We start from the raw sequence: 255,160 nt of genomic DNA, 5'->3' as shown, positions 1-255,160 counted from the left end.
GTGGGGAGGGGGCGTCAGGCCCATGTTGACACAGTCAGCCCTAGGAAGGGGGCATGTACTTCTAAGGTGATTCTCTTAGTTGAGGCAATACCTGAAGGGAGCTGATAGCTGAGGCCCATCTTCAAGCAATCTTCCCAGCAGCTGGGTGATCAGGCCTTTATTCCTGAAGGGGGATCTGGGTACCACATTACAGTGTTCATTATGATTTGAAAATAACAAATGAGGCATACTAAGCTTGTTTTGTAACACAGCCTATATAGCAGATGCTATTAGTTACCTGGTCAAGATCCAACTTCTCCCTATGGTCTAATTGGTTTGAAGCAATGATGTGCCCAATCCACTTGAAAGAATATAAGCCTCAAAAAAATTTGTGAGAATCCTATTTCCTGATTTTCTAGAACCTCCTCTGCCCTCCCATCCTTTGCAGTAGTTAGATGTGGTCGTGTAGCCTGATTCTAGATAAGAAGACCCAAGGAAATGTTTGCTATAGGAATTATGAAACGTATTTTGTTTTCTCGTTAAAAGGAATAAATAAAGCTAATGTCCCCTGACCTCTCTTAATTCCCTCTTCCTCTTTCTTGAAAACGGCTATGGTACTTGTAGCTGCAGCAGCCGTCTTGTAACCAAGAGGAAACAATCAGAAGAACTGAGTGTGTTCCAACATTGCTGAGCTACTGCATAAAGCCATAAACCTATCTCTGGTTTCCTTGCTTTTTTAAGGAAAATAACCTCTAATTGTTTAAGTAGCTAAAATTGGATATGCTGTTACTTGTAGCAAAGCATAATCCAAACTGATCTTAAAATCATAAAATGGAATGATGACTCTATTGAGGATTTACAAAAAAACAGATAGTTGATATGTGTTTTGTGTGTGTGTGTGTGTGTATGTTTACCAACTTGTGGTGTGTTTTTATAAATTTGAAAACACCAAATACTATACCCTCTTTCTGGGGTTTCATATTGTATATTAGCATTAATGGTGCTAAAGATTAGCATTCAGATGTTCTGCCATAAATAAGCCTATTCAAACAAAGTTGATGCTTCAGAAAAAAATATGCTTCATAAATATATTTGACCAAAAACACACACACTAAAACTCCACCTACTAATATGGAATGGATTTGGAAACAGTTTTTAGCTTGTGTTTTGGTTTATGGTTCATTAACTCATTCCTTATTTCTGCGATTGTTTTCTGCAGCGGTGTTCCTGGGAGCATCCACTATACGTTGAATTAAGTCAAATCAGTAAAACATGGTTACTTTTTTCTTGTGCCTGTAACTAGATTCCTCAAGCAAGCAAACTAGCTCTGAAATGTGCACATATTGAACTGTGTTTTAGGATGTGGTCAAAGCCCAACAGAGAAATATGTGTAGCTGCACATTTGCAGCATCGTCTGCTGGTCACAACTAACATCCTGTGTCTCTCCACACCAGTTATTTTCATCCGCCTGCAATCAGTCCCCTTTCACTATGCCAATTTGCTTATTGACAGCGCAAACGGAGGTGTGAGCTGGAGGTACACAGCTTCCTATGCTGCAGGAGGAGGTCTATTTTGACACAGGAAGTGATGGTTGTGGCCGCATTAACAAAAGTCCTGAGTTACATTTAACTTAAGTAGCTTTGTGGCCTGGTATCTATATATATCATGATCTGTCCAGACAGGCTTTAGCAGACTCCCTCCAAGCCATTCTAGTATGAATGGCTGGGTACTAATCTTGCTTTTCTCTTTCACCTGCTTCTTTAAAAATGGTCCACTTTTACTTATAATTATTTATACAGGTATCCTTCTGAAGGGTGACACAGGATGTCTTGTAGACCTTAATTATGAAATTAAAATTTTCTGAAACTGAACTTTCGATTCCTCCTCCATCTTCCACATCTTGATAATAGCACTATTGTCACCCAGAAACCTAGAACTCATCCTTGCTACCTTGACATATCTCATTTTCATGTCCTGATGTCAGAGGACAGTAATTCATTTACACCATCTCCCTGCGGCCCCCTCCAGGCCAAGCATCTTCTCTTACCCAGACCACTGTGAGTAGCCTCCCTACTTCTTTCTACACTTAATAAGTTTTATGATCCTTTTCCTACACAACCTCCAGAATAAAATTTTAAAAATGAAATTAAGTCAAGTCACTCTTTTGCTTACTGGGAGATCATATAGTTATAAAAGTTTATTTTAAGCAGATGACAACTTAACTTTGATCACAAAGTATCAAGAACAAACTCTATACTTTAACAATCCCCCATATATTTTGACTTTTTGATATTTCAATTTACCTTTTTTCATATTGCCTATCTCTTGACCAATTGTTGTGGTTGTTTTTAATAGTTTCATCTTTGAGTCTTCATATTTAATATATCAGTGGTTTACCACAATTACACTATTATTTTGATTTTGTTTTCTTATTTTTACCTTCAGATGTTTTCTGTTTTTCATTATCATCATTTCTTTCAGATTGAATAACTCCCTTTAGCATTTTTCTTTTCTTTTTCTTTTTTTTTTTTTTGCATTTCTTTTAAGACAGATCTGATGTTAATGAATTCCCTTAGCTTTTGTTTGTTTGGGAAAGTCTTTATTTTTTCATGTTTGTATGAAGATAGCTTTGATGGACATAATATTCTTGACTGGCAGGTTTTTCTTCCTTCAGCACTTTTAATATAGCATCCAACTCTCTCCTGGCCAGCAGGGTTTCTGCTGAAAAATCCACCAAAAGCTGTACTAGGGCTATATTGAATGTGATATGTTTCTTTTCTCTTGCTGCTTTATGCATTCTTTGTCTTGATTTTGCTAATTTGATTGTGATGTGCCCTGGGAAATTCCTCTATGGGTTGAATTTGGTGCCTTTTGAGTTTCCTGTACCTGGATGCTGTTGTCTTACTCCAGGTTTGGGAGATTTTTAGATATAATTTCCTTAAATATGTTTTCTGGGCCTCTTTTTCTCTTGACTCCTTCATAAACTCTAATTATGTAGAGATTAGTTCAATTGATGGTGATCCATAATTGTTGTAGGTCACCTTTACTCCTTTTTGTTTTTTTCTTTTTGTTCCTCTGATTAGTTCATTTCATATGTTCTGTCTTTAAGCTTGCTAATTCTTTCTGCTGTTTGATCAAGTCTGTTGTTTGAAACTTTCTAATGAGTTGTTTCAGTTATTATATTTTCTATGTCTAGAATTTTTTTTTTAATTGTTTCAATTTCTTTGTCAAACTTCTCATTTTGTTCTTGGATTGTTTTTCAAATTTCCTTTAGGTTTTTGTCCATATCTTCTTATAGTTCTCTAAACTTCTGTAAGAGGATTATTCTAAATTCTCTGTCAGACATTTCATTGATCTTCAGTTCTTCTGGGTCCTTTGTTAGAGAGTTGTTGCTTTCTTTTGGTAGTGTCATATTTCCCTGGCTTTTCACAATCCTTGTATCATATACATTGATGCCTACAACCTTAAGGAGACAGCCAACTCTTCCAGTTTTTGCATACTTTCTTTAGTGGCATTAGACTTTTACTTCTTTGTATTGGAATTTATATGTTATAGCCTATTGTTGCTTCCCATTCTGGGGAGGACTTGTAGTGAGAACTGGAATTAAAACACTACACTGAAGCTAACTCATTGCCCTATTATTTCCTGGTTTGGGGAACACTTACAGTGAACACTGAAACTTAAACACTGCTTCAGAATTAATCATTGTTCTGCCATTGTTACTGTGCTGGGGAAGAAGTAAGCAAAGGATCAGAAATTAATTTCAACTTTTATTTTTTCCAAGCCAGGGTAAGCCTCCACATGAGCACCCCCTGAAAATTTTTGGAAATTTCTTTGGAAAACTTTTGGAAAATCTGTCTAGGGATTTGGACCTTGTTACAAATTGTGCCCTGCAACATTGTAGTCCTGACCAGGCTCTTCCATGTGGCATCCCCACTGAGAAAAGTACTGAATAGCCACCAAGATCCACGTGCCAGACACTGCAGTGAATGCCTCACTCTTTGTCACCAATTCACCCCAGATTCCATGGCACTGCCAATGATTCCTGTGGGATGGGACTAGAGTGGGTTTCCCATAAAGATTTCCAGACTGGTGGGAAGATCAAACATCTACCTCCAATTCTATCCTCTCACTTCAGCAACTGTGGGTCTAAGAAAATTCTCTGTGAGTGATGTTATATTGGCTTGGGAGAGAGGGTGACATAGTCTGAAATGATCATTTCTCTTACCAGTTGTGGCGTCTTTTGATTCTGTGAGCCCAAGAGGTTTCTCCCCTTCTCCCCTGAATTCTATTGTATTCAGGGTGGTATTTTTCTCTTTGAATAGTTTCTAGTTGTATTTTCATGGAGGGAGTGATGCCAGGGGATCTTCTATTCTGCCACCTTGCTGACATCACTCTGAATAAATGATTTCAAAAGTCAAAGGGACACAATTCTGAGATTCTCCCAACCCTCTACCCTACACATCCAGAACTGCCTCAAGGACTCAGTAATAATGTTGCTGTTAACTTGAGGAATAAAAAGTCAATACTGGTTTTATAAGTCCCAGTAGAAACTATTCTGTAGAGCAGCTAAGCATGATTACGTAGATTGGACTGAAGTATTCTATAAGGAGGGATGCAGTAGCTGGTACTTCTCCTAGTGATTGTGACTCTGCTCAGCTATGAAAGAAGGAGCAGTTTGGAATGGAGGGCTTTTTGGAGCTTGGTTATGTTGGCCTGGGATGTGTATCTGCAAAGGAAGGCATTAGGCAATACAATCACTGGGTATTTGTGGAGTTAGACAAAATATCATCTGAGAGCTAAGGATAGGGATTGATTAAAAAGAAGTGGAAAAATAGCAAAGGCACAATTTTCCTACCCTGCATGTCTGACAATTTTTCTATCTACTACTAAAACCATTTGATCAATTATCTTAGGTCTAGGGCCATGGCTTGGAGAGTCTTAGTTTATTTGTCTTTGTAACACTCAAACTGCCCAATTCAGACACTTTCACATGGTATTTTTATAAATATTTGTTGAACTGAATACCAGTTACAATTCGAGAGAAGGTATTTTCCTAATGATTTCATCTACAATGAATACAGCAAAAACATTTGTATGGTTTTACCAGTAAGGAGGTGTTCCATGCTGCTAAACACACAGCAGGCTAATATAATTAGTTTCTGAAATTTTTTGTTCACTGTTTATATAGATGAATTTTTAATGGCAGTGTTGAGAGATGGTGCTTGTGGTGGTGTTATAAGATAAAGCTGCTTGATAATTGCCACCTTATTTGGAAAAGGTAAATGATGGGTTTTAGGATGTTTAGCAAGCTGTAATCTCATTAACCTGCCCTTGAAGTCACACTGCAAGCTGCAAAATGGATTTCCTGTGGGAAACCACCACTCTATCCCTAGCCCTCCTCCTCCCACCACTGAGTCTTAACCAGCATAATTTACAAGGAAGCTCTGCAGAATTAGCAAATTTTTAAAAAAGTGATTATTTTAAGCATCTACATCTCTAGGAAAAAAGGAAGAAAAAGGAAGGAGCATATAAGTGTTACGTATACAATTGGTGTTTGTTGTGTTCTTATTGAAGTGTTTTGCATACATTGGTACAACCCTTTCAATTTAAGCCTGTTCTCACTGTAAAGAGAATTAAATTTTTTTTAAAAAAGGATCTTTTTTAATATTAATTTTCATACTTGAGTGTCTTTCCTTGCTAAATTAACCTGATAATTATTTATACATATTGCTCCCCTTTGTCACTGTCTTTCTTATATCAGTGAAGACATTGTGTTAGAAATATCAAATTGTTATCAATGATTATACAAAAAGCCCAGTATTGCCCTGTTATTAATAAAAGCAAAACTGGGTGGAAGACATCACAACATAGGGTTACCATTTTGCCCAGAAACCCAGGTTCTCATTTGATACCAAAAAGCTGCCACAATGAAGCATTTAAAATCTTCCAGGCAAAAGAAAAGAAAAGGATAATAAATCACTTTGAGAATTATGGCTAAGGATAAATATTGGAATTTCACAGCTCTTCCAGGAACTGTCGTGTATTTGAACATTAAATTAATTATGTCCAAAAGAAAAATGAGATACTAGTTTTAGTCAGGTAAGGAAATGGAGATAAATTTTTAAAAAATTAAAAATAGTGCTATTAGCTCAGCGTCAACTGAACTATTGAATGGTTGAGAAGAAATCAACACTTTTTGTCTCTTGCAAATGAAATACACAAATTCACTGCCCAGAAAAACTCCACGAGGCAGAGATCCAATTATTTGCTGACTCAATTGGGATTTTAAAAAAATCTGGATTTGTGAGAAAGACATCAACATTACAGAAGTTGTGTACAAAGGCCTTTAAACTATATTATGTAAACTTCTTAGAGCAGAGTCTATTTCTTATGCACTTTCATGATTCTCCATAATGTCTGAGAGAGTTCCATGAACATAAGAGGTGTCCAATGTTCATTTAGTAACAGAACAGAATTAGTACTAAATCAATTTGGTAAACCTAGACAGGGCTAAATTATACAGTGACTTATCCACATTTTGCCCTGAAATATTGTGAAGGACTTCATTTTGTCATGCACTTTAAAAATTTTATTCCTTAGTCTATCAACACCATTTTCCTTTAGTACCTTTTTCTAGTCCATGTTCCCACCTCGGATATCATACTACACTTAGTAATTATATTTCTTTTAGGCTTCTCTTAGTTTTGACAGTTTCTCAGATTTTCACTGTTTTTGATGACCTTGGTAGTTTTGAAGAATACTTGCGCAGTATTTTGAAAAGTGTGCCTCAGTTGGGATTTATCTGATGTTTTTCTCATGACTAGATTGGGATCATGTGTTTGGAGAAGATGACCACAGTGGTAAAGTGTCATCCTCATCACATCATATCAGAGGTACATGCTATCCTTATAAGTTATCAGTGTTAATGCTAACCTTGATCACCTGGCTTAAATGTCAATTTTCTGCACTAAAAAGTTACACTTTTTTATTTCACCCTTTCCATGCTACTGTTCAGAAGAAAGTTACTATGCACAGCCCATGTTTAACAAGCAGGGAGTTATGATCCTACTTTTTAAGGGCAGAGTATGTGTGTATTACTATATGATTATTTGGAATTCCTTTTCCTGGAATATTTTTCTATTCTCCCCCATTTATTTATTTAATCATTTATTTCAGGATAGACTCAGATAATTATTTTATACTTTGGGTTATAATCCAATAGCACTTAATTTTGTAGCTAGAATTGTTTCAGCTTTGGCCATTTGGGGCTCTCTCAGTTGGCTCATGTGTCCCTTTAACATACAATCATCCTTGTGTGAATGGTGTTTATTGTTTTATTTGAGCACATTCTTATTTTCTGGTACTATAAGATTTTGCCAGCTCTTCTTGTATTTTTTCTGACCCAGCCCTAGAATTAGCCATTTCTCCAAGGAACCCTGGTTCCTTTCATTGGAGAATGGTATTAAAAATCAAGATTTGGGTGCTGGATATGCCCATTGCTACTAGGATGTTATTGATTTGGCAACTGACAGAGCAAGAAATATGTATATGTACACATCTATAAATATATGTGTACATATCCATATCTGTCTATATTAAGCTAAACTTTGTCTACACTTATTTCTCCAACTCTATTCCATTATCACATGAACAGTTCAGCCTCCTCCTCCCTTATTTGTAAACACCTACTCCAACAGTGAGAAACATGCCTTCTACCTTTCACCATCCATTTGTCTAATTGTTCAATTCTACACTGTCTTGAAAGTGGGTAATATGATCGTTCCCAATTTTCGTCTTCTTTGGTATTGTGTTGATTATTCTAACCTTTTGCCTTTCCATATCTGCCTAGTGGTTCCAGAATTATTAATGCATACCCCTAAGGGAAATAACATTATCAACCAAAGTACAGTTCTTATGTAGTATTTTTTGACAATCCATTCATTTCCAGAGTCACTTAAGTCAGCACCTTATTCTCCCACCCTCTTCAGTAAAGTTGTTTCATACATTTGTAATACATTTAAATTCTTTTGTCACATTCTGTATTCTATACTGGGATATTCAGACCTTGTAAATAATTTAAAAATTTTGCATACAGAAAGTTTACTCTTTGTGCAATGAAATTCCATGGGTTTTGACAGATATTTAATATCTTATATTCACCATTAGAATATCATACAGAAGAGTTTTGTCGTGCTAAAAAAATCCTTTCTGCTTTAACTCCTTCCCACTCCCCACTTCCAAACTCCCCAAAACCATTGATCTGTTTACTATCTCTATAGTTTTGCTTTTCTAGAACATCATATAATTGAAATCATACAGTATTTTCCAGACTGGCATCTATTACTTAGAAATATGCATTTAAGACATATCCATGTCTTTTGTGGGTTAATAGGTCATTTCTTTTTATTACTGAATAATATTCCATTGTTTAGATATACCACAGTTTATCCATTGAAGGACATCTTGGTTGCTTCTGGTTTTTGCCAATTATGAATAAAGCTGCTATTTAAAATCGCACTTGCAAGTTTTGTGTATTTTCTAGTCAATTGGGTAAAAGCCTAGGAATGTGATTGTTGGATCACGTGGTAAGAATATGTTAGTTTTGTAAGAAACTGCCAAGCCATCTTATAAAGTGGACATGCCATTTTACATTTCTACCAGCAGTAAATGAGAGTTCTTTTTGCTCTGCGCCTCACCAGCAATTGGTTTTTTCAGCGTTTGGATTTTGGCTATTCTAGTAAGTGTGCCTAATAAGTGTGTAGTGGTATCTAATTGTTGTTTTAATTTACAGTTCCTAATGACAAATGATGTCTTGCTCCTTTACATATGCAAATTTGTCATCCACATATATTCTTTGACAAGGTTTCTATTCAGATCTTTTGCTTAAAGAACTGGATCGTCTCCTTATTGTTGAGTTTTAAGAGTTTTTTGTATATTTTGGATACAAGTCCTTTATCATATATGTGTTGTGAAAATAGTTTTTGCTATTCTTTTCTTTTCTTAACAGTGTCTTCATGGAGCAGAAATTTTTTATTTATTTTAATAAGAAATTTTTAATTTTAATAAAGTTCAACTTATAAATTTTCTCTCTCATGGATCATGCTTTTGATGTTGTATTTAAAAACTCATCAAACACAAGGTCATGTGTATTTTATCCTATGTTTTCTTTAAGAATTTTTATAGTTTTCATTTTACATTAAATTCTATGATTCATTTTGAATTAAATTTTGTAAAAAGTATAAGGTCTGTGTCTAGGTTCAATTTTTCTTACAGACATCCAATTGTTCCAACACCATGTATTGAAAACATTTTCCTTTTTCCATTGAATTTCCTTTGTTTCTTTGTCAAAGATCACTTGACTATATTTGTATGAATCTATTTCTGATTTTTCTATTCTATTTTATTGATCTGTGTGTGTATTCTTTGATCGATACCACACTGTCTTGAAAGTAGATAATATGATCCCTCCAACTTTTTTTCAGTGTTGTGTTGGTTATTCTGGGTCTTTTGCCTTTTCAGAATTTTTCAACATCTACAAAATGGCTTGCTGTCATTTTGATTGGGTTGCTTTGAATCTATCAATCAAATGAGGAAGAATTGGCATCTTAACAATATTGACTCTTCCAATAAATTGACTTTGGCTATCTCTACATTTATTTAGAACTTTAATTTTTTTCATCAGTGTTTTGTAGTTTTTCATATATAGATCCTGTACATATTTTGTTAGATTTATACCTAATTATTAATTTGGGGGGATACTATTTTAATGGTATTACTTTTTTAAATTTCAAAGTTCAATTGTTCATTCCTCCTATATAGGTTTATAGGTACATATAGGTATGTAATATACCTATATGTATAAAAGCAATTGACTCTGGTTATTGATATTAGATCTTCTTTTCTAATACAGATGTTGCTTGACTTATGATGAGGTTATGTCCCAATAAACCCATCATAAGTTGAAAATATTGTAAGTCAAAAATGCACTTAATATACCTAATCTACCAAACATAATAGCTTAATCTAGCCTATCTTAAATGTGCTCAGAACACTTATATTAGCCTATAGTTGAGAAAAATAATCTAACAGAAAGTTAATTTTATAATAAAGTTTTGAATAGGTCATGTAATTTATTGAATACTGTACTGAAAGTGAAAAACAAAGTGGTTGTATGGGGACTAAAAGTATGGTGTCTACTGAATGCATATTGCTTTTGCACCATCATAAAGTCAAAAAATCATAAGTTGAACCATCATAAGTCACAGGGACTATCTGTATATCTATTTAATGCTATACATTTCCCTCTAGGCACTGGTTTTGTTACATTCCACAAATTTTGATAAGTTGTATTTAGTTCAAGATAATTTTTAATGTCTTTTGAGACTTCCTCTTTGACCCATATGTTATTTAGAAGTGTGCAGTTTCATTTCCAAGTATTTGGGGATTTTCTAGCTATTTTCTTTGTTATTGGTTTCTAGTTTAACACATTGACTGCTACACTAGAAAAAAAATTATTTCCTGGGACCATGGTGTTTTATTACAAAAATAGAATAAAAACTTTGAAAATGAAATAATCCTTTCTAATTTAATGAAAAATGAAATTTATTGACTTCTATACATTTAATCCACATTTTTAGAATTAATTTGTCAATATTAATTGTAACAATATCAAAAAGTAAGATTTTTATGAAACAACTGTACGATTTTGCCCAGGTTTTGCTTCATGAGGCTGTGGGCTCAAAACTAGCATGAGTAAAATACAACTCGCATAGCAGTTAACATGTTAATTCCATTATATACTGGAAACATACTTTGCATGATTTAAATTTGCTAGCCCATGTTTTACATTACTCAAAATGTACTCTATCTTGGTAGATTTTTCTATATAAGCTTGAAAAGAATGTATATTCTGTTGTTGGATGGAATATGCTATAAATATCAATTAGATCAAATTTCTTGATAATGCTATTCAAGTCTACTAAATTTTTATTGATTTTCTGCCTACTTGATTTATCAATTATTTATTCTTTTGGTTCTATCAGTTTTGCCTCACATATTCTGATGTGCTATTGTTAGATGCATACATGTTTAGTCGTATTATGTCTTCTTAGAATGTTGACTGCTTTATCATTATGTAGTGCCCATTTTATCCCTGACAATTTTCCTTATTGTGAAATATCCTTTATCTAAAGTTAGTATAGCTACTTCATCTTTCTTTTGGTTAGCATTAGCGTGGTGTATATTTCTCTAACCCTTTCATTTTAACCTATCAATGTCTTTATATTTTAAAAATTTATCTTGTAGACAACATATAGTTGAGTATTGGGTGTTTTTTGTTTTTTGTTTTTTGTTTTTGAGACAGAGTCTCGCTTTGTTGCCGGGGCTAGAGTGAGTACCATGGCATCAGCCTAGCTCACTGCAACCTCAAACTCCTGGGCTTAGGTGATCCTCCTAGCTCAGCCTCCCGAGTAGCTGGGACTACAGGCATGCGCCACCACGCCCAGCTAATTTTTTCTATGTATTTCTAGTTGTCCAGATAATTTCTTTCTATTTTTAGTAGAGACGGGGTCTCGCTCTTGCTCAGGCTGGTCGCAAACTCCTGACCTCAAGCGATCCTCCCGCCTCAGCCTTCCAGAGTGCTAGGATTACAGGCATGAGCCACCGCGCCCAGCTGAGTATTGTTTTTTAATCTACCTTGACAGTCTCTTTCTTCTAACTGGTGTTTTTAAACCCTCCACATATAAAGCGATTATTGATATTTTTGAATTAATATCAACCAGTTTTGGAACTGTTTTTAGTTAATTGCCAGAGGTTTCTTTTACTGCCTTCTCTGGTTCTAATTGAGCATTTTATAAGATTCTAATTTATCTCCTCTCTTAGTAGGTCAATTATGCTACTTTAAAAAATTTACACTAATTTTTCCTAGAATTGCAATATACATTTTAAATTTAAGTCCACCTTCTCAAATAAAACTATTTTGATTCATGTGTAGTGCACATACCTTATGACAGAGTATTTCCAATTCCTCCCTCATTCCTTGTGGCATTGCTGTCTTTCCTTCACTTATTCACATGCTATAATCAAATATGTTATTATAAATCTAAATAGCTATTTTTAGATCAGTTAAGAAAAAAATATATTTTTTAATTTTTACCTACATTTATTCCTTCTCTAAAACTCTTCCTTCCTTTATGAAGACCCAAGACATATATCATTTTCCTTTTGCCTGAAAAAAAATCTTTTAACATTTCTTGCAGAGTAGATGTTTCTGGCAATGAATTCCCTCCATTTTTATTTGTCTGAGAAAGTCTTCATTTTTGAAGAAAAGTTTTATTGGATATAGAATTCTAGGTTGATTTTTTTTTTATTTCAACACTGTAAATATTTTATTACACTCTCTTCTGGCTTGCATCTTTTTTGACAAGAAGTCTGCTGTAATTCTCACCCTTGTTCTATTGGTCAAAGTTGTATGTGTGCGTGTATGTGTTTCCTGGCTTTTTGCAAGAATTTTTCATCTTTGGTTTTCTGCAGCTTGAATATGATATGTCTAGGTGTACCTTTTTAACATATATGTATTATGCCTTGTATTCTCTGGGCTTCCTGGATTTGTAGCTTAATGTCTGTTATTAATTTTGGAAGTTCTCAGTGATACTACTTCAAATTTTTTTTCTCCTCCTGATATTCCAATTATATATACACATCATTTAAAATCACATCATTCGAAATTGTTTTACAATTCTTGGATGTTCTGTTTCATTTTTTTTCATTCTTTTTTTCTCTTTACCTTTCAGTTTGGGAATTTTCTATCAATCTATCTTCAAGCTCATTGATTCTTTCTTCAACTATGTCAAGTCTTTCTAGAATTTTCTGTTGATTCTTCTTTAGAGTTGACATCTCTGTGCTTATGTTACCTATCTGTTCTTGAATGTTATCTACTTTTTCCATTAGAACCCATAATAATCATAGTTATTGTAAATTTTGTGTCTATTGTTTAACATCTGTATCATATGTGAATCTGGTTCTGATGAATCTGGTTCTCCTCAGACTGTTTTAACTTGCCTTTCATTATTCCTTGTTGAATGCCAGCTATATTGTATTAGGTAATAGGAATTCAACTAAATAGGCCTCCAGTATGAGGATTTATGTTCATATGGCTAGGAGTTAGGTTTTGTTCAATTTTTGCTGTAGATATAGGTGACAGAGGCTTCAAGTTTCTCTATTGTCCTCTTTTTTTTTTTTTTTTTTTGGCTCTCATCTTCACTTTGGGCTTTCGTAAGTACTCTTCCTCAGAGAGAATCTGTGTCCTGTGGGTCTTTCGGCTGTAATCCACTGCTATTTTACTAGAACTCTGTTGGTGTGAAAGTAAGGTGTGTTGTGGGGGAGGGCATTCCTTAATCTTTCAATTAAATCTCAGCCTTTTAGTGGTCCTCTCTCTGGCCTGTGGCTTTCACAAATGATTCTTCTTGTATAGTTTTTCCCCTCCCTTAGGTGAGGCAAGAAGACCAGAGTAAGAGAGATGCTTTTCTGCTACAGCTCTGGAAAGGGTCTCTGAAAGAGCCTTTTCCCATGAGAATTAGAACTTTGTTATGGGGAAAGTTCTCAGAATTTGCATTTCACAATAATTGCTTTTCCCCTCCCCATGCCAGAGCCATAAGCGGACTCCTTCTCATATCTTCTCCATGAGAACTTGTTGAGTTTCCTGAAGGAAAAGCCCATAAAAGTTTGAAGTGCCCCATAAAACTGAGGCACGCAGGAGATATTCACATATGCTCACAGGAAACCTTCAGAAATTCATTAAAATTACTATTTAAGTACTTCTATTAGTTTATGCCTTCAGTGGCTTCTGTCCCAAGGGAGCAAATTTTGCTGTGGCTCTTTAGATCTGCCTGCCCTCCAGATTTCAAGGTGGTGTTTTGCTCTGAAAACTCAGTTTTCTGATGGGTCCAAAAAAGGTGTTAATTTTCAGTTTGTGCATCTTTTTGTTATAAGGATGGGAGTGATGAGCTCCAGGCTCTTTAAATTCAGAGCTGAAATCTGAATTTAACTTTCTTTGGTTGTCTTTTGCAAATGAAAGTTTTATACTTAAATCTCAAAATTTCTTTTCTTTTCTTGTTGACAATACATCAATTACCAGATTTAAATTTTTGTCACTACCAGTTAAAAAGCCATAGATCCATTTTATATATCATGCTATGTGTTTGAATCTGTGGTGTTTCCTTTATTTTGCTGAAAATGTCTTGTTTTATAGCCATCAGCCACAGATCTTAATTGTACAAATGAACAACAATTATATTAAATAGTCCTTTAAATATATGTATGGATGATTTCCTTATGTAGTTTTTTTTTTTTACTATTTGTTATGAAATACACATTCAAAAAAATATACAAAACATACATGTACAATTTAGGGAATAATCATAAAATTATTACTCCTGTAACAATTTTGCCAGTTAGAAACCTCCAATACCTGCAACATGGTAGTGGAAATAGTTGTCATCTTTGCTTTATTGGGAAAGCTTCTAGAGTTTACCCATTAAATACAGTTGTTCTTTAAGTACCAGAATACAAGCTTTTTATTATGCTAAGAAAGTAATCTTGATTCTTATTTTATTGAGAGTTTTTTTTATAAGGAATGGATATTACGGTTTTTTTCAAAAATCTTTCTGCATGTATGGAGATACTAAAATGATTTTTCCATTAGACCTATTAACATGGTGAATTAACTTAATAAATTCCATAATATTTAATGACCCTTGCATTCTGGAAATAAATCCTACTTGTTCATGTGCTGGTAAATTCAGTTTGCTGGTATTTTTCCAATTTTTGCATCAACATTCAAAATGTGTTGGCATATAGTTTTCATTTTTGTGTGTTAACTTTATGAAGTTTATGTTATACTTTATGAAGTATAAAATATAGGTATCAGAATTATACTTGCTTCATAAAGAGAATTTGAAAGGTTTTCCATCTTTTCTCTGTGCCTGTGGACAATTTCAATAGCGTTGAGATTATCTGATCTTTGAAATGTTGCCAACTTCCCCCTGTGAAACTACCTGGTCTGATGCTTATTTATGGATTAGTTCTTTGATGATTTCTCTAGTATTTTATCCAAGAAAATTGTTTTGATCAAGCTTTCTCTTTTTAACAGAATCAATTCTGAAAAGTTGTATTTTCCTAGGAATGTATTTATCTAGATTTTTCAACTGTATTTATATAAAATTCTGCAAAGCAGTATTTTTTTACTTTTTAAAATTTACTATTTCCTGGCAAATCCCCCATGTCATTTGTGTATTTGTACTTCCCCTTTTTTTCCTTACTTTAATTCAATTGGTCTGTTTCACTTATTTAAAAAAAAAATCAGTATTTTGAATTATTAGTTCTATTTTATAAAAATTTTAGATTATTAATTTATGTTTTATTTCCTTCTGGGTGGTATTTGTACTTTTCTAGTCTTTTAAATTTCATTCTTTCTTTATAAATAGGCATATATATTTCGGACTGGAAATTACTCTCTAATTTCTGCTTTAATTGTATCCTATAGATTCTGCTATGTATTGCTTTCATTTTTACTTTTAGAAAATTTACAGTATTGGTTTGCAATTCTCCTTCTACCTTAGAGTTTCAAAATTTCTAGTTGAAAGAGACCAGGATTTTTTTTTTGTTTGTTATCATTTTCTATTTCAGTTGCACTGTGATGAAAGAATGTTGTTTGTTTTATTCCTCCTTATAAAAATTGTTGGGTTTTGTGTCACTTAGTGTATGGTCCATTTTCATGAACATTAGTGTGTGCTTGAGAAGAAAGTAGAATCTTGATAGCTTGAATGTGAATATTTATAATATATATGTAAATACACATTATCTCCACATTAGCTGAAGCCTCCTGTATCATTACCAATATTTTTGGCCATATGGTCTATCTTGGTATTGGAATGATATGCTAAAGTCTACTATTAATAGTGTTTTGTCTATTTCTCCTTATCTCTTGTTTTTGTTTCATAAAAGTGTTGTTATTTGGTGCATAAATGTAATGGTCATATCTTTGTGTTGAGTTACATGGTTCAGCATTATAAAGAGTCTGACTTTTGTCTTATTTAAATTTGGGGGGCTAAATTTTACTTTTCTTAGTATAGTATTTCAAATCCTACTTTCTTGTTTCCATATAACTTAGTACAACTTAGCCTATTTCTTTATTGTCAGTATTAATCATTTTGTTTTAGATGTATTTCTTGAATATGGCATAGGGTTTTTCCAGTAAGCCAATATGATCAATTTTTCCTTTTAATGGGTAATTGTAACAGTTTTGACTTATTGATACGACTTATGTGTTTGATATCAACTCTTTCATGTTATTTTGTTATGTTTACTGTGTTTAGTATATTACATTTGCTGTGTGTTTTCCCTATATGATCAGTTTCATGTTTCTTAAATAACTTTTGAGTTTTAGGAAGTTTTTTCCCTAGTGGTTACTTTTTTACTACTGCTTTTTATAATGTCCTTCATCTCCTTTTTTCTTACATTTCTTCCATTTTGGCTTATTGCTTTTTAGATGATATCCTTTGAATCTTATTGTATTTGTAGCAATTAGCAATCAGTAAAATTATTTCACTTTCCTCTTCTTTCCCCCTTTTCTCATTTTTTACCTGTGTCATTCTGACACAATGTTGACTTTTTAAGAGTATTTACATACTATTTTTATGTTTCTCATAATGTTTATGTTAGACTTGGATCTATAATTAATGCACTGGTTGCTCATGTCCCTGTGCCAAAGTTTTCCCAATTTTCTCCTGTTTGAACAAAGTTAATCCTCTGGTTGATTCTTCAGTTATAACGTATAAGTTCTATAACCCCTGAATTCTTCTGTTTGAAGCTTTTCTTTACCATAGCCTTGATGCTTGAAGGGAAGCTAAGCTGAATAAGAAAAAAAACCTTTCACATATTTTCTTTCCTTGTATTTTTTGAAAATGTTGCTCCTCTCTTGTATTACATTTATGCAGCTGTTCAGAATATTGATGTCAACCTCATTTTTTTAAGTGACCTACATTTTTGCCCCAATTTTTCCCTTTTTATAATCTAATATTATATTTATCTACACTGCAAAATATATCAGAATTATTCATTCTGGGTCACATCTCTTGAGTACACAGTTGGTCTTTTCATTAAGTAAAAAGTTTTCTTGTATTATATAGTTCTAAATATTTGGCTCCATAGTTTTATTTTTTTTATTCAGAATTTTGATTATACATATGTTAGATTTTTTGCCTATTATCTATATCGATAATAATTCTGTGATCTTTTTTTTATTTTCCTTCAATGTTTCTCTCATAATTATTTCTATTTCTTTTTTCAATGTCTCTCATATTTTCAATTGAATATTTTCTCCCTTTGATACGCTATAACTTAGCCTGTATTTGTAACTAATCTTGTCTTTGTCTTCAGTTTTTTTTCCTGAATTCAGTCAACTGTCATTCCACCTCTTGTTTTACTTTTCCTTTTTTAAAAAATATCTATTTTTTAAAAATCTGCAAGTGATCATTTAAGCATATTTAATTTAGGTAGGAATGTAGCACTTCTACAAAATTTTTTTGCCTTATGTTTGTTATCTGAAAGAGAAATTTTTTCACACTAAAATATTAACTCTTGTGCTGTGGAATCTGAAAAGGCCATAAATTTTAAAAGGAAGTAGAAATGGATTTGTTTTCTACTTCCTGGGGCCTTGGAGAAGAACTTTAAAAGCTCATTCTAATAGTAAATTTCTTTCAGGTTCCTAGCTACATAGTGCATTCTCTTTATATTTTTTGAATAAAAAATACTGTTTACAAAGGAGGGAGGGGAAGGCCGAAGACTTTCCTGTATGTCTTCTTGCTTAATGATTAAAGTGCTGTTGCTTTCAGTGGATCAACTGTTAGATAGAATGTTATAAATTGAAGAGACGTAACACTGTATCAGGTCCAGGGTTTAGGCAATTACTTTTTTTTTACTCATGTCAACTTAAGAAACCAGATTCACATAAAAGTGTCTATATACATAATAATATTTATTTTCACTGCTTATAAAAAAAGTCAAGAAAATCACTATGATGTGATGTTCAGGATTCTGAAGAACAAAGTTTTCAGACATTTTGTAGAAATTTAGATTTGTAAATTTGTACAGAGAAGTTAATGTGCCTGTGGCATATGATGGACTAACAGAGTTGCTAATTTCTAACCTATTGATAATTCTTTAAGAAAGATATTTTTCAACTGATTTTTTTTTTTCAGTCAAGAAAGATGACTAATGGTGGTATCCTTTTCTTATACCAATCCCGTAGAATGAACTAAGAGTCCCAAATAATCCATCGTCTCTAGTATCAAAACATTTATCCAACTTTTAAATGTTTTGTCTCATTTGTCTTGTCTTATGCCATTAAATATTCACAGTGCACTCCTACAGTCATGCATCAAAGCTTCAGTCAAATAAGCAAAATTTTTGAGTAACTATTTATACTTAAAATGAGAGCTAAATTCATATACCTTTCCCAGTTTTACCCTTTACCATGATGGCTTTGTCATTTGCTATGAAGAAACAAATAGCAATTTAACACTTAGTTTAAAAACCAACCAGCCCAACTTTCACTGGCAAAGAAAATATACATTGTTGTGAAAAAAAAGTTTTTTCTTTTCAAAAGAAGTCATATGTAAGTCTTTAAATTGATAATTTTTGCCCTATACTGACCATGCAAAGATAGACTTTGAGGCAAAGTGTCCTGGATAAGAAAAAGGGGCCGCAGCGACATTTAGGAGGCTCAATGTCCATATGAGCCTCCACTTTGGGAGTTTGATTCCTTGGAGATTGGCCTCATCTTTCCTCACATAAATACGTACATTTCATTCAATGACATGCTCAATAAAACTCTATATCATTTTGAAAATTTCATGTTCAATGAAATCTTACCATCAAGTGTGTTATAAATTAACCTGACTTCATATGTAGTAAGCAAAAATCCATAAAGTGACCAAATCATTAGTGTCAGTGTCTACATCCAGCAGTATGGTAAGAATAAAGTTAACGCTCCTTCTCAGCTAGTTGTTCCAACCCAGCCTTATCTAGACCATCATGATTTGTTAGATTTTTCTCCTATGAGGTATGACTTTCAAAGTGATCCTGAAACTGTACTTCAGAAAAATAGCAGATAATTTTATTTTCTTATTTGATTATGTATTTTATGACTCCTCATTAAGATTTCTTTTTTAAATTTAAAAAATAGTAATTTTACTGATAAAAATTTATTAACTCATGAACATTCTAAATTTTTATCTTTTCCCAGGGACTCCAAAGGTTTTTGCACTCCTTGGTTCTAAAGAAGTGGATGATAAAGAGAGACTACTACAAAAGACAGTGTATGTATTATTGGTTTGTCCAATAAGGAATTAGAGTTTTGTACATTTGGGGCAAGCTCCAAGAGGTGAAGGGCTGAGGGAGTTTGGGAGAGTTGAACATGAGGAAAAGAGAACTGGAGGAACAGATATTCTGAGTGGAGGATAGAGAGGGAAGGAATATCGTAAAAGAAGGTTTATAAAGATGTTTATTTTGGTTTAAAATAGACTTCCTAGTCAAATAGCAGAATAGGAAATTCAAGCCTACATTCCCCTACAAAACCACAGATTTAACAACTATATAAGTAACAGAATACCTTTATGAGAAGTCTGGAATCCAGTTAAGAAGTTGCAACACCCCAGACCTATACAAAACTTAGACTGGCCTCACTGAAGTGGGTAAGGCCAATTTCACATTACCTGCATCAGTTTCTCCCTGAAGCTAGAACAGCTCAGCACTTGGGAGAGATTGCAACTCCTCCTGGGGTGAGTGAAAACACCCAGTGTTTCTGGTTTTTCAGGGAGCTCCCTGAGGGACTAGCTCCTGTCTTACCTCACATGGAGCATGGAAAGAACTGACATAGCCTTGACCCCTGGGGCGTATAGGAGAATGGGCACATTCCTATGGCTACCATAGCTCTGTGAGGCTTGGAGAAAGGGCAAAACTGAGGTCTCTGCTCCAGGAAGGAAGGAAGAATGGAACGGGCTCCAACATCCTCAGCTTTTCAGTGCACTCTCCAAGGGGCTGGTTTCTGTCTCATCTCACACAGAGTGCTAAAGAAACTGGCATATTGCAGACACCTGGGGCAACTGCAGCCAGCATGGCTTTGTGAGGCTTGGAGACGGTGTAAAAGAGAGGCTTTTCCTCTGGGAGGTAGTGGGGAAAGTCGAGCTTTCCCCAATGTCCCCAGCATTTTAGTGTGCCACCTGAAGGACCTATTTCTGTATTACCTAATGCAAAGCACTGACAGAACTGACATAATGAGACACAAAACAGTGAAAGAGATTATAATCTCCTGGAAAAATAAAAGACTAGAAGTCAGAACAGCTAGTTACAAAGGCCCAGAATCTCTATCTGGGATGACTGGTGAAGGTTGTTCCCAGTCTAAACCAGTTCATGATGACAGGGAGAGGGCTTTTTCTTTAAATATACAGACACTAATGCAAAGCTATAAGAAACATGAAGAATCAGAAAAACATGAAACAACCAAAAGAACAAAATAATTCCTCACTAGCCCACACTAAAGAAATGGAGATCCAGGGATTAATTGCCTAAGAAAGAATTAAAAATAATTATCTAAAAGAAGCCTCATGAGTTATAAAGAGGACATAGACAACTAACCAATACCAGGAGGATGATGCATGAACAATGTGAGAATATTAACGAGATATAAATAATAAAGAAGAATCAAACAGAAATTCTCTTGCTAAAGACTACAGCAGCTGAACTAAAAGAATTCACTAGTGGGATTCAAAACCAGACTTTATCAAGCACAAGAAAGAATCAGTGAACTTGAAGTAAGGTCATTTGAAATTATTAAGTCAGAGGGGCAAAAAGAAAAAGGAATAAAACAGTGAAAAAAGTCTAAAGGAATTATGGGACACCCTCAAATATTCGTTAGGAGATTTGCAGAAAGGGAATAGAGAAAGAAAGGAGAGGAAATCTTATTTAAAAAAAAAAAATGGCTGAAAACTTCCCAAATCTGAGGAGGGAAGTGGAAATCTGTATTTATAAAGCTCAAACAACCAAAAATAAGATGAACCCAAAGAAGTCTACATTAGACATATTACAATCCAGTTGTCAAAAGTCAGGAACAAAGAGAATTTTGAAAGCAACAAGAGAAAAGCAACTCATCATGCACAAGGAAGACTTCATAAAACTATCAGTTAGTTTCTCAGCAGAAATCTTGCAGTCCAGAAGGGAGTAGGATATATTTGACCTTCTAAAAGAAAAAACAAAAAGCCTGCTAACCAAGAATTCTTTACCTGGAACAACGGTCTTTCAGAAATGAAGGCGAGATAAAGACTTTCTCAGACAAACAAAAGTTGAGGGAGTTCATTACTATTAGACCTGCCTTATAAGAAATGCTAGAAGAGAATTCTTCAAATTGAAATGAGAGGATGCTAAATAACATAATTAGAAAAATAGGGACAAACTAAGCCCAAAGGTAGCAGAAGGAAATAAACATAGAGCAGAAATAACAAAATAGAAAATATAAAACAGCAGAAAAACATCAATGAAACTAAGAGTTGGATTTTTTGGAAAAAATTTAAAAAACTGACAAACCCTTAGCTAGACTCAAAAAGTGAGGAGACAAATGAAAGATGAGACATTAAAACTGATGCCACAGAAATAAAAAGGATTATAAGATTGTATTATGCAGAATTATAGACCAAAAAAAGGGATAACCTAGAAGAAATAAATTCCTAGAAACATACAACCTGCCTAAATTAAATCACCAAGAAATAGAAAACTTGAACATGTCAATAAAATATAAGAGTGAATCAGTTTTCAAAAATATTTCTTGCATCCCAGGGATAAATTTCACTTGGTCATGGTGTGTAATCTTTTTGAAGTGTTGTTGAATTTAGTTTGATAACATTTTCTAGAGAATTTTTACATCTATATTCATCAGAGATACTGACCTGTAGATTTCTTTTCTTGTGGTGGCCTTGTCTGACTTTGGTATCAGGGTAATGCTGGCCTCATAAAACAGGTTTGAAAGTATTCCCTCTATTCTATTATTTTTTTGAAGCGTTTAAGAATGTTTGGTATTGGTTATACTTTGAATGTTTGATAGAATTCAGCCATGAATCCATCTGGTCTTAGGCTTTTCTTTGTTGGAAGGGTTTTGATTTACCTTCAATCTTATTTCTTATTGGTCTGTTCAGGCTTTCTATTTCTTCTTAGATTCTGTCTTGGCAGAGTGTATGGTTCTATTAATAGGAATGTATCTATTTCTTCTAGGTTATTCAATTTGCATATGATTTTTATCCATAGTCCCTTATAATCAATCCTTTTTATTTCTGAGGCTTCCATTATAAATATCTCCTCTTTTATTTCCAGTTTTATTTGAATCTTTTGTATTTTTTCTTAGTCTTGCTAAAAATTTGTTGATTTTGTGTATTTTTACAAAGAAAAACCTCTTAGTTTTGTTGATTTTTTTGAATAGTTTTTCCATTCTCTATTTCATTTACTTTTACCCTAATATGTATTATTACTTTCCTTCTACTAACTTGGGGTTTAGTTTCTTCTTTTTCTAGCTCCTTGAGGTATAAAATTAGGTTAAGAATTAAAAATAAAAACCATACAATCATCTCAATGGATACAGAAAAATCACTTGAAAAAGATCAACATTCATTTATAATAAAAACTCTCAGTAAGTATAGAAGGAAGTTTCGACAACACAACAAAGGCCATTTATGAAAAACCCAAAGCTAACATCATAATCAATGGGGAGAAACTTAAATCTTTTCCTCTGAGACCCAGTACAAGGCAAGTATTTCCACTATCACTACTTCTATACAGTTCTGAAAGTACTAACAAGAGCAATCAGATACGAAAAAGAAATAAACAGCATCCAAGTCAGAAAGGAAGAAATAAAATTATTTCTGTTAGCAGATGGCATGATATTATATTAGAAAACCCTAAAGACACCACACAGAAAAACTGTTACAGCTAATTAACAAATTAAGTAAAGTTGTAGGATACAAAATGTGCACATAAAAATGAGTTCCATTTCTTTACACCAACATATCTGAAAAAGATACATCTTATTAACATCAAAAATAATAAAATACTTAGGAATAAATTTAAACAAGGTGGTGAAAGATCTTTACACTGAGAACTATAAAACATTCATAAAAAATTGAATGGTACACAAATAAATAGAAAGATGTACTATGTTCACGGATTGGAGGAAGTAATATTGTTAAGATGTTCATGCTACCCAAATAGATATACAGTTCAACATAATCCCTATTAAAATTTCAATGTCACTTTTCAAAGAAATTGTAAAAAATTCTAGAATTCATATGAAACCACAAAAGACCACAAATAGCCAAAGAAAGCTGGCAAAAGAAGAGCAAAGTTAAAGGCATCATATTTCTGGATTTCAGATTATATTACAAAGCTATAATAATCAAAACTATGGTACTGTTATAAAAAGTATGGTACACATAGACCAATGGAAGAGAATAGGGAGCCTGGAAATAAACCCAAGCATATACAGTCAATGAATTTTTGACAAGGGCAGCAAGAATACACAATGAGGAAAGGATAGTCTCCTCAATAAATGTTGGAAAATCTGGATATCCACATGCAAAAGAATGCAATTGGACCCTTATCTTACACCATACACAAAAATCAACTCAAAATGGATTAAAGACTTAAATGTAAGACCTAAAACTATAAAATTCCTAGAAGAAAATGGGGGAAAATCTCCTTGACACTTGCCTTGGCAATGAATTTTTGGATATGACAACAAAAACTCAGGCAACAACAGCAAAAATGAAGAAGTAGAACTACATAAAACTAAGAAGCTCTACACAGCAAAGGAAACAATCAACAAAATGAAAAGGCAACCTATGGATTGGGAGAAAATATTTGCAAATAATCTATCAGATAAGGGACTAATATCTAAAATATTTAAGAAAAATCACAGCTCAATACCAGCAAAACCCCCCAAACAACCTCATTAAAAAATGGGCAACTGGCCAGGTGTGTTGTCTCATGCCTGTAATCCTAGCTTTTTGGGAAGCTGAGGCCGAAGGATCATTTGAGGCCAGGAGTTCAAGACCAACCTGAGCAACATAGTAAGACCCCAATTATCCAAAAATAAATGCAAAAATTAGCCAGGTGTGGTGGTACATGCCTACTCGGGAGGCTGAGGCAGGAAGATAGCTTGAGCCCAGGAGTTTGAGCTTGCAGTGAGCTCTGATGATGCCACTATACTCTAGCCCAGGCAATGGAGCAAGACTCCATCTCAAGCAAAACAAAAAAAAAAAAAAAAAAGAGGAATGGCCGTGAATAGATGTTTCTGTAAAGAAGACATACAAATTACCAACAGGTATATGAAAAGTGTTGAACATCACTAATCATCAGGGAAATACAAATCAAAATCACAATGAGATATTGCTTCACATTTGTTAGAATAGCTATTATTCAAAAGACAAAAAGTATTGGTGAGGATGTGGAGGAAGGGGACCCTTATACACTGTTGGTGGGAATGTAAAATGGTGTAGCCACTGTGAAAAACAGTATGGTGGTTCCTAAAAAGTTAAAAATATTATTACCATATGATCCAGCAATCTCACTTCTGAGTATATATCCAAAGGAAATGAAATCAAGATGTCAAAGAGATATCAGCATTCCCACAAAAATCCAGCATTAGTCACAATATCCAGGATATGGAAACAACCTAACTGTCATGTCCATTGATGACGAATGGATAAAGAAATGGTGGAATATATACAATGAATTATTATTTAGCCTTAAAAAAGAAGGAAATCTTGCCATAGATGACAACATGGATGAACCTGGAGAATATTGTGGTAAGTGAAATATATTGGTCACGAAAATCAAATGCTGCATGATCCCACTTATATGGGATATCTCAAATAGTCAAATTCATAGAAACAGAAAGTAGAATGCTGGTTGCCCAGGGCTGGGGAAGGGGAAAGGGAAAACAAGGAGTTGCTGTTCAACAGTTGTAAAGTTGCAGTTTTACAAGATGAATAAATTCTAGAAATCTGCCGTCCAACATGGTACCTATAGTTAACAATACTGTATTAAATGCTTAAAAATTTGTTAAGATTGTAGAGCTCATGTTCTTACCACAATAAAAAATATCAAATATAAATATAATATATATTACATATTTACATATAATATGTAAATATAAAAAATATGAAAAAATAGATTCCCTCTTAGTCTGTTGAGTGACTGATTAAATTACTAAATATTTTTATTTGCCTTTTAGCTGTCAAAACCAGACTATGTGGGCTTCAGGATTAAAATGGTTTATGCCTGATTGATTTTTAAATGTCGAGTGGTTGGTTCATACAATTATTGCTTAGGGCTTTTTCACACAAGAGCCACATTTTAGTTTCATTTGTATTTCTCAGGAAGTAAATTCATGTTTTAACATAAGAATATAAATCTCTTCTCTGTCTTTTAGATGGAATGCTTCTGCTTCACTGTTTGGGTTTCCGGGTAGACCTATTATTTACGTCCTGGTCAGATTTCACTGTGCGTCACAACCCTTAATAATTTCAGATTGTTCTGAATTTCTGTCATTTATTTATTTTCATTCATTTCAACCTTATGTTTCAAACTTCTCTTTTTAACCACCAATCTGTGTCTAGAGTTGAAAAAATATGGCAGGAAGTTGAATGGATTTTTAAAGGCAATGCTTTTTACTGTGACCAAAACTAATAAACAGACATTGATTTGTGAGGTGAAAATCTTATTTGTAAAAATAAATCATTGTTTGTAAAATTTTTTAAACTATGTTTTTAACAAAAAGGTATAAAATCACTGAGAAATCAAATATATTAGCTTGCTCTTTCTTTTCTTAGACCTTCCCCAACCACATAAACTAGTGATGTTTGCATAATCTGTACTCACAGCCATGGTAAACATTCTGTATTGACTTACAGTACTAATATTACACATTCCCCCCCTCAATAACACAAGAGTACCAAATTTTTCAATCACTTACTACATATAATTTAGATTTTATTTTTCAGAAAGGTTGGTTAACATGGAGAAGATCTAGTCTGATTATTTTTCTTGAGTATGTTTGTGATAAAATCATTAAAGATCCTCTCAGTACTCAATTATATCTGAAAATTCTATGGGAGAATTTACCACAATTATTTCAGGCATGTATATAACATTTTTGTGCTCCCTCATAGGAGTCTGAATAGAAAATGATAAACAAACCCTTCTCAAGAATGGGATTTGGCCGCATCCTGACTCTTTAATTTTCTACCCTCACCACCTCATTTGACTTTGACTGCACCAAACCACCAAATTCTTTACCAGTCCATGAGGCACATCATGCTCTCTTTTCATGCCTTTTTGTATATGCTATACTCTCTGCCTAGAAAAACTGGTATGCCAACCCCATTCTTCCTTCAGTTGGTGATCACCTGAGATTCAACTCTGGCATTACTTTTCTGAAAACCCTTCCCAGGAAATTTTAAGAAGAGTTCATCACAAATAGGCCCTCTGTGAATACTTCTTAAATGAATCGGTGAATTAAAATATATATTCAGCTGCCTTTTGCTGTCATGCTTCCCCTATTCATTTAACTTTTGTTTTATCTCAGTTTCTTGGTGAAATTCTTCATGAAAATTTCCATCTGTCACCACCATGATAAAATAGGAAAATCAGAAGGTTAAGTGGGGGTGCCCACACCTGGAGGATGAATTAGACATGACGTGGAGCAGCTTAAGCAGGGAAGTATCTCTCCATCTACTCACAGCGACAAGTTGCCTCTCAGAAGCCCTTTCAAAACCAAGGTACTAAATGAGACTAGCAAGTCTTTGGGAGATTGCGCCTCACCCACATTGCAGCCTCCAGGTGCTCTGCTGAAAGGGCAGGGTGTAAGCCTAACACTTGCACCGCCAGGCTGCTCTCTGCTCCATTTCCTCAGAGGCCACAGTGCTGCTGAGCCCAGGTGGCTCTCAGCTGCCACAACAGGTTCCTGGGAAGTGGGTGTGGGCGGGCACACCTCAAACCACATTGGCACGTGAGGCAGAGGCCGTACCTCCGTGCCTGAGTGGCTTGTCTGGATGTTGTGTCTTAGTGGGGATAACACCATTTTGTTGTTGGGCCTATATTTACCTTTTCCTTGACAACCCCAATCTTTAAATATTTTGAGCCCATTACATTCTCCATTTGATTGCTTTTAACTTTGCTCTCTGATGCCATTTCCTTTAATGGGAAATGATAAAGCATTTCAGGTAATTCTGCTATTTTGAGAAGGAGTTAAAACATCTCAGTGTAGATGGGCCAGCTAGTGGTTCAATGGACTAGCCACTGAGAAGACCACGGCTTTTCCAAAACAAGCCTCACTTCCATTTATGAGCCTTAATAGATGAGAGAGAATCTTCTCATTGCTGTCCTTGTTTTACACTGACAAAGTTGGCTGTGCTCTCATTGCTATACTATGCTTTCTTTCAATAAATATTCTCTAAGGACCCACAGCCACCATGCAGTGTGCTAAATATTGGGGATACAAAGATAGGAATATGACCGTTGCCCTTGTAGCCTACACATAGGTATATGTGAGATGCTGTGCTTAATCCCACTGGGGAGAAAGCTTCACGGAGAAACCACCATTTGAGGAAGGACTTAAAACGAATAGATGGAGAGGGTAGGAAAGAACTTTCTAGACTAAGAGAACAGCGTGTCTTAAAGCAGAGAGGCATCAAAGAACATGGCATTTAAGTTCTATTTTCACTTTAATCAATTGGGTTAACTGTTTCAAAATCCCTAACATGCTTATTGTTAATTTATCATTTGAAATGTCAACCTGTGACAGGAGTGTCTCCTACTCTATAGGTATTTTTTTCCCTCTTTTTATTTCTATTCATGTCTTAATTTTATATATTTTTATGCTATTGGTTTCCAAATGTTCATTGCCATTTTATCTGCTAGATGGATTACATATTTTATGAATATAAATTAACTGTCTTTCTCTGGCTTAGTGTTTTTGGCTTAAAATTCCACTTTGTCTGAATTATTACTTTCATTAAATAAAGTAGTTGAGTCTATAATAATTGGACCCCAGTCTGCTGCCTGGACCTTAAGAAGAAATAAGACAAGGAGAGATGAACCCAATCTCTGATAATACAGCATTGAGGGTAGAGATCAATGAAGACTTGGTTTTGGTGTGTAGGAACTGGGGAAAGAGTAGAAAAGGGGAAATGAGTAAAAGTTCACACACCAGAGCCAATAGAGCTAACCTGGCACTTATTTCTTTTTGGATAAGGCTTTGAAACCCAAATTCACTCCTCTACCTCTTCGAGAGTTAGGAAACATGAGGCTGTGCCGAGTTGAGCCATTGCCCAGGACAAACCATTACCACTTCCTGGGTGCCCAGTAAGCTACGCACTCTCCCAAAGGAAAGAATCCTCTTCAGCCAAACCCTCCCACCGTGGGATCAGAGGTGGGAAAATGGGAAGGAAGATAGCTGGTTATACTTTCTCTTTGTTCATAAAGAAATAAACCTGGTTATCATTACAGTTAAACCCTGTGGGTGGGGTGGGGAGAAGTAAAAGAAACTGTTTTATTTAATTAAACTAGGCCAGAAACCACTCCTTATTTTTATTCCTGCTCAAAACGACTGGCTAGGAGGGCACTGAGATACTGACAGAGTGAGACGGTGAGGAGTGGATGTCCCAGAAACAAGAACTGCTGTCAGAGGGGCCCAGTAGGAGAGAATGAGGACTCCAAAAAACGCACACAGAGGAAGACATCCGCCAGGCCCAGAGAGAACAAAACATTCTTAGGACAGTACTAGACGTAAACAACCTTGCCCCCTTTACATTTCTCCTCACCTGCAGGGCCACCCTTAGAGGGATTAGGTAAACAGCAGCTGTGGGGGTGGGATGGGGGGACCTGGGAGGGGAGGAGATAAAGAAACTAGAAACCAAGAACTGCCCCCAAAGAGTCATGCTTGAATAATCATGCCCAGACCCAAGAAGCCTTGACCACACCTGGACTTCATATCAAAGACAAGATCTGGATTTGAGGCTGATGAGACTTTAGGACTAATTGTATCTTGCATGTGAAAGGGATGTGAAATGTTGAGTTCAGATAAGAGACAGTAACAAATTGTTTTTCAAAGACAGATGTAATAAGATCAGCCTTCCCACATGCTCTTCTGCAGTGTGATTTTGCCATTGTTCTCCATCTATCTCCTTCTGTTTCAATCTGGTCTGACCTTAAGGATTTGACTAATAGAAGGTGGTGGAAGTAATATGATACATTTTCAAGGCTAAGTCATAGAAGGCTCAAAGCGTCCACCTGGTCTTTTCGAACTGCAGTCCCCAGCCCCTGGTACCAGTTCATGGCCTGTTAGGAACCAGGCCTCACAGCAGGAGGTGAGCTGCAGGCAAGTGAAGCTTCATCTGTATTTATAGCCACTCCCCATTGCTCTCATCATCTGCTGAGCTCCACCTCCTGTCAGATCAGCAGCAGCATTAGATTCTCACAGGAGCATGAACCCTACCGTAAACTGCACATGGGAAGGATCCAAGTTGCGTGCTCCTTATGAGAATCTAATACCTGATGATCTGAGGTGGAGCTGAGGCAGTGATACTAGTGCTGGGGAGTGGCTGCAAATGTAATATATGTAATATGCTTAAATCATTCAGAAACCATCCTCCTCTTCCTGAGTCCATGGAAAAATTGTCTTCCATGAAACTGGTCCCTGGTGGCAAAAAGGTTAGGGACTGCTGTCTTAGAATACTTGCTCTTGTGAAACCTTTTTGTAAATGCAGCCACCATGCTGAGGGAAACCCAAACTCATGAAGAACATGTAATGCTCCAATCAACAGCCCACCCTAAGCTCCCAGGCAACTTCCAGCAATGTGAGGGATCCCTCTAGAACACCCAGCCCAGTGAACCCTTCAGATACCAGTGCTTCACTGCAACTACATGAGCAACTCCAGCTGAGAACCTTCTAGCTGAACCCAGCATAATGAACCATGAGCCATCGTCATGCATGTAGCTAGTATTCTTATATAACCATCATACTGAGTTTGTGGCCCCACAGAAGATGAAGCTGTGACAAGCCTAACCTTCTTACCTCTTTCTTTTCTGACATTATAGGTGCTAAAAATAAAAATGTTTGTTCTTTTTCCATTCCTTCTCTTCCCACCTTCCTGTCTTAGAAATTGATACCTACCATTTAGAGACTATTTTCACTATCTGTGGTTTCTGTTTAAGATTCTTGCTTAGTATCTCTGTGTTTCTAAGAACTCACTAAAGAATACATGTTTTAATAAAGTATATCATATACATTTGAAAAACTTAAGAACTGAGTCCCACAAACTCACTTCTCAGTAGTGCAACAAGTACGAAGAGAAAGCAGTTAGGTGGAATCAAAGTGAACTTGTCCTTAAAATTTATTCCTGAATATGAGGAATTTACCTAAGCACTGCATGAGAGAAAACAAATTCTTTTATGCATATAAAGTAATTATTGATCTCAGCATGGAAGGCAGGCAGAGAGGGGAGGGGAAAGGAGGGGAGAGGAGGGATGGAAATTAAAAATTTTCATTCTGCAAATATTTATAAAGGATATTTTCCATTCTGCAATAGACTCCCAGAAATCAATCATAGGTGTTTGGTAAGGATTCAGTTCCTTCACACAATTTTGGGTGACATAATATAAAAGATAGATAGCACACTTGCCCAGCTTGATGAGAAAGGATGTTTTTCTGGTAAATGTCTTGAAAAATTGAACATTTCTCTCACTTCTTAAAACAAGTCTTGACAAAGTGTTCAGTCTCATTTAGTGATTTGCATGATGGAAGAATTGTGTACAGTTTCTCTGAATGTAGGATGAGGTTTAGACAACAGATGGAAAAATTGTAAACGTCAACTGATTTAGTGACTACGACCAGAGACTAAGATGTAATGCTGGAGTAAGTATTCTCATGAGGAAATATAGAAAAATTTGGTAACAACAGCTTTCCAAGAAGTAGTCTGTGAGTAGAAATTATCTAAATTTAAGTACTGTTTCCTAACAAAGTTCATAATATCTACTATTTTTGATAGAATGACCACAAACAATTAATCAACTATAAAAAATAATGTATCTTTACATATGCCATTAACAAATCATTTGTGGGTTTAATTTAATATAGAATACCACAGTAGTTGCCTCACTGTTCTTATCTTACTTGAAAATCTCATCCTAATTTTTTCTTTTAATAACAAGCAGAAGATGGGCAATTTTGAAAAGCTTTTTTGAAGACATGTTGATTGATATTTTTGGACAACAGTAGAAAGCATATGACTTTTGCAACTAAAGTTATTCTGCTGGGTAGATTTCAGGTGGGCTTGGTAAATCACAGAGCCTTTTGAGATTAAATTTCCTAATTTATAGAATGCGGATGAGGCCATGTTTCTGTGAAAGGCTAATTGAAGTTCATAGCATGCTCCAAGTCTTGAACCTGGACTCTTCTCACCCAGCTGGGTTAGGTGTGTCTCTGCCCTTCCTCTGCACCCAGTAACCACCACCTTGTTAATCTATAACTCATTGTCTGCTAATCTGATTGTCCAGTCACACGTTCCTCTCTGCTCACGTGTTTCTTGAGGGTAGGGGCTGTACCTTGTTCACCATCATATTCCCAGTGCCTAGCCACATTACCTGGGCCAAACTTGGCTCTCAGCAAATGTTTGATGAGTGAATGAATGAATCAGACATTCAAGGTTGGCTCACTTCTCTGAATTTGTATACTGTGCATTGGATAGCACAGATTTGATAGAACGTTTTCATCATCACACAAAGTTCTGTTGAACAGTGCTGCTCTAGACTCAACATTAAACAGTAAGCAGACATAGTTTAGGACAAAGAGAGAATTTTTGCAGGAACATTCCAAGAATTACATGTCCTATTTGTTTAAATATGTGACAATTATCTTCTGGGAATGCTGTATACCCATTTTAAATACAATTGCACAATATGCAAATCCTGCCCGTTTACCATAAGAAAAAATAAACCTTCATTTTTATGGTAAGTGATAGAAGGGATTTTTAGGTTTATAAGGACAATATGACCAAGATCTTCTAGGAAAAGCTGAATTATAGTGCAAACCTTCTGTGAAATGTGTGTTTAGAGAGTTCCAATTAATCTTCAAAGAACACTACTTATACATAATTTTAAATCAAGGAGAGGTTTGGCCTAAATCTTTGAGTTTCTCTTTATTTTTAAGGTTCAAGACGTTTTAATAACAATCTTCAGGAGGACCGTGTGGTACTGCCTAAGTGAGACATTCATTGATGGCATCACCCTGGTCAGGGAAACAGATACCAAAACATTTTTATGGGAGAAGAGGTAGATGCTGAAACTTCATATTCAGATGTCTTGCTAATAATGTTGATTCCTTTTAGACAATCAGAAAAAGGCTGCCCTACACCACAGCTGAAAGGATGTGAGATCATTTGAAACTAACCTGGAATCTTCTTCGGTTTCTGAGGACATTCCTTGCAGAAGAGAGCTACTCCTCATCTTCTTAGTCAGTGATAGTATTATATTTCTTCACAAGTCCTTCCCTGGTTAAAATTTAGAGGATATTACCTATTCAGCACAAATGGTTCATTATTTTATTTTCTAAAAACTGAAATAGCAGTGAAAGGATGTCTATATCAGCAAATAAAACATTCTTTTAGTTTAGTTTCCCATTCCAAGCAGTGTTCTTCCCCTTTTAACATCGAAATTGTCTATTTTTACTGTCCTGCTGCATTCAAAACAAACCTTTATATATTTTTATAGAAGTGTCTCATTAAACTTTTATCAAGATACACTGTGAAAAAAGATTCTTCATTCAAATACACACTTTGAGTTGCTTGCCTGGATGCCCCATCTGATATATAGCAACTATTAATTTTTAATAGAAGTGCATTGCCTCCAGCTTTCCTCTAATAACGGGATCATGGGCTGAACTGTGTACCCCCAAAAATTCATATGTTGAAGCCCTAACTCCCAGTAACTCAGGGCCTGGAAATAGGCCCTTTACCAAGGTAATTAAGGTAAAGTGGGGTCATTTGGGTGAGCCTAAATCTAATATGACTGGTGTCCTTATAAGATGAGGTTAGGACACAGACATCACGCAGAGGTGAGACCACATGAAGACCGAGGGAGAAGACAGCCATCCACAACCCAAGGAGAGAGGTCTTAAAAGACATCAACCTTGTAACTTGATCTCAGTCTTCTAGCCTCCGAACTATGAGATAATAAATTTCTGCTGTTTAGGCCACCCAGTCTATGGTACTTTACCATGGCAGCCCTAGGAAACTAATACCAATTGTATCAATAAAGATGTCAATAAATAGAAACAGATGCCATTTCTGACTCGGAGTCAAGACCTAGAACAGAACTAAACATGTGAGCCCAAATTCAAAGTGCAAATTCACAACCTGGAAGCAGACTGAGGATAGTAAAGGACCTTGCCAATATCTTTCCTTCTCCCACATGTGTTTGCTCTTCTTTCCTCTTGACATTGAGAAATCTCTAAGTATAGGAAAAACTTGCCTGAAAGAAGTAGAGGAATATAGGACTAAATAAGAAAAGTCTGGTTTTAATGATAGGTCCTGAAACCTAAGGAGAAAAGGTAATTTTCAAGGTAGGACTAGAGCAGCACCAGAAAGCTAAAGTAGCAAGTAGCATAATGGTTGTGATTTCCAACACTGCATAAGAAAGTTTGCTCTTTACAAACTCAAAGTTAGCAATATGCAAGCTCAGAGGAAAGAACTGAGAGTTGAATATATGACTAGCCTCTCCTGCTATTTATACTACACGAATGTAAAGAGCAGAAACATTACATTGCAGCAATAATTTCTGGAAAGAAAGACTGGGTTGGAGATTATTATTTGTTTCTTAGTTTAGGTGTGATTTATTAACTACCTCGGCTTTGGAGACATATTAGAATGAGGTAACATTTTGAGGACTCATCTTTGAAGCCAAACTAACTACCTTGACAAAGAGAGTTTTTTTCTTCATTCTCAAAATAAGCCAATTTAACCCCAACAGCCTATTAACGAGTGCTTGGCTTATTGAAATTTGATCTGGAAGAGAATAATACTTCAATAATGTAATTTGTTGATGGGTAAAATAATAATTAACATTTACTAAATGCTAAACACAAGCTGCCATGATAATTTTGCACACACAGCCCATTTAATTCTCAACATGCCTCTTGAAGTTTTATTTGCCCATTTTAAGGATGAGGAAACTGAGATCCTGAGAAGATAAATAACCTCTTGTTTCATGGCTAGGACAGTAGGAGGTGATGCCATTCTCTGAGACAGAATCAAAAGTTATTTTGAGATTTAAGGCTAGCATAGGGAATGTCGAGCTGCAGTGGAGAAGCAGGCCATAAGTTATCAATAAGAAATGACCAAAGAGCCCCAGAAAGTCCAGAAGAAGTTATATAGCTTCACTATTGAGGAGGGAGGAGAAGAGAAAGAGAGAAGGAAAAAGTCATTAGGGGTTCTGTAGGCTGGAGACTGGCAAGGCAGAAAACAAGAATTGGGGTGGGAAGAGGAGGATGAGAAAGGATGTCAGGGAATGGAAAATCAGGAGAATGGCTTATTTTTTCATAAAAAGAGAAATTATCTGTGAATTTAGTATGCTAGAAGTTAGAAGATTCACAGGAGAGAAGAATGTGTAGACGTATTAGGCAAATAGGAAGAGAAAAGACAAGCGTGGGAAGCCAGGAGATGTACCTGCTCTGCTTCCGCATCTCCCAACTCTGTCTCTCGAGTTGCTGCAGGAGACCCTCAGCATGGAGATGGAGCCTGACGGAATAAAACGCACATGTTTAAGCGTGTGGCGGCCTTGAGAGTACAAGACGTCCTCCTCCGAGGAGTGTGATGCACTGAGGGCCCCAGCTGCTCTTCCTAATCTATCAGCGCGTGGAGCTGAGGCTGCGCCTCCCAGGATGCCGCCCACTGCCCACAGCACTAAGGCAGACCCAGTCCTAGGGGACCAGGCCTTCTTTGGGGTCTGACTTTGGTTCAGGGACCCCTCAAAGCCTACTCTGCGTGCTTGGACACTGCCACCCAGTCTTCTCCCTCTCTCCTTCACGCTGGGTCACACTCACGCTTCGACGTCATGGCTGGCCCTGGCTGCCAGCCTTCTCCCTACTTCCTTCCCTCAGGTGTTGGCCCTAATGAAATCCTCGTGTATCTAATCCCATCTTGGCAGCTGCAGCTCAGAGCACCCAAACTACCACCGAGTGTTTTACTATTTTTCAAATGTGTATGGATGCTGGTCTAATAAATACAAACATGTAAAAGTATTACTCCATTCATAAGCAGTTTTTTTTGTTACGCATTTATACTTATAACTCAAGTGTCTGCACTTCTTTTAAACCCTCCTGCTCTGGCTCTCCCCCCAGCTTCCATCCTTTTCACCAAGATTACTGATCACTCCTAAGAGTCTCCCTGAATGTAGTCTTGCTCCTTCATAATCCATTCTCCACGTGGTAGCCAGGTATTATCTTCTAAATGCATATCTTTAGCATGCACCAAAAAAACACTAACTCTTTTAATGAATGAGCAAAACCTGGTGGGTAAAATCATTGAGCAGTTTTATTCTCCCTTTCATGGACCTTTGAACCTACATTTCCAGACTTTTTCTCCATTTCTGGATGAAATCTCAGGCAGGTCCTATAGCTTTTCTGAGTATTCTAGAAATAATCAAACAGGCCCTTTTGTTTGGCATAGAAAAATTCAGTTCTGTCTGATAGTTTCCTCTGCAGTCAGTCAAGTTACATCTAAATGCAATGTTTTCCCTCCCATGCCATCTTGGCCTGTTTCCTTCTGGAAGCCTCTCTCTGGGTAATGCTGCTTCCACCCCCCCCCCCCACCCCCCCACCCCCGGGCCTTTGCAATTCTCTAGACCAGGTGCTGTGGTTTGAATGTTTGTGCTTCCCTCCCCAATTCACATGTTGAAACCTAACCCCCAAGGGGATGGTGGTGTTAGAGGTGGGGACTTTCAAAGGTCAAGAATGGCATTAGTGCCCTTATGAAAGAAGCTTGGGGGAGTCTGTTTGCCCTTTCTGCCATGAGAGGAAGAGAAACAGGCCCTCAAAGCCCTGAATCTGCTGGAGCTTTGATCTTGAACTTCCCAGCCTCCGGAACTGTAAGAAATAAATTTCTATTGTTTGTAAACTACCCAATCTAAGGTATTTTGTTATAGCAGCCTGAACAGACAAGACACCAGGATAAGTTTTTCTTATCTTCAAGTCATAAAAATGACAATTCTGCAAGGGAGATTCCCCTCTACTTTTTCATCCTAACCCTTAATAAATGGTAAATATGTGGTTATTTTTGTGAATCATCATTTAATATCTGATGTTTTTCTCCCCCATTATACTCACGCCTGTAATCCCAGCACTTTGGGAGCCTGAGGCGGAAGGATCCCTTAAGGCCACGAGTTCAAGACCAGCCTAGGCAACATTACAAGACCCCATCTCTACAAAAAATTGAAAAAATAAGCCAGATATGGTGGTGTGCATGTGTGGCCCAGCTACTTGGGAAGCTTAGGTGGGAGGATAGCTTAAGCCCAGGAGTTTGAGGTTACAGTGAGCTATGATCATGCCACTGCACTCTAGCCTGGGTGACAGAATGAGAGAACAAGCCCAGGCATGTGATTTATATATTATTTTCTTTTAGAGACAGGGTCTCACTCTGTCATCTAGACTGGAGTGCAGTGGTCCAATCATAGCTCACTGCAACCTTGAAATCTTGGCTCAAGCAGTCCTGCCTCAGCCTCCTGAGTAGCTGGGACTACAGGTGTGCACCACCACATCTGGCTATTTTTTATAGTTTTTGTAGAGAAGAGAGTCTCACTATGTTGCCAAGGTTAGTCTTGAACACCTAGCCTCAAGTGATCCTCTGCCCCAGCCTCCCAGAGTGCTGGGATTATAGGTGTGAGCCACTGTGCCCAACCCCAAGGATATGATTTTAAGGAAGTATTTAGTGAGCAAAAATTCATAGCATGGATAGAGACAGCATCAGAAATGTCAGATGGAATTTTCTATTTCTCAAGTACTAGTCTTTGATTTAAATAATGAACCATCCCTCAGGAAAAAAAAAAACATACTTCCTTGTACTCCAGTTAGAAAAATGAAAACAAAATGGAAAATGAGTACCAAGAAATGCAAATCTAGAATGAGCATTTTCCTCTGGAATGAGTTAAATGGTTGGAGAGAAAACTCCAGATAGGATATTTTTCCCTTGCCTGGGCTGAGGACCTACTAGGTGTGCTTCAAGAGGAGATGGAAATCTGGATTTGAATGCAAGATACCTTATGGTTAAATATGAACAACTATTTTAATGTTTTTTTTTTAAACATTGTGTAGGCCAAGCTCTTTAGCCAAATTTGCAACTTTTGTATGGTTAGACCTTCTTTTCTCTCAACCTTGCTTTTATATTCACTTTGCTCCAGGGTCAGCTCAACTCGACCACTTTTTCTGTTTGTTTGTTTTCTGAGACAGAGTCTTGCTCTGTTACCCAGGCTAGAGTGCCCTGGTGTCAGCCTAGCTCACAGCAACCTCAAACTCCTGGGCTCAAGCAATCCTTCTGCCTCAGCCTCCCCAGTAGCTGGTACTACAGGTACATGCCACCATGCCCAGCTAATGGAGATTGACTTTAATGAAAAAAAAAAAAAAAACTCTTCAAAACCAAGGGTTATAGTCACTCCAGTTTTTCCAGCCCTTGAGGCACATATTGCCCAGACCTCCAATCCTAGCACCAGCTGTCTAGACCAGACTCCACAAAGAGCAGTTGGTCAGGGTTCCATGCTGACACAGGGTGACAGCTCCCCAAATATCCTGGGCCCTTGACAGATTTATGCAAGCACAACCTATTATTTGCAGGAAAAAGAATGAGGTGAATGAGAACTCAGAGGACTGACAAAAATCAGAGGCTGTCAGAACTAAGGAAAGCGCAGACATCATGGAGCCTTGTGCCAAACTTGATGCCAATAGGGAGTGCTGAGGTCACACCGCAGATGTCTTGGTTGGTGTCAGAAAACTTACAAGAACCAGTGGTTTAAATTCTTCCCTTAATTCTGTGCCAGAAATTCTTAACTCCAGGGGGGAAGTGCAGCAGGGAGAAGGAGAGGCCCTCTGAGCAGAACTGACCCCTAGACTCTGATCTGTAAGTACAACTCCCAGGTCTGTGCATGTGATAATATATCATGGTCTTTCTATTTGCTAACACAGCTTTGAAGCCTCATGCCCTGCTCAGGGCTCTTGGCCAGGGCCTGGCATGGAAGAGACAAAATAATAACAAAGGAGACTGATCGCAGAGGAATATGTCACTGAGGATAACATCCATGAGGAGTATTCCTGGGGGAGATGAACTGTGAAAAATTGAATATCTAAACTAGCAGTTGTCAGAATTATTTTCCCCAAACCCTGCAGGCTCCTGTTTAGTTTTATAATAAATATCAATTACCCAGTAGGAAAGAAGAGAGTCAACATCCATCACCAGACATCTGGCTTTGAAAACAGCTTTGCTGAGGAGAACACCACCTGTGAAACTGAATGTGTGCGGCCTTCATTCACCAGTGGTCTCAGGAAGTCTTACATCCAGAAAAAGGAATCACGTTGCTATTTTATTTTATTGTTACATTTATGATATTGCATAAGGATGTTCAGCTGCTTAACTTACTTATGGCCAATGACCCACTGAAATGTGAAATGTACCTAAAATTGGCAAAGACAATGTATCATCCTTTCTCTTAGATTGCATCTGGGCAGTGGAGCAGAGAGACCTGGGTTCTACTCCCAGCTCTGTGTCCGTGAGGTTGCTCATGGGCCCCAGTGGTCACCTCAAGTCTTAGGGTGGATGTTTTTGAGTGATGGGGTAGAATTAGATCATGCCAAGGGAGACCAAGGGAGAGAGTTAATAGAGTGCTTTGTAACATTTCTGCCCAGTAGTTCTGAGAAATTTCTCATTTCTTTGGGGCAAAAAAAATAAATAAATATTTTGAGAATATTTTCAAAAATAGTAAGAAGCCTTTCCTTTCATCTACCTCTGGAGGTCCTACGGGGTAAGGAAGCCCTGAAAGAGACTTGGGAAAGGCGCCAAGGACTCCTTCTCGCAGTGCCAACAGGATGAAGGATCCAAAAACTCTGCTGAGAGCCAGATGGGAGTCACTTTTGAGTGCAGGTACTTTGGGGAAGTCGTGCTCTTTCAATGAGGAAAAGCTGCACACAGACTAAAACACACTCGCCCCTGATTCGCTGACACACTTGCCTCCCACTGCGGTCTCCACTCGCCAGTCTTTCCTCCAGAACAGACTGTACCACCACAGCAGCCACAGAGGTTCCGCTTAAACTTCTGAGCTAATCATTTGAAGCTCCTTGGAAGCTACGTTGACATCCACAGTTCTTTTGAAAATTGAATGTTGCTATTTCAATGATCTGTTTCTGAGTAACAGTCTACCCCAAAACTTAGTGATTTAAAATAATGATTCATTATTTCTTATGATTCTGCGGGTTGCTGTGGGTGCTGGTCTCTCCTGGACTCACTCGTGTGGCTGCGCCCAGCTGGAGGTGGGCTGGCCTGGGAGCTCCAAGAAGCCTTCGCTGGTGTGTCTGGCAGCTGGTCCTGGCTGGTGGCCTTCGTTTTCCTCTGTGTGGCTCTTATCCTCCAATGGGCTGCACTGGCTTCCTCACATCAAGTGCTTCAGGGCAGCACTTCAAGGGAGGAAAGTGGAAACTGCAAAGCTTCTTCTGGCCTGCCCTCGAAAGCCGTACGACTTCACGTCAGCCACATCCGTTGGTCACAGCCACAAGGCCGGACCAGATTCAGACGCTATCACTTGCCGGGAGGAGCAGCAAAGTCAAAAGGGTGTGTGTGCAGGAATTGCAGGTGTGGCGGCAGCCGCCCTGCATCTATCCACCACAGGTATCTTTTCTTTCCTTCAGAAAACTGTAGGTTCACCACAACAGATGCCCTTTCAAAGAAGAAAAGTCAAACATTTTCACTATATAAAAAGTAGAATGTATTAATACTTATACATAAGGAAATAAAAGTCACCCTTAACCTCACCTTTCCAAGAGAACTACTGTTAATAGTGGTTATATTAGCATACTAATAGTATAATAACATAATGATATATAATATACAGTAACAACGTAACAGTATATGCACTCCCAGCATTTTTCTAAATATATTTATATCAGATTTAAAAATTCATACAATTTTCTTCCCTGGTTTTTATAACCCAACAAAATGTCCTAAGTATTGTCTCATAATGTACCTGCCTAGTATCTTATGCATTGGCTATGCCATAATTTATACAAATATTTTAGACTTTTTCACTACTACAAATAATAATGTAATAAACTTTTTAATACAAGTGTGTACATATATCACTGATGGTTTCATTAGATTTAAGTCCATAAAGTAGAATTTCAGGGTCAAAAGAAATATATATTTTAAAACTTTGAGATATTTTGCCAGATGGTCACCCATATAAAATGTTACCATTTTATGGTCTTACCAGGAGAATATATGGAATCTCTGTTTTTACCTTTATCCTTAACCCTGGTGAATCTGAAGGTAAGAACTGACATTTGTAGCTATTTCAATTTATATGTATTATTGTCCCTTAATGTTGTTGAGCATTCTCTCCATTTTCATCAATCATCTGTATTTTCTCACTAATCCCGTGCTTTCCCTCCCTCTGGGAATATCTAAAAGAGAAAATGGAGAGAAGGAACCTTAATGGAAAGCCTTTCCTAATTGTCACTATATTAGCTGGTCCCTTTTTCCTGCAGAAAGTAGTTAGCTAAAATGTAGGTGCTTAAAAGTGGGAACGAGGATTATGGCTCATTAGCCGGAGAAACCAGGCCTGGTGGGGCAGAATAGAAAGGAAAAATAAAGTTACATGCTTAAGACAAAAGGCATGGAGAAGTGGGAGAGGAAGCTAAAATTAAGTTTATTAACCACAAGGATTAGGGAGGTTTAAGAAGTTAACGTTGGCTGGATGTCTATGTAGGACTAGAAAAGGAAAACACAGGATGTGAGAACCAAGAAGACTGGGCTACCCATTGCTGCATCTCAGGTTTCCAAGGTTGACTCTTTTCAGCCCAAGCTCAGAGACTGTTCCTGAAAAACTGACAAAGGTCTCACTGCACATTTCAGCAGCACGAGAGACTCTACCATGGCCCTCAAGTTGAAGCAGGATAAAACCAAAACAATAAAATAAATTCTTCGGCCAACATTCATGCATTCACTTAAGTCAACCAGCCAACCACTACTGACATCTCATGTGCACCAGACACTGTGTGGGTGCTGGAGGCATAGAGAAGAATTAAGAAGTGATTCTTGCTCACAAGCACCTTAAAATCCAGTGAGGCATCAGACATTAGGAAAAATAAACAAGTAGGCAGGAAAGAGACACCTGCTAGCTAGTGTCTACCCATGAATGAACCAACCTATGATGTGCCCACAGTGAGACACCAATATTCCTTAAACTTTAAATAATGTGTGGCATTAAGCTTCCCTCACTACTAACAATGAACAAGTTAGAAACATAACTTTTTCCAATGCATAATTTAATAGTCAACTCCTAATCCAAGGCTTCCTGAGTTATATTGGCTCCCAAGTCACATCCAATACCAAAGAGGATTCTAGGCTCAGTCATAGGATTTGCCAGAACCAGTCTTCCGTTGTGCACCTCTAATCCCCGGTACTGAGCCCGGGTCACCTGGTCCAGACCCCTCCTCCTTATGTGTCCCCATCTGGGCTCTTCTATCCATTGTGTTAACAGAACGCAATCAGGACCATCTCAGTCCTCTAACTTTGAGTCTAAAGTATATCTCAGACCTAAAAGTCTGATTCTAAACATAAGATTCTAAAAAGTTTGAACTTCAAATGGAATGCGTTGTAGTCTCTATTCCTTGTGGTAGCCATTGTACTACTCACGTGCTTGTGGCGATGCTGATGTAAACAAACCTGTGCTGACAGTTGTATAAAAGTATGGTTCATAAATTATGTGCCATACATAATATTTGATAATGATAATAAATGACTATGGATACTAGTTTATATATTGACTATATTATACTTTTTATCCATATTTTAAAGTATACTCCTGCTTATTTAAAAAAGTTAACCGTAAAACAGCCTCAGGCAGGTCGTTCAGAAGGTATTCCAGAAGAAGGTGTTATTATCAAAGGAGATGACAGCTCCATGTGTGTTTTTGCCCCTGAAGACTGTCCAGCGTGACAAGATGTGGGGGTAGAAGACAGGGATATTGATGATCCTGACCCTGTGAAGGCCTAGGCTAATGTATGTGTTTGTGTCTGAGTTTTTAATTAAAAAAGTTTAAAAAGTTAAAAAAAAAGTAAATTTTAAAAATAGAAAAAAGCTTATATAATAGAATAAAGTTATAAAGAAAGAAAATATTTGCGTACAATTGTACCATGTGTTTGTGTTTGTGTTTTAAGCTAAGTGTTATTATAAAAGAGTCAAAAACTTTTTAAAAATTAAAAAGTTTGTAAACTAAAAAAGTTATAATAAACTAAGCTTGACTGAGCATTGAAGAAAGAAAAATCTCTCTTATAAATTTGTTGCAGCCTAAGCATTTATGAAGTCTACAGTAGTGTTGCATCCTAGCCCTTCACATTCACTCACTCACCCAGAACAACTCGTAGCCCTGCAAGCTCCATTCACGGTAAGTGCCTTATACGAGTGTACCATTTTTTATCTTTTATACAGTATTTTTACTGTACCTGTTCTATGTTTAGATACACAAAAACTTCCCATTGTGTTACAATTGCCTACAGTATTCAATACAATAACATGCAGTACAGGTTTATAGCCTAGGAGCAATAGGCTATGCCGTATGGCCTAGTTGTGTGGTAGACTATACTATCTAGGTTTGTGTAAGTACGCTCTATGAGGTTTGCACAAGAATAAAATTGCCTAACACCATGTTGCTTAAAACATATCCCCATTGTGAAGCAATACATACCATATGTGTGTGTGTGTGTGTGTGTGTGTGTATGTATATATACATATGTTTTTTTCTGGTCTCCTAATTTTCCCCTGATCAGTACAATTCTCCTCTTACAACTTTAGAGAATTGGAGGGCACGTGGCTCCTAAAATGCCTGAGTTATGTAGACACTACCCCCCACCACCCCACTGAACATTCACTAACAGACAAATAGAGGTCCTTTCAAAAAGTACTGATTGGAGAGTCGCATGGCTGAGTGTCCGCTCACAGGAATATGGCAGAAGTGATACTACCAAAAAGCCTTCTGGTAGCCTGCTACTGTTTATCCCCTCTTCTTGTGCATGGAGCAGTTTCCATGATCTGTACTCTCTTAGAGGGCCTCCTGCCAATCTCTGCCTAGACCTATCCTCTTCCTAAATCAGAACCCTGGAATCCTCCATTGCTTCTTCTTAGCCCACACACAGAGGCAGAGAGACAGAACAACTGATGGAAAAGAGAGCACTGAGCTAGGATGACTGCCATGGTGGGTGATCCCTGGGTGAATCCTGCAGACTTTGTCTATTTCCTCTTTAAACCTACTGCTTTACTGAAATACTGTTCACTTCCAGGAAAATCCACATGCCTGTGGCTCCTCCAGCCTCCACCACACTCACCCTCTTTCTTTTCACTTCCTCTTCTCTATTCTGTCCTTCTCCAGACCCTCTTCTCTCATTATCCCTTCCCCACTGTTACTTCTTGCAATCCTTCTCCACCCAGAACTTCTATCTCTCACCTCCACCTTCATCCACATCCCAAAGCTAACCCTGTTAGTCGACTTTTACCACAACTAACTTTACAATAAATACTGCCAAGAACACAATTGTTCCCTTTCTTAGACATTTTCTAACATTCTAAAAAGTGACAGCATTGGATAAATCCATCCACTCAACCACTCTGGGGCATTCTTTTTGGCCACCAGAATGCAAGCTTCTTCTTTGACAGACTTACACATGGTTGGTAACTTGAGGAGTAAGGATCCTTTACGGTTTCACAGCTAACTGAAAGCATCAACTCGTCAAGTTTTATAGACCCGATTATTTCCCTGTTTGATGGTACAGAAACTCTTGAGCAGATTCCAACATCATGTCCAAGAAACATTTTCCTCTGTCTCCAAGAGAACTCATGCCTGATCTCTATTCAGGAGTAGGTCAATCTCCCATCTGAATGAGAATACAAATTTGACTTCTCCATTTTTATATTTCGTATCAATTTGATTGAAATCTTATGTAGTATCTAAAGTATATGAATCAACAAGATTCTGTTGAATAGCAAAAATAATAAGCACTTCAATGTCTCATCAGAGAAGTCCTCAACTCCAGCCAAAAACATGCTAGAAATTTATTTTTTTCTTGGTTTCTATATTTTTTTTAACCATGAGTTAAAAAAATAGGCCTGCATTTAAATGTAATTAATAAACTATAAACATATAACAACACAGTAAGTTCACAATAAAACATACACAAGTAGAAAATGGTAAAGAATGAAAAAATAAATAAAAATAGAAGGTTTGATATTCACTTCTTCTAACCCAATGGATTGTCTTATGCACCGTCAGAGTTCTACATTCCACAATGAAGACCTCCACTCCCACCTATAAGAGATGTCATAGAAAAATGGTGCTGTGCCTTAGCTTCATCTGGGACAGATGACCCCGTCAGCTCCGTCCCCACCTCTGTCTTTACCTTTCCCAGTTTTCCATATCCAGGTTTATGATCCCCCCCTTTTTGCAGCTGCAACCCTATGCTAACAACTTTTCAAACTTTATGTATATAAAATAGAATAAAACTCAAAATAATCAGTGGAGAATTGAATGGGGAAAGGAGATAAGAAAGATTTAAAAGCTACTCCTATTTAGGTCATTGGAAAAGAAGTACACTCTTAGGATGACAGCAGCACTAAGGGAGAAGAGAAATGTTAAAAAACCACTCAGTTTATGCACAGATGTTGGAGGAACAAAAACCTTTCTTTCACTCTCTCTGTGTAGGATTTTCTGAACATTTTCCAGAATTATTGAGATGGAAGCTCTATGATGCAGTGACTGATCCCAGGCAGTGTCCTTATACCATAAGCAGAGACTACCAACAGTGGAGGTGCTGGCAAGAAGCAGGGTACAAGAATTTAAAAGCAATAATAAAGCTGAGTAAAAGTTAATATGATTTTCATTATCACTAAATAACATCAATGGTAAATAACTCCTCACCAAAAACATTGTTTGTTAACCGAAGTGCTAAACAATTGTTGTGATTACTGTTGAGTTCTAACAATATATACGTAAGCTTCAAATTAGCACATTTTCATTACTCATCTTTTAATAAACATTGCATTCTACATGGAAGATAACTCAGAGAACTTCCAATTATACAGTTGGCTCCTACATACTCAGCCTCAGCTACACACCTTCATTTGTAAAGATCGTAACAGTTCAGAATCCTTCAAGTTTGCTTCTCACAGTTTGTCTCCAATCCCTACACTATTTCATATTCCTGCTTTTAAACAGCAGATAATAAATAACAACAGCCCAGTGGTTGTAAAGACAAATTCATAGAATGTGAATTACAGATCAATTTGATCATTCTGTATGATTATATGTGTTTAATTGTGTTTAAAATTTAAATTGAAATAGAATGCAAACTGTGAAATATGACATTTTTGTTTGATAAGTGAAAATTTTAGTTTACATGTAAAATATTGTACTGAATTTAAGCAATATCTTTAAAATTTGAGTTTTTTGATAGCTAATTTTTTGTTTGAAAATCAGAGACTGAATCAAGAATAATGATTATTACTAATCATTATATAACTATTACTAAAAATCATTTTGTTATAAAAAGGACAAGAGTGTTAAAATGTGATCCCCCTGGGTAACAAATATGCTAGACATGCCACTGACTGCAAGAGGTTCTCCATAGGTGATGGTCACCATCCCTGTTGTCCAGGCTTATTTTAACCCAAGAGCACTATCATGTGTTCCTGTTATCTTCTCTTTCCTTCCTGTTCCCAACAAACTGATTAGTTAATACAATTTAATTCATATTCCAAATCTGTGTTCTTCTGGTCATCCACTTCCCAGTCTATAGTTTTCTTTACATGATTCACTGAATGTGTGTGTGTGTGTGTGTGTGTGTGTGTTTCTCTTTTCCTATTATAGTATCTCTGTTCGTAGATGCAACTGTGTACTAGTTACTCTCAAATTTGTATCTCTGAACCCTAGACGTGCATACCTAACTCTATGCCACAGCTCCCCCTAGATGTCTAACAGGCATATTAAATTGACCATGATCAAAAATGATTTCATGTTCCTATCGTATCAACTCTTTTCCCTGGGAACCCCATTTCAATAAATAGCATCACTCTTCAAAAAATTGTTCAGAACAAAAACCTGGATCTCACACTTCTCTCTTTCTCCTATACCCAGCATCCATCCGTAACCCCTACAGAGGCTCCACCTTCTATAAGTAGCCCCAATCCATCCAATTCTCACTCCTTCCCCAACCGCCATCGGAGACCTAGAGCTCTGTAGAAGCCCTCGCCCTGATCTCCCTGCTTACCTGGTTTTCTCCACAGTCTCTTCCATAGTGCCATAGTAAGCTTCATAAAACATAAATCATCTCATGTCACTTCCCTGAACATAACACTCCAATAATTTCCTGTTAAATTTACAGTGAAACCCAAATCCCTTACATTGGTTTACAAGCTGTAAGTAACCAGGCCCTGGTTGTATCTCTGACCTCTTCTGGCTTCTCTGCCTCTTACTCACTTCACTCCATTCTGGCCACACTGCCATTGCTGCGGCTCCCTTCAACACACCAGCCATCTCCTTGCCATAGGCTCTTCATATTTGTTTTCTCCTTGGCCTGGACCATGTGTCCCAGATCTTTCTAAGCTCACCCCCTCTCTTCTTCAGGTCGTTGTACCTTCCTGAGATACCTTCCCTGAACACACTGAATTACGTGCACTAGCACAGTGGTACGCTCTATTGCCTTGCCCTAATTTATTTTCTTTAGGGCATTTTTCAGTACTAGACATATTACATAGTTATTTGTTTACTGTGTGTATTTATCTCCCTCATTGGAATGTAGTAACAAGAGGGCAAGGATCGTGTCTACATTGCCCATCACTGAGTCTCCAGAGCTAGTCTTGGTACAGAGAAATTCTACAAATAATCATTGAATTAACAAATGAATTAATCGACCTGACTTCCATAACAAACCCAAGTCTGTGCTCTTTCTTGTGCTCTATTGAGAAAGCATCCTTCCCATTTTGCTGGCATCCCTTGTGCTCTATTCTCAAAGTGGCCCAAGAGAGATATGTAGAAAAAATAGCTGTTCATTGGAGGGCATCTCAAGGAAAGGGGGCAGAAAGGCTGGTCACAGAGGGAGAGCCAGGTTTCTCCAGCTCTGACCACCCTGTCATGGTCACCCAACAGCCATGCTCTGCTTCTTTGTCTTGGTCTGCTTTCAACCTGATTCATTTGCAGTGGCCGTGAGCCCCGTCCTGGACAATGAATCGCAGCACTCCTGCCTCTCTGGCCATATATGAGTCCTCAATCCCTTATGCACTATTCCAAAATCCAAAAGGCTCTGAAAGCCCAAAATGTTTTCCCTAAATCTGAGGCTAATTCATCTGACAGAAACAATGGGTACAGCCTGGTGTGAGGCTCCTTATGGTCTTTATTTACCCCACGTTAATATTCATACATTTTGCGGCAGACGTATTAATGTGTTTGATTACGGAGTGCTGACCTACATCTTGGTGATATTAATATAACATAATATACAGAATTTGCACTTTCCAAAATCTGAAACATCTGGAGTTCTAAAACACAGCTGGGCCCAGAGGTCTTAGAGAAGGGATTGTGGAGTCCAACTTGCTTTCCCAGCCACACATGGTGGAAATGGAGGTCCTGTGACCCAGAACTAACAATGAAATGTAAGGGGAAATTTTCTTGAGCTTCTAGGGAAAAATCCTGCTTCCCAAATGGAAAGGCAAAGCCCTCAGAGAGAATGGCCTTGCCACAATCCTTCCTTTCTGCTCAGGGTCTGGGCTGAGGCTATGGTACCTGTCAAATTGCGACCATGGGGACACAAAGTCACAAGATTAGCTGAGGATGGTGGAAAAAGAGAAAAAGATCAGGCTAACCAAAATCCTGTTGAGCCCTCAAAAGAACTCTGAAGTCCCACACCATGCTTCTAGTGGAGTAAACAGTAAAACTTCCTTGTTTTTGAGCCAGGTTTAGTAAGACTTTCTGTGACTCTCCCACACATGGGCTTAGCCAGGAACAATAAAAAGGCATCTGAACAGGTGACAAGTAGGTCCCTCACTCAGCAGACCACAAACTAATCCCTTCCTGATGAAGGATCAGATAAGGGGCCTAGATGTGGGGCAGGACGCAGGAGGCCCAGGTGCTGGCCTTGGCACGTTGCCAAGAAGAAAGGAGCGGGAAGAACAGAGAGGCAGGAGGACCCCGTTTGGCAGAGATCCAGAGCACTCTGAAGTTTATCACAGAGATGTATCACACCCCAGCTGGCACAGGCCTATGAAATGAGCCAGGGGTGTGTTTATTTGTGTGTGCGTGCTCGTGTGTTAAGGGTGCCCAGGTCGATACCTGGCGTATTAAAACACCCTTGCCTGGCCAGTCCTTCCAGACCTTTTCTGAACATCTTGGTGAGTGAGTCTGCTCTGCAGCAACTCTTCGTGCCTTTACAAACTACTTAAAATAATCCAGTCCTGACGCTGCTGTTGTGCCATGCTGTCTTCTTTCCCCCACAGCCACACGGAGCTCAGGGATCTCAGCTTCTCTCCACCTCTCCTCCCAGGCCCAGGACACTGACTCTCTACGGGATGAAGCCTAGCGCTTCCCTTCTTCTCATCCTCATCCCCCTTCTCCAGCTGGTTGTCCCAGGGAGTACTCAGTGTTCCTTAGACGCCATTGTGGAAAAAAAGATCAAGGACGTTCTCGACGGTCTAGGTAACTGACTGGGGTGGGGATGGGGGAGGTTCCCCCTTACTCATGCCTCCTGCTCTCAAAATAACTTTGACTCTATCCCATCTCACCATCCCAACCTCTGGTCGGTCTACTGAAGCCCTATCTTCTTGCCCAGGGCTTTCTATACTACCCTGCCCCTGTGTAGACTCTTGGCTACAAGCTCAGGTTTCCCCGAAGAGGAGGAGGAGGTGGGGGAGCATGGTGGCTGTAACTGATGAATGCTCAGCTATAAGACATAGCTTTACATAAATTGATTCATATAAATTCTCACCACCACTTTATGAGGTAAGTGCAACTATTACTTTTCCTTTACACATGAGGAAACAAAGCCTTGAAGGCTCGTGAGTAGCCTGACTGTGGACACGGTGGCACCTGAGAGGTAGAAGAGGATTTGGAAGGGGATGGGAGGGACCAATCATGGCGATCCCCGCTTCTTCTCTCCTACACAGAGTGTAATCCCTCTGCCGCGGCAAAGAAGCTCGTGTGCACCAGTATCACAAACTCAGGCAAACTGTCCTCCTGCCCTGAAGGTGAGTGACTCCCCAAGGAGGAATGGCAGGTAAGATGCTGTGTGTCCTCCCGCATCCACCTCCCAACTCCTGCACCGTCCCCATCTCAAGTTTGTATCCTGCAGGGTCAGAGATCCCTGGCCCACTGGCATTTCCCTGAAGGGTGCTCCTGACAGATCCTGGGTTTCTGCCTCTTTCTTCGCTCCTTCTCTTCAAGCCCCCATATGCCAGCCCTTCCTCTCCTCACTTTCCCTGTCAGGGTCACACCCTTCATCTCTCCTTCCCAATCTACCCTCTTGCCGGGCTGGGCAGGGGCCAGTGCAGAGGGGAAGTTATCATGTCTCGAAGGAAACTGGAACTCCCAAGTTCCTCACTTGCCTGGGCTTCCTCGGTGGCCCCTGCACATTTGTCTAGTGATTTTTGTTTGTCTTTTCTTGAAACGGGCTCTAAAAACTGAATTAGCTTTAGGACCCACACAACCTAGATCTACCCCTGGGCTGCACAGGGATGAAAGAAGATTGTGGGTGGACCTCCCTCCTCTCAAACTTCAAAGGCTCTGAGGTCTATGTCTCTCGTGCCCATGCAGGGATGTCTGTCACCGGCTGTGCTTGTGGCTATGCCTGTGGTTCATGGGACATCCGGAATGAAAAGACGTGTCACTGCCAGTGCAGTGTGGTGGACTGGACCACTGCCCGCTGCTGCCACCTGGCCTGAGAGGGAGGAGGCTGAGAACTAGGAGGCTGAGAAGCTAATTTTGTGATCATGACAGTAATGAAACATGATCCCAACCAGGAAACCTGACTCAATATATCCCCTTCATTTGTTTCAACCCCGCTTCTTGGGTAATACAGGCAAACATTGCACCTTTCTGTGTTTGTCTTTGGTGTTATTGCCCCTCGCTTGGGACTCCTCTGAGACAGAAAATGAAAACCCCAGTGAACCCCAATGACTACATCTCAATGTGGCATGTGGGATGGGCAGCTATGAAAGAGATGGGAAAAATGGGAAAAACAGACTGACACTCCATCCTCCACCCTGTTCCTTCATTATTCACCAAAAAGATCACTTTGTGCCAGACATATTGCTTGGCATGAGGTACAGAAACATGAACTAGCGTGCCCTTACGTAGCTCACCAGCTAGAATAGCAGGCTTCAAGCTGTGTGCAGGAAGACTTTTCAAGGTATAGGCAGGCAAGAATAGTTTGAAAAGAATCAATTTCTAGATTTTTAGCTTGTCTATGTACCCTTGCCTAAACTTAAGTGCCTGAGATGTGCTTTGACCAAAGGGATTTCTTTCACCATTGCCTTCCTCCCACAGCCCTCAACTGTCATTCACTCTTAACCACAGTTCAGAGTCCTAGGGCATACAAATCTTCACAATGTCAAACCAAGGAACAATTAAAAGTACCAGCGCCAATTTGAGTATGTGAATGATCCAGCCCCCGGGTAACCAGTTTTTTTACAAGTTGGGAGGCTTCTAGTTTTTGGCTTTCATATTATGGAAGGATGATGTAAGTGTCAGCTGTCAACTGATAGACCATCAAATACAATTTTTAATAATAAACTGTGGTGTGATTTTTGACAAATAAAACAAATTCAAACAAGTAGAATGACATTGCTACAATAAAAATTTTCCCTTTCTAGATACTTAATTATAAGAAGTAGATATCTCAAAGCTGAGAACTAAAGAAAAATTAGGAATATAGTTGGTTCTAAACTTTATCTCACACTAGTGAAATATAGTTATTTGTCTATGGGGATATGAAATACTTGGGGAGAGGGAAAGCCCCATTTCTCTCATTTAAGAAATACATTTCCATAACATATTGTTTGTGTTTATTAATTATTTATCAAAATTTGTCATAAACATTCTATTCAGATGAATACTATTAGCCATTGTAATGATAATTCAATACTCCTATTTACATCAACCGAGTAAGCCTTTTAAAATATGAAGCAAACCGTGTGTCACTTTCCTGTCCAAATACTCTAGTGACTTCCATTACATGAAAAATAAAATCCCAAGGCCAATAAAATCTTGCATCCTCTGATCACTGGCCGTATCACTGACCTCATTTCTGATCCTTGCTCGCTTCACCCAGGCCACATCTGCATTCTTGGTGTCCTCTAAGTTGTAGCCACCCTCCCACTCCAAGGCCTTCCTACTCCGGGTCTCCCAGGTAGCTGCACACAACCACATACAAGGTCATCCCTCAATATTTTTTGAGGACGCCTTCTTATCACTCTCTATCTCTTAGCCTGTCATTTTTTTCATAATGCATCTTAGTCTTGACTTCATAATATATATTTATCTGTTTATTAATGTGTTAACTATCTCCTACATTGGAACACATGATCCATGAAAGATAAAACCTTGTCTAATTTGCACGTCATTGAATCTCCAGTGTTTAGAATAGTGCTGGCCCATGCAGGAGCGATAATGAACAAGTTGTCTACTAGCAAGTCCAGCTCTGAGTCCGAGCGAGCTCCCTCTTTTGCTCTCTATTCCTCTTCCCTTACCTCAATCCCGGTCATTGAAGAATAGACATTGTTTTGACGGGGGCTCCCTGGGTCCCATTCTCAAGGTGTCTATAGGAAAAATAGCAGTTTATCAGAGAGCACCTCTAAAAAAATAGAGCCAGAGGGTGGAGATGGAGGTCAGAGAGGTTAGCAATAGCAGAAGCAGAAGCAGATTTTGTAGCTCTGGCTGATATACAGGGTGTCCCAAAAGTCTCCATACAAAGGAAAATTTGTAAAATAAATATTTTGTGAATCAAGATACATTTTTTGTACCTAATCAGCTGACATTATAATTATAGTTATAATTATATTATGTACTTATAATTAGCTACAATTTCTCATTTTCCCTATGTATGGCAACTTTTGGGACATCCTGTAGTTAGTTGTCCACTTAGTGGCCAGTTTCCCCTTTCTCGACGTTAACAGAATCCTGATTTCATTCAGGGCAGTATTGTGCCAGTACTGAAGGATAAATTATTACCTAAACCAAAAATGGAGCTCCTGCTTCTCTTGACCAAATATTTTCTTTCCTAGCCCCCTTTGCATAGAGTTGTGTGAGGTAGCAGGTGGCCCAAATCAGGCCAAGACAACATAGCAGAACACTGCTTGGGCCTTCTGAGAAAGAGAGGGCCTTCCTATAACTAGAGACTCAAAATTGTCCATGACCCTTCTAGCTTGGGCTGTTGGTGTGAGGATGTGATGTCTGGAGTTGTGGCAGCTATCTTGTATCCATGGAGTTCAACCATCTTGTGATCACTGAGACAAAACTGTAAGGATGGTGAAGCAGAAAGAGAAAAAGGACCTGGAACTCTAATCACATTATTCTGCCACTAAACAAACTCTGGAATAACCTAAATCATTTTTATTCATAAGTAAATAATAAGTATTCTTATTCACTCATTTAACAAATATTTATTCAGTCTTGTATTCAAAGGCCATGGGATACAGTGGCAGCCAAAATAGAAAAAAGATTACTGCTTCATGAAGCCTCCATTCTAATTCTAAATCTTTGCCAGATGGGATTTTTTGTTACTTTCCCACAGAAAGAATTAGTCAAGATCAATGTCATGTTATCTGAGCAGATGACAACCGGGGCCCTTAGACCATACCTTTTCTACCTTTTCCTGTTGAAGGAATGAACAAAGGGCCTATAATGAGAGATGTCATCAACCTTGGCAATTTCTGGCAAGGTAGCTGCTAGGCTTGTGAGGCTGCAAAGAAGGAGGGAGAGGGACCTTTCAGGACACACACTGGAGAGTATCCAAGGCTCTTTCTGAAAGTTTGACCCTCCCTGGCTACCTTAGATCCCAGGTATTGGCACAGTGTTTGTTGGTGGAGGAGAGGGAACGCCATTACAGCACACTGCCAGGTACAAGTCCCTGCCCTCCCAACCTCCCAACCCCGACAGCTCTTTCCTAAGCCTGACATCTCTGCTTCTCAGGAGTGTCGCAAAGGGACCTGGCCTCCGGAGCACTGTAGCTTCCCCTTCCTTCTCCCTGTAGTACCTGTTCCTACTTTCCCTGCTCCTTCCCCTCCCCTCCCCTCCCCTCCTCTCCCATCTGGACCCATAAATTGTTTTTCGTCTTCTCTCCAACTTCCCTTCAGCTCAGGATGCTGATTGAAAAAAAGTGAATCCTCTTTCTCACCTCCTTCTCACCATCCTTCCCCAGCTGATACCCTCAAAGAATGTCCAGTGCTCCTTAGAATTAGTCATGGGTGGAAGGAAAAGAGGAGCTCTCAGCTAAGCGGGTAACTACTGCAGGGATAGGCATGGAAAGTTTCATCCCTGATTCTCAGGCCTGTTATTACTAGACCCCAGTCATTTCCTAACCCATCTCCAGATCCCAACCTCTGTCTGGAAGATACACCCCCAAGCCCCCTGACCTCACTATGCCTTCTGGGGCTCTTAGAACCACTGGTGGTGGCAATGATGAAGACTATACCTAACATTTTTGAGTGCTTACTCCATGTTAGGCACTGTTAGGTGTTCTATTATTATTCTGCTAACTCTTCACTACAATCCTATGAGGTAAGCACTGTTATTTTTTACATTTAACAGAAGAGGAAAGTGAAGTTTAGAAAAGTTAGAAAAGTTGCCCAACCTCACACAGCTATGAAATGCCTTGATTCTGGACACAGTGACTCATTTGCATGAGCAGAAGGATGATAGGGGACAGGGGAAGGGAACTGGCCAGTGAGGGTCCCTGTCTTAGCTCTGCCTCTCTGCCACAGAGTGCCAGCCCTCAGGCTGTCTGAAAAGCTCTCCTGGGCCAGTAGCTCTAATGAAAGCGATCTGTCCTCCTGCCTCAGGTAGTCATTGAAAGAGGGTAAAGGGGTGTGCTCAGCCCATGCCCATTTCCATGCACCTGGGCTCAGATTGCCAACCCGTCACTATAGCAGCAGGTTGTCCTCAGCCTCAGGATTGTAATGTGATCGTGTTGAGTCACAACCCCAATACCCACAACTCTCCATCTTTTCCTCCTGAGGGAATACCCAGGACTCTGAGGCTTATTCCCACTCCCTCCCCTCTTCCTTAACCTCCCTGACCCCAAGCCTTCTTCCTCTCCATTGTCTCCCATCTCCTTTGCCAAATCCGATCCCACGCTGTTTCCACCCCATCAAAGGAAGGTACTTCATGGGACAAAAGATAATTATGGAAGGGCTTCTCTTAAAATTCAAGTGCTTCGACATTCTCCCCCCAAACCCCCAGCATGCCGTCTATGCCATGCAGGGTGCCTCATCATCACCACCAGATGTTCGTGTGGCTGTGCCTGTGGCTCACGGGATGGGTGGGGCAACCACGTGTCGCTGCCAGTGCAATCTCGTAGGGTGGACTGCTGTCCACCGCTGCTGCCTCTTCTAAGAAAAGGAGGCTGAGAGCTCAGCCTAGGAACCATGAAGGCAACACAGTGAGGATCACAACCAGGAAGCTCCACCCCAACTCAGCCAAACCATAACTTCTCACCTCAAGTCCTCTTCGCCTGTGGCATCTCTCTGTGCTTGTGTCCTCAGTGTTACTAGCCCCTGACCTGAGTCTTCTCTATCTATGGGAGGTCTGCTCTACCCCAAGTGCTCCAACTCCTTCAGGGAAGGGGAGGCTACAGAGAGGATCTGAAGAGCTGAAACCAACATCCCACCCTCACCATCATCATCTCATTCTCCAACAAACATTGAGCCACTCTGTTCCAGGCTCTGTTCCTGACACTAGAGGTACAGAGAAGTAAAACCATGCACATGCCCTAAGGGTGCTCACCATCCAGAACATTTCTTACACATCAAGGCACACACGCTTTGCCTCTGCCCAAGAGCAGCCTGGATGGTCTAGCCATCACTTCTCTGATCACCACATACTGTTTCAAAATACAAGTTCTATTTTCATTTAGGCATGGCAAAGTCAACAGGTCAGGAGATGACTACCATTGAAAAGATAATTGTACACTCAGGTCCCAAGAGGAGAGGGCACACCACACCTGGGGAGACCACACGGGGAAGCTCTGGTGTAGGTCATGTGAGAAAGATGTGGACAAGAGCCTTTATTGTGACTTCTACGTGAAAGAACTCATGAGGCAGAGTAAGAAGTTTCAGGATTGGCTAGCTTGAATAATTTCCGCAGGCTCTGGGACACAGGAGCTGTCTCTAGTTTTCTGGTACCTGGCCCTGTGGTGATTAGCACAGGTGGAAAGTGGACCAGAGTATGAGAGCCCAGTAAAGGAGGTGGGTGACATTATGGGCTCTGGATTTGTTGCTTAACATATAAAAAACATGGAAAGTGAGTTTGCTGTGTCTAGGAATTAGCTAACCTTGGGAGAGGTAGTCCATCCAGGGTCAACAAGGCCTTAATATGTCAAAGCATCAGAAGATTAAAGGCATGGTTGATTCATACACTTTTACATGTGGTCAGTTTTCCTGCTACTTCCTCCAGTAAAGGAGCCTGCATGTAATTCCCCATTAGACTACAGTGATGCACCAGGTGAAAATTCCTATACAATGCCTCAGATCCTTCCTAGTGTGCTAGATTCTCTATGTCACAAGCTGAAGGAGACATTTGTTCTCATCTGAGGAATTTTTGAGGTACAAACACTAGGCATCTGAGCAAAGTGCTGGTACTAGCTGATCACAGATCCTTTTAGCAGAGCTCAGTGCGTAAGACTGACTCACTCTCAGAGTCAAGCTGTCTGACTACACTTAATTTTACATTCTCCTTTACATGTGATTTCAGTGATTTTCCCAAAAGTTAGTCATAGATCTGGAATTGGACCCTCTACTGATGTCAAAAGAGAGCCCCCTGAGTTGTATTAACCTGTGCATCGTTGTTATAAAGCACTCAGAAAAGAACAGAAGATTCTTTTGTCCTTGGAGAGGGCAAATTGAAGGTGGCAGGTGGTGATTCTTCCTGTAGCTTTCTGATGTTGCCAAGGCTTGTCCCTGAGTGCTGGGTCCCCCTAGGGAACCACGAGCCAGGATCAGAACATCAACTGACAATGTTTATAGCTTCCGCACACCATTGGGAGAAATCTTCACTCTGCTGCCTCTGGTATCCAGCACAAATGAACCATCACTGCTTCAGACTCTGAACATGCAATGACCACTCAACTGCAAGCTGCAATCATTTGTCCCTGGCCTACTGGTTCTCAATGTCTCTGTTAAGGATGAAGCACAAATCATCCACTATTATAGAGTCACATATCCTGTCACTCATGATTCATGGACAGTCTACTTCAATTCTATACCAGGAACCTAACAATGAAAGAAAAGATTCCTACTTACTGGATGTGTGGGCAAAGAGAGAAAGATAAAAAATGGGACCAATATCTGATATGGGACTCTCCTCCGTGAGTCCAGTTTGGAATAACTCTCACAAACCTGGGTATATTTTATCTCCAAATGGAATGGCTTTCATCCCTTATCATATGGTGGGTCAGGTCATGGTTCCACTAACTAGGATGACGTCATTTCTATCCTTGGAAGAAACAGAAAAGTGTGATTGGCTTTCAGATTCTCATTCTAACAGTAGGGTGGTAACACCAACACAGCAGCCCTGGTGGGATCAGAAGTTGGATTTTATAGAGCTGTTGTTCCCTCTCCTCACTCTTCTCCAACTCCAGTCTCACCACCACCATTGCAGCAAAGCTCTTGCTCCTCACAGCTTCTTTTCCCTGAAGGTTGTTCCTTTTTAAGACAGGGGTTGGCATATTCATTTGGAAGATTCAAGCAAACGACAGAAATCTAATGACAAATATCTCCAATGTTCTCTACTGTTGGCCTTATCAGGTCACCTAACACAAAGTTATCTCTTATTCATGATACTGTTTAAGTCAAAACTAACTCACTATCACCATACTGAACTTTTGCCCAAGAAATTGAAAAATGGTAGCAATATTCTATAGGGAAAAAAGTCCCCCAAACATAGGCTGACAACTACTTTATTTTTACCACACAAATCCCTAAAATAGAATGACCACAGAGAGAACAAAGAAAATTTTTCAGAAACCTATACATTATTCAGCAATCTTTGCTAATTTGTTATTCATGGGATGAGGCTGAGGAGGTGGTACATTCAACAAAGGAAACAGGAAGAAAATTAAAGTAAAGCCAAAATATATGTGTATGCATGCATGTGTATTTAGTTCTTAATTTCTATTCAAATGCTGAATACACACCATGTAAGCTATATGTTACCCTTTGGATACCTAGAATAGCATAGGCTACCCTCTTTTTACACTAAAATAGTGGTTCCCAACCAGGGAATGTTGAAATACCTGGAGACGTTTTGGTTGTCACCCCCAGCAGGAGAAGGGTAATATTGGCATCCAGTAGGGATAGGCCACAGATGCTGGGAAATATTCTGGGACACATAGGAGTGGCTCCCACAGCAAAGAACTAGCTCACACGAAATGTCAGTAGCTCCAAGGTTTACAAAATCCTGTGCTAGAATGTGTGCCTCTTTCATCAGATAGATGGCCCAATTTCTCATTCAAAAGGAATGATATCCTTCTAGAGACCTCTATTCTTGAGCTAACATATATGTATCTCTACTCTCTAATTCTCACCAGGGCTGCTTGTAACCTACATCAAGCACAATGGTTATAGAGAATTACAAGCTTTCCCAGTAGTTAACGTTAATCCTTCTTCACATACTAATGATTAGAAGCATATTTCTTACACATGCTTGAACTGGCCAGTGAGTAAGTATCTGGAGGATATTTTAAGTGGCAGATTTCCAGTTCTGCAGAAACCATAAATCTGTCTCTATAACAGAGAGCTTTGAACTACCAGTGTATTGTGTTTTGCAGGTCTATATGCCAACTGCTTTTATTTACTTATGTGCTTTCTGGATGTCAGAAACTAGAGTTTCTTAATGTTTGTACAGCAGAAACGTTAATGGCGACCATTTAGCAAGACGTTGATAATCCAGCATGCCATCATTGGGCCCTTATTTTTGGCTGTCACATACACTATTTTTGAGACAGTAAGTGTTATTTTAGCTAATAAATCTCCTCTTACTTAGGTGAGAGGGATTTTTATTTTTCCTTCTGGAAAGGAAGGAAAATAAAGAGGAAATGTCAAAGCACATGATCTATGTGAAAAGAATCTGTCAGTGCTAAGACTTGGACCTAAGCCCTTGGTGTATGGACTGGAGGGAGAAAAAAAGGCCCTTGATTGTGAATAGAAGCTCCTGTAAGGCTCTAAATAGACACAAAAGACAAGAGGAAGATAATTCTACTAATCCATACAGACAGTACTTACCTAAGCAATGAAGACTATTTGCAAGACCAGTGACATAATATAAGGGAATCTAAGAAAGTTCCCTTTTTTCAAATGTCCTTGTCTTTTGTGCCTCAAAAACTACCATCAGATTAATTCAGAAAGTGAAGGGGACTAGAAGGCTCTAAGCCTTCTAATTAAATACACACACCCCTAGGAAGGGTCCCACTTGGAAGCCTGCCAAGCAGTGTTGTCTGTATAATGGGAAGAATACAAAATAAGATAGAAAAATTACCAAGACAAAGTTTACAGTATTCACTCAGGTCAGCTCTGGAGCTCAGCCTCAAAGACGGACAAGAGAGGGAATAGAGAAAGTTTGTTCTCTAGTAGTCAGATCTTCCTGGGAGAGGGCACCATCACTGAGGAGAAAGTGCTAGAAATGGTAGAGACAAGAGGATGTGTCTGTGAGGCATCAAGAGGGGAGGGCCAAGAGGAGAGGGATGAGGAGGCTGACGAACATCTGAGACTAGGTGTGTTTTGACAAAAAAAACTTAGTTTTCCTCCCATCACAGGCTGAGAGTTGGTTTTCATCAAGAAGGGAGACTTAGAGGCTTCATTCATTATAAAAAATCCACAGAGAAGAAATTTTTTAATGCTCATTGGCATATGGTTGGCAGGATTGGGACAGACAGCAGAAGTTTCCTTAATGACATGCTTATCTTACGTAAGCAATGAGTTTCAAAGGTTTAAGGTAAATAAGATAACGACAGGCGGCTAGTCAATTCAATAGTTAGTAACCCACTGACTGTTATTGACAGTGTAAAACTTCACACTCCCAGAGAAAAATACACGTTGGTCAACTGCATTGGGTGTGGTCTCCTCTAACTAGAATCATTACCTTTTGGAGTGAAGTAGAGCACATCAGTTCTAGTAATCATAATAATAGCTGTTTAAATTGTATAAACATCCACATATAATTTATGAAGACATTAAAAACATTTACTGATATAACAGATTTTTTTTGAAGTATTTAACCAATACATTTTTGCTCCTAGTAATAGCTAGTTCCTAGTTTTCCCATAGTTTCCTCATCCCTTGAATCAGTGGAGTTATTTTTTAGATTTGAATCTGAAAGCTGACTTCTTAGAGTCCCAAGAAAGAAAACAGCATTTAAAATCAGGATTTTCTGAAAGAGAAAATTAGAACTAAATTAAAAAACGTTTTCTTTTTATATCTTTAAGTGTATGATAGTATTAATATAATGTTCCTTTTATGTATCAAACAAATTAGTTCTACAGAGCATAAAATAGTACCAACCTGATTAATAAGGGAATAACAGTGCCAAGGTCAACTATGAACTTATTCGTGACAGGTGAATTTTTTTAAATTTCAGAATATTACAGGGCTACATATGTTAAGGTTACATATATTGTCTTTTCCCCACCCGAGTCAGAGCTACAAGTGTGTGCATCCTTCAGAGGGTGCGCACCACACCCATTAGGTGTGAATATACCCATCCCCTGCTCCCCCTCCCACCTGCCCAACACCCAATGAATGTTACTACTATATGTGCACATAAGTGTTGATCAATGAATACCAATTTGATGGTGAGTACATGTGGAGCTTGTTTTTCCATTCTTGTGACACTTCACTTAGTAGAATGGGCTTCAGCTCTATTCAGGATAATATGACAGGTGAATTTTTGATTGAATTCCAGCCCAGTTACCTTAGAATCATGGTTGGATGAGAGGTAACTGATGAGCTTCAAGTTGTCAAATGCTCCCAAATGTTTGGGAAGCTGAAATCACCACCTGGTTGTGGATTACAGCCATGTCTAGCCCTTCAAATGAAAATGGGCTCTGGTATAAAAATTTGTCAGCTCAGGATACATTTCATATCTAAAGATCTGTGACCAACAGGAACATCATCGCTATGAAACTGGATATTAAACTTCTCTCCCCTGGGTAACTCTGAGTTCACTGACCAGACCATGGTTTAGATCAGGGCAACCTGAGTGACCATGGGACATAATTGGAACCACCCAGAAAGAACAAAGAATGTCAGTGAACAAAAAGCACTGGGCTCGGGTGAAGCCTTAGTAAAGTATTCTGCAGGACGCTGGCTTGGATATATGCCTCTTGCTTTGTGTTTTGTTATGAATGCTTTACCCTATGATTTAATTCTTTGTGATGTCACAAGGTCTTTGGCTTCAGACCTTGTTGAAATAATTCTATTGCTATATCATAGCTGAGGTTTTTCTGTAGAATGATCAAGGGATCATTTCAAATTGGCTAATCTGAAATAAAATATAAATAAAATATAAACATAAGCTTGAGATAATTAGGGGATGACAAATAGGCTTAAAAGAAAGAAATGGCAGATGACCAAAACAAATTGTAATTCGTAGAACATACATTGTGGTCCTAGGGATGGGGAGGCCCTGTACTTCATAGTCAGATGTGCCAAGCTCTCATGTAAGTTTGAACAGGCTGAGCAATAGAACCTGCCTAGCAATTTAGGCCACATGTGGATGTAACAAGTCAGGAAAAAGAATAAGTCAAGGCAGAGGACAGTGAGCTGCCTCTAACACACATGCAAGTCAGGAGCCATCTGGGTAGTGACTGTAAAAGATGACCTTTCTCAACCTGGAGCATCTGCTTATGCCTGGGCTCTTTGCAGTACATGGTGATGGTCCAGACCACAAGAAGACTATTATGGACAAGCTGTTCTTGCACTAAACTGCAGAAGAGTCTTCAGTGGTTTGTGCAAGCTATGTGGTGAGACAAGATTGGCTTGGGGTTGGAATTTCTGCAAACATCATAATGAACTCAGGAGAGAAGAAAACTAGGTTGCCTGAGGAGAGCGTGAGAGCCAATGTTCATCTTCCAGCTACTCGGAAGAGGTGACTTCCACCACCACATCAGAAGGAGGCACCCTCCAAGAGGCCAGTTCACAAGGCTCCCTGTATTCTCTGTAACACCCACCTCTTGAGATGCTCTTTGCAGAGACCATTGCCCTGGTCGGAGGTACAGAGGGGAATAGTCCTCATTTCTTGGGCTGAGGCCACACAGAATCCGTGTTGGCCCAGCCCCTGCATCTCTCTACCAAGACCTGGTCAGTGAATCCACAACTTTCCTCCCACAAACCTTTCTTCTTCAAGTTGTCTCCTGAAACATCAGCCTCCTGACTGCAAGGCTTTTCAGTCCCTGCTTTTCTAGGAATATCATCCTCCCAATTCCCGGAGTCAGGGTATCTTTTTAGTTTTCTCTTCTTTTCCTGTTCTGTCCTAGGACATTAAAGATGAAGCTCTTTCTTCTGTTGCTTATTTTCTTCCTCCCTGAGCTAGTGGTTCCAGAAAAGGTCTAGCATGTATCAGAATCAGCTGTGGATGAGAAGCTAGGGGCAGCAAAGGATTCCCACAATAAGTGACCTGGGATCCCCACCATGCTTAGCTGCCTGGACTCCAGCTCCGATCCCATCCTCCATCCCCAGATCCATCCGAATCCATCCCAGATCTCAAATGCCCACAAGTTTGAGAGAAGTTGTTCTTTCTCTTCATGGAATTCATGACCTAGATGCCTCTAGAGTAATCTCAGTTTGGACACAATGACTTCTTGCAGGCACTGGAGTGGGTGAGGATTATAGGTGGCCAGTGAGGGTCTCTGATCTATCCCTCATTCTCTCCCACAGAGGTTGTGTGATCCTAAAGGACATCTTTCCTGTTTCAGCACCACAAGTCCTGGCAGACTATTCCTCATTAAGTGAGGAGTATATGACTTGAAAGCCCCCACCACCACTCCCCAGCTCAGGCTACTCCCCCCATCCCCAGGTACCTGCCTCTACCCACCACCTCATTACACCAGGCCAGCGGGCCTGAGTCACTATCCACAACTCCTCTTTTCTCATCCCTATTTTCCCTGAAGAGTGATGCTAAGAGATCCCTGGTTTCTGTCCCTTTCCTCTCCTCTTGTCTATTAGTGCATCTTTTGTCCTTTCTTTCAAAGACATTCTGTCACTTGTTTACCTGCAAATTTATCTCTTCTGTGCTCTGGCTCTTGCCCTCTTCTCGCATGACACTTTTTGAACTCCCAAGGGTGGAGAAAGGGGAGTCATAGGAAGAAGAAAGAGGAGCAGGAATGAGGGGGGTAGGCAGAGATAAGGACTCCCTCTTCCAAAATCCAAGGGCTCTGATGTCTCTGCTCCATGACTCATGGAATCAGGTGGGATTGCCCCTCCATGTAAGAGCTCAGCTCTTTTCTAAGCAGTAAAGCACAGCCTCTGAAGACAGGTGGGCTGACTTCCAGTCCTGCTTTTGCCACTTACTTCTTGCATGAACTTGAGACAGCTGCATAAATCTTTCTATTATGCCTCAGTCTCCTCATCTATAATATGAGAATAGTAATAATATATACCTCATAGTGCTGTTGAAAGTATTAAATAGATTAATGGATTAATGTATGTAAAGCACCACATAGATATTAGCTTTAATTGCTTATGTAATTAAAATGCATTTTAAGTATGATATTCTAAAGTACCAACTCAGGACCTAGTACCTAGTAAGTGCTCTATGGCATTATTTATCTCACCACAGGTGACATTTTAAAAACATTGCTCTGTCATTGACATTAATCTTCTCTTGTCTACACCAAATCATTGCTTTTTCCACTGCAAATAGTAATGAAACTGGCAGAATAAGGTCTTCATCAGAAGCAAAGAGACCAAGCAGGAAGATGAGGAGCTGTGCCAGAGATCTGTCCATTTGTAATCCCAGAAAAGATAAAGAAGACATTTCTGAACCATTAACTTATGGGCGTAGAATTCTAAATTATATCCCCTATAAATCTAAGCTCCCCTCGAGTGAGACTTATACCCGAGCACGAAAGCTGAAGAAAAATGGTGTTATTTATCTGCTAAAGCCCACGGATGGCAGAAATCCCAGAGTTAACCTGGGTAATCAAGACTGCTGAAGAAGCACTGCCCGCTCTAAATCAACGCCAGGTATTTTATCTGGCAGCCCTCTCAGTGGTGTGATTCAGACAGGAAATGAGAATGCCATCGACAGGAAATTCTCTGGTCATAGTTTGTTTTACTGGCTCGCGGTGATTTTAAGGGAGTAGGATTTCTTCTTGCTCACCTCTTTCAGGAAAAGCACCTGTGATTGGCGGGATTTTATTTTTAACCCTTCATTGGTGGTTTTTGACCTTTGTCTTTCACCTTTCAAGAATTTAAAATCCCATGGTGGCTAAAATGTAGGTTCTATAACATGACAAATAAATTGCAATTGAGTGTTAGTGTTGGTTATAATAGAAAAATTTTTTTTTCATTTTATATTAAACCGTTGAGTTAGTGACTGGAAGGGACTGCATTGGTGGTGGTGTTGAATCACTTTCTCCTCTAAACAGAAATGCTATAGACTCTGATCCTAATGATGTTAAAAGTTAAAATTAAAATATCACCAAATGACGCTCAGATCAAATTGAGTGCATTCCAAATCAGCCAGCGATTATTAAAGAAATGCTTCAGCAGAGGGAAGAAATCATTTCCTTTAAAATTAAAGATAAAATATCACAAATAATTTCCTAATGTTCTAATTTAAAAGGATGCTATACAGCCAATGAGGGCACAAAAATTCTGAATCAAGAGAACTGGAAACGTGTTCAATTTTTGATATTTTAAAAAGCAACCAGCCAGGAGATTTTTGAGGGACTTCACTCTGGAAAGGATGAGAACTGTAGCAAAGCAGTTGACATAGACCCAGCCTCCTCCAAGCAAGGATTTATTTGAAGGTTTGCTAGTCCTGGCAGTACCAGGTTAGGTACTAAGGGTCAACAGAGTAAAACTTGCTTTCTTGGGAGTCCTGAAAATCTACTTGGAGAGCTATAATCAACCAAGGGCAGTAAGTGTAAGTAGACAGTCAAGAGCAAGTTCAGATATAAAAGTGGTCATTTGGGTTTCGATTTGAGGCAACACAGATTACAGGAGATAGTGACAGAGTGACAAGATGAGAGAAGACCTGAGTCTTGACTCTGCCATTAATTAGATTTTGGCTTTGAACAAGTTCCTGAAACTCCCTGGGCTTCAGGTCCCTGTTGTGGAGGGATACAGGCCGTGAGAGGAGCACGAGCAGAACCTAGGGGGCAAAGTTGCCCTGCTATGTGCCAGGCAAGCCCCCTTCTCTTTTGATATTTTGCAAGAGATTCATAGGTGACTCTATATGCCTGAAGATCTAGAAGAAAATGGGACTTTCTGGAGCTAATGAACAAAGTAAAATCTCTCCTTTCTAGGAGTTCACTGTCTTATGCAGAAGAAACAGTTTTTTTTGTTTGTTTTTTTTGCATATTAAGGAGGTACAAATGTTTAGGTTATATATATTGCCTTTGCCCCACCCGAGTCAGAGCTTCAAGCATGCAGAAGAAACACGTTTAATACTTAAGTATATAGAAAGTGTACGATAATGTTGAATTGCATGTTATGTTGTGATTCATGCTAGTTCATTCACCATGATTTCTGTCATCTTTGAGGTACATACAAGGATGCTATAGAAGTGATTATAAAATGAGAAAATAGCTGCCTTGACAATAGGTATTCTGCCTCACTGGTAATTAAATGCAAATTAAGATGAGATACTATTTTCATTTATCAGATTGGCAAGGATTCAAAGAGTAGTATTATCTAGTGCTAACGTGGTTGTGTAAGGAAATGAGCATTTTCACATACTGCTATTAAGAGTGGAACTGATTCTGCTTTTTCCAGAATGATAATTTGATCACACAATTTTTAAAAGTCCTTTAAAAAAGGTATGTCCTTTAAAACAGCAACCTGATTTCTAGAAATTTCTCCTGAGGAAACAATTGGGCAAGAGTCCCAAAATATATACAAGATTGTTCTTATAGCACTATATAAAATAGTAGAAAATTCTAAATATCTATTAATAGATCCATTAAATAAATTTAAAACATAACACAAAATGGAACACCACACAGCCATTAAAAATAAAGATTGACTTTAAATTGTTTACAAACCAACCTGGATGTCTCTAGGTGATAAAATGTGGGATGATTATAAATTTATCTTTACCTGTTTCTGACATTTTCTATAATGATTGATTATTGTAGAAAATGATTGATTGATCAATCAACAATTTAACCATCTAAAAAAGCTGTTGTAAGGATGAGAAACAATTTAAGTATGGTAACCAGTATAATGCCTCCCACAGTAAGATCTATTAACAGATCTTACCATTTTCTCATCAATCAAGTGGATATGTGGGCCTAGGGCTCAAGAGAGGATCAAAGATAGGATTTATGCCTCCACTATTAGTGTCTCTGTTATTCTTTTAAAACATTTTCCAAAGTATTTATAACAGATTTTCCATTTATTTATGAAAATTTAAATGGTCCCTGTGACTTTTTGTTTCAAGGGAAATGAAAACTTTTGCCTCTTCTTGGACATTTTTTGTTTTGATATTTGCATCGGGGTTATAGGCAAGCAAATGAAAAGAAATGACCACTTGCCTTAGTGACCTGGAACTGACCATTTTTCTTCATGTTTTTTCTCATGTTTCTTTACTTGGAATCACTACCAAAATGTCCTCCATAGCCAATGTGGGTGTTAAAAACAAACAAAAACACCTAAATGTTAGAAAAGCATGGTATTTGAAAGTTATTGCCAGTAATCTTAGCATTTTAATTAAGAATGCTAAGAGACCAAGACTTTCTATGTAATGTGTGAACCACATACAGAAATGAGGAATCTTTTGATTATACATGATCTTAGCCAAAAGGTTGAGTAATCTTTTGCTTAAAAAGTTGACTCCCGTGATATTTCAAAGGTCACTAGGTCATAGGACCCTATTGTCTTTAGGTAAGCTTATTCAATAACCTAAAGACAAATGAAGCAGGAATATCATCTCTGCAGCCATTAAGGATCAAAAAGAAGGGTTGACTCTATCTCTTGATTAGGTTTTCAAAGAATTGGGTTCTCCCTACCTCGCTGACTCTCTTTCTCTGCTTCCATTCTGTTTCCTCCCTTTCTTTATCCTAGCTCCTTTCTGACCTTCTCTTAACTTGCCCTACACTTGAAGCCTGTCCTTTCTCTGAGAGTCAAAAAAGCAGAAGTCAGATAAGCACTGTAGTATGGGTGCACCATCACTCATTCTTTAAATTTAAAGCAATCTCAGTTCTTCTCTAGAGAGTCTAGAAACTCTATTATTGATATTTTCTTTCTACATAACAACGTTAATAATTTTTTTAAAAAGAACTACAGCCAAGCAAAAAAATAAAAATGAAGTCACATGTGTAATCTACCATTAATAGAAATACCATAGAAAATCACTATTATATTTTCAAATGTATGAGGGCTGTCCGGAAAGTATCCAGCCATTGTTGCCTCTATTTTTGCATATTATATGGCTGCATATATTTCCAGTGTGTTGCTATGCATATAAACCAATTTTTAATAAAGATTGGATCACAATGTACATACGGTTTTGTAACTTGCCTTTTTACTTAATCATTATGCAAATTTTTCTATGTCATTCAAAATTCTATGACTTTTTCTTTTTTTTGAAACAGAATCTTGTTATACTACCCTGGCTGGTCTTGATCTCCTGGGCTCAAGCAGTTCTCCCGCCTCAGCCTCCTGAGTAGCTGAGATTATAGGTCCATGCCACCACACCCATCTATGATTTTTTTTATAATTTCAATTTAAACATTTCTTTAGAGCTACCATACACAGCCCTATGTTAGTTAGTTAGCCAACAGGGACCAGAAGAGAACCAGACAAGGACAGCTCTGCTCACAAACACAAAACAAGTAAGCACAAGTCAGCTGAGTGCTAGAAAGGAGGTGGACAGGTGTTATAGAAGCACATGCCCAGGAGATTAAACTTAGACCAGAGAAGGCCTCCCAAGGTAGTAACTTTACCTAGTAATGTGAATGCAGGTATTCTAGCATATAGGTGCATCTACAGACAGTATTTGCTTGTTTTTGAGGTCGTCTTACCTAGCTAGGTCTACCAGATGCTCATATCTATTTAAATATTATGCTTCGTAACTCCTTTTAGCCATCTGTGTATGGACAGCCTTCTTTCTTTGTCTTTGCCAATCAAGAGAGTATTTTCTTATCTAACATACATCTTCTAGGCTACCAGTCCGTGATAAAAATGATTTGTATAGAAAAAACAGTAACTGAATGTTTCTGTGGTCTGACTCCAACTTCAGAACTGCCTGCTGAACGCACTCCTGATACTGGCTGTGTCACCGTTTCTGAGGGTGAGATTCCAATTTCTGAGTCTCTGAGCCTTGACTTCCTCATCTAACTATGAAGCAAATAATCTTAATACCTGCCAACATTACAGGAATGACACAGCATTTGTGAAAGTGATTTGCAAGCATTGAAAACTTTGCAAAAGTTAATTGTTGGTTTTTTTTCTTAAATGATAATGCTTTGTCTTAGGTATAATATCTTAAGCCCATGGAGAAAATGTGAATCTCCCTCCAACTAACTTCACAAATATTTAGGCAATAAAAATATTTCTATCAAATTTATTTTAGTTCTGTTGCCAATTATTTCTAGGAAGTTTTAAAATTTACCCATGATTTTATTTCATATAAGCAGCTACAAATGAGGAATATTTTGACACTTTGATTTCATCGATCAATTGAAGAGTTTTTCTTTGTTTCATTTTTCTTTAAAATCTTTTAAGCTATAGGTACCACTAGCACTTCTGATGCCGTGTCTCTACAGATTCAAGGCTGGGCACAGGAAGCAGATGGCAGGTACAATTGCTGAGAATTGCAGGCTGTTTTCAGCAAAGCCGGCATCACGGGGACATAATTCCCTCACACCGACCTGCAGGTACTTTATGACAACATCGTAGTGTAGCAGAAAGGGCTTTAGAGTCACGCTGACCTAGACGCAAGTCTTAGATAAGTTCTCACTTTAGTTTTCTTTCTTTAACATGTATATAATAATTCCTACCTTGTAGCATGTTTTCAGGTCTAAATAAGGCAAAAAATATTAAGTTATTTAACAGTCCTGGAATGTAGAGATTAAAAAGTACTTCCTTTCTTCTTCTGTCTGTGGTGGTTCCCTTCAGCACCGCCTTCCCCTCCACCCTCCAGGCTGACGCTCTGGTATCCCCAGCCACCTTGTCCCCAGCACAGCGAAGGTCACAGTGGCACCAAACAGGCATGCTCAAGTCTTCCATCTGGGAGGATCCTGCCATACAAGACTGTCTCCTTGGCATGATGCTAATTACTGGGTTGTACAGTGTATAGAAATGTGAATTCAAATCTATGTCTTGACGAATGCCTGCTCATTGAAGATGCACCTATTTATCACAGGATGGGAATGACACTTTCTCCCAGAAAGAAATGTTTCTGATTTACATATGTGTGGCTGACTCGTGAAGTGAGTTTTATAAATCACTATGTCATCACCACCAAAAAAAAAAGAAAATGCCCTCTAGCATTATTAAAAAGAGCCCATGACAAGGGGCCTATCAAATTGAATGGAAAGGCCATAAAACCATCAGTTCATTTGACATAAAACTGATATATTATGTGATAATGCTTCAAGTAGAACCCGAGCCCGCATTCATCACACTGGCTGCTCCGCGGCTAGGTTCTGAGCTGTGTGTTAATGAAATCGTCACGCTCGACTCACACTGCAGATTGCAGTCCCCCGTCAGCACTGGGGACCAACACACCAGAAAATGTTCCCGTTGAAAATACATTTTGTTCACTAATGAACTTTCCTGGGGGAAAGTTACATTAGGACAGAGGTCACACAGCCTTTTGGGGATAGATTGTTCTCACTTGTAAAAGGTCAGACTACATCCGTGGTTTTCCCTAAGAGAAGTGCCTCAGACTCCCTGGCTGGTCCTTAGAAGAAGTGCAGAAGCTGAGGCCCCATCTCAGGGGCAGAACCCAGGAATCCTCAGCTTTGAAAAGACCCCTAGGTGATTCTGAAGCTCCCCATGGTTTAGCTTTTCTACTCAAAGTGTTATCCCAGAACCAACAGTGTCAGCATCAACTGGGAACTTATTAGAAATGCAGAATGTCAGAACTCACCCACCACGATGAAACTGGAACCTGAATTTTAACAAGATCCCCAGCGAGTCAATGCATGTTAAAATTTGCACAGCATCAGAACAGAGCTTCACAGCCTGGCCCCATATTAACATCTCTTGGGAAGCTTTTGACTATCATGATGTCCAGCTGTGCCATCAACTCAACTCAAAATCTCTGAGGGTAGAATCCAAACATCAGGGGGTTTTGTTATTGTTGTTGCTGTTTTTTTTCTTTTAATCTCCCCCAGTTGATTCTAATGTGTAGCCAAGCTTGAGACCCACTAGCTTAGAACCGCATTTATAGTTTACACCTGGGGCTTCAGCTGGAGTCCTGACAGCGTGATGATGGGAGGACGCACACTCAGTGGCTTAAGGAAAGCGCTTCAAACAACAGCGAAAAGGAGGGAGTGTTCCTACTGTGTTTCGCCCTCATGCCAGGGATTCTGTTACAGTCTTGTATATATACCTTCAAGATAATCCTGTCAGTTAAGAAATGTTAAATATTTTTAAAATGAGAAAACTGAGGCTCAGAGAAGGAGAGTGATCTGCCCAAGATTATGTAGCTAGTAAGTGGTGTTCGTCAACTCCAAGCCAATGTTTTATTAATATTACCCGCTTCCTTTGTGCCTGCCAGGAGATAGTGTTCTATTTAAAAATATTGGGAGCACAGTTTCAGGATAGATATAGGGTGATTGCCACTTCCAAGGTCATTCTATGAATATCATCAGAACAGAATGTGGGGAATGATCCAAACTCAAAGCTTTTTGGGAATAGGATCAGCAGATCCAACCTGCCGGGGGGTGGTCCTGGATGGGAATTTATCTTAGTGTCTTTGCTCTATTTGAGTATTGCAACCTTAGGATGTAGTGACCATGCTGCTATGTGAAATTTCATGCTCACTTTTCTTAGCAACTTAATTGAGGCATAATTGACACACAGTAAACTGTACATATTTAAAGTGTATAATTTGATAAGTTTTGACGTATGTATGCATTCATGAAACCATCACCATTATCAAAATTAAAAATATCTTTCACTCCTTGTCCCCAAATTTTTGTGCTTTCTTGTACTATGTCCTGTCCCTTCCTACATCCTCCCTATTCCCAAACAACCATTGATCTACTCTCTGCTGACATAAACTTGCATTGTCTAGAATTTTATACAAATGAAATAATACAATATATACTTTTTTTGTCTGGCTTCTTTCAATCAACATAATTATTTTGTGATTTATCCAAATTGTTTCATGTATCAAATGTTTATTTTTATTGTTTATGCACTTACCTGCTGAGAGATGTTTAAGTTATTTCCAGCTTAGGAGTGATACAAATAATGTTTTTATGAACATTCTTATGAAAGCCTTTTATGACTTTCATTTCTCTTGGATAAACACCTAGGAGTGGAATAGCTGAGTCATGTGGAAGGCATAGGTTTAACTTTTTAAGAAAATTTCAAACTGTTTTCCAAAGTGATATTTTATATTCCCAAAAGTAGTATATGAGAATTTCTTATGCTCCATATACTCACCAACACTTGTTAGGTCTTTTTAATTTTAGACATTCTTATAAATATAGAGTAGTATTTCATTGTGGTTTTATTTTGCTTTTACCTAATAACTAATATTCATTTGGAATCTTTAGTGAACTATCTCTTATTAACATAATTATTTGTCTATTTTTTATTGAGTTGTTTTCCTATTACATTTTGAAAGTTCTCTATACATATTGAATAAATGTAATTTACATGATTTTCAAGTGTTTTCTCTCAGTTTATGCCTTGTATTTTAATTCTCTGAACAGCATCTTTTGAAGAGCAGAAGTTCTTACTTTGGATGAAGTCTGATTTATCAATATCTCTTTCTGTGGATTGTGTATCTAAGACTCCCTTGCCTAACGCAAGATCACAATAATGTTCTCCTATGTTTTCTTCTAGAATATTTATAGTTTTAAATTTTATATTAAGATCTATGATCCAGGTGCAAGATCTGGATCAAAGTTTATTTTTATATGGATATTCAACTGTTCCACCAGTTGTTGAGAAGATTGTCCTTTCTCCACTGACTTCCCTTTGAATTTTGTCAACAATTAGTTGTCCATATGTGTAGGTTTATTTATGGACTCTCTTTTCCATTCTCATTGATGTATTTTTCTATTTAGACAGACTGTCTCACTATCTTGATTACTGTAGCTTTAAAATTAGTATAAAAATCAAGTAGTGGCAGTTCTCAAGCTTTGTTCTTCATTTTCAATGTTGTTTTGATTATTCTAAGTTCCGTGAATTTTCAAATGAACTTTAGAATCAGCTTAATTAACTTTAACAAAAAAGCCTGTTGGAATTTTAACTGAGATTTTGTTGAATTTATAGATCAGTTTGGGAGACTTGATATCTTAGTAATATTGAGTATTCCAATCCATAAAGATGAAAATACCATAAAGATGGTATTTCTCTTCATATTTTTAGGTCTTCTTAATTTCTTTCAGCAATGTTTGTAGTTTTAAGTGAAGTCTTGCATATCTTTTGTTGAATTTATTCCCAAATATTTTATATATTTTTGGTGTTATAAATGTATTGATTTTTAATTTTAATTTTTAATTGTTCATTGCTACTATATGGAAATATAATCAATTTTCATATAGTGAACTTGTATTCTCAAGCACAGTTAATTTGTAGACTCCTTCAGATTTTCTACCAAATCTGTTGATAAAGAGGATTTTACTTCTACCATTCCAATGGGATGACTTTCTTTTCTTTTCTTTTTTTTTTTTTTCCTTGCCTTATTTCACTGGTCAGAACATCCAGCCAGATGTAGTAGTTCCCACCTGTAATCCACTTTGGGAGGTGGAGGAGGGAAAATTGCTTGAGCCCAGGAGTCCGAAGCTGCAGTGAGCTGTGATTGTGACATTGCACTTCATCCTGGGTGACAGAGCAAGACTCTGTCTCCAAAAAAGAAAAAAAGGAACATCCAATACAATGTTGAACAGCAGTGGTGAAAGTAAGCATCCTTGCCTTGTTCCTGAACATAGTGGGAAAGCATTCAGTTTTTCACTACTGAGTGTCAGTTGTAAGGGTGTATGTGTGTATCTCCTTTGTGAGATTGAGTAAATTCACTTCTATTCCTAGGTTTTTGAGCTTTATTTTTTGAAATCAGGAATTGATATAGGCTTTTGTCAAATGTTTTTTCTGTATTTGTTAAGACGATTGTACAGTTTTTCTGTTAATGTGAATTATACTGATTGATTTAAAAATGCTAACTCAACTTTGTATTCCTGGAACAATTTGATCATGATGCATTATCATTTTAAAATACTGTTGCATTCAATTTTTTAAAATGTTGTTGGTTTTTTTTTTTCCAACAAATGGTACTGGAACAAGTGGGCATCTCCGTACCCCAAAAATAATGAATCTAGACAGAGTTTACATCCTTCACAAAAATTAACTCAAAATACATCATAGACCTAAATGTAAAATGCAAAAGTATAAAACTGTTAGAAGATAACATAGGAGAAAATCTGGATGACCTTGGGTATGGCAATGACTTTTTAGATGCAACACCAAAGGCATGATCCATGAAAGAAACAATTGATAATGTGGAATTCATTCAAATTAGAAACTTCTGCTCTGTGAAAGACACTGTCCAGAGAATGAGAAGATAAGCCACAGATTGGGAGAAAATATTTGCAAAAGGCATATCTGATAAAGGACTGTTATCCAAAATATACAAAGAACTCTTAAAACTCAACAATAAAACTCCAATTTAAAAATGGGCAAAAGACTTGAAAAGATATCTCAACAAAGATACATAGGTGGCAAATAAGCATACGAAAGGATAATCCACATCACATGTCATTAGGGAAGTGCAAATTAAAACAAGGAGATAAAATTACAAACCTTTTAGAATGGCCACATTACAAAACACTAAAAACACTGAAGGCTGGCAAAGATTTAAGTGACAGGAACTCTCATTTCAGATGGAAAAATAAGCCTTGCCTATGTCCAAAGGACACCAAAGAAACTGAGATGAGAAACTGCATGAGACAAAGACTGAACCCCATTAACATATATGCAATTAATATATATTTATAGACCTGGAAAATCATCAAGTTCTGATTAATAACCTCGTTTTAATAAAAACTTAAAAAATATTTTTTTCTAAGTCAAAGACTAGAATTGGTATTAATAGGATTGGGGGCTTATAAGAACTACTCTACTAGAAGATGAAAATTATATTTATGGATGCATTACTTTCATCCCAGGGTTCATTTATACAGTAACAGATTTTTCTTATTACACCAAATGATAAAAATATTAAAATCTGTACTGACGCTACCTACCATTTTACCTCAGTAGCAATTTGCACGTGGACCAGGATTAGAAAGAATTAAATTTCAATAGGAGTCGAAATATTAGAGCAAGTAATTGAGAGTGATATTTAAAATCCTTTATTGTGTTATGATGTTCACACACTGATATAGTGCATTAAGTATAAATTTATTTTAAAACATATATACATAAAAGTTGGAATAGGAAAAAATGGAACTATGATATACTATCTTTTTTCCTACATTGCTGTAGTTTGAAATTTGCTGTAATAAGCATGCATTATTTTCTTAATGAAAAAAATATGCTATTAAAAGAAATATTTTTCAAAAGCTGTAATATGCTGGTGTATAGCTGTTTAGTCTCACTGTGGTTACTGACCTTTATTGTAGTCTACCATTTGGAGCACTAAGCGAGAAGACCCTGTCTACTTCCTATCTCAAAGGAAGAAAAAAGCAGACTCATGATACCCCAAACAGACTAGGCCAGGGATGATCTGGCTTAGACTAGGCAGCAGTGATCCTGACAATAAGTGAAGAGCACTCAGATTTCTAGTTCCTTCAGTGACTTTTTGGCAACTTTGTGGACTCTTGTCCACTCAGGCCGGGTGGCAGAGCCCCGACACAGAGGAAGAGTAGATAGGCAGACACCTACTTGTCAATCACAAGTGAGATACACTAAGTAGTTGGGGAGCACAAAGTGGTTGTTAAGATATAGGTTTTTTTTTTAATTCTGCATAATATTTACTTGAAGAAAATAAATTTGAAAAGGAAACATTTGCTTTAGTTAGACATTTGCTTTAGATAGACATTTGGTTAATTATAGGCAAAATATATGAAGCTTCCTGCTGAGAAAGAGTGAGAGAAAAATGACGAGATATTAACAAGGATATTGCAGGGTGTTTCTATTTTGTAATTACAAGATTGTGGTGTTCATCAAAATCAAGATGAGAACATGTGTGACTATGATGACTAGTTGCCACATTACAAGTCCCTCCTACTAATAGAGTTTTAAAAAAAGTTTCACCAATCTTCATACATTATACCTTGGTTTCATTTTCATCCTTTGTAATAATTTTTAGTCTTTCTTTTGCTACTAAAATTTCCATGTAGAGAGTAAACAGCCATCTATAGACAATGATTGAAAAGAACTCTCTAGATAGCGGTTGTTTTTCAAGCCATTTTTCTTGCTTAGAATGGCTACTCTGTCCTTCTATAAGTTTCACTTGATTCACAAGGCCCATTTACTATTGCACACCTACTAAACGCCAGATAGTATTTTAGGCAATGGATTGACAATGGTGAACAAGAAGATAAGATTCCTGCCTTCATGAATCTTATATTGTGAGAAAAATGTATACAAATAACTGACTTTTAGATAACAAGGGGAAAATGTTATCTGCGGTGGGGAAAGGATTATATTCATTACAGTAGTTAAGGAAAGCTACTCTGAGATCACATTTGAGAAGAGCACCGAATGAAGAGAGAGAGTATGAAACATACTAAGGAAAGAATATTCCAGGAGGAAAGTACTTAAGGTAGGATCTGGACATGATTGAGACTCAGCAAGATCCATTTTCCTTTACCCATTTTCCATTAGCACTTGTCTCTGTGATTCATTGGCATTGAATATATGTTACTTTATAATACTAGTTGTCTTTTACAAGTTGAGATGCTTCCTATTCACTTAGTTCCTTCAGGTCAGGGACTATGTTTCTCGGTATATGCAAAAATAAAATAGTATTTTCATGTAACAAGCATTCAATGAACTGATGTCACTGATGTAAAATCTCTGATGAGGGTGATCACAGAAGTCTGATGTAATAATCTGTGCTGTTGTCATGCCTTCAATGAGCATATCAACTCTAGACTAAAGATAGTGTGGGACAGAGAGGGTGGTGAGGTTCTGGCTTTTTAAAAACCTATCCAAAAACAAATAAATGTTGGTTTTGAACTTCGGTTTAGGATTCTTTTGTAATGATTTGATAATGTTATAAATGTGTTCATAACTTATTAAAATTACCTACTTTTCTGAACTGAAATTAAAATACTTCACCTTTAGTAACTGAGGAATGGATTTTGTCATGTGCTCTTGAAATTAAAGTCTTTCTTGGGTTAAAATAATGTAAAACTTTATAACTATTGCTTATAATTAGCCCTTCCCTTAGTTATATAATAGAGTTTCAAAAGAAGTCAAGGGCCCTTGATACTAGTTTCCTATACCATTGCTAATTTCTCTGAGCTGAGATCACACATTGACAGAGATTATTCACACTGCAGAGGTGTGTTATTGTGATATTGGAATCCTAATAGTGGTTGTAAAATTTTATGGTTTAAAAAAATGATACACCCCTGGAGATACGGTTTAAACAAACATCAACATGGTTTTTTAAATTGAAACGGTGAAATGTCTGGACTTTGCCTTTTTAAAGTATTGATCAAATATCATCAACCTTGATGTAAGAACACTGCAAATTTGGCTTTATTGTGAGCTAGAATAATGTCTGCTTGTGATAAGACTATTCTAATCTTATTTTGCTTCCGTCTTTACCCAAAGAAACAATTCAGTGGTTTTCAATTAGTTAGTTTCAACTGGTCTTAAAAAGGGAATGTGGTGGTGTGTAGAGAGTATACTGATTTGATGTCAGGACTCCAGATTAGAATCATGGCCCTAGTACTTAACAGTTGTGTGACCTTGAGCAAATCACTTCTTTGATATCCTTGTTTCCCAAATGGAGATGACATCTTTCCTACATACGTGCAAAACTTTCAGTCTCCTAGATCACTGTCAGTTGTTTAACCTTGCTAGGCGGTATTCAGGATTATTAAAGTTCATGTAGTTCAAATGGATCAATCAAATGTTATGAGGGTATGATATTCTTATTATGCATTAAACTTACTGCTCAACATTTTGGGTCCGTATGAAACTGGAAGTAGGACTAATGGCTATATTCTTTTCTCCCTTCATTTTAATAAAGGTAGTTGAAGATAAAAAAAAAAAAACCTTTTAAGAATTTTATGATCAAGGAATAAATTTAAACAGCTTTAATGACTAATGGAAAGTACGCTATTTTGGGAGAGAAGACCAATAAATGTTCATTTAAGACAACAACAGTAACTGTCAGGCAAGTAGTCTTTTCTCCCTTTTCCAGAAAAGGAAATGGTTGAGTAAAGAAATTTGTTTATGATCACACAATATGCCAGATATGGAATTCAAATATCAAAAGCTAGATCTGCCTGAGAATGCCACTTTCTATTATACCATTGGTTTTCAAAATTTAGTGCGCATCAGAACCCCTGTGGTGCTTACTCGGAATGCAGATTCTCAGACAGCTTCTTCAAAGATGCATTGTTATAACACACCATGTCATGCGATGACTGCCTAGAATAAGAGCCCATTAGCTCTGTTAAGAAGCATCTTCAAATCTACATAACTAGTTATCGAAAACTGCCTGCTCGAGAAAATAAAAAATCATGTATCTTTACAATTATTTAGTATTCAACTGTTATTTTTATCTGGCTATAAACTAGAGTAGTTCCAAACTACTATAATCCTTACATTCTTACCAAAATGGCTTATAGGTAAGATATTCCAGGAGCATGTAGCAAGGATTCTCGCTAAATTTGAATCTGGTAAAATACAAGCCTACATTCACTGAATTAATCCTAAAATAAAATTTATCATCCAAACTGGGACACTTTTGAGAGTGAAAGGGGGAACTATTAATAATTATGTCAAGGTAACATCCCAAGCAAACCATAGTAGGTAAAACTTTTCTTACCATGTCCTACTACTATTATGTATTTTTATACTATCAATATCATATTCCTAGTCCAAAACAATCAGTAGGTTTACCATGGGTTTAATTTTCTTAATTGGAAGGATATTATTTAAAAGGAAGAAGATACTACTTTTCTTGTGTGTACAGAGTCAACCTAAGAACACCAGCTAAGGGACTGAAGACCTGCTTTCAAATCCCAGAATACCACTTTGTAGCTATGACCTTGAATTTACTTGAGTCTCAGGTTCTTCATCTGTAGAATAAGGATAATAATACCCACTTCAGAGTTATTCATAGATAAATAAGGTACCAAGCACATTTGAAGGTGTCCCGTAAAACCTATAAACTGATATACACATGGGCAATAAATATGACGGAAAACATTGTATCACCTCTTAACAGCAGCTGTAGTGATATTACTGGATACTTGAAGATTGTTTTTGATATAACTATTGCTATTTTAAGAGCTCTCTGGTCCTCACTGGATTTCTTGGTAGGATAGAGTGTTCTAGATCATCCCTCAGTAGCCAAACAGGCATGACAGCGATCACTGTTCGTGGGAGAATGACTGTTACAATTGTCTTTATTGTAATTATACATTAAAAAGGAAAAAAATTAATCCCATTACCTTCAGGACCTGTAAAACTAGACTTGACTTTCAGGAGCACTGTCCTATGACATTCTAACTACACGCCAGCCGTTGAAGTCCTCTGGCCCCACCCTTGGAGCTAAGCATGGCAGGTTAACACCAATACCACCTTACAGCATGAGTGTGTGGAGGAAGCCTGTGACGGAGCCATCAGGACCCTCGAGTACTGGTACTGGCCTAGTCACTATCTAGCCACCTGTAGAAGGAGAGGACAGATTAGATGATTATTAAGGACTCCATGAGCCCTGGCATTCTATGATTCCAAGAAAGGCATCTTATAAGTCTGGCATTTTATAAGTCTCAATGACTGACTTCTTAAATATTTTCCTTTATATTTCCCTGTCCTTTCTCAAAACAGAAGAAAAAGTTTAAGCAAAATTTAACAGAAGCAGACATTTGAAGCAGAGATTTAAAGTAGTTTGAGAATGTATTTATGATGAAATACACAGATAAAAGTTGTTCCATTAAAAAACATTTATTCTTTTCAACATGAAAATGAAATTACAATTATAAACATGAACAAGAAACATTCGTTTTACAAGGTAACTTGCTTTATGACCATGACCGTATGGTACTAGACAAGATGATGATTAAAGGCTCTATATGTTCTAAGTTCTACAATTCTGAGACATTCTTGGCATTTTACATGTCAGAATTACTGCCATCTTTTTTCGGGTATTTTCCCTCACATTTTCTAGTCCATTCTCATTATAGAAGAAAACGTTTAGCATACAATTACAGAAACAGAAGTTTTAAACAGAGATTTAAAGTAACTTCAAAATACATTTACAGTGAAATATACAGATAAAATAGTTGCTGAGTCAGGAAACATTCTTTTCAATATAATGAAGTTGAGACAGTGACTATGAACTAAGGAACACTTGTCTCATAAGGTAACTCTGAATTCTTTTAATTTTGAAACTAGAGACATGTACACACTTACAGAATTTACACAATACTATATTCAAAATAGGTTTTTAACCTCTAAGAATGAAAGTTCTCAGTAATAAGCTTTAGATATGCAACTTAGCCTATTGGATATCAACTTTATCACAATAAGCAACTACATACAAATAGTTTCCCCCCATCCCCAGTGCAAGAAAGTAAAATGAGACACTTTTAAAGTAAAAAAAAAAAAAAACCTCTCCAAAGTGCAAATGATTAAAGTCCAAAGAACATATTTACAAATAAACATAAGATTTCAATTATTCAACTGAGCAAGTGACTTAATTTGTATATTAACTCCTTTTCTTAATGACTTCTTGATTTCTGACTGTGGGAAGTTTGGTGTTTTTGTTTGTTTGTTTGTTTTGAGACAGGGTCCCCCTTCTGTTGCCTGGCCTAGAGTACAGTGGCATCATCAGAGCTTACTGCAACCTCAAATTCATGGTTTTAAGCAATCTTCCTGCCTCAGCCACCCAAGTAGCTAGGACTGCAAGTGTGCATCACCACAGCTGAGTAATTTTTAAATTTTTTTGTAGAGATCGGGTCTTGGTATGTTGCCCAGGCTGGTCTCAAACTCCTGGTCTCAAGTGACCTCCCTCCAAAGTACTAGGATTACAAGTATGAGCCACTGTGGCTGGGCTGATTCTGGCAATATTTATTCTGTACCTACTGTCCAAGACATTGGGAACATAAATAAAGATCAGACAAGGTCTAGTGGTGTGCTGGTAAATGTTTAACAATCAGCTCTTAAAGGGAAGATAAGTCTTTATTACAGCATTTACCAATTGCTATGGTGTCAAAACTTCTACTCTGGCAGATTTCAAGCTACCGACAGATTAACAACTAGCTCACAAAATTCCTGAAACTAACAATCATCTCTCACAAACCATTATAAGTCAGCTCCAACACACCACTGTAGGAAGTCCACCCTCAAGTAGCTCATCTTCATGGGTACATATTTTAGAGGACAGAAAAGAATGGGGAAAATGGAGATAAAATTTAAATACTTCAATTATATTTTTTATAGGTAGTTTTAAAAGTTAAAAGGAATATTAAAATCTGTGTCATTTTCCTATTTCTCTTCTTTACTATTTCCCTTTTCCTCATAAATTTATTCTAGGCAATCTTAAGGGAGAGTAAAAGATGAGTGGAATAAGGAGAAAAAAAGACAAGATAAGACATCCTAAGAAATATACTAACAGTTATCATGTTTACATTAGAAGAAAAAACCCACTAAGATAAGAGCAAATATAATATGACTATTAAAATTCCATTTTCTTTAAGCCCCTGAAGTTCAGTTCAGAAGTCTCGAAGATCTATCCTGACCTCTTTGGCTGCTGCTTTGATGAGACTAGCTAGGTTCTTCAGCACTATACTAAAAAAGATACAGCTTCACAACACGCACACAGACAACTCATAATGAAAGGCAGATCTAAATTCTGGAGTCTGAAAACTGATCTTCCTTTGCATAGTCACCTCCCTTATGTCAGATCTTGGGCAACTGCCGGTTAGGGTGACCAGGGAATTCTTCTGGTAGTAAAACGTGAAGTCTGCAGGTTGGGCATGTCCCCTGTTGCATCAACCATGGTCTGATGCACTAAGGAACAAAAAGATTTATATCAGTTTCTCAGATTTAGCCCAGCAGAGGCAGCTGTGTCACTCTCTATATATATTAGGGTTGCCCACCGACATGTCTTCTAGTGGGTCTTTAAAGCCTTACCCTGTGGACTGTCAAGCCAACTACTACAACCATGGCACTTTTTTGTGGTTTGCTGAGCAATATAGCTGGTAATACCTTTATTTATTTATTTATTTTTTTGAGACAGGGTCTTGCTCTGTTGCCCAGGCTAGAAGTACAGTGGCATCATTATACCTCACTGCAATCTCAAACTCCTGGGCTCAAGTGATCCTCCTGCCTCAGTAACCTGCGTAGCTGGGACTACAGGTGTGCACCACCAAGCTCAACTAATTATTTTTTTCTTTTTTCTTTTTTTTCTTTTTGCAGAGATGAAGTCTCAGTATATTGCTCAGGCTGGTCTCAAACTTCTGGCCTCAAGTGACCCTCCTGCCTTGGCCTCCCAAAGTGCTGGGATTACAGATATGAGTTATTGCACCTGGCCTACCTGGTAATACCTTTTAGCCAGTTTAAGTAATCTGTTAGGATTCTTCCCCTAAATCCAGTTTTCAAGATGGCTAGCAATTCTTCCTGACAAGGAAATTGGAGAAACTTGCTATATTCTCTCTTTAGTTTATTACACATTGTTCTCATTTATAATTCAGAAAAAGTCAGAACTAAACATATAAAAGTCACCAATACCTTATATCAAGTGCTTATGGTATTCTGAGGTTAAAATTCCTAGATAATGAATATACTTCTCAGGTTATTTTCTTTGGTGACAATGGTAGTAATCTTTGGCCATCAACTAGTTATTAAGTCACTTGCTTGAATACTGACCCTCCAAAAACAAATCATTTTTACCTGTCTGAATAATGGGGAGCCAGGTCAGATGAGAGGATTAAGGACAGGCACTATATATGAGGCCCACTAACTCCAATCCTAAAAAGTACCCTGAATGAATTATGTGCTTTCTATTCAACAAGCAATGGCAAAGAGTAAATTGTTTTGTTAAACATGTATTTTCTAAATTGTCAGGAACTTAAAAATTTCAATTGGGAAAGTCAGTGGCTAAGTATCTTTCCTGAAGAACTTTTGGGATTAGGCATTTTGTATATATTTCTTCATATCAGATAAGATGCAAAATATAATTCTGTGGCAGGTACCACATGTTATATCTTTGAAATGATGTTTTACAAACATGGCTTAACTGAACTGGCTATTGTTCACTTCCCTGAAAAGCTGATCTTGTGTAAGATTATCTTTTCCTGTGTCAAATTACATCTCTGCAACAGAGGACTTGGATCATAAATTATATAACAATAGAAACTGCATGGTAGGAACACCAGGAGTTAATCCACATAAATGCCAAGAATCAACAAAAGATATGCTGGCCTCACATTTGCTAACATCACAACTGAAGCCTGAGCATCTTCAAAAGCAAATTCAGGAGCCTGAACAGACTGCTAAGATAAGTCTTATGCTTTATAATAATAGGGCGCCATCATTAATTGTGGACAAAGGACATTGTGGTATTTATAGTATGTCAAGGTGAAGTGTCACTGTTGCTACTTCTGCCACTAAACTACCATATCAATCAACATTTCTCCCAGTTCTATGCAGGGGAACTGCCTACTGTGTACCCTTTAAATCTCTACATTGTCCTCTTCTCTTCTAAGGTGTTTGGAAATCTAAGAAAGCATAATGAAATCCATGGCTGTGTACGGGAAAGCTGTAAATGTTTCTGTGTTAAGGACGGGCACTATATATGAGACCCACTAACTCCAATCCTAAAAAGTAACCTGAATGAATTATGTGCTTTCTATTCAATAAGGAATGGCAAAGAATAAATTGTTTTGTTAAACATGTATTTTCTATATTGTCAGGAACTTAAAAACTTCAAATGGGAAAGTCAGTGGCTAAGTATCTTTCCTGAAGAACTTTTAGGATTAGGCAAAACTACCCAAAAGTTCAGTTATACCCAGTGGAACTCATGACACAACAGTGGAAGATGATGCATGTATATGATTTTAAGTAAGATGGTATGAATCTCACTTAGCTGATCAGTGATAAAGTATTAAAGGAGAAATTTAAAGAGTTACCTGAGAGTGGAATTTGTGAGCACAAGGCAAAACTGAAAGGTTTTCTGGAGACAGATTTTCATGACAGATCACACAAGGTTCCTCTTCCTCCTCCTCCTCCTCCTCCTAGGAAAATACATATAATGTTAAATTTAGCTCACTTTTTTCCTCCAAAATATAAATGTGTTCAGAATCAACAATTTTATTCTCACCAAATTACTGGCTCCTTCCCATGTGGCAGAACCTTGTGAACTGAGGGGCCTCCAGGATGGTTTTGGAGGCTGGGCAGCATTAGGCTGAGATGGAGAATGGCTAGGTGAAACACCATTACCATTTGCCACTGATTTTCCTTGACTCTGAAAATAAGAATGTAAGAATTTTTTAGAAACATTCTAAAATAGTAAGGCTAGAATAGCACAGAAAGCAGTATAGCAAGAATTAATTAAAATGATCATATTTGTAAGAAATCTTGAAACAAAATGTTGGCAATCCTTATATACTCAGAGCTAGGTAAAGACAAAAATAACTCTGTATGTCCTTTTAATTAAAATATATCTTTCCAGAAAAATACGAAAAAATGTTCCCCTTTGGGAGCCAAAGTAACCTAGAGTAAATTTCAAGAGGGCTAGTTCTATTCTAGAATAATCAGGTAATAGATATTTCAAAAAGATTTCCTATATCATTTGTCAAATTGAAGTTATTGAATTACGTACTGTTAACAGATGATTTAATGTGATTAGAAGTTACTGATTTTCTGAACATGTTAAGAAGAAAATTAAAACTGCTCACTACAAGAAATAAAGCAGAGAGAGAGTTTTGGCTTTTTTTTCTTTTTTACCTGAGATCTCTTCGGTTCAATAAATTGGGAAATCTTGTAAACAATTTCATCAAATGTCAGTCCAGATAAGGACTTCCCATGAGCATCCTTCAATTTTCGTAATAAATCTGTAAGCTCCTTTCTGGAAGAAATCAAGGAAAGAGCAATGGTGATTTTTCCTATTGCCTTGAGGATGTGCCCTCCAAAGGAGATATAAAATCCTATTATACGACTGATGTGTAGCATATAGATGTAACTTTCTAAATCTAAAAAAGTAATCACATTTACTCCTAATTGAGTTCATTAATGATACTTAATGTATTTATGAGTGATAAAGTTTAGTATTTATTTTCTTTCTAAAAAGAGACTTTAACTTTGTTTTCGAGAGCTCACTATGTGAAAATTGAGTTTATCTACTTGTTTATGCACTGAGCTCTTTATATCACATTTCTCAAATATTCCCTTATTCAGGACTTAACTTCCCTTATTCCTTCTTAACTATGTTGCTATTGGTTTCTCTCTTCTTTATCAGTGTTAATAGCTTTACTTTTGTAAAACTCATGAACAGAAAACAAAGATTAAAAAGAACAGAAAAGCAAAGGTTAAAAGATACATTAAGTATATGATAAGGGAATCTACAATTATTTTAATTGATATGTTCCTTTTCAGTTTCCACAATCCACTAAGCCAAAGCTTGTGTCTACATTTTTATATGACAAAATAGGACGAAATATTTTTCTTTCTCAAATCAATTGTCATGACATCAGCCTTATACAACTACTTTCGATTTACAATTTATTCTTTTTATACATATTTATAACTGCACTAAAGTTCTATTTTTATTATGTATTTATTATTACAAAGTTTATAAGATCATAATCTAATCCTAAAGTATGACAGTGTATATATTAAATAAATGTGTTGGTCTTCAAATGAAAATACTGGTGAAAACTAGATTTCCTTAGATAGGATAGAGATAAAAGAAACTTCATTTGCGTAGGGCTAGAATTAAATATCTTTCTGCTAAAATCAGTGAAATTACCATTTCTTGCATTTTACTGTGTTCCCTACCAAAAAAACCCTATAAGGGTGCTCAATAAAATTGAGGAAATAGGAAACTAAAACCTGGAGATGTTTGGGCTTATGTAGCATACAATCAACTTAAAATTCACTTTGAAAATAGGTCATTAAGATAATTATTGCAGCTGGTGGCATTAAAATTGGATAGGTTTAAAACTAGTTGCACTTTCAGTAAATGAGCACATCTAAATTTAAAAGTTATTCTCTTATGAATTAAGACTAATAACTTTAATGAAAAAGTTTAGCATTCCTACCGAACACTATCCCTTCTTGGTAAAGTTGATTCTCTTTACCAAGGCCATGGTAAGAAGCATCTGTACTTTGTGGGTCTGTGTGTGTTATGTTTCTCTGAAACGTTTCATTGCCATATTATGGCTATGGAAACCGTAGAATATGATCTGTACTCACCACTGAATAAAAACTAAGGTACCTGGTCTGTTGTGGAAAGGCGGTTTTCAGCCTGTCTACAATCCTCTCCCAATTCATCATGGAGGGATCACTTCCCAGGCCTGCATTGGGAGGCACAGCCTCTCCCACAGGCGCTGGCATAGTCCAGGCTATGCCAGTCATCTGTAAGGAGCACAAAGTTATAAATCATCAGCTTCAGTTATTAAGAAGTGATTTTTCCATGCCAACATAAAATGGGTAGAATGAAGAAAAATACTGACATATATGTTCCCTTTTTAGAGTTTTTTCTTAACTAAAGCAAACAATATTTCTAATTGTTTATAACTATTTCAACTTATTTTAAAAATAGGACATTGATTGTCCTAGTAATTACACACATGTACAGAAAAACATGAAGGCTGTTTATTGCTGTATTTTTTTAACAGCAAAAAGCTGAAAATAATCTAAGGTTTATTATTAGGAGAATGAATAAATAAATTATGGCACATCTAATCAAATTCTAAAAATTAGATCTATTATGTCTGGGCATGACAGATAACCACAAAATATATATTTTTTAAAGTTTGTGGCATAGTGTTTATGGTATGATTCCTTTTATATTAAAAATTTTTTAAAGTATATGCACATCTATATGTATATATATAAAGGTCTAAGTTATATAACAATCTGTAAACAGTGAATATTTCCTAGGGATTCAATTGCAGGGTAATTTTGCTTTCTAGCTTACATATTTCTATGATATATTATTTGCTTTTTTATGATTAGCACATATACTTTTACAATTAGGAAATAAAGTTAAATTTTCAAACAACTAAATAAAGATGGGAATACTGCTAGAATTGCTCTGTCCAATGTCTCATGAATGTTATAGACAAAGGTGGTGTGGAAGCTGTAGTGACACCTCTGAACCATGAAACCAGTTTTCTTCATATTTTTGGTAGTTCCTTCTTAGAACCATGAAGATTCTAATTAATTAAAATATTAGTAAGTGAACTTTTTGAAGTGCTAATCTGATGACTAAATAATTATATACATGGCATCTTTTACCTATGACTCTATGGGTTATTTTCAAATATAAGGTTATTAATTATAAAAAATTAGAAACTAACAGTCATTGAAATAATTTATGCAAAGCCTAATAAGTGAGAGGAACAGAATACTGCCCAGAAATCTGAATTTTCCTCAATATTAAGCTTTCTCTGAGTAATCAGAAAGTAATTTTATTAGAAGGTTAAGGTATTTTAATGTTTTATAGTTCCTTATAGAATAATGGACAACCAAAATGCATAAGTAACCTATAATATCACGGTGAAAAAAGATATGGTACTTATTTAAAAAGTTAAGAGCTTTATACATATTTGTCTGTAGATGGGTAGCCTTTACAAAAATAAACAGAGTCCCTCTGATATGAGTACAAAAAAGGAAGAGAAACAATTAAGTGGGCCTAGAATGTACTCATAGGAAAGTCAAGATTAGAGAATTTTGCATGAATTATATCTAACATCATTATTTGGAAAAAGATTTTTCTTTCAACAAAAGTTTACCTTAGCCAAAATTACAACTAATAATTCTAGTAATTTTAAATTTCTTTATTTCTTCAGGTTTGGATTAAGCTTACCTAGCTATTTGTAGCTGGGCAGATTTATAATTTCACAGTATATGTTCCAAGATGATGCTATTTATACTGTCTGTTTATAGATAGAGGTGAAACACTGTCCTGTGTGTGTGTGCACGCGTTTGTGTGTAAATAAAATTTTTCTTTAGCTTTGTGGTATAGTTTGTTGTGACTTGGCTTCTTTGCTTTTCAATTTACCCATAACCATGCTAAAAATAATCTATTAAAAATACCAATTTGCCCCGCATCGTTGCCTGTTATAAAGCAAAACTGTAATTTTAAAGACTCTCTAGTATAAAAATGTATTTAACTCTGTATCCCAAAACTATGCTAATATCAGTTAAATAATATATGTAATACCCTTAGCAAAATGCTTCACGGGAAGTATTCATTCAATTATCATCATCACTACCATCACTCATCATTATTCATACCAAATAAATGAACAAAGAGAAGATATTCATTCAGGAAGCCCACTAGAGTGATAAAAAATTAGTTCATGTCTTTTCCATCAAGAAACGCTCTTACCAGGGGGGCTCTAGGTTGGCCAGGTGCAGAAATCACTCCAGGGCAAACTGCAGGCATTTGAGGAACAGTAAGTATGGGTCTAAAGAAAGATTCTTTCACAAGGGGTCTTCCCAAGAACTGCTGCATCTAAACAGAAAAAGTATAAAGTTAAAACAAACAAAAAACCCATACACATTTATGTATTTACATAGGCAATGATCTAAATTCATAGAGCAATGTGTAAGGGGAAATAGTAATTTGAAATACAGATACAAAGCTTTTAGAAACAATGTATATTGGAACAGTAGGTAAATGTATGAATACCTGAAAAAGCAAAGGGCAATGAGATATACCAGAAAGAGCATTACAAAAGAGAATAAAGAGTTATGTTCTATAATGTCCCACTTTTCTCCACCTAGCTGGGCAAGCTTGGATGCCAAGCTCCTAATCTATGAAATGAGAGGGTTAGGTGAGGTAATCTTTACGTTGCCTCCCAACTATAACAATATAGGACTATGCAAAGGGGATTCTCAGTGAGTGCTATGTTGGTGGACACTACTGATACTCAGAAATTTCACAAAAGAACTCAAAGTTATCCACAGAAAATATTTCTTTCTCTATTATGTACTGGAGGCACCACTTGATGAAATCCCAACTTCATGTTTAGCTCCAAAAAAGTAGAAGGATGAAGTGGGGTAAGCCTGGGGGATAAGCTCTCCTACAGTGACTTACAGATATACTTGTCAGTGTTACTGTACTCCCCAGGGGGTTGTGGATAACTAGACCTCATTTGCAGCTATGGATGGGAAAAATACCTTGTTGGCTGAAGTACAGAAGAGGACAGATTTATTGAACACGTACCATGTGCCAGGCCTGACATAAAGCAGAAGTTCAATAACAATCTAAGTAAAAACATGAACAACATCAACATAGCTCTAAGTGACAATCCTAAAATTATCATGTGAAAAGTAAATGGGGGAACTTTTACAATGGATAGATTAGGTTGACATTTGATTCTTAACATCACTAAAGAAGAGACATTATATGCCTTCCAGGCAAGAAAAAGACATTTTGAGACAACTGGGGAAATACAAATTTTAACTATATTTTAGATATTAAAATTACTTATCATTTTCTTATGTAAGATAATGGTGTTATGACTATATCTAATAAAAGTTCCTCATCTTTTAGGATATATCCTAAAGTAAAAAGAGATACAATTATGTGATATCTGGGGTTTGCTTTAACATATTCAGGTAGAGAAGAAGAAGGGGATAATATAAAACAAGACTGAAAGAATGTTGATAATATTGAAGCTGACTCTTAGGTTTGCAGAGGTGATTATACTACTTTTATATATGTTTCAAGTTTTTTATAATGTAAAGTTTTTAAAGAATAAATGAATGGTGGGTACTGAGTCAATAGTCCTGCCCTCTGAGAACCGCTATTATCTAACTACTTTTTTAATTTCTATTTTTAATTGACACATAATAATTATACATATTTATGGGGTATAATGATATTTTGATACATGTATACGTTGTTTAATGATCAAATAAGGGTAACTAACATGTCCATCACCTCAAACATTTATTATTTCTTTGTTGTTGGAATATGCTCTTCTAGCTATTTTGAGATATATAATACCTTATTGTTACCTATGGTCACCCTACTATGCAACAGAACACCAGAACTTATTCTTCCTTCTAATTGTAACTTTGTACCCAGTGACCAACCTCTCCTGCTTCTCTCTACCCTTCTCAGTCTTGATAACTACTGTTCTATTCATTGTTTCTATGAGATCAACCTTTCTTAGATTCCACATATGAGTGAGATCATACAGTATTTGTCTTTCTGTGCCTGGTTTATTTCACTTAACATAATATCCTTCAGGCTCATCATGTTATTGAAAATGACAGGATTTCATTCTTTTTATGGCTGAATAGTCTTCCATTGTATATTTATACCACATTTTCTTTATCTAGTCAACCTTTATGGACACTTAGGTTGTTTCTATATCTTAGCAATTGTGAATAATGCTGTAATGAACACAGGAGTGCAGATATCTCTTTAAGATATTAAGTTCATTTCCTTTGGATATATGCCCAGTAGTGAAATTGTTGGATCACATGGTAGCTCTATTTTTAATTATGTGAGGAACTGTTATACTGTTTTCAATAATAGTTATACTAAATTACATTCCCACCAACAGTGTACAAAGCTCCCTTTTCTCCACATCTTTGCCAACATTTGATACGTTTTGTCACTTTAATAGTAGTCATTCTAACTGGAGTGAGGTGGTATCTCACTGTGGTTTTGATTTGCATTTCCCTGAATTCTTCCCATCCATGACCACAGGATATCTTTCCATTTTATATGTGTCCTTCTCAATTTCTTTCATCAATGTTTTATAGTTTAAACAGTATAGTGATCTTTTAGCTCCTTGGTTAAATTTATTCCCAGGTATTTCTTTTTGGTAGCTATTGCATATGGGATTGTTTTCTTGAGTTCATTATTAGCACATAGAAACGGTGCTAGTTTTTGTATGTCAACTTGTATTTTGCAACTTTACTGAATTCACGTATTAGTTCCAGGAGCTTTTTGGTGGAATCTTTGGGATTTTCTATACGTAAGATCATGTTGTCTGAAAACTGGGACAATTTGACTTTCTCTTTTCCAATCTGGATGCCTTTTATTTCTTTCTCTTGCCTAACTACTCAGGGCAGGACTTCCAGTACTATGTTGTATATAAGCGGGCATTCTTGACTTGTTCCAGATCTTAGTAGAAAAGCCTTCAACTGTTTGTCATATACAGCCTTTATTGTGTGGAGGTATGTACCTTCTATACCTAATTTGTTGAGAGTTTTTATTATAAAGCAAAGTTGAACTTTGTCAAACATTTTTCTGCATCTTTTGAAATGATCGTATGGTTTTCATCCTTCTTTCTGTTGATGTGATGTGTCATATATACTAATTTGTGTATGTTAAACCATCCTTACATCCCTGGAATAAATCCCACTTGATCATTGTGAATGATCTTTTTAACACTTCTTTGAGAATTACATAGCCAGGGTACAAAAATCAAGATAAAATGAAACATGTAAAATTACTGGTTTACGCTGGGAATGGTCCACATTATGGTAGATTTCTCAAGGTGGACAACTATACATTTTAAGTCTGGTGACCATTCCTTAGAATGCGAATCTCAGAGATAGTTGAGACTTTAGTGATCAGACCATCTAGTACAATTTCCTAATTTATTCATGGGAATAATCAAAGTCCAAAACAGCTGATTTTCCCAAGACCAATATAGTTCTTCACAAAGTTAAGATCTGAACCCAGACCTCTCTAGTGTACTTCCATTGTATAACACCAACTCAAATTACAACCAATAGCACTGTAACATTTCTAGCTGTTTTTCTCTCAGCCTCTCTCTTCTGAAGCTTCATAGTCACTAATACTTGCACTTTAACGCACTGTTAGCCTGATCAAGCACAGCAGTGACTCTGGTTGGGAAGCACAAAAGAAACACGTGTACCCCTCAGGCTGTTAGCAAAGGATGCTTATGAATTACCATACAGCCTAAATGCCAGTAGGTTTTTGCACTTAACTAAACCTGGGTAAGCCACATTAGACATGAGAAAGTCTACAAAGGAATAAAGGTCTAGAGCTGCAGTCCCCAACCCCCAGGCCGCAGATGAGTACTGGTCTGTGGCCTGTTAGGAACTGGGCTACACAGCAGGAGGTGAGTGGTGGGAGAGCAAGTGAAGCTTCATCTGTATTCACAGCTGCTCCCCATTGCTCACATCACCATCTGAGTATCACTTACTGTCAGATCAGTGGTGGCATTAAATTTTCATACGAGCACAAACCCTACTGTAAACTGCACATGCAAGGGATCTAGGTTGCACACTCCTTGTGAAAGTCTAATGCCTGATGGTCTGAGGTGGAGCTGAGTTGGTGATGCTAGCACTGGGGAGCAGCCGCAAATACAGATTATCATTACTAGAGAGATTTAAGCGCACAATAAATGTAATGCGCTTGAATCATCTCAAAACTATCCTCCTTTCCCAGTCCGTGGAAAAACTGTCTTCAATGAAACCAGTCCCTGGTGCCAAAAAGGCTGGCCACTGCTGGTCTAGAGGATCTGGAGGTCAAGGTTTGACTATGTTTGTCAGGTATGGAGTATAACTGGTAACAGACAACCAAGGCTTATGCGGGTCTGCTTCTGGGAAACTCCAAAGAATGACTCTGTATCTAGCTTCACAGTCTCTGGATTCATTTTGTATTTAGAGTAATGGTAGAGTTTAACTACAATCTAAGGGCAGTACTTTGAATATGGGCAGAAGGTCCAGATATTTAGATATCCTACCAAAAATACGTGTTACTGCAGGGATTTCTCTGTCAGCTACTTAACATATTCCTTATCAGGGTGGCCGGGTATGATGATGATCCAAGCCTAAAATAATAATGTTCATAAAACAGTGCTCCTATAGAAACTGAATTGACCAAAAATATAAAAGGCAACAGTATCATTCTAAGCTATAGCCCATAGTGTATAATATACAATTCTTTTAGCTCTAGATTCTGCTTTTGAAATACACAGCATAACTGCATCCAATTCATATAATTTTTAAGTTCTTTGTTATATTTAACCACGAGTAGAAATAACATTTTCAGAGCTCTACAAGCAGGAGTCCTGATATCAAAAGTCACTTGCCCCCAAATATTTTACACCTTTCTTCTCTTCCTAGTCCCAGATCTGTTATGATAATACAATTATTACCTAATGATACCCTCTTAAAAGGTCTTTTGGAAAGCTGTGTGAATTTACTGGGTTAGGGTACTATGTTTCCCAGAAGGGTAACATAAATAGTATAGTTATAGAGATTAGTTTATCTGATTAAGATCCATTGGCCCCTAACAACAAGCAGAGAAGGGGTATACGTGGAAGCTGTCCTTGCTGTTGAAGGCAGAATAGAATATAAAACTTAAGGAAAAGAAAGTCTAAAGTAGAAGTGAGAAGGAGTGAAGTACAGCCGTCCAGGGTATAACGCTAAAATGCTTCAGTCATCTAGTGGTAACATGAGGGCACTGGGAATTCTGAGTATTCACCAGTTATCTCCCATGATGTAGGAGAGATTAGTCTATATACATGAAATGTATCACTAATATCCAGTGATACAACCTACTGTCTAGGCCTCAGTTGAGCTGCCCAACTAATTATATCATCTGGTGACTAGCAGGTATGGTCATAATTACAACCGATAATGTACCTATTCCATTTTGAACACACACTAAACATGCTGCATATTCAGTGTTTTATAGCCCTTACCATTTTGTCAAAATGAAGATGGCAATCTTTCAGAATGTCATATTTCTTACCAGTATCTCAGGACTGGGTGGTGGTGGGGGAAGCTGGACTGGAGGCAAGGTACTCAAGGCAAACCCTTGCTTTACCTTGTTGATTTGTTCATTATATTGTGTCTGGTAGAGGAAGAGTAAAAATATTTTAGAGCACAATCAACTTTAAAGAAACAACATATGGGAATACTTGATGTAGTTTTTAATAATACAACTAGAATAGTGGTTCCCAAGCTGTGGTCAGAAATAATATTAAAAAAAAGCTTCTGAAATAAAAACAATTCTATAGACCACTATCTCCACAAGTAAATAGCTGTATTTTTAAAATGTTGACTGACAAGAAATAGAGACACATAATTCACAGATCCTTGTGATAATCCCCCCAGTGTTTCCATAATTTTCAGCTCTAAAATAGAAACCACTGTTACAAAGTAAAAAAAGTCTAAAGATTCAAGAAGATATAAATAACATACTGGCTAATAAATAGAGAAAAGAAAATGTATTTGTAACAGATGAACTACTTACATTAATTTTAAAAACTGAAAGAAAAATTTTAGAGAATCATTAAATATCTATATTTTATTTATCTCAAAAGCTATACCTCTAGCTAGCTCTAGCTCCATATATATTTTATTCTCTTGCATTTTGCCAAAAGTGAAACTCCAATCCTGAAAGCTTAACAACATGCTTTCAACACTTTCTGGCATTGTCCCTATTTTGCTTTATCACATTATTTTGGAAACAACCCACAAGAACTGAAAAATAAATTCTTCTAAAACAAAACATTTAAAAAAACTTCCACATAGAGGACATGTGCTTGGAAGAAAACAAGACTAGAAAGTAAGAGGCAGATCTTTTGAGGCCAAAACTTTGAATAAACCCAACAGAAATGCTAAGCATCACTAAAGGCTAAGTAAAAGTCTGGAGAGAAACATTCAAAACTACCCAGGAAGAAGCTGGACAAGTCTACAGTGCTTTCAGGCAGCACTTTACAAACAGAACATCATTGTTTTTTTGCTGGTAGTATTGTGAAATCTCAAACCAATCAATATTGTATATCAACCTTAATATATAAATATAAAAAGATTCTAAAACTAAATTAATAAATATTCAGTGGGTTATCTCTTTAGATTACCCTTAGCATGGTCCTAATTCTCTTAAATCAATAATTAAGAATTTACTGTTTTCATTATGGAATAATTATGTAAAAAGTTAAGATTAAGAACTAATACAGGCCTAGTTGATCTTCCTTTTGATTCTGTAAATACACTATTACTCAGACCAAGTCAAGACATTTAGCTTTGGGGCAGAATAAGCTTTGAAATTTTAGGAAAATTAGGTGTGAGGCACAATTTTCGAGTTTATCATTTCCTGGACTAAGGGATCTACAGGACTACATGTATGAGTTTAGGATGCTATCTACAATCAACTACATGGTAGTAATTAATCTCAAATTGAAAAAATAAGTTTTAATTACCGAAAGAAAAAACATATTCTTCCTTAAATTTCTCCATTAATTGCTTTTAAAGTTAGAAGTCTTCTAACTTTATATCATCTATAACATTCAGCCAATTTACTCTAAATGTACTTCAGGACTTACCCTGAGGAATGCAATCTTGTTTCTAACATCTGTCACAATGGCATTCCAACTATCTACCGCAGCCTTTAATTGAAGTGATTCTAGGTTGCTGATGTAGAAAAGGAAGACACAAGAGAAAGCACTTTCTTTTTATGTAACATTTAAGTTTCCAAAAATTTCCATTATGTTTTCTAGCACTGCAGTCCCCAACCCCTGGCCACACGTGTTAGGAACATGGATGCACAGTAGGAGGTAAGCAGCAGGCAAGCAAACCTTCATCTGTATTTATAGCCGCTCCCCATCACTTGCACCTAAGCTCCACCTCCTATCAGATCAGCCGTAGCATGAGATTCTCATAGAAGTGAGAACCCTGCTGTAAACTGCACATGCAAGAGATCTAGGTTGCCTGCTCCTTGTGAAAATCTAATGCCTGATGATCTGAGGTGGTGATTCCAGTGCTGGGGAGCGGCTGCAAATACAGACTATCATTAGCAGAGAGGTTTGACTGCACAATAAATGTAATGTGCTTGAATCATCCCGAAACCATCCCCTGCACCGGCCCCTGGTCTGTGGAAAAATTATCTTCCATGAAACTGGTCCTGGTACCAAAAAGGCTGGGGATCACTGTTCTAGCATACATGTATATAACATAAAACAACAAAATTACCCTATCATCAACAATTACCTCAAATGGACACAAAGATGTACAGAAGGGCCTATTATTAAAAATTAAAAACAAAAACTAGTAATATATAAGAATTCTTTTTTTCAAGAGCAAATATAATTTATGCTTACAGAACACCAAGTTTTTTTCTATCTTGGCAATACTTTTTTAGGACATATTATAAAATTTTTGTACAGGGATAATTCCAAAGAAGTAGGGAAGCAGAGAAGGCCAAACAGGGAATTGCCTTAGTCATCTAATGCAGGGACATTCTCAAAAATATTGACCCATCTTGGTAGCATGTTTTGGACTATCTACATATTAACCCTGACATCACAGAGCCATGGTTGGCTTATGTAATTCCTTTGCAAATTAGAAAAGCAAATTGCCTCTGGTCGGGCAAATTAGAAGTACCGTCTCTGTGTGGATGAATGAGGTTGCAGCCTTTGTGCAGTGCACAAACTGCACAAACACAGCAGCTCTACCAACCCATGCCCACCAAATTACTTAAACTAGGAGGAACTTTGAGTTATTTAGGTCTGCCATCTCATACAGTCTTTCAAAAGGTTCTGTATGTTATAACATCCTCACTGCAGTATCACCCAGCCCGACAGTTTTACAAGAGCTGGACAAGTTATAACCTAGTATTATCTCATATAAAGAGGCTTCATAATATTCTAATTTATGGAGCTCCCTTTCTCCTAGCAAGCAAGGATAGACTGATCACTTACAACAGTACTTCCCTGACCTGAAAGCATATCAGTGCAATCTGAGAATCTTACTAAACATCAGAGACTCTGATTCTTCAGAATTAAAGAACAACAGTGAGCATTAAAATGATAATCATTTTAAAAAGTGATGATGTCTTGGTCCCAGAGATTCTAATTTAATTAATTCTGGAAGTTTGAAGGTACAACCCATAAAATTATAAATTTAAGGAGAATTTTATGCAACCTGTCCAATATTGAAAATACTCTATAATTACTATAAGAGCACAGCAGAAAATTGCCTTTAACATGTGATTTTAGGTGTTAATACTGATTTTTTACTCAATGCATTCCAAAGGTATTTAAAATTAAGCCTTAGAAGGGAAAACAATTAGAAAAAAGTCTTCCAATTAGAATCCACCTTGTTTTGTAAATATCTGTTTTTCATGCATGTCTCTGATTGATACTTTTGATCTATTTCATTTTGGAGGAAGAGAAAAATCTTTCAGTAGCTATTACTGCACTCAGTAAACTTCTCAGTGCTTTGTCAGAGGCAACAAAGTACAAGCATCAAAGTAACTAAATGACTTTTGAGGTTTAAAAAAAACAAGAGCTTCTATACACCAAAGACTCTGATGTCATATATGTAAAACACATCACAGATATGTGAGACACCTTGGAGACATTTGAGAATATCTCTGAGATCAAGATGCATTAAGAAAGAGGGAAAGATTACCTTGCTGCCATGTGAGTCACCCTGGCAAGCTGACTGAGACACTCCTTTTCAGTCTGCTCTAGATGAAGCAAACCAAAATCTCTACGACACTGTAAAAAATACACCTACGGGTTTTTGAGAGAAAGAGAGATGTTGAAGGTGTCCTTCTTATAAATGAATACTCACTTCTCAATCATCTCAAGTAAATTTTAAGCTATTTTTCAATTTCTTCCAAGAGTACCTGGGCTTTTTGACCATTCAAGATACATTTAAAAGTTTTTTGATCAATGCATGTCTATAATTTTAGTTTCCTTCTTCAATGGTTACTGGGTCGGTAAACATTCCAGAACATTACTTTTCAAACTTGCACTCATACTGGAATCTACCTAGAAACTTTAAAAAAAAATGATGCCTTGGTCCCAGAGATTCTAATTCCATTGATACTGGGTATTGCCTGGGCACTGGGAGTTTTTTAAAGCTCTCAGGTAACTCTTTAACATGCAGCAAAATTTGAGAACACTCAAAAGAAGTCTTGCTGTCTATTTTTTTTTTTCACTGATGAAAAGGTAATAAAATAATCAGACCAAGGCTCATTGGAGAGATACAGTCCAATGGGCCTTCGAGATCATCTCGTCCAACATCCCCCCCATAGTAGGAAGCCTTTCCACATCACTACTGATGCATAATCATTTAGCCTCTGTTTTTTACTACTAATCACTCAATATTGACTAAATATATACTCTTGGACATTAAATATTAGAAAGTTCTTTCTTCCTAAAATTAATAATGGAAGCAGAAAGAAGCCTTCTGACCAAAACCAGTGAAAAACAAAGTGTACAAAATTGATCTTTTAAGGTCAATCTGAACTTTTTCTCTTTTTAAAGCTATTGCCCCAACACTATTCTTCATGGATTTTTGGTCCAGATATCATTCTTTGGTTGTTGACTTCTGGGATGGCAAGCACTCTGCTAAGGAATAGAGCTTACCCATGACAGAGGTGGGAAGGTTTGTAATGCTTTTAATGTCAGCGAGCTCTCCAAAAATGTTAATCTTATTGTATATAAAGTTTGGTTATCTATAAACAAAAATTACATACACACATACAATCATATTTCTTTTGAGAGACCCAGGTGTGGTGTTCTAAGATAACTTAGAAGAAATTGGGTGACTATGAGAATCTGGAAAATAGTTGATTTTTGACATTGGGGTGTATAATGTGTATATATTTTTGGAAGGTCTGTATAGGAAGTAGTAGACAAAGAAGATACTATGGCAGCAGTAAAATGTTATTCTTAGAAGTTCTACTTAGTGACCTGGCTTCATGAGAATTTTCCCAAGATGTCTATATTTGCTGTAGATACTGCAACAGACCAATTTCTTGGAGTCATTGGGGTAAAAGAACACAAGATCATCAACACTGAAGTACTTTCATGCACAATATGCTAATGAGTCAAAAAAAAAAGCACAAGATTTTGAGCTGTGTTTTCCTGGCTGGTCCTAAGTTGTCTTATTTCTGTTTATTCAAAAACAGTCTTTTAAAAATTTTTCAGTATATTAGTATATAAATAAAATTTCCCTCTCTCACTCCATGCCCATCCCCTCCCTTTTTTATTTTTTTTTACCTCAGCTGTTAAAGCTCTGCTAGTTTCTGCATTCAGTTTGCTTAAGTATGTTTTCATTGTGCTTTCCAGATTATGTTTCTCCGTTTCCCACTGAGATCTGAAATATATCATTAAAGAGTCAGCAATATTACAGCAAGGACAACATTTTAAATCTTGAAGGAGGAAAAAAGATATGTTATATAATTAGTAGGAAATTATTTCTTGGAAAATATACAGCATATAAAAATAAGAGAAGACATTGCTGCGCCCTACTGTCATCCTTTACTATCAAGAGTGTATAAGCTCTAAAGTTATCAGGATAGAGGTTATGATTTAAAACTTGGCTCTGAAATCAAGTTGTCTGAGGTCCAAATCTTAGCTCCAAAACTTATTAAATGTAAAACCTTGGGCAAGTACAATGGAGTGAATATTTGTGTCCCACCAAAATTCATGTGTTGAAATCCTAAGCTCCAAGGTATTAGGAGGTGGTATCATTGGGAGGTGATTAGTCATGAGGGTAGAATCCTCCTGAATGGAATTAGTGCTCTTATAAAAGAGGCCCGAGAGTTCCCTTGCTTCCCCTACCCTCTGCCCCTGCCATGTGAGGTTACAGTGAGATGGCAATCTATGTGGAAGCAGATCTTCATCATCGGACACTGAATCTACTGGCACCTTGATGTTGGACTTCCCAGCCTCTAGAACCATGGGAAATACATTTCTGTTGTTTATAAGCCACCCAGTCAATGGTATTTTATTACAGCAGTCCAAACTATGATAAAAAGTTACTTAATTTCTGTATACCTCAGTTTCCTCACACATAAAAATGAAGAAAATTGTATTACTTACCTCAAAGAGCTGTTGTGAAAATTCACTCAGATAATGCACATAAAGCAGTTTGTGTTTGGCACATAAGTAGTAAATAAATGTTAGCTATTATCATTATTAATACACTTTACATAAGATAAAGTTTCTATAAGCTTTTTTGTATCCCAAAAATAGCAACCACATAGGTTTTTATTATTCCTGTCATAAAGTGAAGTCACTACATTAAAATACTTCACTGGTTATTTCAGTGCTCACATTCAACACCTTAGAATGAAAGCAAATCCTATACCTTGAAAATAAGAATGGAGATGATGGTAAGGACATTGTTTATGAAGGACATTATGTAAAATGGCTACCTACGAGGTTTCTTTTCTTTTCTCATCCCATCTCAGCTTCCTATGCTTGAGTCTCAGAATTCTATAGAATACAAATCAAATTCTGCCTTTAATGAAAACAATTAATTGAAAATAGAACATCATAATAGGGACTGTCACTAAAGCCATCGTCAGTGTTTTATGATTAGAAATACCCAGATGCTTAGGGACCTATTGGTGAGACAATTGATAACTATATATTATAAATACCATTAAGGCCAAGAGTTTTTGAGGGGAAGAAAATCACAAAATATTCAAGCAGATAGGAATTAATTATTGTCATTAATACTGCATAAAATTTGCCTATAAGAAAAAAATAAAAAAATAAATTGGACTTTATCAAAATTAAAAACCTTAGTGCTTTAAATGGCATCATCAAGAAAGTGAAAAGACAACCCACAGAATGGGAGAAAACATTTGCCAATCATGTATCTGATAAGGGACTTGCATTCAAAACATAAAAAGAACACTTAAAACTCAACAATAAAAAGACAATCCGATTTTTAAAATGGGCAAGGGATTTGAATAGACATTCTCCAATAAGCACATGAAAAGATGTTCAACATAATTAATAGGAAAATGCAAATCAAAACCACAGTGATTACTTCACAAGTAATACAATGGGTAAAATAAAGACAGATAATCTAACAAGGGTTGGAGAGAATGTGGAGAAATTGGAACCCTCATACATTGTTGGTGGGACTGTAATATGGTGCATTCAGTTGGAAAACAAGTTTGGCAATTCTTAAAACGTTAAACAAAAAGTTTATTGACAAACCAGCAATTCTATTCTGTGGTATATGCCCAAGAGATATGAAAATATGTTCACAAAAAATCTGTATATAAATATTCATAATAGCATTATTGACAAGAGCCAAAAAAAAAAAAAAATGGAAACAAGCCAATGTCCATCAACTGATGAAAAATAAAATGTGGCATATTCAAAGAACAGAATATTACTTATCCATAGAAAGGAGTATTGATACATGCTACAACATGGATGAATTTTGAAAATATTAAGTAAAAGAAATTAATCGCCAGAAGCCATATATTATATGATTTAATTTACATGAAATGTCCAAAATAGGCAAAAGCAGAGAGAAAATACATTAGTGGTTGCCAGAAGCTGCAGGAGGAGGGAATAGGGAGTGACTTTTAATGTACAACCTTCCTTTTTGGGGTGATAAAAATGTTCTGGAAATAGTGGTGATGGCTGTACACCTCTGTGAATATACTAAAAGAACAATAAATTGTATACTTTTACAGGGTGAACTTTATGCTATATGAAATAGATCTCAAAAAAACTGTTATTAAAAAAATGACCACTGGGCACAGTGGCTCACGCTAGTAATCCTAGCACATTGGGAGGCTGAGGCGGGAGGATTGCTTGAGCTCAGGAGCTCCAGATCACCCTGAGCAAGAGTGAGACTCCATCTCTACAAAAAAATGGAAACAGTAGTTGGGTGTGGTGGCATGTGCCTGAGTCCCAGCTACTCAGGAGGCTGAGGCAGGAGGACTACTTGAACCTAGGAGTTTGAAGCTGTGTGAACTACGATCGCACCCACTGCACTCTACCCTGGGAAACAGAGCCAATTTTTTATTTCAAAAAAACAAAAATAAATAAATAAATTACCTACAGACAAAAATAGGTGAATCAAAACAACACTTAGCTGGTTTCATAAAGCAGTCATACTTAGTAGCATTGATTAGGGGAAAGAAATAAGAATTCTGAAGCTCTAGCCCTTGGCAGTAGTTTATTGTTACCATAACTTTGTTGATACGATCTCTCTCAGCAGTTTTCTAGAGCCAAAGCTAATATGCCTAGGACACTTCCAGTGTTCACTATTGTCCTAGCACAACTATCAATATCACTCAATATCAGGTTCAAAAGTAATCCAGTTTGAATGATAAATTATATGGCTACTGTTGCCAAAATGTATTGAATTTCAGAGATAGTGTACCCACCCAAAGAAAAAGCTAAGTTTGTACCTTTTCATGGAAAGTTGTTCTTTAAGGTTCTTGATTTCATTATCTTTAGCATGGATTTGACGTTGTAATCTAAGCAAATAAGAAAGTCATAAAATGTCAGAAACTGTTTCTCATTAACACAGTTAGAACAGCTGAGGATGGGACCAGGAATGTCCATTTTGCACCACAAATCTTGAGCCTGAAAACAATAACTCGACTCTTATATCTGGTCCTTTTGACATTTATCTTTCTTGTTTCTGATGTCTGATTTACTCACTTTCCCCAAAAAAGGGGAATTAAGTTCTAACTCAAGTAAATTAGAAAGGGAGAGAGAAGTATTTATCTTATATTCCCAGCTTAAACATTTGGAAAAATGTCTTAAGCTTTTTAGTTTCCCCTAGAAAACAGAGATAGTATCTTCTGATTTTCTAAGCCTGTGGTGAGATTGAGAACTTTTAAGTTCTTTCAAGAGATATTATATCAAATCATGCAAATTATTAAAGACTTAAGGTCTGAAGAAAATCAGACCTTAAATATAGAAGTAATGAGGCTGTGTGCAAATAAGAATTTTGATTAAAACTATAAATTATAACCTGGGAGTCACTCACATGATCTAATCATGGAAAAGATGGGTAAAAATTTTGTATAAATCAGAAAGCATAACCTGTGATCAACTTAAAAATTAATATGCAAGAAATTATTAAGAGAAATGCATAGTAATACTTTTTGTTTGACATATATTCAGATACCATTTTTGATGTTCCTCCTTCATGCTGCTCTATTTCTTTTTACAACCAAGCTGTTATATAAACCCATTAATTAGCTTCAAAATGAAGAGATTTATAGCAAAAGCACATTTCTCTTTAAATCTTTTGATATGTTCAGACTCTTGGATAAATCAGAGTTTGGGTTAATATAAATTATTGGAATGATGAAGCTTTGAAACCACGACTTCAATGTTGGCTGGATTACTTACTACTAGATTTCAGAGACTAACCACTCACCTTTACTCTACGCTTCTTAGAAGCTGTAATGACTTATAATCAATGTTCTGTTGGTCTGAAAATTCAGTGAAAAGAAACCAGGTCTCTTTCTGTACAAAAGAGGTCACGTTCTCAAGTGAAGAATAAGAAATATAAGCTTTGTTACTGTAATATACAGGACTATGCTGACAGAGTTGAAAGTTGTAACATTTCTAAAATTGACATCTTCTTTTCCTTTGTATACTTCCCTTACTTTAATATTTTAACTGGCTCTAGTTTAGAGTAGTCAGTAAGAGTTGACAGACCTAGTGGGAAATTCAGAAGACCAGGATTGTTAAATAATGGAAGATAAGGTAGGCATAGTTCTTATTACCCAGCTCAGATATGAACAAGATATATATGTTCAGATAGTCATAGCTTTTCAGTCCTATTTTTCTCATGTATAACATGATATGGTGGGATGATTAGATTTTCTTTTTTAAAAGATCTAAAGTTCTCAAGCTAACTCTTGCTGGCTATCAAGTTTATTATATAGATTTTATTGACAGTATCTTGAGGTTTATTAAGTGCTTATTGTAGTTTATGCAAAATAGGTCACTTTTATATAAATTCTCTTTAACACTTCAATTATCATCAACACATATTTGCCAAACATTTATGGCAGGCATGGAATTGAATTAAGCTGAAGAAAAAAAACATTTTTTTTTTTTTTGCTACCTAAAAACCTCCATATTTTAAGATGAAACCAACAGTTATAATCAAACAGTATTTATATTTTTATCACATAGTCTTGGAAATGTTCAGGTGAATTAAACAAAGAAAAGGGTCAAAAGCTTATATAAGAAGCTTATATAAGAGTGCTCATGTTTTCCATTCTGCCTGGATGCCCTGTCTTTTCTTCCATCTCATCCCACCTAGCCTACAATGCCTAGGTTCAGTATTATGTCTTTAATAAAGTTCTTTCTTCCCTGAAGGAAGTTCTTCCTTATCACAACAGTCAAAAGTATTCTCTCAACCCTAAAAAAAATCCCTATTAGGTATAGCCTTGACAGTTATTTATATGCACTTTTTAAAATAAACTTTTCATTTTGAGATCATTGTAGATTTGCATACAGGAGTAAAAAATAATACAGAAAGATCCCATGTACCCTTTCCCAAATTTCTCCCAATGGTAACATCTTGCAAAACTACAGTACAATATCATAACCAGAATGTTGACAGTGATACAGGCAAGATGCTGAACAGTTCTATCACCACAAGGATCCCTCATTTTGCCCTTTTATGGCCACACAAACTTCCCCTCACTCCCATCCCCTTCTTATAACCTTGGAATGACCAATTTGTTTTCCATTTTTATAATTTTGTTATTTCAAGAATGTTATAGAAATGGAAATGTAAAGCATATAAGCTTTTGGGATTGGCTTTTTTCACTCAATGTAATTCTCTGATATCTGCAGGGTTTACAGTGATTTTACTATTTTTTTTACCCCAGATGGTGGTAATTTCTGTCTTTTTTCTTGTGTTGTCAGTTTTGCTAGAAGTCTGTCAATTTTATTGATCTTAAAAAAAAAAAAAACAAAAAAAAAAACAGCCTTTTGTTTCATGGATTTTTCTATTGTTTTTCTGTTTCCAACTCCATTATTTCAAAACTTTAGGTCTATTTAGGTCCTTTGTCTAGAATCTTGACATGAGTGATTAAGATTATCCATTTGAGCTTTCTCCCTTTTTTAATGTGTATATTTAGTTTTAAAGTCTTCTCAGCACTGCTTCCACTGTGTACCACAAATTTGGATATATTATATTTTCACATTAATTCAGTTCAATGTATTTTTGTTTCCCTTGAGATCTCTTCTTTGTCCCATGGATTATTTAGACATGGATTGTGTAGTTTCCAAGTGTTTGGAGGTTTCTTTTTATGTTTCTGTTATTGATGTCTAGTTTGATTCTATTGGGACCTGAGAACATGCTTTGTATGATTTCAGTCTTTTTAAATTTGTTGAGGTTTGTTTTATGGCCCAGGATATGGTCTATCTTGTTATATGTTCTGTGGGCACTTGAAAGCATGTGTACTCTGTGGTTGTCTGATAGAGTGTTCTATAAAGATTGATTAGACCCTGTTGGTTGACAGTCTTCTACATTCTTGCCTACGTTGTTTAGTAGTTCTATAAATTGAGAGTGGGGTTTGAAGTCATCAGTTACAATGGTAAATTTTTCTATTTCTCCTTTCAGTTATATCAGGTCTTGTTTTATGTGTTTTGATGTTCTGTTGCTTGGTACATAATACATTTAGGTTCTCATTTCTTCCCAGTGGATTGATCCTTTTATTAATACCATCATGTAATGTTCCTCTTAGTGTTCAGTAGTTTTCTTTCTGTTGAAGTACTTTTTATCTGATTTTAATACAGCCACTCCTACTTTTTTTGATAAATGTTTGCATGGTATATCTTTTACGATGCTTTTACTTTTGAGCTACCTACACTATTGCATTTGAAGTGAGTTTCTTGTAAACAGCATAATTTGGGATAACATTTTGCTTGTGTTTTAAATCTAGTCGGCCAGTCTTTATCTTTTAATTGGTATATTTAGACCATTTACATTTAAGGTAAGTATTGAGATATCAGAGCTTAAGTCTGTCATTTAATTATTTGTTTTCTGTTTTGTTCCCTCTGTTTTTCTTTTCTTACCTTTTTGTGGGTCATTTGAACATTTTTTGGATTCCATCTTGACTAATTGACAGTGATTTGAAATATATCTCTGTGCACTTTTCTTAGTGGTTGCACTAAGTATTAAACTACACACACATAATTAATCATCATCTATTAGTATTGATCTTTTCTTCAACTGAAATATGGAAACTTTATTCTCATTTAAGTCCCTTTATCCTCCCCATTTTTAAAATATATTGTCTGTGTTTCCTCTACATACATTGAATTCCACATGTGATGGTGTTATAATTTTTGTTTCAACCATCAAATGGTCCTAAGCCATCAAATATGATTTAAATTAATGAATAGGATAGACTGTTATTATTTATCCTTCTCTTTACTCATTCTGATGGTCTTCTTTCTGAAGTTTCAGCTTCTATTTTCATTTCTTTTATATTTAGAGATGACATAGCCATTCCTATAGCCTACCCTATTCTGTAAGGGTAGGCTACAGGAATTTGCTAGCAACAAATTCTTATACTTTTCCTTTGTATAAGACTGTCTTTATTTTCCTTTATTCCCAATGAATATTTTTGCTAAAAACAGGATTCATGTTTTTGTTCTTTTCTTTCAGTAATTGAATAATGTGACACTTCCTTCTGGCCTCCATGGTTTCAGATGAAAAATCTGCTGTCATTTAAATTAGCATTCCTACATAAGTCATGTTTCTCTCTGCCTGCTTTCAAGATTTTTGTCTTTAGTTTTCAGAAGTTTAGTTACAATGTGTCTTTCTTAGCATGGATTTATTTGGGTTTTTACCCAAAAAGGACTATATCCATTAAGTTTTTATTTTCATTACTGTATTTTCTAGTTCTATAACTTCCACTCTTTACTATAACTAATTTCTTACTGAGATTTTTTAGGTTTTCATTTGTTTCAAGAAAACTCAATTTTGTTGAAGCATTTTTGTGATGGTGCTTTAAAATCTTTCTCAAATAATTCCAATATCTGAATCATTGCAATACTATTATTTGTTGGTCTTTTCTCTTTCATGTTGTGACTTTCCTGGTTCTTGGTATGATGAGTATTTTCTGTTGTAGCCTAGATATTTTAGATATTATGAGACTCTGAGTTCTATTTAATCTTCCTATTTTTAGCAGTCAGTTCCCCTGTTGAGGTATTATGTAAGAGCCATGGAGGTGTGTATATTCATTCACCTTTGCACTGGGCTCTGCCAACAGCACCCCAGCAAAAGTGGACACTAACTCACACTGCCTCAATGAGGCAAGAGGTGTAGAAGATCAGCCCCTCCTTTAGCCTCACTGAAACCTTCCTGTAAAAGTGGAGCACCAGTTCACATTGCTGTTTTGCCTCTAAGTGGTGTATAAGGCCAGCTCCTTGCCAGGCACTCCTGACTCCAGGAAAGGAGAAAGCAAAGGGCTGACTCACACTACTTTGTTGCTGCAGGGTGGAGGCTGGATCCCAGCTCCCTATTGTATCCCTCTGACACCAGCTGAAGGGAGGGGGAAAAATGGAATACCAACTAGCCCCATGGATGAAGACTTGGCTCCCCATGACAGGAGTAGGGGCGAAGCCTAGTATTGACTAGTTTGGCCTCATATTGGAAGACACTGATGCTAGGTAGAGGTAGAGGCTCATCTCCCATTTGAAGCACACCGACATATCTCAGCAGAGCAACTGGAGTACTATCTCCTTCTGCCTGATGGGAATTAGAGGTCAGTTGCTTGCTTAGTATTGCTGACACTACCCCAGGAGGGGAATAGGATTCCTGCCACCTACTTATGTCAGGTGGAAGAATGAGCGTACACTGCCTACTTCTGGGGGGTGGTGTGGGAGCCATGGGTGTTTGGCTGGAGTAGGATTAGAATTGTCAAAAAGGTTTTCTGTTGTTATACTTTCCTTTTCCTAATCTTTTGGCTAGAGGGAACAGTCTTTTCTTGGAGTTTGTTTTCCCTGTGCTTACTGGTAGTTCCAGGTTGAAGACTTCTAAAATGTCCTGTCTGGGATATATGGGAAGCAATAAGGAAACTTACTGTCATTTCATTCCTCAAGTCCCAATGTCTTTAAACAATATGCTTTCTTATTCCATCTTCTAGAGTACTCCTATGCTTATTTATTGTGTTATATCCAGGGTGTTTAAGTTGTAAGAGGAAAGCACTGTGAGGAATGGGGCTATTACAACTCAGTGGACCTGGAAGTCCCTCTGTTATATGTAATTTTAATGTTTACATGTTAATCGATATTCTTCATTAGCTCATAATGAATGTCTCACACATCTTGGTACCATCTACATGTGCCTTGCATAATTTTTCTAACAGTGAGCACTTGCTTGGTAAATGCTCAATACTGAATGCTTATTGTATGAAGACATACACATACCCTAAACTGGTTTGTTTCAGCCTCAAGCATACAAGGGTAAATGAGCCAGCTGTCAGAGTTGAGGAGGGACATCCACAGGTGGTAAAGGAGAGAGCTCATTTGCATTGATGGCATTGCTTTTCTAATCCCTGATATTATATGACATATTTCTGGATGGTCACCTTCCAGTCTAAAAGACATTTAATCCTAAAGTATGGCTTCTTAACTGCAGCCAGCTTAGTTTGCCCAAGCTTTCTTAGGTCCTCAACTCCTTCTGAACTTTGAAGGATTTCTCTAACTCCAGTAGGGACAAGTGTGAAAGTGTTTGTGACTGAAATTATGTTGCCAGAACTACAGCATCCAGTTCTTCCTAATAAGCCCCTTCACGATGGAAATATAGTATATGAGAGTAAATTTAAGGCCTAAATCTCCATCAAATATTTCTCCAATTTTACAAGAAATATCTTGGATGCCTTTCTCTAAGACATTACTAGCATTCTGGAACTGCAAGAGATTTCAAACTAGACTCATGGACGGCTGGTATGGCTGTTTATTATTATAACATAATGTGTTACGCTATGCCACCTTCAACTAACACAGTTTGGAGGCAGTGATTAGCACAAAAAGAATAAGGCAGGTCACTTATTTTTCCCTGTTAAGTCAGAATTTTTGGTTTTAGGCATTTAATATTTAAGGTTGTAGGAGAAAAAAGACTGGTGGCAGAGGAGTAGGGGAGAGTCTCCATGAATTTTGTTTTATATCTCTCAGGCTTAGAACACAGATATTCCGAGTCACCAACACAAAAAAGCATTTAATTGATTCCATGAGTATCTTTGAGGAATGTACTCATCATATGCTATAAAGAAACAGCCAATCATTGGTCATATTTTTACAAATTAGAGCCATGACCTGAAGGTTAATTATCTTTCTTATGTAATTATATTATCTTCACACTTGCTCCATGAATACATGAAAAGCTTAATATATAGTGTGAGCAGCTGCTTACTTCTCAATCTGGTTGGCAAGGCAAAAAAATAGATTGGTTTTTAAGTAAGCGCAGCCCTGTGGTTGGAGTTCCTAATGTGCAGTCACAATGCCACCTAGTGGCTACAGAGATTAACTATTAAAGATACTGTTTATTATGGAACAAACACAGAATTTCCCTTTTATTAAAAGATTAGCACTTACTTGGAAACCTTATTGATTCCAAAAGTCACCTGTTGGTTAAGAGATGTGATGATTTTGTCCCTCTTTTTAATCTCTATTTGGTTTTCTTGCCACCGAAAAGTCACTGCTTTCAACTGTCTTTTGAAATCCTGATCAATGAAAAATATTATTTCAGTTAATTCTGTTCAAGTCACCAGAAATTGAAAGAAAAAAACAAACGGGGTTCTTTTAAAAAAGAAAATACCATTAATTTTAACATTTTAAAAATTTCTCAATTCGCTCAGATCTAACGGCAAAAGTACTTACTTCACACTGATAGTGCAATTTATAAAGCTGTCGTTGACGAGCAAGCCTTTCCTTTTCAGTTTCTCCATAGTCGGCAGTTACCTTGCCGGTTGAGCCCTGCTGAGCAAATGGAATATGCATGTCTGATTTTCCACTAAAAAAAAAATCACTTATATTTTAGTTATTTAAAGTGGATTTAAAGTTGCTATCTTACTCCTATTCATGCTTTTTGTCTCAAATCAAACATCACTATTACTTTAGATAAACCTACCTCACTCCCATTATAGCATTCACTAAACAATACCAGAGTTACCTATCTGCTGCTACTGGATAACACTAATTATATGCTTGCTATTTTTAAGCACTTTTTGATAATGCTTTTATTATCATAAGAACCATATGAGATAGGCATTTATTAGTACCATTTTAGAGATGATAAAATTAGTAACTTGCCCAAAGTCACACAGACAGTTAAACAGAAGAGCCTGAATTCTAACGCAGGCAGACTTAATTGCCCAAACATTTAATTATTGCATTATATCATCTTAGTTTAATGTTCAATTTATCTGACTTTAAACACTATACTAACAGAGACCATGTCTGAGCATAGCTCTTGACACAATGACGGTGCTAAATAAATGGTTTTTGAATAAATAAACATTTTTTGAAAGGCATGTGATAATGTATTTTCAAGTTTTCATAATTCTTATGGCTACTGAATGAAAACCAGAGGTCCCATATTTAAACTTTAGTGTGATATCCAAAGATAATAATATGTTACTTCAGTTAAAATGTACATATTCTAATTGAAAAAGAGGAAAAAAGATATGGCAATTATACGAATATTATACTACCAGCCAAGGAATCATTTGTACTAATTGTACCCTTAGACAATGACTATTCCTACATATATATATGCTATTATATTTAAACTACAGAGCAGATTATCATTGAATTCTCATGAGTGGGTAAAATAAGCTGTTTTTTTTAAAAAAAAATTTGTCACATTTACTTTTTCTAATTCAGTGTTGAGTTGAGTAGTTAAGTCATGTTTATATGCCTCTTCATATATAGGTACATCATTCCAAGCACTGACTACTACCAAGAATGGAACCAAAAAAAATGTTATACATTAATATTTTTTATAGACAATTCACGGTAGCAACCAGATTTTAATTTTTAAAAAATGAAAGTAGCTTGGTTTTACAAAATTATTTTTCTCATTACATTTAATCCAGTGAGATTATGCCAGGTTTTTTTCTATTGTGATATTCAGAAATCCTTTGCAAAAAAATCCATCTGTAATCAACTTTGTCCCATAGTTAAAGCCAGGAAATGGTTTAGGGGCTAAAGTGAAAAATTTCCAGCTCCTAGGGGTTCTTTTTCCCTTGTTCCATTTTCTTTCATATATTCCCCCATGCCTCCTTTCCTGTTTTTTCTCGCTCCTCAAAAACAAAGCATAAGCCATGGGGTTTTGCAAAGACTGTGCTGTTTAAAGAGTTACAGGGAAAACAAAGTAACAACTGTATCCGAAAGAAGGAAGGCAGGGCTGTATCCTCTTCAGTCATGCTTACCTGTTCTATCATGTCCAAAATATGCAGTTCATCCAGGCTATAGATCTTGTCTTCAGTTGCACGATCTTCTTTAACCTCACTTTTATCATCTTTCATAAATCTACTTACTGAACGTGGATTTGCTTGTTCTTGCTTCAACTGCTTTTCCTTTTCTGCCATACATGGGCTATAGTGGTGACATAATCAATGTGCTCTTTTATAATTATATAATGCTTTTCATCTAACCTATTGTTTCCCAAATTAGAATTGTACTACTCTCATGAGATGCACAACATTAGAAGAATTCATGGTCAAAGAAAGTTTGGACAGTTCTCATACTGTGTCTTTCTCTTGAAGAGTCACAATGAATATTAGCATATTTGAGACAGCACTCAATCAAGGTAACTATTTAATTCTGTTCATCTCAGTGTTTTCAAGATTTATGAGGCTATAGTGTTCATTTTTCAAATTGTAACTATTAATATCAGTTATTTTGGAAAGAATACTTTGAGAAATATTGGCAAGCATTTCCACATCGCCTTTATTATTTTACCGTCACAACATTCTTTCTCCCCCCCCCCCGTCCCCCCCCACAATTTTCTTGACAAGTAGGTTGGTTTAATCAACTTCAGGGTTTAGGTCCAATGTACACCTAAATAAAGGGTTACAAAGAGCAGTATAAAGTAGATTGCAAAATGGAAGTTTCTTTTGTAATAGGACTTTAAAAAAAAAAAAACGTAGTAATAACGTGGATTTCAGTAACTAAACGGCCAACAGGGACCAATTACCAAAATAAAAATACTATAAATACAATGGCAATTAACCAATTTTTATACTTATGTTTAAAATTTAAATGCATGCTACTATACTTTAACTTGGGTTGCTACTTAGAAGCTATGAATTTCCTTCCTAACCTCCTTGAATGGTAATAAGAAACAGTACTTTTACTTATAGCATAATATAAAAAACTTGATTTTACTAGTGAGTAGAAAACTCTATGATATGTTATTACTTTTTTTAAGCACACTGAGATCTAGAAAAAAATGACATCTAATGCTTGTAGAATAATTCATAAAACACTATAGAACAGTCAGTAGGTATCACTGGGGTTCTAGAGTGACCCAAACATTTTAAAAAGTTCAATGAAATCAATTGCTTACGCAGGTCACTGGTTCCCAAGCCCAATTAATTTTCTAAGTTACTTAAAGAGTTTTTAAAAGATTAAATATTTTTAGAAACCCTTACAACTGTAAGAATATAGATGAATTTGCACTTTTGAAAAGTTTCCCAAGATTATTCCTAAATTTTTTAAGTACAGTCAGGTGTTACTTAACGTCAAGGATACTTTCTGAGAAATGTGTCATTAGGTGATTTTGTCATTGTGCAAACATCATAAAGCATACTTATACAAACCTGGATGGTATAGCCTACTGTATACCTAGGATATATGGTATAGCCTATTGCTCCTAGGCTACAAAATTTTACAGCATGTTACTATACTAAATACTATAGGCAACTGTAATACAATGCCAAGTATATATAACATATGCAAATATAAAAAGGTATATAAAAAAAGGTATATAAAAAAGGTACAATAAAAATGTATATAAAAAAAGGTATATAAAAAAGGTACAATAAAAATGTAATATGAAAACTAAAAAATGGTACACCTGCATAGGGCCATGAATGGAGCTTACAGGACTGGATGACTCTGGGTGAGTCAGAATGAGCGGCTGAGTTAATGTTAAGGCCTAGGACTTTACTGTATACAACTACAGACCATATAAACACTACAAACTTAGACTACATTAAATTTATTTTAAATACATAGTAATTGCACTATGAGGTTATAATGGCTATGTCACTAGGTGACAGGAATTTGTGATAGGAGTCTTTCAGCTCCATTATAATTTTATGGGACCACCATCATATGTGCACTCTGTCATTAACAGAAACATTTGTTATGTGGCATATAATGGTACAATTATAGCACTGGGATAATATAGGAAAATGTTCATATTTCTAAGAGATGCAAACTAAAGCAAGAAGTAAAATTATAATGCCTGGGATTGAAAACACTTCAACAAGGAAACAAATGTCAAAGGAAGTATGAAATGTGAAAAACAAGATAACTGTTGAATCAGAATGATAGGTATATATGCTATTCTCTTTACTTCTGCATATATTTGAAAATTCTCATTTAAAAACAAAGCTCCCTGGGTGATCTGATCATCATCCATATTTGGATCTACAATGTAAGCAAAATGACTGATAACATTGTTTCATCTTTATTAAGTTATTTTTATGGGATTTAGAACACAGCCTGAATAAAAAACTTATTGCTCCAGTGGCTCAACTTGTTGGCAAAGTGAAAACACATCTTGGATGATTAATTATTTTACATACCAAGTGGATCATGTCCATTAACAACAAGAAAATATCAACTACATGTAATAGCTTTAAAGTTAACAAAATATGTTATTGCTGCCATTTTAAAGATATCTTAATTTGTGTCCTCAGCCTTCTCTACAGTTAGTAATAGTTAAACTTTTTGGTGAGAATAATTATCTCTTCATTAGACTGTCTCTCCCCTTCCTTCATCTGCTACACTGTCTTCAATCATGCACAATATATCTCACAGTGATGTTTTGACAACAAAATGTTTCCATTAAAGGATCAAAATTCATTGTCAACAACCAAATTAAAAAACCCCTCAGGTTAAATTAAAAAAAAAAATCAAACCAAACTTTTTGGTAAAAGGGTGATTGGGACATAACAATGATCTGTCCTTTAAAGTTAAGTCTAACTATATTTGGCTAACCACAATGTAGACTATATTTTAAAAGGTTTTATGCTAGACCTGAGTTAGTCCTTGAATGAAGCAGTTATCATCAGATGACTGTTGAGTAGCCTTATAGAAAAATGGTAACAGATTCTATTCTTCCAAAGCAAATGATAACTTAAATTTTTGTCACGTTCTGTTAAAAAGTGGCAACTTATTAAGACAAAGAACTTCCCTTTCTTCTCTTAGTAAGAACACTTCCCAAAGGAAGGCTGTATCATATTGGGAAAGTACACTTTGAAAATACTAAGAAAAACTTAAAAATTAAAAAAACTAATACTTACATTTGCTCTTCTTTTGAGTCCTTATTCTGAAAAATAGCATCAAGAATTAATAATCTATAACATAGTGATATGACCACATTTAGGTCAGTGTTTCTCAAATATTTTTATCACCACCACAGTAAGTAATATATTTTACATTATGAAGCTATATGCACTTACACATATATTTTTATATATAAGTATAAAACTGAAATATAAGTTCCATGAAATAAACCTTACTCATATGTGATGAATTTTAGTATTTTTCATTTCTATTTATATTCTATTTCCTTTTTTTAAATGGTGGCTGTGGCCCACTAAATTGATTTTATAATCTTCTACTAAGTCTTGAAATATAACTTGAAAATCACCCACTCAGATGATGATGGTGAATATTGGGGCTGTGTTTGTACTTTCTGGTATATATTGGGACAGGGTGTATAAAATTCCCATTTATTCCTACACTAATTAAAAGGGTTCTTGAAAACCTATATATAAGAAGAAATCAGAGTGATATATTAAGAATCTTATAGAAAAAAAGTGTTAAGGAGATCACATTTGGGAGAAAATCTTAAAAAGCCCTAAATGTTATATTTATTAAAATAGAACTATAAAGGCATCATACCAAATAAAAGTAGTATCAATAGCTTTAACACATATTAAATTAAGAGTATCACAGCATTAATTTCTACCATCTCTTTCTCATAAGAAAATTTAGGGTCTCCTCCTCTACAGATACAGTGCTGTTCGTACAAATTTGTTTTGCTTTCTTGTCTGTACACCAAGAAGATTTTTGTGTTTCAGTGTTTGATCTTCTGCTCAATGTCCAGTACCAATTTGATTCTATGATTTAGAATTATTGACTCCTGCCTTGGTTCCAGTATACTTGAATATCTGAGTTGAAGAGACTTTTGGTTGTTCATAATGAACATATTTAATATAGTTGATTATTTCTCAAATTTCTTTTTGGCTCATCCCATGACAAACAACTTTATGCCAATGCATGTATCTGCCTCTCATATACGTATCTGTACAACTTCCCTCCTGAAGTTAGAGAGGACACCCAATTTGAGGGACTGGATTTATTTCCTGTCATGTTTCTTTTTCGCCAAGGTTTCATCACAAAAAGCCTTGTATTCTTTTGCCTACCCTAATCTTGAGTGGGGGATAGGAGGACTTAACCCTCAAAAGAGTTATTTGTTTGGATATATTATAAACTAAATACTAAATACCTAACTGAAAAAAGGGAACATACAGAGTAGCTACAAAGTTCCTACACATACTAGTTAGAAGTTATCTGTATTGTCCCCTATATTTGCTATACAAATTTTATAATACTTTTTCATCATAATTGTCTGGAGAGTCCCTGATAGGTATTTTTAGGACTATTTTTAGGTACACATGTTACAAAACAAATAATTAACAAAAAACACAATTTCATATATGGGGACTTTGTCATCACTCTGTATAACACAAGAAAATTTCTAAATGCTAGAATTTTTCACGAGAACTCCTGATTAGAGAATTTTGTTGACTTCACTTTTTATAACTGGTTGCTTATACTACAAATAGACAACTCTTGCACCTATAGAACAGTAATTGAGTATTTGAATAGGATTATTTCATATGAAATAGTCATATGTGCAAATTTTAGAATTTTTTAGATCCTATAGCATTTTTAGGTCCTACTTTAAAATGTAGGCAAAATATACAAGATATAAGATACAAAATCTCTCAACTAATGTACAAATTTTATATTGATAAAATTATCTTATTTTTCAAAAGTATTTCAATTTCATTTAATAAATTAAAAAAAAACCTTAGGATGTTAAAGAAACAAAAAGTTCCTAGATATTTGCTAATATTTAATAAGAAATTTTTAATGTTGCTAGTCACGAATTTTTGAGTAGTGGTTGTATTTAGTTTTAACTGTATTTGTTCCCTGTTTAATTTCAATTTGATGTAGAAATGGGATTTTCTATTTAACTAAAATTGAGAATTTGAGCATTACCATATTTTAATATTTTGGAAGTAAAGAAGAGACACACTATATATCCTTGGAACTTAGCTTTGTGATTTGACAGCTGTGAATTTACTTGGTTAGCTTTATGTAGTATTAGACCTGGGACTTGAAAACATCACTAAAATAATGAAGTAGGCTATGTTTTATCAGATAAGAACTGTCTAAAAATTAGAAAAAAATCTTCATACTCATGTCTTTAAAAAATAAAACCTAATTTTCAAAATAACCTTTGAGTGAAATTATAAGTTATAACAAATTATGGTTATGATAAATATGAAAATGATATTGATATTGTATTTATCAGATTAGGAGTACAAATTTTCTTTTTTTCTGACATCCATAGCATTTTATAAATTCACCTTCATTGTCTTAAGTTTCATTACTAATTAAAATTTGTACATACTTTCAAATGACTCATAACATAGGCTTACCAGATTATAGTTCTGCAAATATTTAGTTTATAATATACAGATTATAGCAAGATTTTAAATATATTTTTCAGGCCAGAAAATTAACATTTTTTCACCTCAAAGTTTTCATAGCATAGTGGTTAGCTATATACTTGATTTATAAAAGTCTCATGGCTTTCCTTTCTAGTTTTTCAAGTAACTAAGAGATTTGTTGCTAAAACTGTGCTATAGATAGTGACTTGTTCATTTTGCAACTGGCAAAAATCAAAGGAGAGGCAATGAGAGAAGTTTGTACTTGTACTATTTTTTGTACATTATTGCATTGTTGGCACACTGTCAGACATAAAGAAGAAAATCAAGATTTCTTAAGGTTTCAAAAAATGCTTCTGATCATATCAGTATGGATGTGACAAAAAGAAGCTGTTCTTAAAACAATGAGTATGCATTTTTAAAATGAGTTGTAAGTAGAAATTCATGAAATTTCCAAGTGATTCACTCAGTCTTTTTAGTTGTATATGCAAATGTATAAATTATGATTTAGGGAAGTAGGATATATTATTTCAATCATTCAGGATATAAGTAGACTTCTCTATAATCATATATTCAATAAGCTATTGAATCTTTATGTTATATGTATACTTGGACTAATTTAAGTTCTAACAATGAATTCATATATTGAACTCAAGTCTTCATTATGAGACATCCCTCTATTATAATGTTAATGAAGTTTCTTACCTTTTTATTCTTTGTCTTTTTCTTTTTCTTTGCTTTGCTCTTAACCTAGTAGGTAAGAAATATATCATTTATTTAATATGCAATTCAAAGTGCACAATGGGTTATTTTGCAAAATGTTTCCTCTAACCACTGAGATCTCTTGCCTTCTAATATTTTAGATAATATTTCTTTCTAGATTCTATGAAACAATTATTTTTATTTTAATCTTACTCTTCTGTCCTTGAAAAATCACTGACAAAAAGGAACTCATAATGTCAATAAGCAGGCTACTGATAAAAGCTCACAGATGCTCACTTACACAGATGCATGTAATAAAGAAGGCACTTTTTAAAAAGCAACATATTCATGTCCATAAGATGAAAAATTAAGCCTCAAAAGAATTCAGTGACTATATAGTAACTGTTATCACTTATCTGTAAAGAAATATAGAGATTCCATCCTGATTTTAATTCTACCTCTGTGCAAATAGCATTGAAATACTCCAGTATTCTCTATCCTATATTGCCCACTATACTTTCCTCTATTTCCTACTACCCTCCCACATCAACTTCCATTAGTCAGGATAAAGAAATGTATTCAGAAATCTAGCATAGTGCCTGATACGTAAGTGTTCAATAAATCTTGGCAAAATAAATGGTTATGGAAGGAAGTACTGAGGAAAGAACCATTCCAATTCAAGCTCTGTGTGAACACTATAATGAATATAAACTAAGATTGTCTGAGATGCTTTAAGCACAGCACATGCAACAAACCAAAGGCCCACAATAAGTTCTTCTAATTCAAATATTAATGAGAGCTCATACTTCCTGGAGATCTTTAATAGATTCTGTTGAAGATTCACTGGGTATTGAGGCTCCATCTTTATTCATTTCTGCAAACTGTATTTCAGAGTTTGATTTCACATTTATATTGTACTCCATGAGAGGTGGACTTAGTTCTTCTTCCTCATTCTGTAATTCTTCTATTTCAATACCTAAATATTAAAGACAAAATCCTCAAAGTCTAGATGTGAGCAATTTTAGCCTCTTATCAGTATTATAAATAGGTTTGCCAGAAAAAAAACCCACTCGTCCCAGAAATAGAAATAGAAGATATCTTATTCTTTTTAATTACTAGATAAAAATGCAGTGTCCATTTATCAACGGTCAAATAATAGGTACATATAGTAGCCTGTAACCAATCAGTATAAACCTGAATGCTATGTTATCTTACTAGTATCTTCAGTAGACTCTGGATATTAGGTACTCTAGAACTTAAGTAGACTCTAACTACTAAGTTTTTGAGTATTCTGACATTGACTATTAAATACTGCAACTAGTATTATTTTAGGACATAAATTTGAAACATAAAGAGAAGAAAAAGCTAGATCTATTTTTTCCATTTTTCTTCTTTTTCATAAAAAAGGCATCAATCCCCTGTTATGTGACCTTTTCTTTGATACCACAATCCTTGATATTGCCCCAGAGACTCAAAACTCGTGGACTTTGTCTGACTGGTCACAGACAGTCCAACATTTAACTCCAAACAAAGCCATGGTGTTGTTTCCTTAAGTATAATGTTAACTGCAGAATATGAATTACATTAAAAAATGATGCCACAAAAATGGAAATTAAAAAAATAGCATCTCACCATATGGCAAAGAAGTATATAACCATAAACAATGGACAATAAACCAGATAAAGCTATACATGCTAAATAGCCCAAATAGGCAGGTAGCGCAAGCAGGTAGGCATTTTTGCCTGTTGAAGTCTTCTGTAAGTAAAAAGTTAGAACACTGGGCCACATGCACTAAGACAAAGGTAGGTTGAGAGTCATTCTAGATTCAGCTGACCAATATTGATTTGATCATGATTTCCCAAGCTTTTAACAAACAGTTCATATAATTTATCTGACCAAGTAAAAACCCCGTTAAGCATCCCTTAGGTATCCCAAGTTAGAAGGTCCCTTAAGCATTTTATTTTAAAATATACTTACGCTGACTGCCTGTTATTGACTGTAGAGCAATTCCTATGGTACATAAAGAAAAAAACTTAGATGTACAATTGCAAATGCAACCAAAAAATGTCTTACTGGGATTAGGAAAAGCCAGATTTTTCCACTGTAACAATTTATTCTATAAATAACAGACTTTAAAAACAATCAGCTCTGCTCATGAATCTAGTATAGACAAGGCACAATCTTTAGATGATAATATAAAGGTTATAAACCCATGATGAGAGAAAAAAAAGTAAACAACAATTTGATAGTTCATAATAGATAAAGCCTGGAACATAAGCACTTTAAACCAAAAAGCAAATCCTTACTTTTTACAGTCTAAGGCCATGAAATAATAATTGATTATAAAGCAAACCTCCATTGACAGTTTGAGCCTCTTTTCCTGAATTACCCAGAGCAGCACTTCCTCTCTTTGCCCATTAGTATTTATTGAGCACCTCTAATGTGTATCAGACTGTGTTAGGCTCTAGAGATTGAATGGTGAAGAAAAAAAGACAACCTTCATGGAGATTTAGTGGAGTGATGGATGTTAATCAAATTATATATACATATAAAAACTGCAAGTGTATTAGCTAAAGAAAGACGTATAAAATGCCAAGAAAGATTCTATTAAAGGGACTTGACCAATAAGTTCTTCAGACTACCTGAGGGAGAACTGCTTAAGATGCCTTGAATTAAATTAGTGCTCAAAGCTCTTTCCCAAATTTTACCTTATTCTCATGAATTTTTATTTAAGAGGACTGGGATTGAGGCATAGCAATTATCTCTGAAAAAAAATCTGGACAAGTTCAACAATTACTAGAAACTTCGAAAGTTGTATGCTTAAGTAGTATCAGTGTGGTCATCAGTTGCTCTCAAGGCTATTAATAACTTGGGACCACGACAAGTCACTCTAACTAGCATAGCAAGGGTTTCGGTGACGTTGACATGCCTTGAACTCTGCTTTCCCAGAGGACAGCTGAGAAGTGATCCTGGCATGTGAGAGAGAAGGTCTGAAGCTTTCCTCATATCAACAGACAAGTCTCAGAATGGTCACTGCTGAATGTAGACAGACTAATGTTATCTGATTTTTTTAATTACCCACAGCCAATGAATAGCTGCTAAAATTTTAAACAAAACATCAAGGTTCTGCAAGAAAGGAGAAGAAACATACACCACTGTCTCTAAAAGGGCATCCCTGATACTACACAGTACCTACATTTCATGGTTTTAGACATCCCTAATTTTGGACAAGTGATAAAACTCCTCTAATTAAAAATCTTCAATGATTCTTTTCTGAAAATGCAAAGTCCTTATATAGCAAAAAAAATTCCTTTTGAATGTCCTCTGTTAACTCTCTCTTACTTTAATCTCAGTAGTGCCAAACTTTTTAGTTCCTTGCACTATAGTATATTATAATAAATACATATATTTCCATACCTTTATTCTTGTTTCCCTCTGAAACATCCTTATCCATCTTCTTCACTTGGCTAACTTCTACACATCATTTAAGAATTCTTTAACTATTATATTCTTCAGAAAACTTTTTCAGACCCCTTAGACTACGATTTTTCACTGTATTCAGGAAACATCTCTAGCACTGTAATTTCTATTACCTTCTTGATGAAGCTATTTCTCCTAAATATGTAAGCTCAGTGAATCTGCTGCCCTTTGCACTGCACCTGGAGCAGAGCAGACACTCAATGAAGGCTTTTTGGTTGAAATAAATAATTATTTAGTACCTTGTTGATAGCAGGATAACATCCTCTGTATGATTTCTGGTACTGGTATGCCTAAGTAGATGGATAGCTGATGGTAATCAAGGGAGATATTTTCAATGGGATTCTCCTTCACTTTGTCAATATCCTCTTGCTTCATCCCAAGGCGCAGAAGAATATCTGAAACTTTTTTCCAAATTGAATTGAACTGTGACTCAGTGAGACCATTCATCAGAATCTCACTAAGGAGAATATCCCTGTATTTGCACAGCCTCAGGATGTCTGCAGACTTAGAGAGATCAGAAGATGGCGGTTCCATATTCCAGCCTTTTTTGGGTGCAGGGAACACATTCAAATGTTTAATGAGAGCTAACAGGAGGCATAAGTCAAACTGTTTGGACTGTGGTAGTTCCTTATTTGGGGGATAAAGCAGATGCCATGATCCACCCAAAGGATGATTGGTCCAAAGATGGTTGTAGTAGGATTCCAGCACATTCTTGTGTATAAGAAGCTCTTTTCTCAAAAGAGGAGGTGGCATAGCCTTATCAAATATTTGCCGGACAATGTCAGTACCAGAAATAATAATTATATGAAGCAGATGATAGAAATAATTATAATCAAGTTTGAAGATAGGCATTTCATCTGAAAATGAATTTTGAGAATTCAAGACATTCCACATTAATGTTCTTTTTCCATATGGTCTTTTACATTACACCCTAAGCTCCTGTAGGACAGAAACTATTCCAAAAGAATGAAGTACAGTATAGTGCTTTGCCACAGCCAGTGCTCAATAAGTACGCCACTTTCTGTCTGGTTGTCAAAAAATCCAAACAAAAACAGTATGTTCCCAAGCAAAAGTAATCACAAATACTAATCACCACAGAAGCTTTTCAGCCATCCAAGGTTTTGTTCAAGTAAATGAGCTTTGGCAACCAAATGGCATCAAAGTAGTAGGTCTTTGAAAATTCTGAAATTTACCAAGAATGATAACTGCCAATGTTTAATTATGCTTTACTTAAATAATTATACAGTATCCTAATCAGCACAACATTCTGTGAATAAAATATTTTATAGTTTCACTGTTCACTACTAATTGAGCACTGGAAATGTTGCTTGTATGACTAAGGAACTGAGTTTTAAACCAGAAGCATAAGGATCCACCTGAGAGTCTGTTAAAATGCAGAATATCTCAGGACCCACTCCTGACCTACTGAATTGGCACTTGCATTTTAACAAAATCACCAGACATTTCAAACACAGATAATGTTTGAAAAGCACTAATCTAATAAACCTCATGGTTTTACCCCTTCAGAAAATAAATTAATGATTAAGTATTTCATCAATGAAATAGAATAAGGCATGAGACTGAACTATTTGGCATTTTTCTGGTTTGGTAGTCCTTCCAAAGGGGAAAAGTAGATGAGGTGAATTGGAAAGTAGTCATAATTTGGTATAGGATGGTATTTGGTTTTTGTATGAATATCAAAATATGCGTTTATAATAAAATGTAGCTTTCTTATATTATTCTTCACAACTCTATTTCAAGAAATTTTTTTAAATTGGTATTTTTGCTCGAAATACTTGATATACACTGTGGAAGCAAACAAAATTAAAAAGCAAATGACTCAGGGAGCTTTCTCTGGGTTGCCAAACATGCAGCTAGCTGGGATTAGGACACTCATTTCCCCTAGGAAGATGGACTGCTACGAAATTATTCTTCCACAGGACCAGGGTCCCTTAAGGTCTCCAAGTGCTGGGCAGGGCATTTCCTAGCACACTCCTAAAAATCCGGCACCTAAGTTTAGACTACTTGGCCCCAAGACCAAAATGTTCATTCCTTCCATGTAAGGCTGCTCTAACACTTGCTCTATTAAGATGAAATGCAAGGGAGGAGAGTTGGTAGAAAACCTCTGCTGGAGCACAATTTCATTGTGTAGTTACAGCTTTGCACCAGACCTAGCATGCCTCTCTACGTGATGCCAAGGTAATGTGGGACCAATACTCCTGCTGATCTTTCTATCTGTGAGTTCCAGCCTATACCAATTGCTGCTTGCTGGTGTAAATACAAGCCCAGCGAATGACAAACACAAGTGAAAAAACACGGTTGTTCGTGGCATGATAATTTACAGGGGAAGTTAAAAATTCTAACATACTTTTCAAAAGGAGGCATATAAAAATAAAATAATACCTTTTGTATTAAATTTTAAACTGATCTTCGGTCTTATGTCAGTATCAGTCATTTTCAGAGAAATCAGCTTTTTATAACTGCAAGTGGAAGAAAAGTTGTAGTAAAAATAATATCAAAGGCAATCAATATTTCTGGTATAAGCATGGTTAAGTGAGCATTTTCATCTCTTACTCCTGGAAATAATTCAAAAAGGAAAAAAATGAATGAACAAATAAAAACCATCAACAATGACAATCCCACATTGTTGTTACCACTGGAATTAACAGGGAAGTAGTATGGCTAGATTTCACACAAAAAGAAGCACATGACAAGCTCACTGGCAAAAAGGCTATGTGGTAACAGAAAAAAAGAAAAGAAAGCTTTTTGTTGTACAAAAAAAAAAAAAAAAAGAAAAAGAAAAAGAAAAGGAAAAAACAGCAAACCTGGAACTCCTTCCTGGCCCTGCCATTGACCACATAAATTTTTTATCAATACCTATTCCAAAAAAAATCAACTCATTCCATACCTAGTAATAAAAAAAAAAAAAAAAGAAACTGATGTAACATCAATACAAATAATTAGAATAAACAGAGGGAAAAAATAGCAAAATGTATTAAGTAGACTAAGCACTAGGTAAATGTTGGCATTAAACAGATGAAAAAACTTGTGGCTTTGCTTTGAAATGAACCCTCCCACAGAAAACAAAACAAATTTGCAACAAGGATTCCATAGAACAAAACAAAACAAAAAAATAAATAACAGACAACAATACTAGAATGTAAGTTTAGGAAGGATTTTGGCAGTGGTTGTTGTTGCTTGGTGGTGGTTGTTAACTGATCTTATCTCCAACACCATTACAACACTGCCAACTGTGTACCACACTGGAAAAATTTAAAACTCTAACAATATGAAGTACTGGAAAAGATACTGAATAAAAGGAAAGCTCCAATACTGCTGGTGGGGAGTATCAATTAGTAAAACCACTGTGGAAAACAGTTGAGCAAAATCTAGTCAAGTTGAAGATATGCATAGATGAGCAATTCCACTCCTAGGTGTATGTTATGGAAACTTTTCTGCACGTATACACCTGGAAACATGTACAAGAACGTCCATTGTAACATGTTGTTATAGTCTGAAATGGGAAATAAATATCAATGGTAGAATGATCAAAGTAGTATAGTGATACAATAAAAACAGCAATGAAATGAAAGAACTACAACTATAATAAAGTAAGAATGAACCATATAAACATATTGTATAGTTTAAAAATGCATAAAAAACATAAATGTTTCCATGTATATAAAGTTCAAAACAAAAAAATTAAACTATACTTATAGGTAATAATATATTACAGAATTTATAAAATATGTACAAGTAAAACATAAGAAGACAATAGCAGAAAAGAAGGGAAGAAAAGAAAATATATCATTGCAAGGTTCTTACACGATATACATGCTGTGGTATATTATTATTCAAAACTAGATTTTGACAAGCTAAAAATGTATATAGTAAGTCCTCAAGCAACTATTGGGGAAAAAAAGGTAAAACTAACAAACCAAGCCAGGAAATAAAAAACAGAGGACAGAGAATACTGAAAACAACAGGAAGACAAATTTAAATCCAATCATATCAATCATTACAGCAAATCTATATGTAATAAAAAACCCAACTTAAAAGCAGAGATTGTCAATTGAATATAAAAATAGCAAAACCTATGCATCTATGAAATCTCTCTTTAAATTCAAAAACATATAGGTTGAAATAAATGGATGCAAAAGGATGTACCATGCAAACACTAGCCTAAAGAAATCTGGAGTGTCTATATTAATATCAGACAAAAGAGACTTAAGGCAGGAATATTATCAAGAATGAAACAGGATGTTATATAAGGATAAAGGGTCAAATCATTAAGAAAAAAGATAACAATACTAAATGTGTATGTAGCATCTAATAAAAGAGCTTCAAAATACACAAATAGACGACAGACAAAGATAAAATATAAATAACAGACTTCAACATTTCTCTCCCAGGAACTGATAGAAAAAGTAAATAGATTATAGAATGCTGAAACAAAACTTTAACTTCATCAAATGTATGTACTCCACTCAACAAGAGCAGAAACAGATTCTTTTCACATGCAAATGGAACATTCATCAAGATATACACTATCACGGGTCAGAAAACAAATTTCCATATATCTTAAAAGATTATAATGCTAAAAAATATATTCGGTGACCACAAGAGAATTAAACTAGGAATCAGTAACTGGAAAGATAAGCTGAAATATTCCCAAATGTTTGGCAATTAAACAACATACTCCTAAATAGCCCACGGTTAAAACACACATACCCCCCACCTACTCCTAGAAAACATTTTGAATTGAATAGAAATAATAAAACTCTACATATCAAAATGCATGGGACACAGATAAAGCACTGCTTACTGTGAAATCAGTCTGCAAAGAACAAAGGTCTCAAATCAATGATCAAAACTTTCATTTTAAGAAAATCGAAAAAGCAAATTAAACCCAAAGCAGGCAGAAGCAAGGAAATAACAAAGAGCATGAATCAATGAAATTGAAAATAGAAAAATATTAGAGAAAAGTCATTAAAATAAAAATTTGATTTTTTTTGAAAAGATCAATAAAATTGAAAAGCCTATAGCCAGAATGATCAAGAAAAAAAGAAAAAAGATACAAATTACCAACATTAGGAATAAAAAAGGTGACAAAACTAACGAGGCAAGGTCTCTCTGGCTGAAGGAACCAGAAAACTGAAGGGGAACCATGGACAATGAAGAGAATGGGGGAATCCCAGATGAGGAAGTCAGAAAAAAGATCCTCAAATTCTTTCTAGCCACATGTCTGACAGACCACTAAACCACACATGTGTGGAACAGACTAAAAGCAGCTCAAGTAAAGGCAAAAGATCTAGACTGAGACTGGTATCACAACCCAAGAAAGAGAGTTCAAATTCACATCCAGCCAAGTTAATGGCCTATCAGAACAAAAATAACATTACCCATTGGGGAATAACAGAACTCAGAATCTCTACATTTATTATGTATTTACTGAATAACAGCTATGTGCCAGGCATTATGCTATACACTGAGAATATGCTAGAAAGTAAGACAAAATTCTTGCCCTCACAAAGGTTACAGTCAAATGGAGATATAGCCAAGAAAGTATAAAAAAAAAGTTAGTAAATGTTTTGATAGAAGAAGTAGAGGGAATACATGATAGAAATACCCACTCTAATCTAGGGCATTCTGAAAGTTTTAACTAGGCAAAGCCAAAGGAACAGAGTATTCCAGGCAAGGCCTGGAGGTAAAATAGCGAAACAGTTTTACCTCCATGTATAATAAAAACCTGGAGGTTTCTTGAGATGGCACACCCAACAAACTAAAAGAAGCTCTCAGTATAGTTGGTGCACATATGGTTAACAGCAAAATGACAAGAGATGACACTAGTGAGTTCAGCAGGGTCCAAGGTAAGTGAAGAGACAAGCTAAAGAGTCTGAACTTAGTTTTTACGAGCAAAGAGGAGCCTCTGAAAGATCTCCAAGCACAGAAGTGAGATATTTTCATTTTTATTTTAGAAAAGTCCTATTGATGGCTATGCACACAACAGACTGGAGAAAAGCAAGGCTTTATGAGAAAGGCAAGAAGCTGTATGAAAAATAATGATAGCCTCATTTAGTTTAGTGAAGTGGGGGAGGTAGAACAGAAATAAGAAATTTATAATATATTTAAGAAACTGAATTGACAGGACTTAAAAGAAAAGTTACAGAGCAGTGTTGGAAAGAAAGATCATGAGTTCAGTTTGAGATATGCTGAATTGTACATATTTGTGAAGAATAAAAATGGAGATACTCAGCATGCAGGTAGGTATGTAAGGTCAAGATTTTTTTTTTAGGAGAGAGATCTGTGCTAAAGATTTGGGTTTCAATAACTCATAAGGCAAAACTGATGCCTTAAATATCAACGCAACGTCCCTGGTATATTGAAAAATGATAAATATTTACATTTTAAACAGAAGAAAAAAAGATAATCAGTGGATTAGGAGAAATTTTTATACTGAAACTTCTAATTTCAATAGCAACACCCTATATCTCTGTTAATTCCCAGCTTATAATATATATTCCTCTACAGTTTTTTCATCTAAGAAGCAGGAAGATTCTGTGAGACACCTTAGTGACCTGGATGAGTTTTGAAAGATAGTAGAAAGTTTTTATTTCCTAACAACCTAACTTAAATAACTTTGAGAAAAATAGATCTTATTTTCAGAGAAGGATTATTTTCACGCTTAAGGGAAAAGTATCCACATGATTTCTCCCCCCCTGCTTTTAAATATAAATGTCTACAATAAGTGGGGATAGAGCGGGAAACAAATGGCAATTATACATGATTTTTTCCACATACTTAATAATATCTTAAAATTTAATGGAGCTCCAACAGGTGACAGAAACACAGAAGAAGCAGCAACTAAAAATACATACATGCCTAGAAAAAAGTAAAAGAATATTTTATTTCAAGCTTACCTTGCTCCTAAGTTTTCAATGGTTATATATTCATCCTTTCTCACAACTTCAAACTGCAAGTAATAGAAAAAAAATCCTAAAGTAGTTCAATTTTCAAAATTCTTTAATGTTACTTCTTAGCCTTAACATTTGAAAAAAAAGGGCAATGAGAATGAAGCCATAGTGAATATAAAACGAATGAAATAGAAGTAACAAGGTGAATCCTCATCAAACAACAAACTAGAGTTGACCTTAAAAAGTAGTTCCATTTTACATCACTATAGGATTTAAATGCCAAATCTGAAATACAAAAATAGCATATCTAAAGATAAAAAAATAAATAAGATACACTTCTATTCATAATTTGGTCTATTTACTTATATACTGAATATTCAACAAGATATTTCATTAATTAAAAAACAAAATGGATAATATCAGAGTGCATCTTTTGTAGTAGATACTATATGTTGTATTCTATAGAAATTTTCATAGGATGATATTTACAGACTCAAAGAGTTTCAGAAAATCTAAAATTATTTTTAAACTTAGGTGGCACCAAATTAATAAATCATCATCCTTGGTTTATAATACTTTCCACATTGGTACACTCGTGGCACGTTTTGTCTCTGTTTCTCTCTTTGTGTGCCTCTCCAGGTATCTATTTCTTAAATTATTTTATTCTTAAGGACCACATAATACTACTTTAGATAAATAATAGCAATACAAAGGTCAGATAGCTTAGTCACCATCAAAGAGAATATGGCTAGAATTCTGTTATTATGATCCCCAAATCTGTTTCAAGTAAAAAATATTATTCCAATGAAGAAAACCAAGAAACATGAAAAAAGATACTCACCAAAATTTTAACAATTCCAGGTACATCACACTGCAGCATCCTTACCATGTCACCTGGACATCCTTCCTTCAAACATTTTTTTCCACTAAAACTCTAAAGTTATTAATAGAAAAAATAATAAAAATAGAAAAAAATCACTGATGTGCAAATCTGATTATACTTAAATAAAGTTAGATGCAGATGTTGTTAGATAGGAAACTGAAAGATGTGAATAAACATTTGAAAGTTAGTTGTTAAAAGACAGTCCATTTCATATATCAATTGGATACTCTGTTTAAATGCATGCTTCCAATTTTCTCTCTCATAATTTCTACTTCAAAATCTTCAAGTAGCTATATTAAAACCTAAAATGTACTTGCTGCCCCAGGGAAAGCAACTTCAAGTAAAATGTACTAATTTAGTGAGTATAAAAAAAGATTACTAAATTTTTATCAGATATACAAGAATTCTAGGGAAAAAAAAAAGAATAAAAATGTTGAGACCTTTCTTTAGTTCTGGCCTTGCTATTTCCTCTAGTTAAGTACTTCATTTTCTTTTACTTCTATTTCTAAAATTGAGCCATATTAATTGCCAAAACAATCACAGAAATTATAAAGTATTTACGTACCACTTAAAAATGAATAACAAACAATGCTTTATACATTTTCAGTTTACAATGCAAGTTCATCTATTTTACCTGTTAATTTTCATAATGATCCTGTTAAGTAGGTTTATCCTATCCTCACTTTAGAGCTTAAAAAATTAGTCTCAAAGCAGTTATATTATCAGTCTAATGTAATAAAACTAGTAAGTGACTGAATCTGGACTTGAACCCAGAGATCTCCAAATTCCATATCCAATGCTCTTTCTACTATAAGAGTTTTCTGCTGTTTGCACGATGTAAACACTATAGGACCAAACTTATGGTCATTAGCTTGCTAAAGAATAATTAATACAGAATTAGGCTTTGGATTTCCACTTTAATTTTAGTGGCAAAGAACTCAAATTATTATATAACTAATATAACTAAATATAAATAATTCCAAATATATTTTTGAAGACTACAAAATCAATTCTTGTTCTCCTCCTCTAAAATAGAAGTCATCCTTAAAATTGTATAATTATCCTTTCTGTATATTTATTAAGCAATTCTATTCTTTGATTCTATGTCCTTTATGTGCATATATGCAACAGTAGTTCTATTCTTAACAGTGTAATTTCTAAAGGGAAAGGAACAAATTGACAGAAATCATTAAGCAAAGCAACTAATAAGAGTATCCCCTACAAAGAGCTGCTTAATAAATGATAATAAATGAAGAATGATGAGGAAATAAGCATCATAGAGAATTGTAAAAGAACAAAAAAGTAAGAAAAAGAAAAAAAGAAAAACAAATGAGGAAGTAAAAGGAAAGAGGGAAGATGTAAACAGGAAGAAATGAAGGGGAAGAGGACAAAAAAAAAAAGGAAGAGAAAGAGGAAGAAATGCTGTAGTAAAGTTTTTAAGAAGGAATATTATACCTGATCATTTTCACCTGGATATTTTAAATTCTTGAACTTTCTCCAGCAAATTTTATGGAAATAAACACAGCAACTTTTACTGCACATTAACTGAAAAAATCCCTGGGGAAAAAATAAAAGTAAGCTGTTGATATGGAAATAGTCATTTATGCAGATATGGAAAATACCATCTTAAGTCACTTTTAAAATTATTCTATAACTAGATGAATTTTACACAACATTCAAAATTTATCAGTAGAGATCAGAGATCACCAAAAAACTTTACAAGTCATTTTTACATCATTAAAGACAGAAAAATTAGGACAGTAAAAAGGGGGCAATAATTCGAACAAGTCAAAGTAATATTTTCTATATGCTATGTACAACAAAATACCAGAAACCCAATGAATGACCTTTGTTGAGGAACATCCTGTCATTCCACTTTTACATTTCTTTTCCTGCAGCCCCAACTCTATACTATTATTCCCTTAATCTCCTCTATTACCAATCAACAGAACTCAGATTTGCTGCCTTGGTAATATAGTTCCTGAGTTACCAGAGGTATAGATTTCTTGTGCTTCCCAATGTGCCCTCCCTGGAAACTATAGCCCTGCTTCCTTTAAACTCTGCTTTTATGACAAAAATCTAAATTGCATGCCCAGGACTTTCTGCTGCTACATGTTGTTCATTTGATTGGAACCCTGAAGACTTTCAGAGAAACCTCAGGACCATATTACTATGTCACCTAAACCAATACAGAATGTACCAGGCCCTGAGCACTACATTTCACCAAGTTCATTTCCCAATCCTTGTCTTATCTGAGTGAATAGATCTTGGTCTTCTTCTTCTCCCCACCTAACCCATTTGCTGTACATACCATGCCTTACAACTGAGATTTCAGTTATTTTATACAAGTGTTGTCTGTTTTACACTGATGGTCACATATTCTCATCCTATCTTGTGATTTCACAGTCGTTATTCTGATGGATCCAAAGAGACCTATCAGAAGTATACTGACTGCTGAATTTCTTCCAATCAAGGCTGGTTATACTTTCCCCTTGCCAAGGCCCATAGGGATAATGATCACTTATTTAGTAACATAATTCCTGAGGAGTGACAACCTCTCTCCTAGGTAAAATACTATTATTTTCAACCTCTAACATTTCTAATTATAAGGTAAAGCATTTTTTAGATCATTTTTACTGTATGACTGATTGCAGGGATAATAGTCATAACTTCAGAGGTATGTGAATGTTATAAAAATCTTAGCAAAACCAATTCATTCTTTTATGGACCCATAGAATATAAATAATCCCTGCTTACTTTGAATCTAAGTTCTCAGAGATAATCAAACAACTTCTCAACTGCTTTACCATTGTAATTAAACTAAATACTCTTTTAAAATAATATTTTGATGCATGATAATATAATAATTTTCATCTAAGTTTAATTTTATAATTACATGTTTAAAAATACTCAGTTAATTGACAGAGTACCTTATAATTGGTGTTCTTTAAAATGTCAGCTTCACAAGATCGCTCACAATCTAGGTAACTACAAATGGTCTGCTTCATTATATTACTTTCAGTCATCTTGATAAAATTATTAAGAAGATCCTAGATTTTAAAAATAAAAAGAATTCTCATGAATTAGTAATAAATTAAGACCATAACACTTCCAATATTTTACCCATAGTATGTCCACATCATATGCCCTTTTGAAGGACTTATATATAATTAAAAAACATAGTAACAGAACATATTTCCCTCATTTGAAGTAAACAATATACAGAAAGGCCCTAAATTAGAAATACTGAATTTCTTACTGAATGATATAAACGTGGAGAAAGGAGAGAAGTTTATATTTGAAGCCATATTTCTCTTTGTCATTCTAACCCATAACATAACACCTGGTGTATGCCTATCAAGAATTACTTGCTCTGATGTATACATACAGAGAGACAATAGATCACGGGGGTTCAGGGAGTCTGGTGGAAGTGGCCCCTGGACACCATGTTGGCAGTAAAAACTACTATAGTGGTGCGATATGCCACTTACTGCCATAATGGGCAAAAGTACAGTATAGAATTATGTTTCCAATGTTCAGAGTTACAAATCAGAATATAAGTTCTCGTTTTCAAAATGCTGATTAAATGTAGGTGGACCACATTACAGGTCTAAGTTAATGATTAGACAAGGTCCTTAACACTCATCCTGCAGATAGTATTACAAAATTTCAAGTAGTAGTACTGCTAATATACTGAGGGCAGATGACATCATAAAAAAGCCTCTATAAATTATTTCAAGAATATCATTTTGCAGTTAGAGAAGCCCTATGCAGAAAGATAAAGTTGAGAAAATTTCCCAGAAGGTAGAACAAAAAGACAAACACTAAAACATATGAAAGAAATGAGAAAATTAGAGACTCAGTATAGTAGTATACAAAACGTCTGAATGAGTATTGCAGAAAAAAAAAATTAGACGAAATCATCAACTATATAAAATAAGAAAATATCCCAGAACTAAAAAACACAAATTCAGAACACTGGGTACACATAGACTATTCTTAAAGATTCCCAGAACGAAAAAAATAAACCAGGTCACAATGCAAAAGGTTAAAAACCAGAGTGACATCAGATTTCTCAAAAGTATTATTAAAAGCTAGAAGATGAAAGAAATATACTTTTAAAAAATTTTAAAAAATTATTTTCATATGTTTGTTAGCCATTTTTATATCTTCTTTTGAAGAATTTCTACTCATGTCCTTTGCTCACTTTTTGATAGGGTTGTTCGATTTTTTCTTACCGATTTTCCTGAGTTCCAAATAGATTCTTGTTATCAGTCCTTTATCTGATGTGCAGTATGCAAAAATTTTTTCCCATTCTGTAGGCTGTCTGTTTACTATCGTGACTGTTTCTTTGGCTGTGCAGAAGCTTTTTAATTTGATCAGGTCCCATTTATTTATTTTTGTTGTTGCTGTGATTGCCTTAGGGGTCTTCTTCATAAATTCTTTGCCTAGGCCAATGTCTGTAAGAATCTTTCCTACGTTTTCTTCCAGAATTCTGATAGTTTCCGGCCTAAGGTTTAAGTCTGTTATCCACCATGATTTGATTTTTGTGAGAGGTGAAAGCTGTCTGTCCTGTTTTAGTCTTCTACATGTGGCTATCCAGTTTTCCCAGCATCATTTATTAAATAAGGAATCTTTTCCCCAGAGTATGTTTTTGTCTGCTTTGTCAAAGATTAGATGGCTATATGAGGATGGTTTTATATTTGGATTTTCTGTTCTGTTCCACTGGTCTGTGTCCCTGCACTTGTGCCAATACCAAGCAGTTTTTATAATCACAGCCTTGTAATATAGTTTGAAGTCTGGCAAATTAATACCGCCCATTTTGTTTTTGTTACTTAAAATTGCTTTTGCTAAACGGGGTCTTCTCTGGTTCCATACAAAGTGTAAAATTATTTTTTCTATATCTGTGAAAAATGATGTTGGTAATTTAATAGGGATTGCATTGAATCTGTAGATAACTTTGGGCAGTATAGACATTTTAACAATGTTGATTCTACCGATCCATGAGCATGGTATGGTTTTCCACCTATTTACATGCTCTGTGATTTCCTTCCTCAGTGTTTCATAGTTCTCCCTATAGAGGTCCTTTACCTCCTTAGTTAAATATATTCCTAGGCATTTTATTTTCTTTGTTGCTATTTTGAAGGGTATTGAGTCCTTAATTTGGTTCTCCGTTTGACTGTTATTGGCATATATGAATGCCTCTGATTTGTGTGTATTGATTTTGTATCCTGAGACTTTACTGAATTCATTGATCAATTCCAGGAGTCTCTTGGTTGAATCCTTGGGGTTTTTTAGATATAACATCGTATCATCAGCAAAGAGTGAGAGTTTGATCTCTTCTGTCCCTATTTGGACTCCCTTGATTCTGCTCTCTTGCCTGATAGCTCTTGCAAGGACTTCCAATACTATGTTGAAAAGTAATGGGGACAGCGGGCAGCCTTGTCTGGTTCCAGTTCGAAGTGGGAATGCTTTCAGTTTTTCCCCATTCAGTACGATGTTGGCTGTGGGTTTGTCATATATGGCTTGTATCATTTTTAGATAGGCCCCGTCTATGCCTATTTTGTTAAGTGTTCTTATCATAAAACGGTGTTGAATTTTGTCAAATGCTTTATCTGCATCTATTGAGAGGATCATATGACCTTTATTTTTGCTTCTATTTATGCGGTGAATTACATTTATAGATTTGCATATGTTAAACCATCCCCACATCTCTGGGATGAAGCCCACTTGGTCATGATGTTCAACATCTCTAATCATCAGGGAAATGCAAATCAAAACCACAATGAGATATCACTTAACTCCAGTGAGAATGGCCTTTACCAAAAAGTCCCAAAACAATGTATGTTGGCGTGGATGCGGAGAGACAGGAACACTCATACACTGCTGGTGGGACTGTAAACTAGTGCAACCCCTGTGGAAAGCAATGTGGAGATACCTTAAGCAGATTCAAGTAGACCTACCATTCGATCCAGCAATCTCATTATTGGGCATCTACCCAGAAGAACAAAAGTCATTCTATAAAAAAGACACCTGCACCCGAATGTTTATAGCAGCACAATTCACAATTGCAAAGATGTGGAAACAACCCAAATGCCCATCAATTCATGAATGGATTAGCAAAATGTGGTATATGTATACCATGGAATATTACTCAGCTATTAGAAATAATGGTGATATGGCATCTCTTTGGTTCTAATGGAGAGAGTGGGAACCCATTCTATTAAGTGAAGTATCCCAAGAATGGAAAAATAAGCACCACATGTACTCACCAGCAAACTGGTTTCCCTGAGTGCACATTTGGGAATAACACCAAATGGGTATCGGACAGAGGTGGGGGGCTGGCGGGAAGGGATGAGTGTATACCTACTTGATGAGTGCGATGTGCACTGCCTGGGGACTGGACATGCTTGAAGTTCTGATTGGGGGAGATAGGGGTGGGGGGAGGGGATGGGTGCATACCTACATGACGAGTGCGATGTGCACTGTCTAGGGAATGGACACACTTGAAGCTCAGATTTGGGGGGATGGGGAGGCATGGGCAATATATATAACCTGAACGTTTGTACACCTATAATGAGCTGGAAAAAATAAATAAATAAATAAATAAAAGACAAAAAAAATTTATTTTCAGCCTATAATTTTATGACCAGAATTGAAAAAAGTATACAAAGGATAAATTTTATTGAGAATTATAAGGTCTCAAAAAATTTATCTCCCAAGCAAGCACTCTTTTATAGGACATTGCTGGAGGAGTTGCACCACCAAAACAAAGGAGCAAACCTAAAAAAAGGAAAACTTGCGTTCTAAGAAACAGAAGATTCTATATAGAAAAAAGGTGAAGGAAATTCCCAGGATGAGAGTGAAGGGAAACCCTGAAGCCAATTTAATAAAAACTTATAACTACTGGTAGGATGGAGGAAGGAACGTGTGTACGCATGCGTGCATCAGAGAGAGAGAGAGAGAGAGAGAGAGAGAGAGGGAGAGCGCGCGAGTTCATGTGTAAGAGAGCTAAAGCCTCATCTTCCTTAGTGAGAATCAAAAGATAACATCTAAAATAATGTTTTTAAATAGCAGTACATATGTTTTTGGGAAAGGCAAATGGTGAAGAAAAATACCTCTAGAAAGTAGAATTCCAATTAGAGATGATAGAGCAGGAACTCTTAATTTTTAAGTCTTTTAATATTATTTGACAAACTATATGTGTGTTATTCTGCTATAATAAAAGTTCACTAAAAAAGTTTAGATAATTAAAAAAATATATTTTAAAAGGAAGAGGAAAAAGAATAAAATAACCAAGATCAAATAGAGACTACGTAGGCACGGAAGTTTTAATATTTTAAAAATGTATAAAATTATTACTTTAGGAAGTCAAAATTAAAAGTCATATGCAAATATTTTTTCCCATTCTGTAGGTGGTCTGTTTATTCTCGTGACTGTTTCTTTGGCTGTGCAGAAGCTTTTTAATTTAATCATGTCCCATTCATTAATTTTTGTTGCCGCATACTACACATCAGATAAAGGACTGATAACAAGAATCTATTTAGAACTCAGGAAAATCCGCAAGAAAAAATCGAACAACCCTATCAAAAAGTGGGCAAATGACATGAATAGAAACTTCTCAAAAGAAGATATAAGAATGGCTAACAAACATATGAAAAAATGCTCAACATCCCTAATCATCAGAGAAATGCAAATCAAAACCACAATGAGATATCACTTAACCCCAGTGAGAATGGCCTTTATCAAAAAAACCCAAAACAACACATGTTGGCGTGGATGTGGAGAGACAGGAACACTCATACACTGCTGGTGGGACTGCAAACTAGTGCAACCCCTGTGGAAAGCATTATGGAGGTATCTTAAACAGATTCAAGTAGACCTGCCATTCGATCCAGCAATCCCATTACTGGGCATATACCCAAAGGAAAAAAGGTCATTCTGTAACAAAGACACATGTACCCGAATATTTATAGCAGCACAATTCACAATAGCAAAGATGTGGAAACAACCCAAATGCCCATCAATACATGATTGGATTAGTAAGCTGTGGTATATGTATACCATGGAATATTACTCAGCTATAAGGAATAATGAAGATACGACATCTCTATGGTTCTCCTGGAGAGAGTTGGAACCCATTATATTAAGTGAAGTATCCCAAGAATGGAAAAACAAGCATCACATGTACTCACCAGAAAATTGGTTTCCCTGAACATCACCTAAATACACATCTAGGAACGACACCAATTGGATATCAGACTGAGGTGGGGGGTGGGGGAGGGGATAGGTGTATGCCTACCAATGAGTGCATTGCGCACCCTTTGGGGAATGGTAACGCTTGAAGGTGCTGACTCGGGAAGGGGGGGTGGGAAAGGGAGGGATATATACCTACATGATGGGTGCAACGCGCACTATCTGGGGAACGAACAGACACGCCTGGAGCTCTGACTTGGGGAGAAAGGCGGTACATGGGCAACATATGTAACCTGCAATTCTGTATCCCCCATAACAATAAGATGAAAAAAAAAAAAACAACAAAAACAAATAAAAAAAAAAAAAGTCATATGATTATCTTAACAATGTCAAAAGCTGTCTGCATATATTTTGATTGCCAAGAGAGGTACATTAAAGCATTCCATTGTGATTGGGGATTTTTTTATTTCTCCTTTCAGTTCTGTCAATTTTTGTCCCATATATTTTGTCCCATATATTTGAGGCTATATAACTAGGTATATACAAATTTTGCATTGTTATAGCTTCCTGGAGAATTGAATTTTATATTATATTTTTATAAAATGTTACTCTTTGAGGAATACTTTTGGCCTTAAAGCCAACTAAAATATAAGGATAAATTAAGATTTAAAGTAACAGTTTGGGAAAAGATAGGTCATTCAAACATTAACCAAGAGAAATCTGGTCTAGTTATTTTCATATTAAACAAATTAAAAAGAAACCTATCTGGCTTATCAGATGGGTAGAAATTACCCAAAAGGTAAAGAATACCCAGAAGGTATGGGAAAATGGAAACTCGTATACTGTCTGAAGAATTTAAATTGGTATAGACTTTCTGAGAAGAAATACGGAGATATATAACAACTTTACAAGAGTATGAACACTTTCTTCACAATTCCACCTTTAGAAATTTATTCTAATGGAATGATAATGAGAAATATGCAAACATTACTTTATACAAAAACGAAAAACTGGCATGTTTAGTTAGAATAAACTAAATGTTCAATAGCAGAGAACTGGTTAAGCAAATTAAAGCACAGTTATATGACAGATGATGCAAAAGTCACATTATATAATAATCTGATCACTGAGAAATTAAAAATATGTATATTTCCATATTACAAATAAATGTGTATAACATCATACCAATTTAGTAAAAATAAAGGGTATGAGTGTTTATGTTATACGTGCCTGTGTCTGGAAAGACAGAAATGAAAATGCTAACAATGTTTTCTCCATTTGAAGAAATATGGATGAATTTCACTTTTATCTTTGGAAATTTTTATATTTTCCAAGTTTTCTGAACTCAGCATTTGGTACTTTGTAATTTAAATCAACAATAAAATAACAGTAAATATAATCAGAAAAAAAGAAGTTAACTATTACATTTGGCCCTAACCATGTGAAGTACTGGCCTAGAATGACAATTAACCTTCCTGTTATTTGCAAATGCTGACATTGCCACCTCACTTTTCTCTCCTTGTTGAATCACGCTCACATTCTGCAGTAGGTAATATAATCAAGGTTGTTTCTTACATAAAAAATCTAATTGCCAATAAAAGAAAGTGATTGCTATGGAATATGACTTAATTGGTTCATACTTTATCAAAGATGATTCTGATTAGTCACAAATGAAATGTTATTCTGAAATAATTTCTTACTTTAAAAGTTGTAGGTAAATCTTCATCTTCTGTAGGATCTATGTCAAACCAATGGTCATTTATATCTTCAATTTCTTGTAAGCTTCTATGAAATTCTAGCAGTCCTCCATGATATCTGCAACGTATTTTAAAATAAAGTTAATTTGAATGGGACTGTGGAACTGGATGGTTTACTAACAAGACACCAAGTAACCCATTTTTTTGTGGTAAGTAGGGTGGTGATAACCTCTGGCATGCTTAGAAATACAAATACTAGGACTCTCACCTGTGGTAGATTGGGATGAAATACAGGTGGAAGGGGAGGCAATAGATTATGTAGTAGCTCAAGCTTGAACAGTATGGGGGCCATGGTAATTAAAGGGATTGTAGAGTTGGTTGGCTTTTGTTAACTGTCTTGGAAGCCTTGAAGAAAGAGAATGATAGGCACAGGTCAGCCAACTATTAACTTAGGACACACTGTGAAAGCCAGAGGCCTCTATGGCAGTATATAAAGAGACTTCATCTCCTATAGCCATAAAAATAATCTGTGCTGAAAATAAGGCCCAGATTTAATCATAAGGTGGAACAAACTGCCAATGAGACTGAAGGCACAGCCTCAACAAGACTAATACTATCAACTCAGGACACTGTGAAAGCTAGAAGGCTTCTATGGTAACATAAGGAACCCTTACCTCCTCTAGACATAGGGAAGACTATACTCAAATGAGGTCCAGGATTTAATCATAATGGTAGAACAACTGCAAGGGAGACCAAAAGCACAGTCTCAACAGAACTACTAGGCTAAAACCACGGCTTTAATAGGGAATGAGTAGATTCTGAGATCGGAAATGGGGATATTTAGGTAAATCCTTAAATTACCCCTTGAACCCTCTGGCTGGCAAAGACTCTCCCTTTACTTAGAGATCATACAAAAATATCATCTGAGATGTATGTCTCAAAAGATGATGCCCTCATCCTCAAGATCCTCCCCACCTCTCTCCTAATTGCCTTCAGACCAGTAAATTTAGGGTCAAGTGTAAGAGAGCTCAAGTGGGAAAATAGAGTCCCTGTCCAGGAAGAAAAAGCTTATTCATCATAAGAACTGCAGAATCTGACTAGAATGTACTGGTAGGAACATGAGTGGGAGTAGATCTTAAGGGTGCTGAACCAAGAGTAAATACAAGGCTGGATAGGGAAGTGCATACTGATATGGGACAACTCTTCCATAATTCAAAATTTACTTTCCTAGGAAAGACACCTGAAGCCAGACCTAACATGCTGCTAAGAAGGGTCCTAGTACACAATGATGGTCTATAGTAAATGAGGTAGAAATGCTGAAAATTTCTTGGTAGAGTATTAAAGGAGTCAGAAGGTTCAGGAAGGTGAGAATGTTACAGTGGACTTACTACATAAAAGCACAGAACCCACCACTAGACAATGTTCGTGGAAAGGCTCAGAGGATACTCTATTCATCAATGCAATAAGAAATACAGACAAAAGGCATCAGTGTCTTTCAGAAGCTCAGCAGTGGCTGTCCTCTATAGGCCAGGGATGAAAGTAATGATGCTGTCATACAACTTGGCTTTCTAGTATCAATAATCTGGAAAATTGATTCTCTCCAATGCCCATCAGTAAAGAGAACAAAAAGTAGTTTTCATATCTGGAGAAGGACAGCAGTATACATTCTTTGTCTTATCTCAGACTATGTTAAATCTCTTACTTTGTCACAACTATGGACTGAAAGGATTTTGATCATACCGACATTCTGCAAAGCACCACACTAGCCAAATATATTGATGGCATCATGTTGATCAGACCTAGTGAAAAGATCTGGAAAGTGAGAAGTCTTCTAGATATCCTAGTTAAAAACAGGCATGCCAGAAGATAGGAGATAAACCTTACAAAGAATCAGGAAACTACCACATAGGTGACACTTTTAAGGATCCAGTGGTTTGGCCCAGTAGTAATCCTTCGTAAGAGTTTGCCCAAGTAAACTTTCCCTAATTCATCCTTCAGATCTCAATCAAACATTATTTCTTCAGGAAAACTTCTGATTCCCAGAACCAGACTTAGGCTCTAGTAAAGACTTTGTTCACTCTATTTTCCTTCATAGCTCTTTATCATATTTCATAATTATTTTATGACTGATTATTTAAGGTCTGTAATCTTCACTATACTGTCAATTACATGAAGACAGGAACTGTCTATTTTGTAAACCATGTTAGGTTTTGTATCCTCAACAACTAACAGTCTCTGGAATATAACAGATGATTAGTAAATAAAATGAATGAATGATGCTACAAATGGTTAACGATCTCCATATAGGAAGTAAACAGATAATCCACATAGGCTCCTCTGTACAATTTCACATTCTTAAAATATGTAGTACCCAATACTCTCAAACTAAGCATTTGGACCCTTTCAATTCTTCAAAAGCGCATCTACAACTTAAAAAACTATTCCAAGTCGGTAGTGATAATATTAATAACTACAACCATCATTTATTTATTAAGTATAGAATTTTTGTGTCCTGGACAGTGTTAATCACCTTCAACATCCTTATGAGATAAACACTATTATTGGTTCCATTTTAGAGATAAGAAAAGAATGTAAGTCATAACAACATTAAGTTTCCTAGGGTAAGTGGTAGAAAATGTATCTGAACCCAGGTCTGTCAGACTCCAAAGGCTATGTTCTTAACGTCAATGATAGACTGCCTCTTGTTACCATTGCCTGTTAAGTTTGATATTCAATATTCTCAAGTACATTAAAGAAATTATTATCTATAGGAACAGATGAAGAAAAAAAGAACCAGCAAAGAACAAATGTCATGATACCTGGTATACTGTACACACTTAATTCCCATTTCACAATGCTAAAAATTGACAGACAAGATCTACCCATTAATTAAAATCCTTACCTCTTCTGAGCACATCGAAGTAAACCACGTCCAAAATAAACTAAAGACATAAAGTTTTCACAAATTTCATTTTCTTGGATCACCATCTTCATAACCAGAAATTTATTCTCAGCTTCTGTATAATCCTGTAGTAACATAAAACTAGGTTTGGCTGATGTGAAAAGTATTTTTTTTCTTTTATGATAAACAATTATTTCCCAAATAGTAAAAATATAGCAGCTTTAAAAAGAACCAGTAATCTGGCCATTTATTCACACCTCAAATCTTAGCCATGTCTGTATGTGATCAAAAAGATAATGCAATATACTCAGGGTTTAAAATATTTACTACAAACAAATTTAAGATTTTATTTAATCAACATTTCAAAGTGAAATTTAAAATAATTTTTTTATCTAAAACTGACAAATATTATTACCCCAAATAAGGGCTTTTCTGATGACTATTAGAGCATAATTCTTTATCGTTTTAATTTTTCCCCCTAATTGGAACACAATTCTTCCTAATTTTTCAAATAGGAATTAAGTGACTTCTTGACCAAAGATATAGTCTCTTTTGGGGAAGTACCATCTTGATCATAAGCAACACAGGTCTGGAAGTAAAGATCAGGATCAGCTCTAATAGAGGTTTCAGTTATAATTAATAAAACAGGCATAATGGCCTCAGTCTCTCTGGAAATAAAAAATAAGTCAGAAAAATGCTACATGGCCTTGCTTTAAAATATCCTCTAGTATATCACACTAAACAATAATTAGTATTACATGAAATTATTTGCAAAATTATTTGAAATAGAAATGTTTTCAGTTTGGGTGCTTATAAATTCTACTTCACCTAATTAACAAGTCATATTTATATATTTAATTTATAAAACCAAGTAAACGCATAGATTTGGGAAGAGGAAAAATGAAAGAAATATCAAGGCTGCAAAGAAAATTTAAGAAGTTTTTAAAAATCAGAAAAAGAAAGAAAATGTTAAATTTAAAAGAATTCTTAGAAATTATCTATTTAACTCACATTTTTACTTACTTGCGTTTTGCTTTATTTAACAAAGAATTTGAGGTAAAACTCATATTTTACAAAAGAGGTAAGATTAAAACCAGAAATTAAGCTATACTAGAAAATGGATATTTTTAAAATGTATAAGTGAAAGAAGCTAAATAATTTTCTACTTTCCATAAATGGCAAGCACTTAAATGATAAAGTTAAAATAACTGAATTTATTAATAAAAGCTAATATTAACAGTTTCCTTTAGCAGTATTTTTAGTTTCACAAAATAAACTTTGTATAATTACTCTAAATTATAAATATATAACAGAAAAGTCACTGAATAGTTTCAATTTGTAGAGAATTTTTAAAAGCCAACATTTTAATTTGCTAAAATGAAGTCGGTATACATAAAAAGATTTATAACAGGAAAATAGTACATGCCACATACCTCTTTCTTTCCTCTTTCAGTAAGTGCTACTCCATACAAAAACAGTAATGTCAAATAATAACCAATATTAATCTGGTGTGCCTAAAAAGAAAAAAAAAATGTCAACTGGTTACTTAGACTAAGCTACTTTTCAGTATAGCAGACTTAACAAAATCTTAGGTTATTTAATTATTAAAAATAATAAATTATTATATTATCAATCATCTAATAATAACTATAGGGCATGTATTTTATCTTTTTTCTACCATGTAGCCTAGGTGTGTAAGAGAATGTATTTTACATGTCTTTGATAATTTGACCCAGGAAGAAGAAAGAGGACAGTCAATCTCAAAATAGAACTTAGAATTTGATTTAAAAAATGAAAGCAGATGCCATCAAAATTTGTTACACTGAACCTTTTAAAAAATTTTTATTCTCTTTCTCTTATTATATAATATTTTAGGTACCAAGAAAACTTTAGTAATATAAGGAACACCAAAGTATCTACCGTCCACCTTAAAAATTACAATCATTTCTTAAATCAAAATCCTATACTCTCTCAACATAGGTTTTGTCATAACAATATAAACATAAAGCTTACCATTTCTTCAATTAAAAATTAAAATACATGGATATTTCCTTCATTTAAAAATGGTCTATGCAAAATTACTGAGATGGAGATAGATTAGTGATTTGGGAAGGTGTAGAGGGAGAGGAGAGGATGTGACCATAAGGGTGGCATAAGAGAGATTTTTGTGATGATAGAATAGTTCTTTTATTCTTGATTGTGGTAGTAGTTACACAAATACATACTTGTGAAAAATGGCATAGAAATGTACATTCCTGTGCTCAAAAAAGTTAACATAGCTGGCTTGAGGCTGTTATCCTTATTAAGGCCAGTTTGCAAGGTCGATCCTTGGCTGGTGTCTGGGAATTTGGATTTTGGCAGTGTTCCCACTTTTCTCTAACTGATAATGGTGGCACACTGTGCTTAGACTATTTGCACAAACAATGTGATTTATGCTCAACACCTGGAAGTTTCTTCTGGAACTCTGGAATTTTCATACATGTTAGGCAGAGGGTACCTAGATGACCAACATCCGATAAAAATGTTGAATGCTGAGTGTCTATTGGGCTTTCCTGGGTAGAAATATCACACATATTGCTACATTTTCATTGCTGGGGTGACAAGTGAAGAGATGGGAGTGAGTGTACTGTGTGTGACTCCTCATGGGAGAGAGAAAATATAAGAAAGCCTGCAGATGGATTCCTTCAGACTCTGCCTGTGTCTTTTCCCCTTATGATCTGCTGTATCTTTACTACATCACTACAATAAATCTTAGCTATGAGTAAAACTGTATGCTGAGTCTAGTTCTTCTAACAAATCTCTGAACATGAGGGTGGTCTTCTTAAGAGACCTCGGACACATCCATTGTACCAATGTCAATTTTCTGGTTTTGATATGTACTGTAGTTATGTTAAGATGTGTTAAATAATTCTTGGGGGAAATTAAGTGGAGGGTACATCAGGACCTCTCTATATTTTTGTATCATACAGTTGTAACTTCTATCAATCTATAATTACCTCAAAATACACAGTTAAAAAATTGTCTATGGAAAAAAATACTGTCCATTCTATTTGTGATGGTTAATTTTATGTCAACTTGACTGGCCATGGGGTACCCAGATTATACACTATTTCTAAGTGTGTCTGTGAAGGTGTTTGAGATTAGCCTTTGAATAGGTGGACTTAATACACATTTCTCTTCCCAGTGTGGGTGGGCCCGAATAGAACAAAAGGCAGAGGAAGGAAGAATTCATCCCTCTTTGCTTCCTGCCAACCTGCTTGAGCTGATACAGCTCATCTCAACTTCTTCTGCCCTCAGAATGAGATTTATACCAATGGCTCCACTAGTTCCAGACCTTCAGAACTGGGCTGAATTATACCACCAGCTTTCCTGTGTCTCCAGCTTGTAGACAGCAGATCATGGGACTTCTCAGCCTCCATAATCATGTGAGCCAATTTCTCATACTAAATCACATATATATGCCTTATAATAAATCATATGTGTGTATATATGTGTTTCATATATACACATGTGTATGTGTGTAGGTATGTATGTGTGTGTATATATATATATTTTTTTTTTTTTTTTCGAATGGTATTCTCACCTAGCATGCCTCTTATGACCAACAGTACACAATTATGAGATAACTGACTGGGGTTAGAAGTTCAGTTTCAAATTGCTATCAGTGGAAATACACATGTGTTTGTTTTCGATGGACCAGTGGACTAAGTGTATATCAGTAGAGGTATACATGTGTGTTTTTTCTCAATGGACTAAATAATTTTATGAATATAAACTCCTCGTAATGTCTAAATGGTTTCCACCTTAAAATGCCCATTCCTGAAGAGACAGTATAATGCCATAGTTCAGACCATACACTCTGGAGCCAAGGCGACATGGATTGTTTCCTGACTCCACTATTTACTACTTGGTGAATTTAGCAAGTTACTTAACCTCTGTGACTCAGTTTCCTAATCTATAAAGTAAGAATAATAAAATGGGATAGTTATGAGGATTAAATGAGCTAATCCTTACAAAGTGCTTAGAACAGTGGTTGTCATATAGAAAACACGAAATAAATGTGAGCTATTATTTTGTAATTTTAAAAAAACCAACTTTATAAATAACACAACAGAACCTGTGGCTCTTACAATCCTAAATAAAAACAACATTTTTGAGAATAGGAGCAGCAGCAGAATTGTGGTAATGCTGTAACTAAAAGGCAAAAAACTCTGGAATTTAAAGATGCAAGTGGTATATTTCTAACCTAAAGACCCTGTCCTTTCCTCCCTATCTTCCCCCCATTAGCAAAGATTATTCCATGTACTGGAACCAAATGAATATAGAGATGTCATTGGCAACTACCTCCACCTCCAACTCACTGCTCCCTCCTAGAAGGTTGTCTCACCCTTCTTGGAGGCCTTTAGGGACAGGAAGAATCATTTGGATACAGCAGTAGACTGCTCTGATCATGACAATTCCAGTTCTCCTCATAAGTGCTACCAAGACAGAGAACTCTTCCATTTCCTAGTCTAATCCTCATCTTTGAAGTAATGTCTAAATAGAGAAGGCTAAGCAATGGGCACCTGTTAATGCTGATTTTATACTGATTTGTTTCACTGATTGGCAATCTGTTCAGTGGAAAAAATGGCAGTTCTGTAGTATTTCAGAAATTCTCAGGATTAAAAAGTGCAAACCTGCTTTTCTTTTGTTCCTTCTATTGAATCCATCTAGAAGCTCCTTTACAATATGTATATCACCCTTTAGAATCCAAATCCTTAGTGGCCTAAATAAGGATTATTTTCTGCTTCCTTATACATCATTATAATCTGGGATTTGGTGTTTTAGGCTATATTTTTTGGTGTCTGGGTAGTTCTTTTTTGAAGATAATCCTAATCCATCTTCTATTTTATATGCATCAAAATTTAGACTACTACTCCAAGTTAGGCAAAGAATTGATTTTTCCTTTTACTGTTCTGTACTATCAATTTAATTTTTTTTTTTTTAGACAGAGTCTCTCTCTGTTGCCCGGGGTAGAGTGCCATGGCGTCAGCCTAGCTCACAGCAACCTCAAACTCCTGGGCTCAAGTGATCCTCCTGCCTCAGCCTCCCGAGTAGCTGGGACTACAGGCATGCGCCACCATGCCCGACTAATTGTTTTTATATATATTTTTAGTTGTCCAGCTAATTTCTTTCTATTTTTTTAGTAGAGACTGGTCTTGCTCTTGCTCAGGCTGGTCTCGAACTCCTGAGCTCAAATGATCCTCCCGCCTTGGCCTCCCAAGTGCTAGGATTACAGGCGTGAGCCACCGCACCTGGCTATCAATTCTAATTTTTGATACAATTTTTTCCTCAAATCGTTCTTTTTATTTCTAAAGCATCATCTGATCTTAAACACATAAATATATTTTGTCAATTTTGTCAATAACAGAAGTTCTAACTTTTATAAATATAAAAATATCAAAAGAGAGCTGGCTAATAACTAGAGAAGGAATAGTTTTTCCTTTAATTGACAAATAAAAACTATATATATTCATCATAGACAACATGATATTCTGAAATAATATATATAGTAGAATGACTAACTCAAACTAATTAACATATGCATTACCTCATACATTTATTTTTTATGAAGAGAACACTTAAAATCTCTCTTGGCAATTTTTAAGCATACAATACATTGTTATTAATTATAATCACCATGTTATATAATAGATCTCTTGAACAAATTAATTATTCCTCCTAATTGAAATTTTATATTGTTTGACCAACACCTCCTCACCCATTCCCTCCCCAGCCCCTGGTAACTGCCATTATATTCCCTACTTCTATGAGTTCAACTTTTTAAGATTCCACATATAAGTGACATCTTGTAATATTTGTCTTTCTATACCTGGCTTATTTTTTGAACTTAATGACTCTCCATTTCTAATTGGGAAAGCCTATTTCTATTAGTTTAAGTTTCTCTTAAGATGAACAATTTTGTGGTAGGAATGGGGACTAGAATAGGCTCATTACAGAGATGTTGTCACATAAGAAAGTATAAGACATAGGAAGGCAATACATTTATATGTACCCTTCTCCAGGGTTAAAAAGGAAAATACAAATTGTCCTAGACCTCAAAATAAGCATACACTGTTTTCTCATTGAAAAATGCTGATCAAGTCCTTTATTTCAAACTTTCAAAAAAAAAAAACTTACAGTATAATTAGTAGCTTGAATGTTCCTAAGTGCTGCTTCCAGCTGTGTTATCAAGAAATGTAAAGTCAAAGCAGGAACAACTTCTTCCCCGTTCTGGCTGTTAGCTACAACTTCTCTCTGTGGAAAATAATATAGTTGAAGATTTCTTTAGATTAGAACAAATATCTACATATGTTCATATTATACAAATAATATATGCTTATTGTAGAAAATTTGGAAAATAGAGATAAAGACGGTTTTAAAAAAACTCACATCACCCAGATACACTATTCTCATACTTGGTTTTAAGTAGTCTGATGAATCTCCTTTGTAACTATTTCCTCAAAACACTAAAAAGCATTCCTATGCCTGCCAAGGGGTTGGCGGCATCCACTCCTACTTCAGAGGAAGATGGTAATCCCACTTCATTCTCATACTTTCTATTCTCTGGCATAGCCAAAATCTCCCCTCCAGCCCTGAACCTGTGGTAAACAGGAATGCTGGCATTAATACCAATATCAGGGCAAGCAAGCCATTTTATGCTGCAATCTGATTGGAACTGAGCTAATATATGCTTTATTGTGTACCATAGTTTGTTAATTACATGGTTGAAATTAAAGGAAGGACTCTGTCTTATCATTGTGTCCATTCCCTAATGCTTTGTACCAACAAGTGCTTGGCTTAAATGACATTATCTATTCCATAATGTATACTCTGTGTGGAAAGTTTAATCTACACTTTCTTAACTTGGTTTGTAGTATACAATACTTTCTTGTTTTCCTCCTAGCTATCTAGGTACTTCATTTCAGTCTCCCCAGCAGTCAATCTAACGAACCTCTATCAACACACATTCCATAAAGTAATCCACTATCCTATTTTTAAATAATGTCTACACACTGACAGTTTCCAAATTTATATTTCCAGCCAAGAACTATCACCTGAATTCCAGCCTCATATATCCAGCCATTTATTCAACAGTATCTCCTGAATTTGAACAGGCATATAAAACAGTACTGAAGTTACACCTCTGTTAAGCAGCCTAGGTGGTTTCAGATGAATCCTCCCAAGGAAAACAACTAAAACAGCTGGACAAAATGCAAAAACCATTTATCTGAAAGCAATGGAAAACTACCAAGGCACTGCCAATCTCTCAAGCCAACATACAGGAGAGGAGGAAGGACCAGAGACATGAGACTAACTCACTTTTTAAAGCAATTTCCATTTTCAGTTGTGGCTAAGATTCTAGGCAGAGCCTTCAGCAAATTTACAGAGCTGGGAGGAAAACTGGAGTGCACGGCCTATCAAGGAGGTGGGGCCCTGGTTAACACCCCATTCTTTTGCAATGGAAGCAAACCATAACACAAGGATTTGAATGCAAGTAGTTTATTTGGGAGGTACAGAGAAAAATGGCAGTGAAGAAGTGATATAAGGAAGGGAAAACAGGCTTTAAATTAAAGGGTATGTTACTAAGCTAATTACCCACAGCTGGCGACTGGGTTTAATACAACAGGGAAACTCTGGAAAACTGAAAAATATGAGCTTCAGAAGCATTATCCAACTCAAGGGCAGAGGGAACTGGGGTACTTACATAATAACTCCCGAGACTTACTGACTGACTGCTTTCTGGGGTGATGGGGGAATATTAATTCCTTGGGTCTTTTGAACTGCCGTGAGAAGTACAGCCTTCTGCAGTTCCAGAAAAAAGGCCCTGAGGCATAGAGATGTAGATATTGAAAACAGGAATTGTCCAGAGCATACTGAAAAGATAGGTAGGGTTCGAGGGCAACGGGCAGGCCACTGACAGCATCTGCTACAAAAGGTATAGAAATAGACCCTTCCTCACAGATCATAAAATCAGAATCATCCCAATCTCTTGTTAAGTCATCTACTAGAAAAGCACAAATAAGAATTACTTGGAAAGATTTTGCCCAGTTTTTCTAGTTCTTCAGAGGAAATTTGCTCTGAAACAAATAATGCAGCCACTACAAGTAGTAGAATTCTCCATTATCTTTTCAATGACTATGTAATTTGTATAGATGCTTTCATGTTCATTCTTGATTTTGGTTATTTTTGGTTTCTTTCTTTTTTGAACATTCTCATCAAGCACTTATCAATTTTACTGATCTTTTCAAAAAACTAAGTTTTGTACCACAGACAGCATGGCTGAAATAAAAAAATTTTAAAAAGTTAAAAAAACCCACCAAGTGTTGGCTTTATTGATCCTCTCTATTTTATGTTTTATTCTATTTGTTTGAGCTATCCTTATTACTTCCTTTTTTGAGTGTTTCTAATTTGCTGTTCTTCCATTAACCTTTTAAACTTCATGCTTAGATGACTGATATTCAATCTTGCTTCTTTTCCTAATATGTGCATTTCAAGCTATAAATTTTCCTAAAAGCACAGCTTTATCTAATAATACAAGTTTTGATATATATATTTTTATTCAGTTCAAAAATTTATGTAACTTCCACTGCAATTTCTTCTTTGATCTATTATTGGTTACTTAGATTAGAAGCTTATATCATAACTTATGAACATATGGTTTTCTAGTGTATCTTTCTGTTACTGATTTCTAGATTAATTGCACAGTAGTTACAGAACATGTTCTGTATGTTTTGATCCTTTAAACTTTGACAAGACTTGTTTTGTGACCTAGCATCTTATTTATAAAAGTTCTGTATGTATTTGGGTCTACTTCTGGAATTTCTCTTCTATTTTCTAGACTTGTCTATAGTGTCAAGAAAAAGTAACAAATTCTTTTTAGCTATTAGAGCTTCATAAATTATCGTATCTATGTAAACAAATTCCCAGCCCTTCTTCCTTATACTTCTCTTACATAATTTACTTGACTATTTTCCCCTTATTTCCCATGTGAGCTTCAGAATTATCTTTTAGTGACACTAACCCAAAAAATCCTTTTGTTTTACTGGAATTAGATGATATTTGTAGATTTTAAGAAAAATTGACAGCTTTAACATATTGTGTCTTGCAACATGTACTATTTTCCCTTCAGGTCTTCTTTTCTTACCCTTAATAGAGTTTTATTTATTGTTTTAATATGGAGTATTGATTTCTAAACTTAATGTTAATAAGATCAGTGTGTGGGTGCTTGCTAAAATATATATTCCCAGATTTATCCCCAGAGATTTTGATTTTTTAGAACTAGTACAGGGTTCAGAGCTTCTCATGAGAGTGGTTTAGGACAAACCTAAAGAAATACTAGTTAATCTTGTACATTTCTTAAGAGTTTTTCCCAGGTATTTTACTTTTGTTGCTCTTACAAAAAAGTACAGCTGGTCCTTTGTATCTGTGGGTTCCAGATCCATGAATTCAACCAATAATGAATTGAAAATTTTAAATAAATAAATAAATAAATAAGAATACAATAATAAAAATAATACAAATTAAAAAGATAATATAGTATAACAGCTTTTATATAGCATTTACATTATATTAGGTATTATAAGTAATCTAGAGATGATTTAAATAATAGCGGAGGGTGTGCATAGGTTATATGCAAATATCATGCCATTTTATGTAAGGAACTTAAACATCTGTGGATTTTGGTGTGGTAGAAGATCCTATAACCGATCTGCCACAGATACAGAAGGATAGCTGTACTCTTCTTCTATTTTCACCTTCTAATTGACTATGTTTTGCATATGTGAAGGCTACTGATTTCTGTTTCTTGTTTCTGGGCAATTTCCAAAAGATAAGAGGGAAATGTGGCATTACTTCATCAATTTCAAGCCAGAATTCATTTATACTATGATAAATTATCTCAGGTTAGGTTATAATTGTACATAAAGTCTTATGGACATTTTCAGAGTTTGAATTTTTAGTCATATTAGTATTAATATGTTTCATGGAAATAATTAATGATTTATTCTTTCAAAGAAAATGCAAATGTGGCCTTTTCAAGATACCTATGGTGTTGTGCTCCCCTCCCCCAGTTAATTGTCACAAAGAAAAGAGTAGATCATTTTCTTTAACTTTAGAAAACCCCATTAAGAAATGGTACCCTTCCTATGCCGAAAGTTATCAAAACCTATTTGATATATATTATATATCAAAATCATATAAATATAAAATGGAAATCTATAATATATTCTCTAGAATATTTATTTCACTCATAAAACAAAAAGTTTTGGATATTAATTTTGAAAAATATGTTAACATTTTACAAATTAGAAAACCAAAAGCAGTCCCCAGTCCCAGAGTGGCATCTTATAGGTTATTCGTACAAGTGGAATAAACACTAGACCTTATAGTTAACAGCTTACAAGCTACTAACCCACATGCCTACCATTATACTTGAAAGGATAGCACCAACTAATTCTACTTATTTAATTAAAAAAAGTATATATTCAAGGTTGACACCAAATCCCTTTAGAAGAAGAGATTTCTAGACCTTAGCTATGCTGTATGGTTTAAAAAAAAAAAAAAAGCCATATACAGAGAGCTGTATTTCCGCCTTGAAGAACAGATTATGATATTACCTGCATAGTTTGGAAGGAAAAATCTTCTTGTAAGAACTTCTTAATGTGAGGAACCACACCTTTGGGTAGAGTACTAATTGCATTTAATAACTTCTTCACTTCTAATAGTAAGTTAACAGGGACAAGATCAGTAGGTATGTCCTTTTCCTGTTTGTCCTAGAAGACACATTATTCATTAAAAATATATACAATTATACATATTATCACTTACTCTAATACTAAAACCAATCAAAATATTAAAAAGGAACAAAGAGCCTGCTATATGTAGATCACTGTGACAGAACTACAGAAATCCAAGTAAGAATAATAAATGTTCTCTGTACTGTCAGGAACTTACAATATTACATAGATTATTCTATATAATATGAAAACTATATCTAAGAGTGCTTTTTACATTATGTGACTGATGCTTTAGCTACTAAACTAACAGGAAATTGAAATGAATAAGAGTTGTAAACAAAGTAAAATAGAATGGCTCTCATTATCTAAATTCAGTCAGAGCTGAATATATAGTAATAATCTTGGGAATTCAAGAACTGATTGTTACAGATGTAATGGTTAATTGATAACTATACAGTCAAGACCTGCTGGATTGTCTACTAACATTAGTTGTAAAAAAACTGGTGAGAAACAGAGATGGATAAAGAGCCTAGAACAAATGGATGATAGCCTTCCTTCAAACCTTAACAAAATACCATAGTTCTCATACCATGTTGAAACTTGAGGAATATGATTATGTTGCTGTTGACCTCTGCAAATCAGAACCAACAGCTTCTTATTGCAGAGGGCACACAGAGTCACTGAAAATGCCCTGGTGTGGGGTGACTCTTCAATGCCAGGTCTCTAACAGACCTGGAATTACACAGAAAAATGACTAGGAACCAATAAAGTCCCTGATCGCCCCTCCTGGGTTTGAGTGTTAAATTAAAATACCTCCATCCCCATATATATCTAACAAATATACCTTACATTTTATAGTACTTCATATATGAAGATTATATACATTGGAAAATGTAAAATGTTTACTAAATCTCCGTGAAGCGTGTTCACCATACTATTCATTATACTATAAGTGGTCACTGTATTATTCTTGTAACTTTTCTGTAGATTTGAATTTTTTCAAAAAGTTTTAAAAAAGTCCCACAAAGTAACTAGAAAAACTCTTATAAAGAATGACCACTATCAGTGGTGCATATATCTGAAACTAAAGGTCAGTTCTAGTTAAAAGTCACTGCAGAATCATCTGATACTAATTAACAAATTTATACACAAGCAAGATTATGGCATAAAAAAAATTAAGCTTCACATCTATTAAATATTTTTATCTTATAAATACAATTTTAATTCTTTAAGTTGTCTGCCAAAATATTTGATGCTCGATCCATTTTGCAAAATTGATTTAACATCTAAACCAAATTCTGGTCAAAGTATCTACCCTCCTTGGTTTTGTATTCCCAATTCTGTATCTAGAATTGTTTTTTCTGGATCTAGTCCCTTGGTTCTTGCCTTTGCTCAACTGTACAACCTTGTGTACATCTGTGTGTAGTGTATTTCCTCTGCACCTCTTTTTTACAGTGATAAACTTACGCAGGTCAATACTGTGGCTATTTTATGTTTATATATTTTCTCCTCCTAAGTTACTTTATAAACTTTGCAAACTTTATTAACAAGTGGGCATCAATCATTATATTAATATAAATCTAGGTGGAAGGTAAAAATTGCATGAACAAGAACCTAACAAATACCTCTTCATCAATCTTGCATTAAATATAAGGACATATGGTATTCATATAAATATTTTAACCTACCATAAAGCATATTGTCATTGGCAATAAAAGCCTTATATTTATGTATAATTCAGAGTTATTCTCTTTCATTTAGACCTAGAAGTTCTAACAGTAAAGATAATAAAAAATTAAAAAATTTAACTTCAGAAACAACTCATTAAACCTTCTTAGTAAATAAAATTCTGTATGTACATGTGTTTTCCTTATATCTATTACATGTGTAGTTTTCTTTCTTTGTTTGAATTTTCCCTTCAAAAGACCAATGAGAGATTTCTTAAAACTGATTGTTGGGATGTTTCTGGGCAAGTCAATTCAATTTTCTACTAAAGCTATGGTGAGGATTGGTGTTTAAAATGATAACTTTGAGATATAAAGCATCAATCATCAAAGCAAAAGTTAATTATGACCATTTTACTTATTAAGGTAGGTAGGAAAGTAGACTCACCTAAAACATTTTAACAGACAATTAAACTGACTAGATTTACCAGGCATTCTCATACAAAGTCATTATTAACTAAAAGTTAATGAAAATTAAATTTTTTCTTACTAGTTGACCAGATGACTTTTCCAGCTTATTCTCAGTTTCCTCTTTCCTCTGTTCCTCCACAGCAGGTTCCCTATTTTAAATGAGAAAGAAAGGTGTATTCACAGCATCTTCTCACAAAGAACATAATTAAATTGTGGTAGTAAAGAATCTAACAATTTAATTCTTGTCTGAAGTTTCAGAAGTATGTATCAAAGATTGATAATAGTGGTAGGTGCCATCTCCTTACGGACTCAAGTTAAAGAAATTAGGCCATGCTCTTACTGGATGGTGATAAAGAAAACAGCAAGCTGATGTAAAGAACTCTGTATCTTTAACAGACACACAACAGACCAAAATAATGGGAAAAAATTAACCTCATAGCACTGTTTCAAGAGAAAAAAAAAGGTTCTTGAAAAGGTTAGTGTTTCATGTGTGTGCATGTTTGCATGTGCATGTATGTATGTTTATGAAAATATAGGTTACAAAAAGATCTTACATAGATCATTTTTAATGTTTGCAGCTCCTGGACTTACAATTGTCCAGTTTTCCAAAATATTTTTTTAAATTGAGGGAGAATATCATATTTAGAAATTATTAATTATTTTGGTAAAAAGTAACTTGACAGTTTTTGCTTTTAACATTGTCTTGAAATGTGAACATATTTGCAGTGTTATATACTGAACTGAAAAATGTATTTATAAAATTGCTTTTGTCTACATATAGAACCATGAGATACAAGGACCATAATACAGGATCATATATTATTTATATAATCTTAATTCTATACACTAGCAGAAATAAAACTGAGGTGAGAAATTTATATTGATTTACTCAGATTTGCATCTTATAAATATTATCCTATTTTACTTTACATTTATGTATTCATTTGATAGACAACCATTTATCATTTACCATATGCTAACTGATTTTGCCAGAGGAAACTGGGACAGAGAAACAGTAGAGTATTATCCAATTTTCAGACTCCTAGTGAAAATTTCAACAAAAGATGATTTTTACATATAAACATTTCACAATATGATTCTCAGTGCTCTTTAAAGTGTCATAGTAAAGGCAAGCCTATTAATTGTCTTTTCCTCCACTTCCAAGTGCCACTCCATAAAAAAACACAAGGAATGAAAAATATTGCAGCAGTATTTTCACAGGTTTGAGAAAGAGTACAAAATGTTCTAAAATGTATACTCTACTTGCTAACTCCATTTAATGATCATTCACTCCTTAACCCAATAGTTCTCAATCCCAGATGCATGTTAAAATCAACTATAAGGCTTTTGAAACATCCAGATTCCCAAAACCTACTTCACATCTTCTGAATCAAAAGTGTCACGTGAGCTGCTATATTTCTACAGGCTCCGTAACCAATTTTTATGTGTAACCCCAAATAATCCTCACCTCCACCTCTGTACAAAATAAAGCTAAACCTCTTAGCAACACAGTCAAAATCCTCCCCCCAAATTTTTCTTAAGTACTTTTTCTTGCTGTTTCCTCAGCCAAACAACCTTCCATCTTCCCTTGCTTCCACGCCCAGCAAAATGCTTCTCATCCTTTAAAGATCAGTTCAAACGTCACTTTGTAGAAACTCATTCAGTCCCCAGTCAATAATTATTGTTCCTTCCTGTGTACAGCCACAGCATCTTTAATATAATACTTATATAATTTGCCTAAAGATATAATTACTTTTTATATATCGTCCTACTATAATTATAAGCACTCTGTAAGTACACAAATTTTGTCTTACTCTTTATTTCCTAAGCACCAAATCAGTAAATGCTTGTAAAATAAATTCATAGGTCATAGGGCTCATTATACGAGCCAGTTAAAGGTTGGAGGGAGATACCCAACACTAACCTGCTGTTTAGTATTACATGAGAGAGGTACAGGTAGGCTGAACTTGTGCTGGTTGGAGGGAATAGACTGTCATTTGGACTGGGACCAAATGAACCACTCAGCAGGGTCTTCTGCTTAAGTTACCCTCTATAAAATGGGGATAATAACAGTATCCAATTCATAGAGTTGTTATGAGGTTTATATGAGCTAACATTTGTGAAAATGTTAACTCTATGTAAGTGCTTTTTAAATTATAAAACATTATTTTGATGAGAATGTTCCAAGAGCAGCAAGACGTGGCACATTTTTTAATTCTTAGTTCTTTAGCCAAGATGTAATCCCTAGGGAACTTTTCTAAAAATTAGATTTTACCCAGTCTACATTCCCCACTAATCAAATTTGTCAAATTTTCTTGAAGCGTAAGAGTATCTCATTCATATTAGCTTTCCAAGGTTATTGGAAAAGACAAATGACATGTCTTTGGAATATAACAATTGCAGTTGGTTTTTGTCAATCTATCTCTTACCTCACAAAAAATTCTTCTGGTAGAGAATCCATGTTGCACAGGTTCCTTTACAAAAATTGTATTCTAGTAGTTGCAAACTTATTTTTACTACCGCTGTTCAAAGCTGTAAGGAAAATAATATTTAATGGGAATGTAGAAAAGTTACATTCTTTCTCTCCACTATAAAAACAGCATAAGATTATTAAAGAAAACTTTGAAAAAATGAATCACATAGCTTCACCATCCAAACATAATCACCACCAAATTTAACATACTTTTTTTTTCCAAGTATAGGTATATTTTACCAATTTGTAATCATATCAAATAGCAAATGTTTTACCCCACCTTTTTTACCACTGAATGTTATATCAAAAACATCTTTCATGTTATTTTATCTTCCTAGTAAACATTCTCAATGGCTACATAAAAGTTGGTTGATTGGGGTTTCCTTGACCATTTCCTTATAATTGGATGTTTAGTTTCCCATTTTTTTTCATTTTAAACAATTACTTCCATGATAAACACCATTGTCCATAAAGCTTTTTCCTTATTTATGATTATTTCCTTAAAATAAACTCTCAAAAGTAGAATTAGTAGGTCAAAAGACAAAAACATTTAAAGCTTCTTGGTGCATATTATTAAATGGTTTCCCAAAGGGTCTGGACTAGTTTACTTCCCATAGAGGTATATGAGTTCCTGCTTAACACAATCTTGATAGCACTAATTGTTTTGTTTCATTTTAGTCTAGAAATAACAAGTGGCCACTTTTTCCCAAAATCATGATTCTATATCTCCATAAAACAGGAGAGGTGGGATGTAAAATACACTTACACACTCTGATTCAAGTATCAGTGGATGTCATGAATGTTTTCTGAAAAAAAAAGTACTGAAGCAACAAATTAAAACACAGGGGGCTAGAGTATCATCAGTATGTCTATTTATTTATACAGCCCTCTATTTAACTATTCCAAAAACAACTCTTCTAAAATTGGTATCATTGGATCTTCCTCTGCTAGGATAGCTTCTCTTTCTGATTCCACTCTAAGTCCAGAGAGGGTTAGAGCAAGCATATGTAAACTGCTTCTAGGTACTCTTGGGCAAAGGAAGAAATGCTGAGGAAAAAGAAAAGTGGCAGCAATAGCATATAAAACAGACCTAGATTGCCTTCCTGCCCAGCACCAAGACGGAATAAAGTTTCTCATTTGTTGTCTCTGGGCCACTTATTTATCTTAGTAACTGAGTTTCCCTAATAGCATAATTAATACACACTCATAGATTAGATCGGTACAGCTTTTTCAGGCCCATAACTAAAAGACAATTCAGCATGGTTAATTTCCAAATCAAGAAAATATATTTTGCAAGATCAATTATAAGTCAACATTAAGAATTCAGATTGTATTTATTCAAAGAAACATTGTTCTAACGACGTTGAACACCCTAAAAAGGCAATTTAACACAAAGAGAAAAAAACAGTAACTGCAAGACCTGGCCCTCCTAAGCCTTGAGGTCTGAGTATCTTCTCATTAGTAACCTTAGAACAGAGGAGGGGGCAACTTCGCTCTGGTATAACGGATAAAAGAAGTCCTGTGAAGATCATCTATAAAACAAGTATTCCTAATTATGATTATTAGGTACCAATATTCTATATTTGATTCACACCAACTCTATGTAATATAGAAAGTCTTGAGAGACAGGAGTACTTCTCCAATAATTTGATGCTGATACTTCTTAATTGAAGCACAAATGCAAAGATAAAGATACACAGACACACAGAGACATACACACACACAGACTTCCTTCTAAACTTTCTCATTTAAAACAGAGCTTTCTAAGACCTCTTAATTTCTTGCCCATCCTTAACTAAAAAACACTTCTTGCTGTCAGTATTAAAACTCACTTATGTAGAATTCAGTACTTCTAGATAAATTATTTTATTTTATAGTTTTATTCATTTTAAAAATTCAGTAAGCAAAGTTATAAGCAAAGTCATATTTAAATTGTATCCTCTGTTCAAATACTGATGAAAAATAGAACCTACAGCTAATAATGAAGCAGAGAGGTTGGATAAACCTTGTCAGTCTTTCATAGATCTGCTTCATCTCTTTAATAAAGCTATACAGAAAAGGGTACAGCTTTGAGAATTTTAGGATTAGGATCAAACTATTTTTCTTTTATGGTGTCTATAAACCACCCTGATTATTTTAATAAAAAGTAACATTATTGTTAAGGCATTATTTCATAGCCAGAGAATACAAACGTATGCCTTTTCTAGACAAAACAATTCCCTCATTTCCAGAATGTATAAAAGCTCAGACATGGAGACCTCCCCCTCTGATAAGCTCCTCTTTGGTCAGTAGCTGTTTGCACAGATCACGGCGAGGATGAAAACAAGGGAGGAAAATCCTCTGGTGACAATATAGAGAGGATGGAAGGCCTCTGCTAAGCTGTTCATTGTTCAGCTTGAAAAAGAAAAGGATTAAACATTAATTAATAAATCCGAAGATATTTGGATCCCAAATTAACAGAGTTAAGAAAGCCTAGTGGCTTTCTTTTTCAGCTCTTAAAATACAACCTGAGATGAATCTCTGTGATGGAAGGTTTTCGAGGAGAGAGGATCATCAATCCCATCATTTCCCAGGAGCTAAGCAGGTACGTGTGGCAAACACCACCGGCAATAGCAGCAGCAGTAGCACTTGACAGCCTGTTGGAGAGGAAGGCAGGCGCAACTGCCTAGCAACCGAAAGGAAGTAGCCAGCCTGAAATTTTACCACTGTGCTTCTAAAATAATCCAAAGGTTCTTACCATTGTAGAAGAGGCCAGAGGAACCCTTTAAAGTCAGAGTTAACACAGCCAAATGGATGAGTCTAGTTTCCCCTGGTATATTCATTTCAATAGACTTTCCCTGTCAGCAGGAAACAAAATTTTCTCTGAGTTCCTGGTACTGAGGGACTGCTTTTCTACAGAAATCTATTTAAATTCTCGTTGTTTAAGCTGGTGGTAAGCTAAAGTTCGGTGTCAATTTACAGCACACCTTAATCCACCAATCAGAATGATCTTATCTGCAGGCTGAGATTTACTGGTTGAAAAATAAGGTATTGCCATCCATATCTTGATAATCACTAGCATGCCTTTCTTACTATGCCTCTATCTGAGCTCTCAGCTCCTATTTTCCCTCTTATTTACTGAAATTATAACACACTTTTTTTTTAGTTGCAAAGGTGTTTTGTGTTTCCATTTTTAAAGCTGTGTTTATTCACATTAAAACAGGCACAGCTCTTATTTATAATTATTTAATCATTCATTTAAACATCTAACTTGTGGCACTACTGTCACCTCCCTAAATTGTATATAGGCATACTTTTTATAAAAATGCTCTTAAACGTTTCATTTTGACTAAGTAACCTGACCAAGTTAGAGGCTCCAATTTGCCAGCAAGTATACATTTCAATGTGTGAGTGGATGTCCCAAGAATTTTCCAGGCTTGTCAACTCCAGCACTTACAGATTACACAATGCCAAGTAAATAAATTAAAAGTTAGTATGGAAAACAATAAAAATAGCACCCACACTTTTCTCAATGGTACTACCTTAAAAACAAAGTAATGTAGTTGGCGTTTTCCAGGAGAGAAGTTGTTACTTATGCCCTCAGGGTTTCTCAATCTTGGCAGTATTAACATTCTGGGGTGGATAATTCTTTGTTATGGGAAGTTGTCCTATACATTTTTAGGATGTTTCACAGAATCCCTGGCCTCTGTTCCCTAGATGCTAGTAGCAACTCCCCCACCCCCACCCCCATCACCCCTACCAGCCCCTATTGTGGCAATCAAAGATGTCTCCAGATGTGCCAAATATCGTCTGGGGCACAAAATTGCTCTGGGTTGGGTTAAGAATCACTGATCTTTAGGAATGGGTTAAGATAAGAAGCCTAATTAAGTGGACATAGAACAGATTGGGGGAAGAAAAATAATACCATTCTGACATTACATAGCATGTATTATACAAACACAAACACCACCACATTTGTCTGCAAGAAAGAAAAATGGCATAAGTAGCTCATTTAGATTTCCATGAATGTCCAAATAAGTTGAGAAGCTACACAGTAGATTAACAGCACAGAAACTTCGGAATAACTGTCCAATGGTATATAGGCCTTTGTTGATACACAGTAGCTATGCAACCTTATGTGAAATTAATAAACCTTCTCTGTGCCTCAGATTCCTCATCTGAACAGTGGGGATAATAGTGGTATCTACTTCATAGGTTTTTGTGAAAATTAAATACTTAAAACATGTAATAGAACAGTACACCTGGCACACAGTAAGCACTACATAAGTGTTCCTATTACCACCATCTTCATCATCATGATTATCATTTAACTGTTCAGGTTTGTAGCAAAATTAGTTCACTTTCCTTCTAATTTCCTCATGAGGGCTCCACTCTCACGACCTAATTTACCTCCTAAAGGTCCCACCTCACCTCCTAATTTCGTCACATTGGGGGTTAGGATTTCAAGAAATGAAGGGGGGTAGCAGGGCGGAAGCATTCAATCCATTTCACAAGTGTTCTGTGGCTCCAGTACCCTGAAGTTCTTTATTTCTCATATGTTAGTAAGCTCCAGGTAGACAAAAGTGGCTAAGGCCATTCAATTAAATTTAAAGAATAACTGATCACACCATTATTTTGTATGAGCATTGATGACAATGAACAATATGATTATTTGGCTTTCTAGTTCACCATTAATTTCTTCCATTTTTTTTGTTTAACTTCCTGGTAAGGCTACAAAATAAACATACCTAAACATGAGTGGCTAAAACATTATTTGCTTCCCCCAAGAATAAATACATAGTTGCCTCAGGCAACCTCCAGGACTGATGGATGATGGTTGGAAAATCTTGGTAAAAGTTATCAGAACATGAAGATATTTTCTGCTGTAAATGATCACTGTCCATCTCAGCTCTTACCTTTGCAAAGATCATTGTTAGCACTATCTGCCAGCTTAAACCAGGAAGCAATGTATACTCAGTGCCCCCTTGTTACAAATCTGCCAATATAGGAAACATGTTTGCCCAAAGCAAAATTAGCATCTTATGAAAAGCAGGTTTTTAATTCTATTTAGATCTATTCAGTTACTTTTGGACTTATACAGGCAAACTTATAAAATATATATTAATTTGCTTTTAATAGTTAAAATGTAACTATCATGAATACACACGTTAGGATTTACCTGAAAAAACATCCAGATATCAACTGTCCATTAGTTTCAGGTATTTACAGGTAGCAATGCTAAAATCACATGGTTCAGAAATGTAGCTAGAAACCACTGGAAGAAGCATATACTATCCCTGAACACATTCTACAAAAGTGGACTATTTTCAGCAATTTAAAAATATGCTGTCACAACATTTGTAAGATAATAGTGGCAAAAGAAAGGAGAACATTGAGACATGACACATATAGAGACGATAATCAGCCAATGAATGGAGGACACTGCTGTGTACTTGGCTCTCCCACCACCAATGAAAGCCTATCCTATCCACTTCCAACTTGCTCCACCCATGTAAGAAAACTGGTTGCTCACTGTTATCTCTAAAAGGCATACGTTTGTAAAAGGATGTAAGTGAGAAGGTAGAGCAAGCTTTTAGTTGTGAGAGTTTCCTTTCATATAAAACTAAGTTACTAACTTTGGTTTCATTGAAAATAAGATTTAATTTTTAATCAGCTCCTATGTGCCAAGCTTTAGGCTATGTACTGATGTACACCGAATAAACATCTGATCCTCACACACTCTGAAAGATAAACATTACCATAATTTATTTTAAATATTAAAAAATTGAGGCTTAGAGAGTTCTCCATAGCTAAAAAAAATCAGTAAAAGTAGGAATTCATGTCCAAATTTCATCAACCGCCAATTCCATGTTCTTTCCACTATGTCTCATTACTTCTAGTGCCATATTTGACTTTATATAAGCTCAGTGCACAGTTATAAGCTGGACTAGATTATATACACAGACACACTAAGAAACAAAACTATTTACATGATCTTATTGGTTAGCAAATAATACTGTAAAAGTAATTAATCATACCGGCTTAATATTTCATAGTAGGCTAGTAACATTAGTTTTTGCTAAAAGGCTGGGTGCCGTGGCTCATGCCTGTAATCCCAGAACTTTGGGAGGCTGAGGTGGGAAGATCACTTGAGGCTAGGAGTTCAAGACCAGCCTGGGCAACACAGCGAGACCCTGTCTCTACACACATATTTTTAAAAATTAGCCAGGTGTGATGGTATGTGCCTGTAGTCCCAGCTACTAGGGAGGCTGAGGCAGGAGGATTGCTTGAGCCTGAGAGTTTGAGGCTGCAGTGAGCTATGATCATGCCACTGCACTCCAGCCTGGGCAACAGAGAGACCCTGCCTCTTAAAAAAATAAATGAATAAAAATAGTTTTTGCTAAGAGTTTTTCATTCAACAAAACAATTCAGAACTATCAGGTGCCAGACACTATATGCGGTACTGAAATAAACAATGAATTGGACTACAATTCATGCCTGTCTAAATGATCTTTCAAAGTTAAAGATTTTTAGAAGTCTCTAAAACTCTTTTGATAGTATATCCCCAAAGCAGTAAAAAATCAGACTATATTGAAAATATATGAATATCAAATTAATTATATGCAGATATTACTCTAATATAAAATAAAAAAGAATGAGATAAAAGTAAAAAAAAAGTTTTAATATTCGTTCCCACACCTCAATAGACAATTTCACATATCCCCTGAAATGTGCATACTCCATTTTGGACACCACTGTCTTAGAAAACAGCTTCACATTTTAATTCAGGAAAAAGATATCTATCCATTTCATGAACCTAATAGTATCTATTTTCTGAAAGACCAAAAATTTTAAAATCAGATATCAAAGGACCTTCATCTGCACAAAACAGGCAGGCAGGCAGGTCTTTAAGAAATAGCAGTTATGATTACTGTACCTTAACTTAAAAATAAAAAATGTCATTTTCATCTTTACTTATCTATAAAATTGGATTCAGAAACGATGGATAGTTCTTGTGTTTTAACAAAAAAGAAAAGACAAGGCAACGTTCTGATTCTGGGATATGAACTCAAATGTGAAAATGGAGGGAAAAACATTTACCCAAATTATCCAAATCTTGTAATCTTAACCTAGAGTTGAATTACGTAAAATGTACAGAAAGAAAAATCAGGAAATTGTTTGAAAAGTGAAAGTTAATTTTATGGTTTGGCAAATCATTTAGAGATTAGGGGAATTTTAATACCTGATAGTTGAGAAAAGACTGGGAATAATAATAATTGTAAAGGGAGAATTTTTTTTTTAGGTTTTTTTGGTTTTGTGATAAAGGTAACACTAAAAAATGGGAACTGACACTAATTATATATACTTTGTTTTCTGGCTCTGCATAAGGGGTAAAATCAATTTAATATTAGTATTGAGTTGTTTTAGCTATAGTGAGAACATGGTATTTAAATGACCCTGTGCCTAGAGCTCTGCCAATTTTCTACTGCTGGATTTCTCCGCCTTGAATCTTTGGAACCTGAGCGAATGAAACTTTTGTTCTACCTGCTGTTTATGCCTACTGAAAAATCCCCTAGTTTTAGATTTGGCCTCACGTCCCAAACAGAATATAGAGAAGGCCCACAAAGTAGAGAAATTTGTTTTAATCCCTCTGCCACATATTCAGTGCGTAGAATAGTACCTGGCGTACTTTAAGCACTCAGTATTGATTTAAATAAAAAAGTCACCCACCCTCTGCACACCTCAAGGCCTCTGAAGGCAGAAGTAAAGAAGGAGCCCATGTATACATTAAAAATGTCTTCTCTGCCAATCTAAAGGCCTCCTTTAAAAGAGGCAGTCTATATGCTACATGTAATAATGTTCCCTGCAGATGACCATGGGATCAAGATAACACCTGTGTCCTCTGGCAGCTACTTCTGTCTCTTGTGCGAGTTCCTATCCAACCTCTAAATACTGAAGTACCCTGAGGTTCAATCCTTGGATATGTCTTTTCTATCCATACTTACTCCAGTATCATTTAGTTTCAAGGCTTTACATGTCTATCTCCATCCAGCCTTGACCTCTCCTTGAACTACCAATAATAAATTCAATAGCCTACTCATCCTCTCTCAGATGTCCAGTATATATCTCAACATAAGCTCAACTGAGATCTGGATATCTGCCCCTCCCCACAAAATGGCTGAAGCAAAGCCACCCAGCCAAGTCAGGCCTTGATGAGACTACCTGCAGTCAGCCACAGACCCGTGGACAAGAAATAAATGCTCATGGGTTCAACCACTGAGTTTTGAGGTGATTTGTTATCTAGCAAAAACCAGTGAACACTCTACCTTATCCAAAATTGCAACACCGTATCTCAACTTTGATATTTCCTATTCCTCTTCTCTTTTTTCACCGTATAACACTCGTTATTAACATTCATATATTTGCCTATTTTGTCTTATCTACTGTCTATATTCTCCATTAAAAGAAAAACAACTTGAGCAGAAATTTATGTCTATTTGATTCATCAATGAATCTCCAGAACCTAGAAATGTACACAGAACTCAAATATTCATTAAATATACGCAAGATGAAAGAATGAACAATTAGCCATGTTCATATCCCTATAATTCCCATATTACAACATTCAGTATTCTATAAACTCTGCAGTTCTGTCAAAACTAGAATTCATGTCTTCATTTAGACTGACTCAATATGACTTAAACTCTGGTTACAAAAGATTAAACATTTAATATTAAATATTCAATTGTCATATTGAAGACAATTATGTTCTTTTTAGGTTTTTCCAGAAGAATAAAAGAGCTAGAAATCCCTAAACTTGAGTTATAAGACCCTGAGCAAGTGTGGTTTACTTCCTTTAACACTGTTTCCTGAACTATAAGTTACGGGAAATACCTAAGCCAAATACAAAGTACACACAGTAACAAAAATTTACAAAGAACAGGGGTTTTAGGCCAATCCTTGAAGAATTAAGGATAATTAATATTTTATCCTAAAAAATATCATGTGTTCCTACAGCATTCTTTATTTCTCTTAATAGCACTTATTCTGGTTTGTACATATTACTAATAGACTCTAATCTATTTGAAAAAGACCTGGCACTCAGTAAATCTTTGCTGAATGAATGACTATTAGCATTATACAAATGTATTTACCTGGCTGGTTAAAATGATTATACCTTTATTAAAAAAAAGAGAAATGCAGATGCTCACTTTAGCTACTGTGTTTTAAAAAAATTGGGGCATAAAATAAATGTTTTTTATTAAAAAATACAGTATCGAAATATACTAAGCCTTCAGCTTTTAAAAAACTAGAAAAAGACCAAAATAAATAAAACATGTATGTATATGGATGGAATAAAGATAAAAGGAACTCAAAGAAAAATGAAAATGAATAAAATGAAAGTTGGTCCTTACAAAGTTGAATAAAATGTACAAACTTCTAGAAAGCCAAACAAAGAAAAAATAGCATTAGAATGAAAAAGAAAATTTAAAACTACAAAGAGATTAATAGATTTATTAGAATACTGAATGCAACTTTAAATCAATAAATTTTCGTGCTAAAAAATTTCTATTTCCAAAATTAACACAGCGAGAGGTAGAAAAAATTATCAGATCCATAACTATAATAGAAATTCAAATATTTGCTGAAGATCTACCATTAAATAAGCCATCAAGCTTAATGATTTTATGGGCCAGTTGTATACAGCCTACAAAGATCGATAATTTCTATGTGATTCTCATTATTCCATAGCATAAAAGATGAAATACTTCCAATTTATTTTTCAAAAGTGACATAGCTCCCAAATTTGAAATGAGAGAAGAAAAAATTATTGAAGATTCTCACTTGTGAACATAGATTATAAAATCCTAAATAAAATATCAGCAAATCAAAACCTGCAGCATAGCAAATATAGAGTTTGTTACTACTACCTGTAGGACCCTGCGCAAATTACTTTACTTTTCTGTCTTAAGTTTCTTCATCTGTACAGTGGAGATCATAATAGTATCTACAGTATGAGGTTGTTATAAAGATTAGGTAGGTAAATAGAGTCTTTAGAACAGCACTTGGCATGTGGCAAATGCTCAATAAGTGTTAAGTATTATTATACCAAGAACAAAAAAGCAAGATAATCCATTGTTATCATTTTAAAGAGGAATATAAAATACATATAAAATATGTAAATGTGAACATTTGATAATTTTTAGATTTTTTTTTAGACTAAAACAGACATGAAGGGCAATCTTCTAAACATGATAAAGAATATTTATCACAAGCTAATAGTACAAATTATACTAAATGTTAAAATACTGGTCATTCTCATTAAATTAAGTAATAAAACAAAGATGTTCAGTACTAACATGACTTTCCATATTTTAGAGATTACACTAATGTGACAATGTAAGACAACAAATACTGAAAGAGACAATGATTTGCAGATACATAGGTACAAAGTCTAAATACATAAAACTCTATGAGAGTTAATAAGAGATTTTAGTCAACAAGCTGGATTAAAGATGTACCAAAAATCAGAATCTTTTGAGTAGCAATAACAAATTAAAAATTTATAAGAAAAAAAGAGAACCTACTCACAAAAATTATATAATACCCAGGAATAAACTTAATGAGAATAGTATAAGACTATATGACAAACTATTTAAAATTTCATTGAACATAAAATACACCCTAAGTACTTTCTATTAATGACCTCAGCAGCATCTATAGCTCCTCAATCATTCAACCTAGAAACTAGGAATCCCTTCTAGACTTATCCTTCTCCTCACTCCTCACATTCACAGTCACCTAGTTCTTCCTATTTTACCTCATATATTTCTCAAATTGGTCACCTCTATTTCATCTCCATCTCAATTATCCCGGCTATACTTTGGAAAGACTCTAGCATATTAGTCTCCCTACTTCTGGTCTTATCTCCCTCAAAATCATAGCCTTGCAGTTGCCAGAGTAATCAATCTAAAATACAAACCTGACTAGATCAGGGCCCAGTTTAAAACCAGAGATCACCACTGAATTCAGGATGGAGTCCAACTTCAAGGCTCTTTGTAGTCAGAAAAAAAGAAAAAAGATATATTTTTTAGGCATTAATAAAATTTGCAGCTGTGAATGGCAAAATGAAAAAAAAAAAAAAAAAGCCTTCAGTCATCTGGACCCAGGCTCATCTCTTCCTCCTTTTCTTCTCTCTTTTTAGAGCCTAAAAATATGGCTCTGTGTTTCTTAAATTAGTATATGCAAGTATCTCTGATTAAAGATGTCAGGACTTCAGCTACAAACACAATACATCTTACTAAACTTACATCAATTTTAGTAAAGGTTTTATGAGAATCATTATTTGATATTAAAATGAATACAGAAGAGAATGCAAAATTTGCATGACTGCTTATTTTTAAATGCAAAATTTGGAAGAGAGATGCCACTTAAACAGCAGGCAATTTAGAGCCTTACTTAGAGATGATGATGACACACCTGTCATAAGTGAAAATCACACTACCAAACTCTTATCATTGCATTTGCCAATGACTGTAACTAACACCAAGAACTTAATTATGCCAGGCAACAGTTGATTCTTCCGGATTAATTCATTTTGTAACTGTCTCTAAGACCTTATATGGCCTCATGCTACTACTACCTCCATCCTTGTTCTCTTTACTCCAGCCACCTGGCCTCCTGCTGTTTGTGGCACATTGTCATACACCCACTTCAGGGCCTTTCATTGCCATTTTCTCTATCTAGAAACCTTTCCCCCTAGAAAGTATGGCTCTCTCAACTCCTTGAAGTATTTCCTCAAATGCTGCTTTTTCATTGAGGTCTATCCTGACTTTCCCATTTCCCTTACCAATTACTAACAGTATTCTGGAGCAATAACCCCTGAGCAATAACTCTGTTCTACATTTCTCCACATGTAATTTTCCTTACTTGCTTATTGTTTCCCTACCAGAATATAAGTTCCAGGCCAGTTGGATTTTGTTTTATTCATTAAACCTCTAGTGCCTAGAAAGGTGTCTAGCATGTTTTAGACTCTGAATGATTTATTCAATGGACAATCTTATGAAACAGGTACTACTCTTGGCCGGATTTTTACCTTTCGAAGAGACTGAAGCAGTGAGAATTTGCCTACCGTCACATTGTCACAGTTAAGCTAGGATTTAAAAGCAACCTGGTTCCACTCTTTACCATCACTGTATGGTGCCTCTTATTTATGTGGTGAATTTCAAAAGTACTGTATCTATCTAGTATGTTTCCGTTACAGTTCCTTAGCAGTAGGGCTGCGGTCCCCAACCCCCAGACTGTAGCCCGGTATGAGTCCCCTGCCTGTTAGGAACCCGCTGCGCATCACCGCCTGAGCTCCCCCACGGGCATCTGTGGAAAAATTGTCTTCCATGAAACTTAGGAACCAGGCCTCCCAGCAGGAGGTGAGCTGCAGGTGAGCAAGCAAAGCTTCATCTGTATCTACAGCCGTTCCCCATCCCTCACATCACCGCCTAAGCTCCACCTCCCCACGCACCCGTCTGTGGAAAAATTGTCTTCCATGAAACCGGTCCCTGGTGCCAAAAAGGTTGGGGACCAATGTAGTAGTGGACACTTTCCCATACTTGTTTATAAAATGACTGAAAGCATGAATGAATACATTAACTACCCAAAGATTTTTACATGAATGTCTCAATTGGTTAAAACATTTTAAGCTTTCAGATTTAATTTTAACATAATTTTTAAAAGATAAATCCTGCCTTAAAATATTTTGTGATGCAAAAATATGTTCTTTGACAAAACATAATTTCTAATGAACGATGTAATTAAATGGACATGTACCCTATTCTTACAATTTTCTACAGCCTGCATTTTAAAGCTTTATTCGACATCAGCACACAGTAAGCAGAAAGTTCCAGAACCAGGTACCTGAGTGACTTCATCACATACACATACATCTCTGATCAAAAACCGCAAATAGTGCCATTTTCGTAGATACCGAGAATGATAAAACAATCAGTTATGCCAAATAGAAAGACATCTTCACTTACAAAAACTGACGCTAATGAGAACACCCTCCGGCGCAATACCTGGCCCAGGAGTCACCCTGAGGTAGCCTTCTACAATAAGTTTGACAAATACTATCCTAAGGGCCATAAAATGCCAATGACCATGGGTTTACTCTGAGAAACAATCATTCCTGGGCAGAAGGGGTGGACGTACGAGAGATTTAAAGAAGAGGCCCCTCCCAGGCCGCCTCAACATCTCAGGGCCCAAACATTCTCGTCCTCAGATCTCACCGTGTCTAGACTAGGGGGAAGCGACCATGTCTCAGGAAGAGGATGATGCACAAAGGAATAACCGGCCATCCAGCGTGAGGGCCGAGGACGTACACGAATAGAGCGCACAGATGAGGAAGAAGCCTCTAGCGCCTAACCGCCCCTTCACGGGTCGGGCCAGAACAGCGTTTCTCGCGAGATTTCCCGTCTTCACGGGATCCTCAAGCTGAAACCTCGCGGCTTCTCAGATAAGGGGGCTCGGAGGGACAGCTCACAATCTCCTCTACGGACCCTACAGAGCACCTCCACCACAGGCCCACCCCGCCAGTTTCCAGAGTGGTTCCCCAGAGTTCCTAGGGCTTCCGGAACTCAACCGGAACCGGAAGCTTCTGGGAACGAGGGGGTGGGGCCGAAAATCAAAAAAAGCGCGGCGAAAGTCGGAAGCCCGAACTGACTAGGTGGTGGTCCTTGGGGGCCTGCGGACGATCCTGATGGACTCTACCGCCTGCTTGAAGTCCTTGCTCATTACCATCAGTCAGTACAAAGCCGTTAAGTCAGAGGCGAACGCTGCTCAGCTTTTGCGGCACTTGGAGGTGAGGCTCTGGGATGCCGGGAAGAGACGGGAATGCCCCCTAGTAATTCTTAGTTCACGGTGAGGCAGGGCAGTGGCGGTCCCAGCGTGGGAAAGAAAGGACAGCCCGTCGCTCCCTCAGCTGTCTTTTTGTCCTGGTAAAAGCGAGTGAGTGTCAAGATTCAGCTCCCTGCAGCTAGAGGGATGAGTGCCTACTGAAGGCTCTAGGAAGAGAGAAGGTGGGACAGAAGGTTGGGAAATTTAGGCTGTTTCGGGAAGGTAAAGGAGATAGCTCCGAGCCGTATCTTCTCTTCCTTTGCTACTTGTTTTGGTTTTTCCGTCGAAACCACGCTCTCTCAATAGACAACGATTCTCGGGGACGGAGGTGGTAGGGAGTCATGATTAAAGCTTGTTTTCGCCATTAGGTAGTTTATAGTTCAACCTGTTGCTTACTGCTCTTATTTGAACTGGTGTTAAATTCGAACTTGAAAAATATTATCTCAACGATTCTTTATTAAAAAGTAATCTCCCTTACTAAGCATAATCTTTTTTCTTTACCAAAATATATTGCTCACAGTTCTTTGATTCTAGAATGCTGAATTGCTTTCACTGTTTCTAATTAGTATTAGTTCTAGTGATTTGCATCTAGATTAGTCTGTTTTAGGCTCTTAATCTCCTGCTGTCCTTTGTTATGCATTCATGGAATTCAAACTAACCTTGACCTTCGTTTAATTAAAAAAAAAGATTAAGCTCAATTAAAGTTTATTTTAATTCTCTGTTGAAGCTCTCCTCTGTTAACATAGAATTGAACATAATTTTAAAATGTATTCTCTTTGTTATATTAACCCTGTGGTAAAAGGCTAACGTACCAAAGACTTGTAAAATACTACAGAGAAAAGATAATTTCCAATGATACAGCAACAGCAGCCTTTATTAAAACTGGAGTCTTTGTTTCCTTGATCTTCGCTGTTGTCCCTCTTCTTAGTACTTCAGGTGCCCATCTCCTAAGTACATTTGTTTCCTTTTTTTTCATTTGTACTTATAAAGGCAAGTGAGTGTCAAGGTTCAGCTCCCTGCTGATGATGAGTGCTTACTGAAGGCTCTAGGAAGAGGGGAGGTGGGACAGAAGGTTGGGAAATTTAGCTTCTCAGTTAGGATAGAACAGTAGCAAGTGAATTCCAGAAGCCACAGAATAAGCAAAGCCATTGATTTTATTTAAAAATTAGGATTTAAGCATTTTAGACACTGATCTGAAACATGAATTACCTCTCCGAGAATAAACAGGTTGTAAATCTGAGTGCAATGTTATTGTTAATTGAGGGAAACTTCAGAGAAATTTGGGGTTGATGCTGTGTTTCTAAACTTTCAAGGAGTTTACAGAAGACTCTTCCACCATTGATACGAAGGTATGAAGAGGTTGAGGTTACCACTCCTAAGGACATTTTTTTGTTATTGAGAGGTAACATACGTACAGTACATGAAGTGCATTAATCGTAAATGAAGAGCTTGATACTTTTAACATATGTGGACACTTGAGTAGCTACCACCTGTATCATGATATAGAACATTTCCAGCACCCCATAGGGTTTCATCATTGTCCCTCACATAAGTTTCAGATAAGTGGACTTGTACAGTATGTACTCTTTGTGTCTGGCTTCTTCCTCTCAATATGTTGCATATATACCAGTACTTCATTCTTTTTTATTGCTGTATAGAATTCTGTTGTAAAAATATACCACACTTTATAGACGGTCTCCTGTTTATGGGCATTTGGGTTGTTTCCAGTTCTGGGTAGAATTATGAATAAAGCTGTCATAAACAATTCATACATATTTTTGTGGATATATGCACTCATTTCTTTTATACCCCTCAGAGTAGAATTGCTAGGTCATAAGGTAGGCTTATGTTCAGTTTTAGTTGAAACTGCTAAACAATTTTCTGAAAGATTATACCATTTTACCCTCCCACTACCAATATATGAAATTTGCCATCATTCATCCACACCAACCCTTGGTGTTTTCATCTTTCTTAATTTTAACCATTTTGGTGGGCAATATTTGGGTTTTTTTTTTTTTTTTTTTAATGAGAGCAACATGTGAGGATACAAAGAGAGATGGGTGTCATGTGAAAGTTATTCATTCTTCTATACTTCTGCCATACTTTGTCTTTATAGTCCCTTGTAGAACCAGGGCTTTGAATATTTTATGACTGGCAAAGCTGATCTGATCTGATTCTTGGTGCTGGTGTTTCACAGTACTAATCTTGTGTAGTGATTAAAAGCATGGATTCAGAAACCAAGCTGCCTGGGTATGAATCCCAGTTGTGCTCCATTATGATCACTGTGTGCCTCAATTCGCTCGTCTGCAAAACAAAATAGTAGCACCTATATTATAAAGTTATTATATTATGAAGATGAAAGAGTTAACATATGTAAAGTACCTAGATCAATGCCCAGGCCAGAGTAAATGCTATATAAGCATTAATAATTATTAAAATAAAGTATTTTTACATTAAGACATTGAGTATATATGAGTAAAGGGAAAATTTGTAAAGCAGTGTTTCATTTTGCCTTGTACTAAATAATTATTACGTGTTGAACTTATGTTACTGAGATACGTATCCAGTCCTGAGGGGAGTCATGTTTAAAACAGAAAATTTCTTAATCATCCGAAGGGCTAGATTTAGAAATAGGCAAAAGGGCATTGCTCAGAAGGTTCCCTACCCTAAAATATCTGTTACTGATGTCTATAATTTCATCTTTGGACTTATTTGTTCAGTCTTAGAGACTTTAGTAATGTTAAAATACATATTCCTTGAGAATAAATAATGTGACAACTCTCTTAACCAGGAACACTTTAGAAGAAAAACTGACATGTAGATGAGGGAATAAAAGAGGGATACAGAAAGGAAAGCTTAGCACAGCAATCCCCAACGTTTTTAACAACAGGGACCGGATTTCGTAGAAGAAAATCTTTCCACAAAGTGGGCCTGTGGGGAGGAGGCCTTGTGAGCGAGGGGAGGGGCTGAAAATACAGATGAAGCTTCACCAGCAGCTCACCTCCTGCCCTGCAGCCCCAGGTTCCTAAGTTTCATGGAAGACAATTTTTCTGGGGCGGGAGTGTGGGGGAAGGGGGCAGCAGAGCTCTACAGCCCGGTCCTTAACAGGCCACAAACAGGTACCTGTCCGCAGTCCCGGGGTTGGGGACCACAGGAGAGGGATGCTAAAGCATCCATTTAGGTCTGATCTTTTCAAATAAATGTTTAGAACAGATTTAGTCTTATTGTAAAGTAACTAATGGTTTTTCATCTTTATAGAAAAGATATGCTTAATAATGAATACATTTGTAAAGCATTTTGAAAATTCATGCTTTCTAACAACTGGTTATGGCCTTCAATTCCAGCTTTACCTTCTCTCTTTCTCTTGCCCCCTTCCCCGCCCCTTGTGGTTTATAAATCATAAGAAAAGAGTAAAGAATGGAATACCAAAAATAAAATTTTTCAGTGCCTCGCCTGCTACTTAAAAGATTCTTTTTTGACTTCCTTCTCTGTAATCTCTTAACTTCTGGGATCACATATTATCTTTGGGAAAGAGTGGAAGAAGTAATCCCATAGTTATCCTTTGGACTTTATTTTCCATTCTCTTCCCTCAAAGTAGATGGAATGAGTGTACTGAAATTCATTGGTAAAATAAATATATTGGTAGTAGAGTGCGTATTTATATAGTTTATGTCTTCATGGCATGTTCAGTGTAGTGTGAAGGGTAACTTGATAGATACTCAAACTTCGCTAACTTGTAAAACAGAAATATAACATACTATAGGATAGTGTTATAGGCAAACCTAACCTAGGTGGTGTAAGAGGTTTAGGAAAAGCGTCCTGGAGGAAATGAATTTAAACTGACATCCAAATAATTGCTTTAGCTAGTGAGGGAGGGATTAGGTAATCTTCTAGGCAGAGGTAACAGCATGTGTGAATTTTTGGAAGAACTGAGTTTTTCATTTGAAATGGAGAAAAGATGAAAATTGTCAACTCCTAACCAACACATTTTGTTTACTATTTTATAGGTAATTTCAGGACAGAAACTCACACGACTATTTACATCAAACCAGATATTACCAAGTGAATGCTTGAGTTGCCTCGTTGAGCTACTTGAAGACCCAAACATAAGTGCTTCACTGATCTTAAGTATTATCAGTTTGCTGTCTCAACTAGGTAGTCCATTTAGTTTTCTCTTTTTGAGTTTTTGGGAGATGTATGAATTTAATATTTATTAAAGTGCAAATTTAGTTGTAGATTCTCTTGGAGAACCTACATTCAAAAGATTTGAGGTCCTTCATTGCAGGACCTCTCAGAGGTGATGTACATTGTGAATCTCTTCAAAGAAGGGACTGTATGCAGTATTTCTTATAATTACTGGATCAAAGAATCTGAAGCATATCAAAGGTTCAATTTTCTAAAGAAAAGAATGTACTTTGAGAAATGCTGGACTACTTTTAAATTAAAAAACAAAACTCCCATACACATAATGCCAGCATTGAGTACACCAATCAGAAAGTCATGCTACCAATCAAAGAATCATCTTTCTGTGATAGACTGCATTGAACTTAAGACCTAAGGGTAAAAATGCTGTTGGTTATTCTTATTTTTTTCTCTTATCTTTAGTTTTTAAATGTTCGTGTAATGGTCACTTTTTTCCCTAATTTTGGGGGGAGATTATTTCTGTGCATGATTGTAAAATTACCATATCCTTAGTATAAAAAAATCCTAGGAATCCAGAAGTATTAACACAGCAGCATTTTACAGTGAACTTCCTTCAGTGATAGCAATGTTTTTATCTGTGCTGTACAACGTAGTAACCATTGGCTGCATGAGTCTGTCAATCGTTTGAATTATGGGTTGTGGACTGGAGAACTGAATCTTTAATTTTTATTAATCTAAATTGACATAGCTACATGTGACCTAGAGGCTACCAATTTAGACAGCACAGATATAGAGTAAAATGGGAAGAGTCTTTACTCGTTACCACCAACCCTCATCATTTCTACCTTTGGGGATAAAAATCTCATTTAACGGTTTGATATATATGTCCTTCCAGACCTTTTTCTATGCTACAACAAATAATTTTAGATCTTTATTTGATTATTGTAACACAATGGTATTGCAGAACACTAGGTGTTTCTTTCTGTGTAATCTTTTTAGTAGCTACCTAGTACCATATTTAAATAGTACTATAATTTATTCAACCATTCCCCTAATGGTGGACACTCATGTTCTTTTTCAAGTTTATGCTATTAGAATCAATAGTGCAACAAATATTTTATGTAATTTTGCTCAAATATGTATATGTTTCTCTTAGATAAATTCTCAGTGGAATTTCCAGATCATTTTAAACTATTGTAGCCATTACTAAATTGCTTTCCAAAAAGACTTCCAGTTTAAATGAGAATTCCAGGCACTTCCAACATTTAAATATATTAGAAAGTTTTAAAGTCATAATCTTTTTATTCATTTTTAAATTATACATATTTTAATTAAAATAGACATTTTAGAGGCATTTTGGATTTAAAGAAAAAATTGAATAGATGATTTTTATTTATTTTTTATTTTGTTATTGATACATAGTATTCATACATATTTATGACACCATAAATATATGATGTTTTGTTATATGTGTAGAAGGTGTAATGATCAAGTCAGGGTATTTAGGATATCGATCACCACAATGGATTTATCATTTCTATGTGTTGAGAATATTTCAAATCCTCTCTTCTAACTATTTTGAAATGTACAGTACATTGTTGTTAATGCTAGTTACCCTTCTCTACTAGTCAATGTTAGAACTTATTTCTTCTGTCTGACTTTATGTTTGTATCCATTAACCATCCTCTCTTCCCCACGTGAACACCCCCCTGCATCCTTCCCAGCCTCTGATTACTGTCATTCTACTCTCCACCTCTATGAGATCAACTTTTTTAGCTCCCACATATAAGTGAATACACGTGATATTTGTCTTTGTGTGTCTGGCTTATTTCACTTAACATAATGACTTCCAGTTTTATCCGTGTTGCTTCAAATGACATTTCATTCTTTTTTATAGCTGAATAATATGCCTTTGTATAAATATACCATGAAGTGATAATTTTTTAATAGCAAAATTTCCACAAATATGTAAAGCAAGTTTTTCATTTGATATTCCACATAGAGAAATCATTTGAACTACTGGATTGGAGGGTATTGATAAATAGCCAAATCATACTTTATTTTTTAAATGATAAAATTCTATGAAATAAATATTATTTTTATTTCATCCATGAAGACCACATATAAAAATGATGCATTTTGAGCTATTTTATTTTAACTTGCAGCTGTAGATAATGAAACCAGAGACTGTCTTCAGAATACATACAATCTGAATAGTGTGCTGGCAGGAGTGGTTTGTCGGAGCAGCACTTGCCACAGTGATTCGGTGTTTTTGCAGGTATACATGGCCCCATAGTATGCTGTCACTTAACACCTGTTCCCCTTTCCGTATTGTCAGATCAAAATTGATAGTATCTATCATAAACTAACGTAGTGTATATTCTGTTATATACCGTGTAATCAGGCTCTGTTCTTGTCATTAAAAGCTGGTTACACACACATATACTATTTAAATGTTTCTAGAGAGGGAAAGCTTACCCACATCTAGCACCATTATTGAAGAAAAACAAATCTACATTATAACTGCTTTGACTTATAAACACAGATGTCTGTGTTTTGAAATGTAAGCTATTCATATTAAAATTGTAATTTGAGTTGGCATCTAGTCTCAATCTGTTGAGAAAACATTCTACAAAAATTAAAGCTATAGATATACTCTTATTTCACATAGATTGAAAGCTCTTATACACATCATTATTTCATTAAATCCAAAATGTCATCAGTTCTAAGAAAGAAAAATATCACCAATTAAACTGATGTGCAATTTTGGAAATGGTAAAATGTGAAAAAAAGAGATCTTAGAATTGATAGTATATGTGTGTGTTTCAACCTGCATTCAAGTTTAAGATGATTAAGTGAACAGTTTATGCAGATGCCCTGTTTGAGATAGAATGTGTAGAAATGTGTGGGTAGGGAGATGAACCTTTAGGTTCTTCATAGTCTCATTAATTTGTGTTTGAAAAAAACTGTTTTAAGAAATGGAAAAGTTCTTGCCCTGACCCCTCCTTCCTAAAATGATGACATGCTTATCATTTATATGCACAATACTCCATTCTTGTGAACAGGCAATGTTTCTACAATGTTTATATTCATAACTATTTTCTTGTTTTTCAGTGCATTCAGCTTCTACAGAGGTTAACATATAATGTCAAAATTTTCCATTCTGGTGCCAATATAAATGAATTAATTACATTCCTGATAGATCATATGTGAGTATGCAATCAAACATGTAACCAAATTGTCTATTGGTCTACTTTTAAACTAAAACGATGTGACTGACCAATTCTTCTTTGATAGTTTTTTCTAACTTTTTAAAATTAATGAGACTCCAATTCGTGTTTGCTCCCCATAGATGATTTTAAGGATCAAAAATTGTAAAACAGCTCTAATTTTCATAACAAAAATTTGTGAGATGAATTTATTTTGTAGAAAATAAATTTCATTGTAGGGAATGAGAAAGAAAGCTAGCAAAGAATAAATATAAGAGGTCTGGCTGAGACAAAACTGTGATTTCCTCAAGCTTTGATTAGCTACCCAAGCATTAAGTTAGATTTTGGAAAAGATTCAGGATTGAGTTTTTTGCTAAATGGTGTACCAGATAAACAAGAAGACTTGCCAGAAGTTATTCTGCCAGAAAGAGGTTGCAGAAAAAAATCATTAAAACTGATAATTGTGTGTTTATATTTAATCTTGATAGAACATACTGATAAAATAGCACATGGTCACTGACAACTATTTTCATATTTTCATGGTGCAATTGAATAGGATAATTTAGTTTCAAAGCATGAAATAATCAGAGCTTGACTGGCTTCACATATTAATTAGATTTTTTGCATGTAAAAAAAGAATTGAAATGTATAAACTACTATATCATTTTGACTAATTTATAATGAACTTAATGCTTTTTGTCTTTTATGATTTTTCTTTAAACAAAACACCAATGTGAAACTACAGTCAATCTTCTGAAGATGAGTTAACAATGCCTTGTCTAGGATTATTGGCAAATCTTTGTCGTCACAATCTTTCTGTTCAAACACACATAAAGACACTGGTAAGAAATCTATTGTTTTTTCATGTTTCTTATTTTGTGGTAGGTTCTATGCTTAAAGAAAATTTTATCCGTCTTTTTCTTAAAAACAATTTAATAAGTAGTCTTATGTCTCATCAGCTAACCCATCAAAGCTAATGAAGAGTCAGACTGACATATAAATAACTTGAAACACTTCAGCCTTCATGTGTTGTATTGAAGACTCTGTGTTAAGGGTTAATGCGAATATTGATTTCTAAAAGTTTTCCCTCACCATAGCATCCCATTATTTGTCACATTGAATAATACCAGAATTTCTAAATTATTTTGTGGTAATAGAAGGGAGGTACATCACTGGCAGTCCCAATTACCTCCGTCTTGTTTTCACAAAATCAATGCAGATCCACCAGAAAGACCCATGAGTAAGTGCTCAGTATCAACCACCAGTACTTGTGGTAAGTGAAGGCACTCGAATGAACTTAACTGAACCACTTTTAGAAGTATATTAAATCAAGAAATTCACTGATTCTTTAAGGTGCTTTGTGAACAATTTCCCTGCTATGACAGAAAGGTAACAAAACTTGGCAAAAATTCATCTCTCACTCATTTGCACACATTTACCAAATTTTTTTTTCTCTAGATGCTCTTTGTTTGTAATTGTCTTTGAATTTAAATTTCTCTCTGATCTAAATTTGTTTTGTAGAACATTTATCTTTTAAAGGTGACAGTCATTTCTTAAGAGTTGATAATGATGTTTAATAAAAATCTGCCCACTCTGTATAAGACAGACTTTTTTAACTAAAATGTAAAATTCATAATTCTTTATTCTAATTTTAATTTTTTTTTCCCCAGAGCAATGTGAAATCTTTTTATCGAACACTTATAACCTTCTTGGCCCATAGTAGTTTAACTGTGGTTGTGTTTGCACTTTCAATATTATCCAGTTTAACATTAAATGAAGAGGTAGGGGAAAAGGTAAATATGATTTTTGAAGTTAATTCTAAAGTTTATAGTCTCTGATATTTTACAAGTCATTGAGGCATTTTTTAAATATTTTAGGATGGTATCAACTTGAATTTTTTTGTGTAATATATTTTTTCTAATTTGTTTTTAAGCTATTTCATGCTCGAAACATTCATCAGACTTTTCAACTAATATTTAATATTCTCATAAACGGTGATGGTACTCTAACTAGAAAGTATTCAGTTGACCTACTGATGGACCTCCTTAAGAATCCTAAAATTGCTGATTATCTTACCAGGTATGACTCACTTTAGTAAATTTTAGTACTTCTTTTTTTTTTAACCAAGATGTGTTTGTGATACATAAAACTGTCTTAAATAAACTTGAATTGTAATGATTCACAGTAGACTAAATTGAAATGTTTTGATGTGCTTTACTCTTACTCTGTTTGCTTTCCTAAACTGAGATGTAAATGTATAACAAGGGGGGTGGGTATGTGTGTGTTTCAGGCTTTGTCTTAGATCAAAGCGTTGTATCATTCTTCAAAATATAGACATCTTGACTTATCTGTTTTAAAACCAGTGTTAAAACTTGAGCACTGTAATTCTTTGGAAGAATCTTTATTTTTATTATAGGAACATTCATGTCAGTGTGTGTCCTTTTTTATTTTTTTGCATAAAAATTGATAATTTTTCCTTTGGTGCATGCTTCTTTTGTCATAGGTAAAACAGGAACACATGTTTATATGTCCTTTCTATCTCAGTGTATTTCCTGTGATCATTTATATTTTGAGATCGGGCAGTAACTGTTTTCCAAAGAGGCTTTTTGCATTCTGAGTTAAAATTTTCCAGTGCTTAAGCTGCTTTCTGGTCTTAAATTAGGAAATTATTGAAATTGTTTCAAAGAGGTAAATTAATTCATCATCATAAATAGGAAAATATTTATAGAGCCCCTGCTATGGTTAGGCACTTAGCAGCAGCAGGATGTGAACACATAGTCCCTGATCTTCAAGGACCATAGAATCTACAAGTTAAAAAGAAAAATGTAAGCACTAGGGCAAAATTGACCACTATTCATATGGTAACTGATACTTTGCAAAACCAAGAGGCTTTCACGTTGGCATTTCACTTTTTCTTCTCTTTAGCATCTCCAGGAGAGTTGAACTCTTTGTTCCAGAGTGCCCTCCCTTGACATGCCTTCTCCATCTGTTGTAAGATTCTCCTAATATCCGTGTATATCTATTCTGGCTGCCAGATAGTGCTTATTTAACAGCTTACATAGTAAACAGAAAAATTCTTTTAAATATTCCTTTTCAGGAAGACAGAAAGATAATCTGGTTTAGCATCAGAAAAAGGTTGCTTGATCACCACTTCTGTAAATATCTCAGTTCAATTATCTATTTTCTTCTCCAGAATCACTTCTGGCAAGTCTTCTTGTTTATCTGGTACACCATATAGCAAAAAACCCAATCCTGAATCTGTTCCAAAGTCTAACTTAATGCTTGGGTAGCTAATCAAAGCTTGAGAAAAATCACAGTTTTGTCTCAGCCAGACCTCTTATATTTATTCTTTTGTTAGCTTTCTTTCTCATTTCCTACAATGGCTCTTTCAAATATGTATTACTTTCCTCTTGCTACCTTTCACACAGAAGATGACCTTATCTTTGTTTCACAGAAAAAAACAAAATAGAATTCCATTTGATTAGCACTCCCTCAATTCTATGCACCTGGATTTATACCAAATTCTTACTTAGTTTCATCCTGTTTCACTCATAAACATATCCCATTATTCTATGCATTAAGTCTCATTTTGCCCTGTCTTGAGTAGCTGGAACTACCAGTGTGCATCACCACACCTGGCTAATTTATTTTTATGTTTATTTTTTGTAGAGATGGGGTCTCACTGTGTTGCTCAGGCTGGTTTCAAACTCCTAACTTCAAGAGATACTCCCACCTCAGCCTCCTAAAGTGCTGGGGTTACAGGCATATGCCACAGTGCCTGGCCTTCAATTTGTCCTATCTTAAGCAGTTTCCCCTATCTCTTTAGTGCTTCCCATGCAATAGATTCTTCTCATGTAACTTAGAAATATGCTGAACTTTCAACTTCTTTGACCATATGTCTCTTTAAAATCTGTGACCTCCTATTGCATTCAAGGTGAATATCCAAATTCTCAGTATACCTCTCCATAATCTGGTCCCTAACAATATCTCAACCTTATTTCTTCACACTTTCTTTCTTATGTTTTTTGCCTAATTATATCAAGAACGTACTAGTAATAGAAATGCCCTTTGATGTATCTTGTGCTATTTCCTCTGGAGTATGTCCTCTGGAAGGCTGGAATACTTTCTCCTTTATATGTCTAACTCCTATTCATTCTTTTTAAGCTCAAATCTGAGAAGCCTCGCCTGATCAGGCCTGCCCTGCCAAGTCTAGGTTTGATACCCATTCTCTGTTCCATAGCATCCCATACATTCCTCCATTTTAGCATTATATTTTGTGTTACCTTGTATTTTATATTTTGAATTACCTTTCTGTCTGCCTCCAGCTTTACACTGTGAGCTCTCTGACAGGGTATCATTCTCCCAGCTCTTGCATATAGTATAATGTAAATGGCACCTCTGATACCTCTTGGAGGTGTTCAGTACAGACTGCTGCCCCTTACTTCTATATCTGCAGAGCCTAATTTAATGCTTGGCAATTTTAGGTACTTTATATAAATAAGTAACTAATTTATTAGCATTTTCCTATGTCCTTTGAATTTTTATAAACTGAACACAATCTTTTTAAAAAAAGGCAATTGAGGTACTGAAAATTTCAATGATTTATAATATTTATTGGCACATGAGTTATTGTGTTTTAATAAATGACAGGACCAATTTATGTATATTATAGGAGTAAGATATGTTCCAAGTTTTAAGTGTAAACTTTACAAAGAAGTGTGTTCTATATCAGAAGCCCAAATAGATAGATGACAGAAAATACACTTAAATTTTATATTAATTTTGTAAATAAATCCCTTTTTGATGTATTGATTTTATAATTATCATTTGTTGTATACTTTTATTTTATACCTAGGTATGAGCACTTTTCTTCATGTCTTAGTCAAGTACTAGGTCTTCTTAATGGGAAGGATCCTGATTCTTCTTCAAAGGTATGTAAAAACATGACTTCTTGTTTTAAACTTTTTACACACTATAATATGCAGAAAAATCTAAATGCACAGCTCTCTGAAGTTTTACAAACTGAACACAGTCATGTTACCAGTGTGTAGTTCAGAGAGTAGAACGTTACTGGTACTCTATAACCCTCTTTATGCTCCCTTTTAGTCAGTACCTACCCATCCGTATCCTCTGCTCTTACCAGGGATAACCACTGTACTGACTTACAACAGCACATTTTTTTCTATATTTGAACTTTATATAAATCATATGCTCCATTTTATGTTTAGATATGTTCAATATTATGTTGTTAGATTCATTCATGTTTCATATAGTTGTAAATTGGGGGATTTTTTAGACAGGAAGTAGGATTTATTGGTGGGCTGGAATAAAGAGGAAGCAACACAGTGGAAGCCCTTGTTGAGTGCAGACCCACCACTTGTCCAGGGAGCCATGATTAGTGATGTATTTGACCCCCACAGCTATCCAGAATGAGCCACTTCTCAGCCACCATGTCTTCAAATTCATCCACGTTAAACTTTGTAAAGCCTACTTCTTTGAGATGTGGATCTTCTGGTGTCCAGCGAATGTGAACTTGGCCGTGCATAGGACCTCAATTACATGCTTCTTGTTCTACCATTTGGTGTGTTAATGTATATGATGACTTGGCCAATGCGAACCCTGACCACTGTGCCCTGGGGCTTTCCAAAGGCGCCTCGCCTGCCTGCCTAATGTCTAGATTGGGGACAACATGAGGTCAGAGACATGACTGTACATTGGAAAGGGCTGTTTCCAAGGTCCCTTAGGACAACCTATACAAGCAACAGGCTGCATATCCTACCAGGTGGCTGCTATTTGCTGCCATTACACCCCAGGCCACCACAAGGAAAGGAGCATATTTTTTGTTCTTTTGTTGATAGATATTGGCTATTATGAAGAATATTGCATTTACCATTTTCTGCATGTCTTTTGGTGAGCATGTGAATGTGTTTGTTTTAGCTGTATACCTAGGAGTGGAATCACTGTGTCATAGGGTATACATATGTTCAGTGGGCACCATGAAACCCTTTTCTGAAGGGGTCAGTTATATGAATATGTGAAGATTTGGTCACTCTGCCTTCTTTCCAGCACTTGATATTTTCTATCTTTTTCACTTTAGCCATTCTAATGGCTACATAGTAGTATTGCATTGTAATTTAAATTTGTATTTCCTTAATGATAAGTAAAGTTTGGTATCTTTTTACATTTGTATATCCTCTTTGGTAAGTGCCTGTTCATGTCTCTTGCTCATTTGTTTAATGTGGTGTCTTTCTCATTTATATGTAGGAGTTATTTTGGAGTCTTTTGATGGATATATATAATGCAAATATGTTCATATATATATATATATATATATACACACACACATACATACACATATGCAAATATGTTCTTCTGTGAGTTGCCTTTTCACTCACCTAATGGTGTCTTAATTTTAATGTAGCTCAATTTATTGACCATCCTGTATGGTTGGCACTTTCTGTATCTCGTTTAAAAAACCTTGGGCCTATTCTGAAATCACAAAGATGGACTCCTTTGTTTTCCTCTAAAAGTTTTATAGTTTTTTTTAACTTTCACATGTAGATCTGTAATCCATCTTAAATTGATTTTTGTGTCTGGTGTGAAGTAGAACTTACTTATTGAGACCAGACTTTATCGTACAAATTTCTACAGAAGAAAAAAATTAGAATGACTTTGAACTAATCATCTGCAATAGTGGATCTAGAAGATGGTAGAGGTGTTGAAATAGTACAAAATTTGTTGCTTCCAATGTTTTCATTTTTTTCTGTGTTAAGATCTTTGTTCTTGTTTGTTAACTACTTACCAGAGTTCTCTTGAATATTTTCATCAGATGAAATACTTTGATAATATATTCTACATATTTTGAACCTTAAAATTTCTTTCTTATATCCAATATGGGAACCATTCCTAATAAATATATAAATGGATCTTGATAGAGTAATTAAGAATATGTAATATAAATGCTAAATAAGAATTCTTGGGATAGAAGAAACATACAGAAAGGGGAAAACCTAATAATCTAATCCAAATGTACCAAACTATCTCAGGAAATTTAGGAGTTCAAGTAGGGCAAAGGAATAGGAGCATTCCATAAGTATCAGAAAACCTAAAAGTGAATGGAGAAGTAAAAGTAAATGAATAAAAATTTAAAAAATGTTTTTGAAGTAAAAAAACTCATTATAGATAGAAGTGGGGAGCAGTGAAAACAAAAAGCATCTCAGTGTGGAAGAAATAGTTGGATGTCTTTTTTATATATATAATAGCATACAAGTTTGTTTGATTATGAGGCAAATATAACCTTCATAGCAAAATCTTACAAGGATACTACACAAAAGGAAAATTATAGATCAATATCTTTCATTAAACATATTATAAAAATTCTAAATAAAATATTAGCAAATCAAAGCTGATGATAGGTAAAAAGAATCATATCTCATTACCAGATGAGGTTTATTCCTGGAATGCAAAGTTGGTTTAACATTTTAAAATTAATGTAATTTCTGATGTTAACACAAAAGAGCAGAAAAATCATATTATCTAGTTAAAGGAAGAATAGCATTTAAGAAAATTTAATACCCATTCTAGATAAAGATAAGCAAATTAGAAATAAACAGAAACTTCCTTTCCCTGATATTAACTGCCAAAAATCTACTGCATCATCATTCTTAATGGCAAATTGTTCAAAGCTTTACTTCAGATTAGGAGTAAGGAAAGAATGTCCATTATCACCAGTTGTGTTCAGCATAGTATTGGTGGTCCCAGCCAGACCAATAAGGCAAGGGAAATGAATAAAAGGCATAGAGATTGGAAAGGATGAAATAAAACTTACTATTCAGATAACATGGTTGTGAATATAGAAAATCTAAAATAAATCTATAGAAATAATTATTAAAATTAAGTGATTCTATTTAACAAGTTGGCTGAATACAAGATTAGTACCTATAGATATATTTTTATTTACCTGTAGTTTGGTGACAGACAAACAGAAAATGAAATCTTTAAAATAACACCATTTACTAATTTTTAAAAATGTTGGATATTTAGGGAATAAACCTAACAAAAACATGTGCAGTGCCTCTACTTTGAAGTTACAAACCATTGAAAGAAAGACAAAACCTAAATAAATTTATGGATTGGAAGAATTTACAGTATGAGATCAATCAGAGCTCAGCAGATTTTAGTGGTTTTTGTTTTTGTTTTTGTATTTGTTTTGGTTTTGATGTATGAGAAGCTGATTATAAAACTTACACGAATATGCAAAGGTCCTTAATAACCAAGGCTATCCTGAAAAAAATGAACAAAGTCCGAAGACTTATACTACCAGGTATTAAAACTTAATATAAAGTTACAGTAATGAAGAGAGTGTAGTATTGTCATAAGGCTAGACAGCTAGCCTAATGGAACAGAGTAGAGTCCAAAACCAAACCCACAGTTTATGGTCTCCTCCTTTTAAGACAGTGGAGTCTTAAAAGTATGGCCATTTCAATAAATAACACTGGGTAAATGGAATATCTGTATGGAGAAAAAGTTGAATCTTGACCCCTACCTCACACTAAATACAGAAGTAAGTACAAGATAGGTTTTAGATCTAAATGTGAAAAGTAAAAACAGTGAAGCTTTTAGAAGAAACATCTCACAGAATATCTTCACAGCCTTGAGATAGGCAAATATTTTCTTAAACAGGAAATAAGCACTCACTATACAGGAAAAAAGTTAATACGTTAAAATTAAATGTTTCTGCTCATGAAAAGACCACCAATAAGAAAATGAAAAGGCAACTCATAGAGCAGGAATAGATATCTACAATGCGTGTATCTAACCAAGGACTCTTATCTAAAATATATTAGTTTTTTTTAAAAAGTTGTACGTATAAATCTGAAAAAAAAAACAGAGCCCAGTAGATACCTGAACAAAAAGACTTGAATTGGTCAATAAACATGAAGTGGTTGTTCAACTTTATTAATTTTCAGGGAAATGCAGATTTAAATGGTAATGTAATACCACTATACACCCACCACATAGGTGATTAAAGTGAAAAAAATGGAAAATGATAAACATACCATAACTCTCATACAGTACTCACAGTACAAGTTATGAAAACTGGTATTATCTACTAAGCCTGGGCATGTGCATAAACTATGACCCAGCAATTCCACTTTTAGATATTTACCCCAAAGAATTGGATACATATGTTCACAAAAAGACATATAAAACATAGCAGTACTGCTCTTGATAGCTAAGAATTATAGACAGCCCAAATGCCATCAACAATGGAATGGATAAACTATGGTGTTGACGTATGAGAATGAAGAAAATGAAACTGCATGCCACAACATGGATGAATCTCACATAATGTGAAGCTAAAGAAGCCAGACATAAGAGTGTATATAATAAGATTATATAAAGTTCCATGTGAGTTTCTTTGTATAAACTTGCAAGCTGATTGAAAAATTTATAGAGAAATACAAACATTCAAGGATAGCCAAGTTAAAATTAATCTATGGTGTCAGAAATCTAGTGGGGAGGAGTGATTGGGGCAATGTGTAGGAGGACACACAGGGTCCCGGAGTTTTGGTAGAGTTCTCTTTCTTGATGTGTTTGCTAGTTACACAGGTGTGTTAGTGTTGGGAAAATCACTAGGTTTGCCCTAGTGATTAACTTGTTTACCTTTTTGTATCAGAAAACTAATGTACATGGAAAGCTATCTGCTTGTATGTGCATAATGGATCTCTCTGGTAACATACACAAGAAACTGATAACATTGCTTGCCTCCAGGGAGTGTAACGAGAGGTCAGGGTTTGACTTTGGAACCATGTGAATGTATTACCTATTCAAAAATAAGTACAGTTATGCGGTGCATAACAACTTCTCAGTCAGCAACTGACTGCATATACGATGATCCCTTAAGATTATAATGAAGTTGAAAAATTTTTATCACTTAGTGACATCCTGGCCATTGTAACATAGTAGTGCAACATACTACTCATGTGTTTGTGGTGATGCTGGTATAATCAAACCTGTGCTGCCAGTCATATAAAAGTATGGCATGTACAATTATGTATAGTACATAATACTTGAGGATGATAATAAACACTGTTATTGGTTTATATATTTACTATGCTATACTTTTTATTATTATTTTAGAATGCTCTCCTACTTATTTTTAGAGGGGAAAAAAAAAGGTTAACTATAAAACAGCCTCAGGTAGGTCCTTCAAGAAGTATTCCAGAAGAAGGGATTCATTTTTACTGTAGGAAATGACAGCTCCTGTGTGTTATTGCCCCTGAAGGCCTTCTGGAAGATAGTGATATGGATGATCCTGACCCTGTGTAGGCCTAGGCTAATGTGTATGTTGTGTCTTAGTTTTTAACAAAAAAGTTTAAAAGGTAAAACAAAAATGTTTTTAAATACAAAAAGGCTTATAGAATAATTAAGATATAAGAAAGAAAAAAATTTTTGACAGCTGTACAATGTGTTTGTGTTTTAAGCTATGTTATTACAAAAGAATCAAAAATTTAAAAAGGGGAAAAGTTTATACAGTAAAAAAGTTATAGTAAGCTAAGGTTAATTTACTATTAAAGAAAAAATTTTTTATACACTTAGGGTAGCATAAGTATACAGTGTTTAATGTCTACAGTAGTGCATAATAATGTCTCAGCCCTTCACATTTGCTCACTACTCACTCACTCACCCAGAGCAACTTCTAGTCCTTCAAGCTCCGTTTATGATAAGTGCCTGACACCAGTGTACCTTTTAAAATGATAGGTTGGTAGCATATGAAATATGATAAGATTTAACTTAACATCTAATTAACAGGTTGATATAGGTATAAATTGGGATGTGGCCCAATTTATAAAGTAGAGAAGAAATGGGGTACAACAGGGGAGATAATGCTAACAGTGCACAAACATAGTGTAGAAATAGCCATTCCTAAGGTTTTAAAGCTTTGGAATGCCACTTTATATCTTATCCCTGTGTGCTTAATAGCAATTCTTGAATTTTAGGATTGTAGCATGTATTCTTAATTCTAATATTAATTTTTAGTTTTTTTATCATTTTAAAAACAAAACATTAAGTACTATGGAAGAAGTATAAGTTTCGTTGAAGTTGCCCTTTTCTCTGTGGTTCTCACAGCCCTGCTTGTCAGAGGTAAGCACCACTAACAAATTTCTTTGTAACCTTCTGGAACCTAATCACACATTTGAAAAATAACATTGAAAGAAAAATCGGAAGTGATTTTAAAGATTTGTTTTAGGTAAATATATATGGCATTTTCAGTTTCGTTGTATGCTTGCTTTGTGTATTAAAGTCCAGTGAAATTGACATTTAATGAAGACTTTATATTGCACAGGTTTTAGAATTACTTCTTGCCTTCTGTTCAGTGACTCAGCTACGCCATGTGCTCACTCAGATGATGTTTGAACACTCTCCATCTGGCAACATTCTAGGAAGCCGTTCTAAATGTTTAGAACCTACTGTGGCTCTACTTCGTTGGTTAAGCCAACCTTTGGACGGATCAGAAAACTGTTCTGTTTTAGCATTGGAGTTGTTCAAGGAATTGTTCGAGGTAATAGGATGATATAGAATTGACTTTTCTCTCAGTTAATTTGTTTTCAAAAACATTCATAGTAAACTTCCAGTTATTCATACACTTGAGGAAAACTTCTCAATTACTAACAGTCATACTAGACTCCCTATCATTCAGCTACTGAGGTTTTTTCTGCCAGGGTCACATATATTAGTGTTTCCTCTTTTTTCACTGAATAACTTATGTACATAGTATTTGTTTCAGTGTTATAAGTAAAGGTATTGACAAGATTTGTATGGTTTGTTGTATGACTATACTTGCAGCAGTCACATTCTCTGCATCGCAGTAGATGCTGTCCAATGCCTTTATTAGGCTGTTGAGTGGATTGATATGGGAATGTTGGATTTGGTAAGTGAAATGGAGTGGAGCGTGTCAGACATAAGTGCTAGGCATTTAAGATACAATAAAAATCTCTACATTCTGGTAGATTTTACTATCTGGGCAATTTAGCATTCCCTGCTATTTTCCCTCTTTTTGTACCCATCCTACCTACTTTAATGTCTTCCTAAAATATTTCACCCCTTATAACTGGATCCTATGCACAAACAGATATGTGTGTGAGTGATTAAGTATGTTTATTAAGGATTCTACACAAATTATTCTTTATATTTTATCTTAGTCTTGACTGTTTCACAATCAGTTTTAGCATTAAAAAGTCCTTTGAAATTCTTGATGGAAATTATTTGTGGTTGTAAACTATTAAGACCAGTGTCTATTATTTAATTATTATAATTGCATTTAGCAAATTCAGGATATTTTCAGTAAACACTTTTGGTTTAGAATAATTTAAATCACATAGTCCATCAAAAAATGTCTTGCTTGTAAAACTTTACAGTTTGAGAAAAAAACATAATGGCCCTAAAAATTGGCTAAAAGGGTAAACTTTAAATAACAACTTTTAAGTAGGAGACTCAGGTCAATGAAATATTGAAGTAAGTGTAAAAAATGTAAGGGGTATTACAGCTCAACGATGACTATCTCTGCATTCTATATTTCATCTTTAATCACTGGTGATGGTTAATTCTCCAGGATGTCATAGACACTGCTAACTCTCCAGCAGCTGACCATTTTGTGACCCTTCTGCTGCCTACAATCCTTGATCAGCTGCAGTTCACAGAACAGAATCTGGATGAAGCCTTAATAAGAAAAAAATGTGAAAGGATGGTCAAGGCCATTGAAGTTTTGTTAAATATCCTTTCCTGTAATAAATGTGAAAACAATATAAATAACCATTCTTTTTTTTCTAGTATTACATTTGCTACATTTTGTTTTTATTTGTAATTTTGTCACTTACATCTATTCAGAATTATTGAACTAAAATTTAAACTATAGAAAAAAATCTCAATAAAGATTCTAAAAAAGTTATCCAGATTTTTCCCCCTTATTTTTCTGTGTAAAACTTTTAAGCTAAAGTATATTTTAAGAAATGCTTTTTAAATTTGATTTGAACATTTTTATAGCAATTTGAAATTTGGAGGTATATTCTAAGATGACTATTCCATTACTCCTTGTTACTCTTTTGTGTTTTTGATGCTAATTATTGCCCCTGGATGATTAGTTGTGTCATTTTTTGGTGGAGTGTATTAGCAGATAAAGAAATATTGATAGAGTTGTTATGATTTTATACCAGTGTTTCAGTGTATTTTAAAAATAAAAGCCTCCATAATTGTTGTAATAATGATAATATTACACTTGCTTATTTAAGAAACAAATATATTAACACAAATAAATTCATTTTAAAAAGAAAAGAAAACTCTGAACAATTAGTGTCGCTGCTTAACTTCCATGTATTGATTTTCTTAGGTCTTTCCCTGTGTTCACTTTTTCTAGACCAACTGATTCTGAGTTGCTAAGAAGTGCAAGGCCTAATTTTTAAATATTTCATTAATATTTTTTAACTATAAGATAGGAGTCACTATATCTCAACCAGATCTCTTAAATTTACCTGGTCAGGTTTCCTTATATCACAGAGCAACAAGAATATGCCCAATTTTATCCTGTCGTAGAGCAAACTTCATCTCTGTTTGATCTCCTTTGTAAACTGCTACTCCTTAATTTCCCTCTTTCTTTACAGCAGTGACTTTCAGCCCTGGCTTCATATTAAAATCACCTCGGGAACATGTAAAAAGTTTGATGCTAGAACCTTATTTCCAGAGATTCTAATTTAATTGGAGTATTCGAAAACCCTGAAATCAATGGTTAGTGTGTGTTTGTGTGTTGTTTTTTTGTTTGTCATTGTTTAGACTACCCAGGTGATTCTAACATGTTGCCAAAGTTGAGAACCACTGCAGTAAAGACACATGATTACTTTTCTTGACCTTAGAGATATTTATAATTAATTTGGTGGGGCCTTCTCATTGAATCATGCTATAACTTGGCCTTTTTTAATGATAGATATTTACATTAATTTACAATACATATGCCAGGTGTGGTGGCTCATGCCTGTAATCTGGGAAGCCCAGGCAAGAGGATCACTTGAGGTCAGGAGTTCAAGACAATATACAAAATATGAGAAAACAACTTCCCTTAATTCAACAAATATTTATTGAACCATTCTGATCCACACTAACAGAAAAATGAGCATCCAGTGGAGAAACATCCTTTCTCTGTTTTACCCTTGACTCAGAAACTTTTAGTGCCAGTCCATCTTTTGCCACTCACCAGTCAATTAAATGGTTTGAGCACCAGTTTCCTACTCTGTCATTGAGCTAATGTAACAGTTTAACCAGACTGCGGTAATGACATGATTTGTATGAAATCATCCTGAATGTTATAAAGTATTTTACAAATACAAAGTATTTTGAGAATTTTTTGTTTGTATATCTTAACAAAACTTACCTCTGTGTGGAGATGATACTCTGAAAATGCATATTGCAAAAATTCTGACTACTATCAAGTGTACCACTCTGATAGAACAACAATTTACATATGGCAAGATTGACCTGGGCTTTGGAACAAAGGTAGCAGATTCTGAATTATGGTGAGTATATGAAATCTGATGGCAAAAGGACAAGCCAATAAAATCAAAAGATGCCATTATTCTCATTCCTTTTGGAGGATCATCCTTGGGTTATAGTTTGTTATCTCAAAGTATAGCAGAGAATTAACAAAAATATATTGATAATGGATTTTTTAAAAAATTCATTTAATTTATAGATTGTGTGCTTCTGAAGAAAAGTATTAACATCTGTGATTTGTATTGTTTATGTCATAATTGTCAGTGATCATGCTCCTCGAGAGCAAGGATTATCTCTTCTTAATTTTTGTTCTCCCTTTCAGGTACAAAGCTAGTAACATGGCCTAGTATAATTCATTCACCATATATTAGATATTCCATATTGCCTACGATTACCCCCTATTGTTATGCCAGTGCCAAAGCTAAGAATTGGTTATGTTCCAGTACTACTGCTTATTTGAAGCAGAAAGTTGAAGCATGTTGGTATTTTGAGAGTAGAGAAAGAAATACTCTCTAAACTTAGACTATTAGTGCCAATTTGTTCTCTTTGGGTCTTGAGTTATAAAACTTATTGATCTCTATGATATTTTTACTTGTCAACAGAAATAATACTTTATCTTCTTGAGTTTTAAAAATAAAAGTATTGATTTTTTCATTTTCAGTAGAATTATGGACAGACATAAGCTGTAAGAAATTTTTGAGTTACGTAATTTAGATATGACTTATTTTTAAAGCAAACTTGCTGCCGATGTAGTTTTGAAAACTCTTGATTTGATGAACAAACTTAAACAGTTGGTTCCTGGTATGGAAGTAAGCTTCTACAAAATCCTACAGGTAAGTTTAAACTCTTTCATATGTAAATGTTCCTTATGTATAAGTTTGTGTTTTAACTTTCTTTAGAAGATGTTTCTCTTAGAATTGGCCATCAGAAGAAAGTTTAAAGTTGTTAATTGTCTTAAGTAGTTATAATAGTCTTATTGCAGAGTTATTTTAGGTAGTTTCACAGGAATTGAACATAAGTGCTTCTGATTCTAGTGTACAGAATGTTCTCAATAGTGCTGCTTCCTCAGCCTTCTCCTTTCTTGTGTAATACTTGCAAGTTTTTTCATTTGTTTCTGTTGGCACTGGGGGAAGGGCGGTATTTGTTTTGGGGTTTTGTTTTTGATCGGGGTTGATGAGGCAGGGTATTAGGGAGACATCTAAAAGAAAGGAACTTGATTTCGAGTGATAATAAGATTAGAGGAGGTATGCAGAAAGTGGCTAACTCACAAATTTCAATGATAATAGGTGAATTAGAGCTCTAGATGTTATCAAAAGACAAATTTACAACAAATTTAGTCTAAAGATCTAATTGGCTTTTATTTGTGATTCTAGAATCAAGCAACCTCATTCTATAAAATAGAATAAATTGTTCCGATAAGTGAAGCAGAGGAGGTTGGCTTGATAGACAGACAAGGGCTAAAGAAAGCAGAAGGATTTGTTGTTTCAAAGTTACTTTCTTTATGGGGCTAAAACGGGGGACTTCCTTATTATAGTGACTCAGGTTGACTAAAATCTCCTGCGTGGTTTTTGTTTGTTTTTATTTTTTGAAAACTGGCCCATTTTAAAGTACAGGAAGCTAATCTAAAATAATGGCCTCTCATAAACTTTGTTGAACAGTACTTTGTTGAACAGTATCTACCTTGATATCTACAACACTTGGCTTATAATAGGTATTTAACAAAAATGTGTGAATTACATTATCATAGTAAGTTATCAGAGATGGCTCTAGTGAATGTACAGACAGGGTAGAAGCCAAAACTGAAACGTTCGGCATGGGCCACTTACATGCTCTGAGAACGTTACGCTTAAGAGACTGGGTTCCAAATGTTCATTCTACTAATTGTTATTCAGTGCAGGCTTAAGTAAGATATTTTGCCTGGCTAAACTTCAGTTTCCGTGACTACAAACTGGAAATAATGATTCTTCTCCATGGGAGGAGTTATAAAGTGTTACCATTGGGGGTTTTGGAGATAAAGGCCTGCTCTTATCATAGTTCTATGGCATTGGATTATACTTGAGTACCTACAAGGCACTTAACATTTTAATTATAAAGGATTTATATTTTAATATTTTCTTTACTAACTGCATTTTTTTAAAAAATGAGTCAAACTGATTTTATGTCAATACTTAGGAGATGTTTTTCTTAGTACAAGGTGAGCATCCCTAATTTGAAAATCTGACATCTAAAATACTCCAAAATTCAAAACTTTTTGAGCCTCATCATAACACTCAAAAGAAATGTTCATAGGAACATTTCAGATTTTGGATTTTCAGATTAGGGATGCTCAACCAGTAAGTATATAAAGATATTCCAAAATGAAAAAAAATCCAAACTTTGAAACACTTCTGGTCCCAGGCATTTCAGATAAGTATACACAACCTGTAGATGATTTGGGTCTTAACAGTACTAATATAAAATATTTACTGACATGGAGGACTTGAAGTAAGTATATTGTTTCAAGTTTTAAGTTTTCTGATTTGAGTTCATTTTAATTTTACTTTTTATTTCGCGGCTTTAATTTGGAAATGATTAGCCATTTTTTAAGTTTTTCTTTTAAATGATAGCTTGAAAAAAATAAAACAATTCTTTTTTTTTTTTTTTTTTTTTTTGAGACAGAGTCTCGCTCTGTTGCCCGGGCTTGAGTGAGTGCCATGGCGTCAGCCTAGCTCACAGCAACCTCAAACTCCTGGGCTTAAGCAATCCTACTGCCTCAGCCTCCCGAGCAGCTGGGACTACAGGCATGTGCCCACCATGCCTGGCTAATTTTTTCTATATATATTTTTAGTTGGCCAGATAATTTCTTTCTATTTTTAGTGGAGATGGGGTCTCACTCTTGATCAGGCTGTTCTCAAACTCCTGACCTTGAGCGATCCACCCGCCTTGGCCTCCCAGAGTGCTAGGATTACAGGCGTGAGCCACCGCACCTGGCCAAAAAATAAAACAATTCTAAACATCAGTCAGTTATGGATGATATTTTAAATCCATCATACAATACATAAAAATATGTAAGGCATAATTTTCATAGGCACACTTGAAAGCATTCAGAACCTTGGCCAAATTTTTTTTAAGCTAAGCTAGTATGTTCATATTGATTGCATGGCAGTGTAAACAGCTATTCAGCTATAAAAAAAAAAAACTAATAATACATTCAAACATCAGATAGAAACACTTTAGAATTTGCCTAGAATTATTTTATGATTTAGCTCTGTTTACTTACTCACCTTACTCTAGAAGATCTGACATTGTTTATTCTTTCTGCCTCTTGTTTTCTGGTTTCTGATTTGTTTAGGATCCACGTTTGATTACTCCTTTGGCTTTTGCTTTAACATCAGATAATAGAGAACAAGTGCAGTCTGGACTGGGAATATTATTGGAAGCTGCCCCACTGCCAGATTTTCCTGCTTTAGTGTAAGTTGTAATCATTTGGAATGTATCTGTTGTGGTGGTACAATACCCTGCTATGTGTCTTTAGTCCTTAATATAAATGTGAATTGATAACTTCTTTGTAATAGTAATCTTTTAAATGATTGAAAAAATTTTTGATTTGATTCCTATAAATGAAAAGTCCAGATATACTCAGGGAAAAGCTAGATCCAATAGTTGAATGTTACCTGTCTTTGTCTCTTGCCACCTCTTTTTAATGATAGCCTCCGGACACTCTAAGCTTTATCCTGTCAGTTTAGTTCTTCCACAGAAAGAGCTTTTCCTTCCTGATTGTTTAAGTGAAAGGTATAAGCATCACTGTCATTGACCAGATCCTGGTCATTTGACGAGGGGTGAGATATTATATGAAAACTATATGGATGAAAGTTATTTGGAATAGTGGACTGGGAGAGTTTCTATAGAAAAAAAATCTGTGCTTTCATCAGGAAGTGGAATAAATGATGGTCAGGCAAAATTTTCTACTATTCTCATTAATTTCAAACAATAAGAGAATATTTATAATTATGTTTGAAAAAACCTTCGGGTTTTCAGGGCTCTGTATAAAACAAATGGTTAACAAAATGTCTGTTGGTGTCTACTTTAATTATTTGTAAAAAATTTAAATGGTTTATATAAATGAATTTGTAAAAGTGATTTGAATAATTTGAAGCAATTGATAAATAGGTCAGACATTCTGTATGTGCTGGGGTCAGCAAACTGGCCAGTGGACAGGTGCCTGTATTTGTAAATAGTTTTATTAGAACAAGGCTATATCCACTCATTTCATACTATCTGTATTTCTATGCTGCTTTCACTTTATAACAGCAAGGTTGAATAATTATAACAGTCCATATAGGCCTTTGAGCCTAAAATATTTACTATAATGTCTTGTAAGAAAAAGTCTGCTAAGCCATGCTATGCCATTCACTGATTTAGCAATCCCATTTTTCAGAATTAATAACTTGGGTAGTCATAAATTAAGAATTAAAGAACTACAGGTGCAAGACCTAGAGACCACGTAAACAAAATTCCCTTCATTTTATAATACATATTTTTTAACAAAAAAAACAGACAAATAGGAAGCTTTTCAAGTTATAAGATAGGTGTGGTCTGTGAAGCTGCTCCGTTTTGTGGTGGCTTACTTGCTTCAACTATAGCAATCTGACATAAAGCCAAACCCCAAGCTTCAGAGGGGAAAGCTACAGCCTCACTGCATGTGGGAGTCTCATCCTCTGCTTCCATATGTGTGGCCTTTCCTGTCTTACTTGTATTGTAGATAATTTTCATTTGGGGCACTACGTCCAGTGCCCATTTATGCTTACTATTTAATATCCTTATTTGACATTATCTTAGGCAGTTTAATAAAGTGAATTGCATGATGGATGCATCAGTAGGCAGGATTTTTTGTGTCTTTGCTTTTTTGTTTTGTTTAAACATTTAACAAATAAGGTGAGGGCCACCAGCCCTTCTAGACATTTTGGATGTTGTAGTAAATTAGACGAGGTGTCTGTTGTCATGAGATTTGCACTCTAGTTGGGAGATACGTTAAAAAAAAATTTTCATATTTTGCACGTCACTATGGGGAGGAGGGTCAGTTAATATTAGTATTACATAAGGCATTAGGTATGGCCTATCTGAGAAGGTGGATTTGAACTCAGAAGAAGAAAGAACCAGCCAATACAGATCTTGTAAGAAAGTGTTGTTCCAAGTAAAGGAACAGCTCCTACGAAGGCCCTGAGGCAGGAGAAAGATGGGATTTTTAAAGGTACAGAATGGAAGTCAGGTTGGTGCGAACTTACTGAGGGAGAAAGATAAAGTTCTAAGGGCATAGATAAAGGCCAGGTGATGTCACCCACAATAAGAAGAAGGTTGCTTTGACCAAAACTCATAACTTTGTTCTTATTACAAATAATCCAGACTCACAAACTAGTTTTACAATGCTTCCAAACCAAAGGCAGAGGTGTCATAATAAAGGGTTGCAAGTAGAAAAAAATGAGTCCTCTGGAAAATTGCCCAAAACTCTGTTTCATCATAGTCTCCAAGAAAATTACTTCAAGATTATTTTCAGACTTCTATTCCCAAAAAAAAGAAAAAAGACCCATTCTAAAAGATTCCCTAATTCTACACTAACTCTGCCTTTTACTCTATTTTTTATGTAATTATTTCTTTTTCTTTTTTACTCCCATTCAGACTTGGAGAAAGTATAGCAGCAAACAATGCCTATAGACAACAGGAAACAGAACATATGCCTAGGAGAGTTCCGTTGCAATCATTAAATCACAGTTTTCCAACATCAGTAAAGTGTTTAACTCCTCCCCTTTTGAAAGATAGCATTCCTGGATTGAACATTGAGGAATTAATAGAAAAGCTTCAGTCTGGAGTGGTGGTGAGTGAAAAATAGCAATTATAAATGGGATTGTACCTGGTACATACCAGCTATATGTCTGCCCTGATTATAATATTTATTTAAACTTTTTTTTTTTTTTTTTTTTTTGAGACAGAGTCTCACTCTGTTGCCCAGGCTAGAGTGAGTGCCGTGGCGTCAGCCTAGCTCACAGCAACCTCAAACTCCTGAGCTCAAGCGATCCTCCTGTCTCAGCCTCCCGAGTAGCTGGGACTACAGGCATGCGCCACCATGCCCGGCTAATTTTTTCTATATATATTTTTAGCTGTCCATATAATTTCTTTCTATTTTTAGTAGAGGTGGGGTCTCGCTCATTGCTCAGGCTGGTCTCGAACTCCTGAGCTCAAACGATCCGCCCACCTCGGCCTCCCAGAGTGCTAGGATTACAGGCGTGAGCCACCGCACCCGGCCTATTTATTTAAACTTTAAACGCAGATTTCATTATTGAAACCTTATCTTTTAATCTTAAAAATAACAATATTCTTGAAATTTTGGAAAGAAAGGAAGAAAAATGAGTCATTAAATTCCAGCATTTAATACAACTGTCATTCTTTTCCTAGTCCTTCCTCCCACCCAAGTTAAGAAATATTTTTAAAATTTTTCACAAGCATACCAGATTTTACCCAGATATTCTTCTACAGTAGCCAGGCTAGTGAAATATTTATGTCCCACCTGATACAGCATTCATTTCTTTTTACTTTGTTACTCATCATTAAATTTCAATAATTTAATTTCGAAGTAGGCATTTATTTCATTTTGTCAAGTGTTAAAATGTTCTGTTTTTTTACTCTATGAAAACCTAGGTAAAGGACCAGATTAATGATGTGAGAATATCTGACATAATGGATGTATATGAGATGAAGCTGTCCACATTAGCTGTGAGTACAAGCTTATTTTAACTGTATGTAATAAGCTTTAATAGATGTTTTCCTAAAATGATGAAAATTAATGGTATATTTTCTTATAGTCCAAAGAAAGCAGGCTACAAGATCTCTTAGAAGCAAAAGCTCTGGCCCTTGCCCAGGCAGATAGACTGATTGCTCAGTATCGCTGCCAAAGAACTCAAGCTGAGACAGAGGTATGTACAATATACAGACATGTCTGATTAGTAGAAAAATGAATAAAGTAAAATATGTACATAATATTAGTTATTTATTTGTTACTCTAATTGAATTGTTCTTAGCATGTGACATGACTACTGCCTCCATCTTGAAACTCTCTGTTTAATTTTGGTTACATCATTATCTTCTGGTTTTTTTTCCTACCTAATTGATATTCTTTTCCCATATCATTTATGGTCTACCTTTAAATGTTGGAGGTTCCCAGGATGTGTTCTAAGCCCTTTTCTCTTATTTCTGTGTTCTGTGATTTCAACCATTATCAAAATGTTAATGTCCCCAATTTTATATGTCGAGCACAGATCGTTCTCCTGAGCACTAAATGCTTCCTATAGCTCCATTTAAATATACAGCAAATATTTCAAACTACTCAGCATAACCAATAATGACCTAATCACTCTTCCCTTTTTTAAAATTTATTTTTATGTATTCCTTCTACTATTTTTAGTTTTCCAAAGAAGAAACCTAGAAATCACAGTTTACCTCCTATAATTATTCACCAAGTTCAGTTGATTCTACCTTCTAAATATTTCTCTTTCCTGCCTTGTCTCTGTTTCTACCACTATTTGCTATAGGTCAAATCCTTTTCATTTTTCATAGGAATTACAGCAGATCTTCTAATTTCTCTTCCTACCTTTAATCTTGGTCCTTCTTGTCAGCCACCTTCCACACTACTGCCAAAGTCATCTTTCTTTTGTGTTTGATTCTACCCTCCTTCCCCAGGGATCTCTGAGGCAGGGAGTAATCTGACACTGTCCCTCCTGTGCTGAATATCCTTCACAGTAGCTCCCATTGCTTTTGGAGTATCATCAAAATTTCTTAATTTGGCATATAGGGATTCTAACTATGCACTTCTCAGTCCACATCTTGAATTTTTGCTCATTCTTTGCAGTCAACCATATCAGGCTACTTTGCATTTTCTGGAACTTGCCATACTCTTGTATTTCCCTGTCTTTGCACTTGCTATTGCATATCTGGAACACCTTTTCCTCTCAGTCTTTGCCTAACTCCTCATAATCCTTTAAATTTCAGCTTACATGCCTTCATTTTCCGGAAGCCTACTCTGGTCTCTTCCTGTTCATGCATATGTCCTTCTTCTTTGTATCTACCCTGTGCTTACCTCTTTAGAATATTTCTCAGACCATGTGAAAATCGTATTGCCTGCCACCCTCACGCACAGTGTCAGAGACTGTTTGTTTGTCTCCAGGCACAGTATTTGGCACATAGTAGGTGCTCAATAAGTTTGACGTTATGCTACGTAGATAAATGTACATGATGTGTGTATACATATACCTTATGAGTGAAAACTTAACTGCAGTAATATGAAATTCCCAGCAGATACAAATGAAATCTATATAATTTGATATCATTTATAATGAATTATAATAAAGTTGTCTGGCTTTTGAAAGAGACATCAAAATCAGTGACAAGTGAAATACCTCTTAAGTCTTTTTCAGAATAAAATATTCAAAAAATATAAAGAAATATAACCATATTTCCTTTTTTCTTATTTTAATATGATTTCATTTGTCTCAACTGATATGTTGAATTTATCATAAATTCCAAGAGAGAAAATTGGCAATATTAAAATCATTTTTCTTTCTCTTCTCATGACACATTCTTATGTTCTCTGTCTTTTGGGCATGTCTTACATTTTGTTAGAGAATGTAATGTTTTATCCATGTGACTGGAAAAGCTTATCATAAAAATAACACTAAATAATTGCGTGTTACCTCTTTACAGTCTATGTCATAAAAACAGAGAAGGGCTTAGGTTTTGATCTGACATTTTAAAATAAGTAGTATTTTTAAGACTAAAAGGGTAGGAGGAATCCACTTCTTATTCTAGTTACTTTTCTGCTTTTTATTGTTTCATGCCACATATTAAATACATACAGATGTAGGTTGTGGTTCCTGATTATGCTAGCTTAATTTTAAGAGTTCAGTTAAGCATCTGTGATGTAGTTAAGATATTATTCTTAATTTTTACCCAAAATGGGAAAGCTGATGTGTACATAATTAGGTGGTTTAGTGTTAATGGCTACTCCCAAGGACCATACCCTTCTAATTGAGTACTGTATGTATAGCTACCTTTGTGTTGCTCCAGTTTTGTTCATTTCCATTCATCTGGTCATAATATTGTTTTTGTCAGACAATCTATTAAATAAAAAACTATAACAGTATCCGATTTATTGGAAGTATTAATAGTTAAGTAATAAATATATATAACTAAGAACTTTGCATAACCCAATAGATGCTAGTCTATTTGCTATTTAGTGAATCTTTTAAATGGTAGAAACTTGAGAGTATTATGTAAATGATAGTGGGAAAGTCTGTGTTCTTTTTATTTCCTTTTTTTTTTTTTTTTCTTTTTTAAGGCACGGACACTTGCTGGTATGTTGAGAGAAGTTGAGAGAAAAAATGAAGAACTTAGTGTTTTGCTGAAGTCACAACAAATAGAATCAGAGAGAGCCCAGAGTGATATTGAGCATCTCTTTCAACATAATAGAAAGTTAGAGTCTGTGGCTGAAGAACATGAAATATTGACAAAATCCTACATGGAACTTCTTCAGAGGTAAGGAAACTAAAAATTTCTGTGTAAGTTTAAAATCTGGAATGAACACACGGTGTTTCTTTTCTGTATCTCTAAAATCCTTTTGTAAGGATTTCATATATTCCATTACAAGGTAAGTAGTTAGCAAGAAACTTAAGTCATAGTGAAATGATACATTTTTTCCTCAAACTCAGTATCAAAGTTGAAAACAAAATAAAGGTTTCTTCATTTCTTCTAGTTGACTTCTTTTATTTATTCATGCAGTTACAAGTCATTTTGGATATAAGCTCCACCAAGACAGGTTTCTTTGTCCATTTTGATCACTCACAAATCCCTAGGGCCTGTAACTGTGCTTGGTACATAGTTAGGCACTCTATTAATAACTGTTGAATGAACTTAGTTGTTGTCACAATTAGTAGTTGTTTGAATTGGTTATTCTTGCAGAGCAAAAGTAGTTAAATATTGGCAATTTCATATTATTCAGCCTAATAGCATGGAATTTAGGTAATAGTGTATAACTCATCTCTAAATATCATTGAATATAGTTTACTTATATGTGTGACTATATCTGTAGAATAGGTTTTTCTAGGTGAATTGCTGGGTAAAATGGTATGTGCATTTAAATTTTTTTTTTTTTTTTTTGAGACAGAGTCTCACTCTGTTGCCCAGGCTAGAGTGAGTGCTGTGGCGTCAGCCTAGCTCACAGCAACCTCAAACTCCTGGGCTCAAGCGATCCTCCTGTCTCAGCCTCCCGAGTAGTTGGGACTACAGGCATGCACCACCATGCCCGGCTAATTTTTTCTATATATATATTTTTAGCTGTCCATATAATTTCTTTCTATTTTTTAGTAGAGATGGGGTCTCGCTCTTGCTCAGGCTGGTCTCGAACTCCTGAGCTCAAACGATCCGCCCACCTCGGCCTCCCAGAGTGCTAGGATTACAGGCGTGAGCCACTGCGCCCGGCCTAAATTTTTTATAGATACTTCCAAACTTCCCTCTAAAAAGTTTATACAGATTGAGTGTCCCTTAACCTTTAAGCATCATGTTGGCACTCAAAAAGTTTCAGATTGTGGAGTACTTCAGATTTTGGATTTTTGGATTAGGGATGCTCAGCCTGTGCGAATTTATTTGCCTGCTAACAAAGTTTGATTGATTTTTCCTCCTTTATCAAGCTCCTTTACCTTTTAGGACAGTTTTAAAACTTCTGAATTTACAAGGAAAACCAGGGACAATTATGTATTTTTTACCAAAAATGAAAGTAAAAATACTTTGAGGAACTTGTTTATTGTTTTAGTTTATATTTTAAGATTGCTCTATGCTATTAATACAGAGATGTGGACATTTTTAACTTTGCATAGTACATGTACTTATTTGCCCATCAATAAAAATGAAGGTGGGAAAACGAATCACATCTAGAAAATTTGGGATGACAAGGTGATTTCTAAACAGGATATTTTCCCCAACAACAACTTTGTTTACAAAGTCTGATTGTTTGAGGCACCACTGATAAAATATACTATTAGTGATAAGTTGGGTCAAGAACCTAGGCAGTGAACATAGAGAATGAAGAGAATGTAGCCAGTGGTCCAAGAGAAATACTGGTTTCTAGGACCTGCTATGTTTTAGGTAGTGATTTAGAAGCCAAAACAGAAAAGTCCTTGTATGGCCAGACAGATAACAAAGAAATGAAGCTGACTGGGGAAAGATCATTTGTAATGAGTAGACTGTCTAAAGGCATTCAAATTCAGATTGTTAAAAAACTGCGTGGGACACACAAAAGCCCTGCTGGCCAAATTTGGCCAGTGCCACCAGTGTTTAGTTTGGTTTTTTTTTTTTTTTTTTTTTTTTGCCTTGAGACAGAGTGTGTCTCTGCTGCCTGCACTAGAGTGCAGTGGTGTCATCATAGCTCACAGCAACCTCAAACTCCTGGGCTCAAGCAACCCTTCTGCCTCAGCCTCCTGAGTAGATGGGACTACAGACACAAGCCACCATACTCAGCTAATTTTTGTATTTTTTATAGAGACAGGGTCTCACTGTGTTATCCAGGCTGGTCTCAAACTTCTGGCCTCAAACAATTCTCCTACCTTGGCCTCCCCAGCGTGCTAGGATTACAGGTATGAGCTACCACACCTGGCCCAAAAAGGGCATTGTATGCTTACGATAGTGAAAGTATCACTTTAGGAAGGATTTTTTTCTATATTTACCTTGCAGGTAAAATAAGCAGAGCTATTAGATGCAGAGCTTTAAAGAGGGAGAGAAATTTAGAATCCTAAACTTCAAAGATAGCTATATGTATTTATAGCAAATTATGTAATGCAATATTATCTGTAAAATAATGCTCTATTCATAAATATGAGGTTAATGTCCCATATATTTCTATTTCTTAGTAATTTTTACCACGTAAGTCAGCAGAAACATCTTTACTTCCTTTTAAAGTTGATTGAATTTTATTTAGGTCCTGCTTGTTGATATCATTCCTCTTCTTACCTGCAGTGTATGTAATTTGGTTAGAAGAAATAGTAAAGAAAACACTGAGGTTTTTTTCTCTGTATGTTTTCTTCCATAAAGATACCAACTCATTTCTTTGTCTTTTCAGAAATGAAACTACTGAAAAGAAGAATAAAGATTTACAGATCACATGTGATTCTCTGAATAAACAAACTGAGACAGTGAAAAAATTGAATGAGTCACTCAAGCAACAAAATGAAAAGTAAAATCTCTAGTTCTATATTCTAAATATTTGAGATTTTTTTAAAACAAAATGATTCTTTCTATATTGATGAAATTAATAAAATTATCACTTATTTTAGATATAAAATATATACTAGCAGAATTTACAGGCATAAATTTTCTTTTGAAATATTTCTTGGGGAGAAAAAGCCACAAATGATATGTTTCATTGATATTTTCTTCTATTTTTTTAATAACTTCAGAACTATTGCTCAATTAGTAGAGAAAGAAGAACAGAAAAAAGAAATACAGAACCAGCTAGTAGACAGAGAATATAAACTAACAAGTAAGTGGATTATTTAACTCATTGTCTATTTTTAATGTTTTGTATTGGAAAAAAAATCAAAGCATGAGTGGTTTCTTCGTTTTTTACTTTTCTCATTCTTCTGAACCATAAATCACATTAAAAATGGCTCTCCTTTTCTTGCCATAACATTTCACAAAAACAGTTTGGTTAGATTGATCAAGTTAAAAAAACAATACATTTTGTTGAAATCTATGGGTTATAGGAAATGGTTGCCCTTTTTAAAATAAAAAATTTTCAGGGAACATAACAGCAGGTGGCAGTACTAGGTAACTTTTAGTTATTAGCTTCTAAATAGTATATCTGTGAAATGATCCACAAAAACATTTTTATTCTAACTCACTTGCCTTAGAGCACAGAACCTACCTATATAATTTTTTATAATTGTAGCTCTCCTTTTCTTTTTTAACCCTTAAGTTTTGAGGGTTGTCCTTCACCTCTTTAAAGTATATTTAGAACATAAGAGGAAGGAAAAACATGGAGATTTAGTATTTTGTATAGAATACTGTCATATGGGAAGAGTTTCAAGGTATTCTTTATTCAGCAAATACTGTAAAATTTCCAGCAAGATGTTTCTTCATCTTCCTAGCTGTCTTTCTTTTGTTCTTATAATGTTGCTACTAAACCATTTCAGGGTATTGTCAGTATAGATCTCTGAGTATAGGCCGGGCACGGTGGCTCACGCCTGGAATCCTAGCAGTCTGGAAGGCAAAGGTGGGAGGATCACTTGAGCTCAGGAATTCATTCAAGACCAGCCTGATCAAGAGCGAAACCCCGTCTCTACTAAAAATAGAAAAATTAGCGGGGGCAGGGGGGCCTCGTGGCACATTCTTATAGTCCCAGCTGCTGGGGAGACTGAGGCAGAAGGATCCCTTGAGCCCAGGAGTTTGAGGTTGCTGTGAGCAAGGTTGATGCCACCATGGCACTCTAGCCAGGGCAACAGAGTGAGACTCTGTCTCAAAAAAATTTAAAAAAGACCTCTGAGTATATAGCTGACTGTTTGTTTGTTTTAAGATTTGCATCAAAAATCAAAAGTACAAGAAGAAAAGATTAAAGTTTTACAAAAGGAAAAGGAAGATAAGGAAGAAACTATTGATATTCTTAGAAAAGAATTAAGCAGAACAGAACAAATAAGAAAAGAGCTGAGCATTAAGGTAAGAGTTCTCATTTGCCTTAAAATTAAGAAGTCTTTTTTGAAAAGGGTGAATTTGGATAAATTAATGTTCTCTTTCTTTAGTAAATTTTTTTGAAGATAATAGGATCTCAAAACAGTTTGAATATCATTTGTTATGAGGGCTCTCTCACAATGTGAAAACCTGTATTTCCAAAAATCATTAAACATTTATTAAGTACATACTGTGTGTCAGCACTTACTGCTGTGAAGTGTACAAAGAATACAGAAAGGGATTCCTAGTTTTTATGTAGGAACAGGTAGCTGTATATAGGTATATAGCCGTATCTCTGCTTATGGGAATGGTAGTAATAATAATAGTTCATATTTGTTTAGAATTTATAATTTGCAAAGGACTCTTTGAAACATTTTTCTTAATTTTTACTTTATCAAATATATTAACATATGAATATTAATAAATATTTTTAACTTACAAATGAAGAAACTGAGTCTGATGTTACTTCTAAGATCATATAACTGATAAGTAGAACAATAGACATATATTCTCAATCTAAGTCCAGTGTTCTTTCTACATTATCATGATTGCATAGCTTGAGGGGTAGCTATGAATTGTGCTTGTTGACCCATTTACCACCAGGAAGTTGAGAACAGACTAGGATTAAAAGACTTTGAATTACTACAGAGCATGAGTAACAAAAGAGGTGTAAAATTTAAAGCCATATTTACAGTTTTTCCACTTCTCCTTTAATATAATTATCTTAGTGATTTTAAATAGTATTGTGCAGTATTTTCTGCAAAATTTCAGCTGCTAGCATTGATTTAAAAAGACAAGTTGAATGTGTCTTCCCAATTTGTATTATATTGTTTAATGATTACTTAAACTTACCATATAATTTAATTAACTAAAATATTATGTATGCAGCATATGTATATGATGTATGTGAATATTATGTATGTATAATAGTATGTATTTATAATGTGTCTTTAAATGGTTGTCATACAAATAAAACACAAAAGCATCTTAAAATATCTATGAAGAGAAAACATGCAAAGTTATTTTTCTTCTCAATCTCCCCCCACCCCATCCGTAGGCTTCCTCCCTAGAGGTTCAAAAGGCACAATTAGAAGGTCGTTTGGAGGAGAAAGAGTCCTTGGTGAAACTTCAACAAGAGGAGTTGAACAAACATTCTCACATGATAGCAATGATCCACAGTTTAAGTGGTGGAAAAATAGGTCCAGAAACTGTGAATCTCAGTATATAGACATTATGGCATTTTGGAATTTGTAATCTAATGTAATTTTTTATGTATTTATGTATTGGAGGGAGGCGGGTAGGGAAGGTAATTTGTGACTCCACAACAATAGGAAAGTATTATCTAAGTATTAATTTAGTAAAGAACCTGATCTGAAACATGTTTTTACTTGATCTTTTGAATAGAATTTTTTTTTAAGTTTTACTTCCTGTTTCTGGCTTTTATTGCTTAAAGCATTGGTTCTTACATTAGAATTTTCCTTTTAACCTCCATTATCATTTTTCTAAGGTCCTTTGCTTTTTCCTTAGTTGCTTTCTACTCTGTTTCGTTTATCTAATTTATTCTCATTTATGATTATTTAGATCTTACAGAGTCAAACTTTCTTGATATAACAACCCTGAAGATTAATAAATTAAAAAGACAATTATTAATAAAGAGGGAAGATACACTACTAGAGCACTTTTTTCTAAAGCACAAAAGAAAATATTAGTGCATTTAAAATAGTGTTTATTACTGCATTTAAAATACAATAAGATCCACATTCACATGAGATCATTAAAAAAAGAAAAAGAATGCAGTAAGATATATGGTATAAATTCTTAATTTGAAAAAAATGCAATCATTCGTTATCAGAAATGTATAAAAATTAGAAAATAACTATTGTGTTAAATGATTATATTGTCTCAAAAATCTAATAATGTGTAGAATTACTTGTAAGGTATTTTTATTTTTCTTCTTTTTAAAAATGCTGTATTTTGGCCCACCCATGTCACTTCTAATCAGTTATGAATTTCTTATGATTTACATGAGGATAATTTCGATTCTACCCTTGCTTCATGTTCAGAAATTTATTATTTACTATTCTCAGGTGAATTGCATTTAATATACTGTCTTAGAGTTAGTTTTTCATTGGACCATTTAATTTTAAAGCATAGGTTAAATATCCTTATCCATGTATTTCTTTAATACAAGGGAATTTTTCAGTACTTTCATTTGAATCAAATGTTCTAAGTAATGGATGTAAAAAAATTTTTATATCAATATTTTGATTTTATTGCTATAACATTACAACCATTAATTTTACTTAGTGTTTTTTTCACTGTATCTTTGATTTAAACAAATTTAGATTTACTTCTATTTCTGAACCATAGTATATCTGAATTTATGTTTAGAAATTAAATATATTTTTATATTTCACTAATTACATTAAGTAATATCAAGCAATAATAGATTTATATATTTGTATACATTTTGTACAGTTCCAGAAAATTTTTTTAAAGTATTGTGCATAGAAAAACATTTTAAATTACTACTTATGATATAGATACATTCTATTTCTCTTTTGAAATTGCATACATTTTCAATTTAATATGAAAAAGTTTACATAGATATGACTGAAGAACAAAAGGTTCTATAACATAAAAGAACAAAAAATTAAAGAAATGAATGAATAAAACAAAAACTCTAGATATAATCAAACTATCTTTACATTTTAGACATCTCAAGACACTGAGCCTAGCCCAGTGCTGCTGCCCTATAGGATTTTCTGTGATAATAGCAGTGTTCTTTCCTAATACCATAGCCATTAGTCACATGTGGCTATTGAGCACTTGAAACATGGTCTGTGTAACTGATGAACTGCATTTTTAATTTTATTTAATTTTATTTTAATTTTATTTAAACTTTATTAATTTAAACTTTAATAACCATCCTGCTAGTCACACAGATCTAGCCTGTTCTTGCAAGTATGCATTTTTTAACAACTCTATATGCCTATTAAAGACCTACATAAGCAGATACTCCATATATTTAGTAGCCTTTTTTTAATATAGTAGTTTTAACCTGTTTATTTCTACTGTTTTCTCTCTTGAGAGGAAAAATCGTACTTCAGCTTTGAAGGTGAGTAGTTACTAATCGTTATCCTTTGTCACTCTCTGTCTCTTGTAGCACCTTTCATATTGTTTCTATGGGATATTGGGTACTTTCTGCTTTTTGATCTGTGTACCTCTGATTAAGAAAAACAGAAGTAAGGCTGGGCACAGTGGCTCACACTTGTAATCCTACCACTTTGGGAGGCCTAGATGGGAGGATCGCTTGAGGCCAGGAGTTTGAAACAAGCCTGAGCAACATAGCAAGACTTTGTCTCTACAAAAAATAAAAATAATTTTAAAAATTAGCCAGGTGTAAGTTTATATGAGAAACTTAAAACTGTGCAATAAAATGACACTATTTCTTTTTTCCACTCCTAATTCCAAATGAGTATCACTGGCAAAAAAGGACAAAGTCTGAGCATAGATGATTTTAAATCAGATATTTTGCCATTATCACTGTTTAACAAGAGCCATCCCTGTGGGTCAGAAGAAAACACAAGGTTCTATTATAATTAAGTGTGAAGATATAACTACTGCACTTAACACCATCTCCAAAATTTCTTAAGTAGTCTTTCAATATCCATTAGCAGTGTTGCTCATAAGAATCACATGGGGTTTGTTAAACATATGAATTCTCAAGCTCGTCTCTTGGAGATTCTGTTTCATTAGGTTTTGGGGGGCAGGGCCCTGGATTTTGATCAAAAACATGAGAGCATTTTAAACTGAGCACTTGATAGAGAACTTAGACATCTTAATAGGGGACTAGTCCATTTGAGCTTTACGTGGATGTGATCTTCAGTCAGATAAAACTAATATGGGGGCTGGTATCTTTATGCAGGGCTCTTAGTAATTTTATACCCTATTGTAAAGTAAATGCGCCCATGCCTAAAACCTCGACTTTCAGGGCTTTCAGTAGTGCATGTAGTGCCAGCTGCTTGGGAAGCTGAAGCAGGAGGATCACTTGAGCCCAGGAGTTTGAGGTTGCAGTGAGCTATGGTGAAACCACTGTACTCTAGCCGGGGCAACAGAGCAAGACCCTGCTTCAAAATAAAATTTTTTAAGAAGCATATATGTAACTATTTTTCTTCTTTTCTCTAAGAAAAGTTTATTTTAATCAAATTTGAGCCCCCACCATAGTCAGGGTTTCAGAAATGATTTGTATATGTGTCTGCATGCCCATTTCCTAATGAGAAAAACAAAACTTAGGAAATGCATCATCATATTAGGATTGCTGAAATCCTCTTAAAATTTTGCTAGGAAGAATTTGTCTCAAAATGTTCATTAACACAGTTCTTTTTATTGTTTATACTTGCAACAAATAGAGACTTCTCTTAAGATTTGGCTGATTATACTAAACTGTCTATCAATTTAATGTCAGGACAAAAAGAAAATACTTAATAAAACTTTATGCTGTGTCTTAAGAGAAAATTTATCAGGTTAGTTCCCTTTTGAGTCTATTTACTTTTTTGCCATAAAGACTACTTATTTATTTTAAGAATGTAAAGAGATTTATGTCTTGAGTTAGGACTGTCAGTTAAATGAAAGTGTGTTTTAACTTCAACTTCTTTTACCTGAGGCTCATTCATATATGTTACAGGTACTTCTTATCAAGATATATTCCCTAAACCTCACAGCCTTATTATAATTTCATTCTTTCTTTTCCTCCTTTCAAATATTTACAACTTTGCTTTTGACATACATACAATAGTGTCCTGTTTGTGACTTAATTCCTTTATAGGAGTCAGCAAATAAAGGGCCAGCTAATAAATATTTTAGGCTTTGTGAGACCTAGAGTCTCTGTCACAACTACTCAACCCTGCAATTGCAGGGTTAAAAAGCAGCCATAGACAATAATATAGCAGCCACAGATAAAAATAAATGGCCATGGCTGTGTTCCAGTAAAACTTTATTAACAAAAACAGTCAATGCTTGGATGTTATTTCTACTCATTAACAAATGTTAACATAAATGTTACACATAAATGTAAATATAAACATTTCTTTAGGTTTGGTAATCTTTGGAGATCTATTTTATTTGATAATAATATAGCCACTTAATTCTTTTTGTGTTTTCTATTGGCCCGGTATATCTTTTGGTACCGATTTACTTTTAACCTGTGTGATAATATATAAAATGCATGACTTATAAACATATAGTTAGGTCCTACTTTTATATCTGTTTTGACAAAAGGAGTCCTTTACTTTCACAGTCTACTTAGAGTTACTATTGCACCACTTAAAATATAGGAACCTTGCAGCTATATAGGTCCATTTGTCCTTTTCTTATCTTTTATGCTATAATTGACATATATATTACCTCTATATACATAACTAGCCTCCAAAACAATGTTATAATTTTTCTTTAAACAGCTATATGGAATACCCCTGGCTATCATCATCAATATATTTACCTATTTGCATGCGGTAATACAAAATAGTTCTTCAGTGTAATATTACCGTTTTTCCCTTTGGAAATAATAAGTTGGGGGCAGATACTACAAATATGCTACTTCTCTTCTAACTTTCATCCATAAGTTTTAGCATCTCTTGATAATTCTTGCCCGAATCGGTTATTACTCTGATGGTTACCAAATGGTTATTTTCTCTTTGTAATGTTAGAAAATTGAACATTTTAGTAATGTTATGATACACTGAGAATAGCAGTCTAAATGGCATCGCTTATATCACTGACAAAATTAAAATATAGTACTTACAGTTTTACAATTAATATAGCATGTACTTTCTTTTTTTGTGCATATTTTTACAAGCCAAGATTTTGATATTTGCTTTCTGTAGTTTAAGAAAATAAATAAATGGTATGTTAAGCATATTGGATTTTGTTTAAACCACGGATCCTTTTGTTGTTATTTTTCTTTCCAAACCCACTAATATGAGAATTGCTCATTTAAATCATGAGATTCTATTAGTTTGGGTCATCACTTGCCTTGCTGCTCTCAGTGATCACCAAAAAATATTAAATTAAATGTGTATTACCCATAAAAATAAGTATTTTCGATTAAGAAACTAATTATACGTTTCCAGCCTTCACTGAGCTTACATATAAGATAATCAATTTTTTAAAAATAGAATGAATTTTAAAATGGCCTGTGCTTTAAAAAGGCAGATGTTTTATTGATTCTTTTATAATGTGGATAATGCCTGATAAACACTTGAAAGTGTAGGCCTCTGTATTCTATAAATTGAGAGGAAACATTGTGAAATAAAAAAATCATGGGTTATTTTGAACATGCAAAAATACTCTGAAATCTTACACAGTCTTACTTGGTTCAGCATTTTGTAGCTAATTGACTTTCTTCCTGTCATTCAAATACTCTGTGAGGCCTGTTTGGTTTATGGTTGTGTTCCTCTGGAAGTCATTTCAAAAATACCCTAGAGAAAACTTAATTATCACATCACCATGAATGAGAGGTATCATAATTCTCAGAACCCAGCTTTTTTGCACACTGAGCTATAAATAATCTCTTCATAAATACAGGAAAAAGTATGCATCTTTTCTCCCAACTAAATGTACTTTTTTTTCCGGTTGTCTAATTCCCCAGGGACACAGATTTTATATGCTCTTAATAGCTCAAAAAATGATGGATAATCCCAGGATATATAACAAAGGGGTTTTTTTTTTATGTGAGGTCCACTTAATGTGTAAGAGAGTGACATTTTCAGAGTCAATAGGATAGATTGGGTTTCAGTTTCATTATGTTATTAAAAACTAATTTTCCAGTAAGTAGTGGAGCATTTGGCAGGGATTTAGTAGAGAACATGATTCTGCCTCCCATTACATTATCTACACTGTTATTCTAAGTGTTATATTTCATCTTACTTATCTCAAAGAGCCAAGAGATATAATGTATTAGAGTAGCCTTATGCTTTTCTCAAACTTCAAATAAAACGGCTTATGATTAGCCCTATTAAAAGACAAAACTATTTATGTTCAGTTAGGCAGGGTTTTCATTTACCCGCAAATAAAGGCTACTATCAACTACTATAATACATACTAATTTATGTAATACCTACAGTTAATCAGCATGTTAGAGCTGAAAGGATTCTGAAAGAACAGTGAGCCCAGGCCCCTTGTGCTAAAGAAGACATTTAAACTTTATGTTGCATTCTCAGAAAGATGTCCCATAATTCAAACACAAACTGATGTGTGATTAAAAAATAAATGTGGATGTGGGCTGGGTGCAGCGGCTTATGTTTATATTCTCAGCACTTTGGGAGGCTGAAGCAGGAGAATTGCTTAAGCTCAGGAGTTCAAGGTTGCAGTCAGCTGTGATTGCCACTGCACCACAGCCTGGGTTGACACAGCATGACTTTGTCTCAAAAAAAAAAAAAAAAAAATGTAGGCTGGGTAAAGTGGTTAACACCTATAATTCTAGTATTTCGGGGAGGTCAGGCCAGGAGATAGAGACCAAAAAAATTAAATAAATAATAGCCAGGCATAGCAGTGCACACCTGTAGTCCCAGCTACTCAGGAGGCTGAGGCAGGAAGATTGCTTGATCCCAGGAGTCTGAGGTTGCAGTGAGCTACAGTGATGCCACTGCACTGTAGCCTGGGCAACATAGTGAGACCCTATCTCAAAAAAATAAACATGTCATTTTGAACCAGTTTCACAACTAGGAATTTATCTTAAGGAAATAAGGATGTGCGCTAAGATTTAGGTACAGTAATATTCATTACAACATTGTTTATTATGACACAAAATGGGATATAGTCCATATATATAATAAGATTGGCTAATCAGTATAAAATACAATTATCCAATAGAATATCATGTATCCTTTTTAAGATATTGAAATATATATTAATCATGGAAAAAGATTTCTGATGTGTTAAGTGGCAAAAGCAGCATACCAAATTCTCTGTAAACAATGATTCAGATAGCTGAATATCTTTAAGATGTATGTTTATTTGCAAACAGTGAACAGTGGTAACCTGAGTAATGCACTTATGATTGACTCTTACTTGGATTCTAATATTTTTTAACTAAATTATTTTAACTTTTTAAAACCATGGGTTTTAAAACATTGTTTTTATAACCACATATAGATTTGACTTCTGGCTTTTATTAAGGAAAGCTTTTATTTAACATATTTTATTCTCTTGTAAAAGTAGGATAATATTAGAAAAATATATTAGAAAAAAATAATAAAGCTCATGGCTCTTAGTAGGTTTTTAATTAAGTGTTTATCTCCCTTTTGTAGGGGGAATGGAATAGAACACTCATTATAGCCTTTGTTTTTGGTTTCTTATTTCTCTTCATCAAATTTATGGCCAAACCACAGCTACCCTACGCAACTGTAGTAGTCTGGGTTGCTCTCCAGCCTGATTTATTTCTATTAAATAGCTGTTCTAAGCGGTGTTAAGTAAACATTTTTCTTTTTGAAAGAAGCATTTTTCATACTTTAAATCAGCCTTCTATCGGGTGTCGTAGTCTTTGCTAATTAATGAATGTACCTACAAAATTCATTATGAGGTACATTTTTCTTTAATTTCTTGGAAGAGATTATGAGAAAAAGGCGTAGTTGAGAAGAGTTTGCCAAATTTTAATAACAAAACAATGTCTAGGACTTGGATCCCATTATATTCCTAGCTCTTTTGATAGATTTATGGACACAAAAGAGCAAACAACTTTTAGAAAGATACTTAATTAAGCCACATATTTGTAATAGCCTCAGTGATTTTCAATTTAATGTAAATTAGAATTTTTTATTTTATGTTAATAGTTCTATTTAAATAAATGTCATTTTTGTATTAGCTTCTTTTAAAAAGTCCAGAAATGGACTTTTAGTGCTGTGCATCCCTAAGTCAAGATTTATGCATTGTGTTTACAGAAATAATGAAAATATAAACCTTTAGTTGTAATATCAAGGAATGGTTTACAAGAATATTGGAAATTTGTATAGGATCAAGAGGAGCGATAACTTGGTAATAGATGTTTGAAGCTAACTGTGTAAAAACACTTTCAGAAAACAATAAGCAAGGTTACCCTGAAGCATTTAGTCTGAGAGGCATTTCATACAAGTACCCTGGAGATTAGACTGATGGAAGCTATGACTTGAATGGCTGCTATCCTTGAGCTACTGAATAAGAAACTGGGATTATTGATATTGTAGGTTGATCCTGTAGCATAATGTCTCATTTGCTATGTTGCTTGGGTGGATATTTAATTTCTGGTCATTCTGATACTTCCAGAGGCTGTGTTTCTTCATAAGGTTCTGTGATCATTACCTATTAGTGAAATGTACTTTTTTATGTCTCTTTTGGATCTGTCCCATTTTATGAGCAATAGATTCACCTTAATTTTACTGTGAGATTCTCTATTTGGGGAAAAGGAAGGGGAATAAGAATTAAGAAAAGATATATGGACTTTCTGTTTCTACTTTGCCATGTAAAGAACTTGTCTCCCACTCTCACAAGAAGAAAAGGCTGAACAATAGTGAGACCCTGTTGCAACAAAACAATTTAAAAAATTTTGGTGTTGTGGTGTGTGCCTGTGGTCCAAACTACTCAAGAGGCTGAGGTGGCATGATTGCTTGAGGCCAAGAGTTGGAGGTTTCAGTGAGCTATGATCAGGCCACCGCACTCCAGCCCAAGCAACAGAGCGAGACCCCATCTCTTAAAAAAAAGAAAAAGAAAGCTGAACAAACGGAAAAATCAGTGGCTTTCCTTGGACCCATCAGATAATTGAGATCACAGAACAAACCACCACCCTGAAAACTAATACAGAGAATATAGATCAATTTAACTAAAGCACTGGTAGGAACACTTAAAGAGTAAATATGACAAATTACTAATGAACTAGCTTGAGAGTTAAAACCTCCTAGGGATCCATTCCACTCATTTGTTCTTCAGAGGAGGAACATAGGCAGCTACAGTGTGCCCAGCCAGAAGGGTGTGAACCTGAGGCCTCACTTCCACAAGGACTGGCAGTGGTGGTGGCCATGTGGTCCAACAAGCTAGATGGAGGCTCCACAGATGCAGGGCCTAGCAAGCAAGAGCACACTGTCATTGCCTAGCACCCCGTGTCTGGACCCATCTAGCCCATATAAGATGTCCCACAGTGAGGTCTTGTACCAAAGTAAAAACTGGCAGGGGCTTCAGCTTGGAAGGGTTAAAATGGCCAGCATCCACAAGGAAGTGGTTCAAACCTTTGATTATCTGTGGCTCCAAGGAGACAGAACATAGTCTACCAAGTCCTTAAAGGCCAATCAATGTCCAGTGGCTGAAGAAGTACCACTCAGAGTTCATCCTCTTCCCCCCCGGAAGCTTTTGGCCCCCAAGAAGGAAGACAGCTCTGCTGAACTCAAATTGGCCACCCGCCGACAGGACCGATAATGTGCACATGGAGTATCTACAAAAAGGAAAAAGACAGTCTCATGACCAAGAATAACTTCAAGGCTTTCATTAGTCTTTGCATGGCCAATGCCCAGCCCTTTGGCATCGGAGCAAAAAGGGCCAAGGAAGCTTCATAATGGGATCCTGAAAAACTAAAGTTCTGTTGGGGATTTGAAATAAATCAGTAGTTTGAAAAAAAAGTTCTGGCCCCTCCCCCACACACACTCCCACACTTTCCTGAGCTTCATGTGACTCTGGGAGCCCCACCAGATTTTCACAGTGAAGATCAGAGAAAACTCCCCTCATGTTTGACCAGGGGCAGGGGAAAATTTTGAAATTAGCCCAGAGCATTCTCCATAACAAAGGTGTACCCCATAAAAGTTGACCACTTTTCAGAGTTGGGGAAGCAAAAATTACCCAATTCCAGTCACATCTGGCCTTCAAGGCTCATCTAAGGGAGGAAAAAAAAAGGCACAGAAGCACTTGTAAAAGTTACAGCCCAGGGGCACACACCCACTGAATGATAGAGTGGTCATCACTACTGAGCCCATGAGTATTAAAAAGATAATAAGTGAACATTCTAAATAACTCTGTGATTACAACTTTGATAGGTAAAATAGACCAACTTCTTAAAAGACAAACTAACAAAATTCACAAAAGGAGAAAGATAATCTGAATAGGCCTATATGAGTTAAAGAAATTGAATCAATAGCCTTCCAAAACAGCAGCAAGCCCAGATAGTTTCAGTGGTGAATGCTACCAAACATTTAGGAGAGAAATTATACAACTGTACAATGTCTTCCAGAAAATAGAAACGGGATTTCACTTTACATCATTCTACTTAACATCCATACAATCAATGATTTTCAGTGCTGAAAATTGATGAGCTACGAAGCCATGAAAAGAAATGGAGGAATAAATATTATAATAAATGCATATTGCTAAATGAAAGAAAAAGCCAGTCTGAAAAGGCTATATATATGTGATTCCAACTATATTCTGGAAAAGTCAGAAACTGTAGCAACACTTGGAACTGGTTTGGGGAAGGAGGGGTGAATAGGTTGAACATAAGGGATTTTAAGGGCAGTGAAACTATTCTGTATGATACTGTAATGGTGAGTGCCTCACATTCACTTGTCAAAATCCACAGAACTGTGCAACACAAAATTAACCTTAATGTACACTGTGGACTATGGTTAATAATGCATCAATATTGGTTCATTAATTGTAACAATATTCCACTAATGCAAGATGTAAAAAATAATAGGAGTGCCAGGGGATAGAGTGAATACATGGAAATCTGTCTGCTCTCTCAATCTAAAACTGTACCAGGCCGGACGCGGTGGCTCAAACCTGTAATCCTAGCACACTGGGAGGCCGAGGCGGGAGAATCACTTGAGCTCAGGAGCTGGAGACCAGCCTGAGCAAGAGCGAGACCTCATCTCTAAAAAAAAAAAAAAAAACTGAACTAAAAAAATTTGTAATTTTTTAATGTGAAAAAGAAGTATATGTGGTGACAGTTGTTTCTCTTTCAGCCCTCTCTTAGTCATATAGTTCTCCTCCCCAGAATCATTGACTTTTTGGCCAGCTTCTTTATATATACTTAAAGAGATAAGCAATACATAAACAAGTACATACCTGTATACATTTTTGGCGGGTTGCAGAAATGAAAGAATTCTAAACATATTCTTCTGTACCTTCCAGGATATTAGTACAAGTAGAGCTTCTTGATCATTTTTGACAGTTTCATAATAGTTTACCAATATACCACAGTTTATTTAACTCATATTAATGAACACTTAAATTGTTTTTAGTCTTTTGCTGTGATGAAGACATTGCAATTAATATCCTTATACAGATGTCATTTCAAGTAGAATAACTTGGTTAAAGTGTATACATTTTTTAAATATCCCACCAACAATGTTTGTTTCCTCACATCTTCATCATTCCATTGTAATCCAACTTTTTCAACCATTATGATGTTAACAAACTTTTTGTGGCTGTCATATATGTAAAAACTTTCTGTTTCCTTTTCTGTAAACTGTTTAATCCATTTCCAATTTTCCTTATGGGTTATCCATCTTTATCTTCTTGGATTGCAAGTGATCTTTACTTAGTAAGTAAATTTTCCATCTGTCTACGATAAAGTTGTAAATATTTTTTCCCAGTTAGCTGGCTGTCATTTGACTTTGGGTGTATCTTTTCTGTGAAGAATTTTTTTATTTGTAAATTTTTTATCTTTTCTAATTTTTATTGCAGCTTGATACTATTTTAATATTTTATAAAATTGATCTGCCCTCATTTTTTGAGAATTTTCCTATATATTTGCTTGTTTATTTTTCCATATTATTTATTTTAGAATCATCTAGTTCAAAACAAAAACTCAACACCCCAGTGACTCTTTTATTTGGATAATGTTAGGTTTATAGGTTCATTGATTATGTTAGGAAGAATTGACATCCCTGTGATATTAAATCATCTTTTCTAAAACATATGCCTTTTCATGGGTTCAAGTCTTTTATGAACTTCAGTAATATTTTAATTGCATATAGTTTTTGTATATTGTTAAATTTCAACTTTTTTGTCATTTTTATGCATTTTCTGATTTAAAAATATATAAATATATACAGAGGCTATTGATTTCTATAAACAGTTTTATATTTTGTACCAAACCATTACTGAATTTACCTGAAAGAATCCAAAAGAATCACTAAAAACTACTGTAAATAATAATAAACCATTTATATTATCTGTAAGAAAAATTTACATTCTCATTTCCAAACTTTAAATCACCTATTTCTCTTATCCAGATCAATTTTTTTTAGATATGGTGAAAAAGGAATTTTCTGTTCATTTCTGGGTTTAATAGATAAAATTCTATTATTTTCCTGTTAAGCACCTAACTTTTGGGTTATCTGTTTTTGGTATATACATTTTACCATGTTAAGTATTCATCTGTTTCTGTCAAAACTGTAAAGGGATTGTATCAAAATGTATATGGAATTTTATCAGATTTTTTTTGACATCTGTGAAAGATAATGTGACTTCTCTCTTTTTATTAGTATCCTATCAGTCAGTATATGTATAGTTTGTGCTTCAATAACCAATAGCCCCAAAATCTTAGTAGCTTAAAACATGATTGGCCTCCCAGTGCTTACCACAGGCTGTGTTCTTACACTGCCTGTATAGAAAGAGGAGGCAGAGTAAAGCTACCCCACGTATACCCCAGCCCAGGCCCTGTACCTGGTCTGTATTGTGAATGGGGGAACATGGAAAAAAAGAAAATAAAAAACATGATTTATTTCTTGTTCTTGCTACATGCCAGTGGATCTCCATCCAGCCCTTACTCAGGAGCCAGGCTCAAAGCAGCCATATCTGGAGCTTTTAGGGTTGATATCTATAGTGGAAAGAAAAGGAGCATGGCAAGTCAGCTACTGACTTAAACCTTCCACTGGGAATCAACACGTGTCACTTTGGTTTACATTTTATTGACCAGTGCAAATCACATGGCTGCAAACTACGAGGAGAGAGAGGGAACAAATTCTACTATGTGCCCTGGAAAAGGACTGGAAATGTTTGGTTGATACATGATGGAATGTATTAATATGTTCCTTAATTTAAATGATCCTTAAATTTCCAAAACATAGAATGCATTATGAAAATGTTTTGGTGTCATTATCACTAGAACGGGCTCCTTATGAGAGTGGGCTTGTTATAAAAGCAAGTTAGGCGTCGTCTTGCCTTCTTGGTCTTGCCCTTGCTTGTCCTTCTGCTTTCCACCATGGGATGATGCAGCAAGAATGCCCTCTCCAGATGTAGGATCCCCAACCTTTGACTCCCAGTCTTCAGAACTGTAAGAAATAAATTTCTTTATAAATGACCGAGTCCATGGTATTCTGTTATAGCAAAACAAAATAGACTAAGTCACCTTATATCTAGCCAACTTTCTAAACTCACTTATTCTCATATTTTATCTGGCTACTCTTTTGGGTTTTCATATACCCATCACATTGTTCACGAAATAATGACAGTTTTATTTTTTTCAAATCCTTATGCTTTTCATTTGTCTTTCTCATTTTATTATACTAGTTGGGACCTGCCATAAAATGTTGCATTGAATGGACCTTTTTTATGTTCTTTCCAAACTTGATGGGTATGATGTTAACATTTTTCTTTCTGTCTTTTTTTTTTTTTTTGGAAATGCCTTATGAAATTAAAGAAGTTTCCTTCTATGTTTAGTTTGAAAGAACTTAAAATTCTTACCAAATGCTTTCTCTGCAAGGGCTATAAGTAGGATGAGCTCCTTTATTCTCATTGATCCAGCAGAATTTTAGCTCCCTATTTCTGAAATCTTAGGCTCTGCTAGATTAGAGTTTCTGGTTACTCAAGTAAGAAATTCTTTCACCAAGGGATACAACAAAGCTCCCATTAAATGGAAGTTGAGACTGGCACCTGGCAGCTTGGAGCTTCTGAAGCCATTGAACCATCAGAAAAAGGAGGAGCTACTTGACTGGCTTGAATGAATGATTCCACAATACACGATGGAGGCACAGAGGAGAATGCCTGGAACACAGGAGAGCCTCTGGGGTGCCCCTTAGTACTCCTATGTGTAAAATAAAAATTAATGGAAAATTACATTGATTGATCATGACCCAAGCCTTTTAGGAATAACTGGATCACCCCAGCAAGCAACTAACTGACCAGCTGAAGTGAGTTCTGGAATGGATAGTGCAAGAAAGATGTTAGAAATACAGCAATGACTACCCAATTTCAGAAACAGGAACTGTAGTAGTTATGAGTATTTCATCCCAACTTTGAAATGAATTATGTATTATTTTATTTGTTTTATTTGTTTCTCCCTTTCTCCCATTTCTCTGCTATCTAAGGTAAGATGTGTTAATAGTGGTGAGCCTTATAACCCAGTCATTAGGTTACAGGATGTCTTAATCCATGTGTGTTACTATAACAAAATAGACTGGATAATTTGTAAACAACAGAAATTTATCTCTCATAATTCTGGAGTCTGGGAAGTCCAAGATCAAGGCACAGGCAGGTTCAGTGTCTGGTAAGGGTTGCTCTCTGCTTCTCATATAGCACCTTATTGCTATGTCCTCACACGGCAGAAAGCAGAAGGGCAAAAAGGCCTAACTAGTTCCCTCCAACCTCTTTTATAAGGTCTGTAATCCCATTCATGAGGACTTTACCTTCTTGATTAATCACTTCCTAAAGGACCCGCCTCTTGAAACTATCCCATTGGCAATAAAGTTGCAACATATGAATTTTGGGGGCACATATTCAGATCATAGCACAGACTTCAAAGGGATAGTGTAATTCTGCCTGAAAAAGAATAGAATGCACTCATGAATGAGGTGACATATGGGATTGTGTGTTCTCTTGGGAGTGGGTGAGCATGTTTTAGTTGTACAAGTCTCCCTGTGGTTTTACCCTTTCTTTGTTAAAGATTTGGAGGAATTAGCATGTACCTATGCTGAATCCTAACCCCCAATGTGATGATATTTGGATGTAGTGCCTTTGGTAAGTAATTAGGTCATAAGGATGGAGCCTTCATAAATGGGATTAGTGCTCTTATAAAAGAGGCCTAAGAGAGACCCTTGCCCCTTCCACCATGTGAGGACATAGAAGATGCCACCTATGAAGCAGAAAGTAGGCCCTTATCAAACACCAAATCCACTGGTGCCTTGATCTTGGACTCCCAGCCTTCAGAACTGTGAGAAATAAATTCCTGTTTTTTATCAGCCACCCAGTCTATGGTATTTTGCTAAGAAGCCCAAATGGAGTTTGCATTTCTAATGTAATGTTAATGGCACTGACCTGGGGACCACACTTTAAAATGTGCTGTCTTATGATATCAATTCTGTGCTATATTCTTCCACATCTATTTTAAGATAATAGACTCAGTTGATGTTGGATCCTGTAAGGAGCTATATTATATTAAATTTTCATAAAGTGGGAAATGCTGAAGTAACGCAATTGCCAGAAGCACATCATCAAAATTTGCCTTCTGAAAAAGGAAATAGTGAAGTTTTCATTTTACCTTGGTTTAATGATTTCTTGTATCAGTTTTCTTGAGCTTTAGGAATAATTTGTAAAGAGGACAATTAAAAAATGTATTCCTTACTACATGATTTTTGATAAGAAGAGAAAATTACACCAATTTCTGGCTTAATAATTGAATGCTTCACTTTTTTGAACTTATGGAAGACCAAATTATATTTATTTAGTTTTGATGTCATTGGTTTGATAGAGATTTCATCAGGCATCCTTCTAAGGATAACCCTATTAAAAGATAGTATACTGTCAAATAGACTGGTCTGATTTTCTATTTTCAACGTAAATAAATTAATATGGCTGATGTGTTTTATCATCATATGCAACTGGAGTTTTCTGATGTGAGCTTTGGTGATTACTATCATTCAGCTTCCTTAAAAAGCCTAGGCATCTCATTAGTATTCTGTTAGTGAGCAGCGCAATCATTTGTGCAGCAGCTGGAGAGGATTATATATTTCACAGGACTCCTTGGATTAATGATAAGAAATGCCTGGTAGTGACCCATGAATAGAAAGCAGGAATCTTTCAAAAAGCTCTTCAAATTTATCAGCCTATCATGTTTAGACTAAGTACTAAAAAAAAAAAAAAAATACTTACAGTGAGAGTCTACTTGGTTCTCCACCCAGTGTCTCTCTTTACGTCCAAACCTGGGAATGCATTGTTTCTCTTCATCTATAGATTCAGCATCCCTCAAGCTTCGGAGATCAGTCCTACCTTTGCTCAGGAGACATTTAATAAACCCTGCAGGGGAAGGCAAGGTGGTTGGTGGTTTCACCTGGTTGAACTTGCTAACTATCTCTAATGTATGTACATATTCTACTACCTAGGCCTTTGTCTTTTAATTAAATCCTAAATTAAACCAAGTCCTAATAAATGGATGCCTGACCTGCCACATGTATTCTGGTTTCCTGTACAGAACCCCAATTCCTCCATGATTAGGGCCTTGCCTAGTCCCCAGGTCTTTAAAGAAATACAATCTCAACTCCCTTCTCACAGTCTTGATACCCTACCCTGTACTGTAATGCCTTTTGCTTGTGCATTGAAGATTCAAGTGCATTCCACATGGGTGATCATCATAACAAATATTTGTGTAGGACTTCACCTTTGACAAACCACATTCTTTTTATACACTTTATTTAATCACCAAAAATGGTCAAGTGAGCATGGTGGTCATATTTCAATTTAACTTAATAAATTAATTTCATAAATTAATTACAGAGCATCTAAGGTTCAGATGGATTAAATAAACTGTCCAGGGTCCCAGAGATAATAAATAATAGACAATTAGAGGAGTTCAGGTCTTCTGAGCATAAATTGAGTACTATTTTTCTTTCCCTCCCTTTGTGCCAGACTTCTCTGAAATTTTGGCCTGCATTTCTGCCTGAATTTCTTTCTATTGCTTTGTGTTGGGACCCTTTTTAGGGCAGTATGCTCTTCAGATCATACTTGTTATTGCCCATTTTGCCTACCTCTCTGCTCAAAACTCATGAGAAGAAGAAGAAAAAAAGCTTTATTGTCCTTTAAAATGTTTTACTATATCTGAATTGAGTACAGTCACAAAAGATAACATAATTTGAGACTAGGAAGAACAATTCACCCAAAACATAAATTGATCTCATAAAGAAGGCTCCTGGCCCATAGAAAACTTTATTTGATTTAATTCTATCATCATAATCATCATTATTATTCATCCTCAAATACATTAGAGTTACCAATTGTTGGAATATTGGTAAAGTGAAACTACAGCCTCTGTAACCAATATATTGGTTTGACAATATACTTCTTCTCAATGAATTCATCCACATGGGCATGACCTTGAGCTTCACAAACTTTATTCTCTTCTACACCTCTGACCTTTAATTTTATCTGTCTTCTCCTAAACAACAAGGATTACATACATTTTTATCTTATCTTGAAGGACTACAGTACTTCTGAAACCAACAGTAGGAAAGTCCTTTTAATATGACATATCAGTCAAGGTTCTCCAGTGAGAAACAGAACCAATAGGATAAGTATGTGGAGAGAGAAGAGAGAGAGAGAAAGATTGTCAGAAATTTTTTCACGTCATTATGGATGCTGAGAAGTCCCAAGATCTGCAGTTGGTAAGATGGGGCACACTTATAACTTTGACTCAATAGTACAAAAGCAATTTATGTAACCAAAACATTTGTACCCTCATAATATTCTGCAATAAAAAAAAACTTCAAAACACGTATACTGAATAAACTAATAAAGTCTTATACATTTTCTCAAAAAAAAAAAAAAAAAAAAGATGGAGAGAGAGGAGAGCCAATGTGTAGTTCCAGTCTGAGTTCAAAGGCCTGAGAACCAGGGGAGCTGATGCTATAAACTACAGTCCAAAAGCTGGCAGATTAGAGACCCAAGAAGAGTCAATGTTTCAGTTAGAGTCCAAAGACCAGAAAAGACTGATGTCCCAGCTCTAAGCAGTCAGGCAGGAGGAGTTCCCTTTTTGTTCTATTCAGATTTTCACCTATTTGGAAAAGGTCCACCCACATTTTGGAGGCCAATCTGCTTTACTCAGTCTATAAACTCTAATGTTAATATCATCCAAAAACACTCTACAGACACACCCAAAATAATATTTGACCAAATATCTGGGCACCTTGTCAAGACAAAAAATTAACCATCACAGATGACAACTTTAAGTATCCTTATATAGGGAAAATGTTCTATTTTAATCTCTATCTCTTTTCTCTTTTACCTTTTATGAGAAAGGCCCACCTAGTGTCTCCACATGCTCCCAACCCTTGGAGTGCTTCCCTAAAAATTGCTTATTCTAAGGTGAGAGTGGAGCTCCTCTATCAAATCTGACAGTTGTTTTCCAGTTTTCATTGCTTCCAGTTTCTACTCTAATATTGCACCCTTGGGATAATTACTTCTCTATCTCTAAGTGTCAAGTTTCAATTTATCAAATAGAACTGTTGATAATAGGTGTTCTTAGTAATAAAATATTAATTTTAAAAATAATAAGTTTCTTCCTCTGTATTCTCACTGCTATCCTTTTAGATCAGAAACTTCTCATTTCCCTGTTACATTATTATAATTACCTCATGCCTGAAATCTTTGTTCTTGATCTCCCCATCAATTTTATCCTGCATCCCATGATCCATTCAATATTCCTAAAACACTACTATTTTCATGTCAAATATTGCTGAAAAGTCTTCAATGGTTTCCAATAACTTACAGCAATAATTCTCAAATTATGCTTCACTAAACCCCAGGAATTTGCTCATCTTAAGGTCCACATTTCTTAAACCAGAGCAGCTATTCCATGCTCAATATTCAATATTTCCTCTAATTTGTTAAATATATGACATACAGGTATAGTAACTATTGTAATGTTTTTATCTCCTGATTCTATCATCTGTGTCATTTCTAGGTATGTTTTGATTGGTTGGTTTTTCTTTTCATTTTAAGCTGTATTTTCCTGCTTCTTTGAATTGCCTAGTAATTGTGGGTTTTTTTTTTTTTTGGTTTTGTTTTATATTTTTTGAGACAGAGTCCCGCTCTGTCACCCTGGCTAGGCCTAGCTCACAGCAACCTCAAACTCCTGGGCTCAAGTGATCCTCCTGCCTCAGCCTCCCGAGTAGCTGGGACTACAGGCATGCACCACCATGCCCGGCTAATTTTTTCTATATATTTTTAGTTGTCCAGCTAATTTCTTTCTATTTTTTAGTAGAGACGGGGTCTTGTTCTTGTTCGGACTGGTTCCAAACTCCTGAGCTCAAAGGATCCGCCCGCCTCGGCCTCCCAGAGTGCTAGGATTACAGGTGTGAGCCACCTCGCCCGGCCCCTGGTAATTGTTTCAAGTCTTTTTTTAAGAACAATTTTAGGTTCACAGCAAATTGAGAGGAAGGTACAGAGATTTCCCATATACCTCCTGCCTCCACACATGCATAGCCTCTCCCATTATTAACATCCTCACCAAAGTGGTACATTTGTTATAATTAACGAGCCTACATTGACACATACGTCATTGTCTCCCAAAGTCCATAGTTCACATAGGGTTCACTGTAGCATTGTACATTCTATAGGTTTGGACAAATGTATAATGACATGTATCCGCCATTATAGTATCATACAGAAAAGTTTCACTGTCCTAAAAGTCCCCTGTGTTCTACCTATTCATCCCTCCCTCTTCCCAACCCCCTGGAAATGACCTAGCTTTTTGCTGTCTCCATGTTCTCCTTTCCCAAAATGTCATATATTTGTAATCATACAATATGATACATCTGGTAATTTTTATTTGGATGCCAGACATTGTGAAATTTATATTTTTGAGCACTAGATATATTAGCTATTCCTATATTATGTTATAGGAATATAATTCCTATAAATGTCTTTTAGCTTTGTTCTGGGATGCAATAAATTACTTGGAAACTGATTCTTTCCATTTGGATTTTTAAGCTTTTCTAGGTTGAACCAGAGAAGTGTTGCGTCGAGGGCTAATTTTTCCCACTATTGACACAAAACCCTTGTGCATACTATTCCTGATTCCCCATGAGGAATGAGGTTTTCTACTCTGACTGGAGGGAACGGGAACCATTTCTGGTAAGCTCCAAGAATTTTTCCTCTAATCCTTTTGGGTGATCCTTTCCTTATGCACATGCACAGGTCACTACTCAGATGAAGACTTGATAGGGATCCTCTGCAGTTTTCCAGAGCTCTTTCTGAGCAGCTCTCTGCTTGCCAGGACTCTGCTCTGCTCTATGAACTCTAGCTGACTTGGCTGCCACAGACTCCTGCTTCAATTCTTTAATTCAAGGACGTTGCTAGGCATGGTCTGAAAACTCCCTGTGCCTTGACCTGAAAGCTCCAGGCAGTAAGCTGGGGCAGTCAGGGGGCTCATCTTGTTCCCCCTCATTCGGGGATCGTTGTCCTTTTTTCTTATTAATCAATTACTTGAACGCATTGTATCTCATATTCTGTGCATTTTTTTTAAAAGCTGTGTCAGGTCAGCAGGTAAATCTGCTCCCTATTTCCCCATCTTTTTGGAAGCAGATGTCTCAGTCAAGAGACTTATATTGGAGATTGTTTAAAAAAAATGTGTTTGACTCTAAAAGAATGTTTTAAAATCTAGAATAAAATCTAAACTCCTTAGCCAGACAGCCAAAGCCTTCCACAATGTGCTCTCAGTCTAAATTTTGAAATTATTTCCTGGTTCCAGGCAGAATAACTAAATTCAGCTTGCATGTTTCCAGCCCTTCATTCACAGGTTTCTCATGCTGTCCACATAACATTCCCTTCCTGGCTACCATTCTCTAGTACTCTATTTGGTCCTTCCTACTTCATATGATCGTTTTGATTGTGCTTAACTTATCTTACCAAAAAGATCATATGTTCTTTTAGGATGAGAACTATGTCTAATATCTTTATATTTTTTTCCCAAAGACTTAACACAAAAGACTTGAGCAATGAGTGCACTCCTAACATATGTTGGTAATTTGGCCAACAGAATGCTGAATGGCCTGACAGGAGGAGCCTGGAGTTTTATTCTTGTTGGTCTTAATCAGTAGCACACAAATTACGATATGACAGGATAAAAATAGGCTATGATGTAATTTCTAGTGATCATTATATGACATTATAAATGTAGTCAGCCTGCTTTTTAAAAATCCAAACAGATGGTAAAACACTTTATGTGATTTCATTCTGTGTGTCCGATCCACAACACACAAATTCTCACTCCCCTTTTCTCAGACCTCAAGGGTCATGGAGCTGAAATTTTTCACTATACCAAATCTCTTTTCTGTATTAGTGGGACAGAGTATGAAATGTCACCTTCTCTATTGTCATTGACATCAAATCTGCCAGAATCCTAATTATTTACTGAGAGTACTTGTCTCTGGGACCATCCCTGAGGCAAGAAGTCACAATGGTGAAGAGCATGGTCTCTGATGTCAGAAAGCATGAGTTTGAGGACTGGTTCTGCTGAGGATTGATTAGCACCATGACCTTGTGCAGTCATCTCTCTTCTCCAAGCCTCAATTCCTCATCTATAAACAGGAGACGATAATAGTACCCGGCACATACAGTCCTGTGTAGCATAGGAACTTAGATCTCCCTGCCACACTCAGTGGAAGTTTAGTGGTTTTGAATTGAATTGAGATACATGCTCATATACCTAAGTTGGGTCATTCCTTTTAAGGCCAAACTTCCTTATCAAATTGTTCAAAACCCATGCCATAACTAAGTGCAGAAAGACCCAAGCATCATCCAGATTTTAGTATTTCTGTGATCTCAACTATTTTACCAAGAATACTATTACAAGAAATTTAAAATCCAAAGAAATTCTTCCTACCGTATGCCTGCCTATTAGTCTTGCCAGGGCACAGCTGTTCTTAATTAATTTGTGAGAAACTGAGTCGAATTCTATCATATATGCCCCCAATATAATTAGAGCGTTTTTTGGTAATAATTATTTTTTCCATTTATTGAATAACTTCTCTGTTCTGGGTACTGTTCTGAGTACTTTACAGATATTATTTTATTTAAAATGAAAACCTTACGATGTAGACTTCTATGATTTGAATATTTGTCTCCTTACAAAACTCATGTTAAAATTTAATTGCCATTGTAACAGTATTAAGAGGTGATATCATTATGAGGTGATTAGGCTGGGAGGGTGGCTCATACCTGTAATCCTAGCATTTTGGGAGGCCAAAGTGGGAGGGTCATTTGAGGCCAGGAGTTTGAGACCAGCCTGAACAACATAATGAGACCCTGTCTCTTCAAAAAAACTATAAAGTTAGCTGGGCATGGTGGCGCTGTATCTGTAGACCAGGCTACTCAGGAGGCTGAAGCAGGAGGATTGCATGAGCCCAGTAGTTTGAGGTTGCAGTGAACTATGATGATACCACTGCATTCTAGCCCCAGCAACAGAGCAAGACCTTGTCTCCACCCTCATTCATGGATTAATGCTGGTATTGAAGGAGTGGGTTCTTATTAAAGGGCAAATCTCCCCCCACCCCCCAATCCTCCACCTCCACCATGGGATGACAGAGCAAGAAGGCCTTAACCAGGGATGTGCCCCTCGACCTTGGACTTCCCAGTCTCCAGACTATAAGAAATAAATTTCTGTTTTTTTATAAATTAGTCTGTGGTATTTTGCTATAGCAGCACAAAAAACGGACTAAGACATAGGCATACTATGAATGCGAAAACTATGGCACAGAGAGAATAAAGAACTTGCTATATGTCAGCTGGTTAGACAAGAGCAGAGTTGGGATTCACACTCAATTTGCCTTCAGAATGCTTTTCTGATAAGCCATAGTAAGATTTAATCTATGGTGACATAGTTTTCCAACCCTAAATTGGTCTGACTAGTGAAGATATTGAGAAATTCTGAGACATGGTGAACACAAAATAGGAGTCACAGAAATGCATCACAGACGTTACTTGGGGGTAGGATAAATGATGATTTTTTTCAAAAAAATAATTGAATGCCACCTAGAACATAATTATCTCATAAAACATATGACTGTCTGCAGCTGAGAGGCCTTTGCAATGAGAGGTGGTGCAGGATGTTTTCAGGTAGACCTGTGCTAGGGCAAGGTGCACGTGAGGAGCAAGCTTTGCCTCTCTGGAGTGTGGAGAAGTGCTGGGAAATGCCAGGGTCTCGGTCATCAGAGAAAGGCTACTTGAGGCTGCTCTGTAGGACTGGCAGGTCTAATGACAATTCAGTGGCCCCTGGTGGCTTAACAGAATATCCCTGCTTGCTTACTGTTGTAGGAAATTCCTTTAGTCTAGCATAGTCATTCTCAAAGTGAGATCCCCACACAAGCAGCATCAATATCAACTGGAGCTTGTTCAAATGCAAATTCTCAGGGCCCACCCCAGATCTACTACTGAATCAGAAGTTCTGGGGGTGGCAAACAGCAATCTGTGTTTTAACAAACCCCTTGGATAATTCTGATACATGCTAAATTTTAAGAACCACTGCTAGCAGGAAACTCTTTCAACTCCACAACTAGACATAAGAATATTAAAATGTGAGAACATATTTGAGAGCTCTTCAAGGTGAATTAGCTACAGATAAATGTAAATAAATTTTGACCCACTCAATTTGATTAATTTTTTTTTCATTTCTTTTTTGGGGAAGTAAGTCCACCCAAATACCAGTCCTCACCTTTTTCCTCAGCCATATACATCATTTATGTTCATTAAAATCAAGGCTCAGTGCTTGAGGCATCCACCAAATGGGCTGTAGCTTATGACCAAGTGTTCTCCAGACCCTCCATTGGAGAAAACGCACGTGATGGCAAGTAATATGTGTTAGTGCATGGATATTTAAAAATATCTTCTAATTTATACTTTTTAAATAGAAATCACTAGAAACCATCAGCATTATAGTTATTTTTTATTTTGGAATATTACAGGGGTACAAACATTTTGGTTATATGAATTACTTTTGTACAGTTTGAGTCAAAGTTACAAGTGTGTCCATCACCCAGATAGTGTGCATTGTACCTGTTAGGTGTGAATTTACCCATCCTCTCCTCCCCCTCCCACCTGCTTGATTTCCATTGAATTTTACTACCATATGTACGCATGAGTGTTGATCATTAAGTTCAATTTAATGGTGGGTACATGTGGTGTTTGTCTTTCCATTCTTGCGATACTTCACTTAGGAGGCTGGCCTATTCCAAGTGATTTGTAAGGGGTCTCAACACAAGGCTGAGTTCTGCTCTAGAGCGTGAGCTCCCTGAAGGCAGGGACTTTCCTTACTCATCAGTGTTCGCCCTGTGACTGGCACACAGCCAGCGGCTCAATGAACAGATCGTGAGCTGAACAGACTGGAAACGAGTGTAAAGATCAGAGAGTGAAACTTCCAAGTGAAAGAACAGAGGTTGGAAAAGGAAGCAAAACAGGGAAACTGGGAACAGGGAAAATAAATTTCAGACTTGATAACTTTATCTTCTCCAGTTTAGTGAAGACTAATTGAAGCTCTTCGTAGAAGTATATGCCTCACAGCTGTTAAATTAGGTAGCTCTGATTTGCATACGTTGTAATTTTAATGTGCTTGTTGGTGGCATGAATTGATTAATAAAATGCTGCATGGAGAGTTTGTTTATCAACGCATCACTGCAGAAGAGTCTAGCTTTATTGGCCCATTTCGTGCATTCGAGTTCAGTTTCAATCATGAGGGAGGAAGTCATTCTGCTGAATGACAGGCCCAGGAGTTTTCAGAGATATTGGAATTGTAAATGAGCAGCTCAGAACCGGATATTTCTTCTCTCTCTTTTTTTTTTTATTACTACTAGACATGATCAAAGATTAAAATCAAAAGATGCTTATTTGCCTATCATATGCTCTTAATTCTAATTTCAGACCATGTCTTTAATAATACCGATATTTTATTTTAAAATTAGAGATCTGATTTGCTCAAAAAGTCTGCATCATTTTTAATATATGGCAGACATTGATGCAATATATTTTGAAATTTATCTCTTAGGTCCAAAAGGCAGACAGATAACAACTCACATTATAAGTCATGGCATATGCTTTGCCTCCATCTTTACCTGTTAAAGCTGAAGTTTATTACATTCTTTTTCAATGTGTAATCTTATTTTAAACTAGACTAGACGTTATAGCATCTAAACAGAAGTTACTCCTATGAATCTAGCCACGCATTAAAAAAAACACCCAGCAGTACTAACCCTTCTAGCTGGAAATTTTTTTTTTCCCCAACGGATTCTTTCATTGATCATTTTACCAAGCTCACAAAAAGTTTCTAGATTGTTGAGACCATCAGGTGTGTGACATAAGCAATTGATGAACCTGAACAGTAGACAACAGAAAAAAAAGTCTCTTCTTTATGCTGTGGTGCTGGGTCACTGGTGGTTGATAGCAATTTTCCAAATACCTATGCATCATCTGCTAAAACATCTGTGCCCACCTGGCTATGGAAAAAAATGATGAGTGGGGAGTGGTTGTGCTAGAAGAGAGAGCTTAGGGAAAAGAAATGAGCACTGAAAAAATATTAGAAGTAAATTCATTCATTCATTCATCACTTATCTATCTATTGATTTAAAGTAGTATAAAGTCTTAATAAAAGATATATTTTCCCCAAAATTATTAGTCTCAAAATATCTCAGCTAACTACTGGTTTGAAGCTCTTGTGCAGTAACCCAATATCCATTTTTCCCATCTTCCATAGTCTTTGAGTACAAAGCCACCTGGAATTAGTACTGTTTCACATTCTCTCTACAATAGTGGCCAGGGAAATGTAAGCATCCTTTGCCAGTAGATATATCTATATTACTAAATTCTTGTTAATGTGATGTAAATGGAAATGGTGGACAATTTCTGGAAAAAAAATCCTTAGAGGGCATGGCCCTTGTTGTTTTCCTTCTTCTTTCTTACTGACTGGATATGGGCAAAATGATTGGGTCTCTAACAGAATTTTGAATCATGACTTGACCTAGAAAAAGGAAGCCATGAACAGTAGATTATCAAGATAGAAGAAACCCGATCCCTTACCCTGGGATATACATAGAAGCCCTGGATTAACTCCTTCCAGGCTTCATGAGAGAAATAAATTTCTATCTTATTTAAGTCTTTGTTATTTTGGGGTTTTCTGTTTCTAACTTCTCTATTTGCAAAGGGCAATTTTGTTATTGTTGTTGTTACCCTTGGTATAGTCCCTAATACTGGGACTATCAAGAATATTGACTAAATATATCCTCCAGAACTAGAAAAAAAATTCTAAGTTATAAAAAGAAAAGATATATTTAACTATGTAAAAATATTGGACAAAAATTACCATAAACAAATTCAGAAGAAAAATGATAGGTATGGTAAATTAAATTAATAATAATGACAGAAAAAGGATTAGGATACAGAATGTACAAAAAACAATTGTAAATTGAAAAGAAAAAACAAATATCTTCATAGAAAAATAGGCAAAATAAACAGAACAAACAAGTCAGACAAGAATCAATCCAAATGACTAAGCATTTGGAAAGCTGCTCAAATTCTTTTAATAAGAAAATGAAATTAAAGTAACAATGAGATATTACTTGATACCTATTGGACTGTCAAAAGTTAAAAAGAATGAAAATGCCTATTACTCTCAGTAATGCAGGAAAAAGAGCACTTTCATACATGACTGGTGAAATTGTTAATCGTTACTGCCTTTTAGGAAAACAATCTGGCAATATCTATTAAAATTTTAAATGCATGTTTTCTTGATTTAACATTTCCACTCCTGGGATACTTTCCCACATAAATAAAATCATGAGTAATGACACATATATGAGGATGCTGATTGGAACATTTGTCATAATTTAAAAAAAAAAAAAAGGAACCCTGGAAACTTCAATAGGAGAATTGCTGAATAAATTAAGGTACATATATATTGTTAGGTAGGGACTAGGAGGAAGGGGAAACAGGTGTAGAGGTGAGGTGAGAGAAAAATCAAAAAACACAAACTCAAACCTGACAATATGGTATGACATGGAATATCATACAATCATTAAAATAAGGAATTAGAGTAGTAGCAGTTGATTTAGCAGGTTTTCAGTGAGGTATTACTGAGAAGTAGCAGGACATAGAGACCTATCTATAATTGATCCATTTTGTTAAACAACCCACAAAAATATGTGGCATGTTTGTGGGTTTGTTTATCTGAGCATATAAGCATGGAGAATACATTCTAACTTGTTAATCTGGATCATGTGTCGGGTGGGTACAAACAAGAGGGATGATGTGAGAGGAAGGGTAAGAAAATACAAGACCTGATTTGGGTTGTGGCCAAACAGCAAAGGCAAGCCAAAGAAAAACTCAAATTTCATAATATGTTTGACTTATTTACATGTAAAATTAATTATATATTAATATATTATATATGTATAAATGTGTATTACATATGTATGTATATAAAGACTTATACCTAATTTTTTCTGTTTTTTGATTTTTTTTGTTTTAGTTCTGACAAATGATAATTGTATATATTTCATGGGGTACAATGTGATGTTTTGATACCTAATTCTGACCCTAATTTATACCCAGAAACACTGCCCAGCATCTTATTTTAATTTTTATTATACAAAAGTACATATTTATTATAGAAAGAGTAGCAAATACAGAGATGCATTATAACTTTTTAAAGAATTCATAATCCTACCACCCAGATATATGCACTTTTTTATTAATGCATATAATTCTTAAATATACTATAGATACTGTTTTACTATTCAATTTCATTTAAATATCACAAACATCTTTAATAATTAATTCTCCCCAGAAGCATATAGTCTTACATCTAACAACTATGAAACTATCACTTTATATTCACACATCTAGTCCTTTCACAAATGTTCTCATCCTCAAATCACACCAGTAAAATCGGGAAGGGAAGAAGATGTGCGCCCTGGAAGTGAGAGGATTTGAAAGTTCTGCTTTTTTCCTTCTTTGTAAATCCGTAGCAAATCTGTATGAAACACACCTTCTTTCCCTCCCTCCATCCCCTAACATATCCTAACATCTTTTATGATATCAACCCTTCTATCTAGGTTAGGAACAGGAAGGAATAATTGTTGTTACAAATTGTGTTTCAAGGTAACATCTTATTAATTCTTTGGCTCTCAAATGGTTCAGTAACATCTGTGTAGTCAATGCTGCAGAACATTTCCTCTTTAGCAATTTTTATAGTAAGATTTCAGATTTGACATTTGGTTCTGAGTATTAGAGTACTTGATCAACTACATTTTAAGTAGAATGACTTGTGGTCATCAATATACAAGACACCTTCAAAGGGGCTCCTATGTTGGGAACAGCTGCTTTAATTATATTGTCAAGTCCATTATGTATGGGATTCTATCATTAGAATATAGCAACTGTTGACAGAATTTAGTTCTCACTTGATTTTTTTTTTAAAAGACACTACTTACTTTATGCAAGGCCCTTGTTTTGATCCCCATTCTCTTCAACTCAGGGAAGCAGTAACCTTGCCTCACATTCTTAGGGTTATAATAATGCTATCATAGGCCAAATTTGAATCTCCAGGGCTGCCACGCCTATCTACACTTTAGATTTGCCAGCAAGCAAATACCAATAACCAGATCAGCATCTCCTTGATCCTGCCCTTGCTTTGGAACCACAACACCCCTCCCCACCACCTGCCCTTCTGGTGCATGTCTCTCCTGACTATTCAACAATGGAAACAGGCTTATTACTTTTACCAGCTGTCTCTCATTTATTTCATACTAAACCTCTCTGAAAACTGGTATGTTAATTTCCTTCCCATTTGGACATTTCGAATCCTCAGAGCTCCTTGAAATGCAAGCTAAACTGTTTTGTCTGTTTTATCTGGATCACTCTTTTAAAAATGTCCAGACATAACATACCCTTTTTCTCAGGTCCCAAGCACATGTGAAAATGGCTTGCAATCTCCCAAAGACCAAATGGACAGCTTTAATGTCTATTTGCTACAAACCGAAAGCCAGCCAGGGTGATAGTTCTCTTGCTTCATCTCATACTGCCTAGAATTTCTGTGAGGTTACTGCTGACTTTCAGTTTACCCATTCTAATTAAATAACATTCCTGGAAGAAGCAACAAATATTTTCTCAATTAGACTGCCATATTGACTCATTTTAGTAAAACTGATTAGTTACAATTTTGCAGTACTCACTTCAGCATTGATTACTAGCTTATTTCTGCCCTCAATGCTGCTGCAATAGGCTTCAGTATCAGTGTCTCTCTACTGTCTTCTCTTTTTCCCCAATGGGAAATGGTGAATTAATTGGTTTGGGGGAATCGTTATGCAGAACTTGCCCATCAGTAGTGAGAATTGATTGCATGAACTGTTTCCTGTACCTCAAAGAGTTTCACTTTTTTCACATCATTTCCCAAAAGCTATTTTATACATAGTTCAGAAAGTCCTTTGCTCCAGAGAGACATTTTCAGGTTTTGCAAAAAGCTTTCAAGTCCTGGAAAAGTGATTCAAAGTCAAGGGCCTTGACTGGCTGGTCTTCCCCTTTTATAGCAAATCGGTTAGCTGTTTGCTTCACCTAGAGACTAAGTAAAAATTTCCTGGATGTTGGAAGAGGCAAATAGCAATGCATTTCCTTGGATAGACAGGACATTTTTTAAGATTACACTTTTTCGGGAAAGAAATTTAAGAACATTAGCAGAAGTATGAGCTAATAATTACATATCATAATGATTATAAGAGTAGATTTTTGTTTGTTTGCTTTTGAGACAGGGTTTTGCTCAGTCACCCAGGCTGGGGTACAGTGACATGATCATAGGTCACCACAGCCCCAAACCTCTGGGCTCAAGTGATTCTCCTACCTTAGCCTCTCTAGTAGCTAGGACAACAAATGCTCGACATCATGCCTGGCTATTTTTAAAATTCTTTCGTAGAGACAGGGGCTCATTGTATTGCCCAGGCTGGTCTGAAACTCCTGGCCTCAACTGATCTTCCCACCTTGGCCTCCCAAAATTACAGGCGTGAGTCACTGTACCCGGCACAAAAATAGATTTTGAAGCCCAACATTCTAGGCTCAAATCTTGTCTTCAAAAATTACTGGCTTACCACCTCTGCCTTTGTTTCCTCATCTGTAAAATGGGGATAATAAAATCTACCTTCTAAGGTTATCAAGCTTATATGAATTCACATTTGCAAAGTGTTAGTATAGTACTTGGGATATAACACACCCTTAATAAATATTCTTTCTTAGTATTCCTAGAGTGGCCTAGATAAATAGTAGATAACTATTATTAATTATTTTCTTAGCAATATGGAAAATGTTGAGACTCTTAATTGCTCAAAACCACTGGAGAGATAGCACTAGAGCCCAAGACTCCATAATTGATGCCACCAGAGGGGATGTTGCTGTTTCTCTTATTAATATTGTCTAATCCTATTATGTAGCAAGCATTTGGGGAAGGAGTTAAATTAGTCTGTGGACTTTGGTTATAGAAATGGAATAGTTTTCTAGCATCTCACACCCTTGCCTCAGAGACATTTTGGGTGCCAAATCCAGATCCATGTGTTCAACTTCTCAAAAACCAGCAGACAAATTTAGAAACAATGGCAAAATTGACTGAGGTTGTCATCGTTGACCTTGACAAGAGTGTATAAAGTCTTGACTCAGCACTGGTCTGCTCATTTCTTTTGATCTTCTCAAGGTAGGTTTTTATCTCTCCCTGTTCCACCAACACATTTAATAGCAGGTATGAAAGACAATTTGCTATTTTTACTGATATTTTTCACATGGGGGTTATTTATTACATTAAGCAAAAGACAAAGTCTTTATAGAATAGAATAGTTGCTCTGAGATAAGAATTCTAACAAAAATTTGTTTTGCTTTTATTATAATCTCGTTGAGGATGTATGTTCACTATTACACTTATCATACTGAAAATTATCTGTTGACAAATCTTGTCCCCTACTAGACTTGAATCTTGAAAACAAAAACCAGGTTCTAATTATTCTGGTATCTCAAGTATTTTGACAATTCTTGACACTTATTGAGTGATCAAAATATTGTTTGTTGAATTTAATTGAACTAGAATATGTAATCTTTTAGTTTTATTTTATTATCTTTGAGTATGTACCATGTAAAGATGTTGATTATAATTGTACTAAGTGAAAACTCATACAATTGTTCTGGGTTAAGTTCAGAGCATACAGAAAATATGAAACCAATGAGAATAGTACAAATAATGTCTTGGATTTATATTATACACCACCTTTTAGAATCACTGAATATACTTAATGGGCATCTTTTGTACTGAATAACACCACCAGCAGCTGTAAACTAGGTGTTACTCTGTTATGTAGATCATGGCTCACTGACCCTGAAGAATATTATCATGACAACGTTCTATTTGAGCAAATATTTATTTATTCTTTCACTGTGGTTTTAACTAATATTTTATGGGAGAGTATATTTGCTTTCAATACTGAAGCATGAAGATACAACTCTCAATCTTAGTTTTCTTCAGTTCCTCTTCCATAGATCTATCATCAATATTTTTTTTCTAATCTCTGCTCAAAACTGTTCATACTCTCCACTGTCACTGGCTGGAGAACTTGAGCCAATCATTTATTTTGCTGGTCCTTGTCCTGCTTACCTATAAATTATGAAGCACTGAGCTAGCTGATATTAAAGAACTTTTAGTTCTAAAATTCTATGGATTCAAAAATTTGGGCATAATATAATTCAGATTTCTTGACTTAAATACTTTTATTTTTAAAAAAAAACTAAATCTTTCCCTGCCAGTTCAGTTTTCTTGATGTAGTCAACCAGTTGATTTTTTATCATTATCATATATTTTTGTGAACTATAAATCTAGATTTTTATAACCATAAATCTAGATTTTTATTTCTTGTCAAACTTAGAAAATAAGGTGATGATACTTTTTAAACTAAGAACATGTTGCCTGTATGGACATGTTGCATCTTGTTTAGAAGGTTTTCTAACCAAGAACATAATCCCTCTAAGCTAGAGCTCAGCCAGGAGGCAGTATAGCACCATGCTTAAGGGCACGGACTCAGGAGCCAGACTGATGGGTCTACTTTGTTTGTTGGTTGATTCTCTAAGTGTTTGTTAAGGCCCTATTCAGTGCAAAGAACTGAGGTCTGCTCTGATGCCATAGACCTAGTCCCTGCCCCAAGATTGCTTATATTTAGTTAGAAAGGTGGACAGTTAAATAATAATGTACAAGGAAGATTATCATGACACAAGTAGTAAAATCTAAGAAAACATCTAGCAGAGAGAACTAACCTAGAGAATACCTTCATGTAGAAATGTTGCTTAATACCCAAAAGATGATTAAGAATTAGCCAGAGCAGGAGGGACAGGGCTTAATGTTCCACTTCGTCACATGTGAATGCCCAGAGGTCAGAGAGTGTCCTTGGTGCATACTAGTGGTGCCCCAACCAGGTCATGCCTGGAGATGAGAGAGAAAGAGAGACAGGGTGAGGGCAAGCAAGAGGGTGGAGAGCTCTAAAGCAGCAGTCCCCAACCTTTCTGGCACCAGGGACTGTTTTTCATGGAAGACAATTTTCCATCGCCTGCCCCAGCACTTATCTTACTGGGTCGCAGTAATGGATTTACATCTCTGTAGCTCAGTGCCCACTAGAGTGGGAACTTTTGGAGGTCTTATTACCCTTTTAATCCACAGATCCTAAGAGGGCATACTTTAACGTGAATGCATGACAGAATTTAATAAGGATTTTTTCTCTGGATCAATAGCAAATACCTTAGTGCAGAGACCTGACGTTTTGATCACAGACTAGGGAGACAGGAAAGTGTAGGGAGAGGTGGTCCTGGATGGGACAGAAGAGCCAGCGGAGGCTGGCAAAGGGAACCAGTGGAAGGAAGAAGGAATAGAGAAATGTCGCTGATATTCACGATTTTGACTGAGGATGGGCATTTAATTAGTAAATGAACCACAGGGGAAGAGAGCAAAAAGGAGAAGGGATCCCTAGAACCAGGGAGTGCTAAAAAGTGTCAAATGCTGCAGAGAGGGTGAGTAGGATTAGAGACCGAAAAGCACCCAATTAGGATTTGTCTTTAGGAGATCATTAGAAAGAACAGTTCCCGTGGGGTGATGGAAGGAAAAGCCAATTGCAGCGGGCTGGGGAGCGAAGGGAGATGGGAGCGGAAATTGGGAGTGTAAACTGTATTCCTGGAGACCTCTGGTTGTGACATAACCACCCTTTGAAGTAAATGCTTCAAATAATCAATAACTTGTGCAACACTCTTGATTTGTAATTCAATTCAATATTTTAACATTTATATTTTAAAAATAAAAACCTGCCAGAAAGCCCCTGCTTTTATAGAGAGTGAAACTGCATATAAATAAGTTAAATGCAGGTATTGTATTTTGTTAAGGAACAGTGGATTTGTGTATAAAGAGTAAGCACTTAGGAGTTTTCTTCTGAGTAAACCTTGCTGAGTTAAGGCATGTAACATGATTATCCCAGCAGCATGAATATTAGGAGGCACCAGCATCATTTTTCTACCCAGTAGTTTCCCTAATTAAGAACATCTTGCAGCATTTCCTCAGATTTGTGGCATTCACTGGGCCTTGTAACTCAAATATGTTTCATTTACTGCCTTAAGGCCTATGTTCCAGCTTGTTTGGAATCATTTAAGTGCTTGGTAATTCTCCTGTTCCTCTGTTGACATCTGGGTAAATCCATTCTCATTTTCAGGCACTTTGTCTCTGATTTTAATAATGGAAGAGGCTATGTCAAGAGATGCTTAGTGTTCGTTTACTCAAAAAAATATTAATATTTCTTCTTATTACTTGCATCATAGCTTCCCAGCAGTGGAAGGCTTTGAAAGTAAACACACATAATAACCTAACTTGATGAAGAACTCAAGTGAATCTAATCAATTATGATGAAACCAACTTGAAAAACTGTTGGGGTTGCTAACACAATAATAATTTAACTCTTTTTAACAATTTATTTAATATACATTGTTTGAGTTTCTACTTACAGTTAAGGCACTGAAATGCCGAGGCAGTATGGATTTATGCATTCCTTCCCCCAGAAATATATTGTCTAGCTCTGACTGAAAGAGAAAAGATTGCAGCGTGATAGATTTACCATGGCCAGCAGTGAGGGGCCTGGAGTAAGTGTGACCTCCCAGGAGACATCACCATCCAAGTAGACGATTTCCTGGTCTCACCTCTATCTACCCAGCTATGGCTGCCACTTGGTGAATTTCCCTCTTTCTTTCCCTGTGGTACCATCCTCTATTATGATTTTGCACATCTCAGATTCATTAAGCAATTTAGAAAGTAAAGCTACTCTCCTACATATTTAACATAGTGTTCAAAGACTGCATAAATGCTTGTTGAATAGTAATAGGAGTATTAACATTGATTAAGACTTTACTATGCACCAGACAATGTGCTGACTTTTATATACAATCTTCACATTATCTTAGGAGATAAAATATAAGAACCTGTATTAGGACAAAGACTGGGGGACATAATGTGTTAGTTAAGGATATTTTGATGGCAAATAACAAAAATTCACTCAAGATCATTTAAAGCTGGGGGAGGAATGGGAACTTCTTGGAAGGTTATTGGGAGATCCTATGGAAACCAAAGGCAGGAATTGAATGTTGGTCTCAGGAGGGACTGTTACCAGGAAAGCTATTTGAGACATGAGCAAGCAATCTCTCCCTTGCTCTCTTTCCTTGGTCCCTTATTGCTGCTTCTCCTCATTCTTGTGACTCCCTCTCTATTGACCCTTTGCTGCCTAGCATACCTGTGGCACCACATGATGGCACCATGTGACCACACCCACCCCACAGTGCCAACTCAACCCTCAAGTTTGCATCACTCCATTCCAGCAAAGAGCCCAAACTGAGAGTGGCACCTAAGTCCCAAATCGATATTCCAGGGAGACACCCTGATCGGTTCTGATTGGATCAGGTGCTCAAGCCTGGTCTGATCAGCTGGGCTAGGACCCCAGTGTCACCTTGTAGACAAGGAGGCTTGTGGCTCCTGCGTGTGGATAAGAACAGGCACTTCTCACAGAGCAGTGTGGGCTCAGCATGTGCACCAAACTGTGGCAGCTGAAAGTGGTTAGGACTCTGATAACCATGGAGTCAAGAGAATGTGGTGATTAACTGAATGTGGGCCTGAGAAAGAAGGAGGAATGGGGGATGAATGACTCCAAGAGTTCTACATTGGAAGACTGTGAGGGCCAAGGATGGGACCCTTCCACTGGAGCAGGGGGCAGAGGATGTGGAGGGCATGAAGAGCTTGTGAAAGAACATGAGGAAAAGGCCTCTCATGTGAAGAAAACAGAACCCTGACTGAAGTCTCCACTCTGAATGGTGAGTCGGGAGTTGTGGTTGCACAAGCTCACCTCCTCCCTTCAAGTTCACAAGCCTCCTCTGGGCTCCTTTTCTGACCTCTGCTGGGTGACCAGCTCCACCCCTCCCCAACGTGTGATTTCACTCTACAGATTTGTCTAAGGTGTAGCCATATTCAAGACAGAAAAAACTCCTGCCCCTACCTAAATCTATTACTCTAAGAGGGGAGAGTGTATTTATTCTGCCCGTGACTATACCCCTGGGCCTAGCATGGACAATTACAGATGGACAATAAATATATATTGAATGTGAGAATAAATGGACATTTTCAAAAAGTTTTTTTTTTTTTTTTTTACAAAATACCTTGGAAGGAGGAGGGAGACAACCACAGAAAATACAACCAACATAAAAATAGCTAGACGTTGTATTCTTAAAATAACTACAGGCACTAGATCTAAAAGTAGGATGACCAACTTGTCCCGGTTTGCCTGGGACTTTGCTGGTTTTTACCTGACAGTCCCAAGTCCTGGAAAACACCTCAGTTCTAGACAAATGGGGATAGTGGGTCACCCAGGCTGGTGTCACATCTTAGTTGGCAGGTGTTAACTTATTTCCTATCAAGGGCAGCTAGGTTTTGACCAACATGATCCTTTCTAGGCCAAGGGGAAAAGCTCGCATCTCAACTCTCTCTTTCCCGTGAGGACTTCTACTGCTTGTCTTTACCTTGTTAGCCGGTAACTGAGATACACCTGGAAATTGTATCATGTCAATGTATCACATGGAAGTATGGTGGTTTACGTGGCACTCAGTCCCTGCCAAGGTGAACTCCAGAGCAGAATAGGGTGCATTATTTTGCTGTATTACAAACAGAATGATATGATGCACACGATGATCTAATGCCTCTCTCTGAATCCAACTTTCTGACCGTAATGGTATTGTCTAAGTGCCCTGTGAATCATGAACATGAGTAATCTGGACTTTGCAGTTATGGAAAAAGTGTACTTTCATTGTCAGTTTATACATTATCATTTTAAGTCATCAGTTCTCTAATGAGTGGGGTGTCTGTATGTCCTTATTTACTTAGGACAGTCTCAGATATGTCTCTTGTCCTGGTTTAATTTTTTTTTTTTTTTTTTTTTTTGAGACAGGGTCTTGCTCTGTTCCCCAGGCTAGTGTGCAGTGGCATCATCATAGCTCACTGCAACCTCAAACTCCTAGGCTCAACCTCAAACACCTTGGCCTCCCAAAGTGCTGGGATTACAGTGGTGAGCCACTGTGCCCAGCCCTGATTTAAATATTAATAGCACTTCCTTTCACTCTCAAAAGAGTCCCAGTATGAAAAAATAGGTCCAGGTTTGGCTGATGAATCATATACACATTTATAGACATAGCTATGTGATTTCCAGAGACTGATCGTTACAGTATGCGTTGATAAATCAAGCTCCTGAATGTTCCAACAAAGCACCAGGCCCCAGAAGTGAGGCACTCGCAGCTACTTGCAGGCAGCTCTGGTGCCCTGTTCTTTCCTCTCCTCCTCCCCGAATTCCAGCCGTGCTCCCTGCCTCCTTCTGTCTCTTAAATATATGCATTAGCTGATAAAAGTTTACAATGGGTCTCAGAATCCTGTGACTAAAATGCACCAAAATACCAGTCTCTAATATAATTTTCTCTCAATATATAGATGAACTTTTCCTTCTAAAGGAACTACCTTTAGTTTTGTATTCATCTATGTTTCTCTGTCATTAATAAAATACAGCTTTCTGTTTATTTTGCTGGCAAGGTTAATCTGTTTACTTCTTTTGGGCATTTGGGCTCTTTCATTTTCTATTTTAAAGTGTTGATATGACTGGGCTGTAGCAAATCTATTATTCAATGAAGTTTCAAAGCCATATGTACAACTTGAACCTAAAGGGACCCAGAGGTCAGTAGGACATTAGAGGGTTAAGGGATGCTGGAAGAGGCCAAAGAGGAGGGAGGATTCTGATCCTTCCTTGCTCAGGCGACTCATTCTCTTGGCTTTAGTTACCTGCCTCAGACAGTTGCCAGGCCTGCCCCACTCCTGGCACCTGCGGTTTCCTAGTCTCTAGTGCCTGCTCCTACGCATTCTGTTCCTTGCATACCTTTAAATATGCTAAGTGCTCCAGACTTGGAAGGAGATTCACACAGCTGTGTGCACTACATCTTGATGTGATCTTTTTATCCTTAGATGTTATAATAAGAACTACTTTTTAAAAATCTGTTAATTGTGAAATATAAAAACATGGCACACGCTGAAACATACTAGAATGGAATGAGACGAAAAGTTCTCTCCTTCTCCCACCCATCTCCTGTTCTCACTACGCAGACAGATATCCACTGCTTAGGTATCTTTTCAGGAAATTGGTACACACACACACACATATCACACACACACACACACACACACACGGATATCCTTGATATCCTTCCTGAGCTCTACTGTCTACTGAACCAAGTCACTAGAAAGTCACACATAAAGCGTGGGAGGATACAGTGCAATCCTCTCACAAATACAGACTCACAACTTGTCTCCCTGACTACCACTTCTCCCTATCCTAATCTACCCATAATATGCTGCCAGAGCCATTTTCCTAAAATACTGATTTCCTCATGTCCTTGCCCAAAGAGTCTATGGTGTATCAAATCGGCTACTTCTAAATTTCTCTGCCTAAATTTTAGAGCTTTCATTTATCTTGATCCATTTTATTCATTCAAATGTCTAATGTTATTAATATGATAATTATTACAAATCCTATAATAAATCTGAGTGTTCACCTACAGAGAAAGGTCAGTTTTGTCTCTTTTCCCTGAGAAATGCCACCCTCTTTTCCATCTGGGCCTTAGCCTATGTTATTTCTCTAGGGGAACTTTTCTTTTCCTCTCCATTTCCGGAAGTGTCCCCATATGTTATGACTAGTCCTTGCATTACATAGGAGAGAAAACTGCACCTACAGGGGTTAAGGGATTTCCTGTAAGTCACACGCCTATTTTCTGGCGGAGATAAAACTAACTCTTAGCCTGGACCACTAATCTTTGCTTCAAACTACACTCCTTTAAACTAGATTCCAGAAGTGGTGTCACTGTACCCACCCAACATACCGAGAAGAAAAGAGGAGATTAAGTGCAGTAAAATACATTAGTTTATTGGGTTTGCTCATTGTCACCATATGCAAGATAGAAAGTGATTACAGTTCATTCTGGAGTGGGCAGACCATGGCATTGATCTGCCCTTAAGTGTGGCACCTGAGCTAAGCAAACTTGGCAAGTCCCTCTCTACCTTCTTATCTGTGAATGGAGCCAGGAATATTGCCTTGCACACTTGAGTAGAGAGAAAGACTTTCGTTTTTTGTGTTTTTTGGTCCAAATAGAAAGAGTGGCCTCTCATTTTGGATCGTGATGGTCCAGTTTCTATTTCTTCTCCCTGCTGTCTAACGTGAAGTGTGAAAATTAAAGACAAAATATGTCAAATGTTTGATATAGAGAGGATGCTCAATGACTTTAGCCTTGATACTTTGCCCAGCAACTCAGTCCCTCCCAGACTGGTGTGTGTCTTGCTTGAGCCAGTGAACTCCTTTATTCGTACCAGCTCCACTCCCTTCACCCCACAATCTGCTCACCACCTCCAGCCTGGGCTTCCCCATTCCTGCTCCTAGCCAGTCTTCTCAAACACCCATCTACCTGTATTTTTGTAAACCATCTGATTTCAGATACTCATCTCTGCCAAAATACTCACCTTTTTATTCTTTTACTCTTTAATAGTGAACATTTATCTGAACAACTTCTCCCCTTTGTTACCATACTCTGTCCGGGATGCTCTGTCACCCTGGATGCAGTAAGATACCTCTAAGCCCCTTCCCTACTCCCTTCAAGTGACCCAGTGTTCACAGCTTGACATTCTTAATGTTGCCTATCCGACCACCTGCTGAGTCAGATCTCTGTGGCTCAGGGCTGCATTACCACGTTTCTGGCCCTAGGTACGTTTTTGTTTTTGTTTTTTTGTTTGTTTTTTATTTGTTTATTTATTTATTTTTTTATTCTTATTTCAGCATATTGTGGGAGTACAAAAGTTTAGGTTATGTATATTGCCCTTGCCCCCACCCCCAGTCAGAGCTTCAAACGTGTCCTTCTAGATAGTGCTCATCTCACTCATTATGTATGTATACACCCATCCCCTCCCCGCCCTCATCTGCCTGATGCCCAATCAATGTTATTCCTAAATGTGCTCTTAGGTGATGATCAGTGAAAGCAATTTGATGGTGAGTACATGTGGTGATTTTGTCTTTTGGGAGCTCCACACAAAAAATTAAAAATCAGATTTTATAACTATGTTGGTCTAAAGACAAATATAATCCAGGCCATGTTCATTATTGCATATCACGAATATAATATTCATGTTTTTTGTGATTTTAAAATAAAACATTTTCATGGGCTCCTAAAAGCATGATAGGCCCTCACCACTCTGTGCCTTATGGGTCTAGGGCATAAGTTGGCTCTGCCAGAGTCGGATGTTCTTAAGTTCAAGTTTGTCATAAACCTGAGACAAAGCAAAAAGAAAGAAGGGGCACAGATAGCTCAAAGAAATCCTAACACCCTTTGGCCTATATATAGGGAATGGTTTCTCCTTTAGAACTTGATGTCTCATTTCCACTTTTTTCTTCCCTGTACCTATTATTTGCTGAGTAAATCCTTTCCGCTCACATTTAGGCCTAACCCTTTTTTGGAGGATTATTTGAGACGGGTGGATCTGTCAGAGCTTGGAGAAGCTGCAGCCTTCCTCAGAAGAAGCCAGACTGAGGTGCTTCGGCTACAGGCCATGGCCTTTTATGGTAAGACTCGTGGTGGCTACTGGCTTCACTTTATTTTGCTACTTCAAGGTGGCATCTAAGATATATGATTGGTTGAGAGGAGCCATCAGTTCTGGAGCCTAACTTATTTGCTTGGGGTGTGATCAGCCTCTATGACCCTCTGATGCTGAGCAATTGAGCAACTCTGAGTGCTCATGTAGGAATGGAAGAACACAAGAAGGAAGAGGATGGCTGGGAGGCAGTCTAGACCCAGGCTCAACTTACGTGGACCTAAGACAGGTTTTCTCTTCCAGGAGCCACTGTTATAATACAGACTAGAGTCCCCACCCCAAAAGGGTGGCCACAGATAAAGCCTTTCCCAGAAGCCTCTTCTCAGAGAATAAATACCATACTAGAGAGGGGGCCGAGACTTAGACTGGAGGTGGGGCTCTGTACCCTGTAAGGAAGAAGAAAGGAAAAGACTCTGGAAAGGCTGGAGTATTTGAAGTTATTTCCCGTCCTCTTCACAATTTCCTAATGTGGGAACTTTGCCCTCTGGCGGTCTTGTAGGGGAACAGGGTCACTCAGCCAGCACTCAACAAAAGATAATTGGGAGACTTGCTAACCCAGATTCATAATTTCTTGGTAGTTACAGGCAAGGACAAAGGTTAATGAGGATTTAGCCTTTTTAAAAAAAGGCTAAGTTCTACATTAAATCTTTAAATAAATGTTACTTTTTTCTCCTTCTCCTTTTACATGTCTGGGTTGCCTGGCCATCTTCTGAATTTCAGCTAATTGGAGATTTAGAAGTCAGATTCACCGAACATCAAGCCACCTACATGTCTTAATTCCCAAATTATTCAACAGTACAGCATAAAAATTGAATGTTGTTCTAATACTCACAATTTGTCAACATTAGATTTTAATATGACTAATTACAATTCAATCCAGTTATGTAGGACATTATGCTTCTATCACAGACCAGTCCTGGATCAGTTCCCAGTTTCCAGTCATTGGATTTCATTACTGAGATTGGATTTTAGAGTAGCTAATTATAATCCATCAAATCAAATACAATAACAGAACCATCCCTGAGGTCAGAATCGGTCATGCAGAGGCTTATCACAGGTAGTTAGATAACCGAGGACAAGATAAGAGTGGTGCAAGGCCAAAGCATGAGAGATAATTGGTTGATACATTTAGTAGAATTAGCACTGTAAATAATTACTTAAAACATAGCAATCTACATAATTTTTAATTAAACTTTTTTTTTTTTTTTTTTTTGGCTAAACCATTCTTCCTCATGGAAATGCACTGGCAGCAAAAGAGAAAAGGACCAGCCAAAGGTGCTCCTCCTCCCAGGCTAGTAGACAATGGAGTTTGCATTTTTGAATTCAGGTTTCAGATGAAAGCAGTGCGATAATGAGAATTTGGCAAGTAGTCTGGGGTTCAAATTCCCTGACCGAGACCAACTCTGGAGGTGCAACTCGAGCAAATCACTCCAAGTTACTGAGCCTGCCGAATGGGGATCTAATATTAATACTTGCCCTGCCTTCTTTCCTGCATTGCTGTGAGGACCACGTGAGACTATAAATGTGAAAAACAAACACAATATTACCTGGGAAAGAAAACTAGAGTTGCTGGGTGTCAGGGAGGAAGCCCAGGTGGTTTTAGAGATAAAGACAAATCACTGTTCCAAAGCTGAATGAAAATTATTTTTATATTAAAACAGGTAAGCAATCTATTAAAAATAACTACAAAGCTGAATATAACTCCAATTTTCATCAATATCATAGGAGACTCAAAAGAAATGCTTCAAATAGATAACAGTGGTTATCTCTGAGTTGTTTATGAGTGATTAAAAATATTTTTTTCATGTATTTCTCTACTTTTAGAGTTTTCTCCGATAAATACATGTTATCCTAATGTTGGAAAATATATTTAATCATCTAAAGATATGAAATCTTTATCTACTTTACAAATGAGAAAACTAAGTCCTAGAGAGATGAGGGGACCATATCTTGTTACTAGCAAAGCCAGTGCTACAATCCAGGCTGCCTGACCCAAAGCCATTGCTGTCTGTGGTGCCAGCTTTGCATTATTCCCCAACACAAGGAATTAAAAGTTGACTAAGTTCATTGACTTTGTCTTTAAAACCATCCCTGTCAGAGACTGGGCCTCAGATAAGAAAGGGTGTCTGAAAATTCTTACCCCCACTAAGTGTTTCCAGGGGTGGCGAAAGAAGGGGCTTGGTGGAGGCAGGTGGTGGGCCTGCTCCTTGGGGGAAGCATGGGAGGGAAACGCGAAGCATATGCTAGTGCAAGCGCGTGGTCATGGAGGAGCACGGATTGCGGAGGAGGCTGATCTCATTTCCAAAGTCATTATTCTAATGACTGCTACTAATTAGCTATGTGACTATGGGCAACTCTTCATCTCTCTTCCCAGGGAGAGGGACAAGGACAGAGAGAGGGGAAGAGAGAGAGAGAGAGAGAGAGAGAGAGAGATCTGTGCCAGGTGATCTTCAAGTTTCTTTCAAATGATAACATTTGTTTTAAAATGCAGAGCATTTACCTTAAACATACACAGAAAATGTATGCTAAACGGGTGCTTTTCAAAAGCATATTTTCATAGACATGACACAAAGCAAAATCAGTTTTTGCAAGAGACCAAAATAATAAATACAATGCGAAGCCTGTATTTAACACACAAATGACAAGTAGAAAGTGAACGCACAATCAGTTAGATGGGAATATAAAATCCTCTTGCCAAGCAGTTTTAGTACTGAATTGTTTGTAATCAGGGAAACGGAGAAAGCAGCACATTGTAGATTGTGATAGCAAGAAAATAGCGAATGACCAAATCCTTTGCAGAAAGAAGTATGGTGGAAGAAGGGGCAGATGGTGCCCACTTTTGTCTCCTTTGTACACACTCCTTCCCCAGGCCTATTGACCACCTTTAGGGAAAGCACCTAGTGAGGGGCCACCTGTCCTGCAGCAGTGAGGCCTCTCTAGCCTTTGTGATTCATATACCAGAGGTGGTGGTGGTGACTGAGTTTGCATTCCCAGTCAGTGCTGTGGTTGTAGTGGAGTTTCCACCTGTGTCTCCCCTAGGAGTGGGCTAGGGTTTTCCCTCTTCCAGCCACATGCTCTCCCCTTACCCTTCCTCCTATCTATCTAAAGAGCTGTGATCTGGGGACTTCTGTGAGTTTCTGCTAAGACTCATTTTCCTTTAATAATATATTTCCTATTCATCATCACTGGCTATCTGCTTTAGGTGGGAGAGAACTTGAGAAGTATTTACGTGAGACTGAGAGAAGCTGCCTCAGGTGTTCATAAGAGTTCTGGCTCATTCCACCCAAAACATCTTATTGTTTAATCATTTTGTGGAGGGCTGCTTTGCTTAGGGATGGGACATGGGGGCGAAGAGGCTGAAGAGAGAAAAATAACATATGGGAGGAAATAATATGAGTCGGTTATGTTGTATGACAAAATAACCTGTATTTTCTCTCCTTAATACCCCCCAATAATTCTACCATGGAATTCTCTTAGACTTTCATCCCAAGATTAAAAATAAAGTCTAAAGAAACCCTGAAGGATATGACCAGTAACCTAAATTTTTACTCAGTTGTCACCAAACTTGAGTGATGCTCTCTGGAAGGGAGCTGGGAAGGGGGTGGGACATGGGGCTGCTAGTGGAGGTAAGTGTTGATGTTGGGAGGGGATGGAGGTGACATTTGGCAGGTATGTTTCTTGTAGCAAAATGGTTTTTGACTTCCCAAGCCTCTGCTTGCCAAGATGTTTCTTGTTCCTATAGAGTTATCATGTGGTTGTATCTTCAGGGTGAGCTTTCATGATTTTATCTAACTTTGTACACTGTCCTATGTTGGTGACTCCATGTCAACAAGCAGACTGAGCAGAAATGAGATCGTATCTATCAGTATGAAAGTGCCCAACATATATTTCTACAAGTACTATAGTTATAATCCATTTTTTTCTCTATACGGAAGAAGAAATTTTGGGTTCGTGGTGGCAAGAGTGAGTATGTGGAGGCTGAGGTAAAAGGGAAGAAAGATGATGGAACAATAATTGTTGAGACTATGCATGGAAAGGTAAAGGAATCTTTATTTCATTGTGGGGATAACTAAGTTCTCAATTTAATCAAACAATTAAATACCTCCTTTCTCTAATATTTTTATTAAAAACCTTGTGTAGGAGATGCCATTGAGTCTTTAATTCATCTTTAAGAAGCTCCTTTATTTACCATCAAAAACTTAATGAAGAACATTAAATAAATCAGAGTAAAATGATTGCCAGTAACAAAGATCATTGACTCTAGAACTCACAACACTTTCTACTTCTTTCGTCAATGTTTCCAGTTGGTATTTTTTTAAAGGTGCCCCCTGGAGTGAATAATGTCCTAAGGAACCATGTAGCAAGCTATGTTTGTAAGATTAAGAGAGATGTATGATTTGATTAGAAATAACAGAGTGTCAGAGAAGCCAACAGATGGGGGAATGGCCAGTAATGTCAAATGTGACAGAAAGAAATTGAAGGCTTGGATTTCAGAATTGGAAGGTCATCTAGGACCTTTGAAAGAAAAGGTTAGGTCAAGTATTGGGGCATGAGCTGGACTGAAATGTTCCCAGAGGGGATGTGTAGTGAAGACACAGCAGTGCCCAACCCCTTCTCCCAGTCGTCAAGGCAGAGCGCAGGGTGATATTGAGAAGAAAGCTGTCTCTCAGAACCTTTGCCTAAATCCTTCACTGTGTGTCATCTGCCAGCCCTGTGTCGTGACCTGGGCCCATTTCTGCCCTGACTTGGATGAACACTTCCTTGTAGATTTTACAGGTGATTCCCTGCCGAGATTCATTTCTCTAAACTCCTTTCTATTCTGTCCCTTACCGAAACCGTAACAAGCCACATCTTATAACAAAGTACAGTTGTTATCAAGAAAATTTGTCTTTTTTGTGCTCTTATCTTTGTATTTGGACAATTTATGATCTAAAGTATTGCCATTCGAGTTGTAAAATTCTGGAGGCCGCTTATAAGCTACCTCTTAGGGTACTTTAATATGCTTTCCTGACAGTCAATATCTGTATGTAAAAAATAATCCCAAATTAGATAGATTTTATATAATTAATAAAATTAAGGAAGGAATTTCATCCTTTTCATCAGGAACATAAATAGTAGGCAAGGGAAAATTTAGAATGTCCTAAATCAGTAAACAAGTGAAAGAGAGGGACTCAGTTAGGGACATTTGGCCTTGAGACAATATTTGATTATAAGAGAGAAAGCAGGTTTGACCACCTCTTCCATTATTGTTCATGTCAACTTTTTTAAAAACAACTTTATTGAGATAAAATTTACATACCATAGAGTTTACCTCTTTAAAGCGTATAATTCCATGGTCTTTAATATATTCAAAGAATTGTGCAGCAGTTGTTATAATCCAATATTGGAATATTTTCCATCATCCCAAAAAGAAGCCTTTTGCCTATTAGCAGTCACTTCACCTTCTTCCTACCCCCACCAACCCCAGGCAAGCAGTGTTCTGCTTTCTGTTTCTGTAGATTTGCCTATTCTGGCCCCTTCAGATATGTGGGATCATACAATAGGTGGCCTTTTGTGTCTGGTGTCTTTCACTTAGCATAATGTTTTTGAGGTTCATTCACCTTGTAGCATGAATAAGTACATCATTCCTTCTTATGGCTGAATACTATTCCACTGTATATGTTGTTTATCCATTCATCAGGTGATGAACGTTTAGGTTGTTTATATATCCTGGCTATTATGAACAGTGCTGCTATGAACATACATGTGCAAATTTTTATGTATATGCACATTTTCATTTCTCTTGGGTGTATATCTAGGAGTGGAGTTGCTGTGTCATATGGTAACTATGTTTAGCATTTTGAGGAACTGCCAAACTATTTTCCAAAGCGGCTGCACCATTTTACATTTCCGCTAGCAATGTATATGGGTTACAGTTTCCCTACATCCTCACCAACACATTTTAATATATGTCTTTTTGATTATAGCCATTCTAGTGGGGTGCAGTGGTATTTTAATGTGATTTTTATTTGTATTTCCCTAATGACTAATGATGTTGAGCACCTTTTCATGTACTTACTGGCCATTTGTATACCTCCTTCAGAGAAATGTCTATTCAAGCTCTTTGCTCATTTTTTAATTGGGCTATTGCCTCTTCATTATTGAGTTGTAAGAGTTCTTTTTACCTTCTAGATGCAAGTCGCTTATGAGATGTATTATTTGCACATATTTCCTCCCAGTCTGTGCATTATCTTTTCATTTTCTTAATGGTGTCCAACTCGATTTTATTAGGCCTCCAGATGTGATGCTTGCTCTTCTGAGCACATTCTGCAAAACTGCTGTCTCTTCAACAGTATTTAAGGTGATTTGTGATATAATGTGGTTGGAATTATAATTTTAAAAAGAAATCATAGGCAGAAGAGTATGAAAGCCATTAATGGTGTCATTAATGTTAGAAAGAGTAGAAAGGTAGAAAGAGGAGTGAGAGGGTGATTTACGTTGTCCTCCTTGTCCTTCCCCCATGTAATGAAGGTCCCATTCTCCCAGCCTCACTCTGAAGCTCCTGGCTCCAGGCTTCCTCTTCCTCATGTTAGAAGTGACTACACTTCCAATCACCTTTGGTCTTTGTAAGATTAACAAAGGCAGTAAAGCCAGTGGGTGTAAAGTACTACTTATTGAAGAAAGTTGGTAATGAAAAAAGAGAGAAAAATAGAACCAGGGCAAAGGGGAGGTTTTTGAAGATGTAAGGGACCTGATTATGTTCTGCTTGTGTTTGAAGGCAGAACAGAAGGAGTCCTTGAAATACAGAAACTGAAGGGAGTCAAAAGAAAAGGGATTTTACTGTTAGAACAATGTCAAAGAAGGCTGTGGATAGGAATTGGATCAAGAATATGAAGAGTGTGAGAGCCTTAGAAAGAAGCCATCACAAACTGGGGTTAAATGGAGGCAATCAGTTGACACCAATATTTATTTGTCAAGGAACAGGGCTATAGGAAAGGTGTTAGGAAACTTTTGAGAAGAACCCCAAGCAACTATTTTATAGCAGAAATGAATCCATATTAATCAAGATACTAATATTTACTGAGCAGCTACCATGTCCCAAACATTGTGATAGGTGGTTTAATAACTGTCAAAGAAGACAATATTGACTCTTTCTCAAGGTGCTTATAACCTAGCCTGGAAATAGTCTAACATTGCAGTCCCCAGCCCCAGGGTGGCAGGGGACTGGGGTGCAGAACTCTGCCACCGACCACTGCCCCCTCACCCCCTGGAAAAATTGTCTTCCATGAAGCTTGGGGGTGGGGAGGCGCATAGTCAGAGATGAGCACGGAGGGCGAGCAGAGCGAAGCTTCATATCCATTTACGGCTGCTCCCCTCCCTGTTGTGGGCATCACCGCCTGGACTCCCCCACCACCACCCCACTCCCCACCCCACCGTCTGTGGAAAAACTGTCTTCCATGAAACCAGTCCCTTGTGCCAAAAAGGTTGGGGACCACTGACCTAGCACATACACAATTATTAAAACATACACAGGAGTATTAATGTAAAGATAGTACTGGTGGTAAGGCTTAACAAAGGAGGAAAATATATAATGCGCAGAGGTGGCTGGGGAAGGTTTGAGGGAGAAGATAGGTCTTGAACCAAGTCTGGAAGGATGAGGTCTGCCACCTAGGTCCTCCACTCCAAGTTCCTTCTTTTACTTCTCCAAGATATGTTGGGACATCAAGAGGGGGGTCAGATGATGCATAATATGACCCATGTACTCTCAGGGGGAATCAGGAAGGAACCACAAGATTAGGGCACTGAGAGATGGAAAATCTTGGTTTAGCAAACATACTATTTTTAATTCATCTTCAGGGAAGGAGAGGGCTTTGGCAGGATGAATACCTGCTTCTTCCGTGAAGGCTGGTATAATCTCTTCTGGCCCCACCCGTTGATGAGGCATTTTTTTTTCTTTTTGACTCTGAATATTTTTTCTAGTATATGGAAAAATGAATAAGCATAAGAGAAATATGGAAATACATCTTATATTTCTGTCCTCTCTGCAGAGTCTAAGTGTTAAGGAGGACAAAATCCAGCAGATGAATCCTTCAGAGTGTGAAATGATTGAAGACATGGCCATGCTGGCTCACCTCGGTGAAGCATCTACACTGCATACCTTGAAGAGGCGCTATGACCACTGGATGATCTATGTGTGTAACATGCCTTACTGCTGAAACAGCATGCTGGCA

General features: G+C 35.9%; 3 protein-coding genes and 2 non-coding genes across 5 annotated transcripts; 3 read left to right on the top strand and 2 right to left on the bottom strand.

The window, feature by feature from the left end:
• The first annotated feature begins 48,941 nt into the window (after window positions 1-48,941).
• Window positions 48,942-50,309, top strand: RETNLB (resistin like beta). The gene is made up of 3 exons (XM_069471963.1): window positions 48,942-49,068; window positions 49,536-49,616; window positions 50,182-50,309. Exons 1-3 carry the CDS (start codon window positions 48,942-48,944, stop codon window positions 50,307-50,309), a joined length of 336 nt encoding a protein of 111 aa, XP_069328064.1.
• A 30,445-nt stretch (window positions 50,310-80,754) lies between these two features.
• On the bottom strand, window positions 80,755-169,789 carry DZIP3 (DAZ interacting zinc finger protein 3). Its single transcript, XM_069472579.1, has 32 exons — window positions 169,508-169,789; window positions 156,202-156,304; window positions 153,852-153,921; window positions 151,518-151,673; window positions 147,040-147,156; window positions 142,293-142,373; window positions 140,860-140,984; window positions 137,961-138,075; window positions 130,995-131,114; window positions 129,520-129,621; window positions 128,023-128,115; window positions 127,188-127,240; window positions 122,671-122,747; window positions 120,507-121,124; window positions 118,765-118,797; window positions 117,594-117,763; window positions 116,791-116,835; window positions 113,644-113,669; window positions 110,539-110,704; window positions 108,986-109,081; window positions 108,701-108,828; window positions 101,527-101,595; window positions 98,360-98,456; window positions 96,759-96,862; window positions 94,673-94,760; window positions 93,094-93,195; window positions 87,730-87,855; window positions 85,609-85,748; window positions 84,120-84,240; window positions 83,494-83,637; window positions 83,303-83,407; window positions 80,755-81,182 (listed from the first exon to the last, which is right to left on the bottom strand). Exons 2-32 carry the CDS (start codon window positions 156,231-156,233, stop codon window positions 81,072-81,074), a joined length of 3,630 nt encoding a protein of 1,209 aa, XP_069328680.1. The 5' UTR covers window positions 156,234-156,304; window positions 169,508-169,789; the 3' UTR covers window positions 80,755-81,071.
• Window positions 169,790-169,977: 188 nt separating this feature from the next.
• Window positions 169,978-206,978, top strand: CIP2A (cellular inhibitor of PP2A). Its single transcript, XM_069472578.1, has 21 exons — window positions 169,978-170,079; window positions 174,122-174,269; window positions 176,423-176,535; window positions 177,372-177,466; window positions 178,212-178,308; window positions 179,137-179,259; window positions 179,400-179,545; window positions 182,322-182,397; window positions 188,817-189,032; window positions 190,083-190,242; window positions 191,892-192,033; window positions 192,744-192,843; window positions 195,342-195,460; window positions 197,666-197,861; window positions 198,683-198,757; window positions 198,847-198,957; window positions 201,375-201,571; window positions 204,147-204,260; window positions 204,484-204,566; window positions 205,599-205,738; window positions 206,808-206,978. Exons 1-21 carry the CDS (start codon window positions 169,978-169,980, stop codon window positions 206,976-206,978), a joined length of 2,724 nt encoding a protein of 907 aa, XP_069328679.1.
• On the bottom strand, window positions 183,189-183,320 carry LOC138388967 (small nucleolar RNA SNORA70). Its single transcript, XR_011234414.1, has one exon. It is a non-coding gene; the product is annotated as a small nucleolar RNA SNORA70 (small nucleolar RNA).
• A 12,356-nt stretch (window positions 206,979-219,334) lies between the features above and the next one.
• Window positions 219,335-219,466, top strand: LOC138389000 (small nucleolar RNA SNORA51). Its single transcript, XR_011234446.1, has one exon. It is a non-coding gene; the product is annotated as a small nucleolar RNA SNORA51 (small nucleolar RNA).
• The last annotated feature ends 35,694 nt before the right edge of the window (window positions 219,467-255,160 follow it).

The sequence above is a fragment of the Eulemur rufifrons genome, chromosome 7 (assembly GCF_041146395.1).
Source record: "Eulemur rufifrons isolate Redbay chromosome 7, OSU_ERuf_1, whole genome shotgun sequence".
NCBI lineage: Eukaryota > Metazoa > Chordata > Mammalia > Primates > Lemuridae > Eulemur > Eulemur rufifrons.
Note: the sequence above shows the minus strand (reverse complement) of the source record. Positions and strands in the feature narration are given on the sequence as shown.

What these genes read in the sequence shown, in the direction of transcription:
- RETNLB (XM_069471963.1), top strand. Translation starts at nt 48,942, where the DNA reads ATGAAGCCTAGCGCTTCCCTTCTTCTCATCCTCATCCCCCTTCTCCAG. An exon ending in GGACGTTCTCGACGGTCTAG is followed by an intron (nt 49,069 to 49,535) that starts GTAACTGACTGG and finishes TCTCCTACACAG; the next exon opens with AGTGTAATCCCTCTGCCGCG. An exon ending in ACTGTCCTCCTGCCCTGAAG is followed by an intron (nt 49,617 to 50,181) that starts GTGAGTGACTCC and finishes GTGCCCATGCAG; the next exon opens with GGATGTCTGTCACCGGCTGT.
- DZIP3 (XM_069472579.1), bottom strand. Translation starts at nt 156,233, where the DNA reads ATGGATTCTCTACCAGAAGAATTTTTTGTGAG. An exon ending in GGAATCAATAAGGTTTCCAA is followed by an intron (nt 101,596 to 108,700) that starts GTAAGTGCTAAT and finishes TTATTTGCTTAG; the next exon opens with ATTACAACGTCAAATCCATG. An exon ending in CACCCAGTCCTGAGATACTG is followed by an intron (nt 87,856 to 93,093) that starts GTAAGAAATATG and finishes TTTTCTGTTTAG; the next exon opens with ATGCAGCAGTTCTTGGGAAG.
- CIP2A (XM_069472578.1), top strand. Translation starts at nt 169,978, where the DNA reads ATGGACTCTACCGCCTGCTTGAAGTCCTTGCTCATTACCATCAGTCAG. An exon ending in GGCCATTGAAGTTTTGTTAA is followed by an intron (nt 190,243 to 191,891) that starts ATATCCTTTCCT and finishes AACAAAACTTAC; the next exon opens with CTCTGTGTGGAGATGATACT. An exon ending in GAACTCAAGCTGAGACAGAG is followed by an intron (nt 198,958 to 201,374) that starts GTATGTACAATA and finishes TTCTTTTTTAAG; the next exon opens with GCACGGACACTTGCTGGTAT.